At 41.3% G+C, this 254,279-nt stretch overlaps 18 protein-coding genes and 1 non-coding gene across 37 annotated transcripts; 9 read left to right on the forward strand and 10 right to left on the reverse strand.

Moving 5' to 3' along the window:
* Window positions 1-1,036: 1,036 nt before the first annotated feature.
* myrf (myelin regulatory factor) lies at window positions 1,037-22,204 on the forward strand. Of its 7 annotated transcripts, none has more exons than XM_068723226.1 (27): window positions 1,037-1,601; window positions 10,945-11,035; window positions 11,166-11,468; window positions 12,015-12,076; window positions 12,809-13,031; window positions 13,143-13,243; window positions 13,400-13,514; window positions 14,397-14,592; window positions 14,688-14,764; window positions 14,858-14,968; window positions 15,062-15,167; window positions 16,001-16,201; window positions 16,476-16,584; window positions 17,035-17,144; window positions 17,224-17,384; window positions 17,511-17,583; window positions 17,673-17,755; window positions 17,860-17,928; window positions 18,036-18,119; window positions 18,345-18,412; window positions 18,527-18,601; window positions 18,679-18,906; window positions 19,084-19,177; window positions 19,345-19,407; window positions 19,562-19,667; window positions 19,847-19,921; window positions 20,039-22,204. In XM_068723226.1, the coding sequence occupies exons 1-27, from the start codon at window positions 1,556-1,558 to the stop codon at window positions 20,117-20,119; spliced, it is 3,111 nt and encodes a 1,036-aa protein (XP_068579327.1). In that variant the 5' UTR covers window positions 1,037-1,555; the 3' UTR covers window positions 20,120-22,204. The 7 variants fall into 7 exon arrangements, with proteins under 7 accessions (XP_068579327.1, XP_068579328.1, XP_068579330.1 ...); XM_068723227.1 differs by having other exon boundaries at window positions 15,062-15,152; XM_068723229.1 differs by having other exon boundaries at window positions 13,143-13,222.
* A 299-nt stretch (window positions 22,205-22,503) lies between these two features.
* tmem258 (transmembrane protein 258) lies at window positions 22,504-23,989 on the forward strand. Its single transcript, XM_068723425.1, has 4 exons — window positions 22,504-22,577; window positions 22,920-23,029; window positions 23,613-23,741; window positions 23,839-23,989. The coding sequence occupies exons 1-3, from the start codon at window positions 22,575-22,577 to the stop codon at window positions 23,737-23,739; spliced, it is 240 nt and encodes a 79-aa protein (XP_068579526.1). The 5' UTR covers window positions 22,504-22,574; the 3' UTR covers window positions 23,740-23,741; window positions 23,839-23,989.
* A 307-nt stretch (window positions 23,990-24,296) lies between these two features.
* tmem138 (transmembrane protein 138) lies at window positions 24,297-27,262 on the reverse strand. Of its 2 annotated transcripts, none has more exons than XM_068723423.1 (5): window positions 27,136-27,262; window positions 26,170-26,672; window positions 25,223-25,394; window positions 25,014-25,089; window positions 24,297-24,935 (listed from the first exon to the last, which is right to left on the reverse strand). In XM_068723423.1, the coding sequence occupies exons 2-5, from the start codon at window positions 26,295-26,297 to the stop codon at window positions 24,823-24,825; spliced, it is 489 nt and encodes a 162-aa protein (XP_068579524.1). In that variant the 5' UTR covers window positions 26,298-26,672; window positions 27,136-27,262; the 3' UTR covers window positions 24,297-24,822. The 2 variants fall into 2 exon arrangements, with proteins under 2 accessions (XP_068579524.1, XP_068579525.1); XM_068723424.1 differs by lacking the exon at window positions 27,136-27,262 and adding an exon at window positions 26,767-26,836.
* A 333-nt stretch (window positions 27,263-27,595) lies between these two features.
* Window positions 27,596-36,271, forward strand: cracr2b (calcium release activated channel regulator 2B). Of its 3 annotated transcripts, none has more exons than XM_068723419.1 (18): window positions 27,596-27,630; window positions 29,607-29,866; window positions 29,944-30,055; window positions 30,142-30,286; window positions 31,194-31,340; window positions 31,464-31,554; window positions 31,646-31,741; window positions 31,825-32,012; window positions 32,592-32,663; window positions 32,838-32,892; window positions 33,846-33,925; window positions 34,032-34,152; window positions 34,363-34,489; window positions 34,589-34,670; window positions 34,847-34,961; window positions 35,188-35,295; window positions 35,425-35,501; window positions 36,025-36,271. In XM_068723419.1, the coding sequence occupies exons 2-18, from the start codon at window positions 29,609-29,611 to the stop codon at window positions 36,107-36,109; spliced, it is 1,959 nt and encodes a 652-aa protein (XP_068579520.1). In that variant the 5' UTR covers window positions 27,596-27,630; window positions 29,607-29,608; the 3' UTR covers window positions 36,110-36,271. The 3 variants fall into 3 exon arrangements, with proteins under 3 accessions (XP_068579520.1, XP_068579522.1, XP_068579523.1); XM_068723421.1 differs by having other exon boundaries at window positions 35,428-35,501; XM_068723422.1 differs by having other exon boundaries at window positions 35,194-35,295.
* A 176-nt stretch (window positions 36,272-36,447) lies between these two features.
* On the forward strand, window positions 36,448-41,403 carry cd151 (CD151 molecule). 2 transcript variants are annotated; one of them, XM_068722963.1, is made up of 9 exons: window positions 36,448-36,611; window positions 37,608-37,692; window positions 38,309-38,500; window positions 39,208-39,282; window positions 39,710-39,730; window positions 40,053-40,157; window positions 40,381-40,536; window positions 40,655-40,741; window positions 40,891-41,403. In XM_068722963.1, the coding sequence occupies exons 2-9, from the start codon at window positions 37,609-37,611 to the stop codon at window positions 40,948-40,950; spliced, it is 780 nt and encodes a 259-aa protein (XP_068579064.1). In that variant the 5' UTR covers window positions 36,448-36,611; window position 37,608; the 3' UTR covers window positions 40,951-41,403. The 2 variants fall into 2 exon arrangements, with proteins under 2 accessions (XP_068579064.1, XP_068579065.1); XM_068722964.1 differs by lacking the exon at window positions 39,710-39,730.
* A 79-nt stretch (window positions 41,404-41,482) lies between these two features.
* Window positions 41,483-43,476, forward strand: gatd1 (glutamine amidotransferase class 1 domain containing 1). Its single transcript, XM_068722965.1, has 7 exons — window positions 41,483-41,636; window positions 41,807-41,883; window positions 42,086-42,191; window positions 42,287-42,394; window positions 42,482-42,573; window positions 42,665-42,758; window positions 42,850-43,476. The coding sequence occupies exons 1-7, from the start codon at window positions 41,588-41,590 to the stop codon at window positions 42,963-42,965; spliced, it is 642 nt and encodes a 213-aa protein (XP_068579066.1). The 5' UTR covers window positions 41,483-41,587; the 3' UTR covers window positions 42,966-43,476.
* On the reverse strand, window positions 43,008-47,940 carry chid1 (chitinase domain containing 1). The gene is made up of 12 exons (XM_068722962.1): window positions 47,540-47,940; window positions 47,183-47,326; window positions 46,101-46,233; window positions 45,972-46,016; window positions 45,749-45,855; window positions 45,601-45,662; window positions 45,406-45,495; window positions 45,189-45,290; window positions 44,882-45,031; window positions 44,082-44,162; window positions 43,947-43,989; window positions 43,008-43,849 (listed from the first exon to the last, which is right to left on the reverse strand). The coding sequence occupies exons 1-12, from the start codon at window positions 47,645-47,647 to the stop codon at window positions 43,751-43,753; spliced, it is 1,164 nt and encodes a 387-aa protein (XP_068579063.1). The 5' UTR covers window positions 47,648-47,940; the 3' UTR covers window positions 43,008-43,750.
* A 116-nt stretch (window positions 47,941-48,056) lies between these two features.
* Window positions 48,057-54,202, forward strand: ighmbp2 (immunoglobulin mu DNA binding protein 2). Its single transcript, XM_068723584.1, has 16 exons — window positions 48,057-48,190; window positions 48,842-48,924; window positions 49,077-49,246; window positions 49,341-49,536; window positions 49,622-49,719; window positions 49,889-50,052; window positions 50,345-50,545; window positions 50,634-50,781; window positions 50,872-51,046; window positions 51,401-51,583; window positions 51,683-51,801; window positions 51,887-51,981; window positions 52,215-52,338; window positions 52,418-53,281; window positions 53,373-53,572; window positions 53,922-54,202. The coding sequence occupies exons 2-16, from the start codon at window positions 48,848-48,850 to the stop codon at window positions 54,117-54,119; spliced, it is 3,012 nt and encodes a 1,003-aa protein (XP_068579685.1). The 5' UTR covers window positions 48,057-48,190; window positions 48,842-48,847; the 3' UTR covers window positions 54,120-54,202.
* Window positions 54,203-54,367: 165 nt separating this feature from the next.
* LOC137881963 (zinc-binding protein A33-like) lies at window positions 54,368-57,616 on the reverse strand. Its single transcript, XM_068724194.1, has 6 exons — window positions 57,227-57,616; window positions 56,737-56,832; window positions 56,321-56,551; window positions 55,187-55,209; window positions 54,991-55,109; window positions 54,368-54,918 (listed from the first exon to the last, which is right to left on the reverse strand). The coding sequence occupies exons 1-6, from the start codon at window positions 57,614-57,616 to the stop codon at window positions 54,368-54,370; spliced, it is 1,410 nt and encodes a 469-aa protein (XP_068580295.1).
* A 298-nt stretch (window positions 57,617-57,914) lies between these two features.
* rapsn (receptor-associated protein of the synapse, 43kD) lies at window positions 57,915-65,114 on the reverse strand. Its single transcript, XM_068723168.1, has 8 exons — window positions 64,518-65,114; window positions 63,611-63,949; window positions 62,734-62,892; window positions 61,705-61,803; window positions 61,425-61,547; window positions 61,277-61,330; window positions 60,238-60,437; window positions 57,915-60,026 (listed from the first exon to the last, which is right to left on the reverse strand). The coding sequence occupies exons 1-8, from the start codon at window positions 64,740-64,742 to the stop codon at window positions 59,954-59,956; spliced, it is 1,272 nt and encodes a 423-aa protein (XP_068579269.1). The 5' UTR covers window positions 64,743-65,114; the 3' UTR covers window positions 57,915-59,953.
* An 878-nt stretch (window positions 65,115-65,992) lies between these two features.
* On the reverse strand, window positions 65,993-69,505 carry kbtbd4 (kelch repeat and BTB (POZ) domain containing 4). Its single transcript, XM_068723963.1, has 5 exons — window positions 69,421-69,505; window positions 68,033-68,507; window positions 67,810-67,951; window positions 67,543-67,649; window positions 65,993-67,457 (listed from the first exon to the last, which is right to left on the reverse strand). The coding sequence occupies exons 2-5, from the start codon at window positions 68,492-68,494 to the stop codon at window positions 66,597-66,599; spliced, it is 1,572 nt and encodes a 523-aa protein (XP_068580064.1). The 5' UTR covers window positions 68,495-68,507; window positions 69,421-69,505; the 3' UTR covers window positions 65,993-66,596.
* A 1,345-nt stretch (window positions 69,506-70,850) lies between these two features.
* Window positions 70,851-71,325, forward strand: LOC137881964 (protein FAM180B). The gene is made up of 2 exons (XM_068724195.1): window positions 70,851-70,859; window positions 70,975-71,325. Exons 1-2 carry the CDS (start codon window positions 70,851-70,853, stop codon window positions 71,323-71,325), a joined length of 360 nt encoding a protein of 119 aa, XP_068580296.1.
* Window positions 71,326-71,450: 125 nt separating this feature from the next.
* On the reverse strand, window positions 71,451-138,376 carry ddb2 (damage-specific DNA binding protein 2). Of its 5 annotated transcripts, XM_068723265.1 has the most exons (12): window positions 138,279-138,376; window positions 128,426-128,514; window positions 74,867-75,013; window positions 74,685-74,794; window positions 74,358-74,549; window positions 73,750-73,916; window positions 73,314-73,413; window positions 72,725-72,902; window positions 72,391-72,536; window positions 72,002-72,157; window positions 71,873-71,918; window positions 71,451-71,761 (listed from the first exon to the last, which is right to left on the reverse strand). In XM_068723265.1, the coding sequence occupies exons 3-12, from the start codon at window positions 75,003-75,005 to the stop codon at window positions 71,523-71,525; spliced, it is 1,473 nt and encodes a 490-aa protein (XP_068579366.1). In that variant the 5' UTR covers window positions 75,006-75,013; window positions 128,426-128,514; window positions 138,279-138,376; the 3' UTR covers window positions 71,451-71,522. The 5 variants fall into 5 exon arrangements, with proteins under 5 accessions (XP_068579366.1, XP_068579362.1, XP_068579363.1 ...); XM_068723261.1 differs by lacking the exons at window positions 128,426-128,514; window positions 138,279-138,376 and adding an exon at window positions 79,149-79,217; XM_068723262.1 differs by lacking the exons at window positions 73,750-73,916; window positions 128,426-128,514; window positions 138,279-138,376 and adding exons at window positions 74,076-74,221; window positions 79,149-79,217.
* kif23 (kinesin family member 23) lies at window positions 76,108-85,486 on the forward strand. Of its 4 annotated transcripts, XM_068723257.1 has the most exons (24): window positions 76,108-76,183; window positions 76,434-76,497; window positions 76,680-76,808; window positions 76,896-77,001; window positions 77,149-77,285; window positions 77,380-77,489; window positions 77,572-77,742; window positions 77,953-77,997; window positions 78,925-79,037; window positions 79,327-79,448; window positions 79,543-79,645; window positions 79,725-79,804; window positions 79,883-80,002; window positions 80,094-80,253; window positions 80,574-80,735; window positions 80,832-80,998; window positions 81,096-81,269; window positions 81,442-81,645; window positions 82,320-82,631; window positions 82,859-83,092; window positions 83,900-83,988; window positions 84,079-84,157; window positions 84,857-84,927; window positions 85,009-85,486. In XM_068723257.1, exons 1-24 carry the CDS (start codon window positions 76,170-76,172, stop codon window positions 85,022-85,024), a joined length of 2,982 nt encoding a protein of 993 aa, XP_068579358.1. In that variant the 5' UTR covers window positions 76,108-76,169; the 3' UTR covers window positions 85,025-85,486. The 4 variants fall into 4 exon arrangements, with proteins under 4 accessions (XP_068579358.1, XP_068579360.1, XP_068579359.1 ...); XM_068723259.1 differs by lacking the exon at window positions 82,320-82,631; XM_068723258.1 differs by lacking the exon at window positions 77,953-77,997.
* Window positions 79,120-79,216, forward strand: LOC137881993 (Z30 small nucleolar RNA). The gene has a single exon (XR_011103907.1). It is a non-coding gene; the product is annotated as a Z30 small nucleolar RNA (small nucleolar RNA).
* Window positions 138,377-143,505: 5,129 nt separating the features above from the next.
* Window positions 143,506-162,528, reverse strand: tle3a (TLE family member 3, transcriptional corepressor a). The gene is made up of 22 exons (XM_068722770.1): window positions 162,117-162,528; window positions 161,386-161,543; window positions 160,707-160,807; window positions 160,432-160,495; window positions 158,989-159,033; window positions 154,728-154,790; window positions 154,344-154,448; window positions 152,665-152,694; window positions 150,603-150,807; window positions 150,177-150,184; window positions 148,506-148,628; window positions 148,032-148,082; window positions 147,784-147,936; window positions 147,186-147,318; window positions 146,905-147,080; window positions 146,316-146,389; window positions 145,993-146,242; window positions 145,205-145,452; window positions 144,934-145,081; window positions 144,636-144,786; window positions 144,334-144,410; window positions 143,506-144,046 (listed from the first exon to the last, which is right to left on the reverse strand). Exons 2-22 carry the CDS (start codon window positions 161,407-161,409, stop codon window positions 143,939-143,941), a joined length of 2,337 nt encoding a protein of 778 aa, XP_068578871.1. The 5' UTR covers window positions 161,410-161,543; window positions 162,117-162,528; the 3' UTR covers window positions 143,506-143,938.
* A 42,130-nt stretch (window positions 162,529-204,658) lies between these two features.
* morf4l1 (mortality factor 4 like 1) lies at window positions 204,659-210,431 on the reverse strand. The gene is made up of 12 exons (XM_068723060.1): window positions 210,315-210,431; window positions 208,865-208,911; window positions 208,693-208,760; window positions 208,512-208,598; window positions 208,072-208,149; window positions 207,919-207,944; window positions 207,589-207,680; window positions 207,321-207,422; window positions 206,052-206,140; window positions 205,767-205,939; window positions 205,232-205,316; window positions 204,659-205,148 (listed from the first exon to the last, which is right to left on the reverse strand). Exons 1-12 carry the CDS (start codon window positions 210,352-210,354, stop codon window positions 205,064-205,066), a joined length of 972 nt encoding a protein of 323 aa, XP_068579161.1. The 5' UTR covers window positions 210,355-210,431; the 3' UTR covers window positions 204,659-205,063.
* Window positions 210,432-211,561: 1,130 nt separating this feature from the next.
* pias1b (protein inhibitor of activated STAT, 1b) lies at window positions 211,562-220,075 on the reverse strand. Its single transcript, XM_068722957.1, has 14 exons — window positions 220,031-220,075; window positions 218,155-218,587; window positions 217,850-217,934; window positions 217,632-217,679; window positions 217,414-217,504; window positions 217,181-217,315; window positions 216,975-217,080; window positions 216,428-216,501; window positions 215,951-216,111; window positions 215,256-215,389; window positions 215,000-215,177; window positions 214,742-214,881; window positions 214,032-214,069; window positions 211,562-213,933 (listed from the first exon to the last, which is right to left on the reverse strand). The coding sequence occupies exons 1-14, from the start codon at window positions 220,073-220,075 to the stop codon at window positions 213,601-213,603; spliced, it is 2,001 nt and encodes a 666-aa protein (XP_068579058.1). The 3' UTR covers window positions 211,562-213,600.
* Window positions 220,076-220,910: 835 nt separating this feature from the next.
* Window positions 220,911-228,478, reverse strand: skor1b (SKI family transcriptional corepressor 1b). 2 transcript variants are annotated; one of them, XM_068722956.1, is made up of 8 exons: window positions 228,373-228,478; window positions 226,147-227,888; window positions 225,706-225,799; window positions 225,488-225,592; window positions 225,310-225,369; window positions 224,830-224,904; window positions 222,371-222,445; window positions 220,911-221,632 (listed from the first exon to the last, which is right to left on the reverse strand). In XM_068722956.1, the coding sequence occupies exons 2-8, from the start codon at window positions 227,869-227,871 to the stop codon at window positions 221,538-221,540; spliced, it is 2,229 nt and encodes a 742-aa protein (XP_068579057.1). In that variant the 5' UTR covers window positions 227,872-227,888; window positions 228,373-228,478; the 3' UTR covers window positions 220,911-221,537. The 2 variants fall into 2 exon arrangements, with proteins under 2 accessions (XP_068579057.1, XP_068579056.1); XM_068722955.1 differs by having other exon boundaries at window positions 220,911-221,635.
* Window positions 228,479-254,279: the final 25,801 nt, after the last annotated feature.

The raw sequence follows: 254,279 nt of genomic DNA on the forward strand, positions 1-254,279 counted from the left end.
TTGGGAAGCCTGGACACAAAACACCCCTGTTACTGTATGTTTGTTTAAGATGGAATTTAAAAAGGCTGCACAGAAGTTTTTAAATCACTAAAACATACTTTAGATCAAATGTTTTTGTGCTGCCAGATCAGGGAGAGAGAAAATATTTATTTTTAGGACCATGAATCAGGTAGTGTTAAAACTGAATTTGACAGCCCGTTAGATCAAGTGTGTTGGAAGCTTTTTTTTTTTTTAAAGCGTCCTCAGGCCTGACCTAACTGCAGGTTTTAAAATCCATAGCTTCTTTTAGAATATAATTTAAAAAAATCAACATACAAAAACGTAAGAGGAAATAGGGAGACACTTCAGGAGGAGCAACAGAGGAGAGATAAGAATTCCAGGGAAGAAAGATGTGAAATATCTGTCATAAACAGAATAGACCGAAGTAGAACAATTACAATAATGAGTCTGTTTAGATGTTATCCCCATCAAGTGTATTTGAGCTCAATTTCACAATAAAAAAAAAAAACATTTAGAGTGTCCCTGCTTTTAGGAAAAATATGTTTATTTCAAATATCAAGCCATATGTCTCATGCAATATAGGTTTAGGTCTGCAACTAACAATGAATTTAAATATGGATAAGATTATCGATTGCTGAATATTAAAAATGCCCATCACAGACCCCAAAGTGATGTTTAAAATTTAATTTAACCTGTATGAAAAATAAAAGCAGCAAACTCTAATACTTTAAATACTTGAACCAGCAAATTTCAGGCATTTGTCTGATTGTCATAATCGTTGAACACTCAATTTTCTTTCACTGACCAATCACCCCACGAATTAATCACTGCAGCCTTTATATGTGTTCAATAGCAATGTTCCATAAATTAAAGATACAGTTTAAGATAACTATAAACCAAATGTGGAGTATCACAGACACACGCGTCCTTACGTTAACCCTTTGTTTTTGGTACGTTGATATTTGCAGCAGCTTCACATCCCTCACCTGCCCTGCTGCTCTCCTCCGACTGTGAGCTGCACACATCCTGTCTGAGAGAGAGAGGCGAAGGAGGAAGAGAAGCAGCAGAAGGGACTTCTGGTCAAGTTAAGACAACTTTTACGTTTCACACTTTCTTTCTTTTTTTTTTGGAAAGTATTTTTCTGTCGATTTTTCTTCAGACGCGTTTTTTTTTGGCCAGTTTATTATGAAGCTTGTGGTAGCTGAAATGAAGGTGCGCCTGAAGGCGATTTTTTCAACGTTGTTCTTATATGGATTTTTGTTGGCACCTTAATTAACAAACACCTACGACTATAGTTTTAAAGTTATAGCCCTGTGTTGTAGCGTCACTGGAGGCGTTTGGCTGAGAGACGTCAATCCAGTGCCAAGTTGCTGAACAGGAGAAAGACGTTCTCCGCATGAAGCGTTGGATTTATGTGAACTAAAACAAGAAATCGTCACTAAGAATATAATCTGGATTCCGCGATGTGTGTTTGAAAGTTTCCCCGATCCGAATTGATTTGGTTCGGACAAGGGGAGACTTTAATGGATGAATTTTGTATGTGGGACCTGCTAGGATGGACGTGGTAGATGAAACAGAAGCGTTACAGAGATTTTTTGAAGGTAGGAATGTCTTATTTTTTATTATGTTTATTAATACAGTTTAGTATTAAATCAATGTGCAGAAAATTGATAGTCAAATTTAAAAGGTGGGATTTTTGTTACTTTTACAACCACTTTGACTTTTAATAATTTGTTTTAGTTTAAATGTGTTTAAGTGTCAGCTCTTATCAAATGCAGGTAATGTATTGTATGTATAGTTTAACTTCAGTGCATTTATGATGCACTACGTATGGTAGGTGGTTAACATCACACAAATAATCGCTATAATATTTGCAAATGATCTTTTGATGTGTGGCTTTAGGTGAAAGTTTCCAAAACATAATGTGCGCTGCATTCTGTTTTTCACTGAAACTTTTCTTCTTGGCTGTCCATCTTAAAAACAAACAACAAAAAATGAAAGAAGGCAGGAGGTTTAACGGGTGAGGGGATCAAACGTGCTGCTGATGGGTAACAGATCAAGTTAAACGGGGAATCCTAAGAAAAAATGAGGTGGAGGAGGGTGGGGTTGAGGGTTGGAAGGGTGTAGGAATTCAAGTCAAGATAAATGGTGTGTTTTGCAAGGGTGCTGTGGCACAATGTGTGCATTAGAGACAGACATGAGCAATGGGATTTCAACCAGTGATGTAGTGTTGCTCATCGTAAGGCAAACAACCTTAAATAGTTCAGAAAAGCACAAATGTATGTTTATCCCCATAATATCAATTTGATTATTATATACTATGACTTGGAACTATTCAAATTTGAGTTTAACATTTTTTTTCAACATATATTAAAAGAGTTTGTTGGTTTCTTCTGTGCTACATCACTAATTTACCAACCTTTTGTTTTACTACTGTACATTATAGTTGTGTGGCTTGAAGATCTTCACTGAATTGTGTTCAAGTAATCCATCACAATTTGAGAATATTCATGAACCCTATTCCTGCTGTAAATTGCATCTATATAGGGCAAGACAATTACATTTTGTCACATTTGTTTGAAGAGTTTTTTTCACTCTGCTCTGTGATTTACAGCTTGCCACAGAATTCACTTCTTACTAATTTGTTTTTCTTTAAGAAACTTAATGTCAAATGTTCCAGAAGTCAAGTGCACATAAAACACATACTGTGGTTTATGTATAATAAGTTATCTGTGGAGAGACTTAACACTTGATTATAGTATACACAAAGTGTTGACTTGAATATACACAGCCATCTATGACTGTCAGATGTTCCTTGCCACTCTGACAGGAATTTAGTGTGTTTACATTCTTGCTTTGGGAGTAAGAGCGATGTTCTTACTTTGGCTTTATTTCAGCCACTTTTGCTTGGACTAAAATGTCAACTTGTCCATGAGAAGTATACAGTAGGTGCCGCCTTAGATGCTTAGTTAACTTGCTCTTTCTCTTAACTAACCGTAGTGATACCAAACTCTATATTATATCTCTCTCAGATCTTGGACTCAGGCCTTTTGGTAAAAGTCCTTGAATTTAAATTTGTGACAAAAAGTAAGCCTTGAGCTTTATATATTAGATAATTAGTGTCCGTGTTCATCTTTCCCTTTATCTTTATGACACACACTCACTCAGAAGCACACACGCACAGCACTATAATGGATTTTGGCACTGCTAAACTGTGTTTTTATAGGATTAGTGAAATATGTATACATTCACACTAATGCACAGTGTACATTCCTGGCATAGCCCTGGTGGCTGTTAAAACACAATGAGGTGAGACTGGTGTTTCTCCTCAAGTATTTGGCCTTCCCCAGGCGCTCTCTCTCTCTCTCTGATTCCATTAGAGTGACAGTGAGCAGACAGGGTGAGGAGGTGAGATAATGCAGACTCAGGGTGGAGAGAGACTGACCTGTTGAGAGAAACCCAGTTAAACCACAAACCTCCCCCAAATCTTGACCTTCTCCTCTCTGACTCACTTAGACAACAAACAGTCGCTCACACATGCACAGAGCCATGTTTGCACATAAAATAATCATGACATTTGTTGCTGTTGTGTTGTGTTGATTTCAAGTAATGCCCCATCCTAAAACACTTGAATAAACGGTGACCCACACTGCCTGTGCTACATTTTTGAGCATGTCCTGAAGACAAAACGCATTGATATTGAATCGTTCATGTAGTGTGTTCTCAAGATTACGTATGCACACAAATACTTTTTGCCGCTGCAAATAATGTGGATCCAGCAGACACAAAATTGCATATATATATAAACTAGAATAAGCATCTACAGCCACTGCAGCGGCTCTGTAAGGCTGAACTTAGGAACAGCAGAGCTTTGCGTTAAACGCTAACATCAGAAATAGGACTGCAATTAACAATTGCTTTCACTTTTAATTTATCTGCGTATCATTTTCTTGATTAATTGTTTGGTCTATAAAATGTCTATCATAATTGTCTTCAATTTGTCCAACTAACAGTCCAAAACCCCAAAATATGCAGATTACATCCACATAAGACAAAGATACCAGTACATCCTCACAATTTAGAAGCTGCAACCAACGTAATTTGGCAGTTTTGCTACAAAAAATGACTCTTAACCATTGTCCAAGTAGCTGCTGTTTAATTTCCTGTCGACTAATCAGTTATTTGTTTTTAGCTGTAGTCAGAATGCTAACATACTCACAATGACAATTCTAAAATGCTATAATGTTTACCATGTTCACCATTGTATGTTGGCATTATAACATTTGCTAATTTAGCACAAAAGAAAGTACAGTTGTGGCTGAGGGAATGTCATTAATGTCATAAACGCAATTTGGTCATTAACCAAAGTATTGGACAAAGTATTGACCTAATGGTGGCGCTAGATGATCACTTAAAATGTTTGGATTCATCCTCAGGAGAGCATGAATACTTTTATGACAATCCATCCAGTAGCCTCCAAGATGATTAATCTCATGGTGGCACTAGATGGAAACGTCAGGGAATCATCAAAGTCATTAGGAATCATCCTCTGGGGAACATGAATGTTTGTGGCAAATTTCATGGCAATCCATCCAATAGTTGTCAACATATTCCAAGGGGGGAAGAAGGGGCCGGAGCAGATTGGTTGATTTGCAGCCTTTAGTGCAAATAGACTAACATTTTGACTCTACTGTGTCTTCATTAGATTCACACTGGACAAAGACATAAGGCAAACACATATATAGCACAATTTTCATAGGATAATTGGTTGAAGAGGATTTCAAACCTTTTGGTTAATGGACCCAAGGGTGGGCAGAGAACTGTGTTTCAACTAGTCAAAATATCTCAGTCTGGACCGACAGTGGTGAACATTGCCATCCACAGAGACACGCTGCTAATGTGGATGAAAACCACATAGATACTGCTATTAAACTGGATGAGGCAGAAATAAAACTGTGAGCATGTTCACCTTCTAAACGTCTGAGTCAAAAGGTGATTTAATCATGTTCTTACTCCATATTGTCCTTAAAACATAAACAACTCATCACACATGTTACTATATCAAAAGTCCTATTAAGTCCTGCTGCACTCCCACAGAAGTTGTGAATCATGGATGGGAAGGCTGTCGTCCATCTTGGAAAACCTGTGTGAAACGGAGCAAAGTTTGGACGGTTCCTCTGATTTACAGGTTTAGCAGTGAACTGCAGCTTGAGGAATGTATTGTTTTTGAGCAGCCAGGCTTACGGTGCTTACGAATAGGTTTTATTATTCATTGTTGTGCCTCTCTCCCATCAGTCCTAACTGCCAACTGAGTAATCCTCAGCCGGTGCATGTTGTTTGTGGTTGACCTGGACTTCAAGAGTTTAATTCACTTTTTTTGTGTTTGTGTGTGTGTGTGTGTGTGTTTGTAATAACTTCAAGAGAGGCTGTTATGGAACAGCCGTGATGACTGCAGGTGTTTATCATTGTTGCTCTGTCTGAAAATCCACCGTTTTTATTCATCTACATGAGATTATTCATTGGACTGCCTCAATTCTGAATTCTGAGCATTATCAGTTTGAGGTTATTAGTCAATTTTTCCTCTTCTTCTGCTTCTTTGTGTTGCTCTACATCTTCTTATTGTACCTATTCATTTTCCTCCTTGATGTTTTCATCTTTTTACATCGTCTCTCTCTCCCGCCATGCTCTGTAATTCTGTCGAGTGCTGGCCCTCAAACTGGACCTCACATTAGCAGCGTTTTTTTTTTTTTGTACAGCCTCTCTTCGTGTCCCGGTCTCAGCCTTGTCACTCCTGTAATCTCCTGAGCCAGGTCCGCCGGTGCGCCCAGTGCTTGTGTGCGACAAGGGCTGTGTGTGGTAGCCTGGTACAGCCTTTTCTCATGACTGGGGAATAATCCTCATTATAACACTCTCCGAGCCTTTCTCACACACACTCGCACACATATGCTTTTACACATAGGCATGCACACGCAGGCACACACATACACACACACACACACACACACACACACACACACACACACACACACACACACACACACACACACACACACACACACACACACATTTGTTACCCTGATCTGTGGCTCTCAGGTCTAGTGAAGAAAGTCTTTCAGCTCGAGTAGGGAAACATGTGAAAAATTAGAGAGGAATTGTTCTTCTCATCTTCTGTTTCAGGTGCTTTCATCTCAAGGACATCAACATGCTTTGGCTACGCGCAGGTACTCTGTCGCTCTGTCCGCTCTGCTTCTCTTTAGCTGTGATTTATTTCCTTCCTGATTAGGGGCTTTCTATTTGCATTCACTTCTTGAATAATGTCTGCGTCATAGTGATGCTCTTTACTCTTTTACCAGTAACTCTGTCTTGTAAACAAATAGAGAAGCTCTGTAACTCTCAGGCTAAAAGTCAGAGCTCTCTAACACTTTCTAGTGTAAATTTGACACATTTCCTTTCCTTTTATTTACTATTTGTGTCTGTATGTGTGTTGAATTGTACATTGTAGGCACAATCCCTGTATTGTGTGCATCTTGAACAACTGAGAGATTGTTTGCTCGTTTACATTGATTATATTGACATCACTAAGATCCGTCAGGTTACTTTTAGTTAATTTTTGTGATAATTATCTCCAAAAGTCCATTGATATACAGGAAATACCTGTTAATTTACTTTAAATAAAACTCTAAAACTTGAGTGATTTTACAAACATCTGTTTTAATGTGGTTGCAAAACTTTTTTAAATTATTAGTTTAGTATGTAAATTGATGTTAATTCTCTTAGAAAGTGTATTCACTGTCTGTACTATATGTGTGTATATGTGCTGTGGGTGTGCAGTCAAGTTCATTCAGGTCTAAATGTTTGATAATCAGATGGACTTTGTTCCTCCTCTGAAGGTGTTTAATTATTAACACGAGTGCTTACAAATCTCATTTGGATTCGAAACATCAGTCTAAAATCTAGTTTTGTTCAATTTTTATGTTCCCTCAAATCTGTTTTCTTATCTGTCTGTGGCCTTAATAATAGTTTACACAACTCTACAGTAGGATAATTACATTATACACTACTTTTAAAAAAAGAACCATGTAAGGAAAATGAAAAGCTGTGCATCTGATTGACGATATAAGTCAAATCCTCACTCACACACTTGGTCCTCTGTGTGTGTTAATTTTAGATTATTACTCTGCTGACAACCCAGGCATTGAAATGGTGGCATACCACACTCTCACACACACACAAACAAACAAACACACTTATGCTATCAGGCATACATACACACACACACTCCCCTCTCAGCCCCTAATCTCTCAAAAGGCCAGTCTGTATCGAAGTTGGACTGACAATCATTTCACTGTTCCTTGTTGAACACAGCTGGACAGAGAAAAACAGGAGGGCGGGGCAATTTACACATCCAGATCACAGCAATTTAAACTTAACTGATTCAGTGATTTGCAGGTTACAATGACTTAATTTATGTTTCTATTATTCTTTACCCACACAGAATAGAATAGCATTTAATGACAGCGTGACCCATAACTTTCCTTCAATCATTACAAATGTGACATGTCACACTGTAAAGACAGAAACTCACTTGTTTCAAAAGTGCAAAAGTGGTGAAAGTAGGGATGCACTGATCCGACTTCTGTCCCGATACCAATACCTGGCAGCTTTGGATATCGCCTGATACCGAGTACCGATGATCCGATAACAATGTTTAATTGAAGAATGCCTCACTGAATGGAAGTGACTGGGATCAGGCTTGACTTAAACATTGCTTTCCTCACTTTGTAAAACAAAATGTAACAAGAAATACATCTAAATTGTTATCTATAACAATGTAAACATATAATTGAATAAATTAGATCAGCCCCATTTTCATTGATATCCAATCTAGCTGTTTGAGTTAGTATCGGCCCGATGTCTGTATCGGATTGGTGCATTCCTCGGCGAAAGTTTCTTCAAGAAGCAACAAACGTACTGAATCTGTTCTCAGTGAACATGTGCAAAGTTCTGAAAGACTTAGAACTAATTTGCTTTGTAGGTTTGCCATGTATTTTTATAAGTTTTTTTGTTTTTTGTAACACATCTGTTCAGCACTCATGTGATTTTAACTCACCAATGAAATCCTACTTCCACAGTGTAGTCTGATATTCATTCACCCTATGAACTGTACACATGTTCATTTTATCATTTCAATGTTAACTTTGCCTCCACACAGGGATCAACTTAACTAACTGTGCTTTTTTCAGCTTACTATTTTTCAGTAATATAACTAGTATAATTAATAGCAGCAGCAGGCCCTATACCATAGGGTACATGCGGGTGGATACATGAGGTTACAAATAAGATTACCATATGCCTTTGTGCTTCACTGGGCAATCACAATATGGTCTTATCTGTTTGCAGAAATTGTTAACCGTTAAGTGTAAATTTTACTGTTGCTCCACTGAAAATGAATGTACCTAAATATATAAAGGTGCAACATCAGCATCTGAAACATTCATTTTGTCATGCTTCAATCATTGAAATATTAAAAAAATATTATCAATATTTCTTTATTTAACAATGTATCGAATAGCAATGTTAAAACAATGTGACGATGGTATTGTCAAAAGTATCACTCAAATCTGCAGTTCCCCTCGGCTTGACAGAGCTTCATAGCGAGTTTCACCTTATTGTTTATCTGTGCTGCAAATAGAGTCGGTAGAGACCAAAATCAGAGCTAAAATTAAGTGAATTTTGACCCTACATTCATCAGGTGGACAGAAACCCAACTCCAAATGAATGATGATATTCCTCCCTAACTTCTAAATGTGCAAATAAGAAACTATGACAACTTAAAGGTTTTCGTATGTCCGTTTTGTGTTCACAATTTGTTCCCGCTGCCCCCAAGTGGCCAAATAACAATCTGTTATTGCAGATTTAAGTAATTCAAATATTTAAATTTCCAGCTGTATACTCAAGTCAATGTATTTTGACCAAAATCACAAATTTCCCTAAAAGGGCTCAGCCTGATAGTACATCTGTATTTGGAGCTGTTGACAGAATTTATTTCCAAGTATAGCTATGTCTTACTTTGCCAGATTAAAAAAATATTGAAAATACACAAATGGGTCTTGGGAGAGGACTTGATTTTGAATCAAGGTCTTGAACTTCTGCCATTCTTGACTTGAACTCAACTGCGCTCGGTCTTGGACTTGTCTTGGACACTTGATTGCAGCCCTGTAGGTTTTTCCCTCTATCATTCAATCCTTGAACATCAAACTTCTCTCCGTCTTGCCCCCGCTCTCCTCAACCTCCATCTATCTACCCTCCCCTCTCCCTCCAGCTCTATATTTTTCGTTATCAGGCCTGCCAGCTTAAATTTACTGCCTATTTGGGTGGGGTGCACATCTGGATCTTATTTACGGGGAACCATCCTGCTTTTCTCCCCTTGCACTGGCACGTATCAAGAGACATTAACCATCTGCTTCTTCACAGAGAAGAAAGCCAGTCAGTGCAAACATGCTAGTTTTCTCTAAAAACATGGCAATGTGGGGATCTACAATGTTAAACAATACAATTTGGGTTTTTTTTGGTTTAATTAGTTAGAGACAAGTGGTTTGGTTTGTGGATTTAATGATTGAAAGTTGTAAATTGATTATGTTTATGCTATCAACTCTGTGTGGATGGGACAATGGACATATTAGTCCAGAGATTAAATGGTCCATTTAATAATTTGTGGTGACCAGTAATGGGTGGAGAGGGTTAGGAGAGGAACTGTGACAATTCAGTTGCGTTTTTGATGAAGAGTGAAGCATTAGTGGCATACAAAAAAGAGTGAAAAGGAGAATTTCTTCCATTGCTAACAAAAAAATTCCTTGCATTCCCAACTGAGTAGCTGCTTAATCTATCAGAGAAAGTGTGTGTGTGTGTGTGTGTGTGTGTGTGTGTGTGTGTGTGTGTGTGTGTGTAAGAGAGAGAGAGAAAAAGGAATAAAGACTGGGGTTGCCTGCCCACCCACTATATACCAGATCCTTACCCTCTGCGTCACCCCCTCCTACTACCCCTTCTCCTCCCTCACTCACTCTGTTTCAGCATCTGCAGTCTGGGACAACTAGTGACAGCTGTAAAGAAAATCCATTTTTCTCTCATGTAACAGTTACGTTGAATGGAAGCAATAGGAAAAGTCTGTTTATATAAAGTGATTTACTCTTTTCTAAATATATGCATAAGCAAGTCCTTGTTCTGCATGTTGGTGTTTTAAAGATTAAGTGGGGTCATGTGTTTGGGATTTGTGAGGCTTTGGCTATCAAAGGGTGAAAATGACCCTGGGGTGAAGTAAGAGGGAATTAGGGAACAATTATGAAATAACTAATATATATGCTATATCATTATTATAAAACTATTTAAAATTGCGCCACACTTGATAAAGTCTTTAAGATTTTGTTTGTCTTTATGATATATGTCAATTGTAGTGAACAAAGAAAATTGAGACAAAAGTTTAGTATCTCTGTTACTAATTTATGATTGTTATTAATTCTGTTATTAACTGTGGTTCTTTTTTTTATGGGGAAAGGCAGCTGAGGTATAATATAGTAACTTTCAACCAGAACCATTCCAGTCTATATGTGTCAGCAATTAGACACACTGAATCATCAGTATGTGATCTGTAATGTTGACTATACTAACACATATTTAGATTGTTGGTCACTCCTGTATCCTTAATCTTCAAATTCTCAGAAATCAAATACAGCTCTTTTTTTTTTTACATCACCTTAATTATGTGTATGCAGAAAAGCTATAAATGATAAAAAAAAAATAATTAATTAATAATATGTTATTTGATAGATAGATTGTCTTACAAGCTAGTGTTGAAATCTAGAGCTATTGTTGCTGAGAGATTCCCATTGCTAATTCCCAGATGCTCTCCATCTCCCGTCTGTGTTCCCGACCCTCCCTTCACCACAGGTCATGATATTATCAGTTCTCTGGAGCCAGCCAACATTGACACCAGTATCCTGGAAGAGTACATCAGCAAGGAGGACGATAGCACTGACATGTCAGTAGGGACTCCAAACCAACCCAGCAACGTCAAAACAACATGCACCAACCGAATCAGATCATGTTGTTACAAAGGAATTTGTTTTTTCAGATAAGGCTAATCCCTTTTTTCTTCTTCTTTCGCCCAGCTGTTTCTCCGAGGTCCACAGCACCCCAGGACCAAATTACTCATCTCCCCAGGCAGGAGTGTCCTCCTCTGGGGGGTTGGTGTGTGGTGTGAGCCCTCCTATTCCACTGCGCCAAGGAGCCCCTCCGCCTGGGCCTCCTAACTGTCAGAACGCCTACCCCCCAGGTCCATCCCTGGGCCTCCGACACAACTACCTCTGCCTGGGACAGCAGCAGCAGCAGCAGCAGCAGCAGCAACACCAACACCAGCCGCAGCAACAGCAGGCACACGTCAAGCCTGAGCACAGGGGCCACTACGCTCCAGGGTAAGCACAATACCACAGAGGTAGATGGATGGAGGTACAAAAAGAATAAAGTATAGAATGAGCTGGTACCTAGGTATGTTCAAGAGATGGTCAAGATTCTCCCACAACTCTCCTTTTAAACATGAAATCAGGCAGAAGTTGCAGCAAATTACACTGTATTTTTTTAAAGCATGCAATGAAACCATACACACCCTACTATGGCCTCATTCTTTAATCAATACAAGATTTAGCTTCATTTGTACAAGTAAAACACTAGCTGGTCAAGAGGGGGAGGGAGACGGAGACTGATAACAGACAGAGCGCAAGAGTCAAATTACATCCTGCAAAAAAATCCTGACGCACACAATCTTGTGTAAAGAACGTGTACACTCTGATCCCAAAGGAGAGTTTCTCCATTTAATATAATGGCAGTTTAGAAAATAAGAAGGAAATATGAGGGAGGTCTTCCCGACTTCAAGCATGGTATTTCTTTAAGGATTTTTACGATTTGAAAGTCAAATGTTACTGTTTTTGTGAATATAACATCTACTGCCTTGTGTTTTTTAGGACACTACCTGAGTCCCCTCCAGACTCCAGCTCAGAGCCGTACTCTCCTCAGCAGGTGAATGGTAAGTGACAAATTTTTTTCTCCTGAACCTCTTTATTTTCTCAAAAATGTGTGGAAAGAATTTGACAAACAGCACACACAAAAGAGAACATATAACAGACAGACATGGTGCTTTAATCCGTAGACTGTATTCAGACACAGAGTTAGAGAAAGCCCCTGATTCATTCAAGGTGTATGTGGGTCACATATGTGGTCAAATCAATATCTGTTACTCATCACTTTGTATTTGAACAGAGAGTAAAGACAGGAACAAGTTCATGTGTAAACCAATCAATATATTAAATGCAACTTGTATCTGTCATTTCTAATCAACAGTTTACATCATTTGTCTGGAAAATTGATTTTATCAACTACATAAAATTTCTGAACTCAGCTTTGATTTCAAGTGTCTCTACAAAGAATGAACCAGAGTATGTTTGGCTTGTTTCAACATACAAGTTGAACACCAAAGGTAATCAAAGTCATGTACTTCTTGCCACTCACACCTGTGTTGTTCTCGCCCATTAGTAAAAAGGTGTGGAAGAGTGTTATCTGATGGGCATCCCTCCAGTTCTCCAGTTTGAAACGATGGAAAACATTTTGTTAAGTTTAGAGGGAAGTAGAATAAACTGCAGTCTGAAATGCAGACAGAAAGATCAATCTTGAGGAGAAAAAAAGCTGCAGCCTGTGTGTGATCAAGTGTATTTAGAAAAATTGTGTAGATATTATGCTCCTTCCTCGTTGTGTCTTTTAGATCCTCACATGATCAGGACCATGACACCAGAGAACATGTGTCACATGACTCCAACGCCACCCCTTCCACCACACGGGCACTATCCCAGCATGCATCGGGACATGTACCTGAAGCCTGAGCCCATGATATCACAGTATTCCATTGGTGCAGCTACAAGCGGAAGTGGAGACATGCAGCAGACTCAGATGCTACATCAGCTACTGCAGCATCCTCAGGGGCAGGAGTGAGTTATACTGGAGGGAGAGAAGGAGGGTTGTGCTGTCCAGCACAAGGAATGATGGAAAGGAGCAGAAATATGTGCAACTTTTGACGGTGTTTCCATTTCCTCACACAGCAGCATCCCCGCTCACCAGGCTAAGAAGAGGAAGCACTCTGAATCTCCCAACAGCACCATCAATTGCCAAATCCTCACAGGTATCATCAAACAAGAACCAGGTAGGCAGGCATCTTTCTTCTCTTCCTCACCTTCTCTACCTGATGCTCACCTGCGCTTACTCTTTAACTTTTGCACAGATAAACACTTTACAGAACATTTGCAGACATTCTGAGCATTCCACTGACTCGTTTTAATTGCTGATCTGTTTGTTACAGGTTTAATGCAGGATGCAGACAACTCCTACCTGGACCCAAACTATCAGTGCATCAAGTGGCAGCCCCACCAGCAGAACAAGTGGACACCACTGTATGACGTTAACTGCAAAGAGCTGTGGGTGGAATTTATTTTGGCATATCTGTACTGTCTTGAGGTCTTTATTTTGGGAGAAGAAAAAAGCTGAAAGCACTCTGCAGAGAACCAAAAATGAAAGAAGTTATAATTGGTCAAATAATAATTCAACAAAGTATACAGCGGGAGTGCCAAAGGAATAGCAGGGTTGCAAAGCCCTACAAATTCCTCAGAGGTGAGCTGTGCGGGGGAGTGAACGAGTGCAGGGTTTCGGCTTAGAAAGACAACGTTAGGAGGGGGTAAAGGGAGAAATTAGTGTACACCTACTTGTGCTTTTGCAGTGCCAAAATAAAAAAAAAGTATAGATAGGGAGGAAGGTTAAAATGAACTCACAAAAGCTTTCAGATATGATATCAAAACCAGCTGGTTGCTCATCACAACTTTCATCACACTACACCTACGTCAAGGCACAGCAGGTTTTCATTGGTTTTAAATTAGATTTATTAAGTCTTTCAGACAATCTCAGTCCTCAGTGTCATAAAGTAATGGCAAAACAAATGGCAAAACTGAGATGCAGGGGTCTCTAACGATGAAGAAACATTTAAAAGTGACTTTTTTTTAGCATTACAAGAAAATAGTTGTGGTGTCAGTCCCCATCTCCATCTTAGCTCCTCACATAGATTATGAAATATTGTCCTTTTATTTACCAACTTACATGCACTAAATATGCTCCATCCACTTGTGTATTCTCTGAGGGCTTGGACCTAAAATCATATGGAAGCCCCCTGTGATATAGTCAAGAGTCTCCCCCTGGTGATGGTTTAGAACTCTGCATTATGCAGCAGTTTTTCCACTTTTCTAACAACAAATGCAAGCTTCTTATTCACATTATTCATGTGTCACAATCTCTTTTCCTGTCTTTAGTCCAATGCCAACCTACCGTGTTGATGCTGACAAGGGCTTCAACTTCTCCTTGGCTGATGATGCTTTCGTTTGCCAGAAGAAGAATCATTTCCAGGTCACAGTATATGTAGGCATGCTGGGAGATCCCAAGTACATCAAGACAAGTGACGGCCTGCAGCCCATCGACTGCTTCTATCTCAAACTCAACGGAGTAAAGGTGCGCAGAGGCAAAATAGTGAACCTGACATCATCTTGACAGATAATTAGCTCTACGGCATTTAGTTTATAATTTATGTCTCTCTTCATTGCCAGGTGGAGGCAGTGAATCAGTCTATCAGTGTGGAGCAGTCACAGTCTGACCGCAGCAAGAGACCCTTTAAGCCAGTGCTGTGAGTCTGAACACTTTAAAGGACAGGTTCCCGAATCCGTATAGACCTGCAGAAGGAGAATTTTTTCATAATTGATTTTTTTTTCTCTCCCAGTGTCACCCTGCCCTCAGAGCAGGTCACAAAGGTCACAGTGGGGCGGCTCCACTTCAGCGAGACCACAGCAAATAACATGAGAAAGAAGGGCAAACCAAACCCTGACCAGAGGTGAAAGACGTGCCATCACATGTAAACATGATCATATTGATCCTGTCAAAGCTCCAGTACTCACATCTACTCCTGATGTTTTTGTCCTCGCAGGTATTTCATGTTGGTGGTAGCGCTGCAAGCTCAGTCCCACAGTCAGAGCTACACTGTGGCTGCTCAAGCGTCTGAGAGGATCATCGTCAGGGTAACGTCTGGCCATGTCTGTCTACCTCCTACAACAATCATATCCCTTGTGAATGTATCTCAACATCTTCTCCATTGCCTGTCTTTCCTCTTTTTATCTCCATAGCTGTAATTCCCAGCACACCTACTGTTACTGTATGCTCCAATATACACAGTAAGCTGTGTTGTGAAAACCGTGTATCTACCAAACTTCAACCTTTTGTGAGCAGAAAAACAACCATGTTTAAGATCATTTTCAGTTGATCAAAAGAAAGAAAGATGGAGATAAATGGTTTTCACTGGACAGCAATGGCATTGTTCTTACTCCAGATGTGTAAAACATGGAATTACAGTGTAAAGTTAACTGCATGAACAAAAGAAGCATTAGAGCTACACAATTATTTACTTTAAGCCATATGGCTGACATGAGACCACAATTTTGTGAATAATTGTGATTATTGAGTAAATATAAACACTGACTAAGTTTTAAGGTGTAATGTAAGGTCAAGCCTTTAGATTTTAGGCTTGTGTTTAAGGAATTTACACAAGCCATATTTTGGGTAATAACCCTATTTGCTTTCTCGTCTCTGTCCAACAAAACAAAATCAACAAATTCTGCTTACCAGCACCTTTAATGCTCACTTGTCTTACGGGGCGTTATGTGTTAGACCAATTCTTAACTGGGAGCAGTGCAGAGCAGTGCAGTCTCTGCTACTTGTCTGGAAGAGTATTATTCAAATTCTCTGAGAATGTCGAACTATTCCAAATAATGATAATATTTATATACTATAATTATTTGGATCTTTTCTTGACATATCTTTTAGAAAGTCTTTTAGTCTGTGCACCGTCTCCTTTGTCTCTCTGTTACAGGCATCCAACCCAGGCCAGTTTGAAAGTGACAACGAGGTGCTGTGGCAGCGTGGCCAACTGCCAGACTCAGTCTACCACCACGGGAGAGTCGGCATCAACACCGACCGGCCGGACGAAGCCCTTGTTGTTCATGGCAACCTGAAGGTCATGGGCTCAGTGGTACACCCATCTGACATCAGGGCCAAAGAAAATGTCCAGGAGGTCAGGATGACACTCAGTGTGTATGTATATGTGTGTGTTTGGGCATTTAGTGCTGTGGGTGTGTTTCCAAACTGTCAGTGTGTCATTGTGTGCCTCGTGTGCTTGTCATCATGTATCATCATCCAAATGCCAATGCTCAGCACAGCTGACTGTGCAGTTTAACTCTAAGTTTTGTCTTTTCATTGTACTTGATCCAAGCATTTTCATCTGCAACATGAACATTGTGTTATCATACCATCTGCATGGACATCATTGTCATTCTGTCTGTGTGTAGGTCGACACTACAGGCAATTTGAAACGGATTTCTCAGATGAGGCTGGTCCATTATCAATACAAGCCTGAGTTTGCTGCCACCGTGGGCATAGAGAGAACTGCAGAGACTGGTAACAACTTCATAAATAACACAATTAAATGTTTGCCTCCATCATCTCCATTTCTTTGTACACTATACATCATGTTATTGTCGTAATGTCACATGTTACAGCTCAAAGATCTCTTTGGCGGCACCTATGATGATAAGCGGTGATTTAATTTCCCAGAGATTGTCACTTGTGACTTTTCCCGGGAATGTCGCCACAGACATACAGTTCGTAATACTGCAGGGCTTTCATCCGTGGGCCATAGGCTCAGTTGTGTTAACCTCATTTGGTATAAGATAGTGACTTAACAGACATTCATTTAAATGAAAATCTTCGAGATGATACCTTAAATATTTGATCTTAATTGAGTCTTTTACTCAATGTCCATTGTTATGCCAGCGTGTCCTGTATCTGTGCATCCGTCATGCTTTCGCTGCTCGTATTCACTTCAGCATCTGTTATATCCTCCTGCAGGAGTGATCGCTCAAGACGTTCAGCAAATCTTGCCTGAAGCAGTGAAGGAGGGGGGTGATGTGGTGTTCGCCAATGGAGAAACTATCCCCAAGCTGTTAGTGGTCAACAAGGTAATGAAAACACATCAACAAACAGCGCACACAGACATCACTTTCATACACACTCACAGCTCTCCCTCGTATTTCAAAGGACCGTATCTTCATGGAGAACGTGGGAGCGGTGAAGGAGCTGTGTAAGCTGACAGACAACTTGGAGACTCGTATAGACGAACTGGAGCGCTGGAGCCGCAAACTGGCCAAGCTGCGTCGTCTCGACAGCATGAAGAGCACTGTGAGTGGAGGCACTGTCAGGTGAGAGCAATGAGCAGAAGTCGCTTCAAATTTGGGCTTCAATGCAGGTGTTACACATTGACAGAGATAATCTTGTATGATTAGAAAATAATTCATAGATTACTTTTGTTTTTGTTGTCCATGTAGCCAATCAGGGAGTTATTTCAGCAGAACAGGAAGTGGCCCACTGAGGAAGAAGACAGTCAAACCTGGAAGCAAGGTCTGTAATGATAATGATGTATTTTACCAGTGTTATAAGCGAACAGCAGGATTTACAACTTTAATGTAATCTGTGTTTCTTTATTGCAGAATTCGGCTCCAGATCAAGGCTGCATCAGCCAGAGGTTCATGCAGGGAACCATCCTGGCACTGGTCATTGTCATGGCCTTCAGGTTAGACTGAACAAAATGTGTTTTGGGAGGGAGTGGTGGGTAAATGAAAAAATCTGCTTCATCTGCGTGCAGCAGTGCCATGATCTTTATTTGTCTCCCAACAGTGTCATTTCCATGTCCGTCCTTTATGTGTTGACTCTTCACCATAGAGGAGACGTCACAGAGAAAGATGGGTATGTGCCTTTAAGGGAGAAAGACACTTAAGCTTTAAAGTGAAAGAAATCAATTTTCCTCTTCTTCCTTAACTTCTATCTATATAATCTGTTCCTGCTTTCTGTAGCTATGTTCCTTCCTGTGTTCTCTACATCTCTTGGATGCCCATCTTCACTGCCTCTGTTACTTTCTGTCCACCTGTCTGCCCATGGTACGTGTTCAACACCTGCCTTTCTTGCTACTTCCTTGTTTCATTTTCTGATCTACTCTTTCTGTCTTATCTATGATTGCTTAGTTGGGTGTTTCTTTTTTCTTGTCTGAAAGGAGATCATGAGTCACGTATCTAAACACTATAAAATCAACTCGGTTTTAAGTGCATCATTATTTGACCTAAAGCATGCTCTTGACCTCCTGTACTGCTATCTGCTTGGTGCAGGTCCAGAGCTGCACTGGGATCCTCACGCAAAGGTTCATATACTCCATTGTCCAGCACCCCTGCACCAGGTGAGTGGAGTTTTGAAAAGCACAGTAATAACCAAGCTCCCTCAGGGCATAGACAATGTAAGCATATTTTACATAGATCTGATCTTTTTATTTCATTTCTCACAAATCCTGCAGCTTGCTGTTCAACGACAGCCATAAACAACCAATCAGCTACAGTTGTGACATTGAGTAACAACCAATCCACACCAGGTAAGTAAATAGACATGATATGTTTTCCTGTTGTGCACATTTGTCTTCAAAGCAGGTTAATTGTCTTCCTTCTCTAGATTTAGGCAACCCGATTCCCACACCAGGACCCATTAATAAGAAGGCCAAGTCCAGACCAATGGACAAAGACAGCCGCAGAAACCGTCTAAGTCACACCTCAGCACCTTTATACTTTGCCAAGTCCAAAAGGCCAGCAACCACAGACCTGGGCGAAATGGGAGCTACTAACCGTCTGTCTCCAGGTCAGCCGCCTGTGCCACGCAGACAGCGCAGCCTACACACAAAGGGTAAATCCACAAACACGGCCCAGACACGGCACTTTCTTCACCCATATAATATGCAGTATGGAAATACAGTAAAGTCATGTGTTTGACAACAGCAAACAAAGCTTATCTACATACTGTACAACGGAATGCTACAGTATGGATTTGGCGCTCACAGTGCAGCTTTTCTTCCTTTTGCAGGAGGAAGGTCAGCTCCCTCTCTGACTAGTCTACATATCGTGGAGACAAACCAAGAGATCTCAGCACAAAATTGCTCCACACCTGAAAGCTGCAGGTATATATTTAAAAGTTGCACTGGTCTTGAGTTGACATTATGGGTGACAAATTAAAAATGCAGTCTTTCCTTCTCTTGTCACTTCTCTGTATGTTTACCTTTTACACAATTAAACTTTGAATTCAAGTCTTCGTGCGTAATGCTGATTCTATTTATGTCGACTCTAGCTACACAGTATCACTCCATGGAAACAGAAATTCCTCCAAATCACATATCACTTTGCACATGATGTGAGTATACAAACACCACACTATATACATGCAATGCAATGCAATGCAACTGCAGTAAATCCCTAATAATGTCCAAAGAGGTTTACCAGATCCAAAATACAAAAAACAACCTTTCAACTGTAGTCCCCAGATAAAGCATAATTAATTATTGCAGGTCCACGAACAGCGTTTGGGTACGACAATGTGGAGCCACCAAGGGACGTTTATGCCCCAACCACACAGAGACAGAGCTCTATGGTGGACAGAGTTCACCAACAAAGGTACATAATGTTGATCGTGATCCATCTTATAAACAAAACATATTTCCTTCTTTTTGGTCATTTTGTACCACTACAAGAATGTGAAAGTAGAATTATTATTCATCAAAACTTATTTTCCCAAGCGTGACTTTCAGCAAATAACTTAGGGACTCAATATATTCCTTATACTTTTCTCTTAGGGGACTCATCACCTGTGGTCGGTGCCCTTGTTGTCCTTCCAGGACATCACCTATCACTTCCGTGTCTCTCTGTCTGTGAGTAAACTTGGCCTCCAAAGTATGAGATGCTTTCTGATGCTGTAGATGCTGCGTGGTTCCTCTGTTGTCAATTGCTGCCAATGACTTTTATCTCCTCTTGCTTTCCGTTGACAGAGTGAAGTGAGCTGTGCCACTGAAGGAGAAACCTCATCATACTCTGACTACCATTTTCTCATTCGAAGCAGCTGTGTGTGAGAAGGAAGACGATGTGTCCCAGGGCCGTTACAACACATCACATTTTCCCTTTGTGGTTCCATTTGTACGCTGTTGTGATGGGATACAGTTTTGTCTCATTAATGTACATTCTTTTTTAAAGATATTCATACAGAACAAGCTATATACCACTGTCCCTACTGCAATCCCCTCCACATGTCTATGCATCTCTTTTTGCTGTGGTCACTGGATTTTTTTTCTGTCACTGAAAATGTTTTAGATCACTGTAATTGACGACTATGTTGTGTCACTGTTAATTGAGTCCATGAGTTTTAAACTCATTTAATTGATGATCACCAAGTCTATACTCAATACAAGCCATACTTACTTTTTAACAGAATTCAAGTTTCTAAATGAAGTCCAGGCTAAGATTCTTTAGTTGACTCTGCACACATTTTTGTCGCTTTTTTAAATTCAATGAATCTGTATGTACACTGAAACCAGTGTCAACTGAAAACAAAAACATGTTTTATACACTGGAGAGAATATCATCGACTTCTGCTGAAGGCTTCAGTGAATGGTTGCAACTTGCACTGAATATGTACCTCAGTAGTGCACACTGGCAAATCCTGGGTCTCTACAGTGGAGCATTGTGTTTGAGGCTGCTGCAGTCGACTCGACTGTCTGCTGTCTCCTCATGCAACATCTGACTAAACACTGCACAGAGAAGGAAATGCTGTGCAGTCTTTCCTTCTCAATTGTGACATTGAATTAAACATCAAACTGTTACAATAAATGTGCATGCATATGTATACTATCACACAGAAAGCCTTATTATCGTTCCTAGAATGAAGTCATACTAATTTCAGCAGATTCACTGGAAGATAAGACTGGATAAGTAAACAAATCACTGGAAATGTAAATGTAGAAACACTGACAGCTCTTAGCATCTGATAGTGGAAATGCAACAAGTCCAACACTGACAATATTTCAAGAAACACTGGAATAGCTTACACTGTTTTTTGCTAACTGGACAGAATGCTGGCAAAGCAATAAATGGCATAAATCATTTCAGGTGCACGCCCAATCATTTCTTCAAAATGATGCATCTCAGCTCTGAGGCAACTCAAATGCTGCTTCAGCTATGGAAATTCTATTTTAATGGCATCAAGCTGAGAGGGAGTTGCATTTATATATGCACACTGCAGAGGTAGAATTGGATATTATACACTGGAGTGTTTTGTGTATTTCTCTGGATGTTTTGAATACTTTTCCTGTGCCTATACAATTAAGAATATGCAGTGATAACACCGTGAGTATAACTGATTTGTATGATGTTTCCTTTTTTATTATCTTTTCTTGTTTTAAAGTCATTCTTCACTTACTCTCACCAACATGCTCTTGTTACTTTTGTTAAAAGTTGTTTTCAAATCCATATTCCATATGTGTCTGTATTCAGAAATAAACAACATAGTAGTGTATCTCAAATGTAAAATCAATATTAAATAGGAAACAGCCATCAGACAAAAGTTTATGGAATTTATCATAATATTAAGAAACTGTACAATGCTTTCACTATAATTATGATGACTTCAGTGGGTATAGTGTGATATTTTAGCTTATTTATAACGCACCAGCTAGCATAATGAAACCACTGTAGCACTTTTTGCACTGTATATATGAACTGCTTTTGCTCTATCCAGTGCACCAGACTGTTTTCAATACTCTGGTAGAACTGCATTATATGTAACTGTATAGCTTCATTTTGTTACTACCAATGCTCCTTTTTATCTCATGTGTTTTATCATATTGTTTTTATAGTTGATATTTTTGTGGGTTGTTGTATTATTAATAATATATTAACTTTTAGCTAATGGAGCCCAGAAATGATTGACAAGCAAGTACACACACACAAACACATACACACACGCCAATACATTTCTAATTTTAGCACTATTCGTCATGAGAAAATGCCATAACACTAAAACTTGAGTACTTTAATATCACTACTTTTTCTTTTTAGCCCATTTTATCATTACATTTTCAAAGCTTCATGTCAAAGTATAAAAAAATACCCTGTAATACCATGTAAATGCATGTAGTAAATAAATTTGTGATTGAATTTTCTGTTGTGTTTGCCAAACTGCTTCATGAGCTGAAACCAGATTGCTCATTCTATCCATTAGATGGCAGCCAAAGATGTATGAACAGTCGGTGAGCTGTCAGACATTTAGGATTATTCAAAGTACAGATTGAAAACGATTGTTGTCTGGTTCATCAATTGTGATAAATAACTGGAGTCTGTAGTTTGTAAACGTTTATAGCATCATACATGTTTTATCAGACTCAGTATAAGTAGCGTATCTTTGTTACGATTGGACAGAAATTCGCATGCGAACCACGTGACCTGTACGTCACGAAAAAAAACCAGGAAGTGATAGTCAGTACGTGGCCTTATCATCATCTTCCACAGAGAAGAGCTCCGCTTCATTGCAAAATGGTAGAATCTTTTTCTCGTTTATATAGGTTCAGACTGTAATATATATATTGTAATATACAATGATATACTGTTAATCTGTGCGCGTTATTCACTATTTAACTTGCTAAACAGTGCGTTGTCTGTGTTAAAGTACGCTTCGTGTAGCTACGTGTTTGCAAACTAGCAGAGCAACGTTAGCTTATGTCAAATTCACCGCTTCAGCCGCTCTATTTAAAGAAAAATAAACGAATTATACGCTATATACGCGATACATTATGGGAGGAAGTATAACTAGTTGTTGGGGTGATGTAACGTACGCTTGTCTTAACATGCATGTATCTAAACTCCTCGCTGTGTCTGCAGGAACTCGAGGCTATGACCAGATACACCAGCCCGGTGAACCCGGCTGTGTTCCCCCATCTCACTGTCGTCCTTCTGGCCATCGGCATGTTCTTCACTGCCTGGTTCTTCGTGTATCCTTTCACTGCGTGTTTCACATAACACTGTGTATGTGATTAGCGTGAAATAAGGGACCAGACACCATTGGGGTACTACAACCCACCAGACACCCTCTGGTTTACACTCATTTGAGTAAATGTGAAATCTAAATGATTAAGCAGGTTTGTTACTATTGTGACTTGTATTCATAAGTCAGCCAACATTTCAATTGCTAAGAAATATGTTTTAAACAAGCCCCAACTTGGCCATAATTAGGTGAATGATAAAATTGTTACCCAAACTGTCCACTTTGACCATCCAAACATAGGATAGGATAGGTCACAGAGTTACTTCCTGCTTCAGCCTCAGGGACATGGGGTGTCCACGCAGTAAATTAAGGGGTTATTACAAATTAAGTGTTTTCACTTGCAGTTGTATTTTCAAATAAAATGGTTGCTAATTTTTCAAATTGTTGAAGAAATATACATGATACACTAACATAATGTACAATTATATACTAACTATTATCATAATAAGGTCCACTCAGAGGCATTAGACTCAGAACTTGGCTGTTGGTTGTACTGTTTTTTTATGAGCTGGCCCTTAACTTCTCATCAGCTACGAGGTGACATCAACAAAATACACCAGAGATGTCTACAAAGAGCTGCTGATCTCCCTGGTGGCTTCCCTTTTCATGGGCTTTGGTGTGCTGTTCTTACTACTCTGGGTTGGCATCTATGTATAAAGGTACATTTAACATCTTATTTAGGTCTAGTGTTTTTTATTTGTAATCACTGAAACTGTTTCATAGTGGTTAACTTCTGTTTCCTCTCGTTTCCTTCAGCTTCCTGTGACTGACTTAAAACAATACAACACATTCCGTTGGGACGAAGGACATCACAAACAACATGGACTCGATTTAATTTGACTGCACTGACATTTTGGGATCTTATGGACTCTGGGTTTCTTGTCACAAGTAAAGGGGATTTGTATAACTTTTAGTGTCGTTCTTTGTTCAACCTGATATCTTAAACAACTGTAATAATCCATGGATCACATAGATTGGAACAGTTGTATAAAATGTTGATAAACAATATTATTGAGATGAGACCTGACGTTCACTGGAACTTGACCTGTTGGGTTTTTGAGATTAGAAGGTTATTTTGACACACTGAAGACTTTCACTAGTGGCACCTAAAACCCAAATCCCTGATTAATCTTTGTGTTAAAAATAGAGCAGTCTGTTTCACCTTGTCTATGGGATAATACTGACTATCCTAGTGATGAAGGATTACACTGGGATTAGAGAAGGATTATTTAATAAAAACAGCAGGAACACTATTCAAAGATTCCAACTAAAAGACAACTGGATTCACATGAAATTGAAATTTAAAATTACATTAACCATTTAAACAGCATACTAACCTTACATAAGGCAAAATAAATCAACGTTTCCTCCTTTGCGGGGGAATAACTGAACGTTTCCAACTATTACTACATGTTGTTCTACAAATGGTGCATTAGCATAGATCAAAACAAACTTTCCATCTACTTCTTTCAATGTGTTACATTCTGTCTGCAATTCAAATTGATCTACAAAGGCCACGTAGATTAACAGACAATCCCGCTTAATGCAATACTACCGTGGTTGGCTTACCTGCCATTGTAAACCATTTAACCAATTGCTTGATTGGCTATGAAAAGCCATTAAACACAAAATGGTTGAGACTTGTTTTTTAGACATAAAATAGCCGAACATTCTGAATAGCTGATGATGCTATAATGTCAGAAGAACATTTTACGTCTCTTAAAATCTCAAAACTCTTTTTCACTGCCGACCTCGGGCAAAGGCGTCCCGAAGCCACAGAGAGTCCACGTACAGCCTCGGGTCTCCCATGTACTCTGCTGTTCGTTTGTATAAGTAGTAATACATCACCGCCACTGTTAACAGAAAGAAGTACAGTTACATAAAATAGATTAGTTGCGATGGAAAATGCACCTCTGAATTAATCAGATTACCTGTTCTCTGGAAAACAAAAAGGGCTTGAAGACCATCTGTCCAAACGAAACGGTCTGACTCTAACCATCTAAGGTTCTAGGAAGAAAGACAATACTTATCAGGTATAGATCAAAATCCTCCACATTTACTCTGATATGATTGGTTATCAATATTTTACTTAGATGCAAAAATGTGACATATTTGAGGTGTTAGTGTGACGAAAGCTTACCAACACCCAGCAGTGGAAGCAGATGCTGAGCGTCAGGTAAAGAGCGGAGAACACCAGCAGAGCCCTGAACCTCTCCAGCAGCAGGGACACCAGGCCCACCTGGAACACGTAGGTGTTGAACATCATCAGCAGAATGATGATCACGTTGAACAAGATGGCGATGTCCTGGATGCTGGAGACACAACGTGTACTGGTTTATTTCTACTAGTGGCTTCCGATAGTGTGAGCAGTGTGTGAACAACGCATAAAAAAATACATGTGGCCATGTCAGAGAAGGATATTGTGCAAGACTTGTATGTTACAAGGTTTCTAAACAAAGGTCTTATATTTACAATTAATGAAATTAAACCCTGTATTGCTGCTGACAACTCACAACAAATAGCTCTAGTTATGACAAGGCTTCATTCACTGACCAGGACATTTTGTATTGACAAGTTATTGGGATATAAATGGTTGGTCTATAGTTAATATATTAAAGACATCAGAGCTGCTGACGCATTGCAAATAATTAAACAAAGCGCATTACAGCAGAGTTTTGAGATTACCAGTTACTGAAAGAGTAGAAGAGCAAATTATTTTCAGTTTACAGCCTCCAGGACGATAAATCTCAAAAGAAGTACAAAGACTGTTAGATGAATAATATAAATCTCTGGTAACTATTAGAAGTGCCTGGTTGGCTGCTATTTTATTCAATTAAGGGATTAGTTTTTTAATAAATTATTATTTTCAGCCTTAAATCATATTTAGTCCATCTCTCCCAAGTGAGAGACAAAACTAATTATATAAAGATTAAAATGTAATATATGAAGTATAAACTATAATACATTATATGAATTGAAGAAAGGACAGCAGGGCTGCACATGTTAGAAGCTGTATCCAGAGAGTGTCAGATAGGTTTACTTGATAATGACTTGAACAAGCTGACTCGGTGTGGTTCACTGACTTACATGAAAAGCACTAGCTGGATGACAGGCGCTCCCCTCAGGAGTTCACTGAAGGAGTTGACGAAGAGGTCATAGGCCAACAGTGTCAGCTGGATCAGCAGCACCAGTGAGTAGTTACCAGCCTGGAGCATCTTCAGGGGCTGATCCTGCAGACCACCACACCTCGCAGTCTATTCTCCTCCTCGCTTCTCTTCACACGGGCTAAACGCAGACACGTGATGGTGACACAAGTCTGTTTGGTCTGGATTCAGCCCCTACATACTTGAGTTAAAAAAACACAGCAGAGGTCTAAAAGTTGGCTTCACAACGCATCCATTCACATAGTAAGAAACTGGTGGCTTTTGTCCTTAAATGTTCTACAGCTTTAGGTTTTCTTCACTCCAGGTTGCCCCTCTGTTCATAAACATGTTGGTTGTTCTCCTGCAGGCAGTCCAAGATAGCAGATTCAATGTTTGAGATCTTTTCATATGTTGCATGATGACATCTTTGAGAGTTTCCTTGTCTTCCTGTGAGGAAAAACAGAAAAGCTGTAAAATAAACAACAACAACAACAACACACACGCTGTTAGATATAATAATTTAGCAGTATACTTAACATACTCAGGCTGTTACACAGGCAAGCATGGAAAGGTCAAAACTTGGATTACAGATTAATTTCCCCTAACGTTACGCGAACACCGCTAACGTTATCTCTTTGTTTCTTTCCACGCACCTAATCTAACGTTGTCTATGGCGGTAGTTAGGTAGTCCTGGCATCAGATAATCCTGGAGACGGATAATATAGTTACGACTGTTTCAGAAATTTTAATTCCACAACAAATCACTCGTCTGGCAGTGTGCACAGCTCGGATTTTAACTTCGAGGAACTCCCTCCAGACACGTTTGCTAAGTTAAGCATCACAACACAGACCTTGCTGTGCTCACTGTTGTATAAATCGACTTCACAAACACCAAATAACACCTACTTACCGGAATATGACGTGTGAGGAATGAAACTAAATCACCCGGAGCATAGAAGAACCGCTATGTTGCTCACATTCATACTTTCTTCGGCAGATGATGCTAATTTACCCACTTGGAGCGTCATCTGCTACTTTTCAGCTGTATTTCCGTCAATTCCATGGTAACGCTGCTTCTTACCGTAATAGTAGACATAGAGGTCCACTGAATAGTCATCAAATATATCTATAGAGTTCACGGTATATTTTGTTGTATTTCTCGCAATTACTCTGTTATTTCTTCACCGTGAATAAATGTAGCTGCTGTGTGAATGTGAAAACAAGTTATGAACATTTTGGGGGGGAGGAACTGTCGGTCTTGAATTCGAGGGCTACATTAGACATTACGGTATACTTTCATCACCTCCGATGCTTACTGCCACCTAGCGGCCAACGTGAGTAGTACGTGATTACAGTACTGTGAGCTGATCAAAGGTAGTGGACACCTGCGCCCAGGACTTTGTGGGTGAGTAGTGAAAGTTTCTACAACTTCGATGATTTGATATGAAATACAAGAATGTAAGTCATATAGAAAAATGTATGTTCACTTTCTCCGCTGTGACGCATTAACGACCACTACTAACGGGTGTGTGGGGTTTTGTTCTTAAATAATAAATGTAGGCAGATTGTTACATTACTACATTCTCTTGGTTTTGGTGCTACAATGCTTCAGAATTGGTCGCATGTAAGCCGTTTCATTCACTTCAGGTCTCTGAGCTGAGTTTCAGGCAAAGTTTTTATTTTTTGGTACAGTCGCAAACGCTTATCTGCATTTCACAAAGTATGACTGTCTCGTGTTGACACTTCTCAGAAAGCGTAACGTTAGTCTCTCTGTGACGTGTAGTATAAGTTTGACTGACAGTTTTGTAGCCGATAACTTTTACATTTTCCTTTCCCTGAATGTGAGACATTGCTTCACACACACCAACCTTGTTAAATATGTGTTAGGTGTGTAAGTTTATTTGACCTTTGGCGTGGCTGTTGGCTAACTGGCAAATACAAAATCCTTAACATATAGTGTTTACATAGCCTATTATCTGGGATTCCACCATATCTCTCATGTTATAAGGATGCTTTCATGGATCATAAACTAGAAGCTTTACAAGCTATTATCAGTACATGTTTTTAGGTTTTAGTTTTATGATCATACATTGATTGATACCGGAGGAGAAGTAGGATAATATTTAATTAACACTGAAACAGATTTCGATTCAGAGTGCACCTTTGCATGAAGACCTCCAGAAATATCTTTGTTTTTAATGCTATTTTAATTAAAACATTTATGATTTATGCTGCTATGCTCTTCCTGTGTAATAGAAATGCCATCTAACCTGAAGACGATGTGTGCTTCTTATCTGTCATAAATCACAGCTTTATGAATGTTCATTGGAGAAACTGAGCCATATTTTCTCTGTAGTCCTTAAGAGTCAAAGTGGTTTGCAATTGTGGTATTTCTAACAATGCAAACAACTGCAAATGTTTTATTTGCATCTCCTCTCCCTGGCAATCTGCCCTCCCCTTCGAGTACACAGAAACTCTTCTCACATGATACCATCCTGTTTTTTACCCTCTACACATCCTGGTGCTCAGTCATGGCGCTCCTAGCAGTGACATCGCATCACATGTATTTAAGTTTGTCCTTTAAATAAACACTCAGGGCAACTGGTTGTGCCGCATGAAGCTAAGCATTTATGATATTTTATGATTTTATAATATTAACATGTTCTTTAGAAATAACAGGGCTTCGTATTGGATTCCTCAGAGAGTTTTCAAATCTTATTGAGTGTAAACATGTCAGCCACCTGATCACAGCAGCTGTAGATAATGTGCACAGTCACAGCTTAGTTGTTCTGCACCTCATGTTTGACAAGGGAGGACCTGTAGGGCCAGCTTCTCACAATATCTTGCAGCACTAAGAGACAAGATCCCAAGTGTCATTTCATTCATACTGGTTAAAAAATCTATGTCTCAAACTGGTGCTATCCAGAAATAGACAACACTGTCTAAATACTGAGACACTCTCATTAGGACTGTAACTAATAATGTTTAGCATTATCACTCTTTCAGTTAGTTTAGTCTATAAAATGTCATAAATAGGGCATACAATGCCCATCACAACCTCCTAGAGTCCACGGTGACGTCTTTAAATATCTTCTTTTGTTCAAAGATATTGAGTTTACAAAGATTTTTGACAAAGGAAATCAGGAAATCATCTCATTTTAGAAGTTTGAACCACAGAATAATTGGCATTTTTAAAAATATTTATGGTTGAAAAAATATCAAAATAGTTGCATATTATTTATTGTGTTTCACGGTTCAGCTCTACTTCTCATGACTGCCAGACAAATACAGTTTAGCATTCAATGCCAAATGAGAAACTAAGAGGTCATCAAGTACATAATACTTAATAATACACACCCATCGTTGTCCGTCTGTGTGCAGTAATGTCTAAGTGGCTGAATGATGGAGAAGTGCTGGTCGGTCAAGGCAGCGGTGAGGCAGCACCAGTGAGCCCCAGACTGCAGGGCCTGTCAGCTGGGAGCCCCAGACCCGGACAGAGTGTTTATAGTCCACTGGCTTCACCCAGAGCCAGAGAGGCAGGGCCAGGGAGCCCACAGGCAGAGACCATGGGCAAGGCCAAGGAGCTGTTTGTGCTCTGTGACAAAGAGGGGAAAGGCTTCATCACAAAGCGGGATATGCAGGTGAGCAGCCGATGTGGTAGAATTCAATAATTCAGGCTGATGGTAGAGTGCTGAACTTTCCATCTTCTTCTGTTCAGAGGCTACAGGCGGAGCTGCCGCTGTCCCCCGAGCAGCTGGAGACGGTGTTTGAGAGTCTGGACCGAGCGAGCAATGGATTCCTTACTCCTGTTGAGTTCAACACAGGACTTGGTAAGTGTTGTGCACTATGACGTCTATATGGGGGAGAGCCACTGTATGAACCAAATCCACTGTGCCTCTCTCTATCTGTGGTGCAGGCGGGTTAGTGGGGCTGGAGGACTCGACTGAGCCAAGTCAAAACCAATCAGAAGATATGGACCAGATGAACTGCTCCCAGGACACCCGTGCTGTTAGATTTGTGAACATACTGATGGAGCTCGGAGCAGATAAACTTTTTAAGGAGTAAGATTACTGACGTAAAGTCATTTCCGTCAGACGGTACATTAAATGTTGCCCCAACAGTCGCAATGTAGAACTATCTACACTCAGGTGTCAGTTTGTTAGGTACAACTCGCTTAAAATGATGCAGTTTAAAACAGGTTGCTCTGTTATTTAGCCTACCTTTACTTTCCTAAATGTTGACATAAACAGACGGAACAATAGTAGAAACATGTGTCAGGATAATGCAGTACAATTGACACTGTAGCCTCAAATGTCACCATAAATTTCAATCAAAATCTCCCTAAACACACAACATTATAACCTTTCCTGAAGGTAGGATTCATTGCAGGACTGTTGTATTAGACTGCATACGTACCCAAAAAATAATAAATATTCAAATATTAGCACAAGGGTGGTTAGCACGTTTGCTTTATGTGGAACTACTTGGATATTTACTTGAAGCTGAAGGATAGTGAGGTGTTAATGGGATGGGGAAGTTTTAAATGAGATGAATAGATAAGGAAGTGATCTTAAAAAAGTGAATAAACAGTACATGGTGCATTTTCTCTATCGTGCACTACAGTTATAGTAACAGCACGTTGTCCCGGCAGGTCCATATGAAGTTTTTAAGGTTGTTTTATTTTATCATGATTCTTTGCCACTTCGATACAACCTTGTATGTACATTATCTTATACGTTTTATATCGTAGATATTTTATTATTCTCTCCTAAACAAAAATGTAAACTATTAGTTTCTTGAGTAAACAATGCAAATCTTTGAGCTGGATAACTTATACAGGAACCAAGAAGCTTGATGCATAGATACTGTATATTTTCAGTTTGTTATTAAAACCCTGTGAGTGAGTGATTCTGGGCTGTTAAGGTTTGATGTCCTCCATCGCTTTGATAGTTGTTTGTTGTGTTTCAGTCAGCAGGAGCTCTCTTCTCTGTGGTGTGAACTCCAGAGGGACAGACCAGAGCTGCTGGGCGTCCTGGACGACGTCCTGATCCACGCAGTGTCTCATTTAGAGGACTCCATCAGAGAGAGAGACAGTCTGGAACAAGCTCTACGCAGGTCACAGCTTCCTCCCGCGGTCCTCTGCATATGGAACCACTCATTGTGGCCTATTCAACTGTGAGTATTCACGCCGTGTTGAGTTTTCTAAAATCATTCAACTGTAATTCTTTTGTGTTTCAGACGGGAGAGGGAACATGATGAGGTTGTTCGGTCCATATATGAAGAAATGGAAAACCAAATCAGAGAGGAGAGAGAGAAACGTCAGGCTCAGGTGCATACTTGTGCTATTTAATCCTGCCTTTGTGCCATTTAACAAAAGTGATCATCATAATATCCTTTAATGAATTTATTGTGAAATCAAGGACAGTATTGGACAGAAGCAGAGAGGACAACAACTTGAGGAGGAGCTGAAGATGCGTGAGCAAGAGCTGGAGAATTCACTGACCAAACAGAGAGAGGTACACGTTGAAATAGTACTGCTGTTATTTCTGAACAGTTTTAGTTCAATGAATGAATCAACAGGACCTGTCTTTGTCCTAAGCTGGAAACCAGAATCCGGCAGCTGAGCTGTGAACAGGCAAACATCAAGGAGCAGAACCAGCAGCTGCGGAGCCTCAACGTCCAGTTACAGGAGCAGGTGGAGCGCAGCAGAGAGCAGCTGCAGGCTGCTCTGGGTCAGCTCAGCCTGCATCAGGTCAGCGCTGCCCAGGAACAAGTGGCCAGGCAGAGGTGAGTGGCTAACCGCACAAGAGCGAGAGTTCAACAAAAACGTCCCTGGCAGCTGGTCTGATAATATAATAGGATATAATACCAGGAGTTAAGGGGAAGGCTTTCATGATTGTTCATTATTTTATTTATTATTTTTTTTCAACGAATCCCATTAAAAGACATATTTCGTAAAAATGATTTACATACAAGCATACTGTACAAATGTGTTTTTTTTTTATTGTGTTAGCTTATATTCAGAAGTAAGTAGTGTTGTTGTTGGAGACCATTTTTTGTCATGGATTAATAAACATTAGGTATTTTCTAGTGAGTATTTATGGCAGCAGGACGGTGTTTGTGTGATCGACTCAAAATAAAATACAGTGCCCGTGTTCATCATAATAAAAGAGCATGTCGCCCAGAGCAACAGTGTGGCTGATTAATGTATTGTAATAGTCTATGGCACAAATTAATAAGTTATAATAGTCTTTGGTTACATGGGCAGCACTTAAAATAATCAATTTATAGTTGGGTTTTGTCTTTTGTGGACGGTAAGAAGAATAAATAGCAATCTTTAACAATAGTTTGTTTGCTTCACTGTAGAAACGTGATGAAGGTGTCGAGGAACATGCAGAAAGAGAAGGACAGTCTCTTCAGACAACTGGAGCTATTGAGGTATGTACTGTATAAACAGCTGCTGTCTGCTGTTTCAATCAAGTTCATTAAACATTAAAGACATTTCCTGAAAAGAATGTATTGGTGTCTCTAAAGCAATGAATGTAATTCCAGAGTTTTTACTTTTCAGCCAGTGTGATGTTTGTTCTAAATGATTACCTCTCTTTATTTTAGGGATATGAACAAAAGGCTGCGAGATGAGAAGGATGCCCAACAGTCTCAGAAGAGGGTTAGTCACAGAAGCTCTGTCCTTCCTCCTCTGCCTCTAACTTATTATCTCAGTGAAGACCTTTGTACCCCGTGGACACAGCAGATTTATCCAACCTAAGCTAAGTCTGGGAATGGCTTCATGCTTTATTCCTTCCTGTGGACAATGATTATTTATATGGGCAGCTGTTATTGTTGGGTTATTGATTGAACGTGTGTTCATTGACCCTGTTTGGGATTTTTGCGATGTCAGCAATGTTTTGTTTATGTTTTTGTAGATGTAGTCAGTGAAGTGAAAGATTTTGTTGAATAGACATTTGTTCTATCTGTGCCAATTTAAAGAAAGGAGCGTTTTATATGTTTATTAACGACACTTGACGAAAGCACTATTTATTAACTTAAGTGTGTCAGTATTTACCAAACTAATAAAGTGTTTTGTTTGTCACAATTCATAAAGGAGTCATGATCTATTATCAGGTTCTCCTTTATCCAATCCACATTCTTAAATATATGTCATTTTTGCCAAAGCTGTTAACTGTGGCTAATTTTTATTTTTAACTTGTACTAACAATCATCTCTCTTGATCAAAGTTTCTGAACAAGTAAAATACAAAGAATACAAAATAGTCTCACAAGAAACGGCATTGACCATTACACAATAAACACCTGTCGTTTTTTTCTAGTATTTTTGTCTTGCCGTATAAATTATAATCAAACAAGTATATTGCTGATAAATAATTGTGATATTTAACTACTTTGTAGCAGAATAAATGTCACTATTGAACTAAATTATTGCCTTTTTTAATGTATTTAATTTCACCTTGTGAGGCAATTAGTATTTCTTTAAGGAATACAGTTAATGTTTGTTGGAAACTTAGCATAGCATGTCCATATATTTATACTATATAAAACGTATATTATTTAAATCTTAATGCTACTCATTTCTTCTGCCTCACTTCCCACAAAAAACATGTAGAATCCAAATGTCACAAAGCCTTTAAAGAAGAAAGGGTCAATTATAGGCAACTACTTACTGCAAGACAAGCTACTGAAAAGGTTTGTATGACTGACAGCTTCTGATATCACATCTATCATATTTGCAGTGATGCAAGGCATATTGCCAGAGGAAGCAACTAATTGTGTGTATTTATTGATTCTGAAGACAGCTGAGCTCATCTGATGAGTTGGAGCACAACAAAGACACAGAGGTCTCAAACTCATCCAAGAGACACCAACCGTCATGTAGAGTCAGGTGTGAAAATGTTGAACAGGTGCAAACTCAGGTAGGGAACATATTAAATTTACAAATACATTATTCCCAAATCTTTCAGTTTTATTATACAGCTGCAACAGCTGGATAACTTTTAATGATGAAGCTAATAATCTGAGCACAGTTAAAGGTTCATCCTCTTAAACGCAGAGAACATGAACATGAACATGAACATGACTCTGATGTCATGATGTTAAGTTTGGTTCCTTTACCTGCATTTTAGAGAACAATTGTCAGTCCTCAGCGAGTGTTCAAGGTGGTATTTCTGGGTAACTCAGGCGTTGGTAAGAGCTCCTTCATCCAGCACTACTGCACGGGACACTTCAACAGGAAAATGAGCGCTACTGTCGGTAAGCTCTTCTCTTATTATCACTCTTTCACAATGACTAATGTTCTCCTCAGTTTACATATACGTAAAGTATGACACCATGGGTCTCTGTTGCTTCTAGGTATCGATTTCCAGATGAAGATGTTAACTCTGGGCTCCACCATCATCACCCTGCAGCTGTGGGACACTGCAGGACAGGAGAGGTCAGATGTATCGCAGTTTATTCACAAGTTTACCAGCCATGTGCTTTTTTTTGTGGCCTTTCATATTTTACATTATACCGTGTGAGCTGTAGGATCTTTTTTCTGGCCACCTGATGAGTCAAAATTATCTTTTTTTAGGTGACATTTTTCTTATTCATTTTCTTATTCCTGTTCAGGTTTCGCAGCATAACTGAGCAGTACTACCGCAAAGCTGACGGTATTCTTGCCATGTATGACATAACTCAGTCCTCCTCCTTTGCTGCCGTGAGAGCATGGATGGACTCCGTGAAGGTGAGCAGGTGGAGATGGAATGGAAGGAAAACAACATGCAAAACCATTTGTCCGAATTTGAATACAGATGCAGCTGATCGACGATCCAGGAATCTATAGACACTAATGCTCAATTCAGATTTTTATTTTGTAGGATATTTTTGTTTGATGTCTGTGTAGATAATATAATAGCATTTCTCACCTTTTTTGCTTCAGTTTTCAACACTAATAGAAGTGTCTTTCCCAGGAGAAGATGTGTGAAGGTGCGGTACTGATGCTGCTGGCGAACAAACTGGACCTGACAGACAGTCACAGCAGACAAGTGAAAACAGAAGAAGGGCAGAGACTAGCAGACGTGAGGCACATTTGAATATTCAAACTACTTTCCACAGTGATTCACTCACAATGCTTTGCTAACAACGGAACATTATCTTTGAAATGTATTAAATGAAATGGGTTTTTTTTTACTTCCTGGTTTATACAGCAGCATCAAGCTTTGTTTTACGAGTGCAGTGCAAAAACTGGATGTAACGTGGAGGAGCTGATGACTTCTCTTGCTGGGTATGGCATCAACTTTCTTTGTTATGTATGACATTCACATCATCTGGATCCTGCAAAATGTTTGGCATTTTGTTGGCACAATTTGTCACTGTAGCCAAAATACACTCTGTTACCAGTTTATCAGGTATGCAGTCTAGTACGTATGTTATAGTGATTTGAGAGGTTTTGATTCAACTTTACAGTCATTGTTTGTGGTGCTGTTGAATTGTATTGCGTTATAACAAGAGGTGTGTCTAAAAAGAGAAGCAATTATTGAATAATCTGCTGATTTTTGACTGATCGATTATAGTTCATAAAATGCGTGCTGTCTTCAGATAGCATATGTTGTCTGACAAGCAATTCAAAACCTGAAAGATATTCATTTTAAAATGATATAAAACCTAGAGAGGTAGCATCATTACAATTGAAAACCTGGAATTAGAAAATATTTGTTGTCAATTGATTTAGGTCAGTTACTAATTACTTTATCGACTAATTGTCTTGCTTCTGCTGCGCAATGATTCAATCGTTTTCTTCCTTTCAGAATGTTAGTCTCCCAGCATGATCGACAATGTGAAGATACACTTTTACTGACTGACGGCATGGCTAAAAGAGGCTGCTGCACATAAACAGAGGACTATAAGCTCTAAGTCCTAAGGTCACGTAAATCACTTGAAGACACAAACATCCGCATTTTTCTGAGAACAAATTAACTGAACAGTATCAGTAATGTTTGCCTATGTTGTTATGTATCTTCATAATCTATCAAATAAATTATATTTTTGATGCAATAGTCTTGATGTAATTTTGTTGTTATAGCCTTTTTTTTAAACTCTTTGAGCAACATCTTACAAGCTGCACAATTGTTTTAGAGCTCATATGCGTGAGAAACCAGCTGGGGGCAGACATGTACTCGATATAGCTTGTAGAGGGGTGAGCTGGCTGTTGTGCCAAAAGAGGACAGACACTCAGACGCTCGAGTAGGAGGCGCTGGTCTGAGTGTCAACTGAGAACTAATGCTGTTGCAGCTAACCTTCAGAGACAGCAGCACATTGACACCGGGGTTGGTGGGATCTGGGAAGACATTACCCCGATAATCTACATCCTTCGGGGCCCACCGTCTAAAATCAGGTAGGAGTATTTCAGTCTCAGCGGAAAGGGAGAGCAGTTTTTCCATGACAAAATTAGTTAAAAATAACTTGTATGACCATTAGGAGATGTTGTTTTGCTGCTGGACAATCACATTTACACATTGAGTATTTTGTCTCATGGCTGGAAAAAAAGTCTTACATTTTTCACGTGTTAAATTCCTTAATGCTTTATAGTTCTCGTCCCTTGACTCTTTCTTAATTTGTTTGGTTTTTATGTATAAAATGACTGTTCACTGATGCCTAAAATCATCTCTCATAATGCTCAGAGTCACAACCTTTCTTAAAATAGAAGCAGAGGAAAGTTCAGTTCAGGTTAGTATAAAAACAGACACAGACTTTGAATTCATAACGTAGAGCGTTAAAAGTCAACAGTATATCACTTGCATGTGAAAAGATCAGGTTAAGTTACTTGGATGGGGGAAATACAGTATATATCTGACTGCTGTATGACATGTGACACAAGTTCTTAAGTATGTTTTCCCCAAAACACATTTGATTTAATCTTTGAGCTCTTTCCATTGTTCTGTAAATACCACCTGTTTGAATCTGTTGAATGTCACTCAAAGCAAACATATATAAAACCTTAAAAACACGTCAGAAAATGTCATGTATGCCGTAGTTGTGTGTTAGAACTCCACAGAGTAAATCACCTTTTCATACCAAACGTGGAACTAAAGCAGACTGAAATAGGAAATTCCTAACCCAACGGAGAAGTTTCAATCGGATAGAGCACTAATAGAATTTAGCATGATCATCATGAGAGTATAAAGATGGTAAAGTGTATGATCGTAGTCTTCACTATAGTATGAAATCCGTGTTGGAGGGTATGACCTGCTCTCTGAGCAGCTTGTGTTCATTCTGTAGGTGAGGATTCAGCTCTAATCTAATCTTCTCCAGAAAGTATTTCATTTGGTAAAGCTCTCCTTGTGTGAACACTAACCTGTGGTTCATTAACATGTACATTTTTATATTTCAGAATGGAAGCTCAGGGTGAAAAAACACTCAGCTGTGGGACAATTTGTCTGAAATATCTACTTTTTCTCTTTAATATTCTTTTTTGGGTAAGTTAATGGAAGTGTGAAGACTTTATCTGTATTTAAGACAACAGTCTCTCTGTTCAGAGCTCTATTGATTACTCTAATAAGTATTACTAACATTAGTAGTAATTCACTTTTACCTAAACGTTAAACTTATGCTTTGCTTCAGATGCCACAGAGATTTACAACATGGAATCACTTCACAGCTCGCATAATTTCTATTGTTTCTCATGGTTGGAAAACCAACTTAAACCTTATGTATATTTTATAAAAATATGTCATACTATGTGCCATATAGTTTCTATAGACTATATTTACAGTACAATTGTGTGTCTCCAATGCACAAAAAGTTAGTTCAGAGACAATCCTACAATCTATCTATATATCATAACTTAGATTTTCACTGTCTCTACTTTGATTTTCTTAATTTAAGTTTTTAATAAGTTATTGTATAAGCATCTTGTATAACCAAGTATGCACTCAGATGCATGAAGGTCTTTTGAGGCTAACAGGGAAAGAGTAAGGCTTTGTCTTGTTTGCCTCACTGGCACATTTTAAGAGCCTGCAAAAAAAATAATGTGGTGCATTCTTGATATGAGCATCTGGTTTGAGTTGAGCTGATAACTGTGCGTTCTTTTAGCTGGCAGGTGGGGCTGTGCTGGCAGTGGGAGTGTGGACAATGGTGGAAAAGAGCGACTACATCAGTTTATTGAACTCCAGCTTCTACTCAGTCTCAGCTTATATCCTGATAGCTGCCGGGGTCATTGTGATCGTGACCGGGATCATCGGATGCTGTGCCACTCTGAAGGAGATGAAGAGTCTTTTGATTGTGGTAGGATGGATCAGACACAAAACACTGCCCTGGGACAGATAAATGTTTATTTTACCCCACTAAAGCATTAACCCCATTCAATTATGTGGAATCAGAAGTAACGGCACTTTTGAGTTCCTGTTTATACACACACAACCTGGTCTGAGTCTATACGTGTTGGGAAAGTTAATCCTTGGTGACCTTCTGTCTCGTCTGCCTGCATTCAGTGCAGTTCATTATGTCAGACAGGCATGACTGTCAAATATAACAGACAAAGCCATGCAGAGTGTGTCTTTAAGAGTTTAGATTTAGAGTGCGGCTCATGCTCAAGGAATGAAGGGCATCACAAGCGGCTATTTCAACTGAAGAGTGTGTGAGAGAGACAGACGCAAGTGAGAAGATATAATACAGAAGCAAAACTGCACAAGCTCTGTCACGTTATGTTTGTTTCCATATTCAACATGATCTTTGTAATGAGTAACTTCCTTTACCACAGTTTAATCATTTATCCTCTGGAGTAAAGCATATATATATATATATATATATATATATATATATATATATATTTATTTGTCATGCACAGTGATGTCCAATGCTTATGTCATATCTAAAATCATTTCATATAGAAATATACTGAAAAAACATTTGAAAAATGCAGGATTAATATTTTTCGCACTCAGTTTATTCACAGCTGTGTTCTTTTTTTATTTCATGTCCCTCCTCGACAGTATTTGGTCTTGTTGCTCTGTATCTTCCTGCTGGAAATCATTGCTGGTGTGCTGGCTTACGTTACCTACCAAGAGGTGCAGTGCTTTACCTTCTGTAAATATTTGACCAAAGAATAGTGACAGATATTAGTTCAATACAATATCATTTTCAACAGAAATATTTCCTTGTAAATTCTTATACAGCGTTTGATTGTATGTTTTATATTCTAGCTGCCATTTATTTTCAATTTCTTTGCAGCAACTGCACATCTGACACCCCCTTTCTTCTTTATGTACTTAATGTGTATTTTTGTCATTCCACAATCCCTTAATGTGATTTCAAACACCAGTCCTTGTTGTCCATCATTTCTATTTAAATCTTTTTTTACCAGCCATAATATGGCTCAGTTGCTGCACTCTCTGTTGTAAAATCTTCTCTGCATGCCTCTCTGTGCATGTTCTTCATTTGTCCTGTTTTCCACCCTTCTCAAACTCTCTTTCTTCCCCCCTTTTCTTGCTCCAGTGTTTCCCTTTCTGCTATCAGGTAATCTGCTGCCACCTGTTTCCATTTAATATCAAACGGTCTTTCTAACAGGTTGATATAAATGGCTTGTTTGCACTTTGTCAGTCAGGCAACAAAACTATCTGTATTTGTAAATTAATTTGAGGAATGCTCATGTAGCGCAGGGAGTGGGGTCAGAGAAGCTATGCTTATATATATACATATAAATTATGAGTTATGTGAGGACATTGCACAGGTACAGAGGAATGTTACAAGGGGGGAAAGATCAGGGGCTATTTTTATTGATGTGAGGAGATTAACAGATTACAGAGTAACCACTTAAGTGCAGCTTTCTGTCTCACAGCTGGACGAGGAGCTGAGACAGAATCTGAAGGTGACAATGCAGCAGAAATACCAGCAGCCGGGGGAGGAGAGCGTCACACAAGCTGTGGATAAACTCCAGCAGGAGGTGTGGAAGTGATACTAAATGTTTAAATCACAGCTGAGTTAACTGCCAGGCTGATAAGAAGTACTACTACTTACAGTGACAGGTGGCAGTTTGATCAGATAATGTAAAATTTGGAATGACAGTTTGGTCCCTTTAGCCTGCATGTGAATACAATTCAGTGTTAATTACCATTGCCTCATAATTTGTCTTTCTTTTGTTCCTCCCTGCACCGTCTCCCTCTCAGTTTAAGTGTTGTGGCAGTCATAACTCCTCAGACTGGAGAGACTGTGTGTGGATCCAGTCAGCAGAGAATGAGCGGCTTGTTCCTGATAGCTGCTGTAAAAGTCCCAGTGAGCTCTGCGGGCGCAGGGACCATCCCTCCAACATCTACAAGGTGGAGGTAGGGAGACATCAGTCAGTTTGGCTGTGGATAGATGTTAAATTATAACAGTATCTTAATTTCTTTCCTCTCTTATTTATAACAGTATCTTCATTTCTTTCCTCTCTCGTGCTCCCAGGGAGGCTGCATTATGAAATTAGAGGAGTTCATCCTGAGTCAGTTGTATAGTATTGGCGCAGTGGGCATTGGGATTGCATTTCTGCAGGTAAAGCACTAACCTCTGAGTATAGAACAAGTTGATATCATCATCTTATTTAATGTTGTGCAAAATGCCAGCAAATGAAAAGTGAACAATGGTTGTTTCTATGTGCAGTGTGGAACTAACAAGTTCCTTGTTTCTTTTTTTTATTTCAGCTTGTGGGGATGATGTTTACTTGCTGCCTTTATCAAAATTTGAAAGAAGATCCATACTGATTTTTGACTTTGTTTTGATATCGCAAAATATGTCACATCATGAATTATAAAATATTTGGTAGGTATTTTAATAGCCCAGCTATTCATGCAGTTCGTGGATACTGTGAAGCTGTTCACTCAAATTATGAAACGGTGAAAGTACGCACTGTCATGCTGCTGGGCATAAATGTTCTTTTTCTGCAAAATAGCATTGCATGCTTTAAATATCGTCCCTTTTATATTTAGATTATGATGTTTGGATGAACTTGGATGAACCAAAAACACATTTTACAGAGCAGAGAAATGTGAGAATGCTGGGGCTAAATTTGCAATAGTTTGCAATAAGTGTTGGTCTTGTTGTGTATATTTTTTATGTACCACAGTGTTAACCAAAATTGTAATTAAATAATGAATATATAAAACATGTTTTCTTTGCTGAAATGCAAATAAATAATGCTTGCATTTTCCCAATGACATCGTATCGTATTTCTGTGACAGTGAACTTTTATTCTGAAATCTTACAGCGGATGTTGTTGTCAGATGACATTACTTCCTCCTCGCGGATTTCTCTTGAATGATTTCACCCACAATTATCTTCTTATTCATTTCAAACAAGCTTAAACATATTTGTTGTTGAGGGAACACGAAGATAAATGAAATGTCTGCAAAACCAACGTGTTTGATTGTGGCGAGTGCGTCTCCTCAAGGTGGGTCCATTAGCTCGTGCTAGTTTTCATGTGACGTTATGATCATAGTCTGGTTACAATGTAACGCTAATTAATGTGATAGAGTGAAGTGCTGAGCTCAGCTACCGTCAGCTACGTTTTGTGTTGCACAAATGAGCTCTGGTTAAAACTGGTGTGTTGTGTTTCTTCAGGTGTGTCAGCGACGTCTTTCCATCAGTCCTTCAGCCTTTGTACCTCAGTGTTTAATCTCCAGACAGCCACACCTGGGGTAAGACTATTACTAACTAAAAAAAATACCCAATAAAATGGATTCATTCATTTATCATGATCTAAAAATTCTGCTGTAATATGAATAAAACTAACATTTAGATTTGTCTTTAACGTGTTTGGCAAAGGAAACATTGTGCAACTTCAGCACAGAGTAACAGAGGGATGAGATTGGCCTCATAGAGTGTTTCTTTTAATTGCAGGGGAAGCCGATAGACTTTGTTGGAGTTGATGAAAGCACTGCTCGATGGGTGCAGGACTTCAACCTGAAACCCTACGCAACACCAGCCAAACTTGAATCTATAGATGGTGAGGGTATTTATTACTTTGTGGTCATTTGGCAGTTTTAATGTGTGTTGTTTGTTAGACTCGGCTCAGTTGTGTCACGATGAACCTCTCTTCAGGTGCTCGATACCAGGTGCTGCTCATCCCGGACTGTCCCGGAGCGCCGAATGACCTGGCACACAGCGGCTCGCTGCACCGCATTCTCACACACTTCATCTCTCACCAAAGTGAGTGCAAGGATATATATTTGTTTAAATCAGTCAGTGTGTAATCCATGTGTCCATGTAGAGATTGGTTTGTGTTTCTGTGTGCAGAGCCTGTTTGTGCAGTGGGACAAGGAGTGTCGGCACTGTGCTGTGCCACTGAGGGACAGAAGTGGATCTTCAATGGCTACAGCTTAACAGGGGTTAGTCTTCCTCAAGTACACATGAAGGCAATACACCCAAATATATCTTTGTGTTAATGTACGTAATAACAGTGACTGTTTCTGCTGAAAGCCGTCAGTGTTTGAACTGGTACGGAGGCCTGACTTTGCCAACCTGCCCTTGGTCGTGGAAGACTTTGTGAAAGACAGTGGTGGATCATACACAGGTGAGCTGACCTGCAGAGCACAGACAATCATTTGGTAAATACTAAATCAGCATTTCTAAAATCCGCTCATGTGTACCTCTTTGTTTTTCAGCAAGTCAAGAAGATGCTGTGCATGTAGTAATAGACAGACACCTAATAACTGGCCAGAATATGCAGTCAACCTCACTTGCTGTAAATAATCTGATCCTGCTGTCTAGTGCCAAATAAAAACAGAAAAGTTTACCATCAGGAGCACTCAAATTCAACTGCTCAGTTGTTCCACATTTATATTCATGTAATTAAACAAACATTCATTTCAGACAAATATTGGCATATGCTGGGTCAGAACCGATGTTTGGCAACACTGTAAATACAACTTCATTACTTCTCAATGCTGTTGTTATAACACAATAAATGGCACACAATCAAATGTCATGATTCAAAAATACAAGAGCGAAAAAGCAGTTTTGAGGATGTTTAAAGCCAGAGAAGGATGCATCTTCACAGCAAGCAAAGCTGCATCCAAGAGCAGAAATGTTTGTGGGCAGTGGAGAGCAAAACAGCAGAGAGGCTGCTGATGTCTGTGGTGCGTGAACAAGAGGAGAATATAACCTTTTATTCAAACGTTATACATATGGATGATCATGCACCCTCTGTTGTTGAAAGGAGACGAGTCACTGCACTTTGACTAAACTGTACAAGTTGATTTTTTGATGAGGAATAAAACATACTGAAGTACCTTGTGTCTGCTGCTAGTATTGTTTAAATCAACAAATCCCAGATTTGTTCATGCTGAGAAGATTTCTCAACACTTTCATGACCCTCAAACAAGTTGAGCATTAACTAAATCCTGTCAACACCTCGTTTCATACTTCATGTAAGCCTAACTTGTAAAACGAAAAACAGAAAAATAAGACCTGCATAAAGCTCCTGAATATTTGGTGCTTCGTGTTCAAAGAAAGAGTAAAATCCATGTGCTGCTGGTCCAAAGTCTTCACTGTCAAGTCCAACTCTCATAGGAGATCATAGAAATAGTCCAGTCCTTGTCCTAATTCCCATAAGGAAATTCCTGTTCCCAGTTCAGCAGCTAAAGAGATCCTCAGGAAGATTGACTGTAAAAAAGTGAATAAAAAAAGTGAATCTCCCCATGTAGTAGTAAACATAATGATAACACTTCTTTAATGATCTTAAAATGTGCAAAAGACGTACCTTCAGTGACGGATAGTACACCACATGCTTAACTGCATTGTTCCTGAAATGAACGTCACAGATATTAACAGATGCTGTGGGAAGTTTAAAATTCAAGCCATAATTTGTTGACTTTGAGTGTAATTAAATCAGTACCTCTTGTAGCTGAAATAATGCTCTGCAGAATATTCGTCCCAGAGAAGTTTTGGCCTGTGTTCACGCAAAATCTCGATGTACCTGCAGGAAATCAGAGACAAATTTAAGACCATGTTTCAGGACCTTTCCTTTTTTCAGCCTACTATGACTTCTTGGCTTCTTGCTATTGTACTGTCGCACCCAAATTTGCAGAGTTAGAATAGTTGTGGTTATTTCAAATAAAATAACCAAGAAAGAAAATCTAAATCATGTTTTTGTTGCTTTTTAGTTGGTCAATCAGATGTTTTATTCCCCCAAACTTTAACTTTGATTGTTGCTTATTTGGTCGTGAGTATTTTATTTTTAGAAATAATTATGAAAGCTTTCAGGGGCTGTAAAAGGGAACTCCAAGGATTTCACAGACTTCAACATCTAGAGGTGTGGAGTTACAAAGGTTTACCAGACCTTTGTAGCCTCCTCCACATCACTGGTTGATGCTAGCGGCTTGAGGATACGCAGCTACTTGCATAACACACCCAAATCTACAACTTATAAAGGTCAACTTGGGCAGTTTATTTTCTGAAAACAAGTGTATTATGACATTCTAAAGAAGGTTCCGATGGCATTATGGGTATTATAGGAAGAAGAAAACGTAGGAAAAAGACGAGATCTCTCCGATCAATTTTGATTATCTTTTGAAAAACATCCATTGGGAGTCCGACAATGTTTAATACAATACTAAATCCGATTGAAACATATAAAAATGCAATTGCTAAAATGTAAATAAGGTATTCCAGCATTTAGTCACAGTACTAGCTTACCTTCCTCCCAGGATTGGTTCTGTTCCCTGGCTTGCAAAATCAAGGCCATACAAATTGAGTCCAAGCAGGATCTTTTGCCTCCACTGAGTGTCGGGAGCAAGTTGGAGAACACAGTCTCTCACCCAAGGCAGCGGGGAGCTCGGGCCCGGTCTATTATAAGTGAAAAAATTTAAAAAGCCAGATAACATTGTCTGCATTAATGCTGTGCATCTTCTTGTAGCTGTCAGTCTCTACTCATGTCACTACCTGAATCATTTCCATGTCTGCCACATTGAATCTATGGACATCACTTGTCTGTGACACTCACTTGGCACCACTGGAGTAGTCGTATGTCATCAGGCTGAATCCATCCACCACAGGGGCCAACTGCTCAAACTCCTCCCTGCCAAACATACCCGGCTGCCCCACACTGATAGTGATGGGAAAGAAAAAAAATAACGACAGAAAGTCAGCACTGATTTAGGTGTAACTTTAAAAAATGTTTAGTTTCTGTAATCGCTGAAAGAAAACTCATTTCTATTCACCTCGTCACAGCAGGCGGGATGACAAGAATGCAGTCTAATCGTTTTGCCTTCAAAGTCTCACATACGTGTTTCACCATGTGGACCAGCTCCCTGTACAGAGATTTTACATATTTGATTATTTGTATTTCCGTCATCACCTCAGATAAAAAAAATAATATGCTTGTCAGATACAGATGTGTCAACAGAAGAACTCACTTTCTTTTGTTACCTCCCAGCTGGCTCCACAACTCCAACGTGAAACCATCGAAACCTTCAGTCTGACAGGCCACAGCTTCGTTAGACAGATGCAGGACAAACACTGTCGCAAGGGAGTGAAAGCTAAACACAACACTTAATTAATTACCTTTGCAACATCCACCAGCTCACTTCCCAGCTCCTCAATTTCATCTTCACTCCCCAGCACACTCATGTAATCCTGGTAAGACCAGCCATCAAATAACAGCCGAGGCACTGAGGGTAAAGACAAGGAAGCATCTAAAATGAATAACCAAACAATAGAGACTCATCTGAAAGCACTTGCACACATTAACAGATCTGCGTTGTGGGCGGTGGGGACATCTACTCACCCATCCGGACTTTTTTGTTAGACTTGCGTACGGCTTTGACCCAGCCTGGACAGACAAAAAGATCCCTTGATGTACATTAATCACTCGAAAACTGCTTCTATTTGACTGTCAGTGACGTGGAGCCTTTACCTGGGTCATGATCGTGGAGTCCTGTAACGTCAAAGGTTTCGGGTCCCCGCCGACGCAGCTGAAGCCAAACTGGACACACTGAAGATAGTTTAGCACCAAACGTCTTGGCAACATCATAACCGTGGGAATTCCACTGGAGGATAGGGGGAAAATAAGACATGTAATTTAGAGATATTTAGTCAAAACAACCTACTGTACACACAAACGACAAGTTCACATTAAATGACAGTTTCAAGACTGTCCTAATTCAACACCTACGTGTCTGTGTGTATGTTGAAAGAATTATCAGTCACTGCAATCATTCTTCCTTTCTATAACGGCAGGAAAGCGATAACATCCGCATGCATAAGCAGTGTAAGAGGGTTACTTCTAAAGTTATGGGCCAGAAGTGAAAATCATTTTCGTTGTTCAGCTTCATCACTTCAGAAAATAGAAAAAAAGACCATGAACATTCACAAACACTAAATTTACCATCATATAAGATGAATGAAAAAGTCATAAATCTTTATTGTAGAGAACCTGGCATCAGCAAATATTTGGCATTTGTGCTCAAAGAAAAAGAGTTAAATGATGAATTAATTATCAATGCAGTGACCAATTAATTCTCTGTGAATCAATTAATCAACTAATAGTTTCGGCTCGACCAAAGTTAGTCTTTTTAGTTTGTCTCCAAGAAATTGAAATTGTGCACGGGCCTTCACAGTCAAGTCCTTTTAGTTTAATGACTTTTATAGTACCTTTGCAAAGTAACACAGTCTGCTGACAAACAAAGATGGCGTTTTGCATTTTGGGAGATACTTCATTTGACTAACTCAGACTGAGACTCATGAAGCCATGTTACCTTCAGCTGAACTCAGAACAAGGGCTGTCGATTTCATCCCTCATCTCTCACATTGGTGTCGGAGAAGAAAAAGATCTCTTTACAGCCAGTTTGGCGAGGAAGAAAACCACAGGGACAAACACTTCCAATGTACTCATGATCATGCGAGTGTTGCATTAAGACAGACTTGAAATAATCCAAACCCATCCTTCAATGCTGTGTTGTCAAATACTGAACACCAACATGTATGCCGGTGACTTACAGGGGTGACATATCCGAGCACCGGTCCTGGAAAGGTTCTCTTGATCTGAGCCCAGTGTCTCTTCTCCTCCTTCACTATGTCTTTCCAGGGCGGGTCTGACACAACGAGGCCTCTCTCCAACACAGACAACTCAGCTGGAGATGTCTAGACAGTGAGATCAAATGAAAACAGCACATTTCAGTGACAGATAGCCATAATCATGACTGATATGACTGGTGAGGATCAGGGCCTCTTCCTGATTCTGGACCAGTCCAGTAACATGCCAGGCAAACAGAGGACTTATATGACCTGAACTGACAGCATAACACAGCTCACACCCATTCCATGCTGAAGTTTTAACATATTAAGTATACTCACCTCAGTCTCAGCTTTAAGCGACTTCTTTGCATCATTTTTTGAAAGAGTGGCACTGACCAACAAGCAGCAGCATAAGATGGCGTGCAGCAGGAATAATGTCGTTCTCATTTCCAAAACACGCAGTGAACAGGAGCGGTGAAAAGCAGTGAACTATAAAATGGGTTAGCTCGGAGTCTGCAGGTTTGCAGCGCAAGTGCTTCCTTCCTAACAGAGATCTGGTAGATTAGAAACCAGCATATCCTGCTTCGCTTTGAAGTCACACAGAACCACGAGCCAATACTCCGCTCATACTGCACAAATATAACGTTTATTATGAACAGCCCTGGTTTTGACTGTCGGCCGGGTTTTGTGCCAGTTTGATTGACAATTTAGCTCAACGTGTTTCTGGAGCGTCATCGAAGCAGCTGGGTAACTTCCGCGTTTCAAACTTGTGCTTTTCAAAATAAAATGTGTGTGAAGGGAAGTCATCTGAGCCGTTAGGTGGCAGTGTGGCTAGAAGGCTGACAAGCTAGCATAATGAAGGAAGACAACATGAGTCAAACAAACACTCTGGCGTTTGAAGATATTAGCAAGAGACTTCCAAGTGCTTAACATGAGATTTTCTGTCCTCTTCTGTTCTCTACTCAGATAATCTATCATCATCATTAACAGGTGAGTGTCATTCTGTCTTTCTTGCTGACTGTTGCTAAAGTAAGAGGGCAGTGTAGCTGGCAAGCTAACGTGAGCATTCATGAAGCTTTAGCATATATCTGTCTTAACTCCTACTCTGTATACTCATGGTGGAAGAAGTACACAGCCTTTACTTAAGTAGAAGTTCCACACATTTACCCAAAGTAATATATAGACCTGAGTATATAGTAGCATAAAATGGATATACTCAATTAAAGTAAAATTACCTTAGAGCTGGACTTAAGTGTGGTGCTTGAATCATTAATAAAGTAGTAATAAATGTTATATTCCACCACTGGTGTGATTTTTCCCTTACCTGTTACCTATCCTTAAATTGCAACATGTTTTATCGGTCAAATGTGAGCTGGTGTGTATATATATATATATATATATATATATATATATATATATATATATATATATATATATATATATATATATATATATATGTGTATATATGTATATGTATATATATATATATATATATATATATATATATATAACATTATAACTTTTAACATTTAACATTTAAAACAGCAGAGAGTTAGTAGGACCTCTTTTGGTTTGTCTCTAGCTTAAGAGAAGTAGTTCTGATCTGTTCTGTAACACTGATCATCTTTTGGTTGTTTTTAGTGAGTGATGGCGGTTGAACAATATGTGTCAAAGACACTTGAGCTCCTACAGGAGGAGAGGGAGGCAGAAATAGAGGAGACCAGGTATGTAACATAACATCCAGACTGTCATACTTTACTTAATAAAGGCATTTTTTTCAGCAATTTTGCTCTGCACTTGAATGAAGGACATTGGTCAAGCTCCAAAAACACAGGATCCTGCACTATAAAATGACTATGTTGTTTTTTGTCTTCAGGATATGGCAGGAGAACATCTCTCTCAAGGATCTTCAAAGTAAAGGAGTCTGCCTGCTGAAATTGCAGATAGGAAGTCAGTCCACAGGCCTGTACGGCCGCACAGTCATCGTCCTTGAGCCAAGAAAGCATCTCGGTTTCTCATCTCTGCCAAGCAACAGCTTTGGACCTGGTGAGATGGAAGAATAAAACATGTGATCTGTGGGTTTCTTTGTGACTTTAGCTTCATATTTAGCTTCATGTAACATTGATGTCTTTTGTTACAGGGGACATAGTTGGCTTGTATGACACTGGTGGATGCACCCCAGCCTCACAGATCGGCACAGGAATAGTGACGAGGGTCAGCCAAGCCTCTATAAACGTGGCCTTCGACGATTCAAAGGATGGCCTCAGCTTTGATACGGAAGCGCTTCACAACCTCTTAAAGTTGGCAAATGACGTCACCTACAAACGGATGAAAAAGTGAGTGAGAGTTTTATGTAAGACAGACACAAGTGAATTATGAAAACTTGAAACTTATTTTCTCTGTATGTTTTTTTGCTTGCAGTGCATTGAATACATTAAATGGATACAGCAATGGACCAGCTGCCAATCTGATAAACGTTCTTTTTGGAGACTCAAAACCGTCTAATCAATCACAGCCAAGTAAGTCACACTTTACTAAGCAAATATCATCAAAAGATAGTTGTTCTGTGAAATTGTGCTTGTTGGTAGCTTTTACAGAAGTATGCAACATACTCTACGCTGATTTCAAAACATTGCATGAATCATACGATCCACATACAATTCTTTGTATCCTATTTTGTTTCATCAGACGACGTTCAGTTCTTTAACTCGAACCTGGATGATTCTCAGAGAGAAGCTGTGTCCTTTACGCTGTCTCAGAGAGAACTGGCTGTGATTCATGGACCACCAGGCACTGGGAAAACCACCACAGTGGTGGAGATCATCCTGCAAGCGGTAAAACAAGGCCAAAAGGTGCAGAAAGTTGATATTTATTAGTGTGTGTGTGTGTATGTGTATGTATATATATATATATATATATATATATATATATATATATATATATATATATATATACATACATATACATATATATATATATATATATATATATATATATATATATATATATATATACATATGAATATTTTTTTTATTTTTCTCCTACTGATTAATGCAGTTACATTTACTGTGTTCTGTCTGTTGTCATTGCAGTATCTCAGTCTAGACAGGCTCATTTTCACATTTGGATTCTGTGTTTGTGCAGGTCCTCTGCTGTGCGGCCTCTAACGTGGCCGTGGATAATTTAGTGGAGAGGTTGGCCTGGTGCAAGGCAAAGGTGCTCAGGCTGGGTCACCCTGCCAGACTCCTGGAGTCCATACAGAAACATTCTCTAGACGCCATCCTCGCACAGAGCGACAACGCAAACATCATCGCTGACATCCGTAAAGACATCGATAAAGCATTTGTAAGTAGTTAAGCGTATGCACCTACTGGCATGTGTGGCATCTTGACTGACTTGTTGTACATATAAAAAAAAATCTTTTCTTTATAAGATTGGAATGAAGAAAATGCGTGAAAAAGGAGAGCGGGTGAACTTCAAAAGAGAAATAGGGGAGCTTAGAAAAGAGCTCAAATCAAGGGAAGCAACAGCCATAGCCCAGATCCTAAAAAGGGCTGATGTTGTGTTATCAACCAACACAGGTCAGTATTGGCCGTGAGTGAAGGAAAACGTCATTCAGTTGTTGCAGTGATGATAAAAGGCAATCACGGTGCACTTGTCTGCGTTTGCAGGTGCTTGTGGCGAAGGCCCTCTGAAGTTCCTGCCAGCGGAGCATTTTGATTGGGTGGTGATAGACGAGTGCGCTCAGGCGCTGGAGAGCAGCTGCTGGATCGCCCTGCTCAGAGCACGCAAGTGCGTTCTGGCTGGAGACTACAAGCAGCTACCACCTACTATCAAATCACAAAGGTAAAGAAACAGGCTTCCCTCTTTTTTCATTCACATGCAAATAACATTCAAGATTTTGCATTTGTCCTGTGAGCTTTCAGAGCTTTAACACTCAGCTGCCGGCCCACGTCAAACCACTGACACGTCAGACAAAAACACAAATACAGAAATCTCTCACATGAAATAAAGAAAACTGTTCTTACTTTGTTAGAACATGTGTGTTATTGTAGGAAACTGTTCTTACTTTGTTAGAACATGTGTGTTCTTGTAGGACCCCATCGACCATAGTGAGATTGTTTTCAGTGCCTTTTTTATAAGATCTTGTTTCAGATTTTTATAGTTTGCTGCACATTGTTTTCTTTTTGTGCTCCACAGGGCTGCATCAAAAGGCCTGTCTCTCAGTCTCATGGAGAGACTTATCCAGATGTACGGGGACTCGGTGGTCCGTATGCTAACAGTTCAGTACCGCATGAACAGTGCCATCATGAACTGGGCCTCCAAAGAGATGTACCAGGGAAGACTAACGGCTCACAGCTCTGTAGAGAGACACTTGTTAAAGTGAGTGCGAGCGTGATGATTGAAAGTATGTCACATTTGTATTTCAGTGAATGATAAATCATTAAATTGTTTTAAAAAATGATGTGTTTGATGCTGAAGAGATTTACCAGGAGTCACCTGTGTTGAAGAGACCAGCACGCCACTTCTTCTTATCGACACTGCAGGCTGCGGTCTGAGTGAGATGGAGGTCACAGATGAGCAGTCCAAAGGCAATCAGGGTTAGTCATTTTTATTGCAAGAAATCAAACTGTATTACAGTTGGTATGTTGTGGGATCTAACGCGGTTGACTATTATTTCCTCAGGTGAAGTAGACATTGTTGAGCTGCACATAAAGGCCTTGATTGGAGCTGGGGTTAAAGCTAAAGACATTGCTGTTATTGCTCCGTACAATCTACAAGTAAGTCACTGAATTGAGGGACTGTAGTGTAAAATGTTTCTTAACTCAACTAATACTACTGTATCGTGTCATAGCAATAATTAAAAATTAAAATTTCTATTTAGAATTTGAAGAAAAAGAAATCTGCACTTTCACAGTAATGAAAATAATATCCGTAAAAAATCAAAAGGCCTTACAGTTGTGTCTCAAAATCACTAATTGACTTGTATGTTAATGTGTTATCTCTGTACTAGGTCGATCTTCTGCGTCAGAAACTTTCTGCGAGGCATCCAGAGCTGGAGATAAAGTCCGTGGATGGATTTCAGGGCCGGGAGAAGGAGGCGGTGGTGTTGTCGCTAGTTCGGTCCAACAGAAAGGGTAACTTATTTAGCTGATTCTGCCACACCATGACTGTGTGCAGCAGTCATTGATGTATTTGTTCATTCCTTTATTTTAGGGGAAGTTGGATTTCTGGCAGAGGACAGAAGGATTAATGTGGCTGTTACACGTGCAAGACGTCACATCGCTGTTGTGTGCGACACCCAGACGGTCCAGAGTCATGCTTTCCTGAAGTCCCTGATCAATCATATGACTGAGTTTGGCGAGGTCAGAACAGCATTTGAGTACATCCAGGACATCGTGCCACAGAACTACACCCGTGACCACAAAGACACAAAGGCTAATGCGTCTGCCAGCAGCTCCACGTCCACCAAACAGAAGGTTAAAGATCAGCCTCCGAGCAGGGCGAAGCCACAACAAAAGAAGTCCACTGGTAGCAGCCGTAAAGAAAATTCTGCTGGTACCGAGAAGCACACAAAGTCCGGCATGCCGGCACTGACGGAGGAGGAGCAGAAGAAGAACAGGTGTGCTGAGATCAGAGCGCAGGTGGAGAGCTTTCTAAAGGACTTAAGTCAGAAAGAACTACAGTTCCCATCATCGTTTAACTCTCATGACCGCCTGCTGGTCCACCAGATCGCTGAGGAGCTGGGCCTCGTGCATGAGAGTAAAGGTGAGGGTAAAGACCGCTGTATCATGGTCGCCAGACCAATGGTGTCAACACCAGCTGAGAGGCCAACACAAGAAGAAGAAGAAGAAGAAGAAGAAGAAGAAGAAGAAGAAGAAGAAGAAGAAGAAGAAGAAACATTCCCTAATCCCCAAAGAGAGCCTCTGTGTCAACCTCCATTAGACCTGAAAAATTTACATTTAGAGCGGATGAAGAGGGAGCAGCAGAAGAGGGAAGAACATGCTCAACAAAAACAGCAACAGGACAACATCCCACCAGCTCCGGCCCAGTCATCAAAGAAGCCCAAGTCTGCTAAAGGTTTGTGATAGAAACACCTCATTTTAACTGTTATTTGTCTGTCTGCTCCAATGTGTGTGAAACAGTTCAACTCGTACAATTTCGTTACCAGGAAAGAACCGAATGAAGGCCGGCGCCTGCGGCATTGCTGCTGCTGCAGCTCCAGATGATGACTTTGACACACTCATCAACGCTGTCATAAAGGCTGAACGTGTGTGCAGCTTTGTCAGGTGTAAAGCTTCTGTTCTGACACTCGGACAGCTCTGCCTGTTCTGCAACAGGCAGTATTGTCTCAGTCATCATATACCAGAGGTAAGACAGGAACAGACCCCAACCAGATAGGAGTTGCTTTGGTTTGTGTTTATTATACCATGTCGCTGTATTAAATATGCATGACAGTGCCAAGAAAGGCTGTACATTCATTAAAAAAAAGGCTGTGCATTGATTTCACCATAAGTGACAGCTTAAAGGGACAGTTCACCCCAAAATCAAACTAATTATCAACCTAGATTGTTTTGGTGTGAGTTGCCTAGTTTTGGAGATGTCTGCCTTCTCACGGATATAGTGACACTACATGGCACTCAGATTGTAGTGCACGAGTCAAGCTGAGTGCCATGTAGTGTTTTTCTGATTTGGTTGTGATGTTGTAAACCCTTTTTAGGTTCACGGCTGTGGAGATAAAGCCAAGTCTCATGCTCGGATGAGAATAAGCAAAGAAGGCATTCTGTACGCAGGGAGTGGGAAGAAAGACAAATCCATGGACCCCAATAAGAAAGCCTATCTGCAAAGGAAGCTGGACTCTAAATTGAAAGATATGTCATCCCAGAGGAAACCAAAAAACAAGGAGAATGACAGTTAATGATAGCAAATGAACTCTGTAAATGAACATAACTAGAGACTTTGTTCTGAGCAAGATTAAACCATACAAATGTGTGACAAATATACAGTGTGTTGCTTTCCTAACCTTCATAGTATACAGTATGGTTTTATACAATTTTTCTGAAATACATATTGAAACTATGCAACGTGTTAGTTATTTTTATCAGTTGTAGCAGCACACTCAACAAAGTCTTCAACTCTACTGTCTCGTGTCTACTGTATGCGAGTCTACTCTACCTCCACTGTTATTGTCAGAGGACAGATTGTCAGTGGGATGGAGTTTTTCGCATTTTCATACAATCCAGGAGAGAAGTAGGGGAAAATCCTCTCTGTAAATCTATCTTTGAATGCGTGTATTACTGTCAAATCAGCAGCGTTGATGAAAACAACCTTTCCTTTGTCGTAATCCAGCTGCACAGTAATCTTCTCAGGCTTCTGCTTCAACACGAGCTTGGTGCGAGGAGAGGTCTGAGCCCAGAGTGAGTCCCCATTGCACAGGCCGAGCACCCAGAAACCCTCAGTCGGGTTGAGGAAGACGGTACTCTTCCTTTTGATGGACTCTCGGGCTACTCCGATGTACCAGTCTTTGCCCTGGCCCACCTCCACAGTCCAGCTGTGCTTCCCAGATGTGAAGCCGGTGGCTCCTAGCACACACACGCGACTGGTGCAGCGTTCAGGGTTGTCGGGTAGAACTTGCTTACTGCTGTGTTGTACGCTGGTCAACTCTTCAGAGAACTTTAAGTTGGAGTGGGCCGTGTTTGGATCCAGAGTGATGGGAACTGGAAGTATGAACAAAATTCAGTATATTGAAAATACCTCATAATAAACTTTGTCATTGTCTGCTCACCCACCACATGTGACGATGTTGGCCATCTTCTTCCAAATTCCAAACTTAAGTGATCCCAGATGCTTTGCAGAGTTGATCAGGATACCTCTGATACATTCTGGCTCTGGAATATTGCATTTGGCTCTGAAACATGTTGAAATCATTACAACATTGTCTTATGGAGACTGTGATAATTATGGCAGATAGTGAGTTATACATACCGTTTCTTCATCTGCTTGTAGTCCTTAAGTTAAAAAAAGAAAGTAAAGAAATACATCATATTTACAAAATGTTAGATGTGTAGTTATATGCAAGTCACATGTAGGTGCAAGGCTTTTTGAAATCAGCATTGATAAAAAAAAGAAGTAACGCTTGTACATGACTCCTAAACAAACAACTTTAAAAGGACAAAGTTTTGATCCTAGTCGGATCTTCTTTAGGTCAAAAAGAATGATAGATTAAATATATCAAGTACTAACATGAGAAGCCTTCCAGTGGTCCAGAAAATCTCAACCATTTGATTGAAATTTGAAACCGACATTCATAATCCTCAGACTGTTTAAGTTTGGCGATATTCTGACTTTTCATCTAGCATCAGGTGAAAATTTGGTCATTTCTATAACATCTTTATCAGTATAAACTTAATATATTTTGACATTTGTTGTCACATTATGTCTTATTAAATAGTATACATTAAATGCAATACAAAGTGATGTTTAAATGAGATACTATACTATAACTTTGTATGACTTTTTAGTGACATACTATACTATGACTGGTAAGGACATTTTTATGTCAGTAAACTATCATTTTTTATGATATTTTTTAACATACTGTATTAAGACTTTTTTAGGACTTTAATTTGCTGCTCATTGTCTTTAACATGGGGAAAATATTGTTTATTGTATTTAAAGCAGCATAGTCCTGATATAATTTGACATTTATGCTGTTTTAATGAAATTTTTCGGTGACATAATTTAATAAATAAAAACGAACCATACTTTCACTTTTTTATGACAATTGCTTACCATGACCTTTTCGACATGCTATACTATCACTTTTTTTCAACAATCTATACTATGGATTTTTTTCATTTTCGACATGCTGTATCGGCATATTGGCATTATGCTATGACAGATTTTTAAGGCATACTATACTATGACTTTTTTCATTGGTGTGTATATATTAGGGTTTGGTGACCATTTCATTACATTTTGACCTAAAAAAGAGCCAACTGGGATTAACATGTTGCTATTTAAATACAGTTATAGTTAGGAGTCAGTGTGGAGATGTTACTCTTCTCATCTTTCAGTTTGTATTGCCATGGAGTTGTGTAAACATAGCAGTAAATGTACCTGTAGAAATGGTAAGTCCTTGGTTCTGAGATATGCCTCAATATCACTGATGGTGGAAGAGAGGGTTTTGATCTGGTCCTTGATGTTTTCCAGCTTCTCACACATCACCTGGGTCTTAATTTCCTTTTCCTGTTTGAGCAGCTTCAGTCTACTGTTTTCCTCCTCCCTAAGGAATAGGTGTAGCTTCTGAAACGCCTCCTTGATCGCTTCCTCACTTTGATTATGTTGGCTCTGTCATGTTGAGAAAGCTGGTTATGTTTGGCAGTAAACCACAGGAATGTTTATGTGCCATGCTCAGGGTGTTAACTCTCTGGGCCGAAAAATTATTTAACAAGTGATACTAGAAATTCGGAATTAACCTGTTAACAAATCCTCCATAAATGTAAGTCAGAGTAGAGGTACAACAAAACTTTCACCTGTATATAGTTTTTGGTTTCCTCCCAGTCCACCTTGGTCTTGTTCCGTGCTCTGAGCGTTTTCCTCAAGGACTCCAGCATCTCTGAAATTTCTGTCTGAAATGATTAAAAAAAAGAATCGCTAAGAGTTCAGCTGAAACAATGAATCTATTAGTCAACAGACACAATATTTTATTTGCAACTATCTCAATAATCAATTTGTTACTTTTTACTGTGCGTTAATTCCTTGTAAACTACATTTTGTTAAATGTTTTGACTGGTTGGTCTGGAAAACTGATATACATTTTTTATAGACTAAACGATTAATCATTTAATTGAGAAAACCATTAATATGAAAGAAATTATTTGCAGCCCAATTTATCCCCTAATAAATTACACCCACAGTAGCAACACATCTTTGCTCTCACAGATCACTAATTGTGTTTCTTGTGTTGGAGTATATGTGCAGTTAATCCCCTTGTCATTTTCCCAGTTTCTATTTTTACTCTACCTTTTTCTGTTCGGCCGCCTCCTCCACTGGGCAGCATTCATGAACTTTATGCTGTCTTGACGTTTGGCAGACAAGGCAGATGGGCTCCAGGTCATTATGACAAAAGATCTTCAGCTTCTCTTTGTGAAGACAACAAACGTCTTGATTCCTGCTGGTCTTTTGCAGTTGATAATTGTCTGCAGCTATCTTTAGTGCCAAATTGATAGGAGGCCTCACAGGGATAGACACAGTGCGACACACAGGACATTCTCTGCATCCTTTCCATTCCCAGAATTTCTGTAAACAAAATCTGCAAATATTGTGGCCACATTTTAGGAGAACAGGAAGGTAATAAATCTCAGAGCATTGAGGACAAAGTAAGTCCTTTTCAGAGAATGAAATCCCTGCCATCCGGCTGTAGTGTTCCTGTAAAGTGAAGTTACAGGAACACTTCCTTCCCGCTCTTCAGGTGGTGTGACTGCAGGCGGTACCTTCCTCGAAACTTTGAAATGTTGGCAAACTAGTACGACTGGTTCAATATGCACCAATACAATATATTGAAATCTGTTGTTAAATGATGGTAGCATTAATTTTCAGTTTAAAAATGAGTAACAATATATATATATATATATATATATATATATATATAATAGCAGCACTAAGATCACAGAATAGACTTGTATTCACTTTCTGTGCACTTTATTTTCCATTATGAAATGTTTCCATATTTGACACAGTAACATGGTTTGACTCAATGCATAAATATATTAACAATGCATTCTAGTCAGTGTCTAAATCATTTAAACCATGGTTTTATCATGATGTCTAGAAAAACATAAGAATTCTACATGTATTTAAATGTTGTGTTATTACTGCATTATTCCTCTGAGCAGGGCAAAGCTTAGAGGCAAAAACAGAGGTAGTTTAAATCATTGAAGATGAGTGTCAGTGCTGTCAGTGAAATCATATTTATACCCCAGAACCAAGAACAAAAAGTGTGGATGATATCCATGCTTTAGAAGTTTTACATTGACCGTACTACAGGTTAACAGACAGTGAATCAACATTATTATTACAAAGAACCAGGAGTTTGAGCTGTAAAAGTAAATGTGTTGATCTCTCTCTTCTCATGCTGTCACCCTATTTGCGTTTTATAGAGAGAGAAAACTATTATTTTTTTTTAAGTTTTAAAGCTACAGTATTTTGTGTATTCCTCAAATTTGATGAGAAACGTTTGTCACCTCTTTGCTTTAACTATGAATGTTTCAAAAAGGGTTCATAGTAATTGTTGAAATTATTTATCCTGTTTTGACCACTCAATTGAAATTATGCGTGTCCCGCATCAATGTTTTAAAAGAGTACTTTTTTCAACTGCAACTACAGTCTTTCTAAAAATAAATTTAGGGAGAGTTTACAGTTTTTTAGGGAAAACCTACTGAATGAAAAACCTTGTTAAAGCCACGACTATATAATTGACAGCCTTTTTTCCCCAAAATCAAAATATTACTTGAATATACTGAACAATATATTGAACAAATATATAAGGAATATGAATGGTAAAAGCCACTGAATATTAAGAAATACTATAATAAACAATTCCGAAATAAGTAAATGCAGTTACAAGGATTCATAACTTGATGAAATCCTTTGTTTCTTGGCATTGTAAAGAAAACATGCAACATTATCTGATGTGATAGCTAATTTTTTGGGCTTTCTCCCTCAAAACCACCTTAAGATTACAATGCCTAATCTCAGTACAATTGACCAATTAATAAATATTTACATATGACTACAAATATGAAAGCACTACATTAAAACAACTGCATGTATCTCCTCTAAATGGTTATCTGACAAGTGTGTGATTGGTCAAAGAAGATCCTTTCCCAATAGGTTTCCTTCTCAACAATATTATGTTGATGTCAGACTTAAGAGTAAAACATGAACAGAAAAGGAATTTCTATGAACACAATGTGTGTTGATCTGGCTCCTTAGTCTCGATGGATAAGGGAAAACAACAGCTGCATGAACCTGTTCTGTAAAGACATACTAGATTTTGAATGGTTAAGAGATTTTAGCTCATTTTTAGGTTTTACATGACACCTCAAATAAATCAAACCTTTAAAACAAATTAACATGAGAATAGTATGTACATGAATACAATAATAAATATGCCATGTATGAAATCAGTTCAATTCAGAAATGGCTCTGTGCTCTGATAAAAAAAATTAAATAAAATCAGAAAACTGTTGATTAAAGAAAAAGTGGATGTTGTGTAAAAGGTATTATCAGAACTGGAACAACAAACCCTGCGACTAAGATCACTGAAGATCATTTCATCATTTCACGAAACAATTCTAATGCATAAAATAGCAAATACAAGTTATAAATGCTCTTTGGGCGGTCCATATTCCTCTAGATTTAAATCCTGCAACAAAAAGAGAGTCATCAGAGACAATGTAGGTTCTTACTCCTTCATCTTATATTGAAATCAGTCAGTTATACCTCCACCGTCAGCTGTAACTCACAGACTGATGTCTGTTAATAAGATGGATGCCTTGATCGTGTCCTCAGAGCTGCACTTTGCGACACTCTGGGTTCAGTTCAGCGTCCTCTTCACAGAGAAGTGAATTATTACTCCTCAAACGTCTTCAGCACATCCCGAGGCTGCCTGCTTCTCTCAGATCAGTCAGGAGCCTGTGAGGCTTCACGCTTCGTCTGCAGATCCAACGCACAAACACAGTCTCACAATCACACAAATCCAGGCTTCATGGAGGACTTGAAACATTTAGGACAACCCTTCGTGCCGTTCGTCTGCAGACACCTGAAAGAATAAAAAAAGCCAAGTGTCAACAGCTTCGGCCTTTAGAGGTGTAAAAATCAAGAAATGCACATATTAATGCGAGTAGAATACTTTTTGAAACCAGATCTGAAGACCTCACTGTATTCAATAATAATCACGCTCAATAATTTATGTTATCTATGAAATATATGTGTCAAAGATAACAAGTAGTACGCTGTGCTAGAATACCCACTTGAGATGGAAAATGTGGGAACAGGGTAAGGCCTGCAGTTTTTGGTCCCTGTCCCCGATGGACTCTCCACACATGCCGCAGTAGAGCTCCAGCTCCTCGACACACTGCAGGAACTTCACCACCTGTTCTCTGAGCTCCTCCTGCTGCCCCCGGGTTCGATAAATCCCTTCACACAGGCAGTGCACCTTCAGCGTACACAGCTAAAGACACAAATCAGAAAAACACTGTCAATGTGACCTGTAGATTGTATGTATGATTTATACAACTTGAGTGAAGGGCTGTAAAGATTAGGTAATGGTTAATGGTACGAAAGAAAAGGTAATTGTTTTGTCTATAAAATGGAGAAAAATAGCAAAACAATACCTTTGTAACTTCCCTCGAAGTTGCCATCTTTAAACGTCTCGCTTTGTCAAAACTAATAGTTGATAATCATGTGATACAAAGAAATAATCTAATAAACTACTTCATTTAAATGTATTGAAAATGTTCTGAAGGATATAAATCCTCCACACCAGACTCTCCAGCTACAGCAAACAAAGAATACAACACAATAATACCACAATATACTTGTTTGAAATAACATTTTTACAAATAATCTTAAATAAGCTTCATAATCATACAAAATATCTTTTGTTTACCAGAATTTATCCAATCTAAATTTGAAGAGTTAACTGAAGGAGCCTGCCTTACATCCTTTGGAAGCACATTCTATGCTTTTTACAGCAAAAATTGTCTTTTTAGAGAAACACATCATTTAAGGAGTTCCCACTTAAATCATACCTATTAATCCAAAAGTAGATGACAGGCTCGGCTGTGATATCATAATATATTCTGTAAACAAGCTTTTAGATCTCAATCATGTCACCCGTATGTCTTCTGTATACTAGAGTAAGTTCTCTGAACCTGTCCATGGCATATTGCTTAAACAATACCTAATACGATCATTTGATTTTTTTATTATAACCACTTGCCGATTAATTCTATTAATGGTTAATAGTTGCAGCTCTACTGTACTTGTGTCCTGTGTAACGTCAATTACCTTGTTTCCCATCCCATCTGCCAATTCCTGTGCTCGCTGCAAAGAATCAAGAGCCTGCAAAATAAAACAGTGAGGCAGGCACTTATTATGAGAAACAATACATAAGACTGTGATATTTGAAGGGAAATGTACATATGATTATAGGTACCTTGTCCAATTCTTTTTGCAGAAGCCAACACTTTGCAACTCCCAGGTAGACGTGTGATTGTCCGAGACGGTTTCCAATCTCAGTCATGATACCCAGTGCAGACTCGTAGCGAGGGAATGCTTTCTAGATGGATGAAGAGGATTACCAAAATAAAGCTCACCGTACAGATGCCAGTGCAACAAACAGTTAAGGGAAAAAATTGAGAAAGCAATGATAAATACACCAAAAGACAAAATCTTATCTTTAACCCAACAGGTCTGCACAAAGGGTGGCATCTTACATCAACGTCACGCCTGCAGCGGTGTATGTCTGCAAAGTTTAGTAAGCACAGAGCCTGCAGAGGACGGTCACCGTGCTGCAGAGCAATCTTCATCGATTCCTGTTGAAGTGTAACACAGTGGTTTTCCAGAAGAAATTGATTTGTCTGACCCCCTAAACTGTGATACTGAAATTTTGTAATTCTGAAATCTAATGATGGGAAATTATCAAAAATAATTTTGGATCATTTGGAAATTGGACTTTCAAAGTTAGTCAGGTTCATTGACAGTAGATATATTCAAATTAAACGGCAGTATTAAACTATGTAGTACTATAATGTCTAACATGCTTCATAAAATGAATGAAAATATTTACACGGTACATTTAACTAAAACATTCTGTGAATGAGAGCATTTATTTCTTCTGCATAATGAAAAGACGTGTGAATCCTGAAACTGACCACCATATTTTACTGAACTACTTTTACAAATTGCATGCAGTTATTCCATTTATCAGCTTCCTTAAACCAGACTGACGAGTGACGCAAAAACGAGAGGCGTTGTTGTTTCACTTTAAGGACTCCTCTTGTACCCTGGTATTCTGAATATGACAACATGTGTAAATTGTTTGTCTAAATGTGTTTGGCAAAAGTAATAAATCTGAAATGCATCCTGCTGTCTTGTTACTTTACTTTTGCACTCCAAGGCAATGACATCAAGCTATTTTTCACCCTCAGTACATAATTAGAACAGAGTGAAGACCAAAGCTTCATTAACACTTTAAACCAGCCCCTCTATGAGCATATTTTGGTCGAGGTCTAAGGCCTGGTACAACAGAACAACTGGCGCTTGCACCTGTCAGCACAACATCTACAGTATCTGCAACTCCGACATCCAAACAGCCAAAGACATCAGGGGACAGGGACTTAGTGAGAAAACAAAAACTGTGACATTCTCCACAAGCTATGCAAGTTTGTCTTTGAGGGGGTGAGTCCAGACTTTAAAGGACAGTTGGGACAGTTATTGAGTGTTGGACATCGATAAAACAATACCTCACAGCACTCCATGGCGTCCGGCAGGCGCTCTAGTTTCCTGTAGGCGACGGACATGTGGTACTGGCTCATGGCTCGATACTTGAGGCTCCAACCCTTGCCGTAGTCATTGACAAGCTCAGCTGCTTTACATGGGAAGAACAGGGCTTTCTCATAGTCCTGTTGGCAGAAGTTATTGATGAGTAAGACCTCTGATATCCCAAATGGCAGCGTCCTAGTCAAATGTCTTTTAGGTTTGTTATTCCCTTCCTATGGCAATTCAACCTTTGACAGTATTACGTCTTTTTTAAAAGACTATTTTTGATATATGTCTCTACAGTATTAATATGTTTTCTTTCATGAAATAATGTGACATATGAGTGCATTTTTTTAAACGCTGCTTCATCTCAATCCCATTGAAACCAATCCTCCCTAGGAAGCCACGGGATTACTCTTACAAATGTCTGATGTCAAGGGTACTACACAAACCCCCGCCAGGCAGCCTACTCACTCCGCCCTTGTTTCACAATGCCCAGTACCACATGAGCTAACCATTGATGATGTTTGCTTGGATGCTCTGCGGTGTTACCATACTCTGCAAATACGTTGGCAACCTCAGTAATGATTGCGCAATCGAGTCCCACGTGCGACCCAATGAATGTTTTTACCCCAATAGAAAACCTGAGAAGTCTGCAACGGTCAAATTATGTTTTACAGAAAAAGAAAAGTTCTTATGCAGGCTCTTTGCCTATAATATGGCATTCAATATTTTTTTTAAAGAAATTTGGTGAAAAGGTAAGGCTGAGCAAAGACAATAGTGTAGTATTTGCAGTACAGCACACATTAAAATGCTCACAATCAGCTTTCAGAACAATCTGGTTACTTCTATCAAAAGTACCTTAAGGTGGACGTAAATGTTTCCCAGACTGCAGCAGACTCTGCACTCCAGCATCTTGTCATCGTTGTTGTGTGCGTAGCGCAGGGCCTTCTCGTAGCTCTCCAAAGCTTTCTGGAAGACACTGAGGCCCAGGAAGGCGTTGCCCATGCTAAGACAGACCTGGCCGTTGAGCTGCAGGCTGACGGTGGTGCCCTGCATGTTTAAGCAGGTCTTACAGTAGGACACCGTTTTCTGGAAGTCGCACAGCTTCTCATTGCTGCGCGCCAAGTTCAGGTAGCCTTCTGTCAGGTAGTCTGGGTCCTCCATTTCTCTGGCTGTGTCGATTTGATCTAGAGCGTACTGCAAAGAGAGAGGGAGGAAAACTTGTAGGCAAATTGTGAATCAATAAAAAAAAAAAAAAAATACTGAATAAAAGATAAATTATATGATGCATTTATTCAAAGACGTTGGGCCTCTACTTATAAAGTCCTCATTAAAGTGAAGGGAAAGAGAGTGGGTGCTGCTTGAGTAAAGATGGTTATGTCAACAAGACACCCCACACTGATACTCGGGTTGCAGGACACTTATTTACTCTGCATCGTGTGGAAGCCACAAATTAACCCGTGCTTCTCCTCTTCTCGTTCAATTGTCACTTAAACGTTGTAGAAATGTACTACAGCACGAAGTGTACCGGTTCTGAGTGGACGTTGTGACATATAAAATCGATAGGATAATAGTGACACACACACACAGCGCTGTTTGCATAACACAAAATATGATCACACTGTAGTGAGAATGTGAGATTGTCTTGACATGAATTATCAAAACCAAATGACAACACTGACATTTAGAGCAGGACAGATCATACGTGTGCATTAGGTTGACTACAGTAAGTGTATGTAGCATAACTGTTCTTTGGGAGGCTTACCTTGAGCATATCTTTATATTTTCCCATTTCTGAGTGAGCCGTGATCAGGCACCCTAACACCCGAAACTTCCCTCCAGGATCTGAGGTCTTCTCCAGCACTTTTGTCCAGACATGCAGGGCTTTGTCTGTCTGATTGGACTGATACAACCTCAGGCCCTTCTCTATCTGCTGCTTGGTTTGGTCCTGGCCCATCTCTGGTGCAAGGCGCCTCATAAAAATATTCATTCGTTTAGGCCATGCAATTTCAGTGAGGCAGCAAGAAAGTAGATCCTTGCCATGCACAGAACGACTCCAAAGAAGATCCCTTGAAGATGATCCTCCGAGAGGTCGCTGCCAGCAGGCCTACCAGATCCCGCTCTCTCAGCTCCGGCTGTGCTGAGATGGAGAGGAAACTGAATCCACCGAAGTAAAACGGCAACACACCAAGACCATTATCGATAGTCGCTTCTAGGAGAGCTGCAGGGCCAGAAAAGAACCTTCCCCATTCAACCCTGCAACGACCCCCCCTCACCATCAAGTGTTACAAAATTCTTTGTGAGATTTGCGCTTGAAAAATGCCAAAGAAACACGTTTCCCGACGGAGTGCTAGCAGTGATATCCCAGAATATCTGCTCCCTCCACACCCCAGCAAAAGGAATTCTCAACACCCCCGTGTCCAACCACCCCCCTCCACCTTCCTCCTACTGCTGGCGCTACAGCAGATGGCCTTGTCACTCTAGACCATGTGTCTCTTCAGGAATTCTGTCCTGTCCTCAGCAAGCAGCCCCAAGGTCAGTGCAGCTCCTAGCGATCCACCTTCGCACTAAACCTCGCTCACCGACCAACTCTGGAGAAAAACTTTTCACATTACAACCATCTGGAGCTTTAAATACACAGCCGCAAATTGATCTCACCGGACTCACATGTGGGACTGTGAACTGTGATGTGGGAGCTATTAACGGCGCTATTGCCCAAAATGAATAAGGGACTGCAAGTCAGATGGTGCTCGTAGTGGCCGTCGGTTCCTATTGGGAGTTCTTATGGAGGAGCATATGTGCCCCCAGAAACCCCCCACCCCTCATCTTGGCGTCAGCAACTGATGCTTAGAATAGTTCACAAAGTCTGACATGTTACTGGGCTTGGGTTTCAGCTGCACAGCCTCCTGCAACACATCAATGGGATCAAAGTTTTGCCCCTCTCTGTAGTAGCTTTCTCTCCTTCAACCCCCCCCCCCCCCAAGGACAAAACAGGCACCTTTACCACCTCGCCATTCACAAGATGCATTTCCAATCCAAAGACAAACACTGTTCGGAGTTATGTCTTTGTTGAGGCAAAGCTTTCAATAGCTACGCAACAACAAAGTGCACTAAATGCATCGCTGTATAATTGCAAGAATGAAAGATCCTAAATCCCTGGTAATAGACATAGTGTTAATAGTGGGAGAGTTGATGCATACAGGCTAAAGAGCCATAAATATAAAAAAAAACAGTGACATCTTGTAGATACAGCAATATATTTGACATTTCTGTTAACAGTTTAACTTGAACATGTACGTTGTACATCAAAAAGTACAATTTCAAGACAAGAAACTGTGAAAAATTGAAAAATTGGAAAACATCCTCCGTTATCATCTTTATGCACGATTGACTTCAAACTTGACATCGGAGAATATTTAACCCACAACATCATGATACACTTAATAACGTACAATATACCGAAGAATGTTTTATGTTTCAGTAAAGTTTTAAGCTGAAGTTGTGCATGCGTGCCAACAATCAATCAGTGCACAGGAAACAATGTCGATTAGCAGATCACTCGTTACAGCATCCCTACAAATCATGTGACTTCTAAGCTAAAGGGATCAACGATGAGACTCACTGGAATAACACAAGCAAGTGAGAAAAAAACCCGCTGAACTATTTCTACTGGTCTGAGGTTGAAGTCAGAATGGAATGAGTGACACAGAAACCAGTCGAGTAAATACATTTAGAGCAGATCTCCTCCCCGGATGTCTGAGCAGTGAAGTCATGGTAAGTTATCCGACAGTCTTCCCTGATTGTCTGTGGCTGGCGACCACAGTATGAACATCCAGAGGACGGTTCAGGCCAAAACAAACTGCCAGTTTGTGAGGAGGATTTTTATACCTCTGATAACGGAGACGACAGACGTGGCCGGGTTAAACTTCAACGTGTTTGCCTCTCCTTTCTTACATTTGTCCCTGAAGACGTATATGCAGCCATTACAGCTGGCAACCTTCCACAGTGACGGAACGCAGCTCCACACCTCAGGGAAGCGCAGGCGGGTGAAGCTCTCCAGCAGAGGGTTGTAGCACACCAGGGAGTCTCCCTCGGCTACAACGAAGATCACGTCCATGTGGACCGCAGCGTGCATGCAGCCCGCGAACGGCAGCATGTAAGGTTTGATCTGACACTTCTGGGAGGCGGTGTCAAAGCACTGAATCAGTCGAGACGGCTTTGTAAAAAAGTCCATGTCGTTCTCCTCCCCTCCGAGCAGGTAGATGGTACCTCCCAGGTTAACACCAGCAGCCCCGGACACTGCAGTGTCCAGCTGGCTGGTCTCTGTCCACATGTTGTCCTTCACTGTGTAGTAGATGACGGCGTTTGAGAGTGTGTCCTGCAATGTCTTACCTCCTAGTGAGTAGATAGCGTCCTCGGCAGAGACAGAGACCATGGTGTGATGGAGGCGGTCTCTGGGCAGTGGGGCGCAGCGCTCCCAGTCCATGGTGTGCATGTTGCATTTCCACATGCGGCGAGGAATGGACCCCCCCACCACATACAGGTCGCCTCCGTGTTTACAGGCTGCAGTGATCTGATGGCATAAACTGTTCTGGCCGCTCACGCTGATCGTGTCGTCCTCGTCACAGTGAAGCGACACAGCCAGGGAGTGAGTCCGCGCCTCCTCTTTACCGATCAGGTAAATGTGGACGTTCTCACCGATTTCCTGGAGACATACAAAAGACACATCAGACAAACAAATAATTACAACAGAAATCCAATGAGAGCACTCTCAGATGGAAGAATGTTACCTTGAGATTTTCTTGGAGGATACAAGAAAACTCCTCTCTCTCCACCTTGTTGTGATTTATCCACAACTCGATGGCCACTGTTGGATTCTGGGAGCTCGGAACTCCATCTGAACACAAAGACAAAAGTTACTGAGTCACATTCATAAAATGTGTTTTCTTTAACTGTTCCTGCATGTTTTATCACTGCTAGCTATCATAATTTGGCTAGCAGTAATGTAAATAAGACAGCACATTGGCACATAGTGATAAGACAGCCGTGGGTAATACCTTTGATGATGTCCAGGAGCAGACAGAGAGGCAGATTAAGAAATTCCTCCGTTTGATGCAGCTGCGTCAGGTGGATTTTAGCACAATGCTTTGCTGCAGTATACAACTCCTGGTCACTGTGTCTGTCTGCAAGCCACATCACCTGGACAAAAACAGGTCATCATTAAAGCGATACTACACAATTATGCTGAAGTAGCAGAGACTTGTGAAAACAGTGAGTCACCTGCAGGCAGTTCTTGACCTCTACTGTCCGTGAGAGGAAGCGGGAACATTCCTCAAACAGTGCAGTGAGCTGGTACATATCTGCCATCTCATACGTGTCCTGAAGCTCCTCCACTCTCAATTTAATTGTGCCGTGATAGATGTAGTCAACCAGCAGCTGAAAGACGGTGGCGCTGACATCCTTCAGTTCAATAGAGCGGTTGTGGGACTCTTTGAGGTTGGAGGTGAACATGGAGCGGAAGAAACTGCTCTGTGCCGAAAGCACCAGGCGGTGCAGGTTAAACTCTTTGCCATCCACGGTGACGGTGACATCGGCGAACAGGCCGTCCTCCAGACACAGGTCCATGATGCTCTTCACCACCCGGCTGGAGTGGGAGCGATCAGTGAAGGTGTATCCCAGGAAGTAGTTCTCCTCTCCCACAGAGCCCCCGACACTGAGGCCCCCCTCCTCGCTGGACTCCATCTTTGCTGCTCGTCTGACAAAGTCACCAAGCAACATAGCATCCATTGAAAGATATGTAAAGTTAAAACTAATGTAATCTGAAACAAATTCCTGCCCTCACTAAGGTTATAATGTTCAGTTGTTGTTGATATTTTTCTAGAGCTGTCTCGACACTCGAATCTGACGCAGATGACGATATTGGAGTGTTTAAAAACAACAATATGATGTCCAATAATATATGTTTTTTTACATAAATTAATAAGATAGATAGTGACTAGTTTATGTACTTAACAAACAAACTCGTTGTTGGTCTTTAGTGATTTCTTTAATGGAAATGTTTGGGCCTGTAGTGTGTGGTTCTCTTAAATTGTTGTTGCATTATCCTGAAAGGTGTTTTTAATCGTTTATCCACCCCATTTATTTAAACTTAAATAAACTAAATATTAGACACCTGACAGTACAAAACAATACAATATAAAATGCAGCCTCCAAAATCACCTTTAAGTTGAATAAACACCTTTCTGATACAGTTGAAACAACACAATCCACATTATAACAATACAATTACAACAGGGTTCTTGCTAGTTCTAGCTAGATGACAATTGATGTGATGACTCTATGTCGCATTTAGTATGTAAACCACAAAAACAGCTGATCCACAGCTTAGTTATACTGCTATTACATGAGCTGATGTTACAGGGTATTAATGTCAGTGATTCATACACAGATAAGAGTCTGGTGCCTGAGAAACTAACGCTAGCTTTGTTGTGTTCTCATTAGCTAGCGTTAGAACATGGTTAGCACCCACTGCGGCAAGCTAGCTGGCTAACGTTCCCTCCAGTCACAAATCAACCGCGATATCGTGGAGGTACAGTTAAAATCAGGACTGCGCATGAGACAAAAGAGTCGTGACACTTTAAAAATGACAAATAAAAAATCGTGGTTACCTTTGTTTTCACTACTTTATTATTCAAGAGCAGCTGAACTCTTCACCGGAAGTAAATAAACTGTTTCATCGGCCCGATATGAGACGAGTCACTGGTATCAACTGGAGCTGCTGCCTCCATGTGGTGGAGCTGCGTTACTACAACTGTAACTTTAGAAAAACTCTTTGGTGTAAAAAAAAGTGTGATATATTGAAATTTAGATATAGATATTCATAGATGCAGGATTTCTCAATGAGGGAGAAATACAAGATGTGCTTCCAGCCCTTTTCATATATTTATTTTTGGATTTTTTTAAAGTGGAAACTGTGTTTAACACAATATGATTCATAGCAAGTATTTAAAAATTTCCATTTGCTGTTCCAAAAGTCAGAACATAATTTGGAAAGAAAACTTTGTTGCATTTTCTTCACCTATAGGCTACTGCATGGAAACATTTACAGACTGATCTTAAGCTTAAAAATACCCTGAATGAGTTTAAAACTTTGGTGAGTGCAGGCTGTCAGTGTGCAAATGTTTTATCTAATCATTTTAATGTTACTCAAAACTGTGTGCTTTTATGTTAATTGTTGAAACTCTGCATGGCTGAAATTCTTGGCCAGGTCTCCCTTGTAAAATATATCTTTGATCTTAATGGGACACGACTGGTTAAATAAAAAATAAAAAAATGTATATATATATATATATATATATATATATATATATATAATTTGACTTATTAATGTTGATAAGGACCCTTACCTTACTGATACTGACTTTCTTTATTTGTCTTTTGTTTTGTATTGTTCAACATGAATATACTGGGAAATGCATCATTCAATTAAAATAGTATATGTTTGCACTTCATTTACGCAGATTAAAGGCTGAAAAGGTTAGCTGCCTCTGTCAACTTCATGTCCCGCTAGCTCAAAGTTCTGCACACTGATACTGATGAAAATCCAGGATTTAAAATATATTGCTCTCTGTTCTGCATCACAGCCATCTGGCTTTTGATCCCATTTTTCCAAGGCGGAAAAATGAATGGTATTCAGACTGAGCTGCTCCTGCCTGCATTCACAAAAGTGCGCAAGGGAGGAGGATGCAGTGTTCTACTTTTTAGCAATAATCAAAAGAAGAATGAATATAAAAATACAACTTCAAATCTGCCTTTGGGTAATTTTATGGCTTTTGTTTGTTCTACAAGGTAAGTAGACAGAAGATCTTCTCACAGGACTGTGATGAGGACAGACTATTTTAGGATGTTATATAATGATACTGCATGCACTGATCAATATGCACTAAACAACAGGTGTATGTATACAGCCACTTACAGTTATTTGCATTTCAATTATGTTAGTTAAACTCATGTTACAGTATTTTCTTCTTTAGATGTGGCTGCAGGCGGAAGTCCAACTTCTCCAAAAACTGTCTCATCTGTCTCTGATGCAAACCTGATGTTTGAGGTACTTTCTGTATTTTAGAGTTAATAGATATCCACATGCGGCTAAATCAAATATTGTGCCATGTTTTTCTTGCAGAGTTAGTGATGCATTACATTTTTTTCTATCCTGTGTGCAGTTGTTGCTGGGCGGGGTGGAGATCGACCGGGACAACAACATCGTCCTGCTCGACGAGGAGATGGCATCAACGAGGCAGGGGCGGGCTTTTCTGTCTCAGGTCAATGACAACTTTCCCAGAAGTCTGAGCTCCTTGCTGCACATGGTGACCACGCTGGAGGGTCAAAGGACGAGACGGCCACTGACTCAGGATCAGTTTGACAATCTTATCCTGAGCACGGTGTACACTGCCCAGCAAGCCCGGCATCAGGAGAGAAAAGAGGAACAGACGGCCTGGGGTGACGTGCTCCTCCAGTTGGCAAATGTTACGGTCTATGAACTACGTGGAAGCTATCTCTACAGTTATGCATGATTCCCAAACTGCCATTCTGTACGAGATAAAGATGCAATAAATGAATTGCCCTGAATCCTCCTGTGATGTGTATCCATAATAAATGCATGTGCTTAAAGATTGGTGAAAAAAAGAAGCCAATCGTGTATGAAACACAATAATCTTTATTGTGGTACAGTAGAAAAACACTTTACACGTGAGCTTTTAAGATCCACAGTTCACTTCTTCCTCGTCTGTGTTTGTTCGGTATACTCTGTCTTGGTCTCCAGTTCTTCCAGAGAAGCCAGTTTCTTCTTGAGCTTTGCATCCACAGCAGGAGCTCTCCTGTCCCTGCTGGAGCGCTGCCGACTCCTCCGCTGGCCTCTCAAGCTGCCCACCGAGGCCGAGGTTTCCTGCTGCGCTCTGCGCTGATCCCCGATCAATGACTTGTCTCTATCCCACACCAGCACCGTCACACCTGTGAGTAAACATTACGCAGCTTAAGTGACACACTTTGACCTCTATTCAATGAACTGGTTTGATCAAATTACGCAATCTATCAGAAATGTGCGTTTAGAAAAAAACTCACCCATTCCAGATCCAATCACGTCGCCCATTGGATTGAATTTGTTGATCTGTAAATAAATAGATATGTGTGTTAATAACTAAAGTATTCCAGTCAAAAAGGTGTTTCTGGTGTTTTAAAGAACACGCTCACAGATTTGATTCCTGAAGCACTGGGATCTTGCAGCTGACACACGAGCTCGGCTGTGTTGGCATCAAAGACGTCGATGGTCCTCTGATCTCCGGTGAAAACCCGGTCATCCGGGTAGCGACCCGCCACGATGAGGTCATAGACAGGGTGCCATGTGGCCTACAGACAAATAATAACAGCGTTCACAAATGGTACCCTAACACTACATATCGATTCCCCCTGGTCCAGTATTACCTACAAATGTTATGATGTCCGTGTCTCGCTTTCATGCCGTTTGTCTGCACGCATTGATCATTTGTGCAACTACACCGTTTGCTAGTTTTGTTTTTTTGGGTTGACACGATCCCTCTGGATAAGTTACAGAAGGATACACATCTAGAGAATAAACAAACCTTGATGGGTGTGAGATGCTGGAATTGTCTGTGTGGATGTTGGATGATATGCTGAGGCTTCGACCAATCAGGAGACGAGTAGACCCGGATCTGGTCGTACTGATCCGTGGTGAGCAGCTTGGAGCAGTCCAACGGGTTGAAATAGGCTGCGAGGAGACGACAGCACCAGCTTTACAAAATAATCTAGATTTTCTCTTTTACAACCTGCCCATAACAACTGTAGTGCTTCACAACTATATGCATATTAGGAATATTGCACAGATGTTGCATAATATTCTAAAAAACAAATGTATGTAAAGATGGCAAGAAAGAGTTGCTTGTGTGAGAGGGTTACCCGAGTTGACAGCTTTCTCGTGAGGCATCTCATGGAGGAAGCTCTTCTTGTCTTTGAGGTTTCTCAGGTCCCAAAGTTTCACGGTGTGGTCAACTGAGGCCGTTGCCAACAACCAATCACAGCAGGAGTTGAACTCTGCATGGGTCACTTTGGCTTTGTGCAGCTTGTCACTGAAAATCTACAACATCAAAACAGAACAAAAAGGCATTAACACTAAAAATACACACCTTTTAAAATTCCTTATACAGTGTCTATTCACACCCAGGTGAGAAGAGTCACATGGAAGCTATTTGGCTATTTAAATCCGGCCAAGTTCAATGCGCTACTTGATTTAGCGATAGTTAGCAAGCCGAAAGCAAAACTTTCTGACAGATTGAGTAGTAGTAATAGTAGTAGTAGTGGTATAAAGAGCGACAAAGTATGTTGAAGGAGTACATTACGGTGAATGAATGGGTCAAATTTGGGACTGCCACACAGGAGACTAGGCTTTAAATCCGGTGAGAAGTCCATTTTCACATTTTAGGATTAGACAACAAAACTACTTGGTGAGATTTAGTAATAAATACTTCATTGGGGAATGGACACAAACCTTTTTGCCATCCAAACCCAGGAGTATAAGCTGTCCCACATTGTCTCCTGTCACAAGCATCTGTCGACTTACAGACACATCCACGCAGCAGTACCAGTAACTGTGAGAAACAGAGAACAACGTGAGTTCACTGGATGTCACAGATGGAAACGTAAACAGGGATGAAGCTAAAGATCTCATAGTGCAACACTACATGTATGATGGATTTCTTTATTTGGTTATTCTACATGTTTCACTCCTATGGCTAAAAGCACACTAACTAAGAGATGCAGTGTTACAACTGTTTTAAGAGTTGTAACACTGCGTTTCTTAGGTTTTTCTTATTTCATGAGAAGTTGAAATGTTGGAGATGCAAACATTACACTTTAGCACAACAACATTAAGGTCACAGCATCTCTTTGAGCTGAGCATCAGTCTTCTATTGCAGTTTTCTCACCAAACATTGTGGTGGTCGTGGCCACAGTCTTGAGTTCTGGACAGAACGGTGGGCGTGCGGCCCTCAAAGCTCTGCATGGTCAATGTGCCCTCACCAGAAGCCACATAGACTTGGGAAACGTCCGTCGGGCAAAACTTCATCCCTCCGATAAAGTCTCCTGCTCCGCTCTGTGCACAGGAACACAAAGGCAGGCCTATCACAGGGCAGCTCTCCGCACCACATAAATGTTTAGCGTTAAACCAATGAGGGCCACCTGATGAGAAGACTGATGCTCAGGCCTATAACTCTCTTTGATTGTAGCTCAGAGAAAACAGACCATGTCTTACTTCAGTATGTCTGTGTTGGCAAACACTGTTAAAGTTGTCCCATTGAAATCTCGAAGTGCTGTCACACCCCGCATAGACGAGGTGAACAGCTGATTGTGATTTAACTTGTTAAACTTCATGTCTGTAACTGAGTCTCCGACCCCCATCTAGGCAGAAGAACCAATAAAAAGGGTGTTGTCAAGTAAATCTAATTTGCACAGTTTGGAAATGAATTACAGCTTCAAGATGTCCTCAAAGCACGACTTGTACTGTTGGTCATTCAAGTAGGCGCAGGAAACTCACCCCTTGAAGAAAGACCTTTTTTGTGGGCACCTCAAAATCCCACAGATATATGTCACCGCCCTTGGAGCCCATAGCCAGAGTGGTGGGATGAGTGGGGTGCCACTCCAGACAGGTGATTCTCCGGTTGAAGGGGCTGGTGGCACCGTGGAAATGATAGGACGACAGCGAGCGGACAAAAGGTTCCTGCAGACACTGGAAGAGAGACAACAAAGCTGGATGAGACACTGCAACCTGGCGAGTGAATCTGGTCATGAATATATGTTTCTACTTCACAGAAAAGCATGCACACGTTTGTCATGTCAAAAGATTGATATGCATCTGGAGAACCTGTCTCATCTGTGAGTGAAGACATTGTCCCAGAGTGCTCTTGTAAATGTAGTGCAGGATGCTCCCATACCCTCCTCTCTTCTTAACTCCGGAGGACTTAACAGGAGGACCTGCAAGACCAGCAAACTGTCATGACAAGAACATTTCACTTGCAATGTGCTGAAGCTGTCACTTCTGCACACCTTGTTTGGATGTTTCCCCATCTTTTCTGTCTCGTAGTTTTTTGGAGAGAGTCGGGCCAGAACTTTCCCCACTTCTTTTCTTCAGCTTGGCCTTTGATTCAGGTGTGTCATCTGCGGACTTCGTCTGTCTTGTTTTCATTTTTCCTACTTAAAAAAAAGAAGAAGATTGTTATTACACAACACGGAGGATTTGACTCGACACTTCTAGCAGCCACAATGGAGTCAAAACAAACTGTCTACCTGCGATGTTCAGTGTTTAATGGCGCAGTTTAAGAGCTGGAGCTCCTGGTGTTTGCATAACGCAGCAGTACACGTGAGCTGCACGACGGTGTTTTGTAACGTGTGTGTGGTTACAGCTGGTGGGCGGTCGGTGTTTGTTCCTTGCATTTATTGGCGGATTGACAGACATATTATAAGATGCATACCGCCACCTACCGTCCTGGAGTATGTAAAGAGGGGATCTAGTTTAACAACTAGCCTGTAGAAATTAAATATAATTTTAAAAACCAAAGCAAATAATACAATGTAATACTAAACATTCCAGTGTTGATTAAGAAAACTATTACCTAATAATGACAATAATACTGGGAAAAAAGAATAATAAGTACTATTCTTATTCTCCTCATTAGTATTATTTGTATCATCATTATTGAAATATTATTATTATTGACTTTTAAGTTTCTTTCCACCGCTAACAAAACACAAACACACGACATATTAATAGATAAAAAAGAGTTGTAATGGCGTACTAGCACAGATTTTCATTCGCATTTGTATCATATGCAATAGATATTTTAAAATACATGGCTTGTCATTTCTTTAAATATATAGTTTAAAATCCGATAGGACAATGGTATAAACTAGTGCATACATTTAGAGATACACAGATAAAACAGTTTTCTTTCTAAAACTGTTTTATTGTATTCTTTATTTGGATAATGGACACGTTACAATTCACATATACATACAACAATGTGACATAAACCCTTCTCATACAGGAGGAATCATTCATCCATACTCTGTCATTGTCTAAAACAATGGATTTGTGAACATTCCAGTTCTCCTCTTTCCTGTTTATTTTCGTTGTGTCGGTTTATCTGATGACATGGAACATATTTTACGTGTCGGTTGTTTCCACAAAAGGCTCGCGAGGCGATGATGGAAACACGTGGTCGCTTGTTGTGAAATCTGATTGGCTGCTGCCCGCTCGTTTTGAAAAAAAAGTGCTCTGATTAGAGGCGGAGGGAATATTCAAAATTTGTCGGAACGAGAAGGAAGGAAAACTCAAGAAGAAGCAGCGACAATGATCAGACAAGCGTGAGTAGATTTTATTTTATTTAAAATAACTGCGTTTGAAGTACAAGACCTTCAAGTATGATGCTGAGGCTAAATGTCGTGAAACAGTTTAAGTTACGTGTTGTCGACTGAATCCAAACAACCTAACGTTACCTAGCAAGCTAGCTGTTGGCTTAGCCGTTACGTTAGCTGGAGGCTAATACACCGTCTAGCCCGGGGCTTTGTTCACGCTAACGGTGTGATGTGCTAATAAAATGTGATTATTTTTTAGGAAGGGTAGAACCCCCCGCAGGCCTCCTAAGAAGCCGTCCAGTACCCAGAAAGACCCGGTTGGGGTGAGTGTCACTTACGTGTGTTTAAGAGTAGCATTCAGTACGTTTGGGATGCGATGTGTGAACGTTCGGCAAATGTTTGGTTTGTTGCTAAGGTTAGTTAAGCTAATACTTTTCCCACCATGCACTCAAGATGAACGATTAAACACGTCCACCTCCTGTAACGTGACTCTACTTGTGCTTAGGTGTACTGTCGTGTACGACCTCTGGGTGCGGAGGACGAGGAGTGCTGCATCGAGGTGATCAGCAGCAGCACCATCCAGCTGCACGCTCCTGAAGGCTTTAAAACGAACCGCAATGGAGAGTACAAAGAGGTAATGTATACCCAGTGAACCACGAGTAGTTTTGGACATCAATGTATTTCAACTAAAATATTCAAAATAATCTTTTTCACTTCTCAGACACAGTATTCCTTTAAAAAAGTCTTTGGAGTGTCCATATCTCAGATGGAGCTGTTTGAGCATGTGGCCAAACCTCTTGTCGACGACCTCATCCATGGAAAAAATGGTAAACCCTCTGGCCACCTCCAGAAAGAAGCCACATTTATTTTTCAAATAACAGTACTGAAAGCAATCGTCCTATTTTTTTTTTTTAATACTAAATATTGCTAATTATGCTGCATTTTCTTCCACTAAATTTCCTTTGTTGTTGCAGGTCTGCTCTTCACGTACGGGGTCACAGGAAGTGGGAAGACGTTCACCATGACTGGCTCTCCAGGCCAGGGGGGACTTCTACCTCGCTCACTGGACATGCTCTTCAACAGTATAGGACCATACCAGGCCAAAAGATATGTAAGAGACATTAAGAAACGGCACATTTAAATACATTGTGAAATTGGTACATTGATTTATATCATTTAATTCCTCCTGTCTTTTTTTTCTTCAGGTTTTAAAGACTGATGACAAAAATGGCATAGAGGTCCAGAATGAAGTCGATGCTTTACTGGAGCGCCAAAAGCGTGAAAACATGTCTTTTCCAAAACCCTCCTCTTCCAGGTTAGTCTGAGTCCTGTTACAGTCCTGTGTTCTGCTTCAGTATAACTGATGCATAACATGCAAGTCACTGCTTTGATTTCAGACAAAAGCTTGATCCTGAAATCGCTGACATGATTAAGTCAGAGGAGGCGTGTAAAACTGATGGTGTGGACGAGGACAGCAGCTACAGCATCTTCGTCTCCTACATAGAAATCTACAACAACTACATCTACGACCTCCTGGAGGAGAATCAGGAGGATGCAATCAAACCAAAGTGAGTCCAGGAAGTTTAAAGTGAAAGGAACATAATTCAGAAATAAACAATCATTCAAAGACTGATTAATCGCATCATGTTTTAACTTTTCACAGATATTCAAATGTTACATTTAAAGTGTAGTGGTCTGTACAGGTGTTTTTTTTTCTTCTTTTTTTTTTTTTAATTCAAAGTAGCTGGAAGAGAATTATCGTCTTTTCTTTTTGCTAGGTGGAATGGTGGAGGCACACCTGTACGCCAGAACACTGAGTTCATGTATGTGACCAGTGAATCCTCGTACATCATCAGACTACTATCCTAATTAATATGAACTCTCCCCGTTACACAAAAATCTACAGTCTAGATTGTAAATGGAAACTCATCAACACTGGAGACATTTTCAAACTTGATATGGAAACTTCTTGTACTATAAATCTAATCTAACTGTCAGGACAACTAAGAAGTTACCCAGAAGTAAGACTGGGTTTCAGGGCCGATATACCAAAACAATCTACAACATACACCAATCAAGCCAAATATTCTCTACATCCAGCACAGAGAGCATTTGCTTTTTTCTTTGTTTTGTAAGATGGTAAACAAGACTGGAGAGAACAGGCTGTTTGAACACTTTTTCAACATCTTTTCATTTTATACATCAAATGACTAAACTACAAAATAATGGAATCAATAATGAAAATCATCAATTTGCAGCCCTGAAACCAAAGTTCTAAAATGTTAAAATACAATGCAGCTGTACAAGGACTTTGACTGATGAAATATTGGCAACTTTTCAAAATTCCAATTTAAATCAAATGGTCCGCAAGCATTCAATGCACGCTGTGCCAAAGACAAATGAGGGTCAGTGGCCAAACAATATGGAGGTTTTCAACTCAGCCCTACCCAAAAGTTGCTTGCAGGCTGCTCCAGGTGATGTCTCCAGTGTTGAGTGTTCATTTAGTCCTAAAAATCATTGCATCCACCCCCCCACCCGCTTGTAGTCTTTGTTTCTAAGCTCCTGAATGTAAACGCACTGTCTGTTGCTTTGTATGGTGCTTCATGATTGTCCCCCATTATTTATTTATTTTGTGGCTGCAATCAAGCAACATTAACCCCCCCCTCCAAATGTTTGATATTCCACATCTGTTGCATGAAAAATGAAATTCCATGTTGTCAGTGAGTAACACTTTTATGTTCTCAACGTAGACCACCTCAATCCAAAATCCTCAGAGAGGACCAGAATCACAACATGTATGTGTCCGGTTGTATGGAAGTTGAAGTGAAGTCTGCTGAGGAGGCGTTTCAAGTGTTCTGGAGAGGTAAGCGGTTATAAGATCTGTGTTTCGAAGTCAAGAGTCGCATTTAAAGAAATGCATTTAAAAAAAGAGTATGGGGAAAAGATTGCATTGATGATGGTAGATGTGACTGACCTGGCATTGCTGGCCTCCGGGTCGGCTCTGGCCAGGATATGACCTCAGTTAATCTTCTCTCTGAGCTGGTCATGTAAGAACTTTGTGCCTAAAATAGTTTAAGAGCAGTTAAAATTGCATGTGAAGATGCTATCTGTGAATAAACGTGTTTTTGAAAAGTTGTATTATGATGTTCTAGGTCAGAAGAAGAGGAAGGTTGCGAACACTCGCCTGAACAGAGAGTCCAGTCGCTCCCACAGTGTGCTCATCGTTAAACTGGCTCAGGCGCCTCTCGACGCAGACGGCGACAACATTCTCCAGGTCAGTTGAACTGAAACCAAACTGTCTGCTCCCAGATTCATATTTTGGATGAATTATGAGCACCGTTTGAGTATTTTCTGATCGTGTTTGTCAGGATAAGAACCAGGTGACTGTTAGTCAGCTGTGCCTGGTGGACTTGGCAGGAAGTGAGCGCACCGGTAGGACGGGGGCAGAAGGCACACGTATACGAGAAGCAGGTCTGTTACGAAAACATCAAAATGAAGTTTTGTTTGTAGCTGAAGTTGCGTGAGATTAAATGACGTTCTTACCTCGCAGGTAACATTAATCAGTCTCTGCTGAACCTTCGAACGTGCATTGAGATACTTCGAGAGAACCAGATGTGTGGCACAAACAGGGTATGAGTCACCAGCACAAACATGAATTCATTACATTTACTGATGAACCATGTAGGTGATGCCAGTTCTCTCTCACAGATGGTCCCCTACAGAGACTCTAAAGTAACCCATCTGTTCAAGAACTACTTTGACGGGGAGGGAAAAGTCAAAATGGTTGTCTGTGTCAATCCCAAAGCCGACGACTACGAGGAAACCGTGGTATGTTTGTGCTGCACCTTCACTGTGTCCCTGTTTGTTGTTTGAATGAACATGTGAGTTGACTCTCATACGACGCGCTCCGTTTGTCCAGCTGGTGATGCGGTTTGCAGAGATGACCCAGGAGGTGGAAGTCGCTCGGCCGGTGGACCGGCCCATCTGTGGCTTCACCCCGGGCCGCCGCAACAGAAACCAGGCCTTCAAAGAGGAACTGTCTCGCAAGCTGGACGAGCGCGGCGGTCCGATAGACAGAGGTAAGCTACGCACTGTACAAGATATTCCTGCAAAATAACTGTATGTAGTTAATGATTAATCTTTCACAGAATGTCATGTTGGAACAAATGTAAGATGAGCTTCATTTATAGGAGTAAAGTATTCTTTACAAAACATTAAATGTATTGTCAATAAAAACATTTCCATTTGTAATTATACCATCTCAAAGAGGATCTGGATGAAGCAGTATATTCAGGTCTTTGTACAGCTTAATAACTGCTGTGGTAATGCCCCCTCCCCCCAGTATCTTCATATTTGGAATAGAAAAGAGGAGTTGTGGTAATCCTCTTTTTTCTTTTAGACGTGCACTTTGTCATCAACCACCTGGTGCACAGCCTCCCTCCTCTACCTTCCTGTGAGCTGACCGACCCCCACGATGACATCACCCTGCCCAGGCTGATTGAAGCTCTGCGGAACAGACACAGGATCAGGCAGCTGATGATCGATGAATACAACAACGCAGGTGCCTGCTGACATCCTAGCTCAACCCTCACCTCACGGCTTTGATTGTTCAGGTTACTCAAAACGTTTTCCTAACTCTGCTCTTATGTTCTCTCAGCCAACAGGATGAAGTCCATGCTTCAGGAAGTGGACAGCATCCGAATTTCCAAAGATGATTTAATTCATGAACAAAATGGCAAACTGGTGGATAAGGACAAAATCATCCAGAACAACAAGGCGGAGATCGAACGCTTGGAGAAAAAAGCCAGAATGCAGGATCACAAGGTGACAGACGAAAACATTCAGACCTCCCAGAGATTGCTGGTTTGTTTGGTAGATGTGTTGCTCAGTTTCTCAAACGTCCAACATGGTCCTGTTCTAGATTGACATCCTGCAGAAAACAACTAAAATTTATGAGGACGACAAGCGCTCCATGAAGTATGAGCTGGAAACCAGAGACCAGAGGCTGCAGAGGGAGCAGACTGACAAGAGACGCATGGAGCAGCGCATGCACGGCGTGGTCACAGACACCCAGCACAAGTGGGAGAAAGAATGTGTGAGTTGCTCCTCTAATAACACACAGCCCGATACATTAGGTAGCCTTGTATGTGCTATAGTTTGTTACAGTAGCAAGTCGTCGATTACTTTTTGTCATGCCCCAATTTTCCCAGTGATCGTTTATACAGTTTGCGGTGTTGAACTTTGACATTACACCTCTTGCTGTGCAGGACCGACGTGTTAATGCGATGCAGCTGGAGATGCAAAACAAGCTTTGGGTGAAAGACGAGAAGCTGAAGCAGCTCAAGGCCATCGTGACGGAGAGCAAGACTCCAGGTCGCCCCGATCCTCCACCTCGTCAGACGCAGCCTCAGCGGCCTTCCAGAGAGGAACGCCTCCCTGCAAAGAGATCCGCCTCGCCCTCACCCGCCCCTGTATGTCGTGTCCACAATGCACATCTAGAGCTCCCGCCTAGCTCCTGATTGATTTATGTTTTCCTCACTGGACTAACATTACTAATCCCATTGTGGTGGCAGTAGATGCAGCAACATAAACACCTGTACAGTGCATTAGTCTTGCAGCAGGTAACTCATTTGACAGTTTTGATTCAATTATCTGGTCATTTTTAAAGTTGTCTGTGATGTTGAGTTGCATTGTAACAGGTACTGCAACTAACAATCATTTTCATTGATTAATCTATGGGTCATTTTTTTCAATTACTCAAATGTTTAGTCTCAGAAGATAGTGAAAAAAAGTCCCGATGTCCCACATTCAAATATTCAATTTGCAATGATATTAAACATAGAAAATGGCAACAACTTTATCATTTATAAGGCAAAAATGTAAATTAATTGATGGTTTCAGCTGTACATTGGAATATATTCAGGGGCGTTATTTTTTTTAATTAAAATTACAAACCGTCAAACAACTAAATGTTGCAGCTTTAAAATAGACAATTCCACTCAGTCTAAAACATGTAACATAATCCTCACAAAGGTGTCTGCTGCTCCATTCCACCGGTAACATTTCATTCCTATGAGATTTCTTTGTACTAACTATCTAACCGTGCACGTCTGTAATTGTGCAGCCTGTCCACTTTGCCTTCCAGTGCCCTGTCGCTTCTCCCCGTGTCAGGCCAGGGCCAGTCAGCGCCACTAGAGTTGAGGAGGTTGAGATGAACCCAAGGCCCGCCTCCCCCGTCCCCAGCACCAGTAGCTCTTTGTTTGTGTCTAACTGCGTGTCTGCATGGGAGCAGCGGGGAGACCAGGACAGCAGGCAGGGCTACTGTTCCCCTAGCACGCCCATGAGAACCCAGTCCTCAGCCGGCCGGAGCAGGAGGAGAGCTCTGTGTCGGGTTCAAGAGGAGGAAGAGGCCATCTCCCCTACATTTGATCTAGACCTAACTGAGAGGAGCTACAGGGTCAGTGAGTTAGCTACAGGAAACAGCTTGAGGTTTTATAGTGATCAGACTGTAGGTGTCCCCCTCCTCAGGCAGAATATTTGAGTTTTCCCCAAATCTGAGTTCATACAACTGAAGTCATCTCCAGCCCTTTACCAGTTTCGTGCCAGCTACTAACTTGTAAATAAGTCTGTCAATATATGCTTGTTCTTATTTCTTCTTTTTCCAATTGCCTCCACGCTCTGCAGACGGTGACGCCGGTGCGGCCGCTGCACCGTCGCTCTCGCTCAGCTGGCGGTGAGAAGTGGGTTGACCACAAGCCTTCATCCAGCTTGGACTTGGGTACAGTTCTGCAGCCGGTCATCCCCAATGCCATCCAGGTGTCTACACCGAGTGAGAAGGCCCTGTCCAAGTGTGACAGATATGTGTTGACACACCAGGAGGTCGCCTCTGATGGCGAAATACAGACTAAACTCATTAAGGTAAGTATGCTGCAAATTTAGATCAATGAAGTGAAACCAAATGGCAATTAATTCTGATTATCAGTCTGCTAGCATGTTCATGCTGGAAAAAAATCTTGGGAGCAGTTGTTTTTTTTCCACATTCATCAAAAGAATGTCAATTTGACTTTATTTCTGTAAACAGAGGAAGATTACATGCCCACTATTTATCTGACCAGCAAAGTCTGCTGCATATTCTGAAACATGTTCAGGGCAGAGTGTCTTACAGTGGATACGCGTTGAAAAAGAATGATGAGCTTGTACTCGGCATAATCTCAGGGAGTTCTTTTCTTTTTTGGCCCATAAAACACTCAGTGGGTACATATCCATGTCCCCTTTTTTAATAAAATTGGTTATAAATTAGTGAGAAAATGGACATTTTTTCCAACCAAGAGGCCGTGTTCTCAAAATAGCAGGTCATGTTCTTTGACATAAATCAGGAACTACTTGTCATCCCACATGTCGTGGCCTGTGTGCGGCTCCAAGCTGCTTTCATTTTGGTTGAAGGGCACATTTCAGGCCTGATATTAAGCCACAGAGAACAGCTACTGATCCTTTGGTTAATTCATTGAAATAGAGCACCAGATCGATTAGAACTGGTGTCGGGTGCCTTTTAGGAAAGCAAGATATTGAGGTTAGGCCTGTTCTGTGCTACATATTGAATGTTTGAGGATCACTAACCACCGTTTATCCCAATGTGCGGCACTTGTTGACTCACTTTGCTTCTTACAAACTTGAATGACCTAATTCAAATAGTCTATTACATCATACTTCTTCTTCATTTTACAGGGTGAGGTGATAAAAACGAGAGGAGGAGGACAGGCCGTCCAGTTCACCGACATTGAGACACTGAAACAGGAGCTCACCACAGTCCCAAGGTAGCAGCCAGTTAGGAGCGGCACGTCAGTCGGGTGTTTATGACGATGTTTAAACATTTTCTCTCTGTCACTTTACATTTGCGTCTGAAGGCGTAAAAGAAAATCATCAGAAGGTGCACCTGCCAATGGAGACGGAACAGATGGTACTTGGACTGATGTGGAGACGAGGGTAGGATGATTATATTGATTGGTCTCCAATAAACTACCACTGGTTTAGAAAGCAGATGGATCCTGTAATGAACCTAACGCTGCATGTGTATAGAGGCAAGGTGGCCAGCCTAAAACAGATGTCTCTTGTTCTTTTAGGTAAGAAATGTTATGATCAAATACAAATTGGCATAATTAACATACTTTAGGGATGCATTCATTCTTGGTTATCCATTTTTTTTCTTCATTAATAAATAAAAAAAAATATTTAATTAAAACATAAATTTGCTTGTTACGACCCACCATCAAACCAAAACCCAAAAGATATTCAAATTACTAATAAATCACACATGACAAGAAAAGCAGTAAAAATGACAACAATTAATAGTTACTGATTAATTTGTCTCGGATGATTAATCATTTGAACTCTAAATATAATACCCTTCAACTACAGAGTCAAGAATTACAGTAGAGTTGAATCGATGCAGAACTGAACATGAACAACAGGTTTGGATTTATGGGAGGACTCCTGTGTTGGGTCACAGTGGAGACATAATCCACCCCAGGTCACCTCTTCACTCTTAACCCCCACTGCAGGCAGAGACGGATGTTTGATAAAGAAGCAACTCAGAGTCTGTCTTTGTGTTGTTGCTAATGCATCTTTCAGACTAATGTGACGCTTCAGAGCAGATTTAGGTCCTAATGTGTCTTTTGTTGGCAGTGTTCTGTTGCTCTGGAGATGAGGGCTGGATCAAACATGGGTCCTGGCTTTGAGCATCACGGGATCACCAAGTAAGCTGTCCATAGATCACACCTGAAAATAACATTTGCAATGCACAGTACAGTATTTGACTTATTTCTTCTTTTTTAAAGGCGCAGAAAACCCTGAAAGCAGCCGACAGCTGCTCCAGTGATCGCTCACCTGGCTGTTGTGCAATAGTCTCAACTTTTTATATTTAGCTCTAGTGATGATATTTAAACATTTTCCACGCTTTTATATATTCAGAAGTGTATATACATGGGTCACCAAAGCTGTTTTGTAAAAAATATTTTATATGATGTATTTGAACCAATGGAGTATTCTGATTCAGTCAAGGATGCTGGCTACTGTACTGTAGTGCTGCTGCTGAAAGAGTCTGCTTGCACATTTGTATGTAACGTAAGTCACATTTGTTTCTTGTGAAGCTGCCACAATATTAATTTCCATCTGCTCCATACTGTTTGGTTCTTGATGGGTGAATTATATTGAGCTTACACTAATCCAGTTATTTTTTTGATTCCCTTCTTTGTATGATTTGGTTCTCTCCTGCCTTCACTGTACACTCAGGAATAAAATTCCTCTGAAGCAACAGTTTGTCGTGTACACACAGTAAAATCAATGCAAATGTGACCGTTTGGTGCATAATGCTCCGGGCAATTAGTGCCAGGATCATTTCCGAACACTAGATGGCAATACAGGACAGCAGTACATTATACTGTGTGATGACCACAGCAGTGAGTCAGGCACATGATGCCTGACTCATGCACCGCACTATTCTGTAACCATGTTAACGGTTTGACAAGAAATGCTGACTTAATGAATGTCACTGAGGAGAAGCACAGAGTTTAAGTGTCTGTGAAAAATAATAGCAGCTTTGCAGTTCCAAGGGTCAATTCTGTGCTGCTTTAAAACAGATTAGCAGTCAGCAGAACTGTTGATGGGCAAATAAGCAGCGACTGCCCGCTTATTTTAAAATCATGCTTGAAAAGAGATTTAATGTCCCATTAGAGCGCTGGGCGGTACTGTGCCAGCAGTGTGGCAATATTCTGTCATATAAACAGTCTGCTTTCCATTACTTTGCAGAAATTGCTTTCTTGTTCTCGTGCTTGATTAGATATGCAATATGTTAAACAAGACACCTTGTAAATAAATCCACATTAAATTAGTCTGGTTGGCTGCCTTTAGATAAAGTCAGCTGACTTGTCTGCAAACGAAGGGACAAAGGCCAATATTGGTATTTGAGGAAAAAGTATTAAAATCCTCTTAAAGTAGCAATACCACACCATAAAACTACTATGAAAGTAAAAATATTCATTGGGTTACAAACTAGCCTCTGTGTTAAATTAGATTAGCAGCATTATTTATCTTTTTTTACTGTCGGGGATAATTTAATCACAATGAATCACACTCCATATACCAATCATATGTTATGTAAAATTGTGTTCTTTAAACTAACTAAATACTTTAAAGTAAAACGTACAATATTTCCCTCTGAGATATGAAGTAGCCTAGAATGGAAGTACTCAAGTATAGTGTAAGTACCTCAACGGTGTTTGTTTTTTTTTTTTTTTAAATTACAGTATTGGAGTAAATGTACTGAATTACTTTCCACCACTTTGTATTTTTTTACTGTTTTTGGCTATGATAAAAAAGCAAAGTTAACTATAAATGATTGCCTGAATACCAATCTACAACAAACCACTATAAGCAGACAGAAGTGTGAGAAAACCCTGAACTTCAAAACTCCCACGTGCTAAAATGTCAGAGTCCAGTTTCACTATCGCTTATCAACTGAGCATCACCAGTGTAATGGCCGGCTGAAGCTAGTGGTACAGTCATCCAGGCTTTGAGTAGACAGTTGAAATCTCATCAACTACCAGTCTGGCTGGGTTTCAATTGGAAAGCACTGGAGAGTGACTAACATGGAGCCTCTTGGAGAGGGTCAAGAGCCCAGAGCAACCAGTGGCCATTAAATTCACTCCTATGAGATATTGAGTGCTCTGCTTTTTGACCAGGCTCTGTGTGGTGTGCTGCACCACACTGTTATCCTCAGCTCCTTACTGCAAGCCCTCCAACAAGTGGCTCGAACATTATAAAGATGTTATTATGAAACTCCTGTTGAGCCCCTGATCAACATCACCAGTTTCAAAAGAGACACTTGAGGAAAATAAATGAAAACTGCACACAAAGGCCTCCAATCAGCATGAACCAAGTCCTAAAGACAACGCCATTCATCCAACTGCATGCTAAGAATACATCATTCTGCACTTCAGAGCTTCAGGCTTATAATTACGCATTACGCTTATCAATGTTATTAAACTTGCTGGAGGGGATTCTGATGTTCTACTTGAATACACAGCCAATTAGACCATCTCGGATTTTAAAAGAGCAAGCCTAATTGCAATGTTTTATTGACTCTTTGCTTGAACGACTCTGATAAAGAGGCCTTAAGCTGCCTTTTGCTACAGGCAGGATGAAATCATTTTCACACCGATCTATGATGTCGATGAGGGCCGCTCATAATTCAGTGGATTAAAATAACACTGTTTTACCTGTCATATAATTATTTATCTTACTCACTGATAGCTCCAAAACTATCTCCCTTTTATAGAATTTGTGGCAAAAGCTTTAAAGCTCCGTAGGCCTGTACGTTCGTCATTATGAGGGGACACGTTTCACATCACGCAGTCATTGGATCTATCAATATAAAATATTGATTATAGCTGCTTTAAAGCAGCTATTTTGTTTTGCTATATTTGACTTGAGCAGCAGGTTTATGACCTCTTTCTGCTCCCATGATTAACACGCTGTACTGATTCCGCCTGTGAAACGTGGGCAGGAGTTTAAATAGGTGTGATGAAAGTGTAACCCTATCCAGTAGCACTCTAAACTTGGCTGTACGGAGCATTCAAAGAATGATACCCATTTCATTTGCTTCCAAAGCTGTATCATAACAACTGAATGGTTGCTGATTTGAAGGGCATGTCGAGGCAAGTACCTAAATCACAGCCACAGCTGTCCTGTAAACCAGAACCCATTACAAAGGTTTTCTACCTTCTTTTAGTGGCGAGGATAACAATTCCCTGACAATGAAAGCCAATTAGTGGGAAACACAAGTAAATACTGCATGAGAGCAGAGCTTTGCAAACCAAAGCTCCGAGCGGGTCTGCACACTACGTCTTCATATGTCAAGGCCGTGGCTGCCTGCCAGCTAAATGTGTCGGGCCAGAAAGATATGCGAATGCAGATGAGTGTTGACAGCCAGTCAATTGTCATTCAGCCCATCTCCCAGCCTCTCGGGACTCATCTGGCTTTTCTTTTTTTTTTTCTTTCTTTCTTTTTTTTCCGCTGGGCTCCTCTTCACTGCTTGCTCACCTCACGCTCCTCTGCCTTAATGCATACTAAAAGGCACAGTGGAGGCATGAGGCACCGTGTTCAGTGTTAATAAAAAGGTAAAAGCTCCCACGCTCTCTTTTCTGCTGGTGCGGCTGTGACGAGCAGATGGGTCAAAGAGTCACAAACTCGCGGAGACTCCTGGAGGTAAAGTTTGTTTTTTCAGCTGTTTAGAAGCACATTGGATGAGAATTGCTCTGACCCTTTAAGCGCATGTGGTTAGTGGTTCAGAACACCTCATCCCATCTGCTCCACCTCCACCTCCTCCTGCTTTTTTAGTCCGATGTGTCACTTAGCTTCTCTACTCGCACTCTGTGAGACAGTCTACAACTAGCTGATCTGATTTCTTACTTCATGCTGTTGATGATGTTTTCTTCCTAAAGATGATTTAAACAGATGTTAAGTCTGTCACTGTCAATTTCATTTCCTGACGTTATCATTTTGATTTCCAGTTGTCCTCGTGCTTGTTGTTGTGGTTACACATCAACATTGAGAGAGTTGACCTCTGACAAACATAATTCAAGACATGACTGGTTTCTTATTGAAAATATTGGAAGCCATTGTTGTGTAGGCTCGTTATAGGCAAATTGGGCTGAATAGTTTTTTTTCCCTCCCTCTCTTTGTTCTTCGCAGCCGACTAAGTGCTTGCAGCTGTCAGTTGAGTGTATTCTCTTTGCCAAGTTTATGTGGCTTGGCTGCACTTTTAGCTGGCTGTGTCCTTACTGTGGTGACAGTATGCCATGACTGATTTCCATTGACTCACTTTCATTGTAACCACAATGTGTCCCTCACAGAGAAATCCAACTGCTTTTTTTTTTTTACCAGTGGTTGATCTCATCTAGTTAACGCTGTGGCGTAACCGGGCTTTGCGTGCAGTTGGCTGATTATTTAAGCAGCGCTCCAAGCTTTTTGCTGATGAAATGAAAGGAGAGGAGATGCCAGGAATAATTGTACTGACAATGGCACAATGCAGGATGATGTATGATGACTAAATGGTATTTGGGATGTGGCGGAGATTGACTCAACTTTCTCACATCACATGAATCTTCTAGCTTCAGTTCTGCGAGTACAAAGAATAAAAGAGCGTTAAAACACCTCCTATTAACCCGCAAAACTGATATATGTGTGTCCTTGTTTGCTACAGTGAGAAGGACAATGGTATTTCAAACCTTTGTCCTGCCAATGCTTTCATGCAAATGACTCACACTGGAACCAGCTTATCTGTGAACAATCATAGGTGGCATTTGGAAGAGGGTGAAATAGCGCCACATGATTTGTATATCTGCATAAGGCTCAATCAGGTCCCTACTCACAAAATCCCACGCAAAAGCAAACATAAAAGCCTCTTTGAAAGCACACATCAGCTGTTTATCTTATAATAGCCTGCCACACTGCTGTTCCTGTCCAGTACAGTGCACTTTGCACATTGTAAATGGTAGGCAATTTGACATGGCACATTAAGAAGTTGTTACTTAATTCATAAGATATGGCGAAGTTGCAAAGTTCATTCATTCTAATAAAGCTGCAACTTTTATCACACAGGGCCAGGTATGAGTATAAAGGCTGAGATCTCAGCATCCATGTGCACAAATAAGATTAGAGCACTGGCTGCGATGGCTGTTTACAAGATGAACGGGACAGTTGTTCCAAAAAAGCGAAAAACACCGGATGAACGTGGGTTCATATAATTCACAGAGCATGCTATTTCCATGGTGTGTTTATCTGTCTGATTAATGGCCGATCCAATTTGCATTTGAACATTACCTGAGGAACACATCTACATGGGCCTTACTGGATACTAATGATCCGGCGCATACCTAATAAACTGAAGTGAGAATTCAAATGAGGCTCAACCTGCCTGCGAGGCTAGCTTAAGCAAACACCAGGACAGCTGGCAGAGAAATCATCGTGACTAATGGTCTCAGTGTGAGACAGTAGCAGGGCTGTGGGTGGTTGTTTTACCATGCTAAGAAGAACAGACTTTGTTTGTCTTTCTATAGCATACAACATGACTGTGTGATTCTGAATATGGCTTTGTTTATGTTTGCTTTTCTTGCCACAGTAGTGCGACACTAGGAACCTCCAAAAGGTGTTACTGTTGTTCATGTTTCCCTCCTGAGACTGGGGTGACCTTACAAAATGGGAATGTATTCATGCTTTTAGAAGTGGGTGGACACATCTCAGACTGTTTATACTGTCACCTGGAGGTGTGTCTGTCAACTTGTGTTTTCACTGTATTTCTATTCTGTTCAGGCTCCTCTACCGTGGTAAACATAATGCGCTGTGACCTGTCCTCAGGGCAAATGATCTGATTTGCTCTTCCCTTGTCTTTTACTCCTAATCACATCTACCTCAGCGCCAGAAAATGGTTGTGCAGCTGTCATAACTGAAGCACAGCGCGACGTGAGTGCATGTTTTTGCTATTATCTATTCTATCTGAGCCAGAACACAATATTAAACCTCCACTGCATCCCTCTTTCTCACAGGCCGCTGCATGATCAATACCCACATCAAAGGCTCTGCAGAGATAGCAGGATTCTTTGAAGCATGTTTGTGGAGCTGGATTTGCTGAGCTAACACGGTCCACACAGAACCCCCTTGAATAAGCTTGTTTGGCTAGCATCCACTCTGTTTGTAGAGGAACTGAGTGGAATCTAATGGAGAACAGACAAGGCCTCTCCCTTGTCTTTTTCCTCCCTTTGAGCAGCTAAATGCATCCATAGTGCCAGTGCTTTTTGCTCAAATGACATACGCTTCATTGCATGCCAGCTCAAATATTTATCTAATATCAAATTGGCTGTAACACTTTGGAGGCAGTGAAATGCCAGGAAATATTTCTCATCCAGGACACAAAATAACTTGCATCATGTTTCGCAGTGCCAAGTGCAAATATGCCGGGTAATTACTGATTGAAATGAGATTGAGTGCGGACAGAAGCGGTGTTGTTTTGTGGTTACCTTGTGTTGTGACTTGAACAGGCAGACCAAAAAAATAAAAAAAATAAAAAATTCCAACAGTGATTATTCTGCACTCAAAACACGACCCGTGTCCCTGGAAAGCTATTAACTATTTAAAAAGGTGCTTTTCGTCTGCTAAATGGGAAAACAGTGCATCTGGGACTTTGTGTGCTAAGTGGGTAAAGCAGGAAAGGGGGTGGAGGTTCAACCACAATAAACACAAATGCACATAACTCCTGCCAGCCAGCAGAGAGAGTCAGCAACTCTGTAGATGAATCATCTCTCTACATGCAAATCCAAGACAAGGACGAGATACCCTTTCTTTACATTCACACAATAAACCACATTTGTGATGTTTTTGACATTTTAAATTCACATATTGTTGAATCTTTTGGTAAGTAATTGCACTATTTGGTATATGCAGTGCGAAAAGGTTGTGAGTCTCCAGTCAGCTGTGGCTCATTTGAAAGTGAAATATGTGAAAATGCTGACATATCTTCTCTTCCCTCCCAACACCAGGGGCACCACTGCATTTGCATCCCTGTCTCTCTCTCAATCTCTCTTTCTTTCTCATTTACATTATGGATGGTTCATTTAGCTTACATGAACGAGTGAATACATAACCCAGAGCAATTCAAAATACCACGAGGGCCTGGAGGAATAAAATGAAACCACATAAGCAGAAAAGATGTCTGCACCGCCATCTGCAGCAGCGTTTAATTCTGCTCTTCCCCTTTCATGGGGTTGACAAACATGGCCTGGCCCTCACACAGATGTGTGGGCCCAACAAGGTTCTTCCTCACGTTGAATTGGTGCACACACTTGGTATTTAAGGAGTTTAAAGGATCTAAAACCAAAAACATAAGACCAACTAAAATTACTTGACTAGTCACGTTACAGTTTTACATCCATGTGTCTAAATCACTTCATCATTTTATCCTATCAGACATTTGGGTGAAATTGTCATAATTAGCATATGAATTTCTTGAGTTTTTTGTGACGTCTCAGCGACCTTTGACCACCAAATCCTAACCAGTTCATCCTTGCGTCCATGCCTAATTTAAAGAAAATGTATAAATTGATAATCCCTCAGGCCACAGCTGAAGAAGCATCATCAAAACAACAACCACATCCAGTGTGTTAGTAAATCACCACTGTGTGGAAGCCGGTCCTGGATGCTATCAGAGTTTAAGATAATGAAAGCTCTGTCTTGCTCTTTAATGGATTTGGCAAAGTTATACTCCATTAACCCCAGCCAACGCTACCAGACGCAAGCGTTGGGTTTGCCAAACTCATCGATTAATCTGAATCCTTCTTCTCTTGTCCGTTTTCTCTTGGAACGTTAAAAGTGGATAAGTGTGTAAGCGAAGAAGACAAAGGTTTCATTAAAATTATTTTTTTCTCCGTCTTATTCGGACTAACTAGCTCTAAGGCTAAATGCTATTTCCATGCATGAGCAACTGAAGAGGATGTTGACTTTTAGCACAACGCCATGTATGTAGCCATCAAGTGTGACTTTTAATGAGATTCTCATTGAAAACAAGTCAGCTCGGATCCTATTAAATGTCCAGCCAGAGACCGCGTTCCTAACCAACTCATTGAAAATGCATTAGCTTAACTTTAGCTCAATATGCCTGCTGCTACCCACAGTGGGTTAAATCTGCCACGACAGTTATAAGACGCAGAAAGCATCGTCACCAGCTAGAATCGTCTCCCTCAGTGTGAAATCAAGGAGAAAAATTAAAATCATTAAAATTACAAAAGAATTTTTAGTGGACAATCTGCCATCATTATCTATGTAAACTGAAGTGCTGTGCGAGAACCAATAGCTTGACAGGGTTAGCAACAACTACAGGGGGCGGGGCTTAACTAATTGTTTTAACAGTCGACTAAATGGAGGAAATTAAGTGTCCAAAATAACGCCGCTGTTAACAGAGTCAGTGGTTTACTCAGCAGTGAATCAAGATTTACGACACTTATCAATCATCGACGCTTTGCATCATCACTGATTCTTGACATCTATAAAAGGCAACACATTGTGTTGTGGTAATGTTTGCAGAAAATAGTGTAAGTTACATGGAGGCTGCTTTTTTCATTGCATTGTGGAAATTTTTCTGGCAATACATAAATTACACACTCAAAGAAAATGGCGGAGGGTAAATATAATGTACTATAAAGTAAACAAGTAGTGATTTCAGACAGCCTGAGTTTGGGAAATGTGTAAGCGAGAGAGATAAAGAGCGATAAAGTGACTGAGTAGGCCTGTGAGTGGCGAGTAGTCTAGTAGGATTGCTTATCTATGTGTCCTTTGTGTGCATGTGTTTTATAGCTGGGTAGTGCTGTTAACATTATAGCTGCAATGTGTAACAGAAGATAAGAATTTAATACCTGCATTCAGATTAAAAACGTGCTTTGGCACACAATGCCAGCTTTTATTCCTGCTGCCAACAAGTTTGACGGCACTTTGTTTTCAATGCGGTGGCACAAACGACACAATGGCCCCAGTGACAAGCCAGTTTTACAACCTGGAGAACTGAGTGAGCTTAATGACAGAAAAACCACACACACACACACACACACACACACACACACACACACACACACACACACACACACACACACACACACACACACACACACACACACACACACACTCTCACACATAAACACAGCTTTTCCCACACCGAACAAGAACGCTGGGCGTGATTTCACAAGAAGACATTTCACAAGTGGCTGTTAATGTGCGTCGCCGATAAAAGTGGCAGAGTGAGAAAACATTTGTGTAGGGACCAGATTGCGGGCCCCACCTCTGCACCTTCAGCTCGCTCACGACAATCATGAGCCGCGGTTTCCCTGCTCTGCTTTACATTAGCACCACAGCTCCAGCCTGGACAGGTCCACGGCTGTTATCTCAATGATGTTCTAATTCTAGTCAAACAGTTCTGTGTTTGACTCAATAGAGGCAGTGTTAGTCAGGAGAGTCAATATTAGCTGAGCACACAGAGCAGGACTGGTGTTAGGAGAGAGACAGAGAGTTATGTGTGTGTGTGCGTGTGTGTGTGTGTGTGTGTGTGTGTGTGTGTGTGTGTGTGTGTGTGTGTGTGTGTGTGTGACAGGATACATGGTTAAGTGTGCTCTGTCAGTGAACCTTGACCGCCCGGTGCAGTAATAATAATAAAGATAATAAGAAAACGGAAGAAAGCAAACTGCTGCTTACTTTTTGCCTCAGTGGCTTCCGCGTTTGACAAGAGTGACGTTTCTTTTATCGCCTGTCTTTTATGTGGATGTAGTTGTGAGATGTCAGAGTCCCTGACTCTGCTGGCCGAGGGCGCTCTGTGCAGTCGAGCTTGGACTTGCTGACAGTCGTACATGAACGGCTCAACACTTCAGATGGTTTCACTCTTGAAGGAGAAGTTTTTTTATTCAGTTCGTTCAGGGTCAAGCTGCTGCCAATATCAACAGCCTGATTATGATGTTCTCCCTATTGGATTGCTCAACTACTAAATTAAACCTTACATTCATCATGTGGATGAATACACTGAAAGTGGAGTCAGTTCTAAAGGCCATTAACTGTGATTTCTCCACATAAAACACGCAGTGGCAAAAAGCATACTTGTGGCTGAATATAGCTTTAATTACAGAGAGCAGCTGAATAATGTTTGGGTTTTGCCTTATTTGCACTTATAAAATAAGAGGGAATTATAAGCCCATCAGATAGCAGCACCTTCTGTTTATTCAGGATTCCTCCATCAGCACAGTTTAATCTACAGGAGATTCTGGAAAACAAACATATCAATATTGAGCTTCTGCATCTGACAATCTCAGTAAAGTGACAAGAATAGAGAAGTGGACAAACAATATTCTGTTATTGATCAGCATGCTGCTGTTGATTATTGCTTCATACTCTATTTGTCAGAGAAAAGAAGAACCTCCTCACAAATAAAGTTCTCAAATACTTTAAGTCACTGGTTTCCTACATCTGGACCGCAAAGGTTGTGAAATAAATCTGAAGGGTCACAATATGAGCAACGTGATAGGAAAAAGGAAAAGCAATAATGTGTCAGGCTTTTATCTCTTTAAACCTGTAAAATATTACAATTAAATTTATTTAAAAGGAATAACCAGTCTTTGCTTAACCTGCTCACAACCTGTGTGTGAATATTGGACTTAAATTTGTCAGCCCGACACCAACTCGACACGTTAATAAGCAACCATGTTTGCAATATCAACTTCTGAGCTGATAATATGTCGATTTTGTGTTTCAAGCTAGTTGCGCTGCCCCCAGTGCCTGGAAAAAAAAGAAAATCAATGAATACCAGTTTTTAGGTGCTTTAACGACCTGAATGGTTGATATCCATGACGGCAAAAAGAAAAATTCTTTGAAAGATATTGTATATTGTAGATCACAAGCCAGATAATTAAACTAATTTACCATTTCACTTCATTATTGATTGTCTGAATCTGAGCATGAGCAGTGACTCAGAGGTCTATAATCCGGCTAATAGATCACAAAGAGAAGCTGCATTTTCTGTATATCTGTCTAGCAAATCTGTAAAGAAGCAACATAAAACAGTAATGGATGTCACACATTCAGATAAGCCTCTGCAGCAGCTGTGATGGTAGAAGGCAGTCAGTCATGTTTGACTGAGCCTGTGGCCTTGTTAGCAGTAATAACTAGTGTAAACAAACAGCAGCAGTGTATTTTAAGGTCATCACAAACATCAACCAAAACCTCCCAGTCAGCACAAAGCAGTGGCTCTGATGTGGCAGCACACTCCTCGCTATCTAAATCTGCTGACATGAGAAAAAGCAACATTAGCTAATGCACTACTTAAAGACCATAATCGCTCTTTCCCCTACTGTTAATGAATGCTAATTAGAAGTCTGGAGCAGTTTCTGGCGTGTGCTGGCTGCTCCTCTAATGTGCCGTATTGTTCCTCTCCTCGCTCCAGCTCAGCACTAATGCTGCTGTGCCAGCTATTAAAGTCAGATAAGCTATCCATCTTTAGCATTGCCAGCCAAAAAGCCACTAATAGCTTAGCCACAAAATTGTTAATTTCCATGGTTTCCTTTACTTGTTGTGAGTTTTCTCTCGCAGTGTATAAAATGGACAGATATTCACTGTGTCGGCCTCAGTGCGTTTCACATGATCCATTTTCCTCCCCACATTTTACGACCCTGTCACCTCAAAACGCTCCGTCAGGGAAACAGGCTGCAATATTTGTGGGTGCCTCTTTACAAAGGCTGTTTCAGCATGACACTCCATCAGGGACACATGAAATCCTAACAGGCTGTACACACAGTGCTCCCTTCCTGATAAATGCGTCTGTGACTCCTAAAAAAACACAGGAGTGCATTTTAGGAACCCGTCTTAAAAATGTGTGCTGTAACAATGTGATATAATCCATGAAACGACTTGGCTACAATAAGGTTAATCACAACCACACTTTTTAACGAGGATTAGGAGACATATTAGCTGCCATATTATCCTCTTTCCAGCTTCCTGTTAATTTTACAACCGAGTTTAAGATCTGGCAGAAATCCATTAGCCAATTTAGGCTACATAGGCCACCGGGGATTTGAAGTGAAAGTTGAGTACACGTCGACATTGGGAGTTTCACAAATTGATACACTGTCTTGTGCGTATAGGCTTTTGTGATACACATTCTTTTAATATTTGCAGTTAACAAATTAATTAAAATAACTACTAATTGCTTTTAAAAAAAACTGGGATAGACAGTCAAGGGGCTAAGGCACTGAGGCAACTTATAGATTACATGTTCACTGGATAAGGGTTATGGCACAATTACCCTCAAATCTTTTTTTCTTCTAACCCCTTATGAGCCTAAACATAGGCAGAGATCCAGCTCCAGCTTTAATAATGAAAAATGGAGAGAACAATGTTGACCTGTCAGATAATTCCTTCTGGCAGTTTTTTGTATCACCTTTTAAAATCTCTACTTTAAACCCTGTTGTTTTGCTTTACTCTGTATTTTATTCTGCTTTTATTTGCCTCTTTTTCATTTTTCTTGGCTGTGACTAGAATTTCACGCCTTAATTTTGCTTTTACTTTTTTATGCTTCGTGCCTAATTTTTGCAGAATTTCATTACCTTTCCTATCTTGCCTCTGAAAAGCACATTGTAACATTGACAATACAGTCTCACATGAAGATTGATTCAACAGCTGTTCTGGAGCTTTCAATCACATCACGGTCATGATCTCCATCAGCAGACAGAGTTTGTCAAGTTAACATGAAATTGTAGATGTTGTTGTTTATATATCTCCATTTGGTTTTGGAACCATTTCTCACCCATGACATCTTTAAAGTTCAGCTTCCAACTGTTCAAAGTTTCAACATGATGTGATCGACAGCTCCAGAAGAGCTACTGCATGGACCTTGTGGTGAGATTTTGCCATTAAAAGTCATTAAACTATTTGCATGGTACATTAATTAACATGGCTACTATTTAATGTAGGTTTTTGTGATAAACTTGAAGTGACCCACATGATTCTCCACTACTCACGTCATGTGAGAGTGTGAACAATCCGGTGTATCGATGAATAAATCGATGACATACATGCTCTGAGGAATGAATATAAGACACACTTTTCAAAATCACTGTGACGCTCATCCTAAAGTAACAACTTGTAGTGTTTCAGGTAAGGTCAGAAACATCCACTTCAATAAATAATGTCCTCAGTGGAAACAACCTTACAGTATGAGGCCTCGGTGCAATTTGTGAGGTACTCCAAAAAACAAGAATTTAAAGTGAAATCCACTGAAGATTGAAGTAGTTGTTACTCAGATCTGCCGTTTGTGAGACAGCGCCCTTTAACTGCTGCTTTTCCTCTAGAGACCTGGGCTGAAACAACTTCCCAGCCACACAGATGTTCAATTTCTAAATGGACAGACACCCATGTCTAGGCCTCACCCAGACAGAGGAATCTTATTTCATGGATCTGAAACTAGATCCATAAAAGTGCACCGAAGAACGTGACTCTGCGAATGTAACAGCTCCCTTATGAAATAGTTTTTTGCGCTTTTTTAGTCCACCGAGTATTCACGAATAAGCTCAGTGTAAATTTCACAACCTCAGATTTTTTTCATCTACACAGAGATGAAAGAGTCTCGCCTCAGTGTGAGGAAACCCAGGAAGTGATTAGTTTATAGAGCTTGCATGAGTTATGGTGTTGTGGTTCTGCAGACGTGCCCTGCTCTGTGGCAGCGCGACGTGGGAAAAGTGAACTTTTAATGCTGTGCGACTTTATGGCTGTTCATCATGTTATGTTTGACATGTACAAAAGTGAGGTTTACCATTTCCCCTGACAGTCTGGTGTTACATTCGCAAAGGCTGATGGATTTAGCAGATCCACAGCGTCACTCATGTTTGCTCTGGAGAGGATTCTGTGAGTCAATTAATAAAGACGTACATCTCCTTTCTAAGTGACGTATGCAATTTTAATCATTCTATATTTTATGGAACAACACAAAAGGTTATTTTAGCTACAATGAGAAAAAGAGAATATCATTTTACCCATTCCTGAAATAATTCAGCATTCATGTTACAATTAGAGTTGGTTTGGAGTGAAGTATCTTGACAATCATTGGATGGACGGCCATGAACTTTGGTGGAGACATTCATGTATCTTGATATTTCTCATCAACATGCCAATATTCAACTATCATTGATTAATAATTAGATATTTGTGCTGCAAAAGAAATGAAGAAGTGATTTTACCAATCAACTTATCTGGTTACAACACAAGCCAGAGAAAAACTGGAGGCAAGAAAACAAACAAAGAGCACATTCATGAACTAGTTTTGCCGTGTACAAGTGTGAAGTGTGAAGCATGACACGGCGCTGCCTCAGACTCTGTGACCTTCTGTCCCATCATTCTCTCCTTTCATCGTGGGATTGTGTTACAGGTCCGACTGCGATTACATCACAAACAATAAGGTGGAAGCAACCAGCAAACTTCACAAGTTTATATTTGGTACATATAAACAATTAGTCAAGCTGATTGACAATGCATGACAACTATGCAGCTGAACTAAAACTAGACCTATAACACTTGAAGACGAGTGAGCCTTCAGGTTCCCGTATTCTTTAGTTTGATTGCTATGCTTTGCTTGTCTTGAGAGGGGGTTAATGACCCGAAGCTTCTTAAAGAAAATACACAAAGTTTGGAGATATTCTGCCTTTTCTTGTCCTGTCACCCTCCAGCCTAGGGGAGATGAAGCCACAGAAGAGCATCGACCTGACGCAACGGCACTTAAATCATAAACCCGACACTGCGGGTCAAATACCACAGAATATTTGAAGAACTGTTCTCTCCACCTTCTAGAGAAACAGTATCTACAGCATCCCGTAATTGGCAGCGGTTTCCCAGTGATGTGCCTACAGGGCGGGGTGGTGACAGTGTGTGTGGCTTGACAGGTGGTTGAGCGGTTAGCTGTATGTCACACAGCTCTTTCCTCAATCCAAGATCAGTGGTGCTTTTGACTCACACATCCCTTCCCCTGCCCGCCGCTGCACTGACACAGCCACTAACAAACAACTTAACACGCTGAGGAATGCTGCTCAACGCTAAAGCAGCAGGAGAACAGGTCAAAATGAACCACAAACAGCCGCAGGACTCTAGGGCGCCAGCACCTCATATAACAGTGACTATTATTATTATCATTATCATTCCTTCTCTATGCTCTATCATTTCTAAGATAGTCTGGCTGTTGCCAAAACAACAGCTTGTTATCCGAGGAGTGATCAGCATGTACTAGCAGAATAGGGTTTGCCCTGCTGGATTCTCACAACAGGCTTCACATTTTGGGTGAAGTGCTACAGGTGTGAGCATTCCTTTGCAGACTGTGGATGGATGATGATGGGAAAGATTGTCTTCTGAATGAGGGTAGGAAACAGCCGCACCTTTGAGGATAAAGATTCCAGAGATAAGGATTACCTGTGAACCACAGGTCAGATAAAAGAAAAATCCACAACAATCTCTGCTCCATCTCCTTCACCTCTTTATAGCAACTCACAAATAGCAGACGTGCTGTTCTTTGATATGACCTCTGACAAGGATAATCCAAGACGTTACACCTCTTTAAGACTTAATTGCTACCTGTCACAGCGCAAGAATCTTCTCTTCTCCTTTACAAGGCCCATAATAGCCAAGAGCGTCAATCTTCTTTGTGGTGTAACTCATCGACCTAAAAGGCAAGATAAGTAATCTGGCAGATGAAAGATAAGAGGGAAACCATGTGAGCCAATGCAACCAAGCAGAGCACCAGCTTGTGGTAAGATTATTTGTTTATTTCTGGGTGTTGCCGCACCACACCGTTTTTCCTCGGGCGCAAAAGGAGTCATGGTTGCAGCAAGCTCAAGCAGCCAGGGAACCTGACGAAAGGTGGTGTTCTCTGCTGCCTCGCCTGCCAGGCAGATGGAGGTGGTGTCACGTGCTCGGTGTCAGCCGCTCCCTGCCCTGAATCGCTCCTCTGTTCACCCGTGGAGTGACGCGGAGGGCGGAGAGCTCATCGCAGCATTTTAAAGGTGAGTGATTTATATGGCAGCTGTTCCCCAGTGTGCCGTTGTGAATGCCCACGGCCCATCTTTAACAGCTGACAAACACATGCTTTTTTCTGTTACGGTCGCATTTATGGCCTCACGCACAATTCTATTAGCGCAACCTCTACCATACAAGGATATAAAGTAGTTTTTATGGTGGCGTTATCTCAGTCAATCAAGCAGCGAAGCTTCCACACCCAGACGTAACGACGCATCAGCATGATAACAATAACGTCAAGAGCAAACTGTTCCAACCGCTGAACTATTCTCAAGGACAACACTTTTAGTTGTTACTTTTATTATTGCTTACATTCAACAATCACAAAACTTTGGCTCTATATGATGCATGAGCTCCAAAGTAGGAGACTCAGAACTAGTTTGTAGTGTTGTTTGATATTTGAGACCTCTCCATTAACCCACAGCAGCACACTGGGAGAGTGTAACCTTATTTCACGCTGGCTCTCAAATAGTGCCGAGAATTTGTGAGGCAGTTAGTGGCCGTCATTAATAACGGCCTAGGCTGGGTTGACAGCTGCTGATTGGAATGAAGAGCTGCACTACGGCAGACAGCTACAAATTCTCCTGACAGCCAGGTCTCCATTACTAGGCGTCAGCTGCCAAAACAGCAGTAATCAGAGAAGAGAGAAGAGAGAAAACATGCTTTCTCGCAACAGACACCTTCCTTTTCCCTCTACTCTAAGAAAACATAAACAGACAAACACATACGTACACATATAACTTACTCCGTCATGCCACCTGAACAAACAACCGCTTCAGACTTCTGTCATTTTCACTTCCTCCCTTATTGGAGATTGTCCCGTCAGCTAAACACCACTCCGTGAGGTTTTTGAATTTTTTTTAAACATACTCACGAAACAGCAACCGTGTTTTCTAGTTTCATGTGTGTGTACTACTAATTAGCAACATAAATATGCTTTGAGCGAAGTGTAATGTCGCCCCAGTTACGGTTTTTAACAACATAATCATGTCTTTTATTTAAGAGCTATATCTGCAGTACACTTTTGAGCCACATGAGGAAGCCTGAATGTTCGTATTGTCTGAACGTTCATAATTGAAGCCGACTTATAACATTGAATCTCATACGAAAGGCTTGCGTACATTCTGTTTGTTTTACTGATGAGAGGGGGAAAAACCTGTTAACTCTCCCTAAATGCATTTACTTTGTCTCATTTATTAGATATTCAACATGAGTATATGTTTTCAATTACACATGCATAACATGACATTGCAATTTACCTTAAATCTCTGACTGGTTTACCTCTAATATGAGACATGTCCAAAATTACAGAAAATTCATTATATTTACACACAAATCTGCTCTTCTCACGGTTTATAGATGAGGCCTATTATGAACTTGGTCGTCATGGTTGGTCATTTAAAAAAAAAAGTAGGTCCCCAAGTTTGGGAAACACTGGTTTAACATTTCTGCAAAGTCAAAACATGCGACACTGAATGTCGAAACATTTCCTGACAACCCATTTAATTTGATTCCTACAATATCTGCACCTAGCAACTCTACAGCATGCTAACATTTTTAACCATGCTAGTGGCGTTTCTCTTGGGATGGCAATGTCTGTCTGTTCACCACTTCAGTTCACACAAAAATATCTCAACAACTACTGGATGGATTGACACATACACACATGCATGTTCCCCAGAGGATGAATCTGACCAACTTCAAAGCTCTACCATAAGGCCAAAATTTCACTTTCTCCAATGTTTTTGTTTATGATAAATACCTAAAAAAACTGGTAAATATTACCTGCTCTAAAAATTAATGTTAACATTGTCATTATGAGCATGTTTGCATGCAGATGTTAGCATTGAGCCAAAGTACCTCTGTGCCTAAGTACAGCTTCACAGAGCCGCTAGCACGTCTGCAGACTCAGAGTCTTGTTTATGTTAAAGCTTGTGGTCTGTGGTTAAATATAGAAGAAAAAAAACAACGTTGACTTGTGTGACTTCAAATGTCACATTTTACAGTATTCAACTAAAACCACAATCTTTCACTGTCCTTAAACAAACAGTTTTCGTGGTCTGACCCAATGGTTTTCAAAGTGTGGTCCTGGGAGCAAAAAGGGGAATAATTTACTTTCCTTATATTTCCATCCATAAGTTACACAATGACAGAAAGTATGAGTATTTTGGTGCAAAAATACTATTAGATGGGGACCCTGGGACAAAATCTTCTTCATGTTACCACTGGTCTAACCGTAAGAGAGGATGTGAACCCACATGTCCTTTGTGACGCAACCACCTCAACTTCTGTGCGATACAAAAAAGTTGCACTTCGTCTGTGTCTGTAAACCCGCCAGCAATTATGTTTCCATCCAAACATATTTCACAAAACAAATCTGTATTACATAAAAGTAATTTATGTGACACAGGGCAGGAAACTGATATCAAGACATTTGGAGGACTTACCATCTGTCTTTATTTTTCCTGCATAGAACGCTCAATGAGAGTAGGCCAGAAGCGTTTTGGCCAAAGAAAAAAATATATGAAATTCTTGGAAGCCTAAAAGTAGAAGAGATTTAATATCTATGTGCAAAACTTCAACCTGTTGTTGCAGAGTAATACAGTTATCAAAAATAAGCATCTGCATCATTTTCACTAGGGTAAAATTATGGATGCCGGGCAACTTTGAAGCCTCACAGTGTTTTCCACATGGATGGCAGTCAGGCTGAGATCTACTAAAGCATGCATCGTGTACACTTATGCACACACAATTTGCTAAAGACAGGGACCATTTACAGTAATGTCGAGAGGCCAAAATTACACATCAATGTGGTCCTCGAACTGCATCGTCATGTAACTCCACTCGTATGAGTGAAGAGGACAGGAGCAGCATTTTTTCAGTGGGAGGAGTAAAAGTGAAAGTCTGTGGCCTTGAACAGTTTGATCCCTGTAATGACAGAGGGCTTTGGTACGGGTCAACCTGTCAGCGCTGTGCTACCACTGATCCCTGCTGCTCCCCACTGCAAAGCATGTGAACATGGTCATCCGCACGCTGTCACGCACACTTGCACACACTCACACAGCTTGGAAAAATGTCCCTGGGTGTGTCCCACTGTCCACCAGGGAAGCTGTAACTAATCATCCTGATGTTTTGGACTAATTGAAATACGAGGTGAAAAGCAAACACACTTCACTGATATACAGCATTGCTCAAATGTTGTTTTAAGCATGGGGCCATTAGCTCATTGCGGGTTCTGGAAAAAATGTTTGGGACACTTCATTTTAGCCAAAACTCTGTCAGCCCAAAAACAGATGTGGCAGCACATTAAAACTAATCTTTTCTCAAACTACTGATGCAGTTCTTCACATTTGGTATGCAGTGGAGTACAGGACAGGACAGATTAGGTTTCAGAGCCACATAGATTACAGTGACACAAGAGTATCGCCGACGCCTTATTTATTGTAGACACTCATCTTATACCAACTGAACAAACAAAAAAAGCTCACAATGCACATCAATCCCTCTGCATGCACATACAGTACACATGAACACGCATGCATACAGCCTGCAGGGCTTTCACAGGAGGTGGCAGACGACCAAGAATGGGAGGCTTCATTTTATAGCTGCCTCTTCCTTGTCAGCTTTACTCCTGGCAGCAATAAAACACTCCATAATAAAAGGCTCAATCCCAGAGAAGCAGCAGGACTGCAGCTATAGATAATCCACTCAGCTCACACGGCTCGCATAACGTTTGCATTTCTTGCCCCAGAATTCATTTTGTAGGTTTACTTCAGCGTTCTCTGGTTTTAAGCATAATGGAAAGCAGAGAGCTATGGCTTAGCTGCTGGATCAACATGAACAAAGCAATATCGTGACCTTAGCTACAAGTGGGAGAGCAAGCTGGTTAATTAGCACCTACTACATTATCTAAACAAGACCTTTAGAGAGAAGACATAATTAAACCTCCAGATAAAAAATGAAAAGCTTCAGGGTGGTAAATTAATATGTGCATTTTTCTTTCATGTCGACACAAAATCACATTTACTCTGTATTATAATGAGAAATAACTTGCATCCACTTCTACTATATACTATACACAGTTATGAAGGACAACTTTAAAAATTAAAAGTAATATGTCATTCACCTGCCTAACTCTAAACATGGTCCACGTGTTTCACTGAACACGCTCACTGCCTCTAAATCATTCATCGCACTTTATGTCAGTACTTGTAAATCCGCCGTCAAGGTTACACGGAAGCATGGCAGAAGTAGGCATGTGCCATTATAGCCAGTACAATTCACACAATATTTATGACACAGGATGTCCCATCTGGAGCTGCTTCCTGTCTGCCCCCCCCCCCCCCCCGAGAACAGGCTGCCTGGAGCTCTAGTAGCACTTCTCTGGGACATCTGCTCTTCTCCTTTGGGTGTAATGCAATACAGTCGCCCACAGCAGCGGAGCTTCAGCTCAGACAAAACAGTTTGTCTCCAGACATGTTGATATGATATTAAGATCGTCAACTATCGATTATTTCATTGCTGATCATTAAATCTAGAGCTAGAACAATTAGTCAATTAAAGCTACGGTTGGTGACTTTAATGAAAATAACACATTTTTTTGTCACATTTGCTCCAACTCTCACTATATCCTTACAGTAGTTCATGAGACAGATAATCTGTGGAAAAAAAATCTAATTCCTCTGCCTCTTTTAGAGCTCCTAATGGCATGTGCATGATTCCACTGCGCCCAAAGATAAACAACCAATCAGAGCTGAGACATCTCTAACGCAGCTGTCAATCACTGCTCGTGAACTCAAACTGTCAAACTTGATTGATTGATTGACATTGAACTGATTGATTAATCTTCAATTATTTTCTCGATCAATCGGTTGGTCTATAAATTACTCGTGATGTAGTGAGAAACAACCATCACAAGTTCCCAGAGCCTAATAGTCACATTTAAAAAGCTGAGAACAGAGAATGTTTGGAATTTTCACAATAAATTAATCAATCATTAAAATTGTTGCAGATACATTTTCTGATGATTGACTAATCAATTAATGGACCCTTACAGTAATGTTTAGTGCACAGGGTTCACAGCAGCAGAATTAGCAGCTGTCATGCTGGATCACTGCAGTGAAACATCAGGAGACGGTGGATTATTTGTTCTATTGTGAGAGTGTGTGTGTGTGTGTGTGTGTGTGTGTGTGTGTGTGTGTGTGTGTGTGTGTGTGTGTGTGTGAGTGAGAGAGAGTGTTTGTAGATAACACCCTCAGTAAAAATATCTGTACATTTGTCACCTTATGATAACCATCTTTTTATATACTAATTTGTGGGATTTGGAGGCCTCGTTATCAGATGCTAAAGGTAGGTGTGGCCTGAGGGAGCAGACTGTAACAAGGCAGCAGCCCTGATTTAACACAGCGTGAAACTGCTGTTAGTCATAGATCGCCATGACAGCAGCTCTCATTATCGCTACCTGAATATGCATGGCATGGTTGTCAGAGCGACGCAGGCACAGGGGACGGCCACACATGATCGCCGCAAATCACACGAGAAATGGGATGTCGGATCACTCTCGCCAAAAGCTGATAGAAGTACAGAAATTCAGCTCTGGCTGCTCGACTTTATGGACGGTACAAATGGAAACGCAGATGCCTTATTAAGCTGCAAATTAAAAAGGCAAAAGCACTCAGTTGAGTATATTTTCCTGTTTCCCTTTTACTCACGAAGGAATCAGGTGAGATTATAATGCAATTTCAACATGACAACACTTAAAACAGGGAGCATGTGATGGACAATGTCTGTGGCACCTTCCAGCCACTCAAATCAGACGAGCCTCTCATCCCTGTGTCCTTCTGTCAAGTGCTGCTGGGTTGCCAGTTCCTCTCTCCCCCCCTCTGCTCCGTTTGCTGGGGGCTCCAGGACCTGCAGGTGCACAGCCTGTCTGCCCACTACAGGTGGGCCCAAGAGAGAGAGAGAGAACTCACATCTCACCCTCCTCTTGGCTCATTAAAACCTTCAGCTGTTCCTCTCCCTCCTCTCCCTCCTCCCCCTCCTCCCTCCTCCAGCCTCACACGGCTGCTCACACCACGCTGATCACACCAATCAAGCTTTGATTTACAGTATTTACACCATCCTCCCATCCCCATTGTGGCTACGGGGAATCTGAGGACTGCCCCTTCCCCCCCCCCCCTGCCCTCAGTGCAGCCAGCATCCTGCTAAATGTGAGCCAATCAGTGGTGGTGGGTGGAGTGCCAAGCCACAGAGCACTTCTTCCCGTTGGCAGCCTTCCCTGTGGTGGCTCTGATCACAGCGCAGTGTTAACAACACGTGACCTGGCCCCACAGCCCACAGTAATTGAGGTTACATCCCAGGCAATACCTTGATGAATAATTAAAAGGCCAGAAACAGAACTCAGAGTGACTTAGCCAGCGCCCTGGGGTCTAATAACGTGCTTGGACTGTATTAGGTAATCTATCCACTGGTGCCAGTTAGTAACACACACACACACACACACACACACACACACACACACACACACACACACACACACACACACACACACACACACACACACACACACACACACACACACACACACACACACACACACACACACTCGTGCATAAGCCCACAATTGGGCCCAGATGAAGACAACTTGACAGTATCAGCCATTGTCAGGGCAGAGTGCTGGTTATGGCACAGCAGGAACAACACAAGGAAGTATTTCATAGTGAGTAGTGGGCACTTATCTTGCCAGCAATGTGGAGCAAAATGCAGCAAAAATACTCTCTGGTATCATGGGATGTATAAAGATGTGAACTGTCTAATTATGAGAAGCCTAGACTCCCTGACAACATTAAAAAAAATACACAAACTTGAAATGTGCATGTGTACACTGTATGTGTGTCCCAGTGTTTTTGCATGTGTAACAGGAACTTTGTGACCTTGGCCACACTGAAACCTGAGTGTGGAAACACTAGCCCCATTTATAAGTTGCCATTAGGCCTGCAAAGCTGATAAAGATGTACCTCCATTCCAGTAACAGCCGTTAAAGCCACTAGCGTCATTCCCAGGGTAACGGAGGTCACTCGCACTATGCTAAAATATGACTTGTTTTATGGACTGCAACCCTGAGTACAAGATTAGAAACTGCACATCTAAGTGAACAATTTCTGTGGAGACAAACACAGCAAGAAGAAAGAGCTTATTAGAGTAAATAAAACAGGTGTAATCATAATGGATATATACAAATAGAAAGGAAATGAAGAATATGAAATGGCAATATCAGACACAAATTTAAGTGACAGAGCCACTCAAGCAGCACGCAATCTCAGAAGTAAGTACAAAATAATCGCAGGATAAATGGTGTCGGGCTGCAAAAAAAGGTGTGCTGGAGTATACAAGGGCATGCTAATTTAAAACCTGAATGACAGATTTGCATATGCGAGTGCTGTGTTGATACACTGAACCAAACTGCTGTTTACATGTTCTGTGGGTGCAGTATGTTGGAGTGAACAGTGTGGCCCTTTCCTCTGACAGGCCCCTGCGTGTCACAGCTTCAGCAGTGAGCAGAGGGGAGCTGCCAATGCAGAATAATTAAGACCTCTGTGGAAGTGACAGGGTCACTGGGAGGTATGCAGCATAGCAAAGCTCCTCTTCTCAGCTGCTTCCTCTGTGAGCTGTCACGGCCGCTGCGTATTTATAGCAGCATAGCGCAGCACTCCCCTCTCCTCTACCCTCCACCTCCCAGACAGATGTCACCTTCAAGCCACCATCTCTGGGGCTAAACACAATGCTTTCAGCAGCCTAACAAGCCGCACACACGGGCAATCAACAGAACAGCAGGAGTCTGAGGACAACATCAACGTCGCCTCATTCACGCTGCCTTTACCAGGCGGGCAGGCGGCAGTCTCCCATCGGACCGGGGTTCTTTACATAACAGCATAAGCCGGAGCTAGTCAGTTACTGTTACTCTGCAGCACGGGAGCCAGAGGCCGGTGACACAATAACACACTGAGTCAGGAAAGGAAGTTACAATGCCTGCTGATTCAGAACAATACTCCAGCCACGCACACACACCCCAAAACATTCTCAATAATGCTGATGCTATTGGGTATAAGAATGAGACTTTTAATTTGATTCCATCAATAAATAATATCTCGCAGTGCTTTCCAGTCTTTGTGCATTGTAAACAAGGCAAACATGTCCTCACGGTAGACATAAGAAAGATTTACAAACTCATTTAAATTTGAACACAAAAATATATTTGAGGAATAAACACGGTGTGTGTGTGTGTGTGTGTGTGTGTGTGTGTGTGTGTGTGTGTGTGTGTGTGTATGTGTGTGTGTGTGTGTGTGTGTGTGTGTGTGTGTGTGTGTGTTCAATGTAGCTGACTGTATGTCTGTGCCTCAGATAAGAGACGAATGGGGGCCTCTGTCATGTAAGCCTGGCTGACTGAATGTGTTGACATAGCTTTAATTCAGCTTGATACCAGACACCAGTAGTCTGTCTGAGCCTCTGAGCACATGGGGTGTTAACCTCTCAGAGATTCTCAAAATACACAAACACCAAGCACGACTGGCCAGGAGGGATTAAAATAACTTTTCTGAATGCCATGCTCATATACTGTCGTTTCCACACTTGCCTTCGGTCAGCAATATAACTTATTCAAACATAGAAACGCATCAGTTTAATGACGAGTAAACCTTTTGGTTTGATCATTAACTAGACAAAGACATCGTAGATGTGATAAGAATCACATTTAGCCCGGTGCAGTTGCTCTACTCTGTGTATCAAAGAAGCAATAAAGTTAAATTACAGCATACAAACACATAAACATCTTGTATGGGTAACAGATGAAATTTATGACCGTGGCTATGATTTGATCCTTTAACCTTAAACAGATTGCTAATGTGTCAGACTATCTGCCCAGTAGTGTGTTCTCAAGGCTAAGGTAACACAGCCCGGGCCTCTGGTTGAAGTGTTGGTTACTCAATATGAGCATGTCTTGCAGGTCATAAGCCTGTCACTGCCAAAGTGGGTTTCTTTTACTGCCACAGTGGCGATAATCAGCTGATGCTGGCTGTCAGTCGACGTGGCTATGGGACAGACAGGGGACAGACTCAGAGGACACACTATCGCCCTGCTGACAAGTATCCCTAACCCCAGCTGCTCCGGCGGCTCCTCTGTCATGTGGGAGGAGCGGGGGGGGGGGGGCACAGGCTTAGGGGGAGGTGGCAACAGGGCCCCGCTGAGAAGGAGAGAGGGAGAGAATCTTATGAGAGCACAAATTTCAGCACCCCTACATCGCTGTGCACTCCACCCTTCTCAGCAGGACTCTCCCCCTTTTCTCTTCCCAGCAGTAGTGTTTCACTAAAGCCCCCAAAGAGCAGGGCTCCGGCCGGACGACAGGCCTCAGTAACCACAGGCCCGGGGATAAGCCAACAATCAGGTGCTACATTGTTTAAGAGCGTTAGCTCAGATTAGACTACTATTGTGATATGTCACAGAGTCCTTCCTTTTTATATATATATATATATATATATATATATATATATATATCCCTCAAGTCTCCTATAAAATGTGTGCACTTAGGAGGCATATATACATATATATACACATACATATATGCATACATACATATATAACTAAGTACATTTAATCAAGCACTGTACTGTACTTTCATTCACCAGGAAAAGTCTCACTGACATGAATATAACATGTTATGCCCCAAGATAGGTAGCAATAACAATGACTTACAGACAAACAACATATAAAACCATAAATGAAATACAAGACACAAAACAGTTCATCCTAGACAAAACATAAATGGCACCTTAAAACAACATCAGAGTTGTTTCCATAAAAACATATGATCAAGTTCAAAATATAAAGTGCTGTTATATATTTAACCACCCATAAGTATATAAAGCAGTTACAATACCATATTGACCAACTGCAAGGTTGAAAACCTATAATAATAATATACATATTAGTAAAAATACATACATTTTAAAGTATAGTCTGCTGTGAACCAGCATCCTTCAAGTCTCCTATAAAATGTGTGCGCTTAGGTGGCAGTTTTCATTTGGATTCAGCAAGTGAGGTGTTGGATAATGTTCCCAGCTGTAAATAACCTTGCTGATGTAAGATTTAAATATAGAATTGTGGTCCTGCTGCTTGGAAAGCTATGTATTGCCTTGAAAAGTTCAGCCCCATTAATTAGTGTAAACTTAACTGTGGCCCCTTATAGACGTGGTGTAGTCGCTGTGTGCTGGCCAACAGGCTGACATGCTCAAATGATCCTACATCAACACATGCACCAGGGTTCATCTGGAGACCCACAGTGCATGACGGGCTGAGGCTGCGAGAGCATGCTATCCCCCGGCGGGGTTGACCCCTCTGGTTTTGATTGGCAGGTAAATGGCTCAACCAGAATCTTCTTTCCAAGGAATGTGCTCGTGTCTGCCAGAGCAAAGAGCAGCTGGCAGGAGTAAAGACAGAAGATCAAGTCAGCTTTAGGTGTTAGAATAAGATCCTCGCAGCTCTCCCTGCCATTTAACAGCACACCAGACTGCAGACGCTTATTAGCAAACCAAGGACTTGTTATTGCAGTGCAGAGAGAATGCCTGCCCATGAAGACATTATTCCCTACGACCTAATGCTGTGATTACACTGACAGGCCTGCTGCTTAAAAAGGAGGCATGAATCACATTTTCAAGTCATTTCAATCTCGGCTTCTCAATTCTTAACATCAGCTGTCATTAACGAAGTAAAGGACTGAGATGCTATTCTGAGGGCTCCTTGTTCAGATTCAATGCCAATGTTCTGCTGAGCTGCAGAAAGACACACATACCCCCAGACCCGCCAATCACAAGTGTTGAGGTGTTGAGTGTTGATGTATGCATATCCTCTCACATGCTGCAGTTAAATTACCAGTGAAGAGGCCTGAAGAGCTGTGCACTCAAGCTTTGCTGCTTCACTTCCCCATCAGAATTAATTAACACTCATGTCACCTCTGATTTAAAAATAATAATAATAATAATAATAATAATAATAATAATAATAATAATAATAATTTAAGGAAGGTTTACATAACTTCTTCATAATTCGTTCGAAAAGGGCACTCCCCCGTATTAACACCTCTGCACCGGCGGTATCGTTCCCATTTTACCAAGAAAGGGAAGTAAGTGAATTCTGTGGTCTGTAACCTTGCTCGTGTGGACAGACATCACTGACGCAGTTCAACGAGTCAAATTATCATATTACTAATGATGACTGAAGAGAATTTGTCTCAGTGATGGCTACATAAACTCACCGCACGAAAAGGTCTTGATACCATAATTGCAGCCTCTCGGTCAGATGATTGCCGGTTGCAGTGCCAGACTAACCCTGAAATAATCCTTTTATCTTCAAATCCCCCAAAAACTTTCCTTTAACCCTAATCTATCACCTCAGTTATCCCGCATGATTAATCGGGGGCCTTAAAATAACCAAGACAGGCTTGATTAATCGAAAGGGGCGAGGTGTTGAGATCTGGCCCTACAGTGAATGTGCAGAGCCAGCACACGCCTCGTACTTCTGTGGCCACTGCCATCTGTCTCCCAGTGGGACTTGTTCCTCCACAGCGCCTCTTGCGACAACTACATTACTAACACATTTCTGACACATATAACACAGATGTCCTTCTGCTAGAGGAAGTCCTGCATCCTCGAAACTTAGCAGACTGTTGGAGGAGCGATTTGAGAGCTTAAAATAACAACACAATGCTTTGCCGTCATCAAAATGTGTGCGCAGCACTGCAACATATAAAATCTATTTCTCAATTAATAATGAGCTTTAACCTAAAAGGACACATTATTATGAAGCCCTATCTACTCGCAACATTTTAGTATGTTCCGATGCCTGAAGAGAAAGATGTTTGAAACAACCAAAATTATATATTTTTTATTATTTTCTAGACCAGGATTTGTGATTTTGTGACATCGTAGATTCAATTTACAACAACTTGTTGAGGTCGAGGCTCACACCCACTGCTGTAGAATACATGCACCTTTGTTTGCATCTCTTTTGGGCTGAAAATACATATAGCCTTCACAAATACTGCTAAAACAGGGACCGGTTTGCTTGAGCCTGATGTTTGAGGCGCATAAAGTGTTTTTTGTTAAGAAAGTGTAATCAAGCAATTTTAAAAAAAGCTTAAAATCTACTTAGTTTTTTATAATGCTGCCTAACAGTAAATGGATGAAGTACAAAACTATGATCATTCTCTACGATGTAGACGACAACACACTGATGCTTGTCACATTGGCTTAGTTTCCAGTTCTGCACATGTTCAATAATTGTGGAAAGGACGTAAATGTGTAAATTTCAAAGTTAATGAGTGAAAAATGTTTGGCAGTAGCAAGAAGTTTTCTCGGTATACTGTAGGGACTTGGAGGTATCGGGTTACTGGAACAAGCATTTTACACTCACATTAACCAAGAAATCTAACATTTAGCAATTGTACTTTGGGAAATGCTGGCATTGATTTACCAATAAAAATGTAGGGGGGGTCAGATTACCAAGATAAGGTCAGAAAGACTTTTGCGCTCTTAAAGTACTGCGTCACAATGTCTTCTTTTTCTCATGATTGTCACTAAACTACAAAATAAAATAAACAATATCTGTAAGTCAATGGACAACATCCGTCATTTTGACCTACCAATTGTAAAAGCGTATGATCACCATTAGAAATCCACGTTACCAAGTCACAAAACCGTGACCCTTGTTCTGCTATAAGTATTTGCCCTGTCATTCTTTCCACATTTGTAGGTCACATGAGCCATAAAATAAGAGATATGGGCATCTAATCACGGCACACTGTTTTGGCTTCAATGCTGTATTCTACAACTGGCTAACCAGAGTGGATAAGAAGGGGGCAAGGTCCTTGGTGCTGATGTACTTGCATAAATCATGAAACAACATCCAAATGGTATTAATATCACAGATAAACAACTAAGAATAGCTTATTAGGTCTGTAATGAAATTCATGTAGTAAGTATAGTTTGTTTCACACTAGACTTAAATCTTTATGTATTTTTGTAGTGTTATATTTTCCACCCATGTGGTAATGACACCACATACTGGTCTAATGATATCACACTGGAGTTTAAGGCAGCTATTAATACGAGAAGAGCTTCTTCAGCCTCTCTTATTAATTGCACTGTGATGAATGAGATGATCCGGGCTGGACAGCAGCACATTATTACCACTGCCTTTCACATTTCAAGATAGTAAACACAGGCTCACATAATGCAGTGAGACTTGGTCTCTCTCTGGACAGTTGCCATTTTGTCTTTTCTTCATGTAAGGTAAGCTGACGCGGAGGTATTTTTGGACAAGGTCAATTTCATTTTCATTATGAGATGAGCTTACTTGGATGCATAACTTGAGCCTCATACCACAGAGAACGGCTCAATTACTGTCAGAAAAAGCAAATATGAACTGTTGATTTATGAGAATTTGTACAAAAGTGATTAATATACTATTTTCATTCACATAATGCCTGTGTTGACGAAAGGTATAGATGTAATATAAAGAGTCTCTAATCTGTCATTTTAATTATGATGCAAACAGAACAAGAACAGTGCTAATAACGTCTCACTTGTGATCGGAACAAAATGTCTATATCTGGAAATGATTGGAATATTTTCCTCCTTGCTTAGACATAATAACATCTAAATATTCCCACTGCTATTATCCTATCATTACATTGATAAAGAGTGCTGCAGCATAACACAGCTTTGCTGTGTCTTTCTTTCCACTGCAGGGGGACGGGAGGACGTGAGAGGAACATTCTGTTAATTGGACATCGAGTGAGGCTAACAATAAGCTATGCATGGTGAGATTTGCCTTGGAGAGCTGGAGTAAGGATTTGGAAAAAGAGGAGTTATAATTGGCATTAAGATGAGGAGCTCAAGCCAGCTGTACACGTTCAAACTGTGACAGTGGACTCTTATTCCCCTCTTCTCCGTGAAAATGAGCTCAAGATCCGGAGCCTCAGGAGACATAATACATGTCACAGCCTACAATAATGGTTAATTTGAAATCATGTAGCACCCCTCTCTCTTGCCGTCTCCCTCGTCTCCCCTATTCTATTTCCCTTCCTCTCCCTCCCCGTCTTTCTCGCTCACTCCCTGAAATAACCCATTCATCCTAAAAATGGTTTTCATCGTTTTTTTGCCTCCACCCCCAGCCCACCCCCGTGCGCCATTAGTCCCATCCCTGCATGCTCTAACGACCAAATGCATTTCCTATATTTTCTCTATAGCAACCCTTATTATCCTGGAGCTAATGTTTTAAATTCAATTGCAACAATCCATATCCAGGCCAATTTACTGTCTCCTTTTTTAAAAGGCGGCCCTCCCAACGCAAGCTTTGGAGAGCACGTCTGTGGAGGAAAGATAAAAGTGGCTGGCTCACCATATATACAAGCATCCCATCCCAAAACAATACTGCGTCTCTTGATAATATATTCACACAGAATGTCTTGACAACACACAACCACCTCCTCCACATTTATAAAACACTAAAGCAAATGGGCTCAAAACATGCATGCACACCCTGACGCTTAATACATTCACAAATGTGCTCACACACACACACACACGACCTGCATTGCTCTCTTTCCAGCTGTAGGCAAACTGCAGCAGTGGCTATTAATGTTTCACAACATAGTGTATTTGTGTCTCTGTCTGAGTTTTTTTTTTTTTTTTTTTTTTTTTTTTTTCAAGGGCACACTGCCAGAGGGAAAGTGTGGGAGGGGTTTGGTGGAGGGTTGGGTGTTCAGACACAGACAATATTTCCCCCATCTCTCATGCCTCAATGCTTCACTGCTCGCCAGACTCAATCACATGTGCAGTGTGCTTTCATGAATTAATAACGGGCACTTTGGAGGCCTGGCAGGAACATGGTGACCACACGCTGATGGAAGTTTAATGAGCAGCACGGGGACCGCGCCGCCATGGCATTGGCGGGTCTCTCAGCGCACTAGGCCATGTCCCCGGCCCTCCCCACAGAGCCACAGTGTTTGGGCTCTCATTACCTAGATAAATATATCTGCCCTCTGGATCAGCCCACAGGCCCTGCTTCCTCCTCCTTCCCCCCCAAGAGATGCTATCACGGCCCTGATTACACTGCCCTGCCCTTGGGACAATGGCTGGGCTGGAATCACAAGAACACAAACATCAGTCTCAATTTACTCCTCTGCTAAATATCGGGCCTTAGCGCAGCGGCGGCTCGGCCACAGCATGACATAGGTTCAGGATTGTCCGGGCAGAGATCAGCGAGAGCTGTGACTGGAGTAAGGTTCAATGGTGTTTCCACGAGGCAATTATCTCAATCGGGTCACATTTGGATTCAGGCAGTAGCACGGGGTAATTACGGAGGTCAGTAGCTAAGAGTGTACCCCCTCCCTCTCCTCTTTCTCCAATGTCTATCTCCCTCTCCTTCCTCCTTGCTATCCAACCTCTCTGGGGACTGCCCACTGATGAGTCTCTGAGATGCAACACGCTCATTGATTTAAGACCCGCCACAGGCATTGATTTGAAATGGCTGAGGTACCGGGGCGCAGAGCACCCTGCCCGTCTTAATGACTAGATCAAATGCATCACACCTCCTCAACTGGCCGGTCCAATACTGACAACATTCCAGACCAAATACAATCACACATCCAATTCCCTTTTAGACGACTGGAAATATTCGTGGCTCCTTCTTCACTTTAATCCATCGGAAGTGATTTGATCATTGATATTCTCCATGAATGAAATGACAGTGATACTGCTACAAGAAAAAAACAGCTCAAAACCAGTGGCATAAGAAGTAATGTACTTAGACACAATTTTTAAGTACTTGTACTTATTTCGTTGTAGTATATCCTTGTAGTATTTACCTTATTTACTTAAATATCTTATTTTTTCTCTATGCATTCTCCTTCCTTGTCAACACCTGCTACCTATATTACCCACAATACATCTCAACCACTGCCAGTTCGGTCAAAGATTTGGGTGTGTTATGCTAGTAGTGGCTAATGCAGCTTCAAGTCGCTAGCATCGAGCAGAGATGAGGAGCAGCCTTATGGAGCCACAAAAGACAAATATGCAGTAGTACTTGCCAAACCTGTAAACGGACTTTGATGTGTAAAATGTGGTTTTAACAAATCAATTATATATAAAAACCCTGACAGAAGCCATTCTTCACAATGAGTATTTTTACTTCTGATACTTTAAGTACAGTTTGCTGACAATACTCAGACAACACTTAAGTCAGAGTTTATATATAGTAGTTTCACAGTGTAGTATTGATACTTTTACTTATGTAAAGCATCTAAATATGTATTCCACCACTGCTCTAAGCAGGAAATGCACAATGCACATTAATGTATCACAGTGGCCTGTTGGTGCAATTTGTATTCAAAGAGTAACTGATGGCTTTGGAGGCAGATGTAATATGCACTTGTAATGAAATGGAAAGGCCTCCTTGAATTCCCTGGTGTGGAGGGGTCTCTTGGTTTGCTTGCCTCTTGCACCTCTTGCTCTCATGTTTATATAACAGTATAGTCTCAATCATTCTCTCCAGCTGGTTGAAGGTTACCAGGGGCAAGAGGGGTAACAAATGGGCTCTGCGCACCATCTGAGAGCTAGCAGGCTGAAGGCTGGATAATGGCCTGTCATAATGGACAATATAGGCAGAACCCTCCTGAGACCAGGAAACCAAAGAACAAGTAGGCTGAATTATTCATGGTTACCATGGCGGCCCGCACAGCTGCATTACATTAGGCTCTTCATTAGCCGTGCCGTATTCTACAAAAAGCTTGAAACTAAAATATGACCAATATTTCCCCATTGAGGGAAGACATTATCATAAGCTCTCAAGGGGCTTTATTCCAGCTTAAATGTGCCTGAGTGCTGACCTTCCTCACCACAGTAATAATGTGGCGGGGATTAAAATGCGATTCCATCCACGACAAGAGCTTCTCATGCTTATTCTAATGACGGCTGCACTGTGACAGCTTGGGTTCGTCTGACACTGCAGTCATTTCCCACTAATAAGACACTTAACACGGAGCCTCTCGCTCCTCTCCTCTCTCTGAATACCTCAATGAGGTAGACACAAGTGGGAAGGAAAATTGCACTTTGGGTTATATTTGCTTTTTACCTATATGTACAAATCCCTCCGTCACTCAGGTCACATTTAGAAGATAATATGGAGAGTGGTATAACACCTTTTTAAATTCCAAAAGGTTGTATGCTTTATGTATGAATACACAGAGGGAATGTTTTTACATTTCAGGAGGAACGACTTCTCCAAATTTGCAAGTGAGATTAGGCAGTTACTTACAATCCTACGCAGGAATTTATTTCAACATTTAGTTTATACATTTAGAAATTCAGTGAACACTCAGAAAAATGCCTGCTTAGTTGTTGTCACATTGAAATCTGAAGGCTTCAAATCACTGTCCTAATTCATATGAATTCTGCTCTTCTATTATAGCGCCAACCTTCAAGGCTCAGACAACAGTGTAAGTGGCAGATGGACAGCTCTTAAAGATAGATAACAAAGCAGCATTATTTATCAATGTACCTCATTCAAAATTGAAATATGATTTTCATGCAAAAAACACCACCCCTGCCTCAGGACACAAACTATCCTCCCAATAATGATGAGGAACACAGTGTGAGGAATGTATGCAGTTCAGTAATTCTTCTTCCCTTCCTCCCCATGGCCACATAATGAGGTCACAGCTTTCAATAATATGTTATACTTATGTTCATGAACTGTAGATATAAAATGCAAACACCCACAAAAAGATACAAAAATCACAAATGCCATTTTTGAACTTTCAATAAATAAATTCAAAGCCATTATGTGTAAAATGTTTTGTTATTATAGCATCTTTGAAATAATTCTGAAAAAACAAAATACAAATAATTAACATTCTGATATTGAGCAGATACAATGTTTACAATGTTCACCATCTTAGTTTAGGGTGTTAGCATGGTTACATTTGCTAATTAGCCCTTAACACAAAGTACAGCAGAGGCTGATGAAGAAGCCATTAGTTCTGCAGATATTTGGTGTTGGACACATTCAAATGTTGACCTGATTATGGCACTAGATGAAAGGCAAAGGGATCACCAAAGTTTTTAATAACTCATAAGTGTAAAATGAATGTGTGCACCAAATTTAACATCAATCCATCAAATAGTTAATCGCTAAAAGACATTTCACTCAAAGCCACAAAGTTCAACTTCAAGGAGGTGCGAGAGGAAAAATCAGAGGATCCCCAAAGTCTGTAGGATTGTTCCTCTGGGGACCACGACTGCCTGTGCATAATGCCATGGCAATCCATCTAGTCCACGTATCCTCATACAACGGTTAGTATGATATCTTACGAAAAGTTACTCCTCATTTTTTGTGTGTATTCCTACGAAAGTTATTTGATTTTAAAATAACCACGGAGGTGCGGTAACTACATTACACTGGTTACATGAAAAAACATCAACATTTACTTCTCGTTTCACATGGGGAAGGAACAGAGGTGTCCTGGCTGAAACATTGCTGTTTGTTGGACCCATGAACCCCTCTTCCCGCCCGCCCGATGTGTGCTTTAGCGGTTTGATTTAAAATAGATAGATTTCATTAACATATACACACACACACACACACACACACACACACACACACACACACACACACACACACACACACACACCAATGGTACGACAAAGCTGAAAAAAAGAACTTTACAATTTGACTAGATTACATACGTCATACATTCTCCAACTAGCACACACTGCTGTATTGATTGTTATGTGAACTTCTAACAAAAGATCTTGTTTAAGTGAAATTGTGTGAGCAGCCGGCTCCTCCCAGCTGTTGAAACATGGCCGAGAGATGAAAGCTGCAGCACGTCAGCAGTGCTGCTATTTCAGTCATTGACCGTTGCGCACACAGTCCATCATTTATTCATAGGGGGCAGTCTGTCAGAACAGGATGGCTCATGTTGGCCACTGTACCTCCAAACCTGCAGCTCAGGATGAGCGAACAGCCAGTTCAAGGATCATAATACCTGGACAGCCAAAGTGACCCGTCAGGTGGCTCTCAATTACCAGAGGCATCTCGTTTTACAGCCGCAAAGAAAAGCTGTTTAATTTAAGCAGCTGGTGATATATTTGACAGCTACACTGGGGCAATTAGTCGTCTCACATTCGACTCATTCCATAAATGGGACCCAGACACATGTTGACACACATGCACACACTTGTACTTATCCATTCAGCCTCAGACAGATGGGGGACACACAGCACACAAATGCTACATGCAGCCAGTTATACATGAGAAATACACACACAAATAGTTAAGGATCCATTTTCAGGGGAAGCAAAATGATTAGCAGTGCTGAAACATGAGCGGTTATTAAAAAGTCAATACATTGTCATTATAAGTGAAGATTGTTCCCTCAGAGTGAAGATATTGATCCATTCATGTGCTTACTGGCCATCGACCCGGCCAGTAATTTGCTCCCACACAGATTTCAGATATGAGGTTTCTATTCCATGATGGCCTGTATCTCTGTTAAACTCACCTAGAGCTGAGGCTTCAGTGATTCAATACAATCTAAATACGTCTGAGGCCATGATCCAACACCGAATCATGCAAGCATGGCAGGGGATCTTTTGATTTTATTGAAGTATTTACCAGTTGTTGAGAAAATCTCACCACAGCCAGCAGATGATTAGCTTAGCTTAAAAACTGGAAACGGGGGGAAACGGCTAGTCTGGCTCTGTCCAATGCTGAAAAATAAATCTGCCTGTTTTGTTGTTTCTTTAATCCACAAAAAAAACTGAAATTTAAAAATACAAGTTGTGATTTTACATCCATTTTAAATTAATTTATAAAGCACATTAAAAACAGCAACAATTGAGCAAAGTGCTGTTCAATCCCAAACAACTAAAAACATCACAACAAACAAAGAAATACCAGCTTAAAAGACAAATAAAAGCAATAAGGCGAGCCAAGGAATAAAGATGTGTTTTAAGATGGGATTTAAAGACAGACAGCGTAGGGGTTTACCCAACATGCAGAGGCAACTTGTTCAAAGCTGTGGGGCTACAAATGCAAAGGAGCCATCTCCCCCGTGCTACTACGAAGCTAATGTTTATGCAAGTTGAGTTGTTGATTAATGTTATTAATCACAGTTGTACGTTTCCAGTTACAAAATGTCTGCAATGGAAAAGGTGTATTGCAGAAAATGGCTTTGTCAAATTAAAAGTCCCCCATTCAGAGTTTCATACCAAGTTTCGATGAATGTGCAAAGTTTTACAATGTTTACAAAAAGAAACATATGTAACTGGGCACTTTACTGTTAGATATCACTTGAAATGAGGCTTTTGTTCAACAGCCTGTCCTTCAAATCTCAAAAAAAGAGCAAAAAGCTCCTGAGCCGTTTGATCAGATGAAGCTCTCTGCAAATCAAAGCACAACAATTATCTGCGGACTTCACTTCCTGTGCTTTTACTCAGCCTCTGTGACAGGCCTGTTTGTCTCAGAAACAATGAATTATTTAATTGGATACTATTCAGAGGTAATTCAAATACATGCCTCGTCACAAGAGAGACCTTGAAGATTTATGTTTGCTTAATCCTTTGAATTTGTGTATGCTGTGTGATTCAGCAATGCACTGAAGCAAAACCCAATCATTTGAAAGCAAAAAAAAATGCCCTCTTTAATATTTATAATCCCCTTTGAACTGTAAACTCCATCTGTAGTTTAAAGTGATGACTCGTTCAAAGCATAATCTTAATCCTTTTTTACGCAGCTTAGTTCTGAAACCAAAGGGAACTGGGGGAAATTGAAAGCTGCCATCAATGCAATAAACCAGAATCAAATACAAGCAGAAGGGCACAAACTAATTCTCATACAAGGGCACTAAAGCTGTTCATCTGTGTCCCCCACTGCAAATCAATGTATTGTTACATAAGCTGAGGAAACCAAAAATCCAGGATCTCTTCATTAGAAAACAATTCTGAAGAGTTGTGAATAATGTACGTTTCCAAAGACACAAACCATATAAACCATGAATATAAGCTCAAGGACCATAAATGTGTCCTTGAGCAAGACACTTAACCCCAAAATTGCTCCCGTAGCTGCGTCTACGGTGTGTAGATAGATACTGAGTTGTAAGTCGCTTTGGATAAAAAGCGTCTGCTAAATGACCATAATGTAATGTAATGTAATGTAATATAAAGGATCCAGCAGTAGGTCATTATATTTTCACTTTCCCTTAATTTGGGGTTCACTTCCTTGAGTTCACTTACTGTTCCATGCGGTGTCTTCAATTTAAACCACTGTGCCAACAGTGCTTGGCCCAATGGAGTCATTGCATCCTTCAGTTAGTTAACATGTACTATAATACCTTCATCCAATTAACAGGAGAGGATGGTCAACACCTTAACCACGTTATCATACTCGCATTAGGTGATCGTAAGAGTAACCATGATTTGATTAACATAGCTGGGTTGCTTGACTGAATTCAATGTGGTGAGACAAAAAGGGTTTGTGTTAAGGTGTTCAATGAAATACTTTAAAAAAGTAAAAAAAATAAAATAAAAACCACAGTCCTTTCATTCGGCCCAGTGTCCCGAGGAATTACGTTAATATTGGACAATCCTGCACCTCACGATTTAAGTCCAATGCCAACAAGAAGTAGTGTGACCTATAGATTCTTTGACAGCTGACGTCGTGATTACGTCATGGTGTTAGCTGGAGGCCATTGTTGTAAGTTTAGGCTATTTTACATGGGCTACTCTTGATTAATGGGCTGCAAAAAAAAGCTTTGAGCGGTTATTAAATTTGGGCTGCTTTTGTCAACATTTGGCGTGGTTTTGAAAATATCGTGAAAACAATATAATCAAACAAGCTGTCGTATTTGATTGACATGAGTTATAGTCAATTGTCATTAGGGATTGAAGTCATAATCATTAACAATGTGTAATTGGTTGTCTAACTGCACTCTTTGTGGGTTGCGATAGCCTATTTATTTGGCTATTTGATGCAGAAATTAAGCTTTGTATGCATATGACTGGTTTTGTATTACGCATGTAATTGTTTGCGTTTTTACAAAGGTTTCTGGCAAGGTTATGATTTGGGGTTTTATTGAATTATGTGGGGTTTTAAGCAGTGATCGGGCTGGAAACCTGGCAATCTGATCTGGCAAAAAGTGCTGCAGGCAAAACAAAAGAGAGACTGGAGGCCAACAAGAATCCCCTCAGAGTAGTGGGATAAGTTACCCATCAAAAATGTAATCTTGCTGAGTTGTTCAGTGCCAGAATTGTTTTGGCATGCATTTGAGATCATAAACTGTGATTCTAGGCTCTAGCATGCTACAATATATGTAAAGCATTTCAGAGATGGGGAGAAAATGTTTAGCTTAGCTTTTGCTAAAACTTTGGGGTGACCGTGGCTAAGTGGAGAGCAGGGCCGCCTTTCAATCAGAGGGTCGGTGGTTCGATCCCCGGCTCCTGCTCTGCTAGTCTCATGTCAATGTGTCCTTGAGCAAAACTCTTAACCAAAATGTCTCCCGTAGCTGTGCCCACGGTGTGTAGATAGATACTGAATTGTAAGTCGCTTTGGATAAAGGCGTCTGCTAAATGACTGTAATGTAATGTAACTTTCTCAAGTAACACTCTCGGCCCCAGAGAATTGTACATTCAGCCTTTATTTATGAGTTCAGAGAATTACTCTGCCTCCACCTATGTTCCACCCTCAAAAATACGTCGTCATGTCTACTAACAGAAAAGAGGTCTATATCGTTTACCACCTCTCACAGTTGCTGTAACCATAATCTATTCCTTCTGTTTTGCAGCTTAACTGTAACTATACTTTATTTACCACAGGAATGAGTCCTCCCTAAACGTAACCACATTGTAGGTGTGCAGATATCGCAGAAAGTGAGAGTTGTATTAAGCAAAGTTGGCATTAATTGAAAAAACAGAAATATTGATGTTTGACTCCATTTTGCTGTGAATTCTATTATTAGTCTGTTTACTACCACACAACCGACCAATCCTCTCTTTTACTATCCAACAAGTCCTATGATATGATATCAGGCTGATTTAATGCCTCAATCAAACTATTACTTTAATCTAATTATTCACAGTTAATGGGAGTGATTTGTGCATAGGATCATGAAACATGAAGGCGTTTGTCTTTTGTGCCAATAGGAGGGCTGCGAGTGGACTCAGTAAACTGAAGAAAGTTGCAGAGAGGCAAAACACAGGACACATAAAACTGTTCCAACAGAGGTGTCAGGTTTTACTAACTGGATTATGAGTGAAAGTCAAAGCCATTAGACAGATTAGCCTGAGTCAACACAAAGTCTGACCTGTCACAGCTTCTCATATACAGCCAGTAAGACAAACACAATGTGATTTTCTGTCCTCATAAATGCAAATGACCAGAAGAAGCCGTGAAAATAAAGTGCCTTTCTAAAAAAGTTACAGTATCAAATCATTGGCCCTCTGCAGACGTAGCGTCTAGTGTCCAGATTAGCAGTTAGCCAAACTAGCACAACGCATTAAGAATGTGTCTAAATGATCCCTTGAATGGCAACTTTCCTTCTGAACATGCAAGTAACCAGTTACACAATTTGTTTTCCACAGACCTGAGCCAACACTTAACTTCATTACTGCAGGGCTGCTGTACTGGATCGCATTATATACAATAGGTACGCCTGACTACTTCCTGATGTGATTTAAGCAAATGGAACTTGATGCATTAGACTTTTTTTTTCTACTTGTGTTCAGAACAGCCTTAACCATGGTATGGATGTTCTATTTTTAATTTTAAGTAATGACTAGTCTTAAACAAAACAATAGAAACAACCGTTTTTTTTCAATGTAACTAACTTGAGATGTGCTCTGAATCTCTGCAGAGACATTAAGTGTGTCTGAACATTTTGTTGTCCTTATCTGTGTCTGTTTTCACTTAGCTTTGTGCGATGATGAATGGAGCACAGGGAGTTATGGATGGGTTAATTAGCAGTGAGAGCTCATCTCATTAGACAGTGAATGGAATCAACATGTCAGAGTTCTGATGACACATTCCTCCACAGACCTGCTGCAGCAGCGCTCCGTGTTTATTGGTTCGTTTATAGACTGTGACCACCTTCCCGCTGCATCATTACATCTCTGTGTCTACATCGCACAACACTCTTTTAACTGTAAACTTGCAAAATGACTTGATGTGTAATTTGCAACAATAAATATTTATATAACACCGATTATGCTGAAAAACTGCCTCAGCAGGATGCTAGCTAATGTTTCTCCCCCTTTACTGCAAACATATCCCAAAGACTTTCAGGAAATAATCAGAATGCATGAATATCATGTATGGAGCAGGAACAGAAAATATCCCAAAGGTACAGAAAACGATAAAAGAAAACAGATGCAGAAGGAATTTTAAAGCCTTACTGGTTGAATAAAGGGTCTCTGGAAATGTGGTTTGGTTCATCAGTTACTTTAAGATAAACTATGAAACATAGCCTACAAAGCCATAATTGATGCCATTAAGTAACCTTTAAAATCAAATCAAACAAATTAATTAAGTAAGTAAGTAACTCTATATATTGAAAAGGATTTCACAAAATGAAGGTCATGTAAATAAGGTAAAGAATCATTTTTAGAGGCATATTATGGAATATTATGTAAGTTATGTAAATCATACCTTCTGTTGAAAAACAGATTAATCACAGGAAATAATGTATCCAGCAAAGCAAAACTGAATTTGAATTCTACAATAATTACAAGTAATAATGACAAGACATCCACAACAACAGCAACAGGCACAACATCACACCTATGAAAGAACAGGTATTCAAAACTTTAAATATTTTTTTCCTCATGCCTGAAATTATCGAACAGTGAATAACTCAAAACCGAGTGGATCTCACTCCACATTCTAAAAATGTCAGGGCTAAGCATTGTAACATGTACCCATTTAACAACATATGTTAAAATTAGTTTTCAAAGTCACAACGAGGCAACACCGGGACGAAAATATGAAACATATTATATAAAATAACTTAATCCAACAACTAGTAAAATATTGTTACCTAAATCCCTAAAAAACCTAAGATGAAATTGAATAAAACATGTAAAAAATTCTTGAAATCTTACAAAAACAATTCAGTATTTTTTCATTGGAGATGATTTAAAAAATGTTGGTGTTCAGCAGATAAAGAAAAGAAAATTGCTACATAAAAATGTTCACTTGGTAATCAAATGACCGCATGTATTTTCACCAAAACTGTCGGACTGATTCTATTTCCACAGATAGATTCCCGTGTAAATGGTCAAATATCAGATGCAAAGTGTCTCCAATTTAGAATCTAATCTAGTTTGATCTCACTGAGTCATGGAGCAGGTGTGAATCCTTCTCCTTCCACACCGTCACACTGCTTATCTTTGACACGGGAAGCAATCCAGCAGCACGACACAGTCACATTTACATAGCACCTTGCTATCCTTTGACACGTCTTAATAATTTAATGATTCTGACAATTGGACATTACATTTCTTATTTTCTAATCAGAAAAACCACAGGAGCTTTCTCCATATTGGTCAAATACAGATCACTTGACAAATCATCCCCCCCTAGCTGGTTTAATGTCTCGTGCATATTCATAGCTTTTTTCAAATTTCCAATCAAAGTGGCTGGCAGGTCTCTGGTGTGAGCTGCGCCTCTCACTCTTCTATGAATCATTCATGCTGTTTAGCTCACAGTTGTTTGGGTGCATCTGGCTCGGGGAGGTATGGGGTTGGCCAAATGGAGAGGCCACATGGCGGCTCCAGATGTTTTGCTTTTGTATATGCACAGCTCATCAAAAACAACAAGCAGTGCCACCCTCGAGTCTCTGCCATCTGGGAGACACCAGACAACAGCTTCTCGTGCTCCCTGGTGAATTATTGGAGGGCTCTTTATTTTCAGGCAACCCTTTAATGCTACATTCAGCAACTATTAAGACAGGAACACCCAGTCGACTGTTGTAAATTATTGGGCAGCAGCCTGCTAATATGAACTCGTTATTCAGCTGAGGGGCCTAGATTCAAAAAGCAATGGGCCAGCTGAAGTGTCCTTGAGCAAGACAGCAAATCACCGCAGCTCTGAAAAAGGGGGTCTGACCTGCCTGTGTAAAAAAGGTAAAGCAGATTGACTTTGCTCTTTAGGGATCAATACAAAAAATGATTAACAATGCAGTTCCAACGCTAACTTCAGTTATTTTATTGAATGGCACAACAAACCAATCAAAGTAATGAGAGAAATATTTGAAAGCTGAAGTTCACTTTTCACACGAAGTTTTTGAATATCTGTCAGGTCACATTATTCCGCGTGCTGTGTTCTCTGCAGGCTCTTTGTGTCCAGCCCCCCTGAGCATATCACACCCATCCCAAGATCCCTGCCACTCTCAGTAAAATCATTATTTAGTCCTTTTGTAAGCAAGCAGTGTCCCAGATCACAAATTAATCTTTCATATGTTTCCAAGATCTAGCCTTCTGTAATCCCATCTGTATGAGACACAACAAAGCACAGCGAGCGCCCATGAATTATTCATTCATTTCTCATGAAAGGCTTTCGTTATGTCTGTCATGTTTCACTCTTGCAAGGAAAATCCATTGATCCTTGCCTTTTCTCTGACAACAAGAACAAACAAGCGACATCACTGGCTGTACATTTTCTCACACTCCGACAAACAGATCTGAGAAAAAATGCATGAACAATAAAGCAATGTATAATATGCATATATGCGCATAATGTGTACACACATTCCAAATGCTCACTCACACATACTGTACGCACACCACGTTAAACACATCGCTGTGCTTTTAACTAATAGCTGCAAGTGCAACCTTAGGGGAAATGTTTGAACTAGAACACAGCGTGGCACAGTGGATTAAGTCACATGTGCCTTGCCAGTAATCATTTATCTTCAGTAGTATTATAATGTAATGGGCATGTCTTCTTTCTGACAAGTTGCCTTCATAATTCAGTGCAAGACAATAGAGAAAACAGCATTGTTAACAAGAAAAGGCTTTAAATCACAAGCACGGAGTACATTTCCTGTGAAATATTCATGTGGAAAGTGTGTTTGTGTACAAGGAACAAAGGGCAGAGTGTTGTACATCAATGGACTGACAGTGCAGCGAGCTCCACGGAACGGGCTCTGCTTATTCCAGCTACGGTGCGCTGTGTATACAGTATAGGGGGTTGGTGCATGGGGGGAAGAGAGAGGGTCATTTATAATGTATAGGCCTGCTGGAGCGTGAGGTGTTGGGTCTGCTTAGGTTAGTGTGCATAGCTCTGTGTGGCTGGTCTTCACCTCCCTCCGAGCACTTGCCTTATTTACTTTAAAAGCTTTCCTCTGGAGCCTTGTTTGGGAACTTGGGAGGCTGGATGGATAAAGACAGATCCAATTCACTAATACCTCTATTTTTACAATGATGAGCCTATCGCCTTACAAGATTGGGAGTAGGCACAACTCTCCCTTTGAAAGTCGCGCAGCCTTGTAAGTCCACATTAGTGTCTTGTTACCTGCGATGTAATGAGGTTAGTCGGGCCGTTGTCTGCAGGGTGCTCCGGTAATGCTCTTGGCTCTCAGGTCGGAGGAATCTGACTGGATCCTGTTAAGAAAAGCACAGTGGCTTTATCTCCATTCACAGCAATGAAAAGCTAAGCATCAGATGCATTTAAAAACATTGCATATTAACTGCGCAACTACCATTAATCCGAGTGAAACCTGTAGCTTCTGCTATTCCTGTCACTCATGCTTATTTCATAGCACACTGCCGCTCTGATATGACAAGTTGCTTGTGCTGATTGTGTGTACTTGACTATGTAGATTATACAGCAGCTTGCAGGATAAGAGTGCTGTTGTTGGCCCAGGCTGCCTCCTCCCTGCCTGTCAGCGCCAAGCAGAGATGAGCTTGTGGCCCGTTCTGTCTGCTGTTAATCCTGCCTGTTCTGCTTTGTCAAAGCTGCTGTTTGAACAATGGAGCTGTCTTCTTGTCTGCTAATTTAGGAACAAACATTTGCCTGCGTAGCAAACAAGCTCTCCCAGGAAGTGCTATTAATAGGATAATTAAGCAGACGGTAATGAGCAGGATTACTGCTAATTATGACAAGATTTGTTTTGGCATTTGCCTGAGAGGCAGTGGAGTGTTAAAGTCTGCACAGGAGTTCATCACTGCAGCGAGCGAGTAGGCACCTGAGTAAACAGACTGGGACTCACTGGGGGTATGGGTGTGCTGCGTGCACGTGTGTGTCGGTGGGTGTGCTGGTGGAGGGGGGGCGGGATAAACAGAGGGAGGATAATAGCAAAAGCACAACAATGCCAGAGGTACTGCGAGGCCAGGCGAACACTTTGAAACAAGGTCAATCCAACCTGCCTCTGTGCGACCCACTGGCTGTGAGGGGCAGCTAGACCCTGTACACAGCGCCCATGTCCTGAAGCTAGTTTAAAAACGACCATCCACATTTCCCAGTCCGACGTGACGTCTTCATATATCTTGTTCTGTCTGACAAACATAACGATATTCAATTTACAATATTATGAAACAGAGAAAAGCAGCAGATTCTCACATTTGAGAAGCTGTAACCGGTCAACTAGTTTTTGTCATTCTACTAATTGATTAGTCAACCAATCATTTCTACCCTATTCCCCATATTTCTTGATTAACACAATACTATTCAAATTATTTTATAGGAGAATATCGGCACTATTTATAGTTTTACTATGATTGTTCATCTGCAACCTTTTCCTCTAGATACGGGCCGGCGACAACAGCAAAATATAATGATTATGAAAGTCTATTGATATATAAAGTAGTAGACTTAACAGAGTAAGAAGGACAGTAGACAAACTCATTAGACACACTTGTGTAATATCTGTTTAATGTTACCATCAGGACAACATCCGACTATGAAGGAAGCTTCCGATTAAAAAAACTCTATTGTGTACATTTAAGGAATGTTTCTCATATGGACTGATATAGCTTAACCTGTAAGCGTTCATTCAGATCACATTATCATTTCCTCCTCATATAATGTATATGTGACATTAATAAATTCAATGCTGGCTGTATAAACATATATTAACTTGTAAGAGGCTTATTTTTTTCTTCTGAATAAAATGCCTCACTTGCAGTTGACAGGAAAAAAATAATGTGAGCGAAGATGCAAATTCCTTTTTTCACAATACTCAAACAACTGCACAGCATTGTTTTCAAAGAGCTTTGTTAACTAGCCATTTTCCTGTCATTAGACGCTCAAAGAAGTTGTGTTTTGTTTGAAGTAAAAGTGGAATTCCTTTCATGTGCATAAAATAAGTGATCACTTTTTTTTGTTTCTCCTTTGCAGCAAACAAAGAGGGTGAAAGGGCAAAAGCGTTTTCCACAGTGTGTTCTTCGTTGTAGTTTTCTCTCACATAAGAAGTGATTCAATTAGACTGTTCCTACCTGTGAACACAGTAGTCAGAAGAATTAAACCATGGGGTGACTTAACCTTAATTCACAAGATTCAATCAAAAACTGACTACAAACAAGCCTAGTTGAGGTGAAGGGGAATCTTAATGCGATTGTAGCTAAAGCTCAGACAGTGAGCCGCCTCCATTAAAGCATGCCACACGGCCCAGCAGCTCTAGATAAGACAGCTGAGTCTGGGATTTAGAGCTTTGGCTTATCGTCATCTTCACACCACTGTCTCACCAAGAGCAGAGAACATGGCACCCAAATCCTCTCCGACTGAGAACCAAGTTTGTCTTTAGGCTGCAGGTGCAGCCCAAGTCGGGCACAGGTACACTAATGGGTTATAACTCTCAATTAGGACCTTGATCTCTCAGCCTCCTCCAAACACACAGCAGCTTTGGCACGCCAACAAGACTTTTCATTCCGTAGCAGAAGCTGGGATAAGATTATAGAGAGGGAGAGCTGTGTGGAGCACTGTTTCAGAAATAAAATTGCTTTTATTCCACCCAACATGTGTTCAGTGAGATTAAGGCATAATCTTACAACGTTTAATAAGAGCCCGTTTGTGGCCTTCCGGCTGAGGCAGAAAAAGTGGAGCATGCCTGCTCTACTTTAAATCCTGTTTATTGAATTATAAAGAACCTTAAAGGATCAGGAATGTGACTCATACATATAAATATTGTATGGTATTTTTACGTCAAAGTACGTCACTGAGTAAAGTATGTGGTGTGAAAAAAACTTTTTACATCCAGAAATTTAATTTTCAAAATATAAATTGACAAAATAAGAGCTATATAAGGAATATTCAGGGGTATAGAATATGGTTTATTTCATGAAAATGTATACAAAAAGGTGCAATATCAATTAGCAAAGGATGTTGGCTAGAACATGAGTGATGATCCTTTTATTTAAGATTCAACATTAAAGAGAAAAATGATAAAAAAACAATATATGCAGAAGATTTGCCACGACAACCTACATCCAAATCCTGCTCTATTCTCAAACATAAGGCCATATTGGAAATCCCTAACCTCAATTTATGTAATCCAAAGCCCTTGCATGAACTTCAGCTTGAGCTCTGGCTTTCAAGAGGTATTTGGAAGTTAAAGTCTCAGATCAGATTTGGACAGATTAGAATTAAGAGTTGGAAGTCTGGGAGGGGTGGATATGAGGATTTGCACTGCTCCACGAGACGGCCCTGTCAGTGATAAGTTATACTGAGCCACGGGTAAGAGGATTGCCCAGACTAATCCGAATCAAAAGACATACCATGTGAATTACATCCCGAAACAGGTTCGCTTACAGAGATTAGAAACCTGCATGTAAATCCTGTCATACTCTACTTGGCGCCGGAAGATGAGCCTGAAAGAACAAACACAAACATGTGCTTTGTACCCAGCTGCAACTGCTGGCACCAGGTCGGCTACCAGAAATCGTTGGTTTCCTTGATTACAGCTTTATTCTTTCCTATTTTTTAGAAGATTAGATGTTCATAGATGCGACTATCTAGGCCAGGCGCACTAATTATTCCCACCACATCCAAGAAAGTGCTTATACTGAGGGTTGAGAATAACCCTGCGCTAGTGTACTGACACCCACATAGCAGCCTGTTCACCCCTCCTTTTCTCTTTCTCACCAGTCCTCCCTCCCACCATTACGAAGCTAAGCTCTAGTTCAATGAAGCATTTATTTATCTTCCTGTTTGACATGGGTGATTCTATCAAGGCATCTGGCAGCAAGCGCTGTATTACAAGGCTTTCTGTTGAGACGTCAAAGAATGTTACTCTCTGCCATAGTGAAAGAAAAAAAATAGCTCGCATTTTTTTTTTTTTTTCTTTCTCCAGAAGTACTGAACAAACAAGACTTGTATCCCTGGCCCAGAAATGCTTCAAAGAGCACATGTCTGCTGGGACTGGATGTGAAATGTAGAGCACTGCTGGCTGCTTAGCTTTGCATTTCAGCCAGAGCAAGCTCATAAGAGCACTGCAGAAATCTGGGCAGATCTGTAAGCCGGTGAGAGTAAAGTGTGAGGCACAACTTTTGCTCACTGCAACACCTACAGAAGGTGGAAACATGCTACTGCAAAAATGACAACTGCAGTTTCATAACTTATCCGCTGCTCACATATTTCATCCTGACTGAACTGCATGCTCATTGCTGTGGGTAATAAGACACAGTGATCCCAGAAGCCTTTTGAGTTACACAGGGCCGTAGCTACACGCTACTGATACAAACTGATGAATAATATCTCAGCTTAAAGATTGAATGAATCTGTTGGGCCCTCATGTGTACATGGGAGATATACTATGGTTATTACCCTACACATCACGCCTTGTGAAAAATGCAGCAAAGCAAAGCAATTTTGTTGTAGATTGAATGGATGTAAATGCTTTAGGGCACAGTGTAAATGGAGAGCACTGAGACGAAAGCAGTAGGAGCCGGCATAAGAAAAACCATCAAGCGGTGGTGCAAAACTCTCGGCAGTGCTATGAAGCATGCCGAATAGAGGTCTCTCGCTGCAGTATAACGGCTCATAAAGCCGCAAATGGTATTTCCACTTCATTCAGTCTCAGGGCCAGGTTCCAAGCAGCTCCTCAACGATGGAATTGAACCCATTAGCAATCGATTAAAGAACCAGCAGGCAGTCACCACTCTGCCTGCAGGCGGCACCGGGTACGGCGGGGGCTGGGGCCCGTCGGCCAGCTGAGGCTCCCGGGGATTGGAGGTTCAAATCTTTGTTTATGTAGAAATAGTGGCGCGCACTTTAACCTTGGATTCCGCCCCCGCGGAGCAGATTAAGACTGTCAGATTGTGAGCGGGTAGTGCTCAGACATGCAGTGCGTTGGCGGCTTTTGATTGACACATCACATCACTGACGCACAAGGTACAACCCGGGATAAGACTGCACCCACAGGACACCTGTGACTCCTCCAGAGACGGTGCGTTACCAATTGGATGAGCATATTCATAAGTCCTATCGAATCTTTGAGCTGTGGATATTTACCCAGACCATGAGATATGAATGATGAACCATTTGACCTTTGGAGACGGATTAGAATTTCAATCAAGTGACCACAAACCAATCCATAAAACTTCATGAAAATGGAGGGTGGAGTCATGTAATTACCTGAGGCTTAAAAGATCTTTCTCTGGCTTTTTGTTTTTACTAGTCCTGTTAGCACATAGTGAACATAAAAAGGTGTAGTAAATGTATACAAGAGAATTCATTCTACTCTCCTTCATCCCATACTATATATGCTCCATACATAGCAGCCTGTCAGCTTTTGTTCTTGGGGCCGACCTTTGTCTGCTCGGGCCTCATAACTGACATTTTCAATTACACTGCAAACAACTTATCAATATGCATGGATTTCCAAGCCAATATCAGAGCAAACAGAGTCGTTTGGAGAGCCGAGTCTGTCAGGGGAGAGAAATAGGGCAGACATGTCAAGGTCAGGATTTTGTTAATGAGGGACGGGCCGCTGAATAATTGAATGGGCTGAGCAGTATCGACTGTTGAAGCAGAAGCGTTTAAAGCGTTGCCGATCGTTAAGGAAAATCCTCCCAGCACTTTATGTTCCATGGCAGTAATTTATGCACGGGCATCCGAGCGGGTGCCCTATGGTTCACAGCACTGAATGCACAAAGCAATGAGTGGATTAGCCAAGCACACTCTAGAAACAGCAGCCAAGCGTGCAAGTCATTCCTGTGGATGAAGTAATGGCTCTGGCAGTGCAATTATTCAGCTGTGCATTTTAAATACCCAGACAAATGGCATCGAGAGAAGCGTTGAATATTTGCTCCGTGTACCTAGCAAAACCATTGAATAATAGCTAATCGTGAACAGAATGTCGAGGCTGAAAGTGATCAATCTGATCTATCACACAAAGCGCACTCAAAAGAGGGTGATCCAGAGTAAAGGAAACATAACATGTGATTTAATTTCATACTGTGTACTTTGCAAACAAGTTCCCGGGGGGGAAAAAAACAACAATGTGACAAATGACTAGACTGATGACATCAGCTGGAACCGCCGGATTCCCTGGCAGACACGACTGTGATATTTGGCCACAGAAAACAAATTCTGATAATTGTGGGATCAAAGCAGCTGATGTAAATGCGTGTAAACAAGCTAAGTAATACTACTTTAGCCAAATGCCCCCTTTTGTTTGAGCGCAATCTCGGCCATTTTTAATCTGCACCAAGAGTTGCTCAAGCTGTTGTTGTTGCTGCAACACACTCGAGCAGTTCTCCCGCCTTTAAGCCTCCACCCCTCTCTCCTCTCTGTAGGTTGGGAGCTTTGGAGGGGGGGCTTCTAATCCCTCTATGTAATTACTGCTCCCTGCAATGGCCAGACCATCTCTGTGTAAATCAGATTAGCTGACCTAAATCGCTCTCGTTTCTCTCTACCCCATCAAACAATTCCTTATCTACACCCAGAGAGCTAAACAACACACAGACACCACTCCTCCAACCTTCCGCCCCCAAAGACACGGCCTGTTTATTTGATCAGCGCAGGAAAGCAAACAGTTTCTCCATGATACACAAACAGGCTGGGCTGGGCCGGCCCTGCTGGGTGGCCAGAGAGCAAAGGGGTAGGGCTGAGTCGCTGGCAGGGCTGAAGACAGGCCGATAACCGCCTCCATCACGTCCACAACCTCCATGCTGGGGCATTAAAAGCAAAAGGAAGCGAGGCAGACACATAACATGAACAACAATGTAACTCACTGCGCGGTAAATAAAGGTCACCGAACATGATAGAGATGTATTACTTCTCTCTCTCTCTGCCGCCTCCGCCGCTCCTTCCCATCCAATTTATTCCTCAGGTCATACATTTACAACTTTGAGAGGAGGAGGAGGAGGAGGAGGAGGGGGGGGGGGGTTATAGAGAGGAAATGCTGCTCTTCAGTGGGAATAGAGACAGGCTAAAGTAAAGAGGGGGAACAAATGAGGTCTGTGATCCTGCTGTCCCCTCCTCTCCCCCCGTCTCCCTCCCGAGCCCCAATCAGGCTGAACCACTGCTCTCAGCGCGACAGCCAGGCCTTTGTTGCTGTCTGAATGGAGGTTAAATATCCCTCGAAATCAGAGCTCTTTGGCTTTCTGGACGCATAGTCAGAGACCCAGTGCCTTTCACATGCTAATGCCCCTGTTTTTGATTTCCTTTGTAACCATGGTTAGACAGCGGTATCATGCTAAAGGGGCGATGAATAAAGCCGGTGAATTTGTTTTTTCTCAGCCCCCCCCCCTCTCTCTCTCTCTCCTCTTTTCTCCCATCCCTCTCCCCTTTCCCCCCCTCTCCCTCTTTTATCACCATCTCTTCGAGCCAGCCCACATTCCATCCCCCTCCTGCAGGGGTTTAAAAAAGCACAGATGGTCTCTCCTGACCTGCTATTCATCATTGTGTCAAAAGCTTTGTCAGAATAATGCTGCACAACAACAGGCTGAAGGATTTTATTTGTTTCTATTGATGAGGCCCGTTAATTTCACAGACGTCTCATTAGGCTTAAACCACCAATTAATTTCTTTTGTTCTCATTAAATGGCTAATTCTAAACATGAACCGAACTGACAATGAGCACTACTCAGAGCCAAAGCCAGACAGCGCTGCTCCCGCCACGTAGCCACCAGAGCGTGAAGCAGGCAGGTAGAGGGGGAAATTGAAGAGCAGGAGGGAGCATGAGATGGAGGGGGGGGGGGGGGGGAGTGGTGGCAAGAACAGGGAAGAGCGAGGGAGCGCCCTGACAACAGCCTCTGTTAATTTGTAGACGCCTTTAACACTAGGCATGGATGGCAACTCATTAACTGCTTGCAGATTTTTTTTTTCCTGTCAGAGGATCAAGTGGCCCTCAGGAGTAAAGGTTGCAATCATCTGTTGGTGGCAGCAGCCAACACTCGTATTTGAATAAAAGCAAAAATAAAAAATGATAACAGAATAAATCAAAATACAAATGGGAACAAAAGAAAAAAAGCAAAGTGCAGACTGGGAACTAAGGTAGTAATTTTTATATTGGAAGTGTGTTCACAAAAGCCATCCTGTGCCTGCACTCCATTATAGCAGTGCAAGCTGTCATTATGGCCAAGGATATATGGAAGCCTCATAATATCCAGAGATTGGTAGTTTGTTAGACAGCACTGTACAATTTGCTGCAGCCTTGAAGGATCCTTGAGCCTCTCTTGACAATTTACCGAGGGAATTGCCGGAGCGTTGCCTTTTGTCTGGTGGAGACACAGGGGCAATTATCCAGCCTCCTGTAATGTTTCCCTGACTTTAATCTCCTGGCTGAGAGCGTAAAGCAGAATGGGTAAGGTTTCAGAGTGCCTCTGGGTTCTATTAACACACAACTGCTGTTTCTGTTCAGGCCAGGCAGCCAAGAGAGGACTGCAATCTGACAGACAGGCCTCCCCTGGGCTTTTAGGGAGAAAACATGATTATGTCATAATATATTTTCGAATAGAGATCCATTTGAAAGATTGCCCCTCTGTCTTTTCAATCTAACATGGCTCTGCTTTTGTCAGGCGCAGTGGGAGCACTGGGAATGACAGATGCTTCAATGAACCAAACAGGAATAGAAATAAAGTGTTTACCAGGAAAAAAAATTAATTCACCAGAGACCGGAAGCAGGGGCAAGAAATCTAGTTTCACTAACAATTTCATCAAATGAATCTCATTAGTCTGGTGTCAACATTTTCCTGGGTTTACCTAAAAGTAAATACCCTGCAGAGCAGTCTTGATCGTAAAATCATGTCCATGGTTTTACTCATAACTCACAACTGTCCCCATAAAGACAAAAACAGTACATTTCAGCAGAACATTAGAGCTGCAACAATAAGTCTATAGTTGATAAATATGTATTGACAAGAACATAACAGCCAACATTTTAAAATCAAATCCCAGCGCCTCAAAGGCTTTTCTTTGTTATAAATGATAGTAACCTGAATACCTTTGGGTTATGTACTGGTAGTTGAATAAAACATAACATTTGAATAAATCTCCTTGGGCGGTGGAAAATTAAAACGGGCATTTTCCACTATTTTCAAACAATGTATCCACTAATACAAATCAACAATGCTACTGACCACTGAATTTTATATAATGGTGGTCAAGATAGAAACTTTTTCTTAACAAAATGTTTTTATCCTGAGGCCCCGTAGGTGTATCACTTTGTGGCAGAGAATAACACTTGAGCTTCAAGTAGTATTTGAACAGGGCGGAGCTCTCCAGCACAGAGATCATGCAGCCACTTCACTACTTATATGTGTGAGAGCTTTCCAAAAACGCCAAGAGACAAGGGTGGACAATCTTGTGATCAATGTATAGGCCTTTAGAGTGTAGGCTGCTCTCTGCACCTCTCCAGTGAGGACTACAGTGCACTACAGCAATACTGAGATGAGAGCATTTTTCTGCGAGCAGAGCAACAGCTCCATGTGTTGCCGAACAGAGCGTGAAATGTTACATATGAGACAGTCACGTTTCTCCAATAATGGGCAAAAAATATGAACTTTCCCTCACACTAGTCAATCTACTGTGCTGAGAGAACGCTACAAGGCTGGACTCTAAACTCAGCAGCTCCTGTGAAATTATAATTAGGATATGTGCCCTGAAGTAGACCAACGAACGATTCTTCAATTCAAACTATTCAAAGTAGTCTACCACTACATGGATAACTTTGATCGTCATTTTGTCATGATTATCTGACAACAGATCATCAGGGCACATTATTTTAGGTTGAAAAAGTGCACATGTGTATGGGATTGTGATGACATCATTATTATAATTTAAGAGAAAATCAGTTAGATTTTTTTCTGTGAAAATCAGTAGAAATGTTGAACCACATTATTTATTTATTTTCAACACAAAAGGACACAAGTGAGTGTAAAATGTATCTGGAGCTGTTGACACATCAGCTGATTCCAGCCACTCACCCACTGAAGGCTTCACAGGTGGCTGTTGCGACGTTTCCTCTGGAGCACGTGAGGTTATCTTCAATGAATGGCAGCTGCAATGGATCCCAGTAGTGACAACTCTTCACGGCGTCAACACGTCTATGAAACAATATTGAATCACCCCCTGCAGCACATTCCACCTCCCTGTTGGTCAGACCACATGGCTAAATTCATCACTTCCGTCCTGGATTCAAGACTTCCGGTTAGCGCGACTCGAACACGAACAGCTAATCCGCAGCTGGAACAGTTGCTCTAGCCTAGGTAAATACATCTAGTTGCTCTGATAAAACCAACAGGATCGAGAAGACAAGTGCACGTGGTTTAATTGTAATTAGATGGGCGGAATTGTACTTTTTTCATTATTTATAATTTACACTTTTAAAAATGTTATCAGGAAATAGTATGTGTCGACGATTTATAATGTGGAGCTGATGATGTGCAACCGCAACAATAGACTAAGGGCGATTTTCTATCACAATATAGGCAATTTTATATCTCGATAATTATATATATATATATATATATATATATATATATATATATATATATATATATATATATATATATATATCAGATATAGCATGTTTTCTAGTAATTAATTAAATAGTCTATGAAATAACAAGGTTTTGCAGACTCGTGTGTGAATTACAAATAACAGAACTGACTACTTTCTCATTTAATTAAGAAGACATAATTGTGTGTCACAGTATTTTGATATATGATTTCATCACGTTTTATCATTGAAAGATGATAAATTACCATATTGAATTATTGCCCAGCCCTACCAATATGTACGGCAGACACTGATGGTTGCATGTTTTTCTTATTAATTCATCAATAAAGTTAAAGGAACCACTACATACTATTCCATAAATATGTCCTTTATCTCTTACATTACTTTAACAAAAGTACAGTGTTATGTATAACTGTAGTGCATTCAATTTACTGAACAATGGCTGTCCCATCTTATTCAACAGTCCCAGAGAGAACAACAGACAGGAGGCCCGATGCAATTTAGGAAATTTGCAGTAAGTAATATATTGGTCCTAGACTGTATTTATTACATGGTGTTGAATCAACAAAGACGATAATTATTGACACTAACTGAGATAAATCTATATTAACTACTTAGGAAATATAGGCCTACAAGCATTTGATATTAAGTGGACAATCCCGTTCTTTTAATTCGGAGTATGTGCTCAAGCTGTTAATCAGATTTATAAAATTAAATTAAAAATCTTACAAGCAAACACAGACAGAAGACTGGGCCAAAGGGAAATCCAGCTCCCACCACTTTAGCTCAATGCCACTATTTCCTCTGTAATTAGTCATGTTGCTATACACCTCCAGCTGTGCCTGACTCAAAGAATGTGTGTGGAAATATAATTACCATGTTAGCATAATGCACATAATAAAGAAGTACTTGTAGTTGTCTTGATCTCAACATCAAAGAGTATGTTGGTTCCTTCTCAGGGCATTAGTATCATACAAATCTAATTACTCTGGGTATTGAATTACTGAGTTTTAGTGGACACTTGGAACAAATACAAAGGAATGTTCCGACTGGCCTTCCAGTGGAAAACGGCCATTGCAAAAAGGGCAGGAATGAGAAGATGGTGAAATAACATACTGATAATGTGTGGTCATCTGCTCCTCAGGACACATCAGGAGGAATTAAGTTTTCCCATCTTCTTGGCCCTCCAGCTGCGGTGACACAAACCTGCCCAGTGCAGACAGTCCCTTGACCTCAATATCTAAAATAGCATCCAGTCCATTACTGTGCCCATGTCCTCTGACTAAGCTCTGAGACTCCACGGGGTGAAGTGCAACATCAAGTTCTCATGTAGAAAAGTCCTGTGAACATCAGTAGTCTGAACACAGCAGCGGCAGCAAAAGCAGCAGCAATCCAGCCTAATCCAAATGAATCCGGGTCTCGCAGGTTTGTTCATCCTGGTTGGAGGGTGATGACTGCTCTGCTCTGCTGGGGTGCTTATCTGCTGTCAGTGGTCGGTGGCTGTACAGGCCCCGTGTTATCAGGGCTCAGCCTGCTCAGGGATTGGAGGGCCCATGGAAAGTAAACATAGAACCTGTCCTTTGCTTATCTATCCTGTGAGAGAGAGAGAGTGTGTCAGTGTGAGGGAGATGCACAGAGAGAGAAGCTTGTTTCCATGGCAACCTCCTCCTTTAACCCCCCCACCCCTCTTCTCTAGAGGAGAACCCTGGTGGTCTTTGTGTAATGCGATTCCACTAGAATGCACTGTGGATTAGAGCTGCACTGCCTTCGGGCCCTAGGCAGGGCAACAGTGAAGACATTATTACCCAGATCAAATGCTGTAATCACTAGGCACTGGGGGCTTTGACATCCATTGCAGATAAAACCTACGACTGGCAATACTCAGGTGATTAGGGGATTATTATTCTGCATTTCAGCACGGTGCCAGTCCCTAGCTGTTAGAAAGAAAAAAAAAAAAGAAAAAAAACCCTGATTTTCTGTGTGATGGATGGGGGAGGGCAGAAACAGAAAGCCAGCCAAAAGAACCAGCCAGGATTCTGGTGGACTGTGATCAATGCCTGGCAACTACAAAAAAAAAAAGCATTCAGTGTTTTGCATGTGCAAGCCCACATATTGGCCTACCAGACCCCTCTTGCTTTTCTGTATGGTCTTTAAGTCTTGGAAGTAAGAAGTAGATATTTTGACTGTTCTTATGTTTAGAGCTGCTGTAAAACACTTAAGCCACTCTAGTTTCTTAGTCGGCAGTGTAGCCCTCCTCTAAATAGAACAAGGCAGCATGGGCTTTCGCATGAGAACCTGCTGAAAGCCCTCCATTGAGAGGTAGATCAGCGGAAGGCGAGACAATGACCCCCTCAGTGTCCAGCAATAGCTACTCAGAGGTACAACCTTTCATCTGCAGATATTCCACTGTTTGATTAAGTGAGGAATACAATTCTACTTGAGCAAGGAGCGTAAGCTACAAATGCACACAGGAAGTACACACTTCAGCAATGTGGGAAAAGAAAGACTATAGCTTTTAACAAATGAGCCCGTGAGAGCGGAGCACGGCGGCTGGCTCCATCCTGAAAGCATCCGGCCCCGCTTTTATAATCTAACAACAACATCTCTGAAGAGGCAGCCATACGAAGGGCTCACAGCTCCACGCACAGAGTCCTAAAAGAGCCTTGCTCTGGAGTGGAAGGACCAGGCCATTCACCTCATCCAGTCCAAAAGAACTCAAGTACCAAAAGTCTACTCAAGAGAACTTCAGAGCAGTGTTTGCGTCATATTTCTGAAGTGGCACTGCAAAGAAATCTCTGCCTCATTGTAGCACACTGTGGTTTCAGTGCTGTCACCATACATAGATACAACCCTGAAAAAGATGGTGGCTGACAGTGACCACAGTTACAGTACACTGTGACTTTGAAAGCTGCAACAAGTCAGTACTTTTTTTGAGTTAAAGCCATTGCCAGAGTTCCCTAGCAGCCTCTCAAACAGCACCCAGACTGTCTTCCTCTCATGTCTGCGGTTCTCCTGAGACAGTTGTCACGTCCTATCTGGATGCATTTACAGCCATTTACTGTCAAGGAGAGCCTGTGAGTAAGTCTGTATCTACATTAGATGCCGACTAGAGCAAGGGAGAGCCCTAAGTAGCAGCACACAAGGCAATGTACACTTTGAGGACACATTTCTGGTTTACAGTTAACCCAGGAGACATTCAGCATGTCAGTTCATGCGGTGTATTTCCCCTTAGTTCCTGGTGCAGTCAATCACCCCTTCAGCTGGTTTACACTCCCTGTCCCACTGCAGCAAATATCAATCGAAAACCGCCTTACTTAAAGGAATAGTTTGACACTTTGAGAAATGAGCTCCGTTGTCTTCATGCCGAGAATTGGATGAGAAGATTGATACTACTCCCCAGGCTCATGTATGGTAAACATGAAGCAACAGCCAGCAGCCAGTTAGCTTAGCATTAAGAGAACAGGGGGAAACAGCTAGCCTGGCTTTGTCCAAAGTCTGGCTATAAACACCTTTAAAGCTCACTAATTAACAATGTATACATTATTTGTTTAATTAAAAAATCTGAATGTAAAAACAACACATTATGATGGGGTAAGGAGCTTCCTTGAGGCTCGTCATCACTGTGCCATTGGAGATTCAAGTAAACTACTACGCCTTAGAGTCTAGAGTAGCAGATTCTATTACCTAGGTCCAGCAGTTTTTTCCTGCTTTCAATCTTTATGTCTTCTTCTTCAAATTTACTTAACACGAGCCATGGGAGTAGTGTCAATCTTCTCATCTAACTCTCGGCAAGAAAGCAACTAAGCTTGTTTCCCCGCCAAAAAAGAAAAATATTCCATTAAAAAGGTGCAACAGAAGCAAGGCACCAGCACTATAGAAATTCAGCCAAGATGATTTTCTTTATATAAAAACAGTTTATTGATTTATCAACAACTGTCAACTGTACAATCCTTAAGGATGATGACACGTGTATGCTACACAGTCTGTGTGTTTATGCAGAGACCATTCTTGTCTATGAGAAGATTGTAGTCAAACATTATGAAATACTGAAGAAAGCAAACAGAGCATACTCAAAATGTCAAATGTGGTAATGGCTTTGCCTGCCACCTTCATGAGTAACCATGTAAGTCCTGCACATCAGTCACAGAGAGAGTCAAACGAGAGAGGCAATAATTAACTCTTAGACTGATGACTAAACTTTGCTGAGTGGATAAATTAAGATTCATACACTAGTCGAGTCAACAGACTGAACTCAAGTCACAGCTGCTTCTTGTTATCCATTCAATGTCACTGAAAGCAGCCAGTGTTCAGTGATAGGTCTTCATTATAAAGTTGAATTTCTGCTGACCAGGGCCAAAGGGTAGACGTAACTGGAAACCATGATTTTCTCCTCTTCCAGTCTGAAAAAAAATGGCCTTTGCAGAATCCGTCACTGCTAAAATCCATGGGACAAACGTCTGTATTACAGCAAATAGCGGAGAAAAATGCCGTTGTCAGGGAGAAAAAAAATCCAAATTAGATTTCCAAAAAGGTCATTCTGGACAAAGAACATGAAAAAAGCAGAGGAGGAAAAAAAACTGAAATAGAATATCCTCTTACAAAGTCCTAATCTAATTTCCATCCCTAGAGGGGACAGAAAATCACGGAGAGCACAAGAAAGAACCATCACAAGCGTAACTGGACACCAAAATATAAATCTATAAAAGGCCTTTTATTACTCCATTATGTACACTTTTCACAGGACCTCCAAGGAGAAGCTCCAGAGCGAAGCGCCGCTTCTAGTTGTGTCATGGAACTTTATCTCCACATTAAAAAGGACGAATAAAAAAAAGAAATATCCAACAAACAATAAAACAGCAAGACATTATTTTCTTCTGAGTGCCTTGGGGAACTGCACTTGCTGTACAAGTGTTAGTTGTATGAGGGAGGAAGGGCAGAACCGGAGGTCACAGCGTCCATGGCCACAACAGCACCAACGTCCACTTCAGTCTGGCACTGCCAAACTTCCTGCCCATCCACTCCGGGGCTGCAGGCATCATCCATGCGGTCTGTTTGAGGGAAGGTAGATGAAGGAAGAGTCTACTGTTCCTGAGCATGAGCATGCTCCGAGCCAAAGCAGTCAGTTCTAGTAGATCACTTCATATACAGTGGCCTTCTTGTCACCAGAGCCCGTCACAATATACTTGTCGTCTGTCGAGATGTCACAGCTCAGGACAGATGAGGATTCCTTGGACTGGAGAAGATAAAAGACATGTTAGACTCGGAGGCATGTTGACATTCTCATCTACATTTGAAGTTAAGTGGAGAAGATTAGCTGACTACGGGGCAAGATTAGATTGCAATGACATCAAGTTCTGGCCTGATGCCCCTCAAAAAGACTTCTTTGTCAGGTCAATAATTCAGGTTCAGTTTTCACTGATAGGAGTGTCCTGTCAGACAGAGGTCGCTTTGCCCTTCCTCTAAGAGACAACTGTGCATACTTTTGGACTGGCTGCAGACAGAGTGTATTGATTTGCATACCTGGAATATGCTGGCGCCATAAGGAGTCCTCCAAGCATTCAACAGATTATCCTTCCCAGTGCTTACGAACCATTTACCTGCAAAGGAAACAACAATGCAATAAGGCCTTGATACCACCAGAAGTGGTATAAAAACATCTACAAATGGAGAATTATCAGACAACCTTCAAAACACAATAGGCATTCAGACTGTACAACGGGCACTGTTGTTTTAGCACTACATAAAGTAGGGCAGGCTAAGGCCCTTTTGCAGTCTAGTACAGTCAGCATTATCTCTCCCTCATTTTGTGTGTGTGTTCATACCACAGTAGGCGAACTTGAGGGAGAGGACACAGCTCTCGTGCAGGTGGAGCTGATACTTGTCAGGCTTTGAGTGGTGGAGCACCTCCACGTTGCTGCTCTCCATGCCCACAGCAAGCCACTCTCCAGTTGGACAATAGCCCAAGGAGAAGATCTGGAAATTGGACCGAACACTAATTACTGACAGTTCTGGAGCTGAAAAGAAACTGCCCTCCGCAGTAAGTCTGTGGATGTGTGTGTGTGTGTGTGTGTGTGTGTGTGTGTGTGTGTTAGCCATCTCTTCTATGTTACAAGGTTGTACCTGTGAAGTGAAGTCATGCTGCTGCAGCTGCCGACCCTCCCTCAGATCCCAGGAGCGCACAGTGTTGTCAAGGCCGCCTGTCCAAAGCTTAGTGCCATCATGGGATATGTCAATACAGCTAGCACCATCTGTGTGACCCTGAAACTGCCTGCAATCAAAGTCAGAAAGCATACAAACAATTATTGACAGCCTCTTTTAAAATTGCTCACACAACAGTACTCATGTTGTGGGGCCAAAGCCCGCACAGTGTTAATAAGTGTTTTCTTCTAACCTAACGAGAGTCTGGTTGTGCAGGTCCCAAACGGCAATGTTTCCATCACTGCAGCAGGAGAAGCAGACTTTGGCGTCGGGGCTGATGGCCAAGGCGTAGCATGCCGGGGCTGAGGAGGTGAGCTCTGCCTTGATGCGGGGTGTCTGAGAGGCCAGATCCCAGATGGTCAATGTGCTGGCCTCGCCTCCAACAATCAATGTCCGGCCATCAGGCAGCAGCTTACAGGAGCGGATGTAGTTATCCCTGTTCTGTTGCACAGAGGACAAAGCGAATCAATACATGTTCAGTTCAGTGGAGCTAGAGAGAGATTTAGGAACAAGACGGTGGGAAAGAGGATGAAAATCCTTCCGTCATAATAAACCAACCTCAGGGTGTTCTCAAACGTACTCTGCCTGATATGTTTTGCGTTTTTAGCTTGTTACATTTACACATTTATTTTGTGATGTTCATATTTCATACATAATTTATACGAAAATGTTGTGCGATTTAAAAAAAAAAATATATATATATCTTTTTTGGTTGTTGCTGAAAGTGCTTTCTTCTATTTTACATAAACATTGAGTGAAAGCATCAGCTGCCTGTGTGTACCAAAGTATTTGCAGTAAACTGTCTGTGGGATGTGTGCCCGTTGTGAACCTCATGTATAACAAAGAATTATTATAATTTATTATCATTGTGAATGAAATGAGGTTGTGTACAGTTCAGTACCTTTCGAAACAACTACACAAGCAGAACTAGGTGTAAAAAAAAAAAAAAGTTGTATAACGTGAATCAGCAGCCGTGCTCACCAGACAGTCCAGTTGGGACACGGGACTCTTGCTGCCAGGTTGGCTGATGTCCCAGATTTTGACACAGCCTTTGCCACCAGTGTAAACATGACGTGTGGGGTTGCTAATGGTAACAGCGCAAACCACCTCGCCATGGCTCAGCGTGTTGATCTGACGGGCGTGGCGGGGAATACCCGGGCCGATCAGTGCGTCAGGCGGGAAGGGCACGGGCTGCATCTGACCGTCTGCACTGACGTGGAAGGAGTAAGCCCTGATGGAAAAGACGCGCGTTAGTGTTTGATATCGCTGCTGTTTCTAAAAATCACATTTGGTGAGACACTTACGGTTTGCCACCCGAAATTGATGTGAGGCTGGCTGGAAGGCCTGGAGCTCGCATGTGGGTGTGAGGATCAAACCCCTGAAAAATGACAAGATGGAAACCTTTGATTAACATATGTTACTAACCAGTGATCACAGTCACATCCACATGGTATTTTTCTAAAAGGCATAGTTAGACATTTTGGGAAATATGCTCATTTGCTTTCTTGCCCAGAGTTAAATGAGAAGATTGGTACCACTCTCATATTTGTCAGTAAAATATGAAGCTACAGCCAGCCTCCTGTTAGCGTAGCTTTACATAAAGAATCGAAACAGGGAAACAGCTAGCTCTGTCCAAAAGTTTAAAAAAAAAATCACTGTGTGCATGCATGAGATAAACAAAACAGGGGCCTATTCATAGATAAACAGCTTCTTAGTGCTACTAGAGGTCTAAACCTCCACAGGGAACCTTTTACAGACAGATACAGAAAGGTATTGATCTTTTCATCCAACTCTGGGCAAGAGACAGAGTGTCAAACTACTATTTTAAACATGTGCAATGCTTTAAAGTGATCCCAAATACTGCAACATAAAAAGGGCAGGAAAGAGTGTTACCATGGGGGAGCGTCCATAGGCTGCAGCTGCTGCAGCGCTCATCTGAGGGGAGATGTGCAGACCAGCATACACACCAGGACTGGTTAGGCCTCCATTCATTTCATGATGGCCCATCATGGCAAAGGGGGTAGGGTAGGAGCCAGCGATGGACAGAGGGGTACGCAAAGCTGGTGCTGCTACAGACAAAGACAGGAGGATGATATTGGTAATATAACAGTACACTGGGGAGGCTGGAAATAAAATAATCTCAGTTGCTTGCGAGGAAAGAGAGTTGTACCAACCTAGAGCCTCCATGCCTGGTGGTTTGCCCAAGATGGGTCTGAGCCCAGGGGTGGAGCTGGTGCCAGGGGTGGGGGCATCGTTGCGAGGGGTGGGGGTGTTGGACTTGAGGCCAGGCGTGGAGGATTTGTCATTCTGTCGAGGGAACGAGAGAGAAAGCACATTCACAACCCCAGAAGCCAAGCACTGTGCAGATGACAATTTCAGAGCAAACTAAACTTAATCCAATCTAATTCTGACAACCCTCATAGTCCTGCAGAGCCATAAACTGCTATTTATTCTAAAACCTATTATGGTCACAATAGAGATGGGGCCGTTTTTATCCCCTTACTGCTTTGGCTTTAATCTTTTAGTGAGGCAGAGGGGGAAAAATCCTGGAGGAGTTAAATACATTGAGCTATTAACAGAGAAGACCTGACTGATCCTGATGCGGGACAATATTATCCCTGACGTTTAGTCATGCACTTAAAGCACCGACAGCCATTCTTAATCCACTGCAGAAAACGTCCTAGATTTATTTGAACATATCCCTTTGTGCTCTCTGCAATTCTCATTTAAACCCTTTCTGTCCTAGTTTGTTCGTAACTCTTGGTGTCTTACATGACTGAGCTCCTTGGCCTTGGATGATGGGGTGCTCCCAGAGGATGCCACTGATGCAGGGCTGTTGGGTGTGTCCTTTTTTGGAGGGCGGGGCTTATCAATGCCATTTTCAGGAGGTGAGTGGGCGGGGCTTGCTCGCGGAGTGGCAGGGTCCTGGATAAACACAGAAATAGATTTACATTTATGTAACAGCTTTGTCTCAGTACATGTCAATATGCAAATTTACAATTGCATGCTACTCTGCTCACCTCATTAGACACATCTACCACCAGGTCATCACTTTTCTCTCCGTCACTGTCCTGTAAAGATAATTGACAAATTAGTCACTTTGAAAATGTTTTCAGTGAAATAGGTTTCGGACTACAGGAGGGAGGATGGAGTAGTTCAACATTTTGAGAAATATGCTTATTTTCCTTCTTGCTGAGCGTTGGATGAGCCCGGCGCAATAACTTCCTGGTGTCAGGAATTAACCTTTTTTTCACTTTCGTTTTTACACAAATGAGATATAAAGTGTTTTTTTGGGGGGTTTTTTACCTTCGGACACAGCGAGGTAGCCGTTGCTCCCATTCTCCAGTCTTTATGCTAAGCTAAGCTAAGCTAACCAACTCTTGGTTGTAGCTTCATATTTAACGGAAAGACATGGTGGTGTATCAACCTTTCTAACTTGATCTTGGCAGGAAAGCGGATTTCCCAAAAGGTCACCAATTTCTTTAATGACTTACATATCTACTCAAACTGTCCTTCTCCTCCACTTTGCGTTTCTTAGAGTCCAAACTGTAATCAGAGGAGCTGCGGTGCTTCTCACTGGCTGTGCGTAAGCTTTCGGAGGGGGATACGGAGTTATTCTGCAAAGAGAAAACCAAAAATACTTTATTACCATTTCATCTTTGTAAGAGAGCAGCGAGTCATTCATCAATTGCAAATTCACAGAGAACACACTGTGCCAACCCAAACACTAAAAATGCCCCATTCACATAACTAGGGATGCTGCAGACTCTTAAAATGCAGCTGTAGGCCAGCTCCAAGCAGTACCCTGACACCAGCCAAGCCCGTCCCTGGCCAAACAACAGAATGGGCCGTTATCTGAACTGAAAGGAGGAGGTCTTGTTTTCTGAGCTGGGCTCCCTCCTCCTCATAACTGGACAACAAACAGCCTCACAGGGACATGAGCAGTGTGTTGTGGCTGAACAGAGGGCCTTTTCTCCGGAGTCAGTCAGGCTAAGCGTGAGAGAGAGAGAGAGAGAGAGAGAGAGAGAGAGAGAGAGAGAGAGAGAGAGAGAGAGAGAGAGAGAGAGAGAGAGAGAGAGAGAGAGAGAGAGAGAGAGAGAGAGCTGAGAGAGAGAAGCTGTATGTTGTGGCCATTGATTGCCGCAGCGCGCTTGGGCAGCATGTCAGCTCAGGCTTTGAGCTCTGATAAAGAAAGAGAATCTATATCCTGCCAGTGGGCACGGCAGCGTGGGACTGACTGGTGCTTCTTCATGGAGCCTGCCTGCCCACACAAGCTGGGACAACTCACTCCAAACGCCAACAGAATGGGAGGAACTAGGCAGGTGTCCAGCAGCTTTCACAGGAGTTTGCCATTTGCCTGTAAACTGCCAAGGTCTCCTGATTCCCTCTGTCCCTTCTTCTGAGGACCAAAGCAACAACATGGACTAAGTCGGTGGCAGCCAGGAAAAATGAACAATGGCCGATGGACTAGCAGTCTGGGCAAAGGGCCACTGTCTGCATAATGGCTGACCTTTAAAGAGATGCTTAGCGTGACTCATTAACCAAAGTCACCACTCTGCTATCAGATGACCTGGGACAAGAGCACAGAAACAAAACAGGCCTGCTAATCGCCCCAGGAGTTCCATTTCTTCAGACATGACTGCACCCATTCAGCTGGCCCAGCCTACAGAAACCCAATCTCACAGGCACATCACAAGCCATCAGAGATTGCAGCCATTCCAATAAAACGCTTTAGCAGGTCCACCAGACGGGGCGGATAAAAACAAAACAAAACAGCTCCCCATTTGTGTTCATAAATATTCATCACATGCCAAGAAAGAGAGTGAGCTGGTAAACAAGGGAGACAGTAGAAGGGATCAAATAAATCCTTTAAGAAGGGGAAGTCAAAGTCTTTCTTTAATTGTGATGAAATTACAAGGCTTCTAATCTCTCCAGCATGATACCAGTCATTTCCCTTCTGGATTAAACACACAGGACTTATATTCCAAGCCTCATTTCCAATTAATCATTTTATTGAAAGCAGATTACAACGGTGCATGAAATCAGTGGCAGCATGCTGTTGGCAGGAATGTGTACTTGACATTCGCAGTGTAGATGAAAGTGTGATGAATAATGAAACCCAACAAGCCCTGCAACAAAAAATAGTTGCGGCTTTGGCCACTCACCGCGTTCTCTGTATCGCAGACATCACAATGGCGGCAGAGGTGATGAGGAAACCAAGTGGAGCAAAGAGAAAAACACGTCAGTTAGCATATCATAATAGATGCTTCTGGCTGAACGTGTGAGAATCAGCTGCAGGGCACAAGGCCCCTCTTATCAACGTGTGTTGGAGCTGTTGAATAGCTTATGCAGTCATGGGCTGGGAATGTACCAGCTCATTACCCAGACAGAATGTGAACAGACAGGATGTGCTCCTCACCTAAGGGCCCTGCAATTCTGCTCTCGAGAGTGAGAAGCACTAAATTGCTTTTTCCCTGTTTAACATCTATGCAATAATGTTTAAATAAATATACATTTGAATCCTTCTAAATAAACTGGCTAAGCAGCTAGTTTACAATTGGGCAGCAATATGCCTGAGTTTAACGCCTCACCTCTGTGTTCGAGATCATGGTGGTTCTTCTCATCCTTCACTGGGAGGTGCGCTTGGCTGCCCAGGGCACCTAGCGCCAGCAGGCCTGATCCAGCGCCTGCCACAGGGGGGATGCCAGGCGGCTGGAGGCCTGAAGGGTGAGGTGGCAGCTGGACCGGAGGCCCGTGAGCAGCATGGGAGAGGTGCTGTGCCTGGAGCTGCTGCTGCTGTAAGTAGACAGGGAGATAGACAAACAACGAGTGGGTCGGAGGGAGAAAGCAGGCAGAAACCACACTCTAAACATGAGGCTGATCAGTTAAACCCCGGATGATATTAGCGCATTCACACAGCTATTACTGTCAGGATCCGACAGCAATCCCCCTTAGTGCTATTTCCATACCAGGCCAGGGTGGCATAAGCCCTAGATCTGTGCTGAGGAGAGTAGAAGTTACTAACGATCAACTGCTCAACACGTCTAATGCGTGAGTCGCAGGGCTGGAGACACTCATCGCACATCGTTAGAAAAATGAATCTACATAACGACTAACAGCAAAGTAAAGTTTGATTCGACCAAAGCTTAACGCAGAGGAATCATTTCACACCAGGTAAAATAGCGCATTTCATACTGCAGCACCACTGTGCCATCAGTGAGCTGAGCAATCCTCTTAAGGAACATGAAGCTGGGTAGGGATCTGTCAGCCTGTGGGCTAAACAACTACCTGCTTTTTAAACACTTCAAAAACACAACCAGCGTCTATTTACTCCTTTCATATTCACGTTCCTGGATTAACAGAACATGAATCATTTGCACACCCATACTTTAAGAGACTGAGGGAACACTAAGTGCCAGAAGCTGGCACTCTTTCCCTCTCACTCTAAGTATTTGAGTGTGTGTTTGTGTGTGTGTGTCTGAAAGGCTGCTGTGGGAGCCAGGACCAGGGGTCCCATGCTGGCACTCAGTCAACCCTCCAATATTCACCATCAATATTTGAAAGGCACAGGGAAATGGATGGGAGTTAAAAGGCACTCAGCATGGAAGTAAGCAGTTTAAAGCAAGGTTAAATAATACTTAGCTGAGACACCAATAAAAACATCAGCAATTTATTACCCGTCTACGAGCCAGCTGAATAATTCAGCTGCTGTAACAGCGCGCAACTCCTCTCTTTTACAAGACGGACTTCAATCAGTGACCATTTATGGCCATTTCAGGAATATTAGGCACTTAGTAATGACTGGGGAGTTGGTACAACACACAACACAATCTGGTTGACTTGCCTATCACATAGTTAAAATACATTAACTCAGCAGGAACTTGTTCTCAAATTCACTTTTTAAAACACGATATTCACTCGTAGGTCTTCTAAAGGGCACCTACTTCTAAAACATGTCCTTAAAAATCCTATCTGGAAGGTCTTTTTAATTGCTTCTATATTATCGGCCCTGAAGGTAGAGAAGACTAGATTGGAAATTGTTGAGGTTTTTAACTTGCAACTTTATCCTTTGCTCCATAGGGCAGATGTCATTCCAATTACAAAACCTGTGTGTGTGTGTGTGTGTGTGTGTGAAAGAAAGAGAGAGAAAGAGAAAGAGAGAGAGACAATATTGTGTCCATGAGGGAAATTAAGGAGCCAGTTCATTGGCAGGGGAGAGCCATCCTCGCTCATTGTGTTTAATGAGGCACTGATGGGTAATATGCATGGTTGATCAGCAAGAGCCCTCATTAGAGGGCCATAAATGAAGACAATAATAAATAAAGAAAGGAGTCTGGCCTATTTCCTCTAATTTAATATTCCAAGATAAAGACCTACTCTTTGCCCTTTTTTCCTCAGACTGAGCGGAGCTACAGAGACACACACACACACACACACACACACACACACACACACACACACACACACACACACACACACACGTATTATAGTGGTCTCTAGTGTACCATCTACACCAACTATAGTGAAACGCATAGCACTTGGACAGAAAAAGTGCCATGCAGCATGCACAAGCCCTTCAAGCCCAGATGTGTGCACACACCAAGTCAATTAACAACAGTATGGCACATACAGACATGTGTGGATGCCACTGACCATGAGAGCCGGGTAGGCAGCCTGCTGCTGCTGAAAAGGAGGACAGAAAACAGTCAGCGCTACAGCTGCTTTAGAAGCCCTCTCTCCATTATTATATACGGCAATGAACAGTGTTACAGACAAAATAAATATATATTTTAATTTCCTTTTAAAACAAAGTAATTGTGTGGGTTTATCCAGGTGGCCAGTCGGAGACAGGTGGCCTTATCTAAACTACTACTTGGCTGACTTCAATATATGGTGTGTTTTCTAATCAAATAGGAGCCACCACAAGTCAGGTTCATCTCAACGCAAGCAGCTGCCCTAGTTGCATCCTATTAATGGCCCTGAGTCCCATCAATAAAGTATGCAGCTGGCTCCTGGATGCTGCCTGTCTGCCTGGCAGGCTCTTTCCCCCCACCTTGCTTTACAATATGCATGAGGATTTTGGCATGCCTACAGAGCTTCTCCTCAATGAATAACTAATGGCAAGGTATTCGTAAAACATACAGTAGCTACATTTCCACCTCCTCTGACATGAGCAACCGCCATGACTTGTGTGAACACCCAACTGTTTCATAAAACAGGCCGGATGCCAAATAGGACCATATATTAAAACAATGAATGGGCTCGTCCAATATTTTATAAAATCTAGACTTTTAAAGAAACCAATTTTAAATTATAGCCAAAGACCAACAGAGAGCCACAAAAGCACAGAAATATTCTAGCATTATTTTGTTCCAAATATGAAAATCAAATACACAGGAAGGAGCCACAAATCAAATAAGCGTTTCTTAGGAACAACTGCAGCTTGCAGCTGCTTTATTACAGTTTCCCAAAAACAAAGCATTGGCTTCAGTCCAACTGATAAAAACAAGCAGCACTCCTTCACCTCAAGACATCTTGTCAGACAAATCCTAGGGAGCAATTATCCGGGAACAAAAGGTCACCAAGGGGGCATTAATTGAATTCCAATGTGCGCTTCCAGTCATCAAGTCAGCCTTTTGGGCCAGCCTCTTATGCTAAAGACTCTGCTAGATTCAACTGTAGTAATAAGACCACAGATAGCCTGAGCTTTGTATCGAGGGTGACACCTATCACTTCTGTTTTAGGAGGGCCGGGTGAGTACAGCTGATCAATGAGGAGCAGATGGTGTTTTGAAGCAGTGATGAACACCATACATTACAGCTCAGTGCTGCGGTGTGCAAACAGAGCTGTGCAGCAGAGCTGCTGTGATGGCTGACTGCTGTCTGCACCGTCTCAGCTAGCTCGCAGCGCTGGCTGTGTTCTGCTCACCCTCAGCCTTTTAATTCCCACAGCTATCCAGGTCAGCAGTGAGGGATGAGGCTCCTCGTTAAAACCTTAGCCAATTAAAGCAATACAAGCTGCGAAGGGGATCTCAAGAGCTCTCAAGCTTGCATTTATAAACACACAACAAGGCAGTGAAGATGCCGCCGAGACCAAAGCTGGAGCAACACACCAGCTCTTGAGAGCTACGCTTGTTGTATATAGTTTGAATATGTTGGTGAAGAATATAAAACTAAATAGAAAATATTAAACACATTTGATTCAGCACTGTAACTTTAGCACACAGTTCAGTCTACTTGGTGCATGAAAAAGACATTGACATGGAAAAGTATTAATAGCTAGTTATCATCATATGTGCAGGTCAAATAAAGGAATAAAAAGGGGGTACACACGGTGAGAGGCAGATTGGGAAGTCCACGTACCCCGATGATAGCATTCAGCTCAGTCATAGTCACCTGCTTAGCCCGCTCCACTGCCTGAGCAACCTGCTGCTGGTGCTGTGGGAAGACATTTACAAAAGATTTTTAAAAAATGATTGGGGCATGCCAACATCTATCACACACCCACACTCACTTATCTGTGAATTTCACACTTCATTTTCATAGTGCTGCTGCAGTTTTAAAAGTGGGGGCAAACGCCACACACAATTACTCAAAATTGCTTAACCTCAATTTTTAATTTTTTTTTAAGCAGTATCTTTAGAAACCAGGCAACAATAAGCGACTTTACTTTAGTACTAAACTGTAAACTGTTGGAGCGCAACATTCAAAACTCACCTCTTGTGACAGGAAAGGCATAATTTGAGCTAAAATTGCGTTGAGCCGCTTGGCAATCTCCGTCTGAAAAACAAAAGAGGAGCAAAATGACGGTTAAGTATGGAACAGACAGTGACTTCACATAACCCCGCCTTTAATGTTTACACCGATTAAGTCAATTACTGCGGCAATCAGAACTGCTTGACTCAACATCCTCTAAACAGCGTGATATTGACATTTGAAATATTTAAAACATTAGGAGAGCCCAAGGGGATGGAGCACAGCTGTGCTGAGAGTGCACTCCATGCTAAACGGATATGAGCAGGCAGAGTGCTGCTGTGTTGAGAGGATCCTCTCTCGCTCTGCCCTCATCTGCAACTCTGCTGTCCTGCAGTTAACCTCAAGAGTTGAACCACACAACCACACCCCAGGAAGTGAGGCCCACAAACCAGACTGTTTACCTACATGTGACACTGTAGGCAATTTACATTAAAAGGGTTATAACTGTAGTTAGAGTAAATATAACAAACCATAATGACCTGGAGGGCAACGCACCTCAAATCTATGATCGATACCATTAGAAGACAACTACCAGCCTGTAAAGAATAGGAGTGCAGTGAGCTAGAGCTCTCTGCCTTTCCAGGACTGAAGCCTTGGCCATTTCTCAGTGCAATCAGCTGCCCAGTCCACCAGTCCACCACCCTCCCATCTATCCACAGAGCCCTGCCTCCATTCTTCTGCTTGTCTACCAACTGTCATGGCAACGGCTGCAGCCCTATCTTGCTGGGATCATTATGCAAATGGCACCTCTGCTTGACCGTAACAGGCTTTAAAATCATATTATGTGCTTGGAGGCAGGTCATTAAATTGAATTTTCAGCCTGTCGATCACATGAACGTAGCAAATGAATGGTGGATAAAAAGAGCAATGGGAGGAGGTGTTCAGAGTGGGTGTGATACACCCCCTCCCCTGTAAAAATACTGCACAGCCGGCTTATTCTGCCTCCTTCTTCTTCTTCTTCCAGTGATGGGAGATGAGACTCTCAGGTTCAAGCTATGCGCTGGGAGCAGAAGAATAACAGTGCCAAAGCTACATCATCTATGGAATTTATGAGCTGCAGTTCAACCCAAGGCCACTGCGGAACACAAACACGTCGCAGGGATTTTCTCCAATTTTTCATTTGGAGCAGCACACACAATGTACTTTGCAGACCGCCAGCTTATTTATTACACATGGCAGAAATGCCAGGCAGTTTTGGCAGCCAGACGTATTACCTCCGAGCAGAGCCAGAGAGATTGGAGAGTAATGTCCAACAGAACGAGACCTGCTGACCCAAGCTGCAACATGGATAGCCACTTAGCCGGGCAAGCCAGCAGGACAAACAAGCTGAAGATGAAATATCAGATGAGACAAAGTAAAGCCCGGGATCAGAGGCAATAATGTGAAACAAATATATGGCAGCACGTGTTACAGAAAGTACAACAGTCTATAAGACAACACTGATTATATCTTGATTATCGTCTGCAGACAAGAAAGACACTGAACTCCTCTGACACAATAAACGTGACCTACAACCAATAAAGCAATGGGAGGGTTAGATAAAGGTTTTATCAGCATTAGTATTAATGTAATGTCATAAGTGCTCTAGCAAAGGCTCAAGAACGCCCTCAGAAATGGTTGAAAAGCTACAGAGCCTGTATAATCCATGTTTGTTGAGATAAGCCATGTCAATAGCAGTCGAACATTTGACAGGATTTGTTAAAAGGCCTTGAGCGCACAGTCCATTCCTCTGTAGCTTAGTGTCATGGTGACAGCTGGCTGGGAGAGGTCAGGAGGTGGCTGATCCACTGTGCCCTAAACAACTGGCAGCCTCCACACTCTCACAGCACAACATGCAAATACATGGAAAAGGCATCAACTCAGCTCACCACTGCTGCCAGAATAGATACAGTGCTGGGAGGACTTTCTTTTTTCTTTTTTTTTGTTCTGCCGGCAGATAAAAACAGGGCTGTTGTCACTTTAAGTAGATGACAGCTTGGCCCTTGAGAGGCCAGCTTTGCGCTGCTGCTACACAATTACAGGTACTCGGACCTGTGTAGCACCACTTTAAGTGCACTCTCAGGCTGGCTTGTCAATGGTGTGCAGAAAGATATTCGCCTGTTGCTATCAGCAGTGGGAAAATGGATTTGAGACACTGATGAGTATTAAATACAGAAGGAAAACTATTGTTGGCTCTGGTCACATGATCTATCTATAAACAATACTTGACTAGTCAGATTTAGAGGGCCTCCAGTTCGTCCAAGATGAAAGCACGTCTCCTGATTTTTTCTAGCAGGAAGAGAATTAGACTAGCACTTCACCATTAGCTCAGAAAATGACACGTTTCCTCTAAATTGAGATGTTACACAGCCTCAGAGCCTTTGTTAATGTGAAGCAAGTCCAGAATTATTTCTAATTGGCATTTGACGTTATTTGTATTGATTAAGTAATTGAGTAAGGTCAACAGCCGGCCTGAATGGATGCATGAGATTACTATGATTAACCTTGTCAGCTGCAGCAGTCAGCCACGTCTTGGCTAAAGGACGGCTGTGATCTTAAAACAATAAACATATTCTAAGAAAAATTGCATAAAATCATAACCTTCATCATCAAGCCTTATTTTAAACACTATAACTTTCCGTTTATAGAAATGGACTTGACACCCAACAGTTCACACCCTGGAATTATTTCACTCAAGTCAAGTCCCACATGACAGATTGGGGATATGGGAGCATTTACGGCTTGGAGAGCCACAGTTTCTCCCACCACTTTTCACCGCACGCCTCTTTTGTATGAACACTGCAGACAGTCCGCTGGCTGACCACGTTTGTTTTGGCCCAGGGTATGGCAGATAGTTTGCTACTTAGCAAATGATTCCCGCAGCCATGTGTCTTGTGTCTGTATTACGATTACAGGTAACAGCCAGATCTGATTGAGCCTCACCAACACCTAAAACCCAAACCCCCAAGCAGCTCTTGGAAACAAGCGCCAGACGATGGTAATTACTGGCTGACAACACGCAGCAGAAATTAGCCGTTTTGCATCTACATACTGTCATGGCTGATAGAGAGGGATCAGATAACACCGCCACATCAGTCCATCTGAGCTGTGCCGGTGTGTGAGTGTGTGTGTGTTCTGAAATCTGAATTATGTCCCTGCACGGTAATGAAAAAGGCACAGTTAGAGGAATGGATTTCCTCACTATGGAATAAATCTCCTGGCAGGAAAAAAAAAATGCCTATGTGCATCCAATAATCCATCCCAACCCTGCCTATAAACCACTCCCCATCTTCTCCTCCTCCCCTGGCTGAGCTGTAAACTGGGGGAGCTGCATGGGCCCACACTGTTTGCTCACAAACACGCCGTTCAGCAGGTTAGGGCCCTGCTGATGAATTATTCAAGCGCTTCCATCAGCTCTGTAGAGGTTCCTGATAAAAGTCAGGCGCTAAAATGGATCAGTCGATTAACCTGTTTACACAGAGCTGGGCTGTTGCCCCTCCCCCGGCTCTATTCTCCAACTCGTCTCCGGCTCCCATCCCCCTCCTTCTCCTCTGGTCGGCGATAAGTGCCTGACAGAAGCTATCAGAGCAGCCCGAGCCTGACAGACATGTGGCAGTGTGACACACGGCTCAGACACTGATGGATCACCCTCGCACACCAATCCGCCATGTCTCCAACGCTGTCATTAACCAGGCTAGGCTGTCGCTGGAGAGGGGACAGCCTCACTGGTTTAAGAGCAGCATACATGGGAATCTCCGGATTACTCATTCATTCAATCTTTATCTCTGCAAGCATCAGTGTGACTGATCCGGGGAGCAATACGTGATGGGATCTTTTGATAAGATAAGGGCACAATACGTGATTAAAGGACTTTTGCCCCTCTCTCGTAATTACTGTTCATCTCAAAAAGAAACAGTGAGCCATCAGCTATCCTCTTAAATCATTCAGTCAAAGGCCGAGCCTGCCAAAGTCTACCTTTAATCTTATCAAAAGGCTGAGACAAATCCAGGCTTTACACCACTGGCATTTCTTTTAAAAAAGGACCACAGCGATTGTACAAGTGGTGGTACAAGTTTCCAATAGTATTGCCTTGTTTGTGTGCAATACATCTTTCTGTGTACAGCCCATTACCAATGCTCAGTTCAGTTCACAGCCCACGAGTGGCTCCTCCTGGGTCCGACATCCCCTGACATTGTGGAAAAACCACTGAGCTGAAAAAGATGAGGAACATGATGGCACCTACCTGTTTGTGCATCTCTATGTTCAGCCCGTAGGACATCTCATAATACTGAAACGAAAGCAAAGATTTCATTGTGATTAAAGGTGTCAAAAAAAGTCACATTTACAATCAAGTTGTGCCAACATTTAATACATGTATGCAACTACTTTAAAATTCTTAACGAAGCAGCTTTTGTTTAATCACTTCAATGTGACTTACATCCTGCATATAGCCACAAATCAATATTTCTATTGATCACAACACTAATTACATCATCAAAAGGTTTTAACCCATTGTGATTGAAACCTAAATACAATGTAGCTTCTGCTGGCAAAGGCAATAAACGAGGATCAGACAAAAAAAAGGAATTCTTTGAGCAGCGAACAATGAAAAGCCAATAAATCAATATATTGCTGTTTATAGTGCAGGCACAGAGAAGATAGGGTTAGATGTATTGATCACCATCTCAAACCCTCAGATCTCCAGGATGTCTATTTACTTAGCGTAACGCGATTGCTCAACACTCTTGATATTTCAAGCCAGGTCAGTCCGTCTGGCTGAAATGTAATCCGTGGAGCCCACAAGTGGCAGCCGGGGCAGAAATGGCTTTCCAGTCAGCGTCTATTTGATGAGGCCAATGCATTATTCAGTCCATTAGCTTCTTCGAAAATTACTCTCAAACAAGAGAGCCATTCTGTCTGAGATCAGAGGCCCGCAGCCATAGAGTAACCCGACACCCAGTGCTGGCTGTGGGATACTTCCCTACATGTTTACCTAACCTCCTCCCTGTCAGGCTGACATGTTGTTTTCCTGTGAAAAGAATGTTTAACTTAAGCCTGCATGTATTGGTTTAAGTCATCCCCGGTGTGTTTACCTGGGACAACAGAGTACACTGCCACAGAAGAGCCTCCTGATTGCATCACGTCTGAGCTAAATTCCTGCGTCATAAGCACGCCCATGTTTTTTCTAAAAGGATGGTTAAAATAAAAGCTAATAATTTAGGTTCACACAGAAACAACCGTCGACTTGGAGCAAAAAGAAACTGCAGCAGGTTCCATGTCCTCCATTTTGTTTGCCGCGGTGCATGTTTCCCACACACTGCTCTGGCCCGCACCATCAGCTCACACCTAATTTATGGCCATGCATATGTCTGAGCGTGGAGTCTCCTAGGAGAATAATCAGATCAGCACACACAGAGGGCAACGCTGCAGTCGACCCTTGGAGATCAGGGGCGCGCAATAATGGAGCCTCAGCCCACTGCCGCCTGCCTGTCAGGAAGAGCGCCTCCGTAACAACCAGCTACAGCAAACCCCCCCGGGGCCTTTCACAGGCCTGTACCTGACATTCAACCCGCCCTAACCACCACACAGGTGATCACAATAGCCTGTCTCGCTCCACCCCAACTAGATCTCCAACAAGCCTTGCAATTTGGAACCATAATTGCTCCCTATTGTAACATAATCTTACCATGACATAGTGGCGCTGCATCTCTGTCTTCTCATTGGCCAGTTTGTCATACTCCACCTTAAGACTAAAATAGAAGACAAGGTGTCAATTTCAGGCATCGCTATAACTTCAATAACTCACTCACACTTAACCACTTGACATCAGAGGTTAAAAAGGAAAAACGGCTGTCTTTTTTCATTCAACAACCAAATATTAGCCGTAACCTTAATTATTGAATGAAGAGTAAATGTGTTGACGCTGTCATACTTTGGTGATATACTCTCTGTAATCATTACCTGTGATACTGGGCTTGCAGGAACTGGAATTCATCTTTAATCCTGTCACAAGACTCAGCTACGGTGAATTTGAAGCCAGGCTGACCAGGCTGATGTGGAGCCTGAAAGAAAGGTTGTAAAAAAAGAAATAAATATATATATAGAATCACATCAGTCCAGTCACACAAGAAAGTTGTATTCTTCATTTTCTGCCCTGTGCTGCTGAAGGGAGAAGACTAGTTCTCACATTAGACTACTTTGAAGATAATATCTCCTCTGCAGTGAGCAAGACATTACCACACTATGAGAGGTGGTCTACTTCACACCTCCAGAAGCTAATAACACAACATGATCAGGATTTCGCACTGAAAATGAAATTTAATCTGAAAATGAATTCAAACCACCACCTGCCCTCATATGCAGCAGAGTCATATCATATGTTAGTGTAAGGCTGAGTAAATATCTCCAGGCATGCAAACCATCTGCATCCGTTTACCACTAAGTGCATGTTCTGGTGTGTAGGATAAATGCATTGTGATATCAGCATATAGAGTTGATGAGCTGCATTAAGGGTGGAAAACGCTTTGCACGGCAGATTTCAGAGGGAATCAGTACAGTCAGGAAACATGTCAACATCAAGTGTTGTCAGATAAATATGGAAGCTGTGTAGTAAGTATATAGAAGAGGAAGCGCTTCTTACCGGATGTCGGCCTTGTGGATACATCTTGAAATGTATCCTTTGTTTATCTCTCCAGTGTGCAGGTCCTTTGGCAAAATGGTTGAAATGTGCTCACAGCCACACCGGTCTCAGCAGGCAGGGGTGGGTGGGTGGGGGGGCAGGGGAGGTCGTGAAAATCCCTGTGTTGAAAAATGACGCGGTTTAATCTTTAGACGAAAAAAACAACAACAACACAATACAGCGCACGTTGTTCGCTAATAAGTAGTCAGAACACCAAACTAGTTCCAGTTACAGGCAGTCAGAGCCGTGTGTCACAAAGCAGCACCACAGTCCTGCGCTTCTGTGTTCTTGGTGACCTTATTCAGTCAGTGGTCAAAGCGATATACTATTAAAATATAGATATACATATACACACACACACACACACACACACACACACACACACACACACACACACACACACACATCGATATACAATTTAAACTGATACAAACACAACATATACCAAAGAAAACGCGCTCGAATTATCCGTCAGATTTGAATGCTTGCATGAAAAGGGTTTGTTCGAGACTCTAATCTTGACTGATGTTCGTCAAACAACCAAACCCCCCCCGCTCTAGGACGTCTCCAGGCCGGCTTCCACCTACTGTTAGACTCCGCGGACAAGCGATGGAAACGGTGCGCTGTTGAGCGTAAATACGCCCCAAAAAACCCCCGAAAAAATAAATCAACAGCTCTGCTTTAATACATACCCGTGTGTGCGTCCTTAACCGTCAGTCCGACTTTTGTTCCTGAAGAAGAAAACACAGAGTAGGCTATAATTCATGCGCTTAATCCCTCCTAATGTAAGCGTGGTGGACGCGGATCTCGACAAGCATCCTCCTCTCTCTCCGGAGCGCACCCAGCCAGACTGGGGGAGCAGTTGGGAGAAAATTTGGTGCGGTCGGGCTCGATTAAACTACTTTATTCTCCGCCGCGAAACCTCCGAGGAATGTGCGCCTTCTGTGGCCGGTTAATCCCAAAATGAAGAAGAAAAAAAATATATGCTTCCAAAATCTAGTCTTCCGACTCGAAGAGGTTGGAGATTCTTTAAAAGCGTAACATGGTACTCTCCACAATCTCGCATTTCCCCCTAGTTGTCCAAGCTTACCCCGGTTGCCACACACAGGCAGCAGGGCTGAACTGCCGTGAAAGCGTCTATCTGTCCAATCGGATTACTCGGAAGGAATAAGACCACATCTGCCTATCGGAGAGCGACGGGCCCCACGTGGGGTGCAACGGTACATGACATCATCCCGCGGATCCACAAGGCATCATCCGTCCGTCCCACCGTGTACAACAACAGCAGCAGGCAGTGATGTGCCGACGATGATATCCAAATTTGACAGAGACAACACAAATTCCACATCCGCAATTCATTAGGGTGTTTTTTTTTTTTTTTTTTTTTTACGGCCCAAATAAAGTTGATGAATTTTTGGGTGAGACCACCACCAGCGGGACGGGGGAGGGAGGTGCGGTGCAACAACCGTTCTTGAATTGTTATCACCATACTAGGAAAAGGGGGGACATGGGAGCTCGTTTGTAATACATAGTTATAAAATGCAAAGCGATGTTACTGTGAAACATCGAGAGTGACGGCCCAAATCAGACACGCGTGGGTTAAACTCACCCCAACACACACACACACACACACACACACACACACACCGGGAAGGGCACAATAATGACCAATCGATCGACGATATCCACACAATTAAAGCCACGGGGCCGACCCGACATTTTAGTGTTAAATATCTCGTGATTCGTGCACAACTACATCCGTGCGCCAACCTATCAGCATTGGTGTAATAGTTACACTGCGGGGAAGAGAAGAAGTGATTGCCTTTGTCTGATATGAACACCAGCCATGTCTGAGCGCAGCCGCGACGCCTTGTTTTGAAGGTTCAACTCTGCCCCACGTGGGATTCCTCTGCGGCTTTAAGGCCTCTCGTCCAATAGCGGCGCGGCGCACTTACTCGCCGGCTTCCCATTGGCCCAGAAGCGTCGAGCCTGTCATTCACCGAGCAGCGTTGTCAATCAATACCACGCGGGGTCAAGCGCTGACAAATGCCTGTGCTCCTCGGTCCTCTGCCTGTGAATAGAGCCTGGAATGGCTGCTTAATTAGCTTCGAATGGCTTTTCTCTCCAGTTCAAACAATCTGTTACCACCACGTGGTAATGAGAGCCTACATTAAACAAAGGAAGAAAGGAAGCATGCAAACAGTTGTAACATTACAACCTGTAGTTTTCCTTTACATATGGGCCTATGTAACGAACAGACAAAAGGTTCTTGTTTACCTTTTATCAAAAAGGCCAGGTTCTAACATTAAACATTGAGTGTAATATGAATGTTATGCTGCATGCATGGTCGGATGTGCACAATCAAACACCACAAATAAGACACTTGTATTTTTGTTTTTACAGAAGCTACTTAAATCAGTTGTATGTCATTTCTCGGCTGTGATAACAAGCCTGTGAAATGAGGAAAAACAACTTCCATATGCATAAAAATGGTGAGCCTAATTATATTATCTCCAGTCTTTTAATATATAACACACATTCAAAGCTGTCAAATTAGCAAAATATGGAGTCTTTACACATTTATTACATGTAATCTTATATAAAACAGAACCTAATTATGGTTGTGTTAATAAAGCAAATTTTATCTAATGATGGTCTGTATGAGGCCTAAAAAAAGTGACTAAATTACAAAACAACCATCCATGTCTCACACGGAGTGTAGCAGTGGCCTTTTGGGAATGCTGAGGTCATTTTGTCATGTTAAGGTCTGAGATTGCCCAGCAGTGGTCTTACTTGTCATTCTTGTCAGCCACCTTGAGGATGTGGGATAACTGTGTTATTTCCAAGAGTATGGAGGCAGTCTGTGAGAAACTCAAGCACACACAAGAGCTGGCGGGCTAATCTCAGCCAGGCACCCCCTCATGCTTTTCAATAGAGAGTGCTTGGATTAAAGGCAACAAAAGGCCGGGCCAAACCCCAGGGAGAGGGGGGCCGTCCGCCCACCGAGACCCCCACACTGTTTATTTACACGGAAACCCCAGCCTCAGTGAAACTCCCACCCTCAGGCATTACACACTGGCCTATTTGCAGAGGTGGCTCTAATTCTTGACAGAGCAGGGATTGTCCTCACTCCTGCCACTTTGAACTGAGGAGCAACTCGCTTTCCACACAGCTCAGATATAGCTAGTGAGCAAATATTTTGCTTCTTCCACAAAACAATTACTGCAGGGCTTATTGTCCAAAGGTGCATGGCTATAACTGTCACACTCAGCATTTCTTTGGAAATATTTGTATTACTCCACCAATGTACTGTTTGAAACAGTTTTGCTGCCGCAGAACGAGGCAAAGAGCAACGATATGGTAGAACTCATCAGATTACACAGTTTGGCTCATTAATGTGACTTGCAGTTAATAAACCACTTTGCCGTTTCTCTCTTGCATGCAGGCTCACTTTCCTGTTCATGAAGCAGAAAATGAGGGCCTGCAAAGGTTGGTTTGTATTGCAGTGACTTATACACTTTAGGGTGCTGGCATGCTGTTTACATGGAAATGCACACAGACATATACCGCACACTCACAAACAAACACACACATGGTGTTGCAGCCACGTCATTCACAGGCAGGAGGCAGAAATTCACAAACACACACACATTCCATGCAACAAAGGGCCTACAGTGTGTGGTGGAAAGATGAATTGCCTGCATTGTATTATCAGTATGACTGATCAGGCAGTTATCAATGAAAACATGATGAAAGTCCTTATCAAAAGAGAAAAATGCAGACATGAAGAGCGTCTCAAAACAAAAAGATGAGGTCTTTGTCAGGAATCCTGAGCTGTATTTTAAGAAGAAATAAAGCCACTTTAATGAATATTCTCTGCTATCAACCATTCCTCACTTATAAACATAAGTACAGACATTAATAACAACACAACTGTGCATGGTAGAATTTGCAAAATTTGTGTGATTTGTCTTTCAGATCAAGTACTGATCTTACTCTTTAGTTTTCATTTCTGGAGACAAAAAGCTACATCACTTATAGGCATCTTGTTTCATGTAAATAATCCACTTTTTCCAATTTCTTTCAGAAACATTTAATTTGTCTCTCTTCACTGGAGGATTAGCTTTGCACCAATGTCTTGCCATAGCATAAAACAGTCTTATCTTATATCTCAACAAATGTGCCAAAATATTTTATAGTTGGAAGGGTTTTCCTTTCCACAACAATTCAAGGTTAATTGCATTCTGCCAGTATCAAAACACACTAAAATTAAACTCACAGCGTAGGGTCTTGACATTTTTTACTAAAAAGCCTTTGTTCTCTTAGTTCATCTGCCCAGATTAATATGTGTCAATATTTCCCAACTCTCTTGATGACGCAAGTTTGAAGTTTTGGAGTGAAATCTTCACATTTAAATTTGTTCAAAGAAAACATAATTTGGTTTGTGGAAAAATACACCAGTAAGTGCTTTAACATGCTAACATACACAGTAAAGTGATGAAGTACAGAACATTGTTAACATCCAGAAAGTGGAAATGACAATAAATCTGTCTTGAGCCTTTATTGGCTGCATGTGTTTGTTAATCTATCCACGTAGCGGCCACAACGTCCTCATCTTTCAATTACAGTTTAGTCATATAAATCGCAGTAAGCACACTGAGTCCATAAACCATGCTGCTGATACACAGTGTAAGTTAAACACAGGAAGCCTCAGAAGCTCTGCTCTGTGTTAACCTGTAACACGTCTGTGTGCTGAACCAGCAGCCCTCACTCAGCTGACACATGAACACCGATCCCTCCTCATACAGCCTCATGCTTGTACACAAAGTTGTTCTGTGTCCACCACACGCAGCAGAGCTGGAGGGCTGGCAGTTATATTCTTATCCACTTAAATTCACCAACATTCTTTCAGAGAGGTGATGGTGGCGCACGGTAGCCCTTCTAAGCTTCGTGTTTCTCTCACACCCTTCACACTGCATAATCAAGAATTCAGAGAAATCAGAGTTGATGCAGTGAGAGAGCTTGTTCAACAGACCCTCAGCTTGGGAAATTCATAGCTGCGTAATTTCTGTTTTGACAACAAACTGCATGTTACAGCTATAGTTACAGGCTCACAGCTAGTATGTGCATTGATTTAATCCACGCCAGCGGTTTCCCTCTGGACACAAATGCTATGAAAAGATTCAACAATAAACTGATCGGAGGATCAAGCGGTACCAGTTGATTGAGAAGACCTTGAGCTGCTCAACAAAGATTGTGTTACTCTAATCCAGTTTGCTAAATGGCTAATGTGATTAAAAAGATTCTTTAGGCCTAAATTCAGTTATGGTCACTTATTACATTCACATGGTATGGGAATGACTTCACATGACTGTCTCGAAGGAAAATATGTTGTCAAGGTAACAGCCCATGCAAGAAAAGTGCAATTGCTACCAAGGTCAGAGTCTGAATGGTTTGGCTGGTGTCTCATGAGGGTGAACTTTATTCTACCATACATCAAAAAGCAATGTATCCGCGTATGGTAGAGAAAAACCTTGAAGGGGAGAGACGTGAAAGAAGCAGCTTTGAGGTCAATGCTGAGATGAATTTATCGCAGAGTGTAATGAAAGGTAAGCAGAGCTCTTTAACTAGCTCAATAATGACAACATGAGCTGTGTAGTATCTCAGAAATCTCCTTGTGACAGAAGGCTTCGCTCCTTATATACTGCATTTTACCTCTTCTGCCTCACTGAGGAGCATTTCATATTCCCCGGCACACAGTATTATAGCTCCACTCCTCCTTGCCAAATTGACTCCACAAGTGCTCCTATACCTGCCGAATGACACCTGCTCGCCGAAAATGATTCCACCACCAGCAGCCAGCATCGCTGCTTGCTCTGGAGGGGTACTTCATTCCATTATTAAGTTGAAAGGGAGAGACAGAGCGAGGGGATGGGGAGAGAAAAAGAAGCTTGACTGTGTGGAGAAGAATAATAGAGAGCTGAGGAAGTTATCAGGCCAGCGGAGAGTGAGCCTGCCGTCTGACAGCAGATCAGAGAGCTCCTCCAGCTGGAACCCTGGCTCATGAGCCCAGCAGTCGACCAGGATGATGAGCTCTGCTGTACAGGACAGGTCAGAGCAGCAGCACCTACTGAAGTGTATATCACCTCCATGTCTACACCACAACACATCAATTCACCAGCAGCAAAGGAGGACGTATTTAAATCCTTCACAGAAGCAGCAGTGGAAAGTAACAAAGTACACCGGCAAAACAGTTTGGAGTTACTTTCTTGAGTATATGTTATTAAACTTCTACTCCACTACATTGTTTTTGACAGCGGATATAATGTAAATGTACTTACTTACATTCCACCACTGTTCACTGTTCAGTAGCCTTCATATCAGTAAGTAGTTTGTGAATCAGTAGATTATTCACATATGATCAGTGATTGATCGTATAGGTGTGTGTGTGGGCCCCTGGATATTGTTATCAGTGTGTTTTTGTTCCCTAAAGGAGGACACAAATGGGTTAAAGAATTATGGAGACAGAAGCCCTGAGAGAAAAAGCAAGAGCAAATCAACAAATTAATGCCTGTCCTATGAGAGGCTAAGCCTCTTATTTTTTATTTTAAATGAGGATAGAAATTGACTTCCTTATTAAATCTAATTATTAGCCAGTGCCCTCCAAAAGTCTTCTGAAACCGCCTGGAGCGACCAGGCTATTAGCATAAACACCACCACTGGCAAGCTTAAAACAAATGGTATATTTAGTCAGTGTTAATGGGATTAAAGTGTGCTGGATTCAGGAGCAGTTCTACCAACAGTGAGCATCACATCTTCATTATGGATGCCCTGACTTCTACATTTCCACTCTCTTTGTTTGCATTTCATTCCACTCTGCTGCCTCCCGCTCCTCTCAGTTATTCAACAGATTGTGTTCAATCTTGATCCAAAAATCCCAGACAATCATAAATAATAAAGGATTACACCAATCTCTGAAAAGCTGGTGGCTCGCCAGAGGCAATGTGCACACAGAGAAATAATTGTTGGCCATCTGTGCACCAGATTGGTAAGAGAAAGGGTAAACAAAGAGCACAGTGTACCTGCTAAAGCTTTCTCCCCTTCCCCCTCTCACTCCCTTTAGCCAGGGAACATGAAAGGCTTTGATGACGCTCACCCCTGCAGAATCCACTGGCTCGCTCCAAGAGATTTTTTGATTAGGGAGGTTTCAGAACCGCAGACTGACAAGCCGCGCCTGTCAGGAATCTAACAAGGCTTGGGGTTATCTCTCTATCCGCAGCCAAACAGCACAATGCCAGCCAAATAGAGTAAGGATGGAGGATAATTGACCAGACAAATGAACATATTTACATGTCATATACACAGCTCTCCAGAAAAGAAAATGAAGTCATGAAATCTGACCCTCTGCAGTCTATAAATCCCTCCTCAGTGGGCTAAGGTTGGATTTACTGGCACAATGTTACTAACACATTGCCAGAACCAGGGTTAGGGATGCGTAAACCTACACTGAACATCACAGATCCTTATTAGGGAAAATTGATCTTGTTGCAAAGATTGTGCAGGGGCCAATCAATGCATTTTGATGTGAGCTGTAAAATTAAAAGTGATGTTTTAGATTTATGGGTCAGAGAGTAAATCAATATGAGATGGATTTCACATGGGTTCCACCAGGTATTCAATAGTCTGATTGACTCCAATTTACTGTTTCGTGATTAAGACTCATTTGATATGAACCATCTCATGTACTGTTTGGATAATAACCGCAAAATGTGGGATTTTCCCACACGAAACGCAAACCACATCACAGCTGTGAGCTGTTTCCACCTTTTAATGGGAAACTAAAACAAAAGCCTGGGTTTTGCACACTTTTGCTGCTTCACGCAAGGAGTGAAAAATTACCTTACAGTTTCTCATCCATCCCAACTGGAGGACCCTCATTATGGTGTGAGATTTATATATGTATATTCAGAGAGAGAGAGATATAGAGATAAATAGTGTGGGATTCTGGAGCAAGGCGGAGACAAAAGATAGGGCAGAGTCATAATGAGCTGTGTTTATGTGTAACGTTGCTTGGCCTGTTGACAGCGGTTAATGAAGTTACAGTTAGTGTGGGGGGGATCTGCTGGCACTAATTACACTTACTGTCATTAGCAGTGTTGGAAAGAGGAGGAACTGCAGCAGGAATGGGAGGAGAAAACACAAACAGATTCACCAGAGCAGCAGCAGCAGCAGCAGCAGCAGCACACAAACACACACAGGAGCTATGTGATGAGGGGGATTAGATACAACTTTATTGTATACGGAGCACTTCTGACTATGCATTTAAAGTTTGTACTGTGATACAAATCCTCTTAAAAGCTGACTTGTTCAAAAACAGATGTTGCTTTCTTTTAAGATTAACAATATACCGTATCTACTCCTACAAGAAAAAAAACCTGTGATATGAGGTACAGGATTTAAACATATGTAGCCTATATATACACAACAATCCAACAAGTGCCTAAAGAAATAAAGTCAACTGAGTTTATTTTGAATAACAGATGCAGGAAATATTTTACACCTAACTGAGCCTACGGTGTGGATTGGCTCCTGTAGAAGCCACAGCTCTGACATCTGGAAATGTTGCAGTCACCACTGAGCTGTTAGAAAGTGGGAGAGAGCTCGATTGACTGTCACAGAGTCTGAGTGGAGCTCAGTGTGTGCCATCTTAACCACAGCTCCATCGTAGCCTGTAATCCAGCTCACCACCAAAGCCACCGCTGTTGGCTGCCTGCACAGACCAAGCCTCACTGTTTGTTTATGCAGCACGTAGACCCGGCCATTAAAAGTGGGAAGGCTGTCCAAAATGAAAAGAGACTTTTCATGTTTGAGGGCTGCAATTGTGGCTCTTGTGTGATGTCTTTCCTCCACACTGACCCCTTGCTTTGAGGTTGGGAAGCCGCTTAACCCTGGGCTGTAGATCCAGCCGATTGGCTGGGCCCAACACAGTATTTTTGAATGTGGTGGCGTAGTGGGTGCCTCCAGCAGAGGTACTGTGGTTGCGTGCAATGACTATGGCTGTGTAACCAAGGCAGGCTACACATCATTATAATGGCTCCTCAGGCAAAGAAGCCAAAGATCCTTTATAAATGTGCACATCATTTCCCTCATTATGTCCTCGTTACCTTTCCTCATGTTTCCCAAACCTCTCTACAAGGCAAAGATAACCATACAACAAGCTCAGCAAAGGCTATAGATCATATCAATGAAGAAATAAAGGTATAGCAACATTCTCGTCCTGAAATGCTTAAATAATTTGCATAAACACTTCTGTACAACATTCAACACCCCCCCCCCCCCATACAGAAGCTGCTTACAAATGGCACAAGCTGTTTAAAATCACTATTCCCAGCTCACAGCCGTTCAAATACTAAAGCAACACAGGGAGAATGTGGAAATTTGCTATGTAGTTAACTTGCGACAGCCACCAATTAGGTTTATGATTCGGGCGCCTTTGGGCCACTGTCGCCAGGCCTCAGTCTCCCTCTGATGTCATTACACAAATCTGCTGCAGTCTGACAGAGCAACAGGGCTGTAGGACACAGGGGGAGAAGGAAGGATGGCTCGGCTCCTCTCCACTGATAGCAGCAGATAAGCCAGCCTTGGGGCCTCTTATCTCATCTGTGGATCCTGTGTAAATGTAAATTTTAGTCTGGCAGATTACATCAGCAGAGCCTGTTGGGGACAGAGGCCGGCCGCTGGGGGACCGTGATGACTCCCCTCATGCGACAAATACATCCCCTCCACCCTTCATGAACTAACAAAGCAGGACCGGAGTGTACTGCGGGAGACATCTCCTCTCAGCCAGTTAAAGTGAGTCCCCAAAGGAACCAGAATTAAAACTGTCAACTTCCATTTAGTCCCAAACGTTCACCCCATAGCATTTGTTTTCACTGTCAGCTGCACATTGTGTGCAGTGATAGTGATATTAGTGGACAGCATGCCTCACTTTGGATAAACGTCTGTATTGCAGCAGTGTGGAGGTGTGTGTCGTGACAGCGGGAGAACTGACCAGCTGACGTGGGACAGGCACCCTGCGGCCCAGGGGCCACAAAGGTGCCATGCGACTGTGAGAGGTTCATTTTAGGATACATAAACACACCCTCCCTGTTTGTCTAAATGCCTCTCTATCCGTCTACTGTATGTACAGTACATTCCAGCCAGACAGACAGGCCACATCTGGAGAGCGACCAATGGGAGGCCACCTCCCTTCCCTCTTCTCTCCTTGTTCCCTGCGTCTGTCATCCCACCCAGAGAGGGGAAGTGGTGAGGTTGGAGTGGTTGGCCAGCCGGGGCCAGCTGTGTGACCACAGACCTCTGAGTGTGTGTATGTGGGAGGGAGGGAGGGATCCAAAGGCCTTATTACAGACTCGACTACACACTAGGCCTCACAAACAGCTACTTCACAGCCAGCGGCAGCCACCAAGCAGCAGCAGAAACACTGCAGGATTGGTGCTGTGACAGCATGAGAATGTATGCTTGTGTGTTACTATCAATCACACTCACGCATATCTAGGATGTCATGTTTTTTAATGCATACTTGAATGTAGGGCTGGTTCATTTCTACAAAATAAACGTCAACTTTGCTGTTTCATAGACAAAATAAACAGATTAAGTCACTGACATGACACATTTAGTAAAGTGATACAGATGTTAAGTAACCCTGGCAGTTTTGGGAGGAATGTGTTCTAACACAGTCTGCCGCCAACTCATATCAGCTGTATGCGACTGTTGCTGGACTGCACTGTCAGCCGGATCACAGGACAGAAGGTCTCAGAGTGATGATGTCACTGCCTTGCCTCGGTCCCCAGGGCGGTGATTTATGAGCTAATCTGGGTCCGTCTCCCCAGATTCCAGGTCTTTCTCTCCCTGGGGAGCCGCTAATGGAACAGTGGGATTGAGCCACCATGCAGCAGAAGTCCTCTCGGCTCTCAGCCCCTGACATCCATCTCCATGATAACACATGAAAGAAATGGAAAAAAAAAAAGAAATAGAACAATGTTGACTTCATTTTGCAGCACACGTAGATGTTCACATACAAGCACGCATACACACACACTCATGCAGACCAATACACACACACACACACACACACACACACACACACACACACACACACACACACACACACACACACACACACACACACACACACACACACATGCACAGAGGCAAATACAGAATAAATTAAGTATTGCATATATAACCTTGCTATTTGCAATTTGTCATGCGGCCCAAGAAAGATAATTGAAGCAACCTCCCAGTATGCAAATAGAATGATAATCAGCCTGCACCACTCCACCAAACACATATGCACACAAAAAAAACAGTTACATTGTTAGCAATTTCTAATAGAGGACACCTATTGACCCATTTTCTCTTGGAAAGCAATTTGTCCCTCCAAAATAAAACTAATAGGTGGCAAGATGAATGGATTAGAGTGGGCTACTGGGTGCACCGTGCCATGAGGCACTAAATCACCAGATTATTAGTTTTATGAGCCAAGCCCATGAGAGAATAATTGCTAATGTTCCCAGAGTAACCAAGGGAAATAAAGGTAATGGAGCAATTTATAAATTCTGATTGGTATACATAGAGAACTTCCAGCCCATCTCCTTTGTTATTTTACTGCTCTCGATAAAATACACCCCAAGCCACACAAACACTCGGGCCAGCTATCAAAATCAATACAATCACAGAACCGTGAGCGCTGCTGCTGCTCCTTTGTTATTTTTAGTGCAATGCAGCCTGACTTGCAGTTATGAATCTAAATAATGTGGAAAGACAAAAAACACACCAACAACCACTTCTATTTTTTAACTTCATTTAGCCTGCCTGAGAGACATACAGGCGATGAGTCACCCCAGCACACTCTGTGTAGGTGTGTGTATGTTATTGATCACAAAGACAAGCTCTATCTGAAATCATTCACAATTTGACTTCCAGAGGAGTTAAGATAGTTTTACAGTGAGACAGACAGACAGACAGCTGCTGAGGCAGACAGGTGTCCTGTTTAATCCACCCAGCTCAGATGAATAACCGTCCTTCACTCATCCTGTTTTGTGTAACCACACAACTTTCCATCACACAGACCCAAATCCCTAATTTCCACCTCTTCACAGCTCTCTGATGTTTAAATTGTAAGTTGCACTAAGTCCAAACGTCGTCTGAAATGTTCTGCAGATGTAAACCCTTCTCATGTGGTTCATGAAAGCAGAGATTTATCTGGTAAGAGAGGGCTCATTGCTCTGCGGCCGCAGTCTGCCTGCCTCATATTCAAGTCGAGGTGGGTGGTCCTAGCATCTTCTCATCTCCATTTCTCAGGAGGATAAACAGCACGTATCCTGTAACAATCAACTCCTGTTGATATGTTTTAAACAAACCGGCTAATTATAATTTCATTAAAATCAAAACAAGCCAGCGTGCCTCTTAAACTAGACATGTGCAGCTATGGCCTGTAATGTAATTTGATCCACTGCTGTATTGAATTATGCATTGAAGTCAGGGTGAAAACAGATTAAGTGTAGAAAACAATATGGCAATGTGGAGGCAGGGTTAGAGCGTCACATCATCTCCCAGCCCTGAGACGCTTGTCTGTTGGTGCATCTGTGATAGATTTGCTCTGCCGGAGTGTTTGCAGCCGAGCAGAACTGATGTCCTACCATATGCAGACACAGTGTACACACACACGCACATACACACACCACACACACGCACACTACTTGACCTTTCAACAGCAGTGATGACAGCTCTCAAGCTCCTCTTGTAACTGAAAAGCTCCTCATATACTTTCAACCCACTTCTTGTTTTTTCTGTGGTGAAACTGGGTTGCTCACTTGTGTCTTCACTTCCTTGTCTTACAAGTATGAAGCAACACTGAACTGTGACAGCACACTCTGTTCAGACCTGTTGAGTTAAGGTAAGTATCCTTTTTGTTGATTTAACATTCATTCCTGAGAGGGTGATTCAGTGGAGACAATTCACCGATGTCCTCGGGCCAATATGTATACATTTTTTAAATCCTAACGCCCACATATCTGCACTTCATCATCCCATGTGTACTCCTGTAGTCCCTCAGAGAGGGTGTTTTGGGGTCAGATCGTCAGTTTGTCATCATCTCACATTTCCTGTTATGAAATAGCACGACATCCGACAGTGTAAAACAGATCTTAACAAACCATGAGAACGGAAACCATGTAGGATGGAAGTTTGTCTCACAATGTGAAGATTCACCTCTATTGCATTTTGCTCTTTCAATTTTTTATGCTGATGGTAAAGCATTTCATTCTGGCTTTACAGTATCATTTAAATTTAAGCAGGTTTTAAAATAATTCACTATCAACCTGAAATGTCAATTTAATTCCACACAGAGCTTTCAAGAACCACTGACAGCAAGACGCAAGCTCAGACATGGAAATTGATTTTCCAAGGGATTGATTCCACCCCGGATCTTGCGCTGATCTACAGAGAAAAAAAAGCAGTAATGACACATTCTGTGATCCCACAGTTTCTATACGATGTGGTTAGGTTTTATCCAAATGCGACAAGGCCTGTAATAAATCTTGTCTTCCTTCCATCAGCTTGCCAGCAGCTGGGAGCCGTCAAGGGAAGCCACCCCAAGCAAAATGTTATTCCAGCTTGTTAGTGTTTGAAGTCACAGCAAGCTGGGCTGCAGAAGCTGCTGCCTGTGGTTTATGGCTTGTGGGGTTGCTCAAGATATGGAGTCTCACTTTCCAAGTCAGGATGTCTCACCGCCATTGAAGCCACAACTGTAGCTGTGAGATAACGCAGGCACGTTAAGAGGAAAGGACTTCAGAGCACACATGTGGTCTTGACTCAGTGAGTGACAACACTACAGTGTGTGTGTGTGTGTGTGTGTGTGTGTGTGTGTGTGTGTGTGTGTGTGTGTGCGTGTCTGTGAGTGTGTCTGTGCCTCAGTTCATGTTTTTCCACATCCATGCAGTGCTGCAACCACTTGCTGAAACACTATTGCTTCCTCTTCTTTCTACTTTCAAATACAGTTTTTTAATGAGTTTAGGTTCTTTTCATTGTGACAATTAATGTATTAAGCAGTCCTGACAAACTACAAAAATTAACGTTTCTGTTCTCAGACAAACAAAATTAATAAAAAATAAAAATGGATATGCAATTGTGTATCTGTGTAACAGATGGAGGAATTTGATTTTCTACTTCAAGGCCACTAATAGCTCCTTTGAATTCTGAAATTCAATAATGTCCCGAATATCTTGGTTCAGATCAGCGTTTCAGTGAATAAAGTGATTGTATTTCACCCACGATAGGTCAAAGGTTGTCAGCGTCCCACTGCTCCAGTGTCTAATATTTTTCTGTAATCCCTCATTGTTGCACTGTTGAACTAATCCCTCATATTCCCTCACAGTCAGCGAGGACCCTCTAACAACTACTGCTCAACAGTTTACAACCCTATACATTTTAACAAGACAGTATGAGTGAAAATATAGTGGTGTCAGTGGTGAAAGAAGTGTTCAGGTGTTTTACTTAAAAAAATACCACAAAAAGTCCTGCATTCAAAATCCTACTGCAGTACAGTATAGGTAGTAAGTATTATGAGCAGAATGTCCACTTTCAGCATATTAGGTGGAGCTAATCCTAGTTACTTTATAGCTTGTTGGGTTGGTAAATCTCTATCAACGCATCATCTTTTATGAACAGATCATGTGATTTTTATGAGGAATATGCAAAGTAAAATGTATAGCTGTCACATAAATGCTATGGAGTAAAAAGCACAATATACAATTGTGTAAAGTTATACAAAATTAAAATGAAGTAAAGTACAAGTGTCTCTACATGTTATGTTTTTTCTGTCATATGCATCAGTTTAAATTAGGGCTGCAACTTCAATTTTCTTTTATCTAAAATATGTCAGAAAAAAACAAAAACAAAGGGCATCTTCAGATTTGTTGTTTTATTCAACCAACAGTCCACAAACCCCAAATATTGCATTCTTTATCATAAAGACAACAACAGGCAGCAAAACCTCACTTTTGAGAGGCTGTTTGGTATTTTTGCCTAAAACGTGACACAATTAATGAATTATCAGAATAATTGCAGATTAATTGATGGATTTATCATTTCAGCTCTCCTTGTTATAGGTTAGAGTAACAATCACCCAACCGTACACTCACTGGGATGAATTCTCCACAGGGAAAAGGAGTGCAGGACAGAGGCAGCTGGAAGAAGGTACTCCCAGTGAGAATGACATGGGAGGATGTAAAAATGTCCCCTATGTACTACTATGAATAAACCATTAGGAGCTTAAGTGAAGGACATGCAGATACTAATTGGATATGCTTGGTTGATTCTATTACACTATGAAGATAACGTTAGGCAGAAAGGTCAAAAGGTCAAAGTGATGCTCCATCTGATTCAGTGATAGTGTTCCTCCACACCACCCTCCCCCACACACACACACACAACCTGGGGGTCAGCCGTCGTGGCTGCTGCTCCGGCGCGTCCCTTAGGGACAGCGAGCGGACAGGCTATTGATCAGCCGCACTATTATCAGAGCTGAAGCGGTTTATCATGCTGTCTGCTCTCAGCAGGGAGTCTCCGTCTCTAATGGACCGTGGTGCAGCACCCCCCTGCACCTGTCCTTGTCGCCCCCACACCTTAAGCACCATCGATCCCCACATCACCCGTCCTTGCCCCCTGGTGCTCCACTCTCTGGAGGGAGGGTGTCTGCTCCTGCACTGCCAGCACTGAAATCTGTTTCTTATTGGTGTCGCCCTGCCGATGAGTCTCTGTCCCCGTCACCCTGGTAACTGCAGGTTGGAAACAATGACGACAATATCAAAATATTCTGACCTCTGACACATTAATGCTTATCACTGTCAAGTAAGCCAGCAGGAAATTATCTTCCTCTTTATGTTAACGGTTGCTCATCAAAAAGTTGGTCAAAATCAAAGATGCAGAGGAAGAGATAACCTTTCTTTTTGTCCCTGTGGGTGTCAAGATCCAAAAATACAACATCCTACATTTCCCAGAATGCAACTTGACAGCATCTTTCATTGACCCTCCCTGACTGGTAAAGAAACATATCTTTTGAACTCCACACCTTCGGTTTGCGACACAGGCTTTCTGTTATAAATCTTTCTCCAAGCCCCTGCATAGACAGATAACCCTGATGACATCACCATGACATCTTCAGGGTTATTTTTCCATACTGGAGCACTCCCTGCAAATCCACAGAAGATATTATTCAGCTGTTCTAACCACCCATGACCCTTAAGCTGATCTTGAATTGTAAAATCAGTGTAGGGCTCCTTTAAATTTACCCAGATTCTGTAGAACGTGCAGACTGGTTTTCAATAAGCTTGTAGTGTATTTCTAACATTTGCCCTGACGACAAATAGAATGATGTAGCCCGTGTTTGCTGACAAAGCTTGAGTGCTTTTTCCTTTGGGGGTGGGTGACATCCTCTGCTCAGTTGATGGGATAAAACCGTGTCTAGTCACACACTTTGAGGCAGTGGTCAATATCAGTTCTGTGTACAGCAGAGCTGTTACACTGGCCTATTAAAAAAGCGGCAGTAAATGTCACACACCAGAAGCAGGGGCCATAAACAAGCCAGTGGACAGTGGTTATTCAGAGGTCAGGCAGAGTGCTCAGTCGTCTGTGGCGGCTGGCCGGGGGAAACAAAGTGATGAGGATTTAATGATATCCAGCTTTGTGGCTATTGATAGTAGAGTCAATGGGCTGCACTGTGGGTGTCTCTCTGATACACAGCAGATTAGCAGCTCTGTGCCAGATGAAAACGTCAGAGATCAATAGGACACAGGGGAGAATCAATAATCGTCCCACTACTCTGTGGCTTTCATTTGGTGGATTGCTCTGGTCCTTTACGGCCTGCCGTGCTGTCAGTGTGCCATTAACTGCATTCATAAAACATGCATCACAGATCTGTCACGGGCATCATATGTTAATGCCTGCTGCTAATGAATATGAATGCTCTGTTCATCAGCCAAGTCTCTCTCTCATTACATTGCTTTACACCTCGCTGAGCCCAGAGAGCTCGCCTTGGATGAAATGTAAATCACTGCTTTATTGGGGTAAAATGCATGACTATCATACTAAAACGCCATGCAGATGAGAACAAAATACACTCACTTTGCAGGAGATCGAATGCTTTGAAGCCAATAGTCTTGTAAAAGTGTGAGAAATGAGTGGGCTAATTGTAGCATCATCACCAAGTTTAGGATGAGGAAATAGCCGAGAATATTCAGTCATGTCCTAAATACTATAATCAGCATTACCTGGCTTGTCGCGCTTCATTATAGTCCAGAGATCTTAGATTAATTAGCATTATTGTGCACAGTGAGTGAGAGAATTGGACAGTAATTACATTAACCTTCGGGATCACACCTTGTCTTTTTACAAGACGTGTCTAGGCAATAAGAGATTGCTACTGCATAGATGATTACTCTTATCCTTGACAGTGTCTGCCTTCTAAATTGATCCAATTAGCCATTCAGAGCTAATTTAATTACTTGGGGCTGCTATAGCCTCTCTATCTTTCTGTCCTTGCCACCAGGATAATCAAAACTCTGAGAACTGGAACAGATTATCTTTAACACATGCATGAAGAAAGCAAATTTAATCTGATATGGGAAAACATGAGTTAACAGTCCCTCTTACTGCAACTGAATGCAAGCAAAAATACCCCTCTTTGTCCTGATTTCTCATGTATTGATGTGCACTATAGCGAGCTTATTCTTTAGACCTGTGAAGGAGAAGCTAGTGAGTCTAGCTTTGTCACAAGCCTCTTGGTAAACTTCTCTGGAATATCAATCGCGCGTTTCACTTTAAACACTAATGAAGGTGAGAGCTAGTTCATATGAAAGAACATATCCATATGATTAGTATGCGTGGTGCAGGCTCAGAGTTGATATTAGGTGAAACCGTCTTCATGCACACAGAGCAATCTCATCTGCCTCTTTTTGAGCACAGCAGTGGGACGTCGGGCACGCACCAGTCTCCTCTGCTTCGGGGACAATATGGTTTGAGAAATGAGAGGTGGAAGCCACCGCGTTGCCAGTCACATCCATAATTGGCAAACTGAACAAGATGAAAATGAACTCTGGGCTTGGCTCGTCTTTGTTGTAATTAAGATGAAATTCACCAATCATTTAAGCTCACACAAATGGAGGTTTGACAGGAAGCCAAGAACCCATTGAAATACCATTGGCTTGCAGTTTAGGTATATTTATCTGTCTCTGCAGAGCAAACGAGTCAGTATTTAAGTTTCTCCAATCAGCATTCAGGATTTGGATCTAGTGAACCTTTGAGTAAAGGTAATAGAAAGCAGAAAACATGTACATTCTAATTTAATTGAAATTAGATGCAGGACAATATATCACAAATTAACCTTTTTGTGCAGTTGTAAATTAAATTAAGATTTAAGCTTGTCATCCTGACATGTGAAAGAGAGGCTAATCTGCAGATCCCATCTTGTATCATCTAATGAACAGTTTGCCTATTTTGTGGAAAAGACAACATACAGATCCACGGTAAACAAATCTGTTGAATATCCTGGAAAATGTTTCTTGCACTTTTTATTTCTGTTGTATCTTCTCATCTCTCTGCAGATTCAATTCATAACATGTTAGATTCAGGCCAAGTTTTGGAGCTAATGAGTTGAAACAGATCCAGAGACTTGATGCTCACAATAGCCAGTGGGAGCCACATTAAAGACTGTGTGTTTGCAGCCCTGCTCATCCTACGGGGGCTTTCTTCAATGCCTGTGTGTGAATCTCACTTGGACATGAGCGTTGCGCATAAACAGGGCTTTAATCAGGCAATTGTTTGGGGAGAGTTCTTTTAATCTGTGATTATAACACCAGATCAATGAGGATTGCTGCTCTGAGCTGTGTCAGTGATAAAAAGGAGGATTTACATCAAATATTCATAGCCAGCTTTCCCAGAGGATTCACCACCACAAACAACCACTGACTTTTATTCTATAGAGAGCAAATGGAAAACAAAACCACCAAAAGAATTCTCTGTAAAGACCGAGCTGCTCCAAATTGTGTTTTATGTAAGGAGGGAAAGTTGCAGTAATTATCTACAAAGTGCTGCTGTATGTTTTGAGAAAACAGAACTTTTAACAGGAAAAAAAATTGCTTTCTTGCCATCCTCCCCCTTCAACCAGTGAGCCAACAACATGTCACACACGATTACACAACATATTATACAGTCAATGAAAGCAGTCTCCTGAGAAAAACCTGCCTTGTCATCAGATATTGTTTGGTCTTTGCTTCAGGATTCCCTCCAAAGAACTGAGGCCTGATTTAAGAGTGGACACAGTCTTTTAAGTGCAACAGCATAATGAATAATACATGATCAATGTATTAACAAATTGAAACAATAAAGAAGTTTTAGGGATTAGACGTCCCTTGCTGGTCCTTCAAGTCCTATCAGTGAATTGCAGACATGCAACAATGAGAAGAACAAATATTTAATTTTTTGATTATAGTCACTAATTTCTTCATTATTTACTATTGATTAATGCATTGATTAACTGCATCAGTTATCTGAATGGTGGCCTATACTATAACACTGTATTACTTTAGAGACACAATTTATTCTAACAAATCAGAGCCTTAAAGTAACATTTATAACAAAACAGAACTTGGAGAACCAACACAAGCTCATAGCAATGCAAGCCAGTTTAATCTTTTTTAATGTTTGATGGTATTTGCTTGAAAGCGAAAGCAACAAGTACATAATTATCCGTCTAATTAAGCTGCCAAAACACAAGCACAGTGCTGGAGCACCTCTGAAACAGTGAGTGCACCATTCATTAGCATGTGCTATAAGCTTATTAATCATCTAACAGCCAATTAGCACACTGTTACCATTTGCAGTGGGTGTGTAAATAAATTCCTGGGTTAATTTCTTCCTCTGATAATAAAGAGAACATTATGAAAATTAGCTCTGTGACTATGTAAATGATCTATGTCGTTAATTGCATAGCAGCGATAGATGTTTGCCGTGAACCGGGCTGGTGATGCAACAAATATTTCCCAGGCTGTTAAAGAAATTAATCGGGTAGCTGCCGATTCCCTGGAGGAATCCACAAGCTACAATAATGACATTTACCCAGCCCTCTGGCACACTGATAATGACAATGTCGCTGCTTGGCAGCAGGCCAGTGGGAGGTGAGGGCGATGGTGTGGGGCTGGCAATCATCTCTGAGAAAGACAGCATGGACACACACACACACACACACACACACACACACACACACACACACACACACACACACACACACAAATGCACACACACTGGCCACACTGGCAGAAAAACTGTGGGCTTTAAGGACTAAATCAGCTCTTGTATCACCCACTGGTAATTAATAATAATTGCTTTCTAATAAGGGCCATGCCATTAGCAAATTACCCCTCTACTGAAATGCAACCGCAGCAGAACATGCTGTTATTGGAAATGGAATCTAATGGGATTCACTTGACCAAAATAAAAAACGCACACACAATGGATTCATTGAAAACAAGTGATGACCACTCACTGCTAATGGAATTAGATGCATAATGCATTATGGCTGTCAAAATAATGTCATCACTTCCACAGACAGCGAGCTGAAGCATTGTGCAGCTCTGACAGGAGAACTGAGGGGGGATTTCTCTGCTGACGTTTTACTGACAAGTCAGAGAAGTGAGACATTTTTGGATGTTAGATAAACAAAAAGTGAGGTGGGCTCTGCCTCCTTTTGCTTGAACTCCACCCCCATGTTCTAGCCTTGTGATAAATGCTTCAAGCTGGTCTTAATCATGCGTGCGACAGAGAAGGAGATGGAGGCCAGGGCAGACAGACAGGATGAATGGAGCATTTACTTCGGGTGGCTTCCATAAAACAGCCCTCCATGCAATACTGCCCTCGTACTGCTGACAATGTCTGGCTACTGACTGTGCAGCTCAGACACAAATACACTCTGCAGGGCCAAGCGGATGAAGTGAGGCTTCACTAATTTCAAGAAAATTCAACGTATAAAATCGATCCGCCTTTAGAACAAGACTAGTAAACATTCAGATTTGCATCACTTACATGACTTTTCACAGTCCTGCTTGTTGTTATCTTGTGCTCTCATGATATGAAGTGATGAGGCATATTAATAGTATGAAAGGACTCGTTTAGCTGTTTGGGCCACAACTATTTAGTCATATTACACAAGTGACGGTTCAGAGTTAGTGTTCGGCTACTTAGCCTTGAATTCTCAGTGCAGCCCAATCAATTAACACACGGGTAATACCAGTCCTGTTAGAGCCAGCCAAAACCTTCCCAGCCCTGTCAACTGCTGTTGGAACAATTGCTTAATATAACACCAGACTCAAAGGAGCACTTACCAGGGCCCAATCTTCTGGAATCAATAACAACAGCCAGGCTATATTGTTTCAAACAAGGAAACAGTGGGGGATGAGAGAGAGCGAGAGAGGAGAGAGATGAGAGGTGGGTCAATACAAGTGCTTGGGTTTAAGAGACGCTGGCTCAGCCATAAAAAAAAACACGTACCCTGAAGTGCTGCTGTTTTCTGACATGGATATAAGCGCTTCATCCTGGGCAGAGGGTGTGTGTTGTAAAGGCCTGAGAAAGGACGCGGCCTATCAGCAGGCCTCTCCAAAACTATGAGAAAAGTCATGAGGTTTAACCTCTGAGCTGCAGCACAACAGCTAAAGGGCAGCAGCCCGGAGGGAGACGCTGTGCGACCGTCTACAGCTTTTGTCACCGGCACTGTGGGACACCGTCAGGGAGTGGCAGCGGCCGTGACATTTAGGGTCAGGGAAGATTTTGTTTTTTGATGATAACTCTTCAGGAGCTGTCCATCAAAGTTGATGAAAATTCAAATCGCGCTGCAAGCAGACGATTAGAAAAGCATTTGCCATCCACGTAACATAAATGTCACAGCCTTGCTAGCATAACAATGACAGGCCAGAGCCACGCAGCCAAGCTAATGGAGAGCATTCTTCGAGTAAGTGAGGCTGTCGCCTCTCTGGGGCCGGTCAATGTCAGCGTTGGATGGATCGCATCATTTCCTGTGCCAGCAGGGTGAGCTGGCTGGGGACACCACAAGGTATCGATCTGTCTGTAATCACACCAGCAGGTTGGGGATTCAGAAAAAACTTCATCCTCAAGTGTTTAGCTTTAAGGACATGATCCAATTTCTTTGCACTGAGCAGGAGTGGACTGGAAGAAGGAGGGAGAGAGCTACAGTGTCCGTGATCTTTACTACAGGCTGAAACAGAAGTGCAGAGCGATATCGACAGCATGCTGTCTATCATCAGTGCTGGGGGTCTAACTCTGCACCTGTATGACCCAGTGAGACTTCATCACCACTGAATCCTTAGCACACATCCCAATAACAAATCCGCACAGTATTCTGCCACCAGATCAGCTTGGTTCGATCAGTATTTTCAAAAGGAGCATCAGAGAGGCGGCAGATCACTGATAAATGAAAGCCAACTGAGGAATGGGATGCCACATTCTTGAAATTCTCTGTCTCCTGTTTTTTAAAGAGACAGAATGCTTTCTGAATGTGCACTCATGCATTTCTATTAACAAATGATCAGTGTAGCTGAATGGCTTTCACAAACTTCTGTGAAAAGTGAAGAAAAAACGACAAGGTTTCTGATGATGGAAATTTGAATAATTGTCTATTTTGGGAGCTTAAGAGTTGGTTTTGACCAACAATGAACGGATGAATGATTACACCTGCATCTTTGGATGAAGACACCGAAGCTCGACCGACAAAAAATTGGATCGAGCGAGTGAGAGAGCGAGGAAACAGGTGAGAAGGAAGTGTGAGCTATAACATTCTCAAGGAGTGTGATCATTTCTGTCTCTCATCTCACTTCTCTTTGATGTATTCAAATGACAGTATCGCCCATGCAGACTCATATGATTTTCATAAAAGGTTTAAATGTCTGAAAACTGCTATATTATATTGTTTTACATCACAATATGCCGTCAATAAATAAATTACAACATTTACAACAGTAAATCTGCTCACAAAGATTTACACAAAATATAGAATAGGAACGTTTTAGATGGTGTATCAAGACAAAAACATGATTCCTACCATATTGGGTTTGCCATGAGTATATATTGGCAACACAGGAAAACAAAATAAGCCGGTAAATCTGTGTAAAGAAACACTTAAATTATGAATCTGAGAGAATGTTTACACTCCTGCCTCAACATATTGTTGTAGACACAGATTTGTGGAGGACCATGCGCCTGCAGACAGACAGACATAGAGAGCTGTCTGCTGCTGTATAGCTGCTATTAAACAGCACACCATGACTTCTTCCAGCTTACGGCACGCTACCTGCATACATCCCCCCCAGTTGCCATGGTAATAGAGACCGGCGTAAGTAGTGACGGGCCAACCACAGACATCAGAGCGGCTCTTAGGCAGAAACATCAGAAGACTGCAGGCGGAGGTGATTTATTAAGCCCGTGTTCAAAGTCCATCTGAACCATAACAAGCCTATAAGCATGCCATGGATCGAATACATTAAACTGGTTGAGAAAGTCCTCTCCCTCTTCATTATAGTATTCATATTACATTTCACCATGCATGAAAGGCTGAATGAAAGGACAAACAATAATCTGAGTAGAAGATATGGAGTGTGTTGAAAATCAAGCTCACAATATTATTTGAAGCATATCCTGTTTATGCACAGAGTGAGCTGTAATTTGCTGCTAAATAATTGACTTCTCCTGTGTTAAGATCTCAGGAGACCCTTTCAGTTTATTCATTGAATGGCCTTTGCAGCACGCGCAGCATATTAGCCTTTCAGAGATGTCTTGTCAGGCCTGCCACCAGGCTGGGCGTAGAGACTCTTCTCCTCCATGCCTTACCCTGAATAATAACCTTCAACTAACCTTTAAACCACAGTGAATAATTTCAATCCTATTTTCATATCAATGGCTGAGTCAAGCCAGGCAATTATCTTTTATCCGTATACTTTACTGTCAGTGAAGAGAATAATAAAGTTTTCCCTTGTGAGGAGCCGGAGAAGGAAGAAAAGAGAGGGGGCCAAAAAAAAAAGCGGAGCAAGATGCCGGCGATGCTATCTAAAGACATGAATGCGGCAATGAATTATTCAGTAATGACTACAAGATCTGTCATAAAAAAAGCTCTGCTAACATCTGCACTGTGTTCTGAGGGGGCTGAGCAGAGCAGGGCATTGACGCCAGAACGCCTCTGAAGATAAACATGACAAATTGGCAGATCATCTGTTCAATTAGGATAGCAGAGCAGGTGCGCCGGTAAGGCGCCTGTGCCACAGGATGACACAGTTACCAAGCCAAACCAGAGGCATGATGGGAAATACCTTGTTTGTGTGACAGTGATTTAGAACGATGCACCACAAGGATACCCCAAGAAAAAAAAAGAAAAGGATATTCCCCTTGGTACTCATTAAAATTCGATTGCAGACGGCACCCTGCCCCTCTCCCCTTCTCCCCCCTTCGCTTCATTGCTTCATCCTTCTGCTTTTGGCTCCTCAACTGCCTGACTGGACCTTCCAGGATCATTTCTTATTAATCCATAAAACATACCGCGCTGGTGATTGGATTGAAGGAAGCAGTGGAGCAGCAAAACATGAGATATGGAAAAAATATCACACATTTCGGCGAGCAAGCAGGCAGGCAGGTTTTGGTGGGTGGATGGGGGGAGTAGGAGAATAAGTGGTGAACAGGGAATGGGCTGTGTGTGAGAGAGATGATGTCGAGGGGGGGGGGGAATAGAATCATGGGGGCAAAAGAGGGGGGGGGAGGTATAGAGAGAGGAGGGGAGAGAGGGGGGGAAGCAAGCAAGAAACATGTTTTGAAATATTAATCCGTGGTTCTGGCCGTGGGCTGGAGCACAGAGATGAAATAAGCAGGGGAACCTTTGAAGCGAGGGAATGTTCCCTGCACTCGCGAAGCAGACGCTGCACAGACGGCCATGTTGGTGGAGAACAACTGGGGCAGGTGCAATGTTTCTCCCTCACATCTGAGAGCCCTCGTCTCCGCTCTACCCCATACGGCTTATTGGTGCAGCGTGTATTTAGAGTGCTCCTTTTTCCCAGCCCTGACACAAATGAGATGAGTGTGGTACAGTCTCTTAATCCCCAGTGCCTTGTAAAGCCTTTGAAAGGAATACTTACTGCGGCATAAACTATCGTTCACAGTCTTAAAGCAAGCACATGAGGCTCTGTGCTCTGAGGGAAAGACAACTTCCTGCACGCAGAATGCACTGGCTGTAGCATCATCAGATTTAGGTGAAGAGGAAAAGTGTATAACAGGATATCACAGGATCTTATTGAACCTTAATGACCTGCTGATACCCTGCTGAGGGACTAATGGATTCAGCACTCTGTTGCGACTGCCCTGTGTGCCTGTTATAACCACAGCCCACTTACTCACAGCTCTGTGAGGCTGAGCGGCCAGCCAGCCAGTAAGCCAGCCAGCCAGCCAGCCGCATCACCTCTCAGTGGTATCACACATGATTTCACTATACTCACTCTCTACACATTGCTGAACAAGAGCCACGACCACAATACACATGGAGCAGCATGAAGACGTCTGTTCAAAGTGGCAAAAAGTGAAGGCTCATTAAACATGAAAGAAATAACTCATTTAGGTGGATAGCTTAATATGCAGTCCTCGAATTTACCATAGCAAACACATCCGCTATGAAGACAATACATTAAAACACTTTGAAAAATCACATTGGGAAAAGTCATCATCATTAAAGCGTACTCGGGCTAAGTATCTTAGATGAATTATGCTCCCTGCATCAAAAGACAGCAGGAATAACATTGAGAGAGTGTCCTTTTCTCTTCTATTCTCTGGCAGCACCCTGCTGGGAAACTTGAAATTACCCTCTGTCTGGCTATTCCCCACTAATAATAATGATAAAGTTTTTTCTCCCTAATTATGCAAAGAACTCTCAATTAGCATAACTCGTCCTCTGTGTCAGTACAAACAGTAGAACGCCCCGCGGGCCCATGATGGTTTCATTCTCAGGCTGTTGTGTTTTTTTTTTCTCCATTGTACTTTTCTCCGCTGACTTCCTCTAGTGAGTTAATGAAGATGTATGTTAATAAAGATAACTGTGGTGTTGTTGGTGCAGGTGTAAAGGAGCTGCTGTAGGAGGTGATGCTGTATTTAGTATGCTGCCCTCTGCAGGCCCCCCACAGGGGCTACAGTGCTGTGAAAGGCAGGCCTGAAGACACAGATGAGAGGCAGTGACACACTCCCTCTCACACAGCCTGCAGCAAAGATTAAAGATGTATGTTTAGGGCAGATCAAATAGAATGCAGAATCCACAGACCCACAGAGAGAAAACAACACATTCATTTTTTTTTTTTATAAATAAAACCATACATACTGTATGCTGGAGGCTTTGTCTGAGCCTGGAGTCATGGCGACTGATAACGTCCATCAAGCCTGCAATCATCAAAAGAAAAAGGCATCAGGAAAACTAGAGCTACTGGTTGTGATTTGTGCATTTTGAGGACAATGCTGCCCTGAGGGGAAACCATGAAAGAAACTGTGAACAAATGACGTTCTGTGGTGAAGGATGCTCTTCATGTAAATGTGTGTATAATGGGAATGTGTTGCCACTTGGAGACGGCAGTCAGTCCTTACAGCCACAGAAAAGTAACACCTGGGACACAAGGTGTCTTATATCATTTTTTTTCTATACATGCACAGAAGTGTGAGAGGAAAGTAAAACATTAAAAGCTGAAGAACACAGGTGGGAAAGTGTGTGCTATGTACTACTTAGTGTTGATGAAAGTGCCTGAAGTCCTTAAGGGTTTTTGCAGTAAACACTACAAGCAGACAATCCCCAGAGAGGCCTATCACCTCCTCCTCCTCCACCTCCACCTCCCAAAGGAAAAGCTCTTTGAGAGAGAACACCATTAAGACCACACTGAGGGTGAAGACACAGCAATTCTTTAAAAAGTCAGACCAGATGCCAGTAACCCTCGAATAGATCCATCCATTCTGCTGACTTGTGCTCTATCAAGTATCCTCAACACTGGAAAAAGTCACAGCTGAAGGTGTGAAGTGGACACCCAGCCACCACATGACACAGCGATATCCAATCAGTGAACACGTTTTGACACATCAGCAGCACTCCAGAGGGCCTGTGTCGACTCAAGTGTCCACATTCCTGCTCAGTGGTGGCTTGGCCTGGCCAGGAACACACACACACACACACACACACACACACACACACACACACACACACACACACACACACACACACACACACTGACACAGGCATGTACAACGCACAGGGTGGAGCAATGTTTCCTGTGAGAAGTGGAGATGAAAGGTTGCATTATGGTGTCAGATTAGACATGGCTTTGAGTCAGTCCCTTTCGGAGTCTCGGTCAGACACATTAGAGGGACATGTTTTCCCATCGCCTCATTTGAGGTGCGCTTGTGAGCCTCGTGAAATCCTCTCCCCTCCTTACATCCCACTTCCACCGCCTCAGGCACTCACAGAGAAAGAGAGGCGAGAGTGAGAAAGAGAAAGAGAGTATGTGTGTGTGATTGTGTGTGTGTGTGTGAAAGAGAGCAAGGATTTCACGAATGCCTTCATCATTTAAACGGCTGTGCTGTCGCTGGAGCGCAGCATGAATAATTCAGTGAGACTGCTCCTTCTTCAAACAGACAAATAGAACAGGATTACGCCTCCACAAAGCAAACGGTAAACACCACAATCAAAACAACAGAATTAATTAGGTAATTAGGGAGACAAAATAAATGTGAAATAATGATAAACTCTTCTGAGACCACAGCTGCAACTCTGTTACAGTATGCAAATATGCAGATTCAAGAGTTCAGAATACATTACAGGCTCAGAGGATTGTTTGGAATGAATGGCACTGACAACCATTTTTAAAATGATGAGATTCAACATATAATCCACATCCAAGCACACGGCTGAGGAGGGATTTCAAAAGTGTATTTGCAAGACAGCCGTGCACAAATTTATGTGAAGTCAATCAAATCAATAGTGATGAATATTCTTTTTCAGGTGATCATCAGCAGAGAGTTCTTTGCTTACTTAATGTTTGCTTAAAAACCCTGTTCTAAGGAACGCTTTGATAGCCGAATGATTAGAGGCAGATGACAACCTCCGGGTCTTAAAACTAAAGTCAATGCGGAAGTTCCTCAAACTTGCATTCTTTCTAATAACCAGCAGGGGGCAACTCTTCTGGTTGCAAAAATAATTCTAATTGTAAAGAAGTCTATGAAAAAATGACCCCTTGATTTGATCACTTGATTTGTTACCTCAGTAGACATTGTAAACATGACTGTTTTGGTCACCTAAAAATATCTTAATCGGCGTTCGGTTCAGTTGAAAATGCCAAACTCAAGGCTTTACAACGGAAATTGACAAGCCAGTGGGTGACATCACAGTGACTACATCCACTTCTGACATACAGTTTACTTTTACAGCACATGGCATTTAACTGCAATGTCCTGCATGTCATTTGCATGCATTGTAAATTTCCCCACCGCAGGACTAATAAAGGATTAGCTTATCTTATACCCCTCTCTCTCCCCATTTCTATACTTCCCTCTGTCAAATACAGGCCAAAAAACAGTGTTAACAGTGTTGACCTGGGGGCGAACTGGAGGGTTGGGTGCTACACTTTAGCGACGACACCATGGGTCTGGACAGTGTTATCAGCACTGACCGCTGTATGAGTGCAGTGCAGAGTGGCAGTGATAAGTTAGCCTTTGGGGCGCACACATCCTGGGACTCACATGCACTAACATACAGGCGCGGCCGGACTGGATATAAGTAAAAAAAGCACAGAGAAGCTCGGAGAGAGGGATTGTGAATTCATTCTCTGCTCCACTATATCCTTCCATAGCAAAATGGTTGTTTGCTGCCATGTTAATGCTCTGAATTCCAAATTTAGCACCTTCGGGGAAAAAAACGGTGCTAAATGGACTCATACTCTTACTAATGCTATGAAAGTTGAAAGAGATTATAAATCTTGTCGGGCGAGAGTATTTTTGTATATACACACACTGACACCGTTGAGTAGGAAAAATAAAACAGATGGCAGCTTACATAATTGAAGAATGAACAGCAATCCAGCTCAAGGATTTGTAGTTCATTTGCAGTCTAGAGTTAAGGCATTTATCTCCTCCTCATTCCAGCTGGAGTATTTCTCTGCTCTATAGCCGATTAAAAGTGTAAGCAAAGAGAATTCTTCTCATCTTTGAGAAATCCAACCATGAAGAACAAGTGACAAAAGCGAGCAGAGTAGCGGGCCTACAGAGAATTTTGTTTGCCTTGTGATCTGGAAAGGTCAGGGCTAAACCTTCTGCTAGCAGCAATTAATGTCTTTGACTCATGGTGCAGGAAGTACAGTGATCATCAGCCGACATCCTAGGCTTTCATCGCATGACAGAGCCTAGCATGAGGAGCTTAGGTGAATATGAGCTATCCATTTCAAGCAATATTTAAATCACATTTCCAATTTGCAGCCCTTGAACAGCAGTTTAGAGCAGGATGAGGAGGTTGAGGCATAATGACAGCTTCTCCAGGGTTTATTGAAAGTGATGAATGCTCAGAAGAGGGGATTGCTCGATGAGAATTCATGAATTTGAAAGAGATTATTTAAGCAGAGATCAATTTGAAAGTCCTACAGCTCAACATTGATGCAATGTTTCAAGAGCACAAAAAGAAGAAATACTGAGCACTGAGCCCTTTTGCCGCTGGAACAAATTAGCTCTCTAAATCTGATAATGCCTTCATCCAAACCAGTTTCATCAGCAATATCAGGGCATGGGGGACACTACATGACACACTAGAGTGAAGAGACACTGTGTAGATACTGCACAGCCTTATCCACCCACTGTATATGCGGCAGCAGCATGATGTATGAGTAAGAGGATGAAAAACAAGCCTTGATGTCCACCAAAGCAGCAGGGGTCATAAAAATAAGGCACAATCAGTAGCCATTATAGCAATGGAGCACATATTTACAGCCAAACTGCCTCTAACCTGCTGGGACTAACTATATTAGCCATTGCTGAATACAACCCCCTGAAGACAGTATTAAAGGCTCTATAAGACAGACTGCAATACAGTGTAACTATCAAAGGGCCACAGAAACAGATCCCCTGTGTCAGAGGAAAGAAAAGAAAATACATCACTAATAAATGAACATGAGATACAAAGAAAAAGGAAAATCTGGGACAAAAAGAATGAGGTGCACGTATTTCGTGTGAATCCGGGAGTCAAATGGAATAGCGAATGAGGAGCTGCTGCTACTGTCCTGCAGGGGCAAGGCGGCTGCTTTTCCACAGAAGCACATCCCCGTCTTTGCCAGCACTCATTTACTGATCTCATTAATATCCTTACTCTGAGGAGGAGAGAGACAGCAGCCGTGAAACAGCCTCCCCCCCATCTCCTCCTCCCTCCAGCCTCCATGTGGCTGTTCCACTGGGTCCCCCTCCTTCTCCTCTCATCTCCGCCTCTCTGTAGTTCAGTAATTGGGCTCAGCTCATTGTTATTCAAAACCCTGTAGAACCAATTAGCTGCAGACCTCCTGACCCCGGGTTGCTATGTAATGGTGCAAGCTAAAGACTCTAAGTGAGGAAGCCAAGAGCAAAGGTTTTAAATTCCTTTAGTTCCTGATTAATAATCCTGTCAGGGCGATCAGAGACATTAAAGAGAGACTCTGGTTAGGCTCCTGCTTTTATGGCTTCTCCCTCATTTCTAGGCTGTCCATTAAAGCTTAATGATGCCGGGGGTCGCTCTCGCTCCTCTGTCTTGTCAGATAAATGTACAGTTAACAGGATGATGAGGAATCCTGATCCTCCAGCAATCTGGGACAAAGCAGGCCTGTGACCCTGCTTGGAAGAAGTAGGGCAGCGAGGGGAAGATGAGCAGAGAGGACAACAGAGGCAGTGGTGGTGTGGATGGTGGACCAAGATGTCCGGCTGCCCTGGAGGATAGAGATGAAAGAGAGGGGCCAGATAGAACCTGGGGCAGCAGGCAGAGATGAGAGGGATGCAGATAACACCTCATGCAACATTGATGAGGAGGCCGAAGGTAAAGGCAGAGTAGTGGTGGAGACTGCATAGACGGCCTGGTGCTACAAGTGATTTGTTCAGCAGGGATACAGGAGTGCAGATGCTCCAGTTCAACATCAGATTGCTACTATAGGAAATAATAACTAATCAGCTATATACAGCAAGATTGTTTGTTCACACCTGTTTATGTCAGCGGGTGTTATAGGAGCATATGTCCATAATAAGTTTGCATGCAATTAACATGTCACAGGTTGAGGCAACATTAAAATACTAAACAGCTTTCCAAGGCATAAAGTGACTATAATGAGTATTATTCAATGTTAACGATGGGTTACATTTTTACTTGTATGTTGTTATAAACCCACAGAGAATTAGCACCCAACTCTATGACTATGAGGCTGTATAACGTCTTTCAGCTTTTTGTTTTTGTTTTACAGCCAACAACTTTACTGATGTGCCTCAGTCTTAGTCCTCTGCTCTAAAAACCCACGGTACACTACCTGCACCAAACTGCAGACAAAACAAAGTTAGTAACTAGCTTGTGAACATACAGTGGAGCATTTAGCAGTTAAAGAGACAGTTAATTCCCTCAGGAGATGGTGGAAACCAAAAGCAGAGCTAAAAGGAGAGTAAATATTGGACTTGCCATTTGTTCAGAGACATGACTTCAAACGAATGATAATGTTGCCCCGTGTCTGCTGGATGTGTAAATAAGCTTCTGTTTGCTTCACTAGAAGTTTACCAGATCAACTTTAAAAAGCTTACCAGCACTTGTTGGTTCCCCCTATTTTTAGTCTTTATGCTAAGCTAAGCTAACAGACCGCTGGTGGTAGCTTCCTAATTTACAGACGGAGTGATATTAATATTCTTGAAACTCTTAACAAGAAAGTGATGTGAATACGCAAATTTTTTCTAAATGTCAAATTATTCCTTTGAAGTACACTGCTGAACTATTCAAGACATATCTATTTGTTACCCTAATTGTATATATTACAAGCTTGTTGACTGTCTTGTTGTCGTTCTAGTTGTTAGCATGAGTTTAATAGAGCATTTAATAATATAATCAAATCCTCACAAGGCCAAGAACTATCACTTCCAATCGGCCCATATATGGCCACTGACTTGTCTTGTTTGTGAATCGTCTCTGCAGGCGATTACAATTTTTTAACCAAGCTCACACCTGTTTTCTGAAACCTGTTTGGAAAAGTTGTGATGTTTGCATTCCTACCGCTGAAGTGCTTATTTGGTTCAGTTCTTCAGGCTTGGCCGAGAGTTGTGGGAGGATTCACATGCGACGCTGTAAACACTGCTTCAAGCCCTCTGACACTGATGCATCGCCTCCGAGGCGGCTATAAATCCTTTTACAACAAACTCCATAAAGCTCTTTGGTGCCTAAATATTTATGGTTCCCTGAGTTTCCCTTGAGGGTTGTTTTCTGTCAAAGTACCAACAGCACTAAGTCATGTGGAGCGACTCCAGACATCTTATCTGGGAGTCAGGGTAAAGGGCTTGGTAGTCTGGCCATTTCCACCAGAAGAGGAACACACAGGGAGGAAGGGCCACTAATGAGTGCTTCTCCCTCCATCACTTCTCCTCACAGGCCTCCTCTGTTAGTGGACTCAATTGACCCGGCAAACAAACACACTGCTGCGTGACCTCTGCTGACCAGACAGACAAACCAACAAACTCTTCCGTGTCAAAACTACCAAGCACGCCTCGGTCAGGGACCACAAGGCAGTCAGTGTAGGACAAACATGCTGGAAATATCGATGGACAGAAGACAATAACGGACATGACAGGCTGTAACGCGACCTGGCTGGTGGATGACTCATGGATTGGGAGGTCAAATGGTGTTATCATTGCGGTACACACCATCAGTGTGTGGATAAGAGATGGTTAGAGAGTAAATACAGGTGTGCTGACGGTGAATCTCATAGGTGGATGCCCTCCTGAAGCGTGTCATTTTGCCCATTGCAGTGGTGCTGTCAGCTGCTAAACAACGTGGCTCCTTGAAACAAGTGTCTCTAAAAATGCAGCAGCGGGCCTGATGAGTCCTCAAGCATCCTCCCAGTGCTGTGATTACTGACGTTTACCCTCTTTAATATGTGTAATTCCCATTTTCTTTGATTCAGTAAGAGCCCTCAGGGGGACCACAGTAAGTGGCAGTCTGCCAAAGCCCTCCTGTAGAAAAGGCTAAGTCACTTCTCCCTCAGCAGTTGGATATGGCATGACAGTTACAGGTTGTCTCACTTTACCTTTATTATTGTTTGCATCTTGGCGCACTGATGATAGCTTGATTATACAATGCCTAATGTTATGTGCTTCACATGCAGGTGTGACACAATTATGACTACATAGCTATAAAAAGGCACTGAAAAATACTAAGATGATGTTTCACAAGCATTGGCTATAAATGTAACACAAATTGCTAATTACTAATCGCACGCCAGAGCCCATAATGACCACTGCTTAGTACAGCCAGCATGACTGAACACAGAGGACACAGGTACAAGTGTTCATGTTATTTTGTCCACAACCCTTTTGATGATGTTTAGCTGTAACCTGACCTGTTTTCCAAGTCTCACACAGTAGCCCATCAGGTTGGCTGTGAAGATACACATACAAGCAAATGCAAACAGTCTGTTGTCAAAATAACATTTCCAGCTTCAGTTTAACAACTAACAGAAATTCAGAGACAAATCAATATAATATTGGATTTCTCCCACTTCCTGGCAGGAGGTACCCTTCATCTCCACCAGCAGAGAGGATGTGAAAGGTAGTGGTTTCATTTAATGTCTAGTTGGTGTATTCTTTTCATCTCCGAGTTACAGAGTGCGCTCCAGGCCAAACACAGAAGGCCCACTGTTGGAGAATAGTTACATGATGACAGACCCACCAAGAATGTTGCCCTGACCGCCATATGTAATATAGCACCAGAGTTCCCTTATTAAGGAGTGAAATAATTTCCACCAAAGTGGTTGGTGGTGCTGACAGCTCAGATTAATGCTCTCTGTAAAACAGCCAGAATAACAACTGCTCCTGCACGCATCGTGAAAACCAGTACGTTTGACTGAGGGAAGCCTGCCAGCTCTACAAATTCATGCATATTTGGGTCTGTGAACATCTGCCAGCGCAAATAATTTATGCTGTTCTCTCAGTTAAGGGGCAATGAATCCCCTCTGAAAAGTTTTCTCCAACTTCTACAAGCCTGCCCCCCCCCCCTCCCTGGTGTGAAGTGGTGCAGACACACGCTCCAACCACAGACCAGGCTGAATGAGGAGGATCCTGAGGCGTGTGGGAAAGTCCCAGGCACCACTTCAGTCGACCAAGAGACAACTGTTTCCTGTCCCTCTTCAGGCCTTGGGGTTAGAGCGCGCTGTCAAGGCCATATCCATAACATCCTCCATGCTGCAGCATGAATGGAGCCTTGCCTTGGGTGGGATCTCCAACAGCAGCCCCAGACACAGAGCAGATATCTGCATGCACGCCCCACTGTCGGGGCCCTGTAGACATGTTTCTCCACTGGAGCGGTGAATATCTTATGAGCATCATGGAGGTGGATCAAAACATTTGAGCTTGCTGACACTACAGCGCTTCCAAAAGCTCTGTTGTTGTGTTCCAACACAATGGTATCAGGTGATTAAACATCCAAGGGGAGGCGTATTGATATTCAAAACGCCTCCACCAACAGATGGTCTATTAATCATTAATTGATTGTCTGCCATTTCTGTTTGATCTACAACACACAATTCTGGGCTAATTTAGCTCCACTGGGTTATGTGCTGCACGGTGATGATAGCTAGACTATTTATGAGCGTAGAGGGAACCTATCATTTTCCACTAAAATTATAATAATACACTGCTCTCTGTTCCTGTAGTCAACACACCCCATCGGACACTAAGCCAGCTCATGCTCCATTATATCAGCTTGCAAATTAAATAACAACCGTCAAAATATTTTTGTCATTATACACCTGACAACTAATTATAACTCATAAAAAGCACCTGGAAATAAAAAAGAAAGTAGTAATTTAATAAATGAACACTTCGCCCTTTGACTCACATAGTTGAAATGCATGGGAGGAAAGCCTAGAAAAACCTCAGATTAACTGTGCCAAGTGTATATAAGTGTGTATCAGGCGAGGCAAAAAGCTGTCAGGAACCTCCCCTCCCCTCCTCATTACTCCTCTCGTCTTCACCCTCTCCTCCCAGTCCAAACCGCTCTCTTCCTCTCCTCCAGTGGACTAGCAGGAGGTCAGCAACAGGCCAATCCCCGGCAGCCCCAGAAGGGAGCTGCTGTCAACAAGCAACATGGATAGTTTGAACACCGAGGGCAACGCTGTGGCGCTCTGAGGTCAGGAGGAATCACTCAACCGAGAACTGACCAACAGCACAGTTGGAGGAGATGTAACTGTCATGGTTCAGGCCTCCTAATGAGGTATCACCATTACATTCCTACAAATTTGAAGTATGCTACTGCCTGTCCTGTTGAGAATTTCATTTAGAAAAGGTTTTTACAAAACTGCAGTGTACTTCACTCTATTTCAATAACTGTTAATTCTAGTAAAGTTGAATCCATAGTGTATCAGAAAGAATGTTGTTACCTTGTACTACAACAATGCATCATACACATAATTATTATTCGGTACACTTTGCCAAAATGAATGCAGTCAATTAAACAGTCCTGCAATAAATCCTACCTTCATGAAGTTATAATGTTCTGTTTTTTTGTTGTCAACTTTAAGAACATTTTTGAGCCTTTATGTGTTATGTTGTATTGAGAAGTGTTTCTAGTATTTCGTCTACCTTTTAATATAAATGGGATGATCATTTAACTAAATGTTATCATTTCCATGAAGATAGGATGTATACCAGGGCTGTTGTATTAGACTGAAATAGTTTAAACTAGGTGCACCTTAGTAGCGTTTGTAGCTTCTACTCTTCTTTGCTCACAGCTCGACTGCTGATTTCTCAGCTAAGTCTGCCCTCTGCAGGTTAAAAAAATGACAACTTTGTTAAATCTATCTCAAGCAGAAACTAAAAGAAGGCTGTATAACAACAGTCAAAGGTCACTTATTTCAGTTTCAAATCAAGCTTTGGATCAAAATTACATTTGTTATTTTGCTGAACTGTGAAACATGTTTCACCAATGCCTGTTTTTTTTTTACCATATATGTATATAACACAAAGTAAAACTTATTTATCAGATGTGCTAGTTATTACAATACAAAGCCTAGTGTCATTTTTGTTGTGTCTCATTATGTTATGTTTTACCATTTTCTTCTTTACATTACATTAAATGACTCCACCTGTATAATAAGTTATGTAATATTATATTTCTATGTCATGTGCTGTGAGAGCCTCCTGATAAATGTGAGTGTGCGCATGATGCTTCCTGAGATTTTTTTTTAAACCATGAGGCTGCAAAATCCTGGAAAGAGGATCCAACCCTCTCAAGAGGTGTCAGAAGTTAAATGACACCTCTGCCCTGCATTTATTTTGTGAAGGAGGCTTTCAGAAATGTCTTATCAGAAAATCTGAACTACATAGAGACAAATCTACAGCGCAGAGGCGCAATCATACCCAGACACTCAGACGTGGATCAAAGCTGTGGGGAGACGTGGGGGAATAGCAGATGAAAGAGGTACGCATTAAGCTGTTTACTAAGGTGACATGAAAAGGTGTTTTAGCTCAGTATTCAGCCTAATGAGGGAGAGAGACCGAGGGTTATCTTATTAGATATTCAGAGCTGCCAGTTCGCAGCCTTTTACATCCCCTCTCAACTTCAAAAGAAAGCTCAATTTTCTGGCAAGGTGAAGTCTAATAATAGTGAAGTCCCTCTAGATTAAATTAACATTTCATTATTTCATTGACGGCCTCACTTATACCCGAGCACTAACTAGCTGAGGTCTCAACACTTTCACTTAGTGGTGTGTATTGTGACTCAAGGACACTAGTTACCAACCTGGGGGCCAGCGCCCCAACAAGGGGTCATAAGACAAACTTGAGGGGACTCCGAATCATACACAGGAGAAAAGCAGAAAAACGAAATATTTCTGCTCTTCACCGTCCTCTGATCTTTGCGGGCGTATCCATGTTAGTGCAGTGGCAATGTTGGTCAGTGGACCAGACTGAAAAATCCCATTCATGTTCTCTGGCAGTCAAAAGCTACAGAGTTTATTGATCGTCTGACTTTTCCTGTAGGCCCACTATGAGGTTGAACTTTGTGGTTTTCAATAAAATGTCAACTAATATTGTAGTTTCATAAAAATGTGCAAACATTCATCTTCCCTTAAAGGATGAATTAACCTTGGGGGATCCTCTGATTTTTCCTCTAGCCCCACCAGAAGGCCAAAATGTTGATTTACTCCATACTTTTTTTCCAAATATTTGCAAAACTAATGACATTCCTACCTCAGTTGGAGGCCCACTTTGTGTTTAGTGCTAAACACCGAATCTTAACATGCTAATATACTAAACTAAACTGACCATTTTACCTCCTAATCATCAGCATGTTAGCATATTACATATTATAACAGTAGCATTTAGCTCAAATGCGTCTGACTACAGCCTCACAGAACGACTTCCAACAGTAGACTCTAAACTGGACATAACTAAAAACCAAAGAAGAGAGGTTTCAAGTAGATGTGGCTTTGCTTTAACAGGTCACAAGCCCAAAAGGTTGGGATACACTGTTAACTTATTCGAAACAGAAAACCTATAGACTTCTCTGCACGAAAAAGTACAAAATCAATCCCAAAAATAATTTCTTTGTTGGATCAATTCGACTAAAACAAACAAAGATAATGCCAGAGAGAGTTCAGGTCAGCTTATCTAATTAGTATAAAATGACAATGCTCTGGGGCAGAGTGGATGTAAGAAGATAAAAGTAGTAATACTAAAGTGCAAAATAATCTACAAGTCACAAAACTATCTGAAGTCTCCTCAATTTCTTGAAATTGAATCCCAGTGATTGATAATTAAAAAGAGAATCATTTAAAATAATTTTATGAATGAACAGATTTTATCTTAAGGAAGATACTTATCACAAATTATAGTATCACTTGTTCATTTCTTTGTTGGATTAGAAAACCTAATGAGCAAGCAAATGTATAAAAATACTACAGCTGTCAAAGTAATGGTGTAAAAAGTATAATATTTGCCCCTAAAATGTGGTTGAGCTGAAGCATACAGTGTAAATATAAATGTACTTGGTTACTTTCCACCACTGCTCAGTGGTGGTTCCTGTTTCAGCTGAGAGCGGGGCTCACCACACACGATAAATCCAGAGTGTAAATTGAGCAAAGGCCCCAACATGCTCTGAAGCCTCCGCGATTTCTTCGTTTCCCACTGAGTCAAGATCCTGTGTACAAAACCACTACTACGCTGCATTGAAACCAGATGGATCAAACAGTCCTTCCCCCTTATTTGGACTGCTCTCTGTTATTGGAAAGAATTTCAGTAAGAATTACCAAATCTGGCTGCCTTTCAGGAAAACAAATGGACACAGATGTAGTTTTCCATTTTACAGGCTGTTTATGTCTTGCAAATTCCTTTTCCAGAAGAGCGGGGTATGTTCTTTCATGTTTTAATGGCTCAGAGTGACCGCAGCCCTTTGTGGCAAATGCACTTTTCCAATACTAATGACATATAGTCACACAAGGCTCTGGCAGCCGTGTGCTACAGAGGCTGCATGCCCACTGTGTAATTAGTCTACCGCTAACTCCTAGTCTGGGGAAACATTCACAACCACATTAAACACGGACGGTTTTTCACCTCAGAGAGTCTGAAGCAGATGGATACGCTCTGGAGGAATCATGTAGAGAAAAATGACTTTCATCAGTCAGTTAAACTGATCACATTTGTTGTCAGCAGAAGACCGAGAGGGATTGGATGACAATCTTTTTATTGGAGTGTCTCCTATGTGTTCCTGATAATAATAATCAAAGGAGCCAAAACTGTCAGATCCCATCACCTCACAGAATTACCACCATGCATTCAAATAACCAGGAGACGCATGACGGTGTAGCTTTAGTTGTTCGGTGCAATCCTGCCATCTGGTGGCAATCACACAATATTACATCAAATCAAACAGTTTTCAGTGGTGGAAAAGGTATGGAGATCTTTCACTTAAAACTGTTATAATTTATATTTTTATCATATCAATGCATCAAATAATATTGTGAAAACGTGACAGTGCAAAAGAAGTTACTGGTAGAGATGAACCTCCAGAGAATTATCATGAATCTGACCCTGCCCTCGGCTTTATGGACGTTTAACTGAGTTCAGGGCCGCAACTTTACTGTTTTGGTTCACTCACTCTGACGGCTCTCTGTGTTTTCGGCCACAGCAGGCAAGCTATTCAACCCCACTACAGCAACGTTACCTGCTCAACACCAAACAGACAGTTACGTTAGCGACTAGTTAGTGAACATAGTTGAGAGTTAAGCGTTGATTTCAAGCTCTTAATATGAACTTAAACGCTGATGTCAGTATTGTATTCACAGCTCGTTTCTGCTGGTGGCCAAAACAACAACAAAAAATCAGGTATTGCAGGTTTAAAGGAACGGTTTGACATTTTGGGAAATATGCTTATTATTGTAGTTATTTAAGGGTTATATAACCACTATGACCAGTTGCCTGGCAACCAGTGGAATCTCTAAAAATATATTGGCAGCTAATTTGGCACATATTTTACTGCCAGTAGAACGCCATTCGTCATTTATACACTTTTGTACTGATTAACCTAACAAGATATGAAATGTTAATTGGAGACCTTTGGAGGTGCTGCTCGATGGAGTTTTGCCACCAGTAGACAGATTTAAGGTACCTGTTTAAACATTTCCAGTCTTAATGCTTTTAAAATGCTAGGAGTGTTTCACATTTCAATCTGAAATTTAACGCTAGTGGAGTAGAAGTATGAAGTAGGCCTAGTCTAAAATGGAGAAACTTGAGAAAAATACCTTAAAATTGAAGAGTATTTGAATGAATGTACTTTCCACCACTGATTTTTATATTAGAGCAAAAGCTTATTTGCCTTAATATATAAAACAGAGCCACATAAATGATAAAATATGCTGTTAAATCCTACAATCGTCCCCAAAGAGCAATGAACTCAGGGCATTTCTGATCCCCGATCCAAGCGGTTCCTGCAGTCCTGTCTGAAGTGTGTCGTTTGGTTGGCGGACCAGCACAGACAAATGTGGAGAGAAACCTGCTGAAACCATCACTCAAGACGTGAACCAGCCTCATCAGCCGTGGCTGTATCATGCATAGGTCTCTCTCATCTATGGGGTAATGAAAGCACTAAGGCGCTGTGTCACCAGGGTCACATGAAGGCCCTCACACCAGAGGAAGGCCTCTTGGTGACCTGCATGCAACGCCGTGTGTAAAGTGTTAATCGCAGCAGTAATGGAGCCAAGAAAGGAGCAGGGACTGAGGTGTCTCCCTGAACGGAACTGCAGAGGAGTCCTGTGTGCGCGTCAGTCTTTCTGATGGGCTGTTAAAAGCCATCAGGGCGCTGTGATCTGAGAACACTCTAGTGAAAACATATGGTTCTGCTTAAGGCTGGGGGAAATTGGATTAAAGAAATTCTTCTTGAAACGGTCTGAATAGTTCTTGCCATAACAACTGCGAGCAGCTGACACCGACAAAACCACAAATCAGTCTGAAACTAATATTATTCTTCTCTTTTTCATGTCAAGCAAGTCACAACAGTGGAAGAGTGGAGGGGGGAGATTCTGCTGAACACATTTAAGTCCAGAGGTGAGGACGAGGAGGAAGGGGCTGTGGCCTGGTTTCAATAGCCTATTACATTTCTTTCCTCGCCAAAATACTCTTGACTGCACCACATGCTTTCCATCACCGGGATGTTATTCCATCACTAGCAGCAGGAGAACCTGGTTTGATGACTCCAAACCATCAGAGCAGGAGAATAATCTCAGACAATATAAGAGGAAAAAGCTCACAGGTATCTTTATAAGTTTGAGCACATTCCTCACTTTGCTTGAAATTATGTTAACAAGGGTGGAATAATGAAAGCTTTCAGGCAGAACTATAGCACAGGCCTGGGAACGTTTCTTTAAGATGATTAAACTAAGACCAACTGTCATTCATAGGAAGTCATCAGTTTTGTCACTTAAAAAAAAAAAAGGATGCTATCTTTGCTGAAGTCACAAAGGTACATTTTGAAATAATGCAGGCTGCAGTCAGTATATAGATGCTACTCAAACACCCCATGTGAACTAAACAAACCAGATAGAGCAGGGACATGAATATACAATTTGAAATACTAATCAAGTACCTGTTAATCCCAGCAGAGCCATGATAGATCGGATGAACAGGCCGACAGCAGGACAGTAAGAAAGATCTTCACGTAAAACAACTTTGAAAACAGTGATTTCAAAATATAAGTCAATGCTCAATGTCTCACAGGTGTTTCCACTTAAGTTGCCTGATCAGACTTTTAGGGTTTTACAGTGGAGGTGCCCCGCCTGGCCTGAAATAAAAAGCGCCTCCATTAACATCAGGGACCAGTTTCACAAAGATAGACTTTAACTACGGCTTAGATCCAACTAAAAGTCAGACTTCAGACAGACGCCTAAATTCATCTGTTGCACAAATCTATCCCCCAGCCCAACAGCAGAAAGAGACCACAATGTGGTATTTGACACACCTGGGTTTTACTGACTCAAAGTGTTTTCACTTTGCCTCATTAGGCCTCCTCACTGTCTGTCTATCACTCTCCTGCTAGTTTAATGACCTCATCTAACTCACAACATGACGCTCAATTTCAATTTATATCAGTTTATACCTGTGGGGCTGCGGGCCTTTACATATGTATGTACTGAAAACAGGATAATCAAATAATTATTTTATATGTTTGTACTAAATCTGACTTTACTCTTTTATTAAGGTTAGGGTTAGAAAATAAAGCCAAAAAAACACAATTAAATGAGGCCAAAGCTCGCTCCAAAACAAGAACGAATCCTTGGTTTTTCACACATATCATCTGGATAAGGGTAAAGAAACACTCTGGCTGGCTCCTTACTAAATAGAATGCACAGATAACAGACGGGGAGGAGACTGCTGGCTGAAATCAGTGGCCTATAGCAGTCTAATACTTACAGTCTGCCTCCAGTGAGGCAGGGTACCTTGGTTAGGTAGTCACGGCCTTCTGGTGTTTTGAACCAGGGAGGAGGGGCCGACTGTATACGATGCGTTTACAAACTCTTACTGACAAATCCTTGTCATTCTGCCTTTAAAGCAGAATCTTCAGCAGATTTAGGCGTCTTTGAGTGTTAAAAAAACAAATGATCCACTTCTTTGAGTTTGACCTGTTGACTCAACTTTGAAAAAGGGTTTGTAAAGGCACCAAAATATATGTATTTGGATTCTAACCATCTATTCACATAGATCTAACAATTACTGTTGTACATCTGTCCAATTATTACGCTTTAATGCCATGTAATTGGCATTTATTACATTTTGCATTTATCCAATTTTCAAAAGGTTTAAACACTAAATGACTGTTTAATTATTAATGTAGGCATTTCATTGGGATTTAAATATTGAATGAGCATTGATTGAACTATTTTAACATTGGACAGACATTTTACCTCCATTGGCCTTTTTCAGTTATACTTGTTTTTCATATTCAATTAGAATTAATGCAAAAGTAAGCTGAATAAGCATAAAGCATTTTGGGTTTCACATTGATATCAGTACCTCTTGGAGTGATATGAAATAACCAATACACATATGCAGACTTAATTACTATGTGTACAGTTGCAAACTGACAATTTGAGTTTACGGATAGTCAAAGTAATAAACAAAATGTACACTTGTCTAAATCCATTTTATCCATTAAGTATTTTCATAGACAAGAGATTAGGGCATTTAAGACAAGACAACTCCAATATGCTCAAGTTAGGAGGATGTACTGCCGTCAGTAACAACAGTACCAATAACAAGAAGAAGAAGAAATGTAATCCCCCCCCCCGTAGATGAAGAGAGACAATAACTTCCACCTTGATTCAACTGTCCTACATTTGGTTTCAACCAAAGATACACCAACAACTTGAGAATGAGGTTTTTATTAGAAAATGATGACAGCCTACAAGACAAATTTAGCCAGCATCTGAACCAAGACAGGAAACAAAAAAAGTAATCATGATGAAATTCCTTTTCAAAAGATCTTGGTAAACCACCGGACAAAACAAGTATCATAGAAACTAAAAAGTGGTACTCAAAAACATACCAATACAGGAAGAGCGTACTCAGCAGCTTTCCACATGAAAGAAAATGAATTTGTCCAGGGATTAGTGTGACACCTCGCTCTGAATCGTCTTCCTTAATAAATCAACGGATCTCGCACAATCAGTTCTCCCAAGGCTTTTCTGTGAAACCACATCCTTTCGACAGGTAACGAACATTGTCTCCAAACTTCAACCCACAAAGGCTTCAGATCCGGAAATAAAAAACCTTAAACTGCCTTGCGGTGGTACTCTGGAGGGGCAACTTCATAGTCACTTGCATTGAAGAGCGATGCAGAGTTCTTTACAAGATACCTGGAAGGGAGTTACATTGTATTCATTACTGCTGCAGATGAATCACTACGAACCTCATCAATGAGAGCTTTGTGAACACTCACTTGAGGAAGTCTTGTAGATAACTGAGCAGCAGTGCAAGGCTCTTCTCATCCAGAGGAGTGTACGCCAGCATAGCTCCAATTCTCACTTTGAAAAACAAAACAAAGGAAGAATTTTATACGCAACGTGGCCTCAAACCTCATCTTCATTAACAATAGAACACATTTCAATGATTCCACTTATCCTCAAGGAGGCAATTCAAGTGATTAAAACACAGAACACAGGTCATTGTGGTGGATGCAGATGAGTACCGATGTGCACAAAAAGGTAGTTAAAAGAAACAGGCTGCACTCTTATTTCTAACATCTATGTAGCAGATTAGGACACAGTAATGATGGCTTGAATTGCACACCAATGCCCTGGTTTTCTGTTTTAAATGTAGATTTTTTTTAAGGAATTTGAAAGTCAGATACTACTGCTGCTTTTACTGGGATTACTTCTATAGTCCGATTGCTACAGATGTTTTAAGTAGCAATGCATTAAAGCAGCTTGTCTCAAAAATAAAACAAATAAATAATGCTGAGCAGGCGTTTTTACCAAAGAGTCTAAGTAGGTGAGGGGCGCCGTAGATTTGAGACATGGATGTATCTGGGTGGTTGGCCAGGATGTCTGCGTACTGCGGCCTCTCAAATTTGTAGAGAAGTTGTGTCCCCAGCATGACACTGAAATATTCCCGGATACCAGCAACCACCTCGTTCACAGCAAACTCCCTGAGGGGGGGTGGGGGGGAGAAGGAAAAACAAGTTATCTCTCTTTGACACAGAGAGCAAACCAGCAGCAACTCATGTCACAGAAAAAATGACAAGTAATGTGTATTTTTACTTGCTGTCAGAGGTTCCTCTTGATTTCTTGTAGTTTGCATAATCTTCAAGGACTGCATCAACGTTCTTTTTGGCAGGTAGGTGGAAAAGCTGAAGGCATAAAACAAAAGGACAAAAAGAAACACAGATGAATAACTTTGGAAATGAAATCAGGGTTCCTTTGGTTTAAGACTTGGAAGTCTTTTTTAATGCCATTCAGAATGAAATCCACCTCAGAGCGACACTCATTTACAGACGGGGAGATTTAAACGCTTCCACACCACTTCATATTTGTATGTTATGTTCCCATTGTTGTGTATCTGGACAGGCTAGATATCTTTTTGATTTTCAGGGAAATCAGCTCTTTAGGATCATGAGTTAAAATATATGGAGTTATTTTTGTGCATAGACTGTATAAATAAGCTCATGTCATGTATATAAACAATGTGATGTTTTTCATATCCTGGAATAGATGAAGTTCTTGTGATGACATATCAGCGGTGTCTTGAGAGTGAGATATCATAAATCATATAAAAAGTTCTAGAAAAACAGACACATTTAATAATTCCAACAATATTGCACCAATTAAAAAACGTATGCAAAAATTGCTCGACCCATCTCTACCGACTTGCCTTCCCTGTCCAGCGGCTTTCATGTATTTGTCTGTATGTGTCTTCCTTTTCTGCATCTCTATCCTGTAACGCTGCTTGTAACTTTGTTTTAAAAAGGTGTTCTATAAATAAAATCGTTCTTACTGCCTGGGAAGCCAGCACATAGCGGCTCAGTAACAAACAGACCCAGCTGAGAATCAAGACACTGGAAATGTACTTGGGTCTTGAGGAGCTGCAGCATTTATTCAAAGACAAACTGAAACATACACTGTTTAACTTACCACCACTAGACAACCTTATAGTTCATGCCCCTCTGCTCTGAATGCCAACAACGAGCCTCGAACGCATTGCCTTGTAACGGTTTCAGCCAAAATTAAATCTTGGTTAAATATCCATTTTTTGTTGCATTTGCACTTCCCAGTGTAGCTACAGTGACAGCTAGCTAGCAGACAGAGGAGCCTCTGTTCTCAGGAAATAAAATCTGTGTTGTTGGTTCTGCTATCCGGCTCTTTTGAAAGATTGACTTCAGGCATTTTAATACCAGTTAAGGGCTTTTTTTTAAAGAATAAACAATTCAATGCCTTTTAAGGATCTGCAGGAACACCCGAGTTATATTGTAAATACATGCGATAATAATAATAATGAAGAAGAATGCTGTGTGGATTTTAAAGGTTACTAACCTGTTTCTGCCGTGTAATCAGGTCCCAGTCATCCACAAGCCACGGTTTCAGCTCCTCTGGGATTTTTACTTTAACCTCCACTCGATTTATGAAGGTCTCCTCCTGATCGGACAGGAACAATTTAAGAAAGAAGCTTTTTGAACAACGTTTACGCAGTTAAAGTCATTCCATCCTCCGAAACATACCTACAGAGAATTAGAATTCTTACTCAGTTCAGCTCATATCAGTTCAGTAAATATAGAAACATCATTGCTATTTATGAACTTACACTTTCAACAGTTGGGTCAACGCGTGCCCTCTTCTTTCGGGGAGGGTGGGTTGGGTCTCCTCCTGAACTCGTACCTTCTCCTGCACCAGGAGCTGCAAGATCAGAAGAACACTTAACCGTTATTTCATTCACAAGAAAAAGTAAATGCCAAAGTGATTGTGACATCCTGCTATGACTCCAGTTATGCTTGTATTTACTCGATAGCTTACAGCTTCTGTTGGAAAGCTAATGGAAACACACCTGTGCAAAAAACCCTGCTGATTGATTTTGGAGGGAATGCATTCAAAAGGTGTCTACTATATAAATACACAAGAGGACATTCATGCTTACGCTTTTGTTTGTTCTTTTTGGTTTTCCTACAAAAGACAAAAAAAAGACACGTGTTAAAATAAGAATAATAAAAATCATTAACATGTATCAGACCACTAAAACAGGAGACATCACAGCAGCTGACATGTAGAATAACAAATGACTTAAACTCACACATCATTTTTCTGCGGTGGAGCAGGTATCTTCTTATTTGGCGCAGCTCCCCTCATTCTCCCTTCTACATAATGGTCTCTACAGCAACAACAACATTACTTCAGAATACATCATTCATATTAAAGTCAGACTGTTTTCAGGAGATGTTAGGACACAGACTAGTTTGTTTATTTAGGCAGAATATTTAACAAACCCCATCTGTATTATTTTGTTTTGGCAGTGCTTCTCGTTCATTTAGACTGGTCTGTGAGCCCCAGTGTGTTGTAACACATTAGGTCTTATATACAGTGTTAATCATGTAGAACACAATTTTCTACTCAAATTAGGCAATGACTGTGTATTGCCTTAATTTGCTCTCTCTGCGGACTCTGTTTCCATAAAACAACTCTTTCTAGTGGTATCTGTAAACACTAACGTTAGTAAAAGGAGAATAGACTTACTGATTGGCCCTCTGAAGCTCTTTCTGTTTCTGCAGATTACTGTCCACATACTTCAGCACTCTGCTTTCAGGAACCCATTCGTCCCAGCTGGAATATAAAAACACCAAGAAACAAATCAAGCACATGGGAAATCTTTACTGTACTATTCTTAAAGATTAGATATATCTGAACCAAAACTTACTTCTTGTTCCAACCACTGTAATGAATAAAGTATTTGATTTGTTTTTCCTTGATGTTTATCTTAACACACTGCAAAGAAAGACATAAATCATTGTCAAAAAAGAGGGTCATCATATCAGAGACACAGAGGAGGATCACATGATCAGAGTAACAGGCTAACTAAGGCAGCCTACCTTAGCTTCGTAGAGCAATGGCCCATGAAAACACAGCACTCTTTCACCTGAACAGAGTGTTGGTCAATTAAAATCAGCATGAGAGCAGTCCAAGTAAAACACGATGAAATTGTATAGCTGACTAAACTACTCCTACACACAAACACACATTAGAAAACAAGAATTACACCTTAAACTTAAATTCTTGCACATCAGCAACCAACAACGGTCTCTTTCTACTAGCCGAGAACAATAATTACATTAAAGTTTAGAAATACGTTTCAGCCACACACGTGGGGACTCAGATCACATTAAATCAACTTGAGTCAGACAAGAGTCAAGAGTCTAATTCACCAGCAGACCTCACATGATGTATGAAGGGTAGGGATGAGCATACAATTTAAGATTATTTATTATCGATTTGTCTGTTGAATATTTTACAAAAATCTTATTTAGTCTTTAAAACCAAGAGATATTCAGTTCATAATTATGTAAAATACTAAAAAAAGCATGACAATGAGCTGAAGATAAAGACACTTGGTAGATAACTTAGATACTGATAATTAAAATAGTTAAAATACATTCTGTCAAATTATCAGTCCATAATCAATTCATTGACTTATCATTTCTACTCTCATTAGAGATCTTGCAGCACTTCGCATTACATTAATTTACACAATTGTTAATTGAGTAATTATTATTGTATATAAATATCACAAAATTAAATTATAGTATCTTCGATACTGCACACCTCTTTAAATGAGCAACTATGTTCTGATTTATAATGTCAGAAACGAAATTCACCCAGCTCTAAAAACATAATAAACTTTTTTCTTTTTGTACAATTAGCATTAATGAGTAACCAATACATGTGATATATATATATATATATATATATATATATATATATATATATATATATATATATATATATATATATATATTACAATTAAATACTTAATCAATGAACCCACTATTTATTTTTTTAAAACATGTGAAAAGTTGATTTGACACACTAACAAAAAACACTAAAGTACTTTGAAGACACTATGTACTTTGCATATTAAAGAGAGCTGCAGAAGAAAACAACATTTAGCCACAATGCCGCTAGCCAGCTAGCACTCAGCTAACGGTCCACCGTGAGAGGTGGGCGGTTAAATCAATGGGGAGCTAACGCTGCATGAATGAAGACACCGCTTTACGTTAGCTGGTAGCTATACCGCAGGGATTCAAACCACAACGTTACCGTTATACAAACGTACTGATGAAACTACACCATGCTGTTAAGTAAATAACTATCGCGGTAAAATAAAAAAACATCAAGACCTGATATGTGCAACAACAATGAAGGCAATGCTAGCATTTCGGCGGCGGCAGTGCTAAAGCTAGCTAACATTTCGGACCTTTCCGAAGGCTCCAGCACCAACAGGCACTGTGGATGTACCAGAAATGAAAACAGACAACTTGTTACCTTCTTGAAATTTAGGTTTCGGGTCCTGTTTCGGCGCCATTCACGGACTAAACTATCAAAATATGGGGAAAATTGCTAGCTCCCATTCCAGTCTGAAACGGCGCCGCTCTCTAAATCCGTCATAACCAACGCAATGACGCATTAATACCGCGACCAGAGATGCGACTGAAAGCAAAGAGTATTTATATGTTCCTTTGCCTGAACATCGCTGTACGTCCATGCTCGAAATGAAACGCCAAATATATATATGTGAAGTGAAAATAACTACGAAAATACGTTTTGTCGTATGCAGTGATCGTCTTCCGTCGGTATTTTAGTGGTATGTTTTAGAACAGTTAGATAGATGAAAGACGTATGAATGCAAATTAAATAGAAAAACTGAGGTCATGAGTCACGATTCAGTCAACGCAACTGTAACCCTCAAGGAAGTTTTCTAGCAAGCACAAAATGAATAACGTGTTCTGATTTTCATATTTTTTCAAATGCATCATCCCATTAGCCTATTTTAACTGTATTCCATTTCCTAAAAACAGAATCATTGATATTGAGTGTAACTTAAAAGTCCTCCTAAAATGTAACCAAACCACATTTTCAAAGACAATACTTTGGACATGACTTGCCTTGTATTTTTCAGCATTCAGAGATTAGATTGTGGGGACTATATGGTCAGTTTTTAAATGTATAAACAGTATTTAAAGTATATACTTCACTACAAACCCAGAATAGTGTTTCATATAAAGGTTATACACAAGATGATGAAAAGATAAACGCTTCCTTTGGTTCCATGAAACACCCGTCTGTATAGACCCTGTTGGCTGCCCTCCTGTTAGGTGTGCCAGTGTTTGGCTCACTGACACACCTAAATAGAGCTGAGCTGTAATATTACATACAACCTCATCACTCCCATCAAGTACAGACCAGTGGAAAAAGGAGAAACAGAAGAGTGTCTGAACAAGGAGATATAAAGTTTCCTCTTGATTTTGCCCAGAATGCTGTTGATTGTAGGTAAAAATAAGAATTTTAAGAACCCTTGATTGGGGACACTCACCACATCAACGTCCCTGTCACTACTTAAGGAGACAAAAATCAATCAATCTGAAGACTGAACTCAACACCTGTTGAGCCACCACCTCAGAATGGCTCTGAAAAGCAATGTCTGAGATCTTGGCATATTGGCAGTCAATACATTCAATTTTGAAGCAGTTTGAAATGGGCTGACAAGTTTGGGATTTAAATTAAACAATAGGTATGCAACATTTTTTTATTTTGTGATTTCTGATTCAGATACCTCAAATTTAAAATTTGTATACAGTAACCCAATATTTTCTACTGGATGGATACAGACATTCAGGGCTCACAGAGGGTCCTACAGACTATTTCCCTGTAGTACTACCATGAGGTTAATGTTTGGGCTTTTTTTTAAGTAAAATGTTTCAACAACTATTGGATGGTTTGGTCGGAAATTTAATTCTGACATTCATTATCAGTTCCCTCTGGTGGAAAAACTAATATGACACCATTTCTAAACTACCTCAAACATATATTGGTGTTTCTCTACAGCACATCCTGGTTACTCAATGTCCTTCACATAAGTTGACTATCTGTCTGCGATACATCAATATATCTGCCTCTACTACAAGCATGTGCTGTATTAAAATGTGATTAAGCTGAGGATTTTTTCCCATGTAGCTGAATCAGGACTGCCTTCAGAGCAACTACAGATGTGCACTTTCTATCTGTTGAATTCTTACAAGTATCAAACAGCACAGTAGACCTTGTAGCGGTTCAAAATGATCAAAGCCTCTATTGAGTTATTGACATCATCTGATAGTAAAACAAACAGAAAATGTTACAATGCATGTCAAGCAACTATGACATCCTTAAATAGCATTAATTATATAATTACAAAAGAAATATCACATACAATGACTGCAATGCATATCCACAAATCAAACAAATGCTTAAAATATATATGATAATAAATAATCCTAGTTGTAAGCACAAGTCAAGAAAAATAAAGGGAGGGGATGCATCCATAATAACTTCAATGGTTTTAACTTCAGGGCCAAAATGCATGTTGTGATCCACTCCAAGGATAAGATATCACAGTTCTCTCACAGGCTGTAACAGAAAGGCTGTGCATCCTGTGGCCTCAGTAAGGAACTGCATAGCACACAACACGTCAGCTTTTCAGGCAATTTGCAAGGACATAGAAAGCTGAAAACAACTCTTGAAGTATTCCCTGCAACTGTGGACTCTTCACTGCTCCGCACAGCCTTTATGTAAAGATCAAGTGCTAAAATAACATTAATGAATCATGAAATGTCAAATTACCTCAAGTGGCCCAGAAACTAGCTGTGTTGAAAGATGTCAACCGGCCACTACGCTTTAGTCTTTCAGGTATATTTTTAAGTGTAATATTCCAAATAAAACAGGTGCACTTTAGAAGAAACATACAGAAAAAGAAGGCTGCTTGCTGGACTAGTGCCATTCATTTACACGTTGTCTTACAATACTGACTTACTCCCAATTTATATGTAATTTAGGTATAGTCTAAACTATACACTATGGTTCATATTTGATTGACTGAAACAGGCGAAAAGAGTGCAGAGTTCTGACAACAGAAGGATCTAGCGTTTCAATTCTAGTGGCAACAGTTCCTAGAGGCATAAGGAATGCTTCTTTAAAAAACAGCATACATACAACATAACTTACATCATAAATAATTCCTTGAAAATAAAATGACCACAGCATCAATGTCTGACAGAAAAATCTACAGTGATGGCAAAAATGGCGAGATCTTTCTGCTGTCAAAACAGTGTTGACAGAAATGATGCCATTTAGAAAATAAAAAACGTGTTACACATGTTCCTGTTTTGCTGTGACTTGCCTTTTGTACATCTATAACAATGCCCATTTTTTTTATACTTTAAATATCATGTTACATAAGGTGTCACCTCATTGGGTTCTGTGCACATAATATACTGAAATAATGCAATTGACATGGAATATCGAAACAAAACTGTAAAAACCAGGTACAAAAGGTACAATATAATCAAAGGACCACATGAAGAAATGTGAAAAAGTCTTCAGTATTCACAGAAAAATATCAACTGAAGTAACTCACCGGACAAGAAGCGTCCCAAGTTTATATACATATGATAAGTAAAATTGAAAATAGATTTTCCTCTCTGTACATAGCACTGTATTCTTTCATCTTACCCTTCCTTATTTACAAAGAACTCCTGTCCTCGAGGTCTCCCATGTCTTTCAGTCTTGTGTGGGTCTAGTCAAGAGAGATAACGTCAGATATGGAGCCATAAATGGCTGCCGCCGCTGCAGCTTCCACTGAGGACCTCGACAACCCTGAGATGCTGTGGCTGTCCCTGTCTCTGTCTTTGTCGCGGTCCCGCAGACTGCTGGAAGACACCAAACTACTGGTGCTGCCGCTGTTGCTACCCCCATTGGTGGCTGCCAGCGTGCTGCTCCCCGGGGTGCCCGGCTGCTCCCGTAACATCTGAGAGGAGCTGTAGGGCAGGAAGCGGTTCAGGAGCAAGTCGTGGTCCTCTGAGGCTGATGCTGATGCAGCTGCCGCAGCAGCCATCACCATGTTGTAATGCTAACAGGAGAGAAAAGAGCGACCATCAACACAACAACCAAACATACAAGGTACTTTGGTATGATGCTGCCAACGTTTACGTGTTTAAGTAAATGTACCTGATTGTCGCCTTGGAGGAAGGAGAAGAAATTTAGATCTGTAAGAAAGGGAAAAGGTTCATTTACTTTTTCTGGAAATACAATCCCAATATTTATAGTTGATTTAACAATATACAAACGTCTGTCTTAAAAGATTCATTGAAAAGCCCTACCCTACCCTACTACTATTAACTAATAATAATAATAATAACAATAATAATAGGCGTTAAAGGGTGTTATGGGGGGGCAGTGACTTTGAATACTCCAGCTGAAAGAGATCCGGGACATTATCAGCCGTCTATGTCAAAACTTAGCATAAGCTAATGTGAGGCTTCAGCAGATCGAGTTAGTCAAATCAAGTGGGTGTCTTCATCCTGGTAGCCATGTGATCGCGTTTCCTGCTGAGGGTTTGTCCCAGCAACAGGATTACACACGACTATCAGGACATTTCACCACATCTCAGGATCTAAACACTGTTTGAGGAATAACAAAGAAGAGAGTTTTGTGCTACAAAGACAATAACACTGAAAGATACCCAATTAATTCAGCTGCTTTAACAACATGTTAGCTTCACCTCAACTTTAAAAGAATGTTTCACAACCAGTATGGACAGAACAAATGAATACTGTGATCAATAAAGTTTTTGACGTACATCAGGGCATGTCATTATTGTATTAACGCAGACTTGACAACAATCTAGACCTTTCTTTTAAGGCAAGTGGCAGGTGTACCTGGCAGGTCACTAGTTGTGTGATAATAGTGGCGATAGTCCTGGATAAGAGGTGGAGGGGGGGGAATGTAGCTGGTCTCCACGGTGGGCATGCTGGGTGCTCTGCTCACAGGTGGGGATTGGCTATGTAGGTTCAGTACTCTGAGAAGAAATACCACCACATCAGGTTAGAGACATATAACATAATACAACTGAGCACAAAGATCCCAAAAATGTGCTTATGGTGATCTAACTTCCTGTTCATGGTTTGGAGACTTACCCCTTGCTTGGAGGTGGAGAGACAGGTGACAGCGAGGGACAGGGTCTTTTAAGAGGAGGCTCATCATCTAGCTCGTCCTCTGAGGAGCTATCCAGTGTCAGGTCAATCACGTCAACATTCTTGTTATTGTCATTAGACGATCCCCGTTTGTGCTCGTGCGTGTCTGTCCGAGACGAATCTACACAGGAAGAGTTAACTCACACTGTGCTCTCAGCTCTCAATGACCGAGTGCATCTGAAATACACCGGCTACATACCGCTGTCTACACCGTTGTACGAAGCAGACACGTCCTGCACCTCTCTCTTCGACCTCATGGGGGACCAGTTTCCATCTTCTTTGAACTGGATTTCATCACAGTCAGAACAGCTATTCAGGATTTCCATGAACAACCTGTGAAAAAAGCAGAACATTTCTATACAGTTTGACAACTTTGCAACCAGAATTACAAAGGCTTTAGTACTTCATCGTCTTAAGTTTGGGAAATACAGCATTAATGGCATGTTATAAAGCTGCAATTCAGATGCTTTGGTGTCGGCTTGGGATACAAATGAGATGATGAAATATGGTACAGGAAAGTTGATAAAAGCAATAGATCCGAGGCCAAAACACGGCCCAGTGCTTTATCATGCCATGAAGAAGGATTTTCTGTTGAAAGTTTTCACTGTAGCAATCATTTATCTTCTTTTCAAAAGCTGTGAATAGCTCCTGGAACTTTTTTTGGTGCCACCTCGGTCGGGGCTCAAAGCTAGCTGAGTTGATACTAGAAGGTGGAGCTCAAACACTTCAGACCTCACTAGTGGACACGGCACATCCTGCACAAACCCACTACTTTCATATAGCTAAGCTACCGTCAACAGCAACCACAATTTTATTTATTTACTCAAGCCAGATCTTATAAAGTGTCAGTCAGTGACAGTAATCAAGCAGGAATGTGTGACGTGTTGTGCTCACCCGTCGATAATGAGGTGCTCATAGGGCGCCTTCTTGTCACAGACTGGACACACCCAGGTCGGCTTCTTCTCATTCATTTGGATGTAAAGTGTAGCATCGAAGCACTGAAGGTGAGAACATGTCAAAGCTCTGCAAGGGATCGTCAGCCTCATCTTCCCCAGCTTTAACACACACAAAAAAAACACACAAAATGAACGCCACTTAGTTTTATAATGACAGAATATTGTAGGACAAAGCAACAGTGTTCCAATTAAGAATGAAGTATACAATAAAGCACATTTAGTCTCTCTGTCAGCTGAATAAAATACAGTTGTTGACAATTTAAAAAAAATCACAATATAATTAGAATTCTCAAAACATTTTTTGTAAATGTATTGAATGACTAATTGACTAACTGGTTCTCCTGGTATTCTGCAGGCTACTGGTTATACTTCTCACAATAACTAGAATAACTAAGCAGTAAAGTGAAGTATTTACAGGACACAGGAGAGACACTCGTAGGCTGGTGGTGGCGATCTCACTCTCTGGATCAGCTGTTAATTTCTCTTTGACTGTAAGAAGAAAAAGAAATACACAATACGACAATTATGACTTTGTTTAATCCAAATATGTTAATGTTAATTTGTTTATCAGGATCTCAAACTACACCAGAAATAATCCTTGATCAATACACATAGAATACAAGGATTTAAAGAGAAACATTACATTTTGGTGTACTCCACATACCACAGTATGACCAGTACAAAAATATGATGGGAGGAAAGTTTTCTAGATGTGGAACCACAGCGGAACAACAACTGTTCAAAGGAGCAAAGGGTCATTTTCAGGATTCGTTAGGGAACAGAATAACTTTGCAGAACTTGGTTCCTTCTTTGGGTCCTAAATTGAATCCCAGAGACTACGTGGTTAAAATGCACAGGATTTTCTATATGAAAGAAATTAAATGATATGATCGTCTTTTACTTACAGATGCAGTGGCAACACCTGTTCTATGTTTTTACAACAACATCAAGAGGCAACTTACTCAGAGCTCTTGAGTGGTCAGGGTTCCTAATTCCTTTGGCCCGTAGTCTTTGCAACAACACTGCCGACGACTGCTGTCTCACCAGATAAACAGCCATGGAAAAACTCTGACAAAACAAAGATACAACAAGTTACACTGAGGTGACTACGGTCCTCCTTAATGGGCTATGACACTTGACTCCTAAGGCTTTGCTTGGATCTTCTTACCCTCCCAATTTCTGAAGTCCATGACACCACAATTGTGTTGGGGACTGTGGTGGACAGTCGGACAAGAGAGGTTATGTTGATGGGGCGACTGGGCCTTTTTGGTTCAACTCCATTTTTGGTTGGAGGAAGATATCCCTGCAGACAAAACATCAAACATCAGTGACCTTGATTCTCAGTAACTGGTGGTGTGTTACACAGAACATTTGGGCTGACAACAAACTGTCTGGACTCACCGGGAGATTACAGGGTTTGCCGTTCACCTTCACACACAGATTAGGGGGGAAATGATCCTCCTGGGGACAGCTCGTCTCTGATAAACAAAATCTACAAGATGCAGAAAATAAATTAAAGCAGCGGGAAGCACAAATGTTGAGGGACAAATGTCAAAAGAAATGTTCCCACTATTCACTTTACACAGATATACGTCTTGGTTAAAAGAGAACCAACATACCTTAACTGAACTTGAACAGCAAAGTCACATTTGGTCCCAGATATGTCCCTAAAGAATTAAAAGAGAAGTCAGATCAAAAGTTTAACAGATACGTTTACTCGGATTGCTTGCTGTGTTAGCTACCACCTGCTTTCTAAACCATGTAAACAGTACATTGAAAAATGTGTTTTCACAGTATCATTTCTTCTGTTCTCTTACAAGAGAACTTTCTCACTTACATGGAGCTGCTGATCTGTTGAACTTGCTGTGGTGTTAATGCAAAGGCATAACATGCTTCCTGGAACCGCTGACTGTTGTCTGAGGCTACGAAAAAGAAACCAGGAGCAGAACTTGACAGTCAGAGGAAAAAAACCCCGACAGAAATCACTCGGCTAACTAATGTCAACTCATATTGAACTTTTACCTAGCATGTGTTTGACAAGTCATGATTCAGATATCTGTGGTCACAATGCTGCATCAACATGTAGATGAGGGAAAGGTGCTATTATTACACATACAGCTGGCATGGAAGTGGCCAACTCACCCAGGCTGGTTGGCTTAATGAGCTCATCCAGTACGTCGTAAAATGGCAATCTCTGGAGCTTGACATCAGGATGTACGGGGTGAAGGGCGGAGGGGAGGTGAGGCAAACCCAGCTCATGCTTCGGCCCGAGTAAAGAAACAGGCAGCAGAGGCGATGCGGAACCGTGGCTGTCGAATCCCAGCTGGGCAAGGCCAGCAGGCAGGCTGGAGGCAGAGTGGACACCGGGCAGAGCCAGGTCGACCGGCGAAACCATTTTGGTTGGGAAGCGCCGTCTGTAGAGCTCTTTGATCTTCATCTGCACAGCAGGACTGCAACCGGCCTTGAGTAGGTGGAGAGATTTGGTCAAAAGTTCGTGTTTGCGTCCGTGCTTATTCCGTCCTGCATACCCCAACAACACTTGGAGCTCCGAAACTCGAAGGCTCATTACCATTTGCTGGTGAAAAATGAAGAGTGGGAAAAATGGTCAATGATTAAACCCTGGAAAACAGATTTGTAGATAAAGAAAAAGTTTTCTTTACTCATCAGACTTATCATTTAAAACATCATTTTTAAAACATGAATTTTCTTTAACACTCGCAACATTTATATTTTTGATATATGCTTGGAGCAGCAAGGTTTATACAGTTTGTTGCTCTTTGTCCAGCTAGTATCTCAATAGAAGACACATTAAGAGCATCGTCACAGTATATTTAACAGACATCCACCCTGAGATTGTTTTGGCAGAGGTGGCCCTCTGGCTTGAAGCAGAGGCCGCACATAACTTATACTTCTTTTCCTTTTTGCATGTGATAATAAAAGGTGTGTGGCCACAACAGCACGAGTATCATCATCAACAATCTAATAACACAGGATTTTCATTTTCAACAAAACGCATCCTTCAGTACAGTGTAATGCAATCAGATAAAGCAACGCCACAAACCTTAAAATCATCATAGCATTGGATCAACACCTTTGTGACACAGAACATATGAAACCAAAACATTTTCATATCCACAAAGACCATGACTACATTGTATTATGCTACTGTTTGTTGTAAATGTACTCATGTACTACCATAGTAATGTCTTGTGAATAACTGTGTTTAAAAGGTGCGATGTGGCACCACACACAAATGAAGAGAAGAAAATAGAATACAGCTCATATGAGGCAAAGCAGTGTCGAGATTTGTTTAGAAAGGGAGCATATCAAAACGAAAGCGCTTAACAACGACCAACATTAAGAGAGGGTGGAGGGAGACAGTGTAGATTTAGCATTTAGACCAACAGCGCCCAGTGTGATGCCGGTGTAACGTAATCGGACTGAAAGAAAACTTAATGTTACAGTATTCACGTCATTTCATATTTGAACAGTAATCGACAATATATGTTACATTACCGCTATCCAGACTGTGGATAGTAGCTATATTTCGTGGTCCATCGTCGCATCACATCAGAAATAATGCTAATGGAAGCTAAATTGCGCTCGTCTTCCAGGGAATAGACAGAGCCAAATTGTAAAAACAAACATTGAGGTCGACCTGGGGAACTACCGATAATCTCAAGTGGCTAACACTACAGTGCCGTTGGGTTGAAAACGTTGACATGAGCGTGGTTTTCATATCTTTCTAAAAGCGATATCTGGCCTTATCTGCAGGTGAACCACACAGCAGAGGCAGCCTAACGGAACGTCGGCAACAATAACAAAGCTAATGCTAGCGAGCTAGCCAGCCAGCTAACAGTTTGCCGGTCCCCACTGCTCTTTTGTTTTGGTATTATATGCTTTGATCACAACATTCATTGGGTCTCTACTGTCCAGTAACAATGGTGCTATGGTTTGAAATGAAATTCTCACAATATGAAACGTCTATTTGTCAAGCTAATGAAGGGGCTCGCTTTACCTTCAGTTCCGCACTCTCCGCCATCTTGTTACATTTGGTGCGCATGCGCAACAGCCATCCTCAAGGGACAGCGCAAATTCAAATTTGTGTCACTTCTTCACCGCAAACAGAGGGGGGCACTGCTGCAACACATAAAACGGTATCCATGGGACAGGGCAATAGTTGTTATGCTTACCACTCTAATACCATTTCATTTATTTGAGGAATTTTGTTCTGCTCGTATTAAAGAGCTTACACAAAGATACAACTGATTGCGGGTTGAGATAGTACATTGTGTTTCTTCTTTTTCATTTTGTATTTTTCTAACGATTAATGATTATTTCATTAGTCATTGACAGGAAATAAATGGCCAATTATTTTGGTAGTCATTTACGTAATCAAGCGCAAATGTTTTCACAAATGGCTTTGCTGGTCACCTAAATGTGAGGATGTGCTACTATTCTCTATTTTATATCACTGAATATTAAATAGACTTTTCGTGTTTTGGACAAAAACTACAATTTGAAGATGTCACAACAGGATCTGGGAAGTTGTGTTGACTATTCCCTACTATTCCTGACATAGTCTTAACAATCTATAATCTTATCAATCAATGGATCAAATAAATAGCTATTAGACAGTGAAAATAATCATTACTGGCATTCTTTTCGAAGGCCAATGGTACAGACAATTTATATCAGTGTTTCATGGATAGCTTCTTGTTTTTGGCGCTAAACAAACAAATAGCCTCAATAATTCAACACACAAAGGTGAAGGATTCACATAAATTCAAAGGCAGAGCAAATTCGATGCCTCTCCAGAGAGAAATGGGTAAAAGTAACTTCAACTCAAGAAAGGGAATAATGCACTGAGGGCAAGAATCCACATTTCTTTCAATAAATTAATTTATTTAGTAGCGATGAAAACAAGTATTAGGCTACATGAACAAATATGTTACTCTTAATAGTATATGTCGCTACTTTCAAGGTCGCGGGTGACCTAATTCAGCCTACTAACTTCAGTGTTTTGAGAGACAAATAGGCAAGGTGTGACCGCTACAAATAATTATGTTGTAGGCCTATTTCAATGCACACGGTTTTTATGGTAATTCCCATAATTTGTTTAAAGTGCATTACATCCAAAGGAAGCTATTGGTCTGCAAAGAAGAACACAGCAAAAGAAGTATAGGCTAATTCACAATACTGAGAGGATAAGGGTCAATGAATTGGCTCGTCAAAGCTGCGATTATTGACAAAAAAACAACGAAATAACAACCTATAACTATTACAAGATACATACATTGTCATTGCACTTTGCCACAAATAATAAATATCATCAATGGTATAATTTCAGGAAAACAAATTACACTATATGCAAGATGGTGACATAAATAGTGAGGGTGGAGATACACATTTTATAATATTACAAGTCTTCTTTTAACTTGATTCCTCGGAAGTTTTCCATGGTTTGACAGGAACTGTATATGTGTCCTTTGTTTCCTTCTAATATAAATGTGCTATAATCTGATTCAGGGCGGTAGCAGAGGAGATTTGAAGGAGCAGGATCCGCTGCAGTGGCGAGGAGTCAACATCTTACACGAAAAATGGTGTAAAGCGTCGTGAGCTTCTATGAAGAAGGATATAAAACAATCAATAGTGTACGTGCACGTGATGGTAAATCGGTCTTTATGGAAAAGCATATTAAGCTACAACACACAATTGATGTATTTGAATTAGGCATTTTGAGTCAAACACAGTTACACAATAATAGATTGAAGGTCATGCCCCAAAAATGTTTGGATCGTCGAGTCTGTCTGACCCTCTGGCTTCAGAAATGTAATCTGCCAAACTGGCTGCTATTCCACCGATTTTACAATTACTTTTTAACTTGAACAACACAAATTATTTGTCTTGGTCCAACTCGCTGCATAAAGCATCCAGAGACTAAATAAGCAACACTTAAAGACGCAGGTAGATGCACACTGAGTCCACGTGATCAATTTAACTCTCGGAAAGAAATGCTATCTTGATTTGAAATGTCCATTACGTTATAGCTTCATGTCTTTATTTAATATGGGAATGTGTGTATTTATGTAATAAGTGGAACTTAACAAATTGATCACAGGTCAAATGGGAAACAATGAGAAGTGTTTTCCACATAAGTGAAAGTGATTCGCGTAAATTTAACGGACTTTGCGTATCAAAATGACAGCCTACAGACAACCCACGCAAATCCTTGATATCCAGTATACACAGAGCATCTCGAGCATATAGTCTGTCATCAATCACGTCGGTAAACATGCCACAGTAAATCTGTGAATCCACGCTGCTGTATCCGCTCCCTCTGCTTTATTTCTCTCACCTCTGACGATGTGAAGCTGCTGAACCATCTCCTCTCTGTAGGAAAGTTCCCTTTTCATTTGATCCTGAAAATTATCTGAGAAACAAATGGCAGATTTAAATCAGTAATCCAATACCACAACCATTTCACACACACACATACAAGGCCCTAGTTTATACTGTAAATACTTTGTAATTTATACAAATGTTCTTCTGACATTTGTCATAAATAGTCTATTCATATGAAAAATGAAAACACACCTTAAAATAATAGAAATAATCACAAGGAGTATGAGGTTAGTTGGATGAAGTCCTCTAGATAGATTATTGCTTATAACAGATTAATAATATAGATAACACTTGAAGAGGTCCGTTCCGAAGATTCACTAGCCTCTAGAGGGCGCTGTTCTCAAGATAAAGCGAGAAACCAGGTACCGACCTCATCTAGAGGGTTATAATTAAAGCAAACGTCATGCTATGGTGTGGACATACTTGCATTTATGCTTTATAATGGTGATAAGAAATTAGAATTTTTAAAGATAATTCAGTTTAGAATAATTTAACTTGAAAAAAAATTCAAAGTCATTGCTTGGTGTCAGAACATTTTGTAACAAATGCAACAATGAGAGTTCAAATTATAAAGTGTAAATGGAAAAACAGTTTATAAAAGAAGTTCTACTCTAATCCTCAATAAGTCACTAAGTACAAATCGAAATATGTCCAGGACCTGTTGAGACATTTGTGTTGATGCTGTAATCGACATGCTTTGGTTAGTATTTGAATTGTATCTTGTTTGCAGACTATGACTTAATCCTATAACAACCCACCTTGTTGGCAATTAAGAGTATAAAAGAGAATAAATGTAGAACGGAGGCATTTGCACTGTGTCTAACGCAACAGATTAAACCAGTTGTGTTGTCTTGTCACTAGATTATGATTTGTGTTTTAATCAAACTCCAATAGCTGGATCCAAACACTATAATGAATGCATAAAGATAATGGAAGTAAGTAATATTCATGTTAAATTCACAGCTTCAAATTAGGCATCACTAGGAACTGATATCCTATTTGTTAGAACATAATGATATGATAATATCCAAAACCCCCAACAAATAATCCAGTAGTAGTAGTAGTAGTAATACTAGTAGTAGTAGTGAGATGAATTTCTAGAAAGCCATATATACTTTGATTTTCTCAATTAATTTCTAAGACAGTCTCCTTACTTTGACATATGTGATGTTGCACAAAGGTGAGACAAAATAAGTATAATTTTAAACAATACACAACAGGTCATATTTGAGATATTTTTGCTGGTAAAATGATGAGTATCCCGTATATACTGTTTAGGTGTATGTTTAAACCTGAAGATGATGAAGACTGATCTGCATTACACGGGCTGGTCGAGTAACGTAAACACTTTGAGAAAGACTTTTTAAGACCTTTGTACAACATAACAGAGTACTCCTACAGAGTACTACTTTTCACTTAAATCTGAGATTTTGCACAAATAAATGAAAAACTAGTACTATCTTTGAGAAGTATGGCTGCTCTTTTTCCCACTGTTCTGATAGACCAGTTCTGTGCATCACATCCATTCTCCATTTTAATGAGATTCTCAAATAGCTTTCTACAAAAACAGACTGTGAGAAGAGTTTAGTGGGTGAGACGTTTTCAAGCACTTTGGAGAGAAGGTGTTTAGGAGTTACTGTCAATTAAAAATACTGGAGCAGTCAGAATGTGAGTGGTGTTTCATCCTGTGATTCATATGAAGCACTCTTACTGCTTCTCATGGATGTGGATACATTTCTATATTAAGAAATAAGATCTCTACAGCACCGGTGTTGAGTTTTTATGTATACAAATGCAGATATTCTGAAAGTATGCATTGCACACATTTTTTTTTTGCCAGAAATTGTTGCCATTCAAAGCAGCTTAATATCAACCCAGATATTTAAATTATTTTTTTCTCAGCTTGTTTTTTTTCATATTAGCCTTCTTTTTTTTTTTAATTTTCTGTATGTCCATATCTATTTAAAACAAGTTTTATATATTTTCTGTTGTTGAAATTGAGTCCCAAAATATCTGCACTTCCTTCAACTATTTTCTAAAGATGCATGGATGTTTTTGGACTGAAGGTTAACAATTGCTGCATGACATAATCCTCTCAAATCATTTTTAAAAGAGGTTTTGAAAGCATCTCTTTCCAGGGTAGTGTGTCCCTAAACCACTTAGCATTTTTGGAAGACCGGTGCCCTATAAAATATGTGTTTGCTCTGCAGAGAGGAGCACATGCATGCTACTGTTGAGGTGGATTTGGTCATGGCATGGCAGGGGTTCATGTTTTGGCCTGACTCACAAACATGACAGGGGAGCAACACTTAACATTCACCAGAAGGACTTTTGAGTCTCTGTCTGTTAAATCACTGCTGTGGTGATAAAAGCCCAAATAGTGGAAAAGCACGGTTGCAGAATTTAGCTTACCTTTCAAGTTTTGAAATTCACGTTCCAGCTTTTTCCTCAGCTCAACTTGCTCTAACAGCTGCTTCTGTAGTTCCTCTAAAAAGCAAACAAAAATAGAGGACGTTGGAGGAGGAGAATAGGGTACAGCAGGATTCCTTCTAGGACAGTTTTCTATTTTTAATGACAGTGATGAGGACACCATCATCATTTACATCGACTATTCAGAGCAGGTCTTCCTGGGCCTGCAGTAAAAAAACAACAAAACAAAAAAACATCGCCTTTTATGTTTTGGGGACAAATGCCAAATAATCTGCCTCAAGGCAAAACAGAGAAAGAAAAAATATATATGAGTAAATATAGCTACGTTTTTTTAGAGAACAATAATTGTAATATTAATAATATCAATATCAATATTCATAATACTATTAATAATATTATTTTCTTATTAAAGAAGCTTGTTATCTGTCAATCATTTTATCTAAAGGTAAGACATCGTCCTACCTTTTGCCAGACTTTCTATGGCTCTTTGTGATGGCAGAGCTCTGGCTGGCGCGTCCTCGCCTGAATACACAGAAAATAAATGATATTCCTCTATCTGGAAAAAGAAGACCCAAAGTCTATTTCTTGAAACTTACTCATAACAGAGAAAATCCAACTCGCTGACCTCGGTGTAACTTACCCTCATCCGGCTCTCGCTGGTTCTCATCACTGCTTTGTTCATTACAAGATTTCGTTTCGATCTCCTCCACTGTGGAAGACGGCTCTTCTTTACTTGCACTCTCATCTTTAAAAAAAATAAATCGATGTAATTTTTAACCTCTTTCTTTCTTCTTTTTTTAATTTTTTTATTATTTTTTTACAGCAAAATGTTTTTACAAAAACAGAAAAAAGTCTAACCATTTGTTGTAAGTACTCCAGTCTTGTAATTCGTAGGTCTGAACTGATACGGACTGCTCCTTTGTTGCAGCTCACCCCTCTCCGGTGTGTACACCTAAAGAAGACACAATCACCACTTCTTTGAACTCTTAAAATTGCAAGAGGTTTGGCAAAAATAATTAGAATTAATCAAAAAAAAATAACAATTAAAAATATACTCTAAGTTGCAGTGTGTACATTTTTATTTAAAGGATTGAGTTATGTTTTTCTAAATGCTGAGGACATGCTGTTTTTTGCTGCTGTTACACTGTTTTAACATAAATTTCACATTTCGCCACAAGAGCACAAATATATCTGTTTAAAAAAACACACACACAAGTCAAGGAAAAGAAAACATTTGCAGAAAGCTTTAGAGAGATAATACAGCTTATTATGGCCATGTTTCAGTTATAAGTCACTCACTTCAGTAAAAGACGCAGCTATGTGGGTCTCTGATAACTGCTTGTTTTGCAGTTCTCTGTCAGAGGACTGGGCCACGTGGAGGCTCATTTTCTGGGAATCAACCAGACTGCTCTCCTGTAGGCTCTTGGAGTCTGAGCTGTTTGATGAAACGCTGTGAGCCAAGCCTGGGGGAGTCCGAGGACACACCGAGGACAGAGCCCGGGAGTCCTCCTCCTCCTCTGGTGTTTTATTTGTCTCCACGTCCACGTCCGGCTCGCCCTCGCTGTCCACGCAGGGGGACATGGACCGGTAGCTCGAGCTCTCACTCAAAAAATCCGGCGATAAATAGCCGGTGCGACACCCGTTGTAAGTGCTCCTGTTGCCGTACAGCTTGGCGATGCAGTCGGCGTCTTTAATAACGGGTCTGAACGCGGAGACGTAGCTGATTTTCCGGGGCGCCAGGGTCATCCCCTCCAGCGGCCTCGCCTCGTCCCCCGACTTGTCGTCTTCGTTACGCGTCGACTGAGTGCTGGAGCACCGGTCGTTGTCAACCACGCTATCTTTTGACGTGTTGGTGCTCCGGTCGCTGTGCTCGGATATGTCCATGTCAGTCTGTCTCGGAGGACACAGCAGCTCCGGTGGAGGTTTGTGCTGAGTCTGGGGGTACGGAGGCATGGGCAGCGCGCCCGCCGCGGGCCAGAACATGGGGAAGGGGTGATAGGCGCTGTCCTTGGTACCGGGCCACAGGACACCCGGGAGGCCCGCTTTGCTTTGCTCTCCCAGCACGCTGTCGTCTTTCTTCTGGCACAGGCCGAACGCTGGGAACCCGTACGGATGAGGGAAGAGCGGCGGTGGGATCTTTTGCAGCATCCCGAAGCCTTTACTGGGCACGGGGATGACTGGGTAGCTGCGTGTGCTCGTCATGCCGCCCCGGTTGTCCTCGCAGCTGAGGATCTTCGAAGGTATATCAGGTGAGTCTCGGGGACGGTTGTGTCCATGTGATTTTAAGGAAGAACCGGAGTCTGACCCGCTGCCTGGCAGCGTCCTCTTGCGACTGCCCCCATTGAACATGGCCTTCACGTCTTCCCATGCATGTAGTATATCTGTCTGGCCCCCTTTATCTGATAGTTTGAGATGCCGCCTCCAAGAATTAAAATTAGCTGCGTCTGGCTGAGTGTACTTGGACTCTGGCGTGCGATGCGAGTGAAATATGAATTTATTTGGAGAAAAATACATGTTGCAATAGGAGCACTTAATGCACTTGGCCCTGGAGCTGTTGTATCTGGCCGGGATGAAGTTGCCCCGACTCCCCCAGGCGCATTCGTGGGAAACATCGAAGGCAAAATTTTCTGGAAGTTTAGGCGGCGCATGAGCTCCTAGGAATGACTTACATAGTCTCTCGGCCTCGCGCTTTGTGATCATCCCGCAGCGCCTGGAGGAGATTGGCATTGCACCGGCTCTCCGCAGGATCTCCAGCTGGACAGGAGTGCACTGGACGCAGGTGATTCCCAGCGCCACACGCCGGTTGTGTATTTCGTTATAGCTGTAAGTCTTCAACAGCGTGTTAGATATCTGTGCAAGGCAAAGTCTCTCCTGGCCATCTATCACCAAAGACACTATCGGTATTCCGTACAGCACCGTCTCCCCGACCTGGTTGGGCTTCAGGTTCTTGGTACTCGGGTAGGAAAGTTCTTGCTTGGAGCTTGGCGAAGAGCTGGAGTCTCGTCCCGCAGGTATGGAGTCCATCCTTGGAGGCCTGGAAGCTGCAGAGACGACATTCGTCATTAATATGTGATAGTTGGCCATATAGTAACATAATAGCCTCAAGTTAAGCTTTATAAAAACCCATTAAGGGAGCCTTTTAGATCATTACTTCATGAGATGCTAAACATGGCAACAAAGGACAGACAGGCCTTTATCTTGAGAACATTGCATGAACTCGAATTGTTTTATAATTTTTGGACCAAAATAAGAATAAAAAGCTCGTTATTAAGCAATATGTCTGTGACACGTTGATGGGCAAATTATATGTTCCCTGCACTTAAAACTCCACTCACTTTAATTATTTATATTTGCCTGCAACTTCCGCCTTTTTTACGGCCATCAGCAGGTTTAAATTCTGAATAATTGCACGTTACAATTTCAACAGACTGAGCGTGAACATTTTTTTGGTAAGCTAATAGATGCATTAAAGTCATGACACAAACACAGGCTGTGCTACCGTCGAAATCAGTTTCCAAAACTCACCTTTAATGTCCGCGCAGCTCCCCTCCGTCGTGAATGAGAAAGCTGTGATCAGGTGAAAGTCGGATGCGATGACAAGTCTGTGTTGGAGGACGTAAAAGATGTTTGCTTGAGGAGTGGGACGCAGTTGTCCGTGCAACACCGCCTCCCTCCTGCTCACTGTCCTCCCCTCACTCTGCTCCGATGTGGGTGTGTGCGGATGGTTTGTGTTGCGCGAGCAGCAGCAGCAGCAGCAGCAGCAGTGTCCACATGGCACACAGACTGTAGTACAGCCCCCTCCACGACACACAGCAATCAAGTGACGGCGAAACTTATGGCGAGGCACTCCCACTCCCACAGACTAGCCTGCATTAACTATGGATTCATGACCAATGAAGACGGTTTGGTTTGCGTGTTTGGTCTTGTGCAGCCTGCAGGTCTACACATAGGTTTATGGATAATACAATTATTAAGCAAACAAAATAAAACAAAACAAAACAGTAGGTTAACTAAACATGTTGCTTAATGCATCCTATATGTTTAAATATATACCAAATTAAAAATAAAACATGAATCTGCAATTACTCAGCAGAGCACTCTGTTGACCACATTGCATTTAATCAATGCTGTCCTGTTGGAAAAAAAACCCACACGCAATGTAATTGACATTATGCATGAAGGAGGCTGGGGTTTGACACGCCGCTACAAACAGCACGGACCCACCGACACATTGTTGTGCGCATGGAGTCAGGGCCCGCTGATGAATACTGCGCGCAGGCCTTCAACACGTGCTGGGTTCCCACGGATTCATCGTTTACAAGAAACACTTCGCCTACATGCATTTTGATAATAACCAGCTGCTCTAAAGGTCACTCTCTGCGATCTCCGCTTTGTTTTGTTTTTTGTGAGCCGAAAGAAAAAAAAAGATCAGACAGAAAACAATGCGGACAGCCTTACTCTACAAGCGACGGGCATTTAACTTTTTAAAGTCAATAAAGCTTTGGGTGAATCATTGTAATTTGGCAGCACGCGCGTTGCCAAACGCTGATGTAATATTGATGAAGGAAACAGGACACGTTCCTTTTGGTCCGATGGACTTCAGTGGGACAGAGCTGGACAGCAGTAATGACAATTTGTTCATCCTTATTCACTTATTTCAAGAGAGGAGGATATTGTTAATTTGAATTCAGGCAGCATAGGCTACATATATCTGGTGATTGGCTAATTTCAAAATAATAACAATACGTCTGGTCTAATAAAACTATAATTTGATCGTAAAACAGTTATGCTGCTAAATGTAAATCGAAATGGTAATGAACAATTTTACTGTTATTCGCCAAGCAATAAAAAATTGTTGTCGAATCGTATTCTAAAATGAAAATGTGAAGCCTTTACGACTTAATGCTTAACATGTGATTTGTTTTTTCTTTGTTAGAAGAAAACATATCATGAAAAAAACCCAGTTCGCTATCTATTTGCCTTTGGGATTACACACGTTTTAGAACCAAGATCAATGTTTAAAAGATTCAGTGTAAATCTTATATGAAAATGCACAAATGAACAGACTGTGATCCAACTTGAGGCGTGTCTGCATATCAAAAGAGAAAATTCAAATCAAGCAGCGATATTTACTCCATCTGCTATCGATTATTGAACGGTAAGGCCTGGTAAACTTTGATTGTCATCAACACAAACATCTTAACTAAAAGTACTTTTTGCTATCAGATCAATTCAAAGCTTTATTGACAGTGTGAAAAACTCCAACTGGAATGATCTAATGTCTGTTCACCTAAAGAGATTGTAAGTAGACCCTTAAAATCAAGACATTTGCATATTTTCAAACTGAAAGTATAACATTCAGAAACTCATTCACTGTTGGAAGAGGTGCAATGAGGGTGTGAATAAGTGACACAAGTAACCCAAGAAGTCAGTAAGGTCATTATAAGGCTCATGCTTATTCTACCTTTTTTTGCATGGAAGAACAGCTCATTTAAAAGTGTGTCTGCATTAATCACAGTGCTGCATCAAAGTATGATAATCACCTGAACACTCTATTAAAATAAAAGTGCCAGCCCAGGGGAAATCTTACCTTACTCTTTAATTGTTTTGAGGCTTTGATAGGCTTTTTAATCTAAGATTAATTTATGCATTCTTAAATAACTCTACATATGATTAATAAGCTTGAAAATTAAAAGGAGACTGAAGCAATTATAACAAGTGGTTGGTCATCACCTCATTAGATGGTATTAGAAAGATGCAGTTTGTGTTTGTGTGTGTGTGTGTGTGTGTGTGTGTGTGTGTGTGTGTGTGTGTGTGTGTGTGTGTGTGTGTGTTTGCCTGATTGCGTATCATAAAAATTTACAGTGGAAGGCAAAAAGCAGAGAAAAATGTGGAAAACATGTTTAATGACAATCACAGGGAAAAGAGTTGTTGGCTAATTATTCTAGATCTTTCTAATATGCTGGATGAGTCACAGTTATTTATTAGAAACTTGATATAAAACACGAGTTATTCTAACCGGCTTACTGTCACATTTAGCAGCACAGATCCTAATCAAGATCAACTCAAGACTGTTCAAATCATTCAGTGATGACCCTGACTGGATTCTGAGCTGCACAGACAAACAAAAGAGAAAGATCAGCTGTTTGAGAGGCCACCGGAGAGACGGAGTGAAAACAGCGAGACTTGCTAAATGGTTGCTAATGTGTAAACAAGACATCACTCCTCTCCAGCTCTGATGTTTATTTGTCTCCAAAAAGCCCACCCCTGGGTCCTGACCCCCACATCCTCCACCGCTAAACGGAACATTTCTTCTTGCAGGAGGTGGTGTGCAATATGTGAGTGTGTGTGTGTGTGTGTGTGTGTGTGTGAGTTGGGGGAGTTCATCCCTGCATCAAATGAGGCTGAGCGCAGGGACCCTTTTGTCACAGACAGGGACTCATCTGCCAATGGTGAGCTGTGAGGTCCTATGGGAAGGTAGGAACAAAGGTGCTAAAAGGCTGTGTGACAATGAGGGTGCTCTGAGGAGAGCCTTCAAGTGCAGGACGCAGGCTGCACGGGACAAGCTGTGCCAATCACTCCGCAATTACTTTTTTGTGTCAATCCAGAGGCCTTGTGTGGGCATTCATGGAGAGAGGCAAGGACACGAGCAGCCACAGCGCGGTCCGTGTCTCTCTGTGCTTTGCTTCTTACATAGAGCTGACCCTAAGCTCATCGTGGCATATATATAGTAAATCACCTGCTCTCCTGTCTATTTGATTGTGGAAAACCAAACAAGAAAACCTCAGAATAATTCAGCCTCTTATCACATTAGACTCAGAGAAGAAGAGGACGTTAATCACTGGAAGTAATTTGTGTAGTGAAATTAAATTTGGCATAATTAAAAAAAAAATACATAATTAGAAAAAAGAAATATAGAGGATAAAAAAAAAAAAAAAAAATACATAAATAAAAACGTAAAATGCACATGTCACAAGGGCAAATGTGCAATGTGCAGGGGAATGCAATATGAGTTGAAGATAAGGTGGAGGGTAGACAGAAGGCAAATTTCATCATCCTGGAGTAAAAAGTTGAGTTTTTTCTTAATTTATCTGTGTTGAAAAGAAAACAATAAAAATGCATTTTGTTTCACACTGCGTTATATCAGACTAAACTCTTCACACATGGAAAGAAAAAAACTCATTTTGTCAAGATTTTAAGTTCATCCTAGGCCTTGAAAACATCACAAATAATCTCACCACAAGGTCTACAGCAAACTCATTTTGTTATTTTGTAATTTCAGTTTGCATGGAATTATTAACGAAGACAACAGAGTTTTGCGAAAACAACAAGATATAGTGATATTTAGCCATATCTACAACAAATATGCCCAATAAGCACACAGGCCTCTCCGCTGCTAATTCATAATGACAAATCTTATGCTTAATTGTCATCATACCGACTGCCTCACTATGTTTATTTAGGGAGTTTAAGTTTTGTGTATCAACACTGTATGCTACAGTGTAATAAAAAAAGATGCAGGAATTTGTCTATATCCAACCCCGAGCAGTTTCAGTGGTGTAATGAGGAGTCAAGTGAGAATGGGAATTATCGTAATGATAACAAAGGTCTATGCACCATGGCTGGGGGCTATATTGTAGGGCATTACCATAAAGATGCGATGTGCTTGTATTGCAGGGTTTTTGTGAGGGAGCAGGCCAAAGAGATAATAACTATTAGTAGATGACAGTGCTTTGTGGGATTCCAGCTGTGGAGCCCAAATTTCCATACAGATAGAATGGCTCTGGGTGGATGATACGTAGGGGGAAGGGCTGGTCTACTCAGTGGACTCATCACACACGCACACACATGCCCACACGCATACACACAATAGTCTGCAAGAGGCAAATCTCAGTGTTGGACTCAGTCTTGGGGTCCCCTGTCAGACTTTGGGGTGAGGTGAGAGCCTCCGGATTGAACACTCCACTGGTCTCTGTGGAGGAACTGTCCAGAGTACTGAAAGTAGTACTGTTGCTCTGCTGACAGCTTTCAAAGTCAGGAAGTGCAAATAGCTGGGTGTCTCTCTCTCTCTCTCTCTCTCTCTCTCTCTCTCTCTCTCTCTCTCTCTCTCTCTCTCTCTCTCTCTCTCTCTCTCTCTCTCTCTGTGTGTGTGAACAGAGGACCAGAGATTTCCATCAAGATCACATGCAGGTGAGAAGTTGTGTTAACATACTTGTCAGAACCAGGGATTGGGGGGAAATCTTGCCTTATGAACAAGTAAAAGACTCCTCCAAACCCTCTTCTACGGCTATTAACTTTCAAAAGCAAACACATCGCATAAATACAAGCTATATCCAACATTTATGTAAGTAAAGGTTTAAAGGAATAGCTCAACATTTTGCATTTTGTAAAATAGGCTTTCTTGCTGAGAGATATCACTCTCATGTGTACACTTTAAATGTGAAACTAGCAGCAAGTTAACTATATGCTTAAGGACTAGAAAGTCTTGATGGACCACTACAACCTATAGGTTGTCTACTTTTGTTGGTCACATGACTCTCACCTTACAAGGTGAGGGTCATGTGACCAACAAAGGTAACCAATCTGGTAGCATGTTTACAGCAGTACAGACACAAAACAACTTCATTAAAACATTAAAAATATATAATCCGCATTGTTTTAACAAGGGTTTTATTCATGTCATGAAGGATATATGTCAGTAAGAATTCATATTTGAAGATTAAGTTTTTCCAGACAGACATTCTGAATAGAGTTGGTGACAGATCCATTCATTAAAGAATTGTAGGAGCATTGTGTGATAATACAACTGTATTACAGAAAAACTTTTGAAATCAGACTAACTAGACATTACGTTTGCATTGTAGGCAAGAAATGAGGCAGGTTGATTTTACATTTGTGTCGTTGCTGTAGAGTTCAAATATTTTTCAGGGGCGGTTATGTTGTACATTTTATTACTAATTACCTTAGCTACAAACTAGCAAGGCAAGGCTTTGCCTTGCAAGGCAAAAGTTCATGCAAAGTTCATGTGATCTTTGTCGGTCACATGAACTTTGCCTTTCAGGTTGCAGCAGTCCGGTGAGAGAATCCTAACTGGAAGCCGGGGCAAACAGCACCTTGTTTGTTTGTTGTCCATATAAAGACCAAAGCATAAAAATGACATTTTGTGGCTTTATGAGGGGAAAGTCACTCCAGGTCACAAGTCACTGCTCCTGTCAAGAATTAGTCTGCCGAAATATAACCCCCAGAATGCTGTAGGTTGACTTAATTTCTATTGGACAAAACCAGGCTAGCTGTTTCCAGTCTTCATGCTAAGCTAAGATAAGCTAACAGAGTCCTAGCTGTAGCTTCATATTTTAAGGTCAGACGAGAGTGGCATTGCTCTTCATAACTAACTTTCAACAAGAAAGTGAATTTGGGTATTTCCCAAAATGTCAAATGAGTCCTTTAAAGGGTCAAAACTGGAACTAGTTTTACACAGTAATTAATTAAACTGGTGTTCCCTCTATATGAACTTGACCAGCAGCTTGTGAGAGTGTATCATTATGACCCAGAAAGGACACACAGATGAGAGGATTCAGGGCTGAGAGAGACAGAAAAAGTGTGAGATCAGAAAGTTAACTGTGATGAATTATTTATGGGAAGAGGTTAGGTTAATAATAGCAGTAGATGTGTTGGTGGAGAATTAAAGTCAGTCAGCTGTCTCCTGAGTTCCATTCAATCCGCTGGTGTAAATAAATCCACAAACATCTGTAAACAATGGTGCACATGTTTTCTATTAAACAAACACAGCTGTTTAAAAGCAGAGCCCCAGAGATTGAACAGGTAAGAGGGTCGGGGTCCCAGGACTAAGCAGCTTTTGGTCGACTTCCAGTGCCAGACATGCTGTGTGCGTTTATGTAAGGGCGAGGCTAACAGAGAGGAGACAAAGATAGTGGGAGCAGAGAGCGTGAGGAAACCAATCACCCTGTAATTATCCCCCTGGTGTGTGAACTGCCCAACTCTCCGTCCTTGATAGATTCACCTGACCCAATAACACAACACATAGCCACAATGGACTGGAGGCGGGATAAAGACAACACCATAGATCAGCCAGGGATCAGCAATGAGACAAAGACCTAACATTTGGGAGCTGCGGTGAAATTAAAGAACCGAAAGACTGAACCAATCCTGTTACAGTTTTCCATTAATAGCCTGGGAGCTGCTTGAGAAACGGCACAAGTGAGGTAATGCGGGATTCAATTTCATTTGATATTAAAGAAACACCCCATGGCATCTCTCTCCCTCTCTTTCTCATACTCTCTCCCTTTGCTGCTCACACATCACTCTGTTACCTTAGAGTGATGTATTAAGCCATTTAAATTAACAATGAAATGACTTATTCTAATACACCCGTCCTGAGGAGAGCCTGGGATGCTTGGTGGAGTGGGACATCAACACCACCTCTAAACCTCAGGCTGGGCAGTGATGCATGTCGCTCCTTCTAGATCGCCCCAACAATCTGGCCAGCACTCCATCCAAAAGGCAGACATTCATATGGTCATTATGATGCGGAGAGGGTGAATAACACCACTGAGCTTGTCATTACTGGATACATCTCCCAAAGACGAGTAAATACATGTTGTTTTTGTGGTGGAATTGAGAGGAAAAAGCGAAAGTAAATACACCAAGGTCCTATAAAGAAAATTACTTTTTTGGAGTTTGAGGCAGAGAAGTAGAAGCTGCAGTCTTTATGAACTTCAGCAGCAGCTTGTAAAATCTCATATTACTGCTTCTCATAGTCCATGTCTGATACAGACTTCTAAATCATTCATACTACGGCCTTGGTCAGCTGAATACAAATGAGGATACAGTGGGTGCCCTGTCTGTCCCTCAGGGGGTGTACAGAAATAGATCTGAGAAAAGCACAACTTGATTGATGCTGCTACACTCTGAATAATGATCGGTTCAGAGGTCAAACTACTTCAGTGGCATGCATTATATCATTAATTACAGACATCAATAAACAATAGGACACTCTCCATATGTTTTAAGTGTGCTTATGCCTCCTCTCTTCCCCTACTTGATGATTTCACAATTAGAAACCGTTACACAGTGACCCTAAAAATGCAGAAAAAAAGACACTCATCAGCTATTGATCGCATTCTCAGAGTATCACAGTAGAAAAATGTAGTGTAGTAATTACACGTGATGAGAGAAGTACATTTCGATCTCACAGTTACATATGCAATTAAAATATTATTCATTACCTCTTAAATAAAAGCCTGGTTCTGAAATCCCATTAAATTTGGGATAATTGTGCGTGTTTAATTATAAGCCGTGGCAGGAAGGAAGGGAGGAAGGAAGTTTCGGAGAAAGTAACAGAATGTGCTGTGACCTAGATAGCGGAGGAGACATTTTGTTTTAAAAGTGACCTTGCTGTGAAACCTTAGCTCAGAATAGCTCAGATAGTTTCCAATGGACTCTCGGTGCACAAAACTATCACTTCCATCAAATCCTCACATTTTTCTGCTGATGAAAAAGCTTATAATTTTAGTCGGAATACAGCATTGTAATAATGTGATATAGTTAGACTGGTTACAGCTACAGAGACAGTTTTTTACAGTATAATGTGCTGTGAAAACAAATGCTGCTGGATTGTTTATTCTGGCAGAACAAAAATTACAACTGCTGGGCCTTTTTCAGTGGTGGAATATAACCAAGTACATTTACTCAAGTACTTACTTGACTACTTCTGATTCATTTTATTATAGACTATGTTTTACTCCACATGGCAGCATCTAGCGATGAATTGCCACCAACTGAAACTTCTCCCGTGTGCTAAGCCAACCAGGTCTCATTCACAACTCGTCTAATACAACGGTTGTTAACCCTAACTCGAAAAGAGCGTAGTTGATGTTAACTAGACTAAGTATTTGTTGCCTAAACCTAACTTCCTTTAAAGAAGTACATTTAAAAAAAAAGACTCTATTCATGTGCGAATATTGACACGACTTCCAAAACTGACACTAGAGGAGTATGTACAGGGTCATAGTTGGAAGCTCATTAGCTATACATCAGTATTTGAATAGTTGGGAGTGAGAATGTTTTGGTCAAGCGTGTAAGAGATTTATGCTGGCCAATGTGAAAACACAAACACCTGATATTGACCCTATCTAGAGCCAGTGTTGAGTTTGTCCGTTTTGGGTTCTGTATGTAGATACAAGAGGCTCATTCTAAGGTAATTAAAACACAATTCTATTAATACTAAATTAAATTTCTTCCAACAGATCCCCCTAAATGTTACACACTGTATCTTTAAGTACATATTTCAGATCATATGTTTACATTTACTAAGGTAGCATATCGCAAATACTTCCTCCACCATTAGACATTTTTAGATTTGTGTCCTCAGATTTGCTCAACCTGTGTATAAGTTCATGTGTAAGCTGTCTGCTGCCGCGGCCCAACATCCCCTGCTGGCTCGCTCAGAGCAGCTTGGCTCGGCCCGGTGGCTTCAACCTGCAGGCAGCCATAGGACAGCCCAAGCGGAGCTGTCTGCCACTCCTGTGCTTCATTAGGAAACAAAATATAAGGTTTCCACTCCATTAGGAATGACTTTAGGAGTGAAAGCACATAAGACGCCGACTCACCTCATCAACAATGCATTGCAATAACGGCTGAGGATGAATGAGAGTGAGGAGAGAGAAAACAGCATTAGCCTGTATACAATGTCTTTACAGCAGAGTGGAAAGGAAAAAAAATCATTAATGCAATAAAATGTGGTCAGATTAATCAAACGCCTCAAACTCTTATGAAAATATTACAAGGAGAGAATTTTCTATTACATCTAATGGTATCTAATCTAATACTGGCAGTTAAAGGCTTGGGCATCTATTTATTGTGAAACACAATTTAGGAAGTTTAAAGGGAAGCAGTGAAGCATGCGTGCTACATAGCCGTCAGGAACATAGGCAGAGATCTTTTATTTTCTTTCCTCCAACTCATAAAAGCTGACTATTAAAGGCTGTAGGTCTCTCTGAGTTTGGAGAGGGGGACGAATACACAGTCAGGAAAGGCAATATGTAATTAGCATGTCATAATCAAAATGACCCACTTGGACACTTTATGATCAGCAAGACAAAATTACTGCACCACTGGTGGCAATCTGTGGGCATGTGTTAACAACATTAACATAATGAAAATACACAAATGTTAATAGCCCGCCTCTTCATACCGAAGAGGAGCTGAAGCACAATGTTAATTTCACAGAGCATTTTCACTAACCTGCAGGTTGTGGGGAAACGGCGGGCTGAGAGACATACAATCTTTTTGTAAATGGCTTGGAAGAAGAAGAAAAAAGGCTCCTTGTCTCTTAAAACAATCTGTGAAAAGTATCATTCCCCTGCTGCACATCTCCAGTGAGAGACTCTATGGAAGATCTCATTTTCAATTAAAATCTCATTTGCTTGGAAGTTGAAATGAAATCATGTTGTGAATTAGCACATGAATTTACATACTGGGATGGCTGCCAGTGTGCACAGAGACTAATTTACCTTAAAGATTGATTTAACAAAAAAATATGATCTCGGTGATGGCGTGAGAGCAATGGTGCATACGTGAAATCTGAGAAAACATTTACCAACATCCAGCAGCAATGGAAAAACTAGATTGTAAGATGTAACTAGTGAGGAAAAGCCAATTCCGTCTCTACTGATGCAGAGTTGAGGAGCTTCTCTTAAAAGAGAAAAAAGAGTTTCTGCAAAACTACAAATATAAAAACAAAAAATGTCACTTTACAAACTTTTGAAACCTTCACAAACATACATTAAAGTATTGTAGGTTTACCCTTAATGGGTACATCAAAATGGATCGCTTGAAAATGTTGAAAGTTCTTATTCTTAGTTATGGTTTATGCATGAGTGAGAAGAAACATCCAGTGTGTCTGTCGTCATCTGAGGAGAAAACATAGTTTTGACAAATTACTTTGGTCGCTGCAACCGTCCACAGGAGCGCTTGTCCTTAAGTTCTTAAAATACCCACCTGCATCTAGCTCCACTTGATGGTCTCCACTCCTTCAATCAGCTATCCACTGGGCCTTGGATTGTCCACAGTAAATTACTTGCTCATTTTGCAAGGCCTTCTCTGACAAAGGGCTACAGCTGTTATTGATTCATTCTTTCAATTAAATAAAGCTTTGCTCTCTCCACTTCTTGTAAATACCTAGAGACCCCCTATCCAACACAATATCCATTCTTCTTACACTGGTAACATTATCAGTCTGCACGCAAAATTAATTCCCCCACTATTGCTGAAATAACTATAATTGCAAACTACGCAGAGAGAGAAATTGGAAAGGGGTTTTAATATACATTTCCAGGTGTATTCTCCATTTGTTCAAGTCAATAACATTTTTCATTAACATTTGTAATAAAAAAAAGAGCAAGTTCTGCTCCCTGCTCATTTCCTTTTTAATTCAGAGATGAATTCACGGCACACTTTCCAAACTGCTATGTGCTACACTTTCTCATTTAATTTGGCTTAAGACATCCAAATGAGATTAATGTTGGCTATCAAGTATAAAACATTTTAATTTACATATTTATCAGTTGAATGAGCCATGACTCACAATAGGTAAGATGTATTAACACAATTGCATGTTGATGCAACACTTTAATATAATAGATTATGAATATGTGTATGAAAAGGGATAGCAACTGTAAGAGTGCAATTCTTGTCATTTTAAATATCTATTTAGTTATTTCTTTGACAGACTAAGTATTTGTAAGGATGCCTTGAAAATTCCATTTGTTACTTCGAAAGCAGCACGCTGTGTGTGGACAGCTATATTCTTTTGAGGAGGAATGAAGGAAGGCAGGGAGACGGTCAGTGTGCAAGGACATTCAGGAGTCTCCACAGACAGGCCAAGAAGAAAAAGGAGAGAGAAGTGAAAGAGAAAGAGAGAGAGAGAGAGAGAAAGAGAGAGAGAGAGAGAGTACCCCGTCTGTCCCCTCGCCTTCATTGTTATCCCACCGACGATCCTGCAGGTGGGCAGAAATCAGTGCGGCTTGGCCTCAGCTGTACTGAGGTCAGCTCTCTGCTCGTCTGTGCTGGAATTATGGGCTAGCCTTTTGCTCGCGGCGCACAGATTTAGCCGTGACCCTGAACACGGCCTCCCCCAGAGGTTGACAAATTTTATCACCACATTTTCCCAACTTTGCTCAGAAAACCAAACGGAGTCATCAACCCACAGCCAATCCAGCCCCATCAGTATGGCTTCCCCTAACCTCATATCTCATCTCAGACATAATGGGAAAATCAGACCTCTGTGAGAAGGAATCTTTTAAGATTCATGGAAAATAAGGGCACTTGCTGGAATGACAAGGGACACTGAGTGCTCACAGACATTACTACAAAGAAATTAGTATAAAAACTATCAGGTTGTAATGATCAGAACGTTTCCGAAGATAATTTGAATAGAGTAAAAAATACTGTAAAAGATGCCAATTACATTTGTTTTGAAAAATGTAAAAATAAATTTGAAAGTGATATATTTTTTAATTTTCCCAATTATAAATCACTGTAATCTATAACACACCAATATCTTAAGTTTTGCAATGGACAAATGGTTATAACATGCTTAGAACTCAAAATATACATAATTGGTCTAAATAATACTATATTAATAGAATATGTTTGCTGAACACAAAAGGTAAGACGAACAGAAAACTACAAATGTTTTGAATGTAAATGTAGTTTGTAGAAAACCATGACAAATATCTTGGGAGTCAGTGTTTGTACCTCTCCACTCTGTAAACCATTTGAAAGCACAAAGTCCTACTCCAAGACAAGGAAGAAGGGGAAAAATTAGCTAACACAAGAGACATAATAAATCAGAAAGCTCTTTGCTAGCGGCTGCATGCACATTAGACCACATCTTCAAGATTTTCACAGCAAACCGTGGAGCAAAACTCCATTACCTCCTGACACAGAATGCAAATGAATCACAACATGGGGTGGGATGGAATTAAAGACCCTTCTCTAATCAATGACAAGCCAGGATGAAACCCTCTCTTCCATGGCTTTGCCATAGGCTAACTTCAAGCTCCCAGAAAACACATACACACACATGCACTTGTGTGCACACAAGCTAGCACCCACTCAAAGACAGACTGACAGACACACACATGCACATTTGGCATGATTTCTCTGGCTACGTTCGAGCTTGACTTTTCCAAACTGGTAGTGAGGACGTGAGCCTTTCGCATGAAGGTCTTTTGTTAACCTGCCACCGCCTTTATATTTTGGAAAAAGCATCTGATTTTTGTCAGGTAGCTGTGAGGTGAAGGGAAGAGTTGTCTGTGTTCTGTTGTGCTCTGCTCTGCTCAGACAGATGCACAGGCCTGTGTAAATGACAGCCTGAGCCCGAGGATGTCTGCTGGCTGCCGCACGGCCTGCTACAGCCTGCAGGTGAAGTGTCTGTGGCGCCATATGGAGCAGGGAAAATTAACAACGAGAGGAAATTCTCCAGAACAGCGGGAGGCCTTGCTAGTCTCTCCTCCAAACAAAATTTAAAGACGTAGAGAAACAAGAGAGGGGGAGTGATAAAATTAATGGGGTTCAACATTTTAACACAACACCGACGGCAATGTTTGCACAGAAAAACAAGAATTCCCTTTACAGTTTAGTCACATTGCACTCCTACATTATAAATCAGTGCCTGGCCTAAGTAGTTTGACCTGTTCTATAAATGTACATTAACCCTGTTGGTGCTACTTCGCAGGTTCTAGCCTGCTCCACAAGCCCAGCACAGTGGCTGTTAGTGCAGGTGAGCTGCCTGCATCCCTGGTGGCTCCTTATGCTTGCTGCCATCATAGCGGAGGCGCCCCCCATGGAGCCTCTCTTGGTTTGGGTCATTGATTACAAAGAGCCTCCTGGTTTTGTCTGACAGATGTGAATCCATGCTATTTAATTTGGAGAGTTACCCTCAAAGGGACCACCATTAGCTTTCCAATCTGACCACAAATAGTGTTCCATTAAGCAAAGAGTTTGGGAAGCTCTGGCGGTGCGTCTCCTGACAGCATGGAGGAAGCCCTGGCATATTACACTGAATGTTAAATGCCTGGTTGTTTAAACAAAAGGGAGATCTTACTTTAAAGAACGTCTTTGTTTTAGAGATACATAAAGAGTCCCCTCAGCGGGATTCTTCAGGCATATTAGAGCTGAAACTGTCCTTGTTTAGTGTCTAAAGAGGGTGGGGTTGGTAGTTAAAATGTTAATAAGTGCAATTCAGTTTTAATTTAACAGCCCTCTGCATTCCTAATTACTCCACTAGCTGTGAATAAATGAGGAACAGAGCTCATCTCTTGCCCTCTGCTTTCAACACAAAACACATTCGTACCATTTCCGATATGGAGCTAAAGAGGACTGTGAGGAAAGTGATCTCAACTCATCGTCTCTTCATGAACAAAGCAGCATGGCTCAGTTGACGATTGTAGCTATTATTTTCTCAGTAGGCAGATGCGTTCAGATCTTTGCGAGAGCTTTAGCGGATTTTGTTGATAAAGTAAGAAGACAAGTGTGAAAAGTACAAGGAAGCAAAACAGACACTATTCAAAGAGGAGGAGACAATAAAAGGAACCTGATGATCATAAAATGTTCTTTTTAAAACATTCAACAATAGACGCATGCATCCCTGTGCAGCCATGGAATAGAACTGTGCATAAATTACTTTATGTAATCATACAATGTAGATTAGCATGATAATGGTGGGTGTTAATAGATGCCAGGAAGCAGGGAGTGACAGCACTTTGAAATGAGACATGCTTGGGGCAGTGGGCTCACACACACTCATGCATACACACAGCATTGGGGAATAGCCAGTGAGGCTCTCGTGCCATTACGACAAATGTGAGTGACGGGGAAGAAAGCCACATCGAGCCAGCTGCCTGAAGGCTGCTACAGTATTTCCACAAGTCTATAGGCTCCTGGTCTCTTGGGGAGCTCTATTAATTGTGAGCAAAATGGTCCACCATTAGATCTAATGCTTTTAGAGACCAGAGGACATTTTACCCAGCCACTAGGGCCAGATTAAAAAGATCGCTGAAATAATGCCATCCTAGATTAGCCAAACTTTTACCTGCAATGTTTTATTTTATTTTTTCTAAGAATTGGATTCAATTTGGTCGTAGACAAAATACATTTCAAGTGGATATTTCCTTTGAATTTTTATTTTAATCTGGAGTTAGGCTTTATTAAAAAGGAAGAAAATGTAATAAAAAAAAAGTAAAAAAGGTGAAGAGTATATAACCAAAACACATCCTGTACATCCATCACTGAGAGTTAAGTGAGCAGATAACCACATGTCTAATCTCCTGCTTTAAAGCCAAGAACAAGAGTAACCTGCATGATGACAAAGCTTTGAGGACAGCTCTGCAGTCACTCAAAAACCCTAATTTCTAATAACATTATAGCCATTAGTAAATCAGATTAAATTTAGCTTCCTATGGAGACAAAAGGTAAACATGAAGAATGGGATAAACCTAAGAATTCAACCTATGGTCAAGGGCACTTAAAGCCCCTTTGAACACAGTTGACACATTTAACAAAAATACGAGTCCCACTTCCTTTCATCCTCCAGAGCCTTGGCAGATCACAAAGGGCAGGGGGGCAGGTGGAAACATAAGGACCTTTAGATTTACAGGCCAAGCGGGTGTGACCACTCCTGTGGATTAATCCAAAAAAGAATGCCTTTAAGACAACAGCAATTTGATCAACTCTGATCCGGCTTATCTGCAGGCCGCCCAGATTTGTACTCATGCATAGCGAGCGAGAGTGGCACTAGACTCCTCACTGTGGAGTGTTAATGCAACTTGAGGATGTGACAATATATTCCTTCCTTCTAAAGCTTAATAGGTTATTGGTTTTGACAGTTTTGTCAATAACTGATACAGCCATGATAGTGACAAAATAAGGGTCAAGTACTACTGAATACTATACAAAGCCTTGATATTCAGAATCAATACTCGTCATCATGTTTAACATGCTCTCATACAAGTGCAACTGAATTGCCATTTCCCTTACTGACCTCTATCACATACATATTCTCAAACATATGCTCTCTTTGTAAGGACAAGGGTCACAGCCTCCTGAGTCCAGTAGTAAAGAAAAAGGCGCTCCTGCTCAGGGAGCCTGCACTGCTGACCTCGTGACAGCCAAGGCTGAGGAGAAAGCTACATTCATGAAGCAGATCTGAGGGTCAATATCACCACACAAGCACTCCGAGGAGAGCGGACTGAAAATTAATTAAAAACGCTAGTGTGCGGTGAATGACAGGCCGCTTTTGTTGGTCGTCTGCATTGACGGAGGAGGCAGGACGGTCCCGTGTCCCTGGTTGCTGGCGAGCCCCTGGTGGCCTCCGCCATTGTCTCGCTGCCAAGCTCTTGCCTTATCAGCGGCAGCATATCAATGAAGCTGCTGTCTTTTTCTTGCAAATGGTAATTACAACATCCACATTTTTGTGCATTAAAACAATCTCATCTTAGTCAGGAGCAAGGAGTGTTAGCGGAGAATGGCGGATATTTAAACAGACCATAGGGAGGATGTGCCCGGGGTAAACAAAGAAATCTCATCTTTGTTTCCACCGATGCATTCAATAACATAAATACACACACACACACACACACATACCTTGGCGATGATCACTAACCCGCATATCAACCAAATATACAGTTCAAGTGACAATCCAACAATCTCATGGATAAATCTCCCACAGTGTGTGGTCTTCCCACAGTGATATAGCAGAACAGATTTAGAGTACAAAAGCATTTAAGCAGGATGAAGCTCAGAGTTTAATGTGGTCCATCAATTGCATTCACACGGGGCTGCAGCCTCTACATCTGTCCTGTGAGACCATCAGAGTAGTTTAGTGGCATGTTGCAGTTTAAAGGTGCAACAGAAGAGTCAGGTAACAAGGGACAAAATAGTCTCGCCAAGTCTCAGTTTTAACTACCCAGGTTCCCTTTTGCCCACACTCATTAAATGCAGAATGCATTTGTCCTTGTAGCTTTTCACACACACACATACACTGTTGTTCACAACTCACCACATTCAAAGGCGATGGCCATTAGGTGTAAATGGATTGTGTTCTGCTAAAGTCTCAGCTGAGCACATGTTTCAGGAGCAAAGCAAATGCAGAGGCCAACAGATCCATTAAACTCCATCCAATAACACAGGGCACACTATGTCCGCTACAAAGGAGCTACTTTGGTAAAATAACACCGGTATGAGGCTCAGCCAAAATACCTCAACAGATGAAGATAAAAACGGTTTGGTCAACCACTGAATACACTATTCTATATCATTATTAGTATTATTATGAACTTCTATTTTACGAAACAGAAGAAGGCACCAAGACAGAAAAAGGAACTTCTCACAGTGTTTAGACTACGATCAAAGCAGAAAAAAATACATTTCTTCATGGTGGAGTCAAAATAATTAGATTAACGGAAATTAATCGCCAACTATTATAACAATAAATTAATCATTTATATAATTTTTCAAACTAAATTGCCAATAGTTGTCTGGTTCCAGCTTCTCTTCTGTGTTTTACATAATTAAAAATCAAATATCTTTAAGCTTTAGACTGTTGGTTGGACAACAGAGCAAAACTTGTCATAGACGTTCTGGCTTGTAGCCTTCATCAGGGTCATCCTCACCTGCAATGGTCTCACAACTAAGTTGTTCTTAATACTACAAATGGTATTGGAGGAAAAAACTGGCAGATTAACCGTTAATGAAAATAATCGTTAGTTGCAGCTCTGTTTCTATGTGCAATTTATAATACAGACAAGGTAAGAGGGGAGCAAAGGAACTGGATGAATTATTAAGCAAGGCACTAAACAGGGCAATCAGGCAAATAGCAGAACATTAACGCTATAAGATTGCTAAGATGTACAAACAGAGTACATTTCAAACATATTGCAGATATCCATGTGTGTGTAGTCTGTCTGTATTAATACAGAATATACAGCACTATATTCTGGTAATGTTTGTGGTTTGCTCATTGATGTAACAGTTCAACAATATCGAGGACAGTAAATCCTTGTCCTGCAGACTGCTTTTAAAGAAATGCACTTGTAGATCTACTGTATCGCTCAGACTGAAGACTTGTGTAAAAATAACCAATAAAGAAGATATTAATATCAGTTGGATAGCACAATAACAACAGGAGGCAGGAGAGTGCTCTGTTGTTGACTCCATGGTAGGCCAAGGGGTCAAAAGAGCTGTGTTAAGCTCTATAGCCACACACAAGTGACTCAATTACTACATTTGCTCTTTGTGTTGACCCCTCAATTAGTGTGGAACTGTAACAATCTGCCCACCAAATACAGTCATTCATCACCAACTGCCCAAACCAAGCCACCTCACCAGAGTAGGGCAGGCAGAGGTCAAATTAAAGTCTGGCCTTTGTAACTACCCCCCTTAATATCCTCTGTTCGACAGGATAAGCTCTGATAGCTCCACAGTCATTACACATGCAGTGCAACAAGCCACTAGGCATTAGAGTAACATAGAGGAGACATTACTGTGAGTCTCCAGGAACACCGCTGTGTTTTGGAGTTTGGGGATTTAAGATCGTTCACTATCTGACAGCAGTATAAAGGCTTATATAGGTTTAAGAATGTGAAGGAAATCTGCAGGTTAATAACTATATTTGCACCCTCCCTCTCAAAGGTAATGAATAATGTTTAAAAGGAGTGCGGTAAGTAAGGATAATGTAGGAGTAACTAAGAGAGCGACAGCACAGATATCCAGATAAGGTCTAAGCGGGTGTTAGGTGGGTGGCTGTTGCCCCACCAGCTCCTGCCATGCTAGACCATTCAGAGAGGCTCTCAGCTCACGGTTACACTGTCATCACCGGCCGACAGAGCCACGCTCCTCTTACCCCTCTCCTGCTGTGGTTAGGGTTGCAGGCACAGTAAAAGCGAAGCGCTGATGATTTAATTATGATACCGGTTCATTCAGTCACCGAGGTTAGGTTTCCAGTCAAGGGTGAACCGATATGAGCTAAGTTTGGTTTACGTTTACAGAAGCCCATGTTGGAGATAACATTTAATCTCCCTGGAAGGCTAGCCAGAGGGTGTGGGGTCTGCGGGGGAAATGTCCCATCCTAGCTCTGTGTAGCTAGGTCTCCTGTAGCTCCTCTCTCAGGCCTAGTTTATTCATGATATATAACTATCCACTGTCTTGCTACCTGTACCGCTTCATCTCCTGCTCGGCAAAGTCAGTGACGCACCTCACTCTGGGGGATTCTGTTACTCAGACAAATGCTTCACAGGTTCCTGACTGAATGCTTTGATTAATGGCCAACGTCTCCACCTGAGTGGTAACTATCATAATTGATAATCAACCCAACCCTGACGGCTACAGTGCTTACTTAACCTCTACCTCCATCTTAAGGAAGACACTGCAATGTGTGCAAACAGTTAGTGGCTGCATGTCTTTTGTTTCTCAGAGCAAATCCCCTCCCCACACTGTTCAGTCTGTTGTGACTCCAGGGTCCCCTCTTCACTTCTTAGTTTGATGGCTTGCTTTTCCTTGTAACTACAATCAATACCTTTTAAGCAAAAAATGCATTTCTTAATTAAAGCAAGAGGGAGATATCAATCTGGAGCCATTATGCACCAGGCCTTATGGTGTCTGACATTTAGTTGTGATTACACCAGTGCCTGTATACTGTCATGGAAGTCATTAGACTGCTGTCATCTCAACATGTTTTCCTGGCCTCATTAACACTGCTTTATAATGCAACGACAGCGCTACCTATAAGGTAAAACTTGTCGGCGATTGATTAGCATCTTTAATGAGGAATTATTTTAAACGATTTTTAGCCCTGCTCAGAAGCTATTGGATGTATTGCAATGAAATTAGTTGTAGACATTCACGGTCTCCAGAGGATGCATCCTTCTGACTTGGGGAACCCATCTCCCAGCGCCATTATCAAGACAAAATATTTCTTAGACTACTTTGAGCTTATGACCAAATACCTGCACAACTAATGACATTCCCATCTGGCTCACAATTTAATGGGTGTTTAGAGGTAATTAGCAAATACTATAGCATGCTCAACTTTGATCAGTGAACATTGTAAACATTACCAGCTAAACATCACCATGTTAACATTGTGAGCATGTTAGCATGGTCATGTTAGACTGCAGCTCAAAGCACCACTTAGAGTACAGCTGCAAGCATTGCTCTTAGAGGACTGTTAGCAGGCGTTCACACAAACATCAGCTTGCTTCATGCTGCTACGGACACCAGTGAGACCTGAAATTTGATCCAGGAGGTCCAGTTTGAGTAACAGATCTGTGAGTTCGAAGGCTTTACTGACGCAAAAACACTGCACACAGGTTTAAAATGTTTAAAATACATTGAGACAGTATTTAAAACTTTGTAAAGTTATTACGGTTGCAATTAATTCCTTTCCTCACAACGATAACGCAGTAAACACATCATAGCATTCATATTACCATGTAATCTACCAGGAATGTGTTTGCATGTATGTGCCTTTCCTGATGGAGTTACATTGCAGCAAAAGTTTAGCCTGGTTCAAATTTTTTGTCAAGTAACACTGCGTTTGCTTTGCCAGAACCCTTTTCTTCATCCAAATAACTGACAGGGTTGTATTATTTTTTTCACGCAGGGCTACTGTTGGTCTAAATGCAGCTGTCTGGTTTCTCTAAAGCCTACAGGAAATGTGCAAATAGCAAAGCCATGTGTAACAGAGCTGTAGTGAGCCTGATCCTTGAAATTGTGTCCCAGTCACCTGCATCTTATTTACATTCAAGTCTGGGCTGCAGCGAACGCTCTGACATCAACTATTCATGGTGCTTTCTGAAGCACCCATCAGATGACAGTCGTGACCCCAGAGAGAAGGGGCTCTGTGACAAAAAGTAACGTCCCAGCTCAACAGTATCAAGAACAGAAACTTATCTTAATTCAAAAACGTGTTTGCTTTAAATGGCCACTGTTTTCATCGCTTTATTTTGCGGCGCCCTTTGAGGCATGCTTTGCAATATTGGGCTATAAATAAATAAAACCTGACTTGTCTTTAGTTGAAAGGAACACCATCTGCTGAGCATTTAAAGACCACACACACTATTCTCCCTAAAAGCTGTTGTCTCACACTAACCTGTGATAGAGAAAACAAAGGACATACATCAAGAGCTTGACACAAGTGCCAGACTGGGAAATTATTTTTAAGTGGCAGTGTGGTTCCTGAATGATTGAATTTACGTTAACACTGATAAAATGTTCAGTTGAAACTAGCTTGTAAAATAAAACAACATATTTCTTTCATCATCTAAGGTGCAGCCTGCAAAACTACATATTCTTTTGCAAGCACAAGTACTCCCTTAGCTGTTTCTTGTTGTTGTTTTAATTAAAAAGACAGATGGGTGAGTAAAAAAAAAAAACGGTGTATTTGTGTGTATTCAAACAGTTCTCTTTCTCTGTGTAACTGCATGCGATCCTGCCTGACAGATACACGAAGAAAAGCCCAATAGACCACCTGGCAGAATTATTTTCTGGGAAAGCAATCTAATGTAATATCCCCCATGACCTGCTGCACACAAATAACCCAGGCGTAGCGGTCAGCCTGGTTGGGTTTTTACAGGAGTCGCTGCATGTACATGAGGTGGAGCACAAAACAAATTATAAAGCAGGTAAATGGCCACAAGGCTCGGTCTCGCATGCCATACTAAACACAGTGTCGCACACTGGCTGCACGAGGATACATCCCACACAACTTCTATTCTGTGGAGGCTGCTGGAAGCTAAATGATATTGCCGTTGTTACTAATCAATTCTGTGGGATTAGTTAAAAGTGGAAGACAAAACACTAACAAATCAGGTGGCTTCTTCTAAAACAGCACCATAAAGACATAGAGCAGCAGAGCATATGGATTTTCCACGGGGCTCAATTGTGTGAGAAGTTGTTGGGCTTGCATTATTGACTTTCTCAGTATGGTGGAACCGTGGTAGTTAGGTGCCTTTCCTCAACTCTAATTATGGTGTCATAAACAGGAGAGACCATTAATGAAACCCACTCATGGCTTTAAAACTGCAGATAGGATTTGGAGAGGAGAGAGGAGGGGGGCTAAAAGCGGTCTTAGAGTAGTCATGGTATCAATCACAGCAAACTACTCCTCTGTTGAGTAACGAGCATGAGAGCTTGTCAATAAGTCAGCCAAAGAGCCAACAGACTGTAATAGAGACACAGCGGAGGATGGGAGACAGAGGTATTTGACCTGAGACTGGCTGTCATGTTCACAAGGCCACAGTCGTGCATCATCGACGAGAAAAAGTCAGTGTGCCATGTGCCTGTCTGCAAAAATCAATATCATACAATAAGACGGCACTTCATGTGTTTTCATCCGACATCGTGATCTGAAATCTGAATTATCTGCTTTGTAGTTTTCTTTTGCCTTAGTATTGAGCCTACAACCATTTTCTCTACATCTGTTACAGAAATGAGATGTAACTATCAAAGGAAAATTTGCAAAGGTGATGCTGGATGATTGAAACAACAGTGACATATCTTACCACCTCTAAACATCTGAGCAACAAAGCAGGTCACCACAAGTTCAGCTGCAGTGAGAGGAGGAAGATCAATATAATATTTTCTGTACAATAAAACCATAACACCAGGGAGAAGAAGCTGACGGACAATGTTGTGACAAATTTGTTTGGTCAGAGTTTTTTCTTCTAATTTTGACAAAAGCTCTGAGGGACAGAGTTTTTGAAAACAAGGCTGCCATTATGGGAAAAGAAGAGTCCCTTTAATTTCCTTTACACCAGTAGACACAAGAGGGTGTCACCATAGGAAAGGTGTCTAGGGTGAGTTTTCAATCTCTGGTCGAACACCGCTGGTTAAAAGCTGTTTTATAAGAAAAGAGTAATCACTCTCTTGGCTGTTGACAAAAAGCAGTGGCAGTTGTACTCATCAACATATGATGGTAGATAATTCGATCACCAATAAAACATTTTCCATCATTCCATAGCTGCATTTGCATGAGTTATTAAATCACTAGTTATTAGGTCAATAGTTTAATTGACAAAGTGTAACAATGTTCTGTTTTTTTTAAGTACTGCACTGCTATTTTTTTTAACTTAAATTCTATTGTAATGTAAGACAACACTGGTAAAAAGATTGTATTTCACCATGAAAAAGTCATCACATGTAACTTCATATAAATGAAGTGCAAGACTTTTTTTTAAGACATTAGCTGCAGTAACATTTCCTTAATTTCTCATCTTACTTGTGTAAAGGGTTTGAGTACCTCTTTCACTGATGGCGAGAGAAGTAGCACGTCTAAATGCATTTACAATATGATGGCCGCAGTAAAGCCATTTTGATTTTCTAGAGTGAGAGGCCATAAAATGTAATTACAACATGTTTTACTATTGACTTCAAGACAGAGTCACAACAGCCAAAGTAATTTCATGCTGCCTGTAAAAACAGTATCCAACGATAAGGAAAGGCAGAGTCATGGTTGAGTGGCAGAGGAGAGAGAGTGAGGCATTGATAGCCCTCTGTGGGCTAACCATAGACCCGACACAAGCACTGTATACCTAAACCAGACAAATCTATTTCAGACACATATTAGATAAATATTTATATACCATAAACTGTATCAATAAATCCCTTGGGGAAGGGAAGCTATTCCACAGCATGTCAATAAGTGATTTCACCAGCAGATAATCATTTTTCTCTCAATGGTGGAGCTTGATATGACGTCGATACATGCTGTCAGAGTTCATTTTGGCTGTAGCAGTTAGAGAGCGTGACACTGAGAGGATATGGCACCCTTCTATTCAGGTTCATTGATTGAGAGTCAGTGTGTTAGTGGGGGGAGAAGAGCTGGCTGTCATGTCTCATGTCGTGTGCTGTATTAAGCTGCAGGACCGTGTGGAAGGTCTGCAGCTCCATTTGACCGCCGTGATCCAGGGGACACAGGGGAGTCAGGCCTTTTAATTGTCTCATCGAGACTTGGCTGCATACAAGCCGTGATACACAGGAGGGGGAGAGCAGAAGAGGGTTCATGGGTCTGAAATGGCAAACGCACAACACTACTCTGATACAATGAACATATACAATCAGTCAGGATAAAGATCTCACCCTTGGCGGCATGAAAGGGGGAAGTGAGCAGCTCTCAGGAAAAATCAATACGGAACCCCTCATTTTGGAGGGACATGTGTGTCACAGTCAATAGGAGTTAATAGGCTGGGTTGTTCAGTGAAGACAGGCGGCTTGGGAGAGCAGCCCACTCTGACAGCTTAATACATACTGAATGGCAAGCTGGTTGCATGTAACAGTCACTATGGACACATCAAGTGTGGAATGGAGCCTGATGGGTGCAGGAAAAAGTTAATTATAGAGCTGAAGGTCTTACGCACAGAAGTACAGAATTACCCATCCAGTAATCAGAGCAGACTCATGCAGCTGACCCACAGTATAGCACACACTTTTATTCTCTGTTATTAACAATGACTCTAATATACACTGTGGAAGGAAGTATGTTTAAAGCTGCCCTGCTGATTGATGTTTAAAGCAGGACCTGCATCCTACTGTGTGGACGACTGAGATGATTCTACCTGAACAAATCACTATGTAGGTCCTTGTGTTTGGCTGCACACATGAGGGAACAAAGGCAGCAGATAATGGCTAAATACTATCTTGTGCTCACCTAAAGGGCTTCCCCACAGCACCATGTGTAGATCACTTCTCTGCTCTAATTAAATAGCGTTGCACCAACAGGCTCCTCACAGGTTAATTGGCTCAGAGGATGGATGTGGGTCCTTGTGGCAAAACAAACAGAAGCACATTTTTACAGTGCTTTTTAACATATTTTTCCTTCAATTGAACAAGATCCAGATAGCCAAACCGCTAATAATAACTTAATTAATTGGGGTCTGTAGGTCATGCTGTTTGGCTACATAAAGAAGGATTCTTTTCTTAATTAGTACCCATTAAGACCTAATTTGGATTATCATCATCTCTTAATATTATCCAGCTAATTAATAATGAATTACCATTTCAGTATACAGTACAGTTCAAATTATCTGCTACATTTGTATTTTACAAATGACAGGGAAACTGAAAGTCATGGATTAAATTTAAAGAAACAAACAATTACTGCTCAGTTGAGTTCCTGGGAATTAATCTCGGTGAGAACAATAATCACAAGAACGAATACTGTTTTGGATTGAATGCCATGAAAGTGCAGTTGTATTCTTCTAGTAATGGTTAGGAATCAGACAGGGATGGAAAGGTGAGGCAGTCATAGTGTACTGAGAAAGACTGAGGAGAGAAGTAAAAGGGTCTTGGCTCCAATTGACATTTCAATAAGTGGAACAGAGCGTTAGCAATCCATTCCCAACTTTTCTGAAACAATTATTGAGATGGTACCTCCAGGCGATGTATGTTCCTGGTCCCCGGAGTCCTGCTGGCTGAAACAGTAATTGACTAAATTGTAGAACACATCGGGGCCATTTACAAATTTGCCAAAAATGAATCGTTTAAAATGAAATGAGGGTGACTCTCAAATTAGCAAGGAGTATGATTGAGATGTGGCTCTGGGAATTAAGAAACATGATTTAGAGCTCTGCAGAAAGGAGCATCTGTGAATAGTCCAGTATTATTCACCACCCCGCTCTGACTCGTATTTAAATATCACTGTGGTTTAACAAATGTTCAGTAAAACACGACAATTTATATTTAGATGTTCAATAGTGTGTCCTATAGACAGACAGATAGAGAGAGAGAGAGACATATATATATATATATATATATATATATATATATATATATATATATATATGTATGTGTGTGTGTGGGTGTGTAAACTCACAAACATATCTCCTTTCTCCTGCATCTGACCAACCAAAATGTAATATGGTCTTATACTCATGACATCAAATGTGTGACTGACCTGAAGTGAAAAACAGCTAACGCTGAGCCACAAAACTGTACCGAAATGTTAACATTCAACCACACAGAACATTGTGTTGTAAGAGGAAGTGACTCCAGGCTTAAAAGGAGTAATTTGAGCTCATGAAACAGTTATTTATCTAAAAATAATATTTTTTGTATGTGCACCGTCATAAATCATGTGACACAAATCTCATTGGTTTAAAAGTATTGTGCTGCAAGGTGTTTGGGAAAGTGATCTTAGCTACATTCTACAAGGTGTACTCATTTCTGAAAAACACCTGCAAATTACTCTGACTGTTAAGGGCCTGACAGCTTTGATTGATTGTTGTGCAGACACTGTGTTGATTGTTGCCTGTTGTGCCATTCCTGTGGCTCCCAGCAGCCATTGCTTTCATCTCACCCGGGCTAAACTCTTCCAACCAGTGATGAGTAATTACTAAGTTCATTAGCCACGCTAGTGG

Source organism: Cebidichthys violaceus, unplaced genomic scaffold (assembly GCF_023349555.1).
Source record: "Cebidichthys violaceus isolate CVI_PGR_0920_01 unplaced genomic scaffold, fCebVio1.0.p SCAF_3, whole genome shotgun sequence".
NCBI classification, from domain to species: Eukaryota; Metazoa; Chordata; class Actinopteri; order Perciformes; family Stichaeidae; genus Cebidichthys; species Cebidichthys violaceus.

Excerpts from the sequence above, each read along its gene's own strand:
- myrf (XM_068723226.1), top strand. The coding sequence starts at position 1,556 with ATGGACGTGGTAGATGAAACAGAAGCGTTACAGAGATTTTTTGAAG. Across the intron at positions 11,036-11,165 it reads GAGGACGATAGCACTGACAT|CTGTTTCTCCGAGGTCCACA; the intron begins GTCAGTAGGGAC and ends TCTTTCGCCCAG. Across the intron at positions 13,244-13,399 it reads TATCATCAAACAAGAACCAG|GTTTAATGCAGGATGCAGAC; the intron begins GTAGGCAGGCAT and ends TGTTTGTTACAG.
- tmem258 (XM_068723425.1), top strand. Across the intron at positions 23,030-23,612 it reads TTCACTGCCTGGTTCTTCGT|CTACGAGGTGACATCAACAA; the intron begins GTATCCTTTCAC and ends ACTTCTCATCAG.
- tmem138 (XM_068723423.1), bottom strand. The coding sequence starts at position 26,297 with ATGCTCCAGGCTGGTAACTACTCACTGGTGCTGCTGATCCAGCTGACA. Across the intron at positions 25,395-26,169 it reads ATCCAGCTAGTGCTTTTCAT|CATCCAGGACATCGCCATCT; the intron begins GTAAGTCAGTGA and ends TTGTGTCTCCAG. Across the intron at positions 25,090-25,222 it reads GCTTCCACTGCTGGGTGTTG|AACCTTAGATGGTTAGAGTC; the intron begins GTAAGCTTTCGT and ends CTTTCTTCCTAG.
- cracr2b (XM_068723419.1), top strand. The coding sequence starts at position 29,609 with ATGTCTAAGTGGCTGAATGATGGAGAAGTGCTGGTCGGTCAAGGCAGC. Across the intron at positions 30,287-31,193 it reads GCAGATAAACTTTTTAAGGA|TCAGCAGGAGCTCTCTTCTC; the intron begins GTAAGATTACTG and ends GTTGTGTTTCAG. Across the intron at positions 32,664-32,837 it reads AGACAACTGGAGCTATTGAG|GGATATGAACAAAAGGCTGC; the intron begins GTATGTACTGTA and ends TCTTTATTTTAG.
- cd151 (XM_068722963.1), top strand. The coding sequence starts at position 37,609 with ATGGAAGCTCAGGGTGAAAAAACACTCAGCTGTGGGACAATTTGTCTG. Across the intron at positions 38,501-39,207 it reads TGAAGAGTCTTTTGATTGTG|TATTTGGTCTTGTTGCTCTG; the intron begins GTAGGATGGATC and ends CCTCCTCGACAG. Across the intron at positions 40,537-40,654 it reads CCAACATCTACAAGGTGGAG|GGAGGCTGCATTATGAAATT; the intron begins GTAGGGAGACAT and ends TCGTGCTCCCAG.
- gatd1 (XM_068722965.1), top strand. The coding sequence starts at position 41,588 with ATGTCTGCAAAACCAACGTGTTTGATTGTGGCGAGTGCGTCTCCTCAA. Across the intron at positions 42,192-42,286 it reads CAAACTTGAATCTATAGATG|GTGCTCGATACCAGGTGCTG; the intron begins GTGAGGGTATTT and ends ACCTCTCTTCAG. Across the intron at positions 42,574-42,664 it reads ATGGCTACAGCTTAACAGGG|CCGTCAGTGTTTGAACTGGT; the intron begins GTTAGTCTTCCT and ends TTCTGCTGAAAG.
- chid1 (XM_068722962.1), bottom strand. The coding sequence starts at position 47,647 with ATGAGAACGACATTATTCCTGCTGCACGCCATCTTATGCTGCTGCTTG. Across the intron at positions 46,234-47,182 it reads TGCTCGGATATGTCACCCCT|TGGAATTCCCACGGTTATGA; the intron begins GTAAGTCACCGG and ends CCTATCCTCCAG. Across the intron at positions 43,990-44,081 it reads CATTATTTCAGCTACAAGAG|GAACAATGCAGTTAAGCATG; the intron begins GTACTGATTTAA and ends CGTTCATTTCAG.
- ighmbp2 (XM_068723584.1), top strand. The coding sequence starts at position 48,848 with ATGGCGGTTGAACAATATGTGTCAAAGACACTTGAGCTCCTACAGGAG. Across the intron at positions 50,053-50,344 it reads CGGTAAAACAAGGCCAAAAG|GTCCTCTGCTGTGCGGCCTC; the intron begins GTGCAGAAAGTT and ends GTGTTTGTGCAG. Across the intron at positions 51,584-51,682 it reads GTAGAGAGACACTTGTTAAA|AGATTTACCAGGAGTCACCT; the intron begins GTGAGTGCGAGC and ends TTGATGCTGAAG.
- LOC137881963 (XM_068724194.1), bottom strand. The coding sequence starts at position 57,616 with ATGGCAGGGATTTCATTCTCTGAAAAGGACTTACTTTGTCCTCAATGC. Across the intron at positions 55,110-55,186 it reads TACAAGCAGATGAAGAAACG|AGCCAAATGCAATATTCCAG; the intron begins GTATGTATAACT and ends AACATGTTTCAG. Across the intron at positions 54,919-54,990 it reads GGCCAACATCGTCACATGTG|TTCCCATCACTCTGGATCCA; the intron begins GTGGGTGAGCAG and ends TCATACTTCCAG.
- rapsn (XM_068723168.1), bottom strand. The coding sequence starts at position 64,742 with ATGAATATTTTTATGAGGCGCCTTGCACCAGAGATGGGCCAGGACCAA. Across the intron at positions 63,950-64,517 it reads AATATAAAGATATGCTCAAG|TACGCTCTAGATCAAATCGA; the intron begins GTAAGCCTCCCA and ends CTCTCTTTGCAG. Across the intron at positions 60,027-60,237 it reads TCCCACATTTTCCATCTCAA|GTGTCTGCAGACGAACGGCA; the intron begins GTGGGTATTCTA and ends TTATTCTTTCAG.
- kbtbd4 (XM_068723963.1), bottom strand. The coding sequence starts at position 68,494 with ATGGAGTCCAGCGAGGAGGGGGGCCTCAGTGTCGGGGGCTCTGTGGGA. Across the intron at positions 67,952-68,032 it reads AGGTCAAGAACTGCCTGCAG|GTGATGTGGCTTGCAGACAG; the intron begins GTGACTCACTGT and ends GTTTTTGTCCAG. Across the intron at positions 67,650-67,809 it reads GCTCCTGGACATCATCAAAG|ATGGAGTTCCGAGCTCCCAG; the intron begins GTATTACCCACG and ends CTTTGTGTTCAG.
- kif23 (XM_068723257.1), top strand. Across the intron at positions 76,498-76,679 it reads CCCAGAAAGACCCGGTTGGG|GTGTACTGTCGTGTACGACC; the intron begins GTGAGTGTCACT and ends ACTTGTGCTTAG. Across the intron at positions 80,254-80,573 it reads CGGCGGTCCGATAGACAGAG|ACGTGCACTTTGTCATCAAC; the intron begins GTAAGCTACGCA and ends TTTTTCTTTTAG.
- ddb2 (XM_068723261.1), bottom strand. Across the intron at positions 73,414-73,749 it reads CACGACCACCACAATGTTTG|TTACTGGTACTGCTGCGTGG; the intron begins GTGAGAAAACTG and ends TGTTTCTCACAG. Across the intron at positions 72,903-73,313 it reads TGGGTTTGGATGGCAAAAAG|ATTTTCAGTGACAAGCTGCA; the intron begins GTTTGTGTCCAT and ends TTGATGTTGTAG.
- tle3a (XM_068722770.1), bottom strand. The coding sequence starts at position 161,409 with ATGTATCCACAAGGCCGACATCCG. Across the intron at positions 160,496-160,706 it reads CTGCAAGCCCAGTATCACAG|TCTTAAGGTGGAGTATGACA; the intron begins GTAATGATTACA and ends CTTCTATTTTAG. Across the intron at positions 150,808-152,664 it reads CTGCCTACCCGGCTCTCATG|CAGCAGCAGCTCCAGGCACA; the intron begins GTCAGTGGCATC and ends GTCTACTTACAG.
- morf4l1 (XM_068723060.1), bottom strand. The coding sequence starts at position 210,354 with ATGGCGCCGAAACAGGACCCGAAACCTAAATTTCAAGAAG. Across the intron at positions 208,150-208,511 it reads GAGCTTCAGAGGGCCAATCA|AGACCATTATGTAGAAGGGA; the intron begins GTAAGTCTATTC and ends TTGTTGCTGTAG. Across the intron at positions 207,423-207,588 it reads TTGACCCAACTGTTGAAAGT|GAGGAGACCTTCATAAATCG; the intron begins GTAAGTTCATAA and ends CTGTCCGATCAG.
- pias1b (XM_068722957.1), bottom strand. The coding sequence starts at position 220,075 with ATGCGCACCAAATGTAACAAGATGGCGGAGAGTGCGGAACTGAAG. Across the intron at positions 217,935-218,154 it reads CATTAAGCCAACCAGCCTGG|CCTCAGACAACAGTCAGCGG; the intron begins GTGAGTTGGCCA and ends TCTTTTTCGTAG. Across the intron at positions 217,505-217,631 it reads GCTGTTCAAGTTCAGTTAAG|ATTTTGTTTATCAGAGACGA; the intron begins GTATGTTGGTTC and ends TGCATCTTGTAG.
- skor1b (XM_068722955.1), bottom strand. The coding sequence starts at position 227,871 with ATGGACTCCATACCTGCGGGACGAGACTCCAGCTCTTCGCCAAGCTCC. Across the intron at positions 224,905-225,309 it reads CATAGAAAGTCTGGCAAAAG|AGGAACTACAGAAGCAGCTG; the intron begins GTAGGACGATGT and ends TTTGCTTTTTAG. Across the intron at positions 222,446-224,829 it reads TGAATTTCAAAACTTGAAAG|ATAATTTTCAGGATCAAATG; the intron begins GTAAGCTAAATT and ends TTTGTTTCTCAG.